The following is a 288,358-nucleotide window of genomic DNA, read 5'->3' as shown; positions in this document are numbered from 1 at the left end:
CCGGTGAAAAACATCCCCACAGCATGATACTGCCACCATGCTTCACTGTGGGGATGGTGGCCCCGGGGTGATGAGGTGTTGGGTTTGCGCCATACATAGTGTTTTCCTGGATGGCCAAAAAGCTCAATTTTGGTATCATCTGACCAGAGTACCTTCTTCCATACATTTGGGGAGTCTTCCACATGCCTTTTGGCGAACACCAAACGTGTTTGCTTATTTCTTTCTTTAAGCAATGTTTTTTTTCTGGCTACTCTTCCATAAAGCCCAGCTCTGTGGAGTGTGCGGCTTAAAGTGGTCCTATGGACAGATACTCCAATCTCTGTGGAGCTCTCCAGCTCCTTCAGGATTATCTTTGGTCTCTTTGTTGCCTCTCTGATTAATGTCCTTCTTGCCTGGTCCGTGAGTTTTGGTGGGGGGCCCTCTCTTGGTAGGTTTGTTGTGGTGCTATATTCTTTCCATTTTTTTATAATGGATTTAATGGTGCTCCGTGGGAAGTTCAAAGTTTGGGATATTTTTTTGATATTTTTTTATAACCCAACACTGATCTGTACTTCTCCACAACTTTGTCCCTGTTTGGAGAGGTCCTTGGTCTTCATCGTTTCCCTTGCTTAGTGGTGTTGCAGTCCCTGGGGCCTTTCAGAACAAGGTTATATATACTGAGATCATGTGACACTTAGATTGCACACAGGTGGACTTTATTTAACTAATTAGGTGACTTCTGCAGGTAATTGATTGCACCAGATCATATTTAGGGGCTTCATAGCAAAGGGGGTGAATACATACGCACGCACCACTTTTCTGTTTTAGATATTTTAAGAAATGTTTAAACAAGGTATTTTTTCCATTTCACTTCACCAATTTGGACTATTTTGTATATGTCCGTTACATGAAATCCCACCCAAATCCATTTAAATTACAGGTTGTAATGCAACAAAATAGGAAAAACTCCAAAGGGGGATGAATACTTTCGCAAGGCACTGTAGCAGAGGGTGTAAAGCCATAGCACATATGTTTTTCCAGCATCAGACTATGATCTATAATGTTAAAAGCTGCACCGAAGTCTAACAAAACAGCCTCCACAATCTTTTTATCATCAGTTTCTCTCAGCCAATCATCAGTCATTTGTTCAAGTGCTGTGCTTGTTGAATGTCCTTCCAATAAGTGTGCTGAAAGTCAGTTGTCAATTTGTTTGCTTTAAAATAGCATGTATCTGGTTAAACACAATTTTTCCCAAAACTTGACTGAGGTTTGGTAACAGGCTGATTGGTTGGCTTTTTGAGCCAGTAAAGGGGGCTTTACCATTCTTAGTTAGCAGAATGACTTTTGCTTCCTTCCAGGCCTGAGGGCACACACTTTCTAGTAGGCTTAAACGTAAGATATGGCCCACCCACTGTGGAGCCAGACCCAGCCAATCAGAATTATTTTTTTCCAGACAAAAGGGCTTTATCACAGACAGAAATACTCCTCAGTTTCATCAGCTGTCCGGGTGGCTGGTCTCAGATGATCCCACAGGTGAAGAAGCCAGATGTGGAGGTCCTGGGCTGGCGTAGTTACATGTGGTCTGTGGTTGTGAGGCCTTTGGACGTACTGCCAAATTCTCTAAAAATACCTTGGAAGCGGCTTATGGTAGAGAAATTAACATTAAATTATCTGGCAACAACTCTGATGGAAATTCCTGCAGGCAACATGTCATTTACACGCTCCCTCAAAACTTGAGATATTTGTGGCATTGTGTTGTGTGACAGAACTGCACATGTTAGAGTGGCCTTTTATTGTTCCCAACACAAGGTGCACTTGTGTAATGATCATGCTGTTTAATTAGCTTCTTGATATACCACACCTGTCAGGTGGATGGATTATCTTGGCATAGGAGAAATGCTCACTAACAGGGATGTAATCAACTTTTTGCACAACATTTGAGATAAATAAGCTTTTTGTGTGTATGAAAAATGTCTGGGTCTTTTATTTCAGCTCATGAAACATGGGACCAACTCTACATCTTGCATTTATATTTTTGTTCAGTATAGAAGCTTTTTGTTAAAGAGTTGTACTTTAGGGAACGTTTGGTGGGAAAGGGTTTTTGTCTTCTACATATGTTTTCGAGTAAGTCTATAGGGATGAAGAAAAGGGCATCTGTTTGGCTCAACATTTAAAAGGAGATGTTTCATAGAATTTAAACTTACAAAGCTTCATTGCACTATTGTGAGTATCTGAAGTATATTCCTACCTGTACTGTGAGGTTTTCCTTTCAAACCATATGGACCACATTAAATTGTCAAATTTTGATAGATAGCTCCGACTGTCACCAGCCTAGAAGAAATTATGCTCTATCGTGAATGATTGATTATAAAATACAATTATGATATAAAAAACATATCAATCAAACTTGTTGTTTTCCCATCCTCAAAGGTGACTTTCTCAAAGACCATAGTGCATGGTTTCCCACACTCGGTTCTTGGGCCCCCTCGGGTGCACGTTTTGGTTTTTGCCATAGCGCTGCACAGCTGATTCAAATAATCAACTAATCATCGAGCTTTGATTATTTGAATCAGCTGTGTAGTGTTAGGGGGGGGCGCTAGATTTCCCTGCACTAGTGTACTGTCATATAATAGGCCATAAAGTATTTGTCATATTCTTCCTTTGTATTGCACTGTGACAAACACTAGTGGGCTATTCAGGACATAAATTGTATGTTGTTCTTCAGAGAGTCATCAGTAACCTAGGTGATATGAACAACATTCAGCTGAGGATATTGTTTGTTTTTCATTCTTCCTTATATTAAATTAAACAAGATATCCAATTCCCGGATTGAAAACAACAGCTCGGTTTAATACTTTCGTAATCTCAACAAAATAACAACTGTTGCTGGCTGTGGCCAAGAGAATATAGAATTTTACCCTCATGGGAGATGAAAACAAATAAACACACATAGGAGAAACACTCAAAAGGTGTTGACACAGTACACTGAAACCAGACATTATACACCCAAAAACACCCAAACACCCATCAGTCTTGTTTTGTCTTTTACTATATATGTTAATGTTAACAGGAGCATTCCACTTCTGGTAAACAGTGGCACAATCACTTATTTGTTTTGTTTGAGAGGACTGGGGGTAGGGTCTTTGCACCCTGAGGGGTATTCCAGAAAGACGGATTACTGATTTAGTGAGTCAAACTCAGAATTTCCAGCTCCAGATAGAGACCTTGAAAGAGAGCCTGATCAGAAACAATAGCAATGAATGCTCTTAAGCAAACCTGATACCTACTAGGGGTGTGTAAATTCAATCTGGAGTGCTAGAGTGCGCTCTGGGCGTTCATAGCGCAAGTTGATCCAAGCATTATGACCTCACACTAGCGGTCAAGTACCCAAGCTAACTGGCTAGCTTGCTAGCTACTTCCAGAAACAAATGAGAGAACACCTCACTCTGACCATTTTACTCACCCTAGCAAAGGTGGTTAGGCTTTTTTCATGTTATCCAGAGCGTTGGTGAGTGTAACTGTGCTGCTGGCAACAATTTAATTTAAAAAATGACACTGGCCATATTCAACGGGTGTTGAGCATTCATAAACTCATCAGTTATTCTGCGCTTTAGCACATTCAGACGAGAGTGCTCTGAAATCAGAGTAGATAGTCAGAGTGAATTTACAAATGCAACCCTTGGTGAACTGGATTTTTGGCTGTCCTGTTGAATAAATCCGGGACTTCTCTGCCAATCAGATTCTTGTTCATCACTATGGCCTGTCTTTCCTTGGAAGCCTGCATTGTTTGCCGTGCTTTACAAAGAGAACTAATTAATGGACCTCGAATACATCTTTTAGATCATTCAGTATAATTTATTTAGGATTTTTTTTATACATTCTTTTTATTATTTTTGAACGTTTTTCTGCACAATCCCTCAAATCTGATCAATTTACTCAACCAATGTGTACAGTAGCAAATACAACTCAATGCCGTTTTTTTCTTGCACTGAAAGTTTCCTGTACAATGTAGGCAATGCTGAACTTTGGAGAGCCATAAGAAGAGTCTCATGTACCTCTAAAACTTTTTTTTTTCAATTAATGTCTTTGTTGCATTCCCTGGCCATCGAGCTGTCCATATACAGTGCCTTCAGAAAGTATTCAGACCCCTTGACTTTTTCTACATTTTGTTACATTACAGCATTATTCTAAAACTGATCAAATCTACAATCTACACACATTACCCTAAAATTACAAAGCAAAAGAGGTTTGTAGAAATGTTTGCTAATTTATAAAAAAAAATGTAAAACTGAAATATCACATTTACATAAGTATTCACACCCTTTACTCAGTACTTTGTTGAAGCACCTTTGGCAGCGATTACAGCCTTGATTCTTCTTGGCACCTGCATTTGGGGAATTTCTCTCATTCTTATCTGCAGATCCTCTCAAGCTCTGTGAGGTAAGATGGGGAGCGTTGCTGCACAGCTATTTTCAGATCTCTCCAGAGATGTTCGATCGGGTTCAAGTCCGGGCTCTGGCTGGGCCACTCAAAGATATTCAGAGACTTGTCCCAAAGCCACTCCTGCGTTGTCTTGGCTGTGTGCTTAGGGTTGTTGTCCTGTTGGAAGGTGAACCTTCGCCCTGAGGTCCTGAGCACTCTGGAGCAGGTTTTCATCAAGGATCTCTCTGAATTTTGCTCTGTTGATCTTTGACACAATCCTGACGAGTCTCCCAGTCCCTGCCGCTGAAAAACATCCCCACAGCATGATGCTGCCACCACCATGCTTCCCTTCCCAATGGAAACTGGATGCACATGAGCTCAATTTCTGAATATTTATGTAAATAAGATATTTCAGTTTTTTTCTTCACCCAAAAAACTGTTTTTGCTTTGTCATTATGGGGTATTGTGTTATTTATCTAAATATTCAGACCCTTTGTGATGAGACTCAAAATTGAGCTCATGTGCATCCTGTTTCCATTGATCATCCTTGAGATGTTTCTACAACTTCATTGGAGTCCACCCGTGGTCAAGTCAATTGATTAGACATGATTTGGAAAGGCACGCACTTTTCTACTTAGAGTAAGGTCCCATAGTTGACAGTGCATATCCAAGCGAAAACCAAACCATGAGGTCAAAGGTGTTGTCCGTAGAGCTGAGGATTTTATTTATTTTTAAATCCATTTTATAATAAGGCTGTAGCATAACAAGATTGAAAATCTTTTCACAACATAAACAAACAGGTAGCCATTGAATACTGAATAATCTTCCTTACTTCTTTTGTCCGATGATCTGTGACTCCCATGGGGTTACAACTAAACAGAGAACACATTGTTGCCCATGTTGTCATGAAAAGCACTATGAATTCAATAAATTATTATTAATCCTGCATTAGGCTATGAAATGGACCTGCAATTGTGACATAGGCTACAACAACTTCCATATTAAGCCAAAGCCTTGACACTTAATATCACCAGCGGTGCAATAAAAGTGCTCTATAAAGTGAGGCTCCCTCATTGGCTTTTGCGGCGGGGGATGTAATTACTTTTTTTGTTAAATATGTTCTTACAATTGTGTCTTGTTCTAGACTTGTGAAATATTGGTATCTTTCTTTTGACTCCATATCTATTTTTTTCTGTCATCTAAATGAGGACCTTTTTGAATGATGCGTGCATGCACCAATTGTCAGATCAACCAATCTGCGCTTCGCTTAGCCTAATAACTTAAACAAGAAGCAGCCGTTCTGGAACCAAGAAATCCTGGGCTCCCTCATCTGGTTAAGACAAGCCGGCTATGTTCAGGAATGGACTACCCCTCTGGTTGGCGTAAATTGAATAGTGTTTGTTTTATTTCAGCAGCAATGATTTACTTAATTTGTTGTGTAACCACCTATTGTCATGATAATGATCAATTCAGTAATATTTATTTGATTAATCAAACCTTATAATATAACTATATGTAAACATAATGGTCCTGTTAGAAACATTTAGCAATTTGTAAATTCATGCCAAGACTACACTAAACCTTGAGGCTTGCATTGCGTCAGACACAATTTAGGGCTAGCATAAGAATGTGAATGTAGACTCAATCTTTTCCACAATAATAAGTCCTTCTGATTAGAAATATCCAATCAGCGTACAGTGCCTTGCAAAAGTATTCATCCCCCATGGCGTTTTTCCTATTTTGTTGCATTAAAACCTGTAATTTAAATGGTTTTTCATTTGGATTTCATGTAATGGACATACACATAACAGTCCAAATTGGTGAAGTGAAATTTAAAAAAAAAAAAAAACTGGAAAGTGGTGCATGCATTCACCCCCTTTGCCATGAAGCCCCTAAATAAGATTTGGTCCAACCAGTTATCTTCAGAAGCCACATAATTAGTTAAATAAGGTCCACCTGTGTGCATTCTAAGTGTCACATGATCTCAAATTTAAAAAAAGTTTATTTGTCACTTGCGCCAAATACAGCAGGTGTAGACCTTACAGTGAAATGCTTATTTACAGGCTCTAACCAACAGTGCAAAAAAGGTATTAGGTGAACAGTAGGTAAGTAAAGAAATAAAAACAACAGTAAAATGACAGTCGAGAGGCTATATACAGTAGCGAGGCTATATACAGGCACCGGTTAGTCGGGCTGATTGAGGTAGTATGTACATGAAGATATGGTTAAAGGTCTTACTCACGTTCGCTACGGAGAGCGTGATCACCCAGTCGCCTGGAACAGCTGATGTTCTCTTGCATGTGTTGCTTGCCTCGAAGCGAGTATAGACATAATTTAGCTCATCTGGTAGGCTTGTGTCACTGGGCAGCTCGCGGCTGTGCTTCCCTTTGTAGTCTGTAATAGTTTGCAAGCCCTGCCACATAAGATGAGCGTTGGAGCCGGTATAGTATGATTCAATCTTAGCCCTGTATTGACGCTTTGCCTGTTTGATGGTTCGTCGCAGAGCTTAGCAGGATTTCTTATAAGCTTCCGGGTTAGAGTCCCGCACCTTGAAAGTGGCAGCTCTACCCTTTAGCTCAATATGGGGTATGTACGTACAGTCATTGTGAGGACAACGTCTTCAATGCACTTATTGATAAAACCAGTGAGTGATGTGGTGTACTCCTCAATGCCATCGGTAGTCTCCTGGAACATGTTCCATTCTGTGATAGCAAAACAGTCCTGTAGTTTATCATCTGCTTCACCTGACCACTTTTTATAGGCCGGTCGCTGGTGCTCCCTGCTTTAATTTTTTCTTGTAAGCAGGAATCAGGAGGATAGAGTTGTGATCGGATTTACGAAATGGAGGGCGAGGGAGAGCTTTGTACGCGGCTCTGTGTGTGGAGTACAGGTGATCTAGAATTATTTCCCTCTGGTTGCACATTTAACATGTTGATAGAAATTAGGTAGAACGGATTTAAGTTTCCCTGCATTAAAGTCTCCGGCCACTAGGAGCGCCGCCTCTGGGTGAGCAGTTTCCTGTTTGCCTATTTCCTTATACAGCTGACTGAGTGCGGCCTTAGTGCCAGCATCTGTCTGTGGTGGTAAATAAACAGCCACGAAAAGTATAGCTGAAAACTATCTAGGCAAATAGTGTGGTCTGCATGTTATCACAAGATACTCTGCTTCAGGCGAGCAAAATCTAGAGACTACCTTAGATTTTGTGCACCAGCTGTTGTTTACAAATATGCACAGACCGCCCCCCCCCCCCCCCAGTATTTTATGTCCCGTTGGTAGGATATTCGTGATTGTACCTCGTCTAATTTATTGTCCAATGATTGCAAGTTGGCGAGTAATACAGATGGTAACGGCAGCTTTCCAGCTCGCCTTCTGCGGATCCTTATGAGGCACCCCACTCTGTGTCCTCCATACTTACGTCTCTTCCTCTTGCAAATAACTGGGAAATTGGCCGTGTTGGCCGTCTTTGTCTAATCCGAGGTGAGTGATCGCTTTCCTGATATCCAGAAAGCTATTTTTTTTGCCGTAAGATACGGTTGCAGAAACATTATGTACAAAACATGTTACAAATAATGAGAAAATAAATAAATAATAGCACAATTGGTTAAGCTCCCGTAAAACTGCTGCCATTTCTTCTATGTTTTGGCAAGTCGGTTAGGATGTCTACTTTGTGCGTGACACAATTAATTTTTCCAACAATTATTTATAGACAGATTATTTCACTGTATCACAATTCCAGTGGGTCAGAAGTTTACATACTCTAAGTTGACTGTGCCTATAAACAGCTTGGGAAATTCCAGAAAATTATTTCATGGATTTAGAAGCTTCTGATAATTGACATAATGGCTAATGGCTAATTGACATAATTTGAGTAAATTGGAGGTGTACCTGTGGATGTATTTCAAGGCCTACCTTCAATCTCAGTGCCTCATTGCTTGACATCATGGGAAAATCAAAAGAAATCAGCCAAGACCTCAGAAAAAAAATTGTAGGCCTCCACAAGTCTGGTTCATCCTTGGGTGCAATTTCCAAATGCCTGGAGGTACCACATTCATCTGTACAAACAATAGTATGCAACTATAAACACCATGGGACCACACAGCCGTCATACCACTCAGGAAGGAGATGCGTTCTGTCTCCTAGAGATGAACGTACTTTGGTGTGAAAAGTGCAAATCAATCCCAGAACAACAGCAAAGGAACTTGTGAAGATTCTGGAGGAAACAGATACAAAAGTACAGTGCCTTGCGAAAGTATTCGGCCCCCTTGAACTTTGCGACCTTTTGCCACATTTCAGGCTTCAAACATAAAGATATAAAACTGTATTTTTTGTGAAGAATCAACAACAAGTGGGACACAATCATGAAGTGGAACGACATTTATTGGATATTTCAAACTTTTTTAACAAATCAAAAACTGAAAAATTGGGCGTGCAAAATTATTCAGCCCCTTTACTTTCAGTGCAGCAAACTCTCTCCAGAAGTTCAGTGAGGATCTCTGAATGATCCAATGTTGACCTAAATGACTAATGATGATAAATACAATCCACCTGTGTGTAATCAAGTCTCCGTATAAATGCACCTGCACTGTGATAGTCTCAGAGGTCAATTAAAAGCGCAGAGAGCATCATGAAGAACAAGGAACACACCAGGCAGGTCCGAGGTACTGTTGTGAAGAAGTTTAAAGCCGGATTTGGATACAAAAAGATTTCCCAAGCTTTAAACATCCCAATGAGCACTGTGCAAGCGATAATATTAAAATGGAAGGAGTATCAGACCACTGCAAATCTACCAAGACCTGGCCGTCCCTCTAAACTTTCAGCTCATACAAGGAGAAGACTGATCAGAGATGCAGCCAAGAGGCCCATGATCACTCTGGATGAACTCTACAGAGATCTACAGCTGAGGTGGGAGACTCTGTCCATAGGACAACAATCAGTCGCATATTGCACATATCTGGCCTTTATGGAAGAGTGGCAAGAAGAAAGCCATTTCTTAAAGATATCCATAAAAAGTGTCGTTTAAAGTTTGCCACAAGCCACCTGGGAGACACACCAAACATGTGGAAGAAGGTGCTCTGGTCAGATGAAATCAAAATTGAACTTTTTGGCAACAATGCAAAACATTATGTTTGGCGTAAAAGCAACACAGCTCATCACCCTGACCACACCATACCCACTGTCAAACATGGTGGTGGCAGCATCATGGTTTGGGCCTGCTTTTCTTCAGCAGGGACAGGGAAGATGGTTAAAATTGATGGGAAGTTGGATGGAGCCAAATACAGGACCATTCTGGAAGAAAACATGATGGAGTCTGCAAAAGACCTGAGACTGGGACGGAGATTTGTCTTCCAACAAGACAATGATCCAAAACATAAAGCAAAATCTACAATGGAATGGTTCAAAAATAAACATATCCAGGTGTTAGAATGGCCAAGTCAAAGTCCAGACCTGAATCCAATCGAGAATCTGTGGAAAGAACTGAAAACTGCTGTTCACAAATGCTCTCCATCCAACCTCACTGAGCTCGAGCTGTTTTGCAAGGAGGAATGGGAAAAAATTTTAGTCTCTCGATGTGCAAAACTGATAGAGACATACCCCAAGCGACTTACAGCTGTAATTGCAGCAAAAGGTGGCGCTACAAAGTATTAACTTAAGGGGGCTGAATAATTTTGCACGCCCAATTTTTCAGTTTTTGATTTGTTAAAAAAGTTTGAAATATCCAATAAATGTCGTTCCACTTCATGACTGTGTCCCACTTGTTGTTGATTCTTCACAAAAAAATACAGTTTTATATCTTTGTTTGAAGCCTGAAATGTGGCAAAAGGTCGCAAAGTTCAAGGGGGCCGAATACTTTCGCAAGGCACTATCTATATCCACAGTAAAACGAGTCCTGTATCGAAATAACCTGGAAGGCTGCTCAGCAAGGAAGAAGCCACTGTTCCAAAACTGCCATAAATAAAGCCATACTACGGTTTGCAACTGCACATTGGGACAAAGATCGTATTTTTTTTGAGAAATGTCCTATGGTATGATGAAACAAATAGAACTGTTTATATTTTATTTGGCATTCTTCTTTTCAATGACAGCCTAGGAACAGTGGGTTAACTGCCTGTTAAGGGGCAGAACAACAGATTTGTTCCTTGTCAGCTTGGGGGTTTGAACTTGCAACCTTCTGGTTACTAGTCCAACACTTTAACCACTAGGCTACCCTACCCCTCTAGGCTACTCTGCCACCCTGCCAGTCCCAGTGGCTAGATGGCCACGCTGTTTGGCCATAATGACCATCATTATGTTTGGAGGAAAAAGGGGGATGCTTGCAAGCTGAAGGACACCATCCCAACCGTATAGCACAGGGGTGGCAGTATCATGTTGTGAGGGTGCTTTGCTGCAGGAGGGACTGGTGCACTTCACAAAATAGTTGGTATTATGAGGTAGTAAAATTATGTGGATATATTGAAGCAACATCTCAAGACATAAGTCAGGAAGTTAAATCTTGGTCGCAAATGGGTCTTCCAAATGGACAATGACCCCAAACATACTTCCAAAGTTGTGGCAAAATGTCTTAAGGACAATAAAGTCAAGGTATTGGAGTGGCCATCACAAAGCCCTGACCTCAATCCTGTAGAAAATGTGTTGGCAGAACTGAGAAAGCGTGTGCGAGCAAGGAGGCCTACAAACCTGACTCAGTTACACCAGCTCTGTCAGGAGGAATGCACCTTGTGGAAGGCTACCCAAAGCGTTTGACCCAAGTTAAACAATTTAAAGGCAATGCTACCAAATACTAATTGAGTGTAGGTAAACTTCTGACCGAATGGGAATGTGATGAAAGAAATAAAAGCTGAAATAAATCACTCTACTATTATTCTGACATTTCACATTCTTAAAATAAAATGGTGATCCTAACTGACCTAAGACAGATATTTATTACTAGGATTAAATGTCAGGAATTGTGAAAACTGAGTTTTAATTTATTTGGCTAAGGTGTATGTAAACTTCTGACTTCAACTGTATATACACCTGTTCGGAAAGGCCCCAGAGTCTGTAACACCACCAAGCAAGTGGCACAATGAAGACCAAGGAGCTCTCCAAACAGGTAGGGACAAAGTTGTGGACAAGTACAGATCAGTTGTGGACAGGTACAGATCAGGGTTGGGTTATTAAAAATATCTGAAACGTTGCACCATGAAATCCATTATTTTAAAAATTATTGAAATAAAAAGGCACCATAACAAATCTGCCAAGAGAGTGCCCCCCCACCAAAACTCACGGACCAGGCAGGGAGGGCATTAATCAGAGAGGCAACAAAGAGACCAAAGATTACCTCGAAGGAGCTGCAAAGCTCCACAGCAGAGATTGGATTAACCGTCCATAGGACCACTTTAAGCCACACACTCCACAGAGCTGGACTTTATGTTGATAGTGGCCAGAAAAAAATCCATTGCTTATTAAAGAAAATAAATGAGCAAACACGTTTGGTGTTAGCCAAAGGGCATGTGGGAGATTTCCCCAAATGTATGGAAGACGGTACTCTGGTCACATGATACAAAACTGTAGCTTTTTGGCCATCAAGGAAAACACTATGTCTGGCGCAAACCCAACACCTCCCATCACCCCGAGAACACCATTCCCATGATGTTGCCACCACCATGCAGTGGGGATGTTTTTCATCGGCAGGGACTAGGAAACTGGTCAGAATTGAAGGCATGGTGGATGGCGCTATATACAGGTAAATTCTTGTGGGAAACCTGTTTCAGTCTTCCAGAGTTTTGATACTGGGATGTATGTTCACCTTCCAGCAGGACAATGACCCTAAGCATACTGCTAAAGCATTTGAGTGTCTTGGAAAGCACAGACCTCAATCCAATTGAGAATCTATGGTATGACTTAAATATTGCTGTTCACCAGCAGAAGCCATCCAACTTGAAGGAGCTGGAGTGGTTTTTCCTTGAAGAATGGGCAAAAATCCCAGTGGCTAGATGTGCCAAGCTTATAGAGACATACCCCAAGATACTTGCATCTGTAATTGCTGTTAAAGGTGGCTCTACAAATTATTGACTTTCGGGGGGTGAATATTTATGCACGCTCAAGTTTTCATTTTTTTTGGTCTTATTTCTTGTTTATTTCACAAGCATCCTCAAAGTGGTAGGCATGTTGGGTAAATCAAATATACAACCCCCCCCAAAAAATCAATTTTAATTCCAGGTTGTAAGGCAACAAAATAGGAAAAATGCCAAGGGGGTGAATACTTTCACAAGCCACTGTAGATAGCTCAGTCACTATCAATTAAATGCTTCTGTCTGTAACCATTTCCACGTTTGTTTTGAAATGTCTGTTGTTTTTGTTGTTGTACTCCCCGAGAGTGAACCAGTGGGACTTTAAGTGATCTGCTGTCTGTATTTTCCCATCCTCAACTTGCTTCCTGTCACACTCAGAATACCACAACATGGCTAATGAAGTTTCTGGATTGGCAGAGAGGATAAAAAGTGCAAAAGACACACTGAGGAGAAAGTTGAAAAGTGTTGCGTCCTCAAGATGTGTCTTTCAAGTCTCATTGAGATGCATTAGCAGAATGGAGCAGTGGGAGAAACGAACGAAAATCGTATCTTAATTTCCTAGCCACAGAGACATACATCTCCGTTTTAAGACCTCTCTCTCAGACAAAACTCCGTATGCTGCCTTGTAGGGAAACGAGAGCCGTGGATAGAGAATGTACCGCAACTCCATTGCATCTTGAGAATGAATATTAATAAACTCAAAACAAATAGGCAATGGGGAAACATCTATCACAATGAATGTAGAGCCTAAGTATCTCATATCATGCACTGCCCCTTCCTCTGCTCATACTAATTAAAGCACATTTCTACTGAATAACCAGAGGCATGGCTTTCCTATTTTTACAAAAATGTTCCCTCTGTTTTACCTTCCTCCTCTTTCACTACTGACGTCCCGCTTTTCCAGTGAGAGGTCTGGAACAGGACCTAAATTAACTCTCGACAGCTAGTTTACCATAAAAAGGCCTCGTTGAATGCAAGAGAAATGTACATACTGTATATGGAAGACTAGTGTGATGATCTCTGTTCAACCAGATGTGGATGTCCAACTGTTCCTGGATTGGCCTGGGAAATGCAACAGCAAATTAAAAGTGACATGGTGATGGAAAAAGTCAACTATAGGAAATGAACACAAATATTTTATGTTGATAGGGTATACTGTTCTAAACAGCACTGTACAGCTCTTTACTCACCCAACATTTGTAAAGAAGTGTAATGCATAGATTAACATAATTGCCTTTCAAGCTGACATTTAACAATGGTGCTGGGGTTGAGCCCAGACAGGTCACTAAAGGTCACCAAAGTGAATGCTGAGTACTATGGCCAACAAAGCAGAGTCCCCTTTGTCAGTCAATTTGGCATGACAAGCCTAGACAGAAATACATCCAGTAAATGTCTCTGTCGGTGTCCATTACATTCATATCTTGGGGTTAATTTTAGTTGGAGGAAAGAACATGTTTCCATTGGTTAAGCAATCTTCTTTGGCCTAGGCTTGCCTGGAACAGGGAGTCCAGAACATATTAATTTGAAGACAAACATCTCTTAGTTGGGAAATGACATTTTATTCCCCTAATTGCACCTTACTCATAATGACTTTGGAATCAATGATAAACCAGGGGTCTTTTTGGAATTTAACGCCTGCAACAAAGGGCAGGTAAATAGTACATTAGTCAAATCACAGTAGATTTCAATTTGCGCTCAGAGCCACTGATTGCTTCACTGCTCCCTACTAATGTTTTGAAGGGTACTTTGTTCCCGCATTAAGCATTGGGATCTAATCAAACCTATTCTATAAATAAACTGATATCCTTTAGGGGCTAGGAGAAGGTCAAAGACTGGTTAAATAGTGCCCAGTTTTGGGCTTTGATTGGAGCACATTTAAAAACCAACTGCAGCTTTTCATTGTAAACTAATGTGATTATTTGGTCACAAAACACCAAGACAACACAGTGATGTAAAACTTGGATTGAAAATTCTCACTATGTTTCACTCTGTTAGAAACTAAGATACCAATTAGGATGCCAAGCTCTTTCTCCATGTGTCTTTGTGTTCTTAAATAGGATTAAAGCACACATTTATAAGCAATTCATAATCATAACCACTTCACATACACCATATGGCAACAAATGCAGGTTGACATCAAGTGTACTAAGCTATTTAAACTTACTGTAATACATGTATTGTTTATTGAGAGCTTGTGAATGTGTTCTGCACTGCTTATGAATATGTTCTTGGGACTACTGTAGGCCTATATAGGGCCCCAACAGTTATTACCAGCTATTGAAACAAAAGCATAACAATTTAATTGAAGGCACACTAATAATTCAGCACTCTTACACACTCAGACAATATTATTATTTGTTTAATTTGTGCAGAAAACACAGAATAATCAGTATGTGTCAAAGATATCCAATCAAATCCAGGACGCTTTTCCCATCTACAGCACACCAGACAGGTCTTTCAATTCAGCTCTCCTTGACTTCTTGCCAATTTCTTTACTATTTCCCCAGTTGACTGATCAGGTAGCTTTTTGGCCATTATGCTACTCAGGGGGAGCAGCACCTGCTATTCCTGAGATCCTATGAGAGTGGGAGTACATGTATCAATGCAACCGTAAGGGGATGAGTGATGTTTCGTCCTGTAACTCAATTAAAGGCGGAAACGGGAGGCAAACCTCAGCCAAGGCATCATTTTCTAATTCACTGTACAGTATTAATCTGCGGTTTTGCTGGAATGTGCCGTGTCAGTACTCAGTACGGGGGAGGCTTCATTACTCACTACACCTGAGAGAAGTGACAGGATCTGTAATGAGATTCTGGGCCCTTGGCAGGTATACAACACCACACTAAATAATACAGGGCTGAGTTTACTAATGCTTGGCTTGGCATGTCAGGCAGCATGTTGGAAATAGTTTTTGTTCTCAATTTACTCTGTCATTTCTGTTATTTAGACACACAGTATAAGGTTTTAAAGAGGTCTACTATGCGGCCTATGAGAAAATACATTTCTGTTTTGCCTGAACAAAGATACAGGCTGAATTATGCTTTAATGTTGTGTAATTACCTATTTGATACAGCAATCTTAAACTTTCCTCAACAATGTCTGTGTCACGACTTGCGCCGAAGTCGGCTCCTCTCCTTGTTCAGGCGGCGTTCGGCGGTCGACGTCCCAGGCTTTCTAGCCATCGCCTCTCCATTTTTCCATTGTTCCATTTGTTTTGTCTTGTTCCCTGCACACCTGGTTTACATTCCCTAATCACACTGCATGTATTTATTCCTCTGTCCCCCTCCATGTCTTTGTGTGAAATTGTATTTGTTGCGCATTTCATGTGTATGCGCCAGGCTGGGGGTTTTCCCGTAATTTCCGTGGTACTTCAAAAATGTTTTTTATTGTAAACATTTTGCTCAATTTTTGTGACTGTTTCGCGCCTTTCACTTTAACCTTTGGCTGGAGGTTTTGACGCAGTAGCGTCTGTCTGTTTTATTTGCCTCTGCCTTAATAAAGTGTGTGCCTGTTCACAACTCTCTGCTCTCCTGCACCTGACTTCTCCACTAGTAGCGCACACCATGACTAAACATGTACTGTATCATCAACAGTTGGATGAAAGAATACCGATAGAGTTTGTAGATCTGTTGGTTTGTTGGGTGTAGTTATATTCATCATGAAATATCTAATTCAACAATGTTGGCTGCTGAATACTTTCAACATTTTAAAATCCAACAGACTTCTTGTCCCAGAGCTTTCACATAGTCCCCCCCCCCTCTCTCGCTTTCTCTCCGTCTCTCTCTCACACACACACACACTTCGATGATGTCTATCTCCATCATGTTTGTAAAGCAATTTTCAAATCTGCCTCAGAGTTCATTGTGGTTGGTACAGTAAATGGGCATGGGGCCTTTAGGTACAACTGTGCAGAAGAAGACCAACACATCCATCGTCATTAGCTACAAGTACTTCTGGAAAGCTGTCTAATAAGCGCTGCCTGTCAACATTACTTTCAATCAACAAATCATGTCCTTTTCTAGTTATTGCCTTCTGATGCATACAAGTCAGTCTGATAAGAAAACCTTTCAGCTTCGGCATGAAGTAACTTAAGTAACTGTAGAAATGTCAACTTTTCCATCTTTCCATTTCCATTCAATCTTTCATTTTGACAGTTTATTATCTGATCTATACAGTTTCCTTATTGCTTTGATGTTATTTTGAATCGTATGTCATGATGTCTATGACCTCTCATCTTATGGCAGACCGTGGCATTTGGAAAGAATGGTATCAATTCCTCGCTTTCTATGTGAAATGTAGAAAGATTATGTAAATTACAAAACAAAAAATATACACATATTCCCAAACCTGTGAAGAGGAAAGAATGAAGGTTATTTTCTGATCAGAGATAAATTGAGTTTGAAATAACTTAATTTGTAATCAAAATGTATAGAAATAAATGAAGTGAAACTGTGAACCAAAAATTGACCACTTTCAGAGGGAGAGATATTTTCAGAATTGCTTCGGGACTCATTCAGTACAATCTGCTTCATATCATTTCCCGGAGGATTCAGTTCCCTTATCAATACTTCTAATAAACCACAGGTGCGATTGCGCCCCAGATTTTGAGAACCTATTTAAAAAAACTTTGATTAAACTAAAATCTGAAACTTCTACACTTAAAGTAACTGTCCAGTGAAAATCTCACTTTTAAAAGTTCATATAGTGTTAACTCATATCCAAATAATGTTGTTGACTCATCCTACAGTATGCTCTTATTTGTGACCAAAGCATAAACTTCAAACAGATCGTTACATTTTTTTTGTTGCTATTTCCTCATAGAGGATGTACTGGCCGATCAGTGGTCTATTCCCGTTCATTTTGAATGATCGATATACGCCCACGCCATTCTGTTGCTGGGGTGTGCGCACGCCATTCCAATACAGAAAAATTGCTTTTTAACATACTAAATGGTGATTTAAAAAAAAAAAATTTTAGAAGGAAAACTATTTCATTCATATTGTAATTAATTATAGGTCATATTTTATAGAAATCTGGAAACACTAAGCAGTTACTTTATAACAAGAATACTGGTAGTCTTTCTTAGGAGCATATGATTGACCGATAGATGTCATTTTGATAACAGCCTTTGACAGTTATAAAAAGTGGACTTCACAAGTAATTGCACTCAAGAATATGGAAATACATTGAAAGATGAATACCATTGTAGTGTAGATAGACGGACTGATGTCATCCTTATCAACAGCATAACCCATCAACTTGCTGCCGGACTGATGTCATCCTTATCAACAGCATAACCCATCAACTTGCTGCCGGCAAGAAAGACCAGCTAAGGGCTTCAGCCCTGGTGCAAAAAACAGGATAGACCAGCATAGGTGCTAGTGACCAGCAAAACCAGAATGACATCACACTGGCTTACAAAATGATATTTAATTCCCATTGGAATCCAGCCAGTCAACCAACAATTTGCACTTTTCTGTACCCAGAATGTGTATTCAGAATGATTGCCAGGTTCAGCAAAACATAATACCTCGACTACTGGAACAACCATTTCAGTGGTGGGTGCACAAGTCAAATGACAGTTTGGATTAGATTAGAAAAATTAATGTTATTTATATTTGTGTAGCATATGATTAATTAATCAATGTACCGTACATACAAAAACAACAAACTAAGAGATTGAAACACATTCTAAAAATCAACTGCAATAGAGCATGCTGGTAAATATGATAATGATGGGTGTGGTTAGACCACCTTGACCAGCTCGACCAGCATGGACCAGCTTGGTCACCAGCATACCAGCGTCACCAGCATAGACAGGTATGTGTCCAAAACACAGCGAAGGCTGGTCACCAGTGTCCAAAACACTGCCTCAAATTACTTTCATCGCCCTCAGTTATACACCCTACAAGAGAGGGCAGAGGAGTCATCTCCTTTTAGCTAAATGTACTCAACTGTTATTTTGCTGATACTGTACATTTGCACAGCCCCTCGAGCTGCTGATGACGTTCATTTCCCCTACATGACCTTTCTACGCCCCAGGTGACCTTTGCACAGTTAATGTGAGAGCAGCCATTCTCTGTTAGCTTAACTCTTCTGTCAGAACAACTTCAAAGGCTAACACTAAATGTGACTTTTACATTACCAGCCTAATGCCGCGGGTAAAGTGCCAGAACATTCTCTGTGAAGTGTGTAATTAATGTCTTTGACAGCATATTAAATCTGGAGCACTTAAAGCAAAGGATAACTCTCAGAGGGTTACATGCAAGTAGAATTCATGGTAGTTTTGACATCACCGGAGTGATCATAACATTGTGGCCCTCAAGCTTCTTCTACTTTAAAACCGCTACTTTCTTCTGCGAAAGAACACACACAGGAGTTTGACACCATCCACTACTCAATCTCTGTCAAATTGTTCAAATAAAATATTATCAATTTCACTGTGGTTAATGCATATAAAATGGTGAAGAAAAGAGAGGAAATGATGGGTCATTCGTTTAGTCCAGAGGAGTCTGGCACAAAGAAAATCTATGTTCACTACAATGGAATTGATTGTAGCAGTTGCCTAAACTGGACACACAAGAAGCAGTTGGAACAGAAATTATTAAATTATCTTCTAATCAGAACACTGGTAAAAAGGGACAAAGTACAGCATGCTGAACATTTGCGAGGCCCTCCCAACTGCTAGAAAGAGCTAAATAACAAACATAGATGTCTCACTGACCAATAAACAGCTTGGCTTAGATTAAGCTTTGGGTTACGGATATCCCATCACCAACATTGTAATTCACAGTGTATCATAGAATTAGTCTACTGCAATAACAAATCTATTTTTGGAAAGGAACCTGAAATGCGACCAACCCGACAATCAGAGGAGGCTGGTGTGAGGTGCTATAGGAAGACATGCTCATTGTAATGGCTGGAATGGAATCAATGGAACGGAGTCAAACACTGTGTTTGTTGTGTTTGGTACCATTTCATTGATTCCATTCCAGCCACTACAATGAACCCATCCTCTCATAGCACCTCCCACCAGCCTCTGCTGACAATATCTTTTAGAAGGACAGGGGATCAAGATCTAGTTCCTATTCATACTGGCAAAAAGAGAAATTATTGGAAGCAACATTGGTTCTTTCAACCATACAGTAGGTGGATTCAACCTCTATTGGGGATGTAGTTCGAATACCAAAGTGAGTAGCATAAATAATTGTATTGAGCCTCACACGGAACCCAAACCGGCTGCGCGCGTGCTCCATCTTGCATAAATGTATTTTGTCCCCCCACGCCAAACACGATCACGACACACAGGTTAAAATATCAAAACAAACTCTGAACCAATTACACTAATTTGGGGACAGGTTGAAAAGCACTAGTGACTCCCCATCCCGCATGAGGGAGCGTAATCATCGACTGACACTAATTAGCATAACGCAACAGACGTAAATACTTCTAGAAAATATTCCTATTCATGAAAATCACAAGTGAAATATATTGAGACACAACTTAGCCTTTTGTTAATCACCCTGTCATCTCAGATTTTCAAAATATGCTTTACAGCCAAAGCTAGGCAAGCATTTGTGTAAGTTTATCGATAGCCTAGCATAGCATTTTGTCCAGCTAGCAGCAGGTAACTTGGTCACGGAAATCAGAAAAGCAATCAAATTCAATCGTTTACCTTTGATGAGCTTCTGATGTTTTCACTCAAGAGACTCCCAGTTAGATAGCCAGTGTTCATTTTTTCCAAAAATATTATTTTGTAGGCGAAATAGCTCCGTTTGTTCTTCATATTTGGCTGAGAAATCTCAGAAAACTCTGAAAGAAAATCCAAATTAGCTCCATAATATTGACAGAAACATGGCAAACGTTGTTTATAATCAATCTTCAAGGTGTTTTTCAAATATCTATTCGATAATATATCCAGTTTTTCAGTAGGACCGATTGGAATAATGGCTACCTCTGTATTTTACACGAGAATTACTCTGAGAGCATCAAGTGACCACTTGCGCAATGTAGCCGCTTACGGGTATTCTTCAACATAAATGGGTAAAACTACGTGACAATGCTGTAGACACCTTGGGGAATACGGAGAAAAAGTAATCTGGTTAATAACCCATTCACTGCTCAATAGGGACGCATTAGAACGCAGCGCTTTCAAAACATGAGGCACTTCCGGATTGGATTTTTCTGAGGGTTTCGCCTGCAAAATCAGTTCTGTTATACTCACAGACAATATTTTTATCAGTTTTGGAGACTTTAGAGTGTTTTCTATCCTAAGCTGTCAATTATATGCATATTCTAGCATCTTGTCCTGACAACATATCCCGTTTACTACGGGAATGTTATTTTTCCAAAAATGAAAATACTGCCCCCTAGTCACAAAAGGTTTTAAACATTTATGGCAATTTAGCTAGCTAGCTTGCACTTGCTAGTTAATTTGTCCTATTTAGCTAGCTTGCTGTTGCTAGCTAATTTGTCCTGGGATATAAACATTGAGTTATTATTTTCCCTGAAATGCACAAGGTCCTCTACTCCGTCAATGAATCCACACATAAAACGGTCAACCAAATCGTTTCTAGTCATCACTCCTCCTTCCAGGCTTTTTCTTCTCTCAACTTTATATTGCGATTGGCAACTTTCATAAATTAGGTGCATTACCGCCACTGACCTCGTTTTGTCTTTCAGTCACCACGTGTGTATAACCAATGAAGAGATGGCACATGGGTACCTGCTTCTAATGAGGAGATAGGAGAGGCGGGACTTGCAGCGCGATCTGCATCACAAATAAAACTGACATCTATTTTAGCCCTTGGCAATGCAGATGCTTGTTGGCGTGCACGAGCGAGCAGTGTGGGTGCAATAATTGAATAATATAGATTTCTAAATTTATTTTGCAATGCTCGCTCACAGGTAGTCAGCCTGTCAGGAGCAGTACTTAGAGGGAGCTACACCAGCAGAGTAGGGTCTTCAGGAAATAGCAGACAGTCCAGATGGGGCACTTTGAATACTTGCATTGCATACTCCCATCTTCTCTACCTTTGCAGTGATAAGGAACCCTTGTTTTCACCTATCCAACCCTGTTAGAATCATATTGCTGTTAGGCCATTGACTACTTCCAGCAGAAACAGGATTCAATAGGTACATTTATTTAGCATTTTACAGAATGAGTTTCTACATATTTTAATGCATCTCTGTTTTGGGGTTATGTTTTTGTTGAACAGAACATTTTTCCTTTTGAGAATTATATATGAAAGACTTTGAAATATGAGGTTGAAAAGGTGAATTGTCTAAGAACACACACACAACACATACTTGTAGTTAAAAGCACAGAAAGTTATGACACCACACATGTCACGTGTGGTCCCTCGCCGGCCTTTAGGTCACCAGGCTGCTCGTTATGGTGCACACCTGTCACCATCGTTACGGGCATTATGACACTCACCTGTACTCCATCACCCCCTTGATTACCTGCCCTATATATGTCACTCCTTTTGATTCCTTCCCCAGGTTTCTGTTTCTTCTGTGTGTTGTTTGAATTTCTTGTTTTGTATTATGCTCCGTGTATTTATTAAAACACTCATTCGCTGAACTTGCCTCCCGACTCTCAGCACACATTGTTACAAAATGACGCCTCACTAAAGGGAAGCATCAGGGAGCGTTTTTGTGTTTTGGAGGCGATGTCGGGTCCTGGTGTCAGAACCGGAGCTACTTGGGAGGCCTCAGCCGGCTTGTCGACGGGTTCCCCTGCCTCAGCGGGATCGACAGGCTCCAATGCCTCTGCTGGGGGAACGGGTTCACGTGCCTCGACCGAGGCAACCGAGGAGGTCTCAGCCGGCTCATCAGGCTCTCACGCCGGTTCATCAGGTTTATGCGCCTCAGCGGAGGTGACCGATCCACTCCTGATCCCCGGGATCATCATCTTGGTTGGCGTCCTGTGGCCGAAGCCGCGCATCGGGGAGGGGGTACTGTCACATGTGCTCCCTCTCTGGCCTCTAGGTCACCTGTTACCATCGTTACGTGCATTATGACACTCACCTGGACTCCATCACCACCTTGATTACCTGCCCTATATATGTCACTCCCTTTGGTTCCTTCCCCAGGCATCATTGTTTCTGTTTCTTGTCTGTGTGTTGTTTGTTTTTCTTGTTTTGTATTATGTTCTGTTTATTTAAAACACTCACTCCCTAAACTTGCTTCCCGACTCTCGGTGCACATCGTTACAACAGATAAACTACAAGGCCCTCGTGGCTTTAGATGTCATTTGAATATGAGTTGGCTGTGGCTTAATCATTTTAACAACAAAATATTTCACAGAAAGAGAGGAGGACCAATGCCCAGCGTGGTAAGTGTTCATAGCTTTTAATGACGTACTAGACCACTGAACAAAACAATAAATAAGGTCAAAGACAAAAAAACTAATCAGGAAATAAGCACCCACAATGCAAAAGTGAAACCAGGCTACCTAAGTATGGTTCGCAATCAGGGACAACGATTGACAGCTGCCTCTGATTGAGAACCATACCAGACAAACACAGAAATCCCAAATCATAGAAAAACTAACATAGACAACCCACCCAACTCACACCCTGACCATACTAAAACAAAGACATAACAAAATAACTAAGGTTCGAACGTGACAGTCCCCCCCCCCTCCCCCCGTGCGGACCCCGGCCGCAAGACTCAAACCTATAGGGGAGGGTCTGGATGGGTGTCTGTTAGTTTTTCTATGATTTGGGATTTCTGTGTTTGGCCTGGTATGGTTCTCAGTCAGAGGCAGCTGTCGTTGGTTGTCTCTGATTGAGAATCATCCTTAGGTAGCCTTTTCCCACTTGTGTTTTGTGGGTGTTTATTTTCTGTGTCTGTGTGTTTCACACGGAACTGTTTCGGTTTGTTATTTCACGTGTCGTTGATTGTTTTGTTTCAGTGTTCGCTTGTTTTAATAAAGAGCATGAACATGTACCACGCTGCGCATTGGTCCTCCGATCCTTACTACTCCTCCTCGTCGGGGGAGGAGGAAGACAGTCGTTACACATCTGTGTCTGATATATAGTATCATGTGAATGACATACTCGATGATGCTTTTCCTTCCCATTTTTGTTATCCCTACACATGATTGGCAATTGTGAATGTGAAAACAAATGTGTTCCACTTGGTTGTGCCAGTCTCTCATTCCACATTTGTACTATCCTTTCAATTAGGGGCCAATCTGAACTTGCATCTGAGGTGACCATTTTCAGCCCATTCAATGGGTTGCATTATGGCTAATGGTGTATTCGTATCTTTCAAAATGCTTAAGCATTTTACCGAAATTAATGTATTTGTTGAAGTACTGTAAACCTATACATTAACATAAATGTAGTTTGAAGCCATAATCTGATACAGAAATAATCTGATTTCAGTGGTGGCCACGTCAGTCTTGGAAATATCAGTATCAGTATCAATAGCCCTAACCCTAACGTCAGGTATTTTTTTTGTACTTTGTGGGCCCACCTAACTGTCATCGCCTCAGATATTGGAATCTAATACAAATATCACCATTAAGCGTTAAAGCATGATGACAAATAAATAACATGATTATTAATGGCACAAGTTAAGGGTCATAAATTCCAGTTTGGTATGCAAATGTATGAAATGTCAGTGCATGTCAGGTTGAGGTAATGTCTTGCTGGTATCAATTTCCTATATCTACACCACTCCCAAGAACCAATTCTTCCCAAAAGAGAGATAAACATGGTCACTAAATACTTGTGAATTATATTCCACATTTAAGGCCAGCACAAAGTTCTATATGGTGAACCTGTACTTTAGAGAGACGGGCACTGACCGGCACTGAAACCCTGTCGCTATCTGGAAAATGAACCCTGTACTGTTTGATCAGCACTCAGCAGTCCTACAGTTTCAGCATAGAGACGGACAGCATTTCTATCAGTTCTCAGTTCTCATGTTAAATACATAATATCATCAAAATTTGACTTGCTCCAAGAACGGCAATACTATACAAAAATGTGGACATCAATATAATTTTCAGAACAATACAAAAATGCAGGGGGGTACAGAGAAGTTTTGTATTTGAGGTAATAGGTAAACACTGCAATAATTGCACATTTAAATGGCAAGCCATGATGGGGGATGTGCATCCAAGGGTGTGTTGGTTTCTGATTGTCCTACTGTCTTGTATTGAATGCACAGTCATTTCCCTGTATCTTATGTTGACATGTTACAACAAGTAATGAATTTACTGTGTAAGTGGATGCAATTTTCTCTGTTGCCACTTATTCTCAATAAGAACACACAGTTGAAGTCGGGAGTTTAGCCAAATTTATCCACACCTTAGCCAAATACATTTAAACTCAGTTTTTCATAATTCCTGACATTTAATCCTAGTAACAATACCCTGTCTTAGGTCAGTTAGGATCACAAAATTAATTTAAGAATGTGAAATGTCAGAATAATAGTAGAGAAGTTGGGTGAAATTTGGCTTTGGAGCAGTGGCTTCTTCCTTGCTGAGTGGCCTTTCAGGTTATGTCAATATAGGACTCGTTTTACTGTGGATATAGATACTTTTCTACCTGTTTCCTCCAGCATCTTCACAAGGTCCTTTGCTGTTGTTCTGGGATTGATTTGCACTTTTCGCACCAAAGTATGTTCATCACTAGGAGACAACGCGTATCCTTCCTGAGCGGTATGACAGCGGCGTGGTCCCATGGTGTTCATACTTGCGTACTATTGTTTGTACAGATGAACGTGGTACCTTCAGGCGTTTGGAAATTGCTCCCAAGGATGAACCAGACTTGTGGAGGTCTTCCATTTTTTTCTGAGGTCTTGGCTGATTTCTTTTGCTTTTCTCACAATGTCAAGCAAAGAGGCACTAACAATTGACTCAAATGATGTCAATTAGCCTATCGTTGAATTATAAGTGACGTAATCTGTCTGTAAACAATTGTTGGAAAAATGACTTGTGTCACGCACACAGTAGATGTCCTAAGTCTAAATTCCTTTACAAAAATACTAGAGTTGACCATTTTTGAGTTTTGTAATCAATTGTTTGTTTGTTTTGAAGCAGGTATAAAGCCGAACACTTTCACCAAACGAGAACAGCGTTTAACATGGTAATGTAGTAGAAAAAAGGGGAGCCAAGTGTCACATCTACAATAGAAAATATGGACATGTTAATACAATATTGTTACTAGCTGGTATTAACATAATTAATTGAGTTACTACACGGGTGAAAGAGCCACTTAATGTATAATGCAACCAGGTAACGTTTGTGGCCTTTCCTGAGTACTCTAGAATATTATTGAAAAGGTTGGATTTTTAATTAGTGCACTTCACTGTCTAGGGAGCTTCGCTCTCATACTCTCTGTGTGATGATTGAAAATCCAAACAAGCGCCCCTCTCTCAATAATCATGTTACAGCCATGGCTCTGGGAGTAGGTCCTTCAAAACAAGCAATAAGAGATTGCAGAGTCGCTGATGAAGGTAAAGGATATGCATTGTATTTCTTGGAATGTTTGAGACCGCTGTCTGCCAAAAACACTTTTGGGTGGGGGGTGGGTGGGTGGGGGGGGGTATTGTAGGGGTTTAACACTTCTAAAAGAGCTATCTGGAAAGTTACTATCTGCAATGAATAGAATACCTTCCTTAAAATATATACTTTTAGTCTCAGATAGGCTTTTATAGACATTGGTCAAAGACAGTATTATTACTCAGAGAGAAACTCATCTTTTTACATTAGTTGGTCTCTATTAACAGTGGGTTGATCAAATAATTATAAAAACAAACAATGTTAAACTGTTTTGTAATTTCCTGCCCATAAAGAGGACAGCTCATTCCCTATGCAGATGAAATGCTGCTAACCTAATGAGCTGTTGCTACTGTAAACTCACTGAGAACGCTTCCACTGTATGTAATTTCCAGCCATGCAAACAGATAACAAGCATTCTATATCGCTTGATGTGAGAGAACTTGGTGAAGGCTGATTGCTGGCCGGCACTGAAAGCCCCATTCAGTCAGCCATGTTCGGGCACAAAGAGCATCCAGTCAACTATGCTAGACAGTTGAGCTTCCACCGCGTCCATATATGTCATTGGGAACAAGGACGGTCAAAACTCCCCCCTTTTGTTGTTTACTGGGTCATTCTGCTGGGGACATGCTCAGTTGGACCTCTGCCAGGAACCATTAAAGAAGCGCTCTACATTCCAGCACATCCATTGGACACAGAGTATTTTGATTTTGTTTTGGTCTCTATCTTTCCCTTCTTGTGTCCTGTTTACTTGCATGCTCTATGACACTCAGGGATGTGGTAAGCTCATGATATAACTCAATCACTGCCACTGCGGTTCACACTTAGCAGCTCACCAAGCCAGAGCAGGTATTGACCAATCCCCAGTAGACAGAAGACTTACCTCAGAAGCTTCACGATAACCAAATAAAAATACATTAGAACTCATGGCGTGCGAGGAGTGGCAGCCATGACCATATGAACCATAGCCTGTCGAATGAATCAACGTCTGATTTTAAGCATATTCTGGTTTCTCACGACGCTTAGCAGCCCCAGTGTGTTCCCTGTTAAGGAAGTGCAAAACATTTACAGTTAGCTACTGAAATTCTATTTTACAGTACTGTAAAGAGCAAGGCGCTATTGGAGCTCAATGGCATTCCACTACACTGCTGTAAAATGTAATAATTGTACAATTCCATTTTACAGTAAAGCACTGTAGCGTGTGCGCAGGGTAGCCTTTTTGTCTTCTACCAAACCAATCAGGAATTTGTTCAACAAAACAAAGCTTTGGACGTCATTGATCACGTGCTTGTGATAAAGTGATACAAGCATCTGCACACTGCAGAGCCATTTTCACGCATACCTCTAAGCTACAATATCAAGCCTAACATCACTACCAAAAAGCTTTTGAACAGCGGGTGCATGGTATTGTTGTTTCTGGCTCATTAACATATTTTGAGGCTTTGCCCTGAAAGAGGTTATATTTGTTACACCCCATTAGAGAGTCAATTTGACTGAAATGTGGTAGTAGCTCCCTAACATTTTATTGTGTGTCGGGATCGAATCCGGGTGGTAGCAAGATTCAAACATTAATGGTTGAGCGTTTAGTCATGTATTTTTGATCTGTTTTGTCATGCAGTCACTACCAGTTTCAAATCAAATCAAATTTTATTTGTCACATACACATGGTTAGCAGATGTTAATGCGAGTGTAGCGAAATGCTTGTGCTTCTAGTTCCAACAATTCAGTAATAACCAACGAGTAATCTAACCTAACAAATACACAACAACTACCTTGTACACACAAATGTAAAGGAATGAAGAATATGTACATAAAGATATATGAATGAGTGATGGTACAGAACGGCATAGGCAAGATGCAGTAGATGGTATCGAGTACAGTATATACATATGAGATGAGTAATGTAGGGTATGTAAACATATAAAAGTGGCATTGTTTAAAGTGGCTAGTGATACATTCTTTACATCAATTTTTCCATTATTAAAGTGGCTGGAGTTGAGTCAGTATGTTGGCAGCAGCCACTCAATGTTAGTGGTGGCTGTTTAACAGTCTGATGTCCTTGAGATAGAAGCTGTTTTTCAGTCTCTCGGTCCCTGCTTTGATGTACCTGTACTGACCTCGCCTTCTGGATGATAGCAGGGTGAACAGGCTGTGACTCGGGTGGTTGTTGTCCTTGATGATCTTTATGGCCTTCCTGTGACATCAGGTGGTGTAGGTGTCCTGGAGGGCAGGCAGTTTGCCCATGGTGATGCATTGTGCAGACCTCACTACCCTCTGGAGAGCCTTACGGTTGTGGGCGGAGCAGTTGCCATACCAGGCGGGGATACAGCCAGACAGGACGCTCTCGATTGTGCATCTGTAGAAGTTTGTGAGTGCTTTTGGTGACAAGCCACATTTCTTCAGCATCCTGGCACTGCTGCGCCTTCTTCACAACGCTGTCTGTGTGGGTGAACCAATTCAGTTTGTCCGTGATGTATATGCCGAGGAACTTAAAAGTTACTACTACCCCAGTGTTGAGGATCAGCGGGGTGGAGATGTTGTTACCTACCCTCACCATCTGGGGTAGGTAACAACATCTCCACCCCGCTGATCCTCAACGGTTGGGATGACGAGTTTGGAGGGTACTATGGTGTTAAATGCTGAGCTGTAGTCGATGAACAGCATTCTCACATAGGTATTCCTCTTGTCCAGATGGGTTAGGGCAGTGTGCAGAGTGGTTGCGATTGCATCATCTGTGGACCTGTTGGGGCGGTAAGCAAATTGGATTGGGTCTAGGGTGTCAGGTAGAGTGGAGGTGATATGGTCCTTGACTCGTCTCTCAAAGCTCTTCATGATGACTGAAGTGAGTGCTACGCGGCAGTAGTCAATAAGCTCAGTTACCTTAGCTTTCTTGAGAACAGGAACAATGTTGGCCCTCTTGAAGCATGTGCGAACAGCAGACTGGGTTAAAGATTGATTGTATATGTCCGTAAACACACCAGCCAGCTGGTCTGCGCATGCTCTGAGGACATGGCTGGGGATGCCGTCTCGGCCTGCAGCCTTACGAGGGTTAACACGTTGAAATATTTTACTCACGTCGGCTGCAGTGAAGGAGAGTCTGCAGGTTTTGGTACCGGGCCGTGTCAGTGGCACTGTATTGTCTTCAAAGCGAGCAAAGAAGTTGTTTAGTCTGTCTGGGAGCAAGACATCCTGGTCTGCGATGGGGCTGGTTTTCGTTTTGTAATCCATGATTGACTGTAGACCCTGCCACATACCTCTTGTGTCTGAGCCATTGAATTGCGACTCTACTTTGTCTCTCTACTGACACGTAGCTTGTTTGATTGCCTTGCGGAGGGAATAGCTACACTGTTTGTATTCGGTCATGTTTCCGGTCACCTTGCCCTGATTAAAAGCAGTGGTTCGTGCTTTCAGTTTTGCACAAATGCTGCCATCAATCCACAGTTTCTGGTTTGGGTAGGTTTTAATAGTTGCTGTGGGTACGCCATCACCAATGCACTTGCTAATAAACTCGCTCACCGAGTCAGGGTATCCGTCAATGTTGTTGTTTGACGCAATGCGGAACATATCCCAGTCCACGTGATCGAAGCAATCTTGAAGCGTGGAATCAGATTGGTCGGACCAGCGTTGAACAGACCTGAGCACGGGAGCTTCCTGTTTTAGTCTCTGTCTATAGGCTGGAAGCAACAAAATGGAGTTGTGGTCAGCTTTTCCGAAAGGAGGGCGGGGGAGGGCCTTATATGCGTCGCGGAAGTTAGAATAACAATGATCCAGGGATCTACCAGCCCTGGTAGCACAATCGATATGCTGATAGAATTTAGTGAGTCTTGTTTTCAGATTAGCCTTGTTAAAACTCCCAGCTACAATGAATGCAGCCTCAGGATATGTGGTTTCCAGTTTACATAGAGTCAAATAAAGTTTGTTCAGGGCCATTGATGTGTCTGCTTGTGGGGGGTGTGGGGGATATATTCAGCTGTGATTATAAACGAAGAGAATTCTCTTGGTAGATAATGTGGTCGACATTTGATTGTGAGGAATTCTAAGTCAGGTGAACAGAAGAACTTGAGTTCCTGTATGTTGTTATGCTCACACCACATCTCGTGGCATAAGGCATACCCCCCCGCCCCTCTTCATACCAGAAAGATGCTTGTTTCTTGGCTGTACCACTCCAATAGCGTGTCTCGAGTAAGCCATGTTTCCGTGAAGCAAAGAAGGTTACAGTCTCTGATGTCTCTCTGGAATGCTACCTTTGCTTGGATTTCATCAACCTTGTTGTCAAGAGACTGGACATTGGCGAGTAGTATGCTCGGGAGCAGTGCGCCATGTGCCTGTCTCCGGAGCCTGACCAGAAGACCGCTTCGTCTGCCCCTTTTACAGCATTGTTGTTTTGGTTCGCCGGCTGGGATCCAATCCATTGTCCTGGGTGGTGGGCCAGAAAACAGAGGTTCCGGGAAAGTCCTATTCCTGGTCGTAATGATGGTGAGATGACGTTGCTCTTATATCCAGTGGTTCCTCTCGACTGTATGTAATAAAACCTAAGATTATCTGGGGTACTAATGTAAGAAATAACACGTAAAAAAAACAAAATACTGCATAGTTTCCTAGGAACGCGAAGCGAGGCGGCCATCTCTATCGGCACCGGAAGTGACACGAAGCCTTTATTGGTATGCTGTAATATTTAATTACATACTAGCTGTTAGCATTTGCTGTAATTGTATTGCATGCTGTTTTGCTGTATATTTACTGCATCATTCTGTAAATTATATGGCGGTGTGATTAAAATGTTATGGTGGGGAAGTGACAAAAAACACCAACTATTCATAAAAATGCCACAATATACAAGTACCTAGCAGCAAACCTGCATGCAACAATTACATAATTACAGTAAAATACCAACATTATAATAGCATTTACTTTCTTGCAGTATAGTAGGCTAATTTTGACAGTACTATTGCTCTGATATTACATTAACTTACAGGAAGCTGGTGGCAAGTTTATGTAAATATTACAGTAATGTACTTTGCACTAACCAGAGACTGGCAAAGATACAGCAAAATATATCTTGTCAAAACTAGGAAATGTAAATCTGCAACATTTTACTAACCACTGTACTTCCAGTAAGGCACTGTAAATTCTAGAAATACAGCATGTTGCTGTTTTCAGGTGTTACAGTAATATGCTGTAAATGTGTGTTTCAGTAAATCTACAGTAATTTACTGGATTCTGTGCAGCCAGTATTTTTACTGTAAATTTACAGTAACCTACTGGCTACTGTGCTGCCACTAATTTATTGGAAAAATGACTGGAAATGTTTTACAGTGTGGTTTTAGTGCAGAATAAATAATACCTTCAGGGAAGTATAATACACAGTGAAAATATAATTTAAGCACACCTGTCATCACACACAATGAATTTCTGCCGGCGAGAGCGACGCTATTGCTGAAGGCCCATTTTCAAACCAAATCAAACCTTGTCACATGTGCCAAATACTGTGTAGACCTTACCGTGGAATGCTTACTTACAAGCCCTTAACCAACAGTGCAGCTCAAGAAAGAGTTAAGAAAATGTTTACCAAATAAACTAAAGTAAAAAAATAATTAAAAGTAACACAATAAAATAACAATGACGATGTAACGGTTTTCTTCTGGGAAAAGAGAGGCGGACCAAAATGCAGCGTGGTTAGTTTTGTACATCTTTAATAAAGATGAAAGTACAACAATCTACAAAACAAGAAAAAACCAAAACAGTCCTATCTGGTGCCACAAACACAAAGACAGGAACAATCACCCACAAGAGACCTAAAGAATATGGCTGCCTAAATATGGTTCCCAATCATAAACACCTGCCTCTGATTGAGAACCACTCTAGGTAAGTCTATGGTTGCCTAGAGTACTACTCTAACCACAATCCCATAACTACAAACAACCCAAGACAAAACAAACCACATAAATCCCCATGTCACACCCTGGCCTCACCAAAATACTAACGAAAACACAGAATACTAAGGCCAGGGCGTGACAGACGAGGCTATATACAGGGGGTACCCGTACTGATTCAATGTGCAGGGGGTACAGGTTAGTCGAGGTAATTTGTACATGGAGGTGTAATATTCATATGTGTAAACATACTGAATTGTAATTGGATGCATTTTACTGCCGTATCATACTGTTCTATGATTGGTTAAGACCACCCAGATGGTTAGGTCATGATCAGTTGTTCATGGTTGGAGATATGTGAACATGCCAGTTGTAGCTAGCTAATAAAGAGCTACATTAAGAAATATTCTGTAGTACTACATTTTATTATTTTGCACAAAGCAAAACAAGACAGTTGGTAGGGGTGAAGTGTCTATGCATAGACAATAAAAAGTGAGTAGCAGCAGTGTATAAAACAAATGGAGGGGGGGGGGACAAATGGAGGGGGGGTCAATGTAATAATCCAGTGGCCATTTGATTAATTGTTCAGCAGTCTTATGGCTTGGGGGTAGAAGCTGTTAAGGAGCCTTTTGGTCCTAGACTTGGCGCTCCGGTATCGCTTGCCGTGCGGTAGCAGAGAAAACAGAGTATTACTTGGGTGACTGGAGCCTCTGACAATTTTTGGGGCTTTCCTCTGACACCGCCAAGTATAAAGTTCTTGGATGGCAGGAGGCTTGGCCCCAGTGATGTACTGGGCCGTACGCACTACCCTCTGTAGCGCCTTACGGTCAGATGCCGAGCAGCTGCCATACCAGGTGGTGATGCAACCTGTCAGGATGCTCTCGATGGTGCTTTTTCTTCATAAACCAACATGGGCTGGTTTTCCAATGCCTTGATAAACTGTTATAATATTGTCACTCTGCAGTAAGAAATCATTGTGACCAATACATTTTCAGCAAAGCTGGTACAGTTGACAGCATTCTCCTGCTTCTATTTGCCAGCTCACAGTAAGTGTCATTGTTGTTATCTAAGCAATAGGGTGTATCATGAAATATAACTATACACAGCTCTGCACAATTCATCTAGATGTGCTACTGAGGAATTTTCTATGGGTAGATGCGAGATGCAGGACAGTAGAGATATCTACCACCTGTGACAGTTCCCATAGTCCTCTTCTAAGTCTCTTATGGTGTCATTAGTATTGTAATGAGGAGCAAACTGCGGACACCCTGCTGGTTAACCAGATGCCATGTTTAATAAAGGCTTATCTATTACAAATGGGCCCGACAATGCCTTTGTCCACTGAAACAATGTAAGCTTATTTAGAGACACTATAAGGGCTAAGTTGAATGGACAAATCTCTGTTGACTATCTATTGAATGTGTTATCTGTGCAGCATCCTGAAGACACTATTAAGAGTTGGATATAAGGTAATTTTTCATTAAATGGAAGCAGAAATGTTCTGATGTCTCAAGGGAACCAAGGTATCGCAGACCTCTGAATAAAGCAGAAGACAAAAATGACACTTATTATAGCTGGTGGTTCGGCTAATCCGAAAAATCAACCCTCCTTATCTCCAGGCGTGATGTTTTATATGACAACGCAATATCCCTCACGCCCTCTAAGGGGCTGGCAATCCATCCCGAAAGCACTCATATTTTCTCTAGTGTATCTTCCTGGGCAAGGAAAATCAATTGCCAAGCTAATTCATGAAATCCATTGGCCATCATGTCTGTGGCAGTGCCAGCTGAGCCGTGGATGTGCCGGTGAATTCAGACTGCATTGGTTCTCTCACTATATAATGTTTACATACCCTACAATACTCATCTCATATGTATATGTATATACTGTACTCTATATCATCTACTGCATCTTTGTGTAATACATGCATCACAAGCCACTTTAAACTATGCCACTTTGTTTACATACCCTACATTACTCATCTCATACGTATATACTGTACTCTATACCATCTACTCCATCTTGCCTATGCCGTTCTGTACCATCACTCATGCATATCTTTATGTACATATTCTTTATCCATTTACACTTGTGTGTATAAGGTAGTAGTTTTGGAATTGTTAGGTTAGATTACTCGTTGGTTATTACTGCATTGTCGGAACTAGAAGCAAAAGCATTTCGCTACACTCGCATTAACATCTGCTAACCATGTGTATGTGACAAATACATTTGATTTGATTTGATATCCCTCAGAAAACAATTTAGCCTCTTATGAGCCAAAGCTCACTCTTAAAAATGCAATTCTGCAATTTTTCAACCTCCTATTCATTATCTACAGCACCAAACCAGTGCATACATATGTGAAAACAGCTTGTTTCTATTATATGTGGTTAAAAAGATAAGAAGGTCCTAAAAAGAAATCTTTCTCTATAACTAGGTTTCCGTCCAATTCGCGACAGATATTTATTGGAAGCGAGCATCAAGCTCTTCACCTTGCACATTCACCACACTGTGAAGTTCATCATCTGTAGACAAATAAACTGCATGGTTTCCCGAGTTGTAGTGGGAGGACCACACAACATATCATCCCATGACTCCAGGTTCACTTCGATATGATAGTTATTAGGCCTACACCAATATTTGCGCATAAAGGCATTTCCACTGCAATTGCTCGCATAATTCATTTGACTGACACAAAAAGATCCAACTGTCGAATGAACAAATTGTGTGTCAGCATTTATAAAATTGTAGTGGCATTTCATGTTTCCATTAGCCCGGTCGGGGTGGTTGGAAACGTAGTTTGTGACATCGCAGAGTAGGATTTAAAATGAACAAAAACAAGGATTTTCAAAATCTGAAACGAGTTTCTACAGTATTTTCTTCCTCCCGACATCAACCGGAATCTAATAGTGTTTGAAAATCACTGTTTTTAAAATGTTTTAACTTTTGAAGATGTCATCAGGTAGGAAACTACTTAACTAAAACATGTTTCTACAAAACATAGAAATTCCCTATTTTCACATATGTTGACTGTTATTGTGCTGGAGATAAGGAAAATGATCATGAAACTTGGTGGAGTTGCCCTTTACACACCCATACATTTTGCAATGAACCACTGTTATCCACTGTTATTCCTATCACTATTTCCTATTTCCTGATTTCATTTTTAGTTAATTCATTTGAGATTATTCTGTAGATACAGTGTCCTTGACTCCTTGATGAGGTGTTCAATTCACCACAGAGGAATCTGCTAAGAAGAGGAGGCTTACATAATGGAGCGAATAAATGTCCCCTTTTTTACATATCTGCACTCCTAGTGTGGCTTTTAGAGAAGCTCCCGCCATCTAGTGCATCCACCCTGCAGAGGCGTTTTATTTAACCAGGTTGTGTGTTTATCTGTGTGAAATTATGGAGAGCAATTTCACAGAGGAGCCCAGTCTAAAGAACATTATGATCATTGTGGTCTGGTTCACGCTGAATACAGCCTCGGCACAGGAAATGGGAAACATGGGAGGTCAGAGAAGATGCAAGAAATGGTCTGTAGAGTCTGGATGCATCACAGCAGCAGAACTGTTAAAGATACACCCTGGAATGTTTTCCAGGGGAACAGGTGGGAAAAAAAGGTTACCCCAAAACGATGGATTTGGGCCCTCCTGTTTTCAAGGCTAGAAACAAACAATAACATTATCTGGTATTCCCCCTAACTAATAAGATATTAATGATAAGGTATTCCTCCCAAATTAATACCTATTACTTAGATCAATAATCAAGAATTGGCTCATGCAATAACAATTAATTCCCTTCACCCAAGCTTGTTTTTTTTTCTTCCCTCTAGGTATGGGAAATTAAGAGGTGTGAAATTGCGAACCAATTTGTGCAAAACATGCCTATTTTATCAAGTGACCTATTTTAAGTGGATTTCCAATTCCACCCCTCTGGAGGTGACTTGATGATTCCCGCTTGGATGTCATCTTCTGCATGTTCACAGCAGTCTCACACTGGGGAACGACTACACATGTTTCACACACATGCTGGACTGCATCTTGTCCATCTGCCTTTAGTTCAGAGGTGAGTCAGGTCAAGGCTTCTACATGATCTTGTACATGATCCTCTGCCAAGTGCCAATACACAAAAAAAACTAACCCAACAGATGTAGGTGTGTTGTTTTGACTGAAAAAAGCATATTTAACAAACATCCCAACACATCAACACATTTCTTTCAGTCTCCAAATAAGATGTTGGCTGTGATAAATTTCAGAAGGTTAAATTGATGACAATTTTGCAGAATGTCGGTAATGACATGCGTTTATTGGCTTTCCTTTCCCTCTGAATGGGAATGTTTGAATAAGGTCAACTGAAAGGGGGGCAGACTCTATACCAATTACATAGTTGGAGAGCTGGGGGCAGTTTCCTTGTGTACTTGCATACTTTCTTCTGCCTCACCTTTTCCATTACTCTATTATATTTAATCTTTGCTTACTGAGATTTTCTTCCGGCAACCAAACATTGAAAAGGGTTCAGTTCGATTCACAACCCTTTATATTCCGATTTGATATTCATTGACCCTTTTTCAATCACTGGGTCTTTCACTATGTACAGTGGCAAGAAAAAGAATGTGAACCCTTGGGAATGATCTGGATTTCTGCATAAGTTGTTCATCACATTCTTCATCTAAGTCACAACAATTGACAAACATCGTGTGCTTAAAGTACTAACACACACATTGTTTTATTCTTCTATATTGAAAACATCGTTTAAACATTCACAGTGTAGGTTGGAAAAAGTGTGTGAACCCCTAGGCTAATGACAGATGACAGTTGAGTTGTTTGGAAGGAACACACAACACTATCTGTGGAGAAAAAAAGGCACAGCACACCAACATCAAACCTCATCCCAACTGTAAAGTATAGTGGAGGGAGCATCACAGTTTGGGGCTGCTTTGCTGCCTCAGGGCCTGGACAGCTTGCTATCATCGACGAAAAAATGAATTCCCAAGTTTATCAAAACATTTTGCAGGAGAATGTAAAGCAATCTGTCCGCCAATTGATGCTCAACAGAAGTTGGGTGATGCAACAGGACAACGACCCAAAACACAGAAGTAAATCAACATCAGAATGGCTTCAATAGAAGACACAGTGTGTTCAATAAAGACATGAATACATATAATTTTTTTGGTGTATTATTTGTTTTAGCAGACGGTTGTGACCTAGATGAAGATCAGATCAAATTGTATGACCAATTTATGAGGAAATCCAGGTATTTCCAAAGGGTTCACATTTTTTCTTGCCACTGTAGGCTTCTGTGCCTACAGTATTTAGCACATGCTGTGTTGTGCTCCCATTGAGAAAAGCTTAGCACTGTGCTAAATGCTGTGGCTTAAATCATTGATTTTCTGCTTCCTACATATTCTATAAACCCCATGTGGTCTTATATTTTATTCAAGGTTTTCTGAGGGAAACATGAAACACATCGCCTACTGCTGTGTGGAGACAAGAATGCATGGGGAAATTAAAGCAATGAGTAGCTACCTATTCTTATACTCAAATGTAAAATTACATATTTGAGTAAATGATCTCGTTAGAGTTTGAATAAAACTCCCTATTCACACCCCTGGACTGTTCTCAAATTGTGTTGTGTTATAGCCTGAATTTAAAATTGATTAAATGGAGATTTTGTCACTGGCCTACACACAATATCACATAATGTCAAAGTGGAACTATGTTTTTAGACATTTTTACAAATTAATAAAAAATGAAAAGCTGAAATGTCTTGAGTCAATAAGTGTTCAATCCCCTTGTTATGGCAAGCCTAAAAAAGTTCACAAATAAAAATGTGCTTAACAAGCCACATGTTGTATGGACTCAATATCTGTAAGGTCCCTCCGTCGAGCAGTGAATTTCAAACACAGATTCAACCACTAAGACCAGGGAGGTTTCACAAAGAAGGGAAACTATTGGTAGATAAGTGCCTTGCGAAAGTATTCGGCCCCCTTGAAATTTGCGACCTTTTGCCACATTTCAGGCTTCAAACATAAAGATATAAAACTGTATTTTTTTGTGAAGAATAACAACAAGTAGGACACAATCATGAAGTGGAACGACATTTATTGGATATTTCAAACTTTTTTAAACAAATCAAAAACTGAAAAATTGGGCATGCAAAATTATTCAGCCCCTTTACTTTCAGTGCAGCAAACTCTCTCCAGAAGTTCAGTGAGGATCTCTGAATGATCCAATGTTGACCTAAATGACTAATAATGATAAATACAATCCACCTGTGTGTAATCAAGTCTCCGTATAAATGCACCTGCACTGTGATAGTCTCAGAGGTCCGTTAAAAGCGCAGAGAGCATCATGAAGAACAAGGAACACACCAGGCAGGTCCGAGATACTGTTGTGAAGAAGTTTAAAGCCGGATTTGGATACAAAAAGATTTCCCAAGCTTTAAACATCCCAAGGAGCACTGTGCAAGCGATAATATTGAAATGGAAGGAGTATCAGACCACTGCAAATCTACCAAGACCTGGCCGTCCCTCTAAACTTTCAGCTCATACAAGGAGAAGACTGATCAGAGATGCAGCCAAGAGGCCCATGATCACTCTGGATGAACTGCAGAGATCTACAGCTGAGGTGGGAGACTCTGTCCATAGGACAACAATCAGTCGTATATTGCACAAATCTGGCCTTTATGGAAGAGTGGCAAATAGAAAGCCATTTCTTAAAGATATCCATAAAAAGTGTTGTTTAAAGTTTGCCACAAGCCACCTGGGAGACACACCAAACATGTGGAAGAAGGTGCTCTGGTCAGATGAAACCAAAATTGAACTTTTTGGCAACAATGCCAAACGTTATGTTTGGTGTAAAAGCAACACAGCTCATCACCCTGAACACACCATCCCCACTGTCAAACATGGTGGTGGCAGCATCATGGTTTGGGCCTGCTTTTCTTCAGCAGGGACAGGGAAGATGGTTAAAATTGATGGGAAGATGGATGGAGCCAAATACAGGACCATTCTGGAAGAAAACCTGATGGAGTCTGCAAAAGACCTGAGACTGGGACAGAGATTTGTCTTCCAACAAGACATTGATCCAAAACATAAAGCAAAATCTACAATGGTTCAAAAATAAACATATCCAGGTGTTAGAATGGCCAAGTCAAAGTCCAGACCTGAATCCAATCGAGAATATGTGGAAAGAACTGAAAACTGCTGTTCACAAATGCTCTCCATCCAACCTCACTGAGCTCGAACTGTTTTGCAAGGAGGAATGGGAAAAATGTTCAGTCTCTCGATGTGCAAAACTGATAGAGACATACCCCAAGCGCCTTACAGCTGTAATCGCAGCAAAAGGTGGCGCTGCAAAGTATTAACTTAAGGGGGCTGAATAATTTTGCACGCCCAATTTTTCCATTTTGATTTGTTAAAAAAGTTTGAAACATCCAATAAATGTCGTTCCACTTCATGATTGTGTCCCACTTGTTGTTGATTCTTCACAAAAAATACAACTTTATATCTTTATGTTTGAAGCCTGAAATGTGGCAAAAGGTCGCAAAGTTCAAGGGGGCCGAATACTTTCGCAAGGCACTGTAGGTATAAAAAAGCAGACATTGAATATCCCTTAGAAAATTGTGAAGTTATCAATTACACTTTGGATGGTGTATCAATACACTCAGGCACTACAAGGATACAGGCGTCCTCCCTTCCAAACTCAGTTGCCGGAGAGGAAGGAAACCGCTCACGGATTTCACCACGAGGCCAATGGTGACTTCAAAACAGTTACAGAGTTTAATGGCTGTGAAAGGAGACCTCAGGATTGCTCAACAACATTGTAGTTACTCCACAATACTAACCCAAATGACAGCATGAAAGAAGGAAGCCTGTACATGATTCATTTTGATCTTAACTCCAACCCTACGGTGTTCACAGAAGACCCCATCTTTCCCAGTATAGTGACATTTTTCTGTTTCCTTTTGCAATACATCCCTCCATTTGACTTTGATGTCTTGCAAGGGTCCAGAACCTCCCTATTTGTAACATTTCTACCGATTTTGCCCTATAAATACATATTTTACCCAAGAGTATAATAAAAAAAGGAAAGCCTGTATAGAACAAAATATTCCAAAACATGCATCCTTTTTGCAATAAGGCACTTAAGTCAAACTGCTAAAAATGTGGCAAAGAAATTAACTTTATGTCCTGAATGCAAAGCGTACCACTCTTCATATTTTCAAGCATGGTGGTGGCTGCATCATGTTATGGGTATGCTTGTCATCAGCAAGGACTAGGGAGTTTTTTGTGATAAAAATACATGGAATAGAGCTAAGCACAGGCAAAATCCTAGAAGCAAAACCTGGATCAGTCTGCTTTCCAACAGACACTGAAAGACAAATTCACCTTTTAGCAGGAAATTAACCTAAAACAAAAGGCCAAATATACAGTGAAGTTGCTTACCAAGGCAACCTTGAATGATCCTGAGTGGCCTGGTTACAGTTTTGGCTTAAATCGGTTTGAAAATCTATGGCAGGACTTGAAAATGGCTGTCGAGCAATGACCAACAATCAACTTGGCAGAGCTGGAAGAATTGAGAAAAGAATAATGTGCAAATATTGTATAATCCAGGTGTGCAAAGCTCCTAGAGATTTACCCATAAAGAATAACAGCTGTAATCTCTGCCAAAGGTGATTCTAACGTGTAGCATTTGGCTGGAGCAAGGCCAGGTAAGTATTGTACACTTGTGAGGGAAGATGTTATGTTTGTGTATGAAATAAATGCCAGTGTATCAAATTAATGTTACTTTTCTAATAACCAATTAGATGGATTCATGCAGGTGACTGAATGATTGTGTATGGAGCAATCCTCACTATCACTGAAGAGCAACTTGGCAGTACACTCAGAATATTGCTATAGGAACAACCAAGGTATCTCAGTTTCAAGATCTCAACTTGGAGAGCGAAAGCCTTGTGAGGTATTGATCAGTCCTGTGCTAGCCACTGGTAATGATGAATGATTTATGTCAAATCATGCAAATATAACTTGTCTGTTTATAGCTGAATATAGGACAACTGCTGGGACAGCCCCAGCAAGCTTCTGATAGACCTCTACGGTGTGCAGAGTTTTTTGAAACATCTCCAGCTTGCTGATAATAAAGAGTGATTCATTTAAGATTGACTTCAGATGTCCCTGGTGTTGAATTTCCACTACAATCGTGGCATCACAAACTGGGTGATTCCAATTGGGGGAGCACCCCAGTGAAGGTCTGTGAGGGAACACCGGTGTTGCATTCCGTGTGAAGGCTTGCAAGGGAAATTCCCATCTGACCAAAGACGTGGACTCGCACAGATGAAACTTTTACTGCAAGTTGCCCGGGGGAAAATACGTGATCCGCTAACCTCCGAGGGACACGTCTACTGAATTTCATTGAGTCAATTAAAATGAGTTTGTATAAAACATAAAATACAAATGATAAAACCAATAAAACTGAACACAAAGATGTCGAACAAGGGTACAGCTAGTCTTAGAAGAAGGCTGGAGCTCGTCTTAGGAGAATGCTAGAGTTAGGGCAGGAGAGGCCCCACTGACAATTGTCTGTAGGTATTTATATGAGAGATCTCTATGTGGCCGGGGAACCACTGGGAATAGCGTAAGGTGCACAAGGTGCTATTCTATTTGTATGGGAAGTGGCAAGACTGCCGAGTCTATAGAGACTATATCATTTATGACTACAAACTACTGAGACTATAGACACAGACTATAGAGATGCGAGACTAAAGATGCTGTAGATAGTATAGATACTATAGACTATGGACTACATACGTAAACTAAAGAGACTATAGACACAGAGAGACTATAGAAGAGCAAGACTATAGATACTGTAAAGAGTATAGATGCTGTAGAGACTATGGCGACTATAGAGGAACCGCAGAAGATACAGTTGAAGTCGGAAGTTTACATACACTTAGGTTGGAGTCATTAAAACTCATTTTTCAACCACTTCACACATTTCTTGTTAACAAACTATAGTTTTAGCAAGTCGGTTAGGACATCTACTGTGTGCATGACACAAGTCATTTTTTCAACAATTCTTTACAGACAGATTATTTCACTTATAATTCACTGTATCACAATTCCAGTGGGTCAGAAGTTTACATACACTAAGTTGACTGTGCCTTTAAACAGCTTTGAAAATTTCAGAAAATTATGTCATGGCTTTAGAAGCTTCTGATAGGCTAATTGACATCATTTGAGTCAATTGGAGGTGTACCTTTGGATGTATTTCAAGGCCTACCTTCAAACTCAGTCCCTCTTTGCTTGACATCATGGGAAAATCAAAAGAAATCAGCCAAGACCTTTGAAGACCTCCAAAAGTCTGGTTCATCCTTGGGAGCAATCCTTGGGAGCAATTTCCAAATGGGAAAAGTGCAAATCAATCCCAGAACAACAGCAAAGGACCTTGTGAAGATGCTGGAGGAAACAGTAACAAAGTATCTATATCCACAATAAAAACGAGTCCTATATCGATCTAACCTGAAAGGCCGCTCAGCAAGGAAGAAGCCACTGCTCCAAAACCGCCATAAAAAAAGCCTGACTACGGTTTGCAACCACATGGTGTCACGACTTCTACTGAAGTCATTGCCTCTCCTTGTTTCGGGCGGTGCTCAGCGTTCGACGTCACCGGTCTTCCAGCCATCATTGATCCCATTTTTCATTTTCCATTGGTTTTGTCTAGTCTTCCCACACACCTGTTTTCAATCCCATTCAAGACAGAGAAAAAGGGGGCGGAGGTCGGGCTGCCTTCTGAGTATTCGTAGGCGAATGAGTAAACCTCCACTCCCATCCATTCTATTTGCCAACATTCAATCATTGGAAAACAAAATAGACTATCCTACCAACGGGACATTAAAGACTGTAATATCTTATGTTTCACTGAGTTGTGGCTGAAAGATGACATAGATAATATAGAGCTGGCTGGATTTTCCATACATCGGCAGGACAGACAAATTACGTCTGATAAGATGAGGGTGCACATTAATATTAAAGAGGTCTTGAGGTATTGCTCTCCTGAGGTAGAGTAACTTATGAAACGCTGTAGACCACACTATCTACCAACAGATCTCATCTATATTATTTGTAGCCATCTATTTACCACCACAAACCAATGCTGGCACTAAGACCACACTCAACGAGCTGTATGAGGCCATAAGCAAAAAGAAAATGCTATTCCGGAAGTGGCGCTTTCACTACAGCTGCCAAACTAACTCTGATTCAGATGACCATCCTACCCATGCTAGATTACTGAGACAATCTTTATAGATTGGCAGGTAAGGGTGCTCTCTTTACCATTCGGCCATCAGATTTGCCACCAATGCTCCTTGTAGGACACATCAATGCACTCTATACTCCTCTGTAATCAGGTTATCTCTGTATGCCCGTGGTCTCCTCTCTCCACCTTCGGATCCCCTTCTCCTCTCTCCCCATCCCCCGGCTCCAGCACTCTCCGTCTTACGCTCCCGAGGGACTTTGATGGAGCGGTGACGGGGTGTCAGGGGTTCTTGCTCCAACTGGAACTGTACCTGGCGACCGTGAGGCACACTCCCTCGGGAGCGGAGAAGGTGAGTGTCCTCGTCTCCAGCCTGACGGGTCGTGCTCTGGAGTGGGCAAACGCGTCTGGAATGGCCCAGACTCGGCGAAGAAGCACTACACAGAATTCACTCGCCGCTGTCGTGCCATGTTTGACTACCCTCCAGAGGGCCATGCGGCGAGCGACTGTTCCACCTTAGGCAGGAGAAGAGGAGTGCCCAGGATTACGCCTTGGAGTTCCGGACCTTGGCCGCTGGGTCTGGGTGGAACGACAGGGCCCTGATAGACCACTACCGGTGTAGTCTCCGGGAGGACATCCGCAGGGAGCTAGCGTGTCGGGACACCGCTCTCTCCCTTGATGAACTTATCGACATGTCTATCCGGCTGGACAATCTGCTGGCTGCCCGTGGGCATTCGGAGAGGGTCCTGTTCATTCCACCACCCAGCGCCCCCGCTCCCATTCCTATGGAGTTGGGGGGTGCCGTGCCGAGTGGTACCAGAGGAGGAGGCTCCCCTTGCACCAGCTGTGGTCGGAGAGGACACACGGCCGATCGGTGCTGGGGGGCCCGTCTGGGAGTAGAGATGGCAGGCAGAACGCTTCTCAGTCACCCCAGGTGAGTCAACACCAAACTCACCCAGAATCCCCTGTTGGTCATATGTTTGTCTTGATTTTGTTTCTTTATTTTTTTCCCCTCTTCCCAGCATAAGGCGCTAGTCGATTCAGGTGCAGCTGGGAACGTTATGGATCGCGGACTCGCCATCAAGCTGGGTGTTCCACTCGTGCCGATAGATTCTCCCTTCCCCGTGCACTCCCTAGATAGCCGGCAATTAGGGTCAGGGTTGGTCAGGGAGGCCATGGTTCCACTGGACATGGTGACGCATGGGAATCATAGGGGGTGAATTAGTCTCTTCATTATCGATTCACCTGCATTTCCAGTGGTACTGGGGATTCCCTGGCTGGCTAGTCACAATCCTAAGATTTCGTGGAGACAGGGGGTTCTCCAGGGGTGGTCAGAGAAGAGTTCTGGAAGGTGTCTGGGAGTTTCCAACTGTGCCACGTCGGTGGAGAGTCCAGACCAAGGTTCCACGGTGCGCATCCCCCCCCCCCCCCAAATATGCCGACTTGGCAATCGCTTTCAGTAAGAAGAGAGTGACTAAATTACCACCTTTTGTGCGATAAATCTCCAGGTAAACGCTGCGCTTCCCAAGAGTCACGTGTACCCATTGTCCCAGGAGGAGATGTTGGCTATGGAGTCATATGTCACGGAATCTCTGGGACAGGGGTACATTCGGCCCTCCATCTCACCCGTCTCCTCGAGTTTATTTTTTGTCAAGAAAAAGGAGGGAGTTCTGAGTCCGTGCATTGATTATAGAGGTCTAAATGCCATCACAGTGGGGTTTAGTTACCCACTACCTCTCATCGCTATGGCGGTGGAATCATTTCACGGAGCACAGTTTTCACAAAACTGGATCTCAGGAGCGCGTATAGTCTGGTGCGTATTCGGGATGGAGACAAGTGGAAAACCGTTTAGTACCACATCGGGCCACTATGAGTACCTCGTCATGCCGTATGGGTTAAAGAATACTCCAGCTGTCTTTCAATCCGGAGGTTTATCCAGGGTTTTGACCAGGTAGCGGTCCCCATTACCTCACTGCTGAAGGGGGAGCCGATGCGTTTAAGGTGGTCGGCAGAGGCGGACAGAGTCTTCAATAGGTTGAAGGCGCTGTTCACGGATGCACCCGTGTTGGCGCACCCGGACCCCAGCATTCATAGTGGAGGTGGATGCATCCGAGGCTGGGATGGGTACCGTGCCATCACAGCGCTCGGGTACGCCACTAAACTCCTCCCCTGCGCTTTCTTTTCGAGGAAGCTCAGTCCGGCAGAGCGTATGATGTGGGGACCGGGAGTTGTTAGCGGTGGTCAAGGCCCTGAGGGTGTGGAGACACTGGCTTGAGGGGGCTAAGCACCCCTATCTCATCTGGACCGACCACCAGAATCTGGAGTATATTCGGGCAGCTAGGAGACTGACTCCACAGGCAAGGTGGGCCATGTTCTTCACCTGATTCAGGTTTACTCTGTCTTATAGACCAGGCTCCCTGAACGTAAAGGCTGACGCGCTGTCCTGTCTTTATGACATGGAGGATCGGTCCACCGAGCCTACTCCCATCCTTCCAGCCTCGAGGCTGATGGCACCAGTGGTATGGGAGGTGGACTCGGACATCGAGTGGGCATTACGGGCGGAGCCTGCGCCTCCTCAGTGTCCGGCTGGGTGTAAGTACGTGTCGCTTGGTGTTCGGGACCAACTGATTCAGTGGGCTCACACCCTACCCTCCTTGGGTCATCCTGGGGTGGCGAGGACAGTGCGGGGCCCCCGAGGGAAGTATTGGTGGCTCACCTTGGCTAGGGACTTTAGGGTTTATGTCTCTTCCTGTCTATGTGCGCCCAGAGTAAGGCTCATAGGCACCTTCCCAGAGGGAAGTTACAACCCGTCCCCGTTCCACAACGGCCATGGTCTCACTTATCAGTGGATTTCCTGACCGATCTCCCCCCGTCTCAGCGGAACACTATGGTTTTGGTGGTTGTGGACCGGTTTTCTAAGTCCTGCCATCTCCTCCCGTTGCCTGCCCTACAGACTGGAGAGGCGTTATTCACCCACGTCTTCCGGCACTACGGAGTGCCGGAGGACATCGTCTCTGATCGGGGTCCCAGTTCATGTCACCGGGTATGGAGGGCGTTCATGGAGTGTCAGGGTGTCTCGGTCAGCCTGACCTCCGGTTATCACCCTGAGAGTAATGGGCAGGTGGAGAGAGTGAACCAGGAGGTGGGTAGGTTTCTGAGGTCGTATTGTCAGGATCAGCCCAGGGAGTGGTCTAGGTACGTCCCATGGGCGGAGTTGGCCCAAAACTCACTCCGTCACTTCTCGACAAACCTATCTCCGTTCCAGTCTGTGTTGCGCTACCAGCCGGTCCTGGCACCTTGGCATCCGAGTCAGACCGAGGCTCCTGCGGTGGTGGAGTGGGTGCAGTGCTCCAAGGAGACCTGGAGGGCCGTCCAGGAATCCCTCAAACAAGCCAGTGGACGGCAGAAGAGGAGTGCTGACCGCCACCGCAGTGTGGCCCCCGTGCTTGTACCGGGGGACAGGGTCTGGCCATTCTGGACTCGAGACGCCGGGTGAGGGGCCTGCAGTACCTCGGGGACTGGGAGGGGTACGGTCCGGAGGAGAGGTGCTGGGTACCGGTTGGGGACATCTTGGATCCGTCAATGTTGAGGGATTTCCATTGCCTCCATCGCCCTGCACTTCGCCTTCCGGGTCGCCCTCGAGGCCGATGTCTAGGGGGGTACTGTCACGACTCCTACCGAAGGTGGCTCCCCTTCCTGTTCGGGTGGCGCTCGGCGGTCGTCGTCACCGGCCTACTAGCTGCCACTGATCCTTTTTTCCCCTTGTCTGTTTATTAGTTGCACCTCTGTTTAGTTAGGTTAATTGTTTGGGCTTTATTTACCAGCCGGCCCGCCTGCTGGTTGTGCGGGATTATTTTCAGTGTATGGTTGTCCATGTGTGTGCGTTTTGCTGAACTGTTTAGTTCCCCGTGGTTGGGGCATTTGTTTGGGTTGGCGTCGTTTTCACCGGTGTGGTGTATTAAAAGTATCGCTACCCTGAACTCTCTGCTGCCTGCGCCTGACTTCTTCCTCCACTACACCCCGTGCATGACAGGTTGTAATGCAACAGAATAGGAACATTTTTGAATAATGAATCATTTTTGTAAGGCATTTTAGGCCTCACTCCCCCCTATCTGAGATATCTACTGCAGCCCTCATCCTTCACTTACAACACCCGTTCTGCCAGTCACATTCTGTTAACGGTCCCCAGAGCACACATGTCTTTTGTCGCTCCTCTTTTCAGTTCGCTGTAGCATGCGACTGGAACGAGCTGCAACAAACACTCAAACGGGACATTTTAATCTCAATCTCTTCATTCAAAGACTCAATCATGGACACTCCTATTGACAGTTGTGGTTGCTTTGCGTGATGTATTGTTGTCTCTACCTTCTTGCTTTTTGTGCTGTTGTCTGTGCCGAATAATGTTTGTACCATGTTTTGTGCTGCTACCATGTTGTGTTGCTGACATGCTGTGTTGTCATGTGTTGCTGCCTTGCTATGTTGTTGTCTTATGTCTCTCTTTATGTATTGTTGTGTTGTCTCTCTTGTTGTGGTGTGTGTTTTATCCTATATTTCTAAATATATATATTTTTATCCCAGCTCCCATCCCCGCAGGAGGCCTTTTGCCTTTTGGTAGGCTGTCATTGTTAGTAATACTTTATTCATAACTGACTTGCCTAGTTAAATTTAGGTTAAATACAATAAAAAAATAAAAATAGTGGTAGTCCTGATTACCGACTACGATGAGACAGCCTATAGGGAGGATGTCAGAAACCATGCAGTGTGGTGCCAGGACAACAACCTCTCCCTCCATTTGAGCAAGACAAAGGAGCTGATCATGGACCACAGGAAAAGGCGGGCCGCATAGGCCCCCATTAACATCGATGGGGCTGCAGTGGAGCGGGTCGAGAGACTCAACTTCCTTGGTGTCCACATCACCAATGAACTATCATGGTCCAATACACACTAAGACATTCGTGAAGAGGGCACAACAAAACATTTTGCCACACAGGAGACTGAAAAGATTTGGCATGGGTCCCCAGATCCTCAAAACGTTCTACAGCTGCACCATTGAGAGCATCCTGACCGGTTGCCTCACCGCCTGGTATGGGAACTGCTCGGCATCTGACCGTAAGGCTCTACAGAGGGTAGTGCTTACGCCCCAGTACATCACTGGTGCCAAGGACTTGTATACTAAGCAGTGTCAGAGGAAAGCCCTAAAAATTTTCAAAGACTCCAGTCACCCAAGTCCTAGACTTTCTGCTACCGCATGGCAAGCCTGGACCAAAAGGCTCATTAACAGCTTATAACCCCAAGTCATAACACTGCTGAACAATTAATCAAATGGCCACCCTGATTACATACATTGATGCCCTCTACCCCCCACCCACCCCCCCACACTCACATTTGGTTTTACAATGCTGCTACTCGCTGTTTATTATCTATGCATAGTCACTTTACCCGTACTTACATACAGTGGTGTAAAGTACTTGTATGACCAGGTTTGTTCTGTACTTTAAAGTACTACTTAAATAGTTTTTACGAGTATCTGTACTTTACTAATTTTTGTACTTACTTATTTTTGACTACTTTAATTTCGCTACATTATTTAAGAAAATATTGTACTTTTTACTCCATACATTTTCCTTGCACTCAAAATTACTCGTTACATTTAGAATGCCTAGCAGGACAGGAACATGGTTCGATTCACATACTTATCAACAGAACAAACCTGGTCATCCCTACTGGTTCTGATCTAGATGACTCACTAAACATACATGTTTCATTTGTAAACTATATCTGAATGTTGGAGTGTGCCCCTGGCAATCCGTAAGTAAGAATAACTGGAAAATGGTGACATTGGGTTTGCTTATTATAAAGATTTGGAAATGCTTAATACTTTTACCTTTGATACTTTAGTATATTTTAAACCAAATACTTTTAGACTTTACTCGTGTAGAATTTTACTGGGTGACTTTTAATTTTACTTTAGTCATTTTCTATTCATGTATCTTTACTTTTACTCCAGTATTACGATTGGTTACTTTTTCCATCACTATCTACATGTACAAATGACCTTGACTAACCTGTACCTCTGCACATTGACTCAGTACCGGTACCCCCTCTATATAGCCTCGATATTGTTATTTTATTGTATTACTTTTTATTATTTCTTACTTTAGTTTATTTGGTAAACATTTTCTTAACTCTTTCTTGAACTGCATTGTTGGTTAACTTCGTGCGTCGCGCAATCCCGGATCCGGGATTCTATTTATAGCCTCAAGCTCATTAGCATAACGCAACGTTAACTATTCATGAAAATCGCAAATAAAATGAAATAAATATATTTGCTCTCAAGCTTAGACTTTTGTTAACAACACTGTCATCTCAGATTTTCAAAATATGCTTTTCAACCATAGCTAAACAAGCATTTGTGTAAGAGTATTGATAGCTAACATAGCTATAAGCCTAGAATTCAGCCAGCAACATTTTCACAAAAACAAGAAAATCATTCAAATAAAATCATTTACCTTTGAAGAACTTCAGATGTTTTCAATGAGGAGACTCTCAGTTAGATAGCAAATGTTCAGTTTTTCAAAAAAATATTATTTGTGTAGGACAAATCGCTCCGTTTTGTTCACGTTTGGCTATGAAAAAAACCTGTATCCAGTTATAGCCTCAAGCTCATTAGCATAACGTAACGTTAACTATTTATGAAAATCGCAAATGAAATTAAATGAATGTGCTAGCTCTCAAGCTTAGCCTTTTCTTAACAACACTGTCATCTCAGATTTTCAAAATATGCTTTTGAACCATAGCAAATCAAGCATTTGTGTAAGAGTATTGCAAGCTAGCTTAGCATTTTGCGCAGCATTTAGCACGCAACATTTTCACAAAAACCAGATAACCAAATAAATAAAATCATTTACCTTTGAAGAACTTCGGATGTTTTCAATGAGGAGACTCTCAGTTACATAGCAAATGTTCAGTTTTTCCTGAAAGAATCTTTGTGTAGGAGAAATCGCTCCGTTTTGTACATCACATTTGGCTACCGAAACGAACCGAAAATTCAGTCACCAAAACGTCAAACTTTTTCCGAATGAACTCCATAATATCGACCGAAACATGGCAAACGTTGTTTAGAATCAATCCTCAAGGTGTTTTTTCACATATCTCTTCATTGATATGCCGTTCGTGGAAGCCTGCTTTCCCCTCAGAATCCCATGGAAAAATACCAGCAGCTGAAAATGATGCACCAATTTCGACGGAGGACACCAGGCGGACACCTGGAAAATGTAGTCTCTTATGGTCAATCTTCCAATGATATGCCTACAAATACGTCACAATGCTGCAGACACCTTGGGGAAACGATAGATAGGGCAGGCTCATTCCTGTCGCATTCACAGCCATATAAGGAGACAATGGAAAACAGAGCCTCAAAAATCCTGCTGATTTCCTGGTTGCCGTTTCATCTTGGTTTTGCCTGTAGCTCCTGTTCTAGGGCACTCACAGACAATATCTTTGCAGTTCTGGAAAATTCAGAGTGTTTCCAAAGCTATCAATTATATGCATAGTCGAGCATCTTTTTGTGACAAAATATCTTGTTTAAAACGGGAACGTTTTTCATCCAAAAATGAAATAGCGCCCCCAGAGTTTCAAGAGGTTAAGTGCTTGTAAGTAAGAATTTCACGTTAAGGTCTAAACCCTTTGTATTCGGCGCATGTGACAAAAAGTTTGATTTGATTTGCCTTGATGACAGCTTTGCACACACTTGGCATACTCTCAACCAGCTTCATGAGATAGTCACCTTGAATAAATTTCAATTAACAGGTGTGCCTTTTTTTAAAGTTAATTTGTGGAATTTCTTTCCTTCTTAATGCGTTTGAGCCAATTAGTTGTGTTGTGAAAAGGTAGGGGTGGTATACAGAAGATAGAAGGCCTATGTGGTAAAAGACAAAGTCCATATTATGGCAAGAACAGCTCAGAGAAACGACAGTCCATCGTTACTTTAAGACATGAAGGTCAGTCAAAATGGAACATTTCAAGAACTTTGAAATTTCCTTCAAGTGCAGTCGCAAAAACCATCAAGTGCTATGATGAAACTATCTCACATGAGGACCGCCACAGGAAATGAAGACCCAGAGTTACATGCTGATCACACCGCTCGGGTTGCAAAATAAATTCACAAATACATGTTATTCAATCATTGCACCCACACTGCCCGAGTGTGCCAACGAGCGTCTGTATTGCCAGGCGCTAAAATAGAAGTTGCTTCTATTTGTAGAGCAGAACGTGCTGCAAGTCCTGCATCTCCCATCTCCTCGTTGGTTTATAGAAGCAGATACCCACGTGCCATCTCCTCATTGGTTATACCCACGTGGGTGATTGAAAGACAAACTGAGGTCGGTTGTCGTCATGGTAAGACTTAGATGCCAATCACCATGTAAAGTTCAAAGAAGAAAAAGCCTGGAAGGAGGAGAGATGACTAGAAATTATTCGGTTGACCATTTTATGTGTAGATTAATTGTTGGAGTAGAGGACCTTGTGCATTTCAGGTAAAATAACTCCCAGGTCAAATTAGCTAGCAACAGAAAGCTAGCTAAATAGGACAAATTAGCTAGCAAAAAATTGCCATCCCCAAATTCATTTAATTGTTTCAGAGTTTATTTTGATATTTCAACCCGTGTGTTGTGATCGAGTTTGGTGTGTGGGGACAAAATCAATTTGTGCACAATGGTGCATGAGCCCGATTGGTTTGGATACGGTGTTACCTTTGCTGCAGAGGATAAGTCCATTAGAGTTATCAGCCTCAGAAATTGCAGCCCAAATGAATCGTTCACAGAGTTCAAGTAACAGACAAATCTTAACATCAATTGTTTGGAGGAGACTGCGTGAATCAGGCCTTCATGGTCGAATTGCTGCAAAGAAACCACTACTAAAGGACACCAATAATGAGAAGAGACTTGCTTGGACCAAGAAACACAACTAATGGACATTAGACCAGTGGATATCCACCAAATCTGAGATTTTTTTCCTCTCGCTGTTTGTTTGTGAGTAGGTGAATGGATGATCTCGGCATCGTATGATTCCCACCGTGAAGCATGGAGGAGGAGGTGTGATGGTGTTGGGGTGCTTTGCTGGTGACACTGTCAGTGATTTATTTAGAATTCAAGGCACACTTAACCAGCATGGCTCCCACAGCATTCTGCAGCGATAAGCCATTCCATCCGATATGCGCTTAGTGGGACTATCATTTGTTTTTTTCAACAGGACAACGACCCAACACACCTCCAGGCTGTGTAATGGCTATTTGACCAAGAAGAAGTGTGATGGAGTGCTGTATCAGATGACCTGGCCTCCACAATCACCCGACCTCAACCCATCATTCTAACATGATTCCATATGTGTTATTTCATAGTTTTGTTGTCTTCACTATTATTCTACAATGTAGAAAATAGTAAAAAATAAAGAAAAACCTTGAATGAGTAGGTGTGTCCAAACTTTTGACTGGTACTGTATGTATGCATAGGAGGTAACGCCGAGTAATAAGGGAGATTACTGAGTCTGTAAATAGTACTAAGTGAATGTGGATGAGAATATTGTGTGCTAGACTAATTCACTGAACAGGGGCTTAGCCCCGGTGTGAGAGTTGTGTGAGGTGTTATCTGGATGTTTTATTCTAAAGAGTTCAACAAAGGGATTAAGCATGGGAAACGGAAATAGTAAGAGTAGGATGGAGGATCCGTGCTGGGAACCATAAGGGCCGTGTAATGTAATGGGAAAAAAATTGGTAGTGGGGTACTGAACCAAACGGAAGACTGGACAAGATGGACAGATGGACATTTCCCTGTTGATGGGACACTGAGCACAGAAAGACTGGAACCAGGAGCTCATTGGGAAGAGGAAACTTACGTGCTTGGGCGTGGTGTAGTGTTTGGCTGGGCAAGGAGTCTGGGTAGCGAGGCAAAGATATTGGTGTTTGACTGTAAGAAAGCTTTATTCAGCAGTAGTTTAATCCCATTTACCATAAAACACACCGAACAGTAACATAGAGCTTCACAGTATACAACTGTTTTTGCTATTCATGACACTGAAATCTTTCTGGGTCTTATTTTGGATTTCGACTCTACAGTATGTGTTGAAAATCATTTAAAGTATTATTGCTCACAATTGTATTACATTGAGTGCATCTCACTGTTATTCACAAAATGTGTCTGTTTCAATTGTAGCTCATCATGTTTTTATCTAAAGTACAAGTAAAATATTATGAAGAACAAATCCAAACCACATAGAGTTATAACTGTCTTCTGTGATGCCATAATCATAAATGTTCATGTTACAGATTGTGAGCTCGCTACATAGAATTCATGCATCTCTGTCTATGTGCAGTGAAGTTAATCTGTTCCATGCAGAACGTAATCTGTATTAGAAATGTATTGATGTTTTAGTCCATCATAGATTTGCCTAGAATGCTGGGCTTTTTGTCGGGCAGATTATCACATTGTGTGATGGGAAATGCACCCAGTTGCAGAGGAGGGGAGGAATTGCTCTGCCTGCAAGGCTCCGATAACAGGAGCGAAAATGGCATCTTCGTTAGAGAAAGTAAATTAAATTGACAGGGCTTGGTGTTTAAAATAGCTGGGACAGAGGGGCAGAGCCTTGACTGATAGGCAACTTCCCAAATCTCTGATGTTTATCAGTTCTTTGAGAGTGCAGTTTTAGCACCATTTTAGTCATCAGTATTTCATCTCACTGTAGCAGTGACGGGATGGTCATTCAAGCACACAAAAACATATTGTTTAGTATATCACTCATGCTGACTCAAGCATCATTCTCATGGTATGTGTCCTTGTTTGTGTTCTTGTACTGTAATTATACCTCCATCCTAAGGTTTAGCATTGAAGCTAGTTTAGGTCATGATAATACCATGGCTACCTTACCATCTCCCGTTCCCAATTGGATCCTTCAACCCCTACATCTCCTCTGAAATTCTTAAACAAGTCATTGCTGTAAATTACAATGTGTTCAAATTCAACTTGGTATACTACTGAGGGTTAATTAAACTACTGATTTAGTTGAAAGAAAGCATACAGTATAATACATGGGTATTATTATATTGCCTTACCATTTCATCATTTTAATGACTGTTTTTTTCCGATTGTTCATAAAACTACTTAATTACTAATCCCTTGTCTCTCCCTCTGGAGCACAAGTTGACACTGACTCAAATATGATATTCCCATAGGAAAGTGTATTATGAAGGCTCTCTTGGTTCATCAACGCTAACTGGAGGGTCTTATTACATTATACAACACTAAGTTGAGCGAAACCAAACCTAATATATGATGCACTTTAAACCAAGATTAAAATCTCCTCAGCTAACAGTGATTTTGAACCAGGCTGATGTCGTCTACATCCAATGAATAACAGACAAACAAAACTGTAAGGATCACAACCAGCCTTACACGTTTGCAGCAGTCAGAGTTTCTTTCTCACCCCCCCTTAAATGATTTAGATGCACTATTGTAAAGTGGCTGTTCCACTGGATGTCAGAAGGTGAATTCACCAATTTGTAAGTCGCTCTGGATAAGAGCGTCTGCTAAATGACTTAAATGTAAATGTAAATGTTTAGGTGTATTTGAGTATTAAGTCAACATTTATGGGATACCCCCTTCCACCTAACCTCGTTCACAACAAGGTTACCATCCACCTTCCTCCCTCAGAATAAACAATGGGGAACAGACCTCTGCTCTCAGCATCTGTGGCAAAAAATATTTGATCCCCTGCTGATTTTGTACGTTTGCCCACTGACAAAGAAATGATCAGTCTATCATTTTAATGGTAGGATTATTTGAACAGTAAGAGACAAAATAACAACAAAAAAATCCAGAAAAACGCATGTCGAAAATGTTATAAATGGATTAGAATTTTAATGTGTAAAATAAGACCCCATCTCAATCAAAAATATTTCTGGCTCCCAGGTGTGTTTTATACAGGTAACGAGCTGAGATTAGGGGCACACTCTTAAAGGGAGTGCTCCTAATCTCAGTTTGTTACCTGTATAAAAGACACCTGTCCACAGAAGCAATCAATCAATCAATCAGATTCCAAACTCTCCACCATGGCCAATACCAAAGAGCTCTCCAAGGATGTCAGGGACAAGATTGTAGACCTACACAAGGCTGGAATGGGCTACAAGACCATCGCCAAGCAGCTTGGTGAGAAGGTGACAACAGTTGGTGCGATTATTTGCAAATGGAAGAAACACAAAAGAACTGTCAATCTCCCTCGGCCTGCGGCTCCATGCAAGATCTCACCTCGTGGTTGCAATGATCATGAGAATGGTGAGGAATCAGCCCAGAACTACATGGGAGGGTCTTGTCAATGATCTCAAGGCAGCTGGGACCATAGTCACCAAGAAAACAATTGGAAACACAGTACGCCGTGAAGGACTGAAATCCTGCAGCGCCCGCTCGGTCCCCCTGCTCAAGAAAGCACATATACAGTGAGACAAAAAAGTATTTAGTCAGCCACCAATTGTGCAAAGTCTCCCACTTAAAAAGATGAGAGAGGCCTGTAATTTCCATCATAGGTACACTTCAACTATGACAGACAAAATGAGTTTTTTTTCTCTCCATAAAATCACATTGTCGGAGTTTGAATGAATGTATTTGCAAATGATGGTGGAAAATAAGTATTTCTGGCTCTCACAGATCTGTAACTTCTTCTCTAAGAGGCTCCTCTGTCCTCCACACGTTACCTGTATTAATGGCACCTGTTTGAACTTGTTATCAGTATAAAAGACACCTGTCCACAACCTCAAACAGTCACACTCCAAACTCCACTATGGCCGAGACCAAAGAGCTGTCAAAAGGACACCAGAAACAAAATTGTAGACCTGCACCAGGCTGGGAAGACTGAATCTGCAATAGGTAAGCAGCTTGGTTTGAAGAAATCAACTGTGGGAGCAATTATTAAGAAATGGAAGACATACAAGACATACACGACCACTCCCTCGAACTGGGGCTCCACGCAAGATCTCACCCTGTGGGGTCAAAATGATCACAAGAACGGTGAGCAAAAATCCCAGATCCACACGGGGGGACCTAGTGAATGACCTGCAGAGAGCTTGAGAATGACAAAACACATGACCAAGGCAACAAAGGAGTGGCTCGAGAAGAAGCACATTAAGTTCCAGGAGTGGCCCAGCCAGTCTCCAGACCTTAATCCCATAGAAAATCTGTGGAGGGAGCTGAAGGTTCGAGTTGCCAAACATCAGCCTCGAAACCTTAATGACTTGGAGAAGATCTGCAAAGAGGAGTGGGACAAAATCCCTCCTGAGATGTGTGCAAACCTGGTGGCCAACTACAAGAAACATCTGACCTCTGTGATTGCCAACAAGGGTTTTGCCACCAAGTACCAATTCATGTTTTGCAGAGGGGTCAAATACTTATTTCCCTCATTAAAATGCAAATCAATTTATATTTTTTTTACATGGGTTTTTCTGGATTTTTTTGTTGGTATTCTGTCTCTCACTGTTCAAATAAACCTACCACTAAAATTATAGACTGATCATTTCTTTGTCAGTGGGAAACAAACAAAATCTAGAGGGAAACAAATGCTTTTTTCCCTCACTGTGTATCTGAAAACTCATCCAAATGTTAGCAATGTCCCTGCTGATGGACTTTCAAAGTCTCACATGAACATTTCTGCCATCAATATTTCAGAGATATTTTGTGAGAGTCTTCTTTTGAATGCTGGTGTGATGAGCTGTGATGGTGATGGATATCTTGAGCGGTTCTTTTCCGCACTCTTCTTAATTTCACCAATGGAAAATGTCCACATGTACATTTCCTGTGAGTACTCTTGTTGAAATGCAATGTTGAACTGTAATGGATGTGTTAAAAACAATAGGAGATAAAAGGGTGCAATTTCCAGAAAACAAATCTAAGCCATAAACCTAAAGGATCAGGAACTCTGAAATAATCCCATCCCGTGGCCCTACTCTCTTAATAATAATAATAAAAACATGTAAACCCCACAGATTCCCCAGATATGTGTTTAATCTGTGATAGTGTAACGGCCGTTGTTGGTGGAAGAAGGTGAGGACCAAGGTGCAGCGTTTTTTGTGTCCATATTTATTAAATGAACACGGAAATAACAAAACTAACAAAGAGCACAACCGAAAACAGTTCTGGCTGGTGCAGACACACAACAAAAAACAGAAAATAATCACCCACGAAACACAATAGAAAACAGGCTCCTAAATATGGTTCTCAATCAGGGACAACGATTGACAGCTGCCTCTGATTGAGAACCATACCAGGCCAAACACGGAAATAGCAAATCATAGAAAAGCTAACATAGACAACCAACCCAACTCACGCCCTGACCATACTAAAACAAAGACATAACAAAATAACTAAGGTCAGAACGTGACAGATAGAGACCTTGGGATAAAGGTGAGATAAAGGTAAATTAGTTTGTTCTAGATCCAGCCATAGGACGATTTTTTTATTGAGAGAATGGTTGGGTATCTGGAACATAATTAGAAATGATTTGTAGGCTGCAAATTGACTGCAAAAAGCTGAAACAGATATAATATTTGAGCAAAACAAAATCATTTAAAATCTTGCTTACATTTCTACACAATCACTTGTCTGGTTCGAAATATATAATGTATTGACTTATACAAACATGGCCTGTACGAATTACAATGACTACTAATAACCTGCAATTTAGTTGCAATTTGTCAGTTGATGATTTAAAAAATTCTGCTGCAAATTACCCTGAAAGGTGGCACTTGATGTCCAGAAGTATGTCAATTTGGTCGCGAACCCATGATCTGTCACTTTAAATGTGCAGCTTGCTGGCAATTCCAGAATAGCTACGTTACCCGAGTCCGTGACGTCACTAACTTTTACCAGCAGCTCTGTGTTGAGGAGATGAGAGGACGGAATGAGAGTGTGTTGATGTGATATCGCCGAGGACCATTTTACCGGACAGCCTGATAAGTATCGTGTTGTTAGGTAAGTGAGTTGATATTTTTCATGCATCTTTGGCTAACACTTTTCAACAGTTTTGTGTTCGGATGCTTAGTCGCATCATGTTTGTTTAACCTTTTTGTTGTTTATTGTTCAAAACACTTTCGCGCAGCCGAGTGAAGAATAATGATTAACTTCTTGCAAGTGCAACATATCTACATTTATTTTAGGCCATTCTATGTTAACCACATCCACGTTTTGCACGGTGAGGTTGTCAAGAAACTTTGCACCGCGTGTGAACAGACAGGTTATTATGCTTCAACACGTATGCGGGGATCGTCAAGTGCAAGTAGAATTGAAAGTTTGACTACTGGGAGACATAACGTCACGAGAAGGCAGCATTGCCAATTTGTTAATTAGAATTATGTGCCACAACTGCATGCATATAAATCAAGACACCAGCTCAGTGTTTCAGTTTTTTTTTTTTTTTGTATTTTCATTGCTGCAGTTTATAGAGACCAGTTATAACTCTGTTATTACATGGTCATTTTCACTCTGATATACTGCTTAAAAGCATTTGTTTATCGATTTTTCAGACTTTCAGATAACACACATGTCATTGCCATCCAAATTAAACATTCCACAGCTGATTAATAAAATATTATTGCTGTTACTACTAGTCTACTACTACCGTTACTGGGATAATGGTGATATTTCTGTTTGCAGATGTCCAGTTAATAATCGTTGTCACTCAGCAAGCTTTATTTTTCACACTGTTCACTATGGTGCCTTCACTTCACAAGCCTATTGCTACTTGCTGGTCAATACCTTGGACAATTTCCTCCATGGGGAAGTATTTTGTCATATAATTGGATCACTCATCCGGTGGTTGGACAGTGTAGAGTATTGCACAAATACTTTGGGCACTGCAGTTTTCACTTTAGAGCAAAAGTTGAGGTCTGAATGGAAATGACATGCAGTCATTTTCCTCCCAGATAGAACAGGTTTTGTCTTTTATTGTCAGATTTAACTCTGTCCACTAGACTAGAGGACATGTGGTTAGCGTAAGCATGTCTTTGTTGGCATATTTCACATGGTACAAGTACTGTTGGATGCTGTCTGTGTCCTATTCACCTGCCATGTCTCATACATAATTTCTATTGATGTAGATTTTGATCACTGAGATAGTATTGTACTGTCTCTGTGGTCGTTTGATGAATCGATTGACTGGTTTATTAGGAAATATCTCCAACTCCCAAACAGTGTGTGTTACACATTGCCCATTACCTGAGAAACAAGGATATCTACAGCATATAGCCTACCGTATCTGGGAAAACAATGTTTCCATTGTGATGAACTTGTTTTGGTAAAGTGCTACCGACTATTTCCCAAGCCTTGTTACTGTTCTAAGATCTCAGAAGATGCTTTTGTTCATCTCATCACGTTCCATTTTGTTAACACACATTTTAGTCAGTCTTAATGCCATGTGTGATGCCTTTAGGCTTTTATTGTACACAGTAAATTCAGAATTAAATTAAGGTCATAATATAAGAAAGGCGACAAGAAACCCAATCTTATTCAGCTAAAACTCCCTGAACTGACATGTAGGCTACAGTGCGTCACTGCAGCATGGTTTTGCTGGGTTTAGGAACGTTCCACTGAATTATACCGTTCTGATTAATGCTGAGCTCTGTGAAGGATGCACTTGAAACAAGTCAAGCGCTGTCAGTCAGTTGTGTGTTGTTGTCTGCAATGGCACTTGTTTGAAGTGCAGGAGAGGGATGATAATCACAGTGATTTAGGTTGACACAGGTTTGGTAGAGTTATTCAACAGTTGAGTGTGCAGATTTGATCATAGGCATATAGGTTAACTCAAACTTGTCCTTTTCTTTCTCTTGCTTCCTAGATCTTAGTCTTGACTAGCCTAAAAGTTTTTTGGTCATTTGATACATCACATTTTTTTCTGATGTTTTAAATGTTAGAGAATGCTGTGTCTGGCAATAATTGTCTTCAAAATGTAATTTTAGACAGTGACTAATTGATACGTTTTTAGGGTTGGGCAGTATCCAGATTTGCATATCGTCATACAGTCCTTCTGTCATATCGGGATATACGGTATTGCCGGCTTAGTATACAAGGGGACACCAAAACAACCCAGAAAAAGCCTAATGAGAGGCTATTACCGGAATGCTAACAAAATTAGCACAAGTAATAGTGTATTTCCACGATAGCTGCTAGGGTTGCAAAATTCCATGAACTTTCAATAAATTCCCTGGTTTTCCTGAAATCCCGGTTGGAGGAAACCTGGAATCAGGAGGACATAAGCAGGAAATCTGGAATCTTCCAAACAGGATTTCTTGAAAGGATTTCTTGAAAGTTCCCAGAATTGTGCAACCCTAGTAGCTGCTACCTAAATATGTAAATGAGAATAAATTAATTGCAAAGACAGGCTATCCAGCTCATAAAGTTAAACATGCGTGCGCCACCGTGTAATGTTTAGAGGGAGGGAGGAGACTTCACCTAAAATGGGGTATATATACTTGTGCTGGTGTTAACATGTCTTTGTCTGTTCAGCTGTCTGACCCATTGGGTGAATAAACTTGGTTTGAGCTTTTCATAGTTGTCCGTCAGTTTTTACCCTGTTGTTTAGAACCTAACTCTACAAATATTCAAATGTATTGAAAAACTTCAAAGAAATAGTTTCAACAGTATTGATGGTATTGACAAACCATCTTGGCTATTTCCAAATACCCTGGTATATAGTATATATGGTATACCGCCCAAGCCTAATAGTTTTGGTACTTACATGCTGACCAGACTGCACAAGTTGATTCTGTCCACCCACACCAGACGCGATCAGAACACGCAGGTTGAAATATCAAAACAAACTCTGAACCAATTCTATTAATTTGGGGACAGGTCAAAAAGCATTAATCATTTATGGAAAATTAGCTAGATAGCTTGCTGTTTCTAGCTAATTTGTCCTGGGATATAAACATTTGGTTTTTATTTTACCTGAAATGCACAAGGTCCTCTTCTCCGACAATTAATCCACAGATAAATGGTAAACCAAGTTTGTTTCTAGTAATCTCTTCTCCTTCAGGCTTCTTATTCTTCTTTGGACTTTATATGGAGGTTGGCAACCAACTTTAAGGTGCATTACCACAACCAACTGGACTGGAGTGTGACCTCAGTTCATCTTTCAATCACCCACGAGGGTATATGCTTTCTAAAAACCAATAAGGAGATGGGAGAGGCAGGACTTGCAGCGCGTCGAGCATCACAAGTAGAACCAAGTTCTATTTTAGCGCCTGGCTACACAGACGCTCGTTGACACTTGCAAGCAGCGTGGGTGCAATGATTGCAAAATAAATTGACACATACCTGTTTTTCAACACTTGCACACATGATACGAGCGGTGTGGTCAGCATGTTAGCCATTGTGTCAAGGTTGAGCATTTCCATTGGCCCGACTTTATATCAACAACAGTATTCTCCTGGGTGAACTCAGCATTCTCGTTCAGTTCAGTTCATTCTCGTTCAGACACTTCATGTGTCTGTCTGAGTCAGAGACCATACTCAGAGTGACTGATAACATCATTACTATCAGCTCATGCTGCCTATTTTTCACTGTCACTGAGATCTCCATCACTCCGTTAATCTTCAAACAGCTTGCCTGGGAGCTGCTTCTCTAGCACTTACTGCTGCATTCTATTGAATTTGGACTTCGATGCCAGATTTAGTATCACGATACTGTATACCGAAACGATACCACAAAAAAAAGGTGTATCAGCCACAGTCACAGAATGGCACTTGATCCAGACAGATAAACTCAGCTACTGCTCTGTTCAATCATTGTTCAATGTCATTACATTTAACATTGTTATGTAAAACATTTTGAGACTGTGTAACTGTAATTCAAGATGTAGCCTAGGTCCATTCACAAAATAGGTGAATGCATATTATTCAATAGAAGTGTGTGCATGCATTGAGTTATTGAGCTTGTTTGACTTGATTTCATGGTGCTACAGATGGCATTTAGGAGTTATTCCCTTCCATTTAGGAATGATTTATTGGCTGCTAGAGGAACATATTATTATTTTATTGTACTGATCAACAACATTTACATAGGAGAAGCAATCTCTTCTTTTCTAAAAGTTTTTGCTCTCTAAGAAAGTAATGACTCATTTGCAAGGCAGAATGTGGCTGTGGGATATGACTTTGTGGCTATGGAATGTAGTGGAAACCAGTCAGGAGACAAAGAAGTGAATGAGTTTTTGTTGGCGAAGGAGACAAAGTGAATTAATAATTTTTGGTGACAATCAGCTTTCAAATTAGCATATTTTGCATATATTACCAAGGAAAGTTAGCCTACATTTAAAGCTGTACACTACCGGTGTTGTCTTCCATTATAAAAGTCTTCTAGCCCGTACGGACATTATTTTGCAAACCGTAACGAACAGTTTCAACATTCCTACATGCCATGTTGCATCCTTCAAGTGTGTTAACTTCTGTGCAGCGTGAATGGGTAGCTAACAATGTAGCCCAGACAGCTCTAGCAATGAGTAAGTAAGTGGAGCAGGCACTTTGCTCTTCACGCTATAAAGTGGCTGCACTGATACAGACTTGATCCTCTCAATCACGGGACACATTTGACAGAAGTACCAAACGTAACCAAATTTCTAGTACCAAACTTTAAAAAAAAGTTTTGGTATAGCGTGTAACACTACTATTCATCAGAATTTACTTTTGGCCTCATCCTTATCACAGGAAAACAACCAATTTGGCAAAGGTAATGGACAATCAATGGAGAACCTGTGCATATCTCTCACACATGCTAATAATTAATATCATGTCTATGTGCAAACTACATGATAATGACATTTCAATGTCTGAATTGTCTGTTCTTTAATGCAGCACATAGTGTGGCAGGAGTGAGTCACTGAAGCCGAGGTAATTTATATTTTTGTCTTGCCTAACTTGGAAATTGACTACCTTAAATGTCAAAGCTTTGAATTTCACAGATGCAATGAGTTAATAAATCTTCTCTGCACTTATTACACATCTCAATTAATTATAGGCCCTTGCAAATGAGGTGGTGGAAAGTGATTAGGTCCTGTTGTAGTCCCCCTTCGGTGCGTGCAAAGTATTTGTCTTAATTTTTTCAGGCAGACGGGTATTGTTGTTATTGAATAAAGGCTTTTCAAGCTGTGATGGGACCCTTTGTTTGTCACACAATGTGTCAAACTGGAAATATATTTGGAACACCCGAGCTACAGAATTGAAAGGACTACAATATAAAAGAAAATGTAAATACTGCTCAACTCCCAGGCACACATTAGAATGTATTTTAACACTCAATTGGCATTTTCTGTGTTTTTTTTTACTTCTGTGCATTTCCATGTAAAAGGACCCATGGGCACTAACATGTAAAGTTCATATGAACATGTCAAACTTTCAAATGAAAGCTATGAGTCTATAATTTTCAGAAATTAAAGCATATACACTAAAAGTTTTAGAACACCTACTTAGAACACAAGGGTTTGTCTTTATTTTGACTATTTTCTACATTGTAGAATAATACTGAAGACATCAACACTATGAAATAACACACATAGAATCATGTAGTAACAAAAAAGTGTTAAACAAATCTAAATATATTTTATATTTGAGATTCTTCAAATAGCCACCCTTTGCCTTAATGACAGCTTTGCACACTCTTGGCATTCTCTCAACCAGGTTCACCTGGAATGCTTTTCCAACAGTCTTGAAGGAGTTCCCACATACAGTTGATGTCGGAAGTTTACATACACTTAGGTTGGAGTATTAAAACTTGTTTTTCAACCACTCCACACATTTCTTGTTAACAAACTATAGTTTTGGCAAGTCGGTTAGGACATCTACTTTGTGCATGACACAAGTAATTTTTCCAACAATTGTTTACAGACAGATTATTTAACTTATAATTCACTGTATCACAATTCCAGTGGGTCAGAAGTTTACATACACTAAGTTGACTGTGCCTTTAAACAGCTTGGAAAATTCCAGAAAATTATGTCATAGCTTTATAAGCTTCTGATAGGCTAATTGAGATCATTTGAGTCAATTGGAGGTGTACCTGTGGATGTATTTCAAGGCCTACCTTCAAACTCAGTGCCTCTTTGCTTGACGTCATGGGAAAATCAAAAGAAATCAGCCAAGACCTCAGAAAAAAATGTAGACCTCCACAAGTCTGGTTCATCCTTGGGAGCAATTTCCAAATGCCTGAAGGTACCACGTTCATTTGTACAAACAATAGTATACAAACACAAGTATATAAACACCATGGGACCATGCAGCCGTCATACCGATCAGGAAGAAGATGCGTTCTGTCTCCTAGAGATGAGCGTACTTTGGTGCGAAAAGTGCAAATCAATCACATAACAACAGCAAAGGACCTAGTGAAGATCCCGGAGGAAATGGGTGCAAAAGTATCTTCATCCACAGTAAAACGAGTCCTATATCGACAAAACCTGGAAGGCTGCTCAGCAAGGAAGAAGCCACCGCTTCAAACCCGCCATAAAGGTGTGTTGAGTCATTGTCCTGTTGAAAAACAAATGATAGTCCCACTAAACCCAAACCAGATGGGATGTCGTATCACTGCAGATTGCCGTGGTAGCCATGCTGGTTAAGTGTGAATTCTAAATAAATCACAGACAGTGTCACCAGCAAAGCACCGCACACCATCACACCTCCAGTTTTACGGTGGGAAATACACATGCGGAGATCTTCCGTTCACCCACACTGAGTCTCACAAAGACATGGCGGTTGTAACCTAAAATCTCCAATTTGGACTCCAGACCAAAGGACACATTTCCACCGGTCTAATGTCCATTGCTCGTGTTTCTTGGCCCAAACAAGTCTCTTCTTCTTATTGGTGTCCTTTAGTAGTGGTTTCTTTGCAGCAATTTGACCATGAAGGCCTGATTCACAGTCTCCTCTAAACAGTTGATGTTGAGATGTGTCTGTTACTTGAACACTGTGAAGCATTTATTTGGGCTGCATTTTCTGAGGCTGGTAACTCTATTGAACTTATCCTCTGCAGCAGAGGTAACTCTGGTATTCCATTCCTGGGTTGGTGTGGTTATACGTGGTCTGCGGTTGTGAGGCCTAAAACAATGTTGGATGTGTCTTATGGTAGAGAAATTAACATGAAATTCTCTGGCAACATCTCCGGTGGACATTCCTGCAGTCAGCATGCCAATTGCCCGCTACCTCAACTTGAGACATCTGTGGAATTGTGTTGTGTGACAAAACTGCACATTTTAGAGTGGCCTTTTATTTTCCTCAGCACAAAGTGCATCTGTGTAATAATCATGTTGTTTAATCAGCTTCTTGATATGCCACACTTGTCAGGTGAATAGATTATCTTGGCAAAGGAGAAATGCTCACTAACATGGATGTAAACAAATTTGTGCACGCAATTTGAGAGACATTTGCTTTTTGTGCCTGTGGAACATTTTGGGGATCTTTTATTTCAGTTCCTGAAACATGGGATCATCACTATACATAGTGTTTTATTTTTGTTTAGTGTATATGGATTCTTCAACCATTTTCCATCCCAAAAATGTTGAATAAGTAAAGCCTTAGTTTTCTTGTCAAACAGATGGAAAATGGGTATTTTGCTAGAAAATGTATTCACACAGTAATGTTGAAGTAAACACCCAGGCCAACTAATATCAACACTTTTATATTTAGTTTTGGATACATTATTTGCCTTCTTTACGTTTAAGAAACATTGAATGTGCCTTGTAATTCCATTACCAAACACCCACATATCTTTAAGATATTTTCTAATATCTCTCCTTCATGAGGAGGGAGGATAATGAAAGTTCACAGAAGTAACAAGAAAAGGTAGACCTACCGACTAGTTATAGGGTTTTTACTGATAAGTTTGTTTATGAATTACTAAGTGATTAAACTTGTAATTCTGTTACCAAATCGTTTAAAAGAACGGTTAACGTAATTACTGAAAAAGCTACAATGGGAAATTGTCATAGTAGTCACAAACCTGAGCTGTATTCCGCCATAACCAAACAGGAAAACGCTCATCCAGAGGCTGCGGTCCTAGTGGCCAGGGACTTTAATGCAGGGAAATCAGTTTTATCTAATTTCTCTCAGCATGTTAAATGTGCAACCAGAGAGGAAAAAATTCTAGACCACCTTTACTCCACACACAGAGACACGTACAAAGCTCTCTCTCGTCCTCCATTTGGCAAATCTGAACATATCTCTATCCTCCTAATTCCTGTTTACAAGCAAAAATTAAAGCAGGAAGCACCAGTGACTCAGTCTATAAAAAAAAGTGGTCAGATGAAGCTGACTGGAATATGCTTCCAATGGCATTAAGGAGTACACCACATCAGTAACTGTGCATCGAAGATGTCGTCCCTACAGTGACTGTACGTACTGTACATACCACAAGCCATGGATTACAGGCAACACCTGCTCTGAGCTAAAGGGTAGAGCTTCCACTTTCAAGGAGCGGGACTCTTACCCGGAAGCTTATAGGAAATCCCGCTATGCCCTCAGACAGACCATAAAACAGGGAAAGCGTCAATACAGGACTAAGTTCAAATCGTACTACACCGGCTCCAATGCTCTTAAGATGTGGCAGGGCCTGCAAACTATTACAGACTACAAAGGGAAGCACAGCCGAGAGCTGCCCAGTGACACGAGCCTACCAGACGAGCTAAATAACTTCAATGCTCGCTTTGTGACACTGAAACATGCAAGAGAGCATCAGCTGTTCTGTATCACGCTCTCCGCAGCCAATGTGAGCAACACCAACATTCACAAGGCCACTGGGCCAGACGGATTAGCAGGACGTGTACTCCGAGCATGCGCTTACCAACTGGCAAGTGTCTTCACTGACATTTTCAACCTCTCTCTGTCTGAGTCTGTAATACCAACATGTTTCAAGCAGACCTCCATATTCCCTGTGCCCAAGAACACTAAGGTAACCTACCTAAATGACTACCGACCCGTAGCACTCACGTCTGCAGCCATGAAATCTTTTGAAAGGCTGGTCATGGCTCACATCAACACCATTATCCCAGAAACCCTAGACGCACTCCAGTTTGCATACCACACTAACAGATCCACAGATAATGCAATCTCCATTGCACTCCACACTGCCTTTTCACACCTGGACAAAAGGACAAAAGGAACACCTATGTGAGAATGCTATTCATTGACTACGGCTCAGTGTTCAAAACCATGGTGCCCTCAAAGCTCATCACTAATCTAAGGACCCTGGGACTAAACACCTCCCTCTACAACTGGATCTACAACTGGATCCTGGGCTTTGATGGGCCGACCCCAGGTGGTAAGGGTAAGTAACAACACATCCGCCACACTGATCCTCAACACGGGGGTCCCTCAGGGGTCCCTCAGGGGTATGTTCTCAGTTCCCTGCTGTATTCCCTGTTCACTCATGTCTGCACGGCCAGACATGACTCCAACACCATTATTAAGTTTGCTCATAACACAACAGTGATAGGCCTTATCACCGACAACGATGAGACCGCCTATAGGGAGGAGGTCAGAGACCTGACAGTGTGGTGCAAGGACAACAACCTCTCCCTCAACGTGATCAAGACAAAGGAGATGATTGTGGACTACAGGAAAAGGAGGACCTAGCACGCCCCTATTCTCATCGACCGGGCTGTAGTGGAGCAGGTTGAGAGCTTCAAGTTACTTGGCGTCTACATCACCAACAAACTAACATGGTCCAAGCACACCAAGACAGTCGTGAAGAGGGCACGACAAAACCTTGTCCCCCTCAGGAGACTGAAAAATTTGGCATGGGTCCTCAGATCCTGAAAAGGTTTTACAGCTGCACCATCGAGAGCATCCTGACGGGTTGCATCACTGCCTGGTATGGCAACTGCTCGTCCTCCGACCACAAGGCACGAAAGAGGGTAGTGCGTACGGCCCAGTACATCACCGGAACCAAGTTTCATGCCATCCAGGACCTCTATACTAGGCGGTTTTAGGGGAAAGCCGTAAAAATTGACTCCAGCCACCCTAGTCATAGACTGTTTTCTCTGCTACCGCACAGCAAGCGGTACTGGAGCGTCAAGTCTCGGTCCAAGAGGCTTCTACCCCCAAGCAAGAAGACTCCTGACCCGCTAATCAAATGGCTACCCAGACTATTTGCATTGCCCCCCCCCCACCTCCACGCTGCTGCTACTCTCTATTATTATCTTATCTATGCATAGCCACTTTAATAACTGTACTTACATGTACATAATTAACTAATTAATTACATAATTAACTAATTAATTATGTCATTAACTAATTAGTCGGTGTCAAGGTAACTAATTATCTTGACACTGGTGCTCCCGCACTTTGACACATTGACTCTGTACCAGTACCCCCTGTATATAGCCCCACTATTGTTATTTACTGCTGCCCTTTCATTATTTGTTATTCTCATCCCCTACTTTTTTTAGGGATTTTCTTAAACCTGCATTGTTAACCTCTCTAGTGTAGGCTGGACGCTAGAGATTGCAGAGCGCCAAATTCAAATACAGAAATACTCATTATAAAAACTCAGAAACGATACAACTACTTTACATAGGTTTAAAGATGAGCTTCTTGTGAATCCAACCACGGCGTCAGATTTTTAAAAATGCTTTAGGCGAAAGCATACCTTACAATTATTTGAGAACATAGCCCAGCAGACAAATCATTACAAACAGTAACCAGCCAAGTAGAAGAGTTACACAAGTCAAAAAGACAGATAAAATGAATCACTTACCTTTGATGATCTTTATATGTTTGCACTCAGAAGACATTAATTTATTCAATAAATGTTCCTTTTGTTTGATAAAGTCTCTCTTTATATCCGGACACCTCCGTTTTGTTCGCGTTTTCTTCTGTAATCCACAGGCTCAAACGCAGTCACAACAGGCAGACAAAAAAATTGTATCCGTAAAGTTCATAGAAACATGTCAAACGATGTTTATATTCAATCCTCAGGTTGTTTTTAGCCCAAATAATCAATAATATTTCAACCGGACAATAACGTTGTCAATATAATAGGTAAAGAAGAAAGGCACTCTCTCGGTCGCGCACATGAAAAAGCTCTGTGACACGGCAGGGTCCACTTATTCAGACTGCTCTTACACACTCATTTTTCAGAATACAAGCCTGAAACAATTTCTAAAGACTGTTGGCATCTAGTGGAAGGCATAGGAACTGCATAGGAACTGCAATTTGAGTCCTAAGCCAATGCCAGCAGCATACCACCCTGCATAGCACTTCCGGCTTGCTTCTGAAACTAAGCAGGGTTGGTCTTGGTCAGTTTGTGGATGGGAGACCAGATGCTGCTGGAAGTGGTGTTGGAGGGCTAGTAGGAGGCACTCTTTCCTCTAAAATGTTTCCCCCATGGCAGTGATTGGGGACACTGCCCTGTGTAGGGTGCTGTTTTTCGGATGGGACGTTAAACGGGTGTCCTGACTCTCTGAGGTCATTAAAGATCCCATGGCACTTATCATAAGAGTAGGGGTGTTAACCCCAGTATCCTGGCTAAATTCCCAATCTGGCCCTCAAACCATCATGGTCACCTAATAATCCCCAGTTTGCAATTGGCTCATTCATCCCCCTCCTCTCCCCTGTAACTATTCCCCAGGTTTTTGCTGCAAAGGAGAACATGTTCTCAGTCAACTTACCTGGTAAAATAACGAATAAATAAAATTGATTCTGTAATGGCATTGAATAGAAAACTACAACAAAAAAAATCCTACTTCCTGAATGGATTTTTCTCAGGTTTTCACCTGCCAAAACAATTCTGTTATACTCACAGACATAATTTAAACAGTTTTGGAAACTTTAGGGTGTTTTCTATCCAAATCTACTATCCTATCTTCTGGGCCTGAGTAGGATGCAGTTTAATTCTTACCCTAGAGAATTTAAAGACTTGTAATTAAGCATTTGACTGTAAGGTCTACATCTGTTGTATTTGGCGCTTGTGACGAATACAATTTGATTTGATACCACAGTTGGGTCACCTGCTACTATACTCCTTTCCACTGGCATGCTGTTATGTTCAGCTCATAACTGTTTTCTTTCTCTTTCTATCATCTGGGGGTCAATGCAAGACTGTGATAACAGTCCGGACAACCTCTCTCTCTCTCTTCTGTTAATTTCACCTCTCACTGTCACCTTCCCATATGCTTTCCATTTATTGTAACAAGCATCCTCAACCACTGAGGACGAACCGACCACGGACGTCCATGGACTTTGAAAAGTAGTTGAAATTGGATCAGTCCGCCCGGCTGGACCAAATCTGAAACAATAATGTAAGTCTACATGTATGTTTCACACGTTTGGACAGTACAGTATATTGAGAAAAGTAGAGAATAGTACAGTACCATACAGTAGAGATAAGTAGAGTATAGTACGGTACAATAGAGCACACTAGAATAGAGAACAGTATAATGTATTGTACTGTACGGTGCTGAACTGTACTGAACCCTACTGTGCTGTACTGTGACGTCCAAACTAGTGAAATATAGACGTCTATGATTGGTTCAGATTTGGTCCAGTCCAACCAAATGTGGTCTTGTTTGGGGGCGGAGTTCATTAGAATACTAGCAGGTGTGTAGAATAATACCCAAATATGCAAAGGAGCATATTGCATATTTCTACCTTTGTGTATCTATTCAGGATAAATTACCATGAAAATAATGATATTCACACCCACAATTATGCATTTTTGTATGGTACAGATCAGGGACCCATGATGTAATTCTTGTTCCGTAATTCTGTTACCAGATGTACATTCTTTTTACTTACTGTATTTCAATTACCAGAAGATACTTTTTTCAAAGTCAAGGTGTCATGTCAGAGCTGACACCCCGATCTTTCTGCAGACATCTTTGAAGCTTAATTCAGAGGAGATATTTAACTGAGTTTATGGAAAATGTCACAAAAAACTGGAAGATTTTACAAAAATTCTGTTATGAAACTGCATCGGCACAATTCAAATCAATTGTTCAAATAAATCGTTCTGCATAGATTTATGTGCAAAGATGTATACACACCCTGGATTGATGATGCTATGTATTGGCCAAGGAAAGGCTTTGAAGCCAATATTGGCACAGAAGAAGCAGTCCTCCATAGGAATGAATGGAATTCAGTATTTCAGTTAAATGTTCCAAGTACAACATTACAGGTATTAACAGTGCATTCGGAAAGTATTCAGACCTCTTACACATTTTGTTACGTTACAGGCTTATTCTTAATAGGATTTAAAAAAAATCCCCTTATCAATCTACGCACAATACCCCATATTGACAAAGCAAAAACTGGGTTTTAGAAATGTTTTCAAATGTATTAAAAATCACAAACTGATATCACATTTACACAAGTTTTCAGACCCTTTACTAAGTACTTTGTTGATGCACCTTTGGCAGCAATTACAAGCTTGAGTCTTCTTGGGTATGATGCTACAAGCTTGGCACACCTGTATTTGGGGAGTTTCTCCCATTCTTCTCTGCAGATCCTCTCAAGCTCTGTCAGGTAAGATGGGGAGCATCGCTGCACAGCTATTTTCAGGTCTCTCTTGAGATGTTTGATCGGGTTCAAGTCCGGGGTCTGGCTGTGCCACTCAAGGAAATTTAGAGACTTGTCCCAAAGCCACTCCTGTGTTGTCTTGGCTGTGTGCTTAGGGTTGTTGTCCTGTTGGAAGGTGAATCTTCACCCCAGTTTGAGGTCCTGAGCTCTCTGGAGCAGTTTTTTCATCAAGGATCTCTCTGTACTTTGCTCCGTTGATCTTTGCCTCATTCCTGACTTGTCTCCCAGTCCCTGTAGCTGAAAATCATCCCCACAACATGATGCTGCTACCACCATACTTCACCGTAGGGATGGTGCCAGGTTTCCTCCAGACGTGACGCTTGGCATTCAGGTAAAAGAGTTCAATCTTGGTTTCATCAGACTAGAGAATCTTGTTTCACATGGTCTGAGAGTCCTTTAGGTGACTTTTGGCAAACTAGAAGCGGGCTGTCATGTGCATTTTACTGAGGAGTTGCTTCCGTCTGGCCACTCTACCATAACGCCTGATTTGTGGAAACAAGTTGGTTGTTTTTCTGGAAGGTTCTCCCATCACCACAGAGGAACTCTGGAGCTCTGAGTGACCACCGGGTTCTTGGCCCTTCTCCCCCAGTGGCTCAGTTTGGCCGGGTGGCCAACTCTAGTTTGAGTCTTGGTAGTTTCAAACTTCTTCCAGTTAAGAATGATTAAGGCCACTGTGTTCTTGGGGACCTTCAATGCTGCAGACATTTTTTAGTATCCTTCCCCAGATCTGTGCCTCGACACAATCCTGTCTCGGAGCTCGACGGACGATTTCTTCCACCTCATAGCTTGGTTTTTGCTCTGACTTCCACTGTCAACTGTGAGTCCTTATATAGACAGGTATGTGCCTTTTCAAATAATGTCCAATCAATTGAATTTACCACAAGTGGACTCCAATGAAGATGTAGAAACATCTCTAGGATGATCAATGGAAACAGAATGCACTTGAGCTCAATTTCTAGTCTCATAGCAAAGAGTCAGAATACTTATGTAAATAAGGTATTTTATTTTTTTATATATTTGCAAATGTTTCTAAAACCCTGTTTTCACTTTGTCATTATGAGGTATTGTGTGTTGATTGATGAGGGGAAGAAAATATTTTATACATTTTAGAATAAGGCTGTAACTTAACAAAATGTGGAGGGGTCTGAAAACTTTCTGAATGCACCGTAAGCATTTCTGATGTTATAGTGGGGACAGTAACATTAAACCTATCTAAGAATGATATTTTAAAGGTAGAATTAGTGAAATTACGTTGCCACAAGCAGCACTGCAGATATTGAGATGACTGATATGCAAGACTTTGTTCTCACACATTCACACACAGTATCTGCGCATGTTTGGGTTCACACTGTTCACAGCATGGTTGCCAGGGCACCAACACAGAGGAGAAGTTGAGTGTCACACTTCAATACACAGCGCCCCCTGTTAGTCATCTAGTGTATATAAATCATTTGTTGTGTGTTTTGTTAAACTTTGAAATCAATGGTTTTTGTTTGTTAAAATGTGAAGTGAAATCTGAGAGTCAGCGTAATTCTGTTACCCTCAAACTGCCCTTTTGTGTAAATCATTTTAATGGAAAAGCATTGTATAGCCTCATGGATTGTACAGCTAAAAACTGAGTTGTAATAGATTAAAATACTTCATATTGTGTTACATTCCTGCAAAGATATCAGAATATATTGAGTGTGAAATTATGATGGAATGAAAACAAGACATTCTAATATCCATGACCTCATAGAAAAACCTCATTATGAATGCAATAAAGAACCTTATGATCTTGTAGGTAGACTATTATTGTAGATGGAACTCCTCAAATGGCCATTGGAAACAAACCAATAAAGTACAAAATGTCCAGACATTATAAGTGCATAGAATTGACAGACTTGTCACCAAGAATTTGGTAAATATCCAAACCTAGATGATAACGACAATAGCTGCTTTGTTGCATTGAATATTACTTAAAGTCTTGTGTCCAAGTTATATTGCAAACCACAAATCACCTGGATCTTAGAGTTATTGGGTTAGAGAGTGCAGCTTTGTAATTACGGCCTAGAATGTTTACAGCAGTTGCTACTGATCCTTGAAAACACCAACTGGTATAGAGTTAATAAATCTGCCAGATGTATATGGAATAAGTAAGGCAGCAGGCCTAATGAAAACATTCATTATGATAAATTATGCATCATATCAGTCCAGTTCCTCTGACACTACACAGTAAGTCTTGGAGGAAGGGTTACCACATCGAATGGCCTTACCAAAATAGTTCATTGTCAATGTAAATTCAATATTGATAATACTTTAATGAATACCAATAGGTAAAGTGCAGTTGTAAGACTTGGCATAAGCATGTTTTAGCTACGCTAAGATTGACGGGAATAATCAAGTCAATAAACTTTGGGTAGTTAGATATGCTATAGTTAATAAATTGTCAGGTTTGATGTATAACTACTAACGTTAGGTAGATAACTAACATACCGGTACATGCTGCTGTAATGATGTGGTTCGTAAGGACAGCGGAGCTAACAAATTGACAGCCGACATAACGTGTTAGGTAACTTATTTGAGAAGTCAATACTTTATTAAATTGAGTAGCAAGCTACCGCGAGGACGCACTCTATTGACTCTGCAGCTTGAGCATGCTTTTGGTGCACAGTCAATAGCGCGCTGGACTTCGGGCAAGAAGGTTAAGGGTTCGAAACCAGCTCCATGCTTGTTTCATTTGACGTCATGCACAATTATCAGTTTATAATTTGGTTTATATTGCCCATTCTTTGTCAGTTAGAGACAAAGTAGTGCATTGGGACCCAACAGCATAATCAGTGCTCTATCTCCCCCTTGGTCGTTAGGGCAAATCTGGTCTGTGATAGGACGGGGTTTTTTCACACCTACAGTTGAAGTCGGAAGTTTACATACACCTTAGCCAAATACATTTAAACTCAGTTTTTCACAATTTACATTTAATCCTAGTAAAAATTCCCTGTCTTAGGTTAGTTAAGATCACCACTTTATTTTAAGAATGTGAAATGTCAGAATAATCGTGGAGAGTGATTTATTTCAGCTTTTATTTCTTTCATCACATTCCCAGTCGGTCAGAAGTTTACATACACTCAATTCATATTTGGTGGCATTGCCTTTAAATGGTTTAACTTGGTTCTAATGTTTCAGGTAGCCTTCCACAAGCTTCCCGACAATAAGTTTAATTTTGGCCAGGTTTGTAGGTCTCCTTGTTCTATGGGATTGAGGTCAGGGCTTTGTGATGGCCACTCCAATTCCTTGACTTTGTTGTCCTTAAGCCATTTTGCCATGACTTTGGAAGTATGCTTGGGGTCATTGTCTATTTGGAAGACCCATTTGCAACCAAGCTTTAACTTCCCGACTGATGTCTTGAGATGTTGCTTCAATATATCCACAGAATTTTCCTACCTCATGATGCCATCTATTTTGTGTGAAGTGCACCAGTCCCTTTTGCAGCAAAGCACCCGCACAACCTGGTGTTGCCACCCCCGTATTTCACGGATGGTGTTCTTCAGCTTGCAAGCCTCCCCCTTTTATCTCATTATGGCCAAACAGTTCTATTTTTGTTTCATCAGACCACAGGACATTTCTCCATAAAGTACGATCTTTGTCCCCATGTGCACCATGTGCAGTTGCAAAGCGCAGTATGGCTTTTTTATGGCGGTTTTTGAGCAGTGGCTTCTTCATTGCTGAGCGGCCTTTCAGGTTATGTCGATATAGAATTAATTTTTACTATGGATTTAGATACTTTTGTACCTTTTTCCCCAACATCTTCACAAGGTCCTTTGCTGATTGATTTGCACTTTTCGCACCAAAGTAAGTTCATCTCTAGGAGACGTCTTCTTTCTGAGCGGTATGAATGCTGTGTGGTCCCATTGTGTTTATACTTGCGTACTATTGTTTGTATAGATGAACGTGGTAACTTCAGGCATTTGGAAATGGCTTCCAAGGATGAACCAGACTTGTGGAGGTCTACAATTGTTTTTCTGAGGTCTTGGCTGATTTCTTTTGATTTTCCCATGATGTCAAGCAAAGACGCAATGAGTTTGAAGGTAGGCCTTGAAATACATTCACAGGTACACCTCCAATTGACTCAAATGATGTCAATTAGCCTATCAGTAGCTTCTAAAGCCATGACATCATTTTCAGTAATTTCCCAAGCTTTTTAGAGGCACAGTCAACTTAGTGTATGCAAACCCACTGGAAGTGTGATACAGTGAATTATAAGTGAAATACTCCATCTGTAAACAATTGATTGAAAAATTATTTGTGTCATGCACAAAGTAGATGTCCTAACCGACTTGCCAAAACTACAGTGGCGACGAGGTGATTAAACTACATAAACGGACATAGCTTGAAGTGAAGAATGTTGCGTGAGTAATGAAACTCAAAATAATTATGTAATTCGTCAGTTATTTTTTATTTTCTTTCGCCAGTAGAGAAGGCTAAGCACTGCTAGCACTGCTAGTACAGTATTCAGGAGCTGCCAAGTAGCAAGACTATTGGAGTCCAGAATAGCGACACTGCCCTCTGGTGGTTAAATAAATAAGAAACTCATTGAACCCATTGGAATTAGGCGATCTCAGTGGAGAAATATTGTCCCCCCAAAAAAGGAAGAAGGAACGTAACACGGTGTGTACATTATTACAAATGAGTGCAGTGAATGAAGTAATTGCAGAAACTTCTGAAGTGAAGAATTAGATGAAAATTAAGGAATACAAGAAATAAGGAAACTGAACAATTAACTGTGAAAATGGCAACCATTGGTCGAGTACCAGAGTTTGAGGCTACAAAAGAGGATTTTGATACCTTTGGAGCGTTTGGACGTTGGCTGGCTGCAAATGAAATCAAAGATGGAAAGAAAGCAGACGTATTTCTCAGTGTTTTGGGTCCAACTGAGTATGGATTGCTGAAAGGTCTCATTGAACCAATGAAAGCAGTGGAGTTAAACTATGCAGAACTGACTGAAACTCTTGCAAGGTATTTCAAGCCTAAGACAATTGTCATTGCAGAACGTTTCAGATTTGACCAACGTCACCAGAGTCAAGGGGAAACCGTGGCTGGCTACATCCTTGCTTTGAAAAGGCTGGCAAGTACATGTGAGTTTGCATGATTTCTTGATGATGCCCTCCGAGACAAGTTTGTATGTGGTCTCACAGGTGAAGCATATCACAGAAGGCTCCTGTCAGAGAAGGACCTGACCCTTAAGAACACCTGTGATATAGCACTTGGACTCAAGCTTGCCCACAGGGATACTATTGAGCGGGACATGCAGAACGTCAGAAAGGTGTTCACAAGGTCAGTGATGCACGTGGCGAAAAAAGCTCACAAAAGTCACACTTTTTTCAGTCCCGTCCTCAAGGTTACACAAGAACAAAGCAGCCCACGTCTCAAAGGTTTAAGCTTTAAGTTTAGGTTTAAGTTGCTACAGATGTGGGGGAGATAATCATCAGCACAGTGAATGTCGATTCCAAAATGAAAAGTGCCACAATTGTGGAAAGGTTGGACATTTACAGAGAGTGTGTAAAGCCTCGAAACGCACAGCAAGAGCGTCAGACGCAGCACAAGAAGAGGAAGGTACAACTGAAACGGTAGTGGAACTGTTCACAGTGTACACAGCTCAACAACTAAAAGATGGAATCTATCTCAACATGGAGTTAGCGGAAAAACCAGTAAAAATGCAGCTGGACACCGGAGTGTCTGTATCTCTGGTTCCAGAGAGACTCTACAAAGAAAAACTGAAATAGTGCCCTCTTCAGCCCGCGTCCATCCGCCTTTCTTCATACACTGGTGACCCTATTCCTGTGTCAGGGCAGATCCAGGTACCAGTCCGGTATGAGGGGAAGGAGTGGACGCTACCGCTTGTCATTGTTAAAGGAGAAAAATCAGCCTTGCTAGGCAGAAACTGGCTACAAAAGATCAAGTTGAACTGGGGAGAAATATTCAGTCTCAGAAATGACAAACCAGTGAGTCAGGCTACACTCACTAATATGTTGGAGACGCACAAAGAACTTTTCAAAGATGGCTACGGTGAAATACAAGACTTCACAGCAAAAGTCAGGCTTGGTTCCTTCTTGCACTCTATCTTTCACGAACCACGTCCAGTTCCCTATGCTCTTAAGGAAGCAGTAGAGAAGGAACTGGACCGCCTACAGAAGAATAACATAATCACGAAAGTAGCGAGGAGCGACTGGGTCGCTCCGATTGTTGTAGTCCCAAAGAAAGACAAGACCGTCAGAATGTGCGGTGACTACAAGGTCACAGTAAATAGCTGCATACTACCAGAGGAATATCCACTACCAAACGCTGAAGATCTGTTTGCCACTCTAGCTGGTGGGAAGGTTTTCAGTAAGCTGGACCTGGCATTCGCTTATCAGCAACTGAAGCTGGATCCGGAGTCAGAACAGTATCTGACCATCAATACACACAAGGGGCTATTCAGATTCAATCGCTTGGCCTATGGAATCTCGACAGCTCCAGTGATATTCCAACAAACAATGGATCAGATTTTGGACGGTATAGACCATGTTGTGTGCTTCATGGACGACATCCTCGTGTCAGCACCAACCATTGGAGAGCACCTTGTAGTGCTGGACAAAGTGATGTCAAGACTGGAGAAATACGGAGTGAGAATGAAACGCAGCAAGTGTGAGTTCCTCCAGGACTCAGTGGAGTATATCGGCTACAAGATTGATGCACAAGGCCTGCACCCAACCAACAGCAAGGTGAAAGCAATCGTAAACGCAACAGCACCCACAAATATCTCAGAGCTGAGGTCATTTTTGGGGCTCCTGAACTATTACGGAAAGTTTGTGGCAAACTTGTCCACATTGTTGCATCCGCTTCACCAACTGCTGCAGGCCGATAGAAAGTGGAATTGGTCCCCACAATGCGAAGAAGCATTCAAGACTTGCAAACAGCGTCTGCTAAAGAACAAGTGGCTTGCCCACTATAACACAGAGATGAAGCTGAGACTCGTGTGTGATGCATCTCCATACGGAGTAGGAGCCGTCATCTCACATGTTCTACCGTCAGGTGAAGAACACCCTATTGCATTTGCATCACGGACTCTGTCACCAAGCTAGAAAAATTATGCTCAAATTGAGAAGGAAGCCCTGAGCATAATATTCGGAGTGAAGAAGTTTCACAAATACCTCTACGGAAGGAAATTCCAACTGCTGACAGATCACAGGCCTCTATTGGCCATCCTTGGACCAAAATCCGCTATACCAACCCTTGCTGCAGTCTTCCACATCTCTCTCATTGATGAACTGCCCATATCTGCTTTTGACATAGCAGAGGAAACAAGGAAAGACCCAGTGCTTTCCAAAGTCTTGGACTTAACATTAGGCGTTTGGCCAACCTTCGTCAATGACGATAACCTTCGTCCATTCATCGACAAGAAAGACCAGTTGTCCACTGATCAAGGGTGTGTTCTGTGGGGATCAAGGGTGGTGGTACCTCACAAATTCCAGAGGAGACTGCTATCTGACCTGCATGAGGGACATCCAGGGATCACTCGAATGAAAGCACTCGCTCGCAGTTATCTGTGGTGGCCTGGACTGGATCAGGACATTCAACAGCATGTAGGCCACTGCTCACCTTGTGAAGCTATTCGCAACATGCCTGCTGCTGCACCTCTTCATCCATGGTCCTGGGCTGCTACACCTTGATGTCGCCAGTGTTGTGAAGACCATCAATCTTCTCAGACACCTGTTTGCATCCTTTGGGCTAGTCAAGGAGCTTGTATCGGACAATGGCACTCCGTTCACGTCAAACGATTTTGAAATGTTTCTCAAGAACAACGGAGTAAGGCACATCCTATCACCACCTTACCATCCGGCATCAAACGGAGCAGCGGAGGGAGCCGTGCAAACCTTTAAGAAGGCCTGGACTAGACTCGAGGTTCAGTCTGTGCCCATCCACCAAAGGCTTCCCCAGTTCCTGTTTACTTACCGTAACACCCCACACACAGTAACGGAATGTACACCAGCTGAACGGTTTCTGAAACGTCAACCACGTACCCGCCTGACATTGTTGAAACCAGACTTGTCAAGCACTGTGGCAAAGCACCAGCTACAGCAGAAGAAAGCTCATGACAGACACTCAAAGTCTGTCAGAGAATTCAAAGAGGAAGAGAGGGTGATGGTACGTGATTTCAGACACCCCAAGCGCCTGTGGAACTCAGGTGTGATCTTGCAACGCAGAGGACCTTTGACTTACCAAGTCCAAATTGCTCATCGTCAGGTCAATGTTCATGTGGATCATCTGCTACGGTCCAACGCCCCAGCAGAGACATGCCGAGAGAACAAGAACAATAACGACCTCGGGTACACAGCAGGAAGAAATGGAAGGGGGAAAGTGGACTACGTTTTCCAAACTTGTTGCTATTGAATACAGATCGCTCCGTGATCAATTTGATCGTTTATTAACGTTTACTAATACCTAAAGTTGGATTACAGAAGTAGTTTGAAGTGTTTTGTCAAAGTTTATAGGAAACTTTTTTAATAAAAAAAAATAACGTTGCGTTTATAAACAGTGTTTTTCCTGGATCACACTGTCTTCATAAATGGACATTTTGGGTATACAAGGACCGATTTAATCGAAAAAAAATACCCAATTGTGATGTTTATGGGACATATAGGAGTGCCAACAAAGAAGCTCGTCAAAGGTAATGAATGTTTTATATTTTATTTCTGCGTTTTGTGTAGCGCCGGCTACGCTAATTCTTTTGTTTACGTCCCCTTCAGGTATTTCGGGGTGTTGCATGCTATCAGATAATAGCTTCTCATGCTTTCGCCAAAAAACATTTTAAAAATCTGACCTGTTGGCTAGATTCACAACGAGTGTAGCTTGAATTGAGTACCCTGCATGTGTGTTTTAATGAACGTTAGAGTTTTAACGAGTGCTATTAGCATTTGGCGTAGCGCATTTGCATTTATTGTTGGCAAGGTGGGACGCTAGCGCGTCGGGTTGCCCAGAGAGGTTAAGGAGGTAACAGACAGTAAAACAAACATGTTAATATGTCCTAGATAAAAGGAAAGAAAAAGGACATTACCTGGGTTAGTTATTAGGACACAAACTCCATCTTCGGGGCAGAATAATCCCCTGGATTTGTGCTGGGCTCTGAAAAGTCTGCTTCAACCCAGTAGTTGAAAAATGTTTAAGAATGCATTGTTCAGATATTGCATTAGTAGTTACCTAACATATTTACCTTGTTCTCTGGGAGTTAAACACTATGGGGGAGGAGTGTAGTATCTGGGATCTACATCTGTTTATATTAGTTACTGTGCTGTTACTAAGCAGTAATGCATTACGGCAGTGTTACGTTACTAAACCTAATAGGAAATGCACATGCGCACTGGGGTGCCGGGAACTGTAGAGCACGAGGGGTTTTCGACTAAACGAAAACTAACTGTACTCCCGTCTCCTGCCTGGTCATTTCTCCACAACACAAATATTACATGGTTGAAAAACAAGTTTTAATGACTCCAACTTAAGTGTATGTTAACTTCCGACTTCATCTGGAGCTCGGATATTAGACAATTTTTTAGTAACGTTTGAATAGTCTATTGTTCAGCCATGAGCCCCCTCCCCAACTTGCAACAAATTGATGTCTTTTTGTCGAGAGCAAAACGTTTTTATTTTCAATCATAATAATTTTTCTGAAAGCAACTTAAAAAAAAAATTCAATCAAAAATAATTGTTCTGAAAGCAAAAACGAGGCTTCAAGGTCAAAAATGTTTTTGCATTCAAATATTTTGTAGTAGATTGCAAAATGTTATGCATTTTATTTAAAAAAATATTTAAAGAAAAATATGTATTTGAAATTTTAATTTCGCTATCAACCACCCTCCATTTTGGCTATTTTTTGAGTGCCAGTTTGGCTACAACTAATACTGTTCAGCCTTTCTTTCCGACATAGAGGAAGTCATAGTGGACACCTACGAAGGACTGTGTGATGATGGCATCTCAGGTAAGCAGCCCTGCGCGTTCTTCCGTCCAACTTCTACATAGCTAGTAGTTTGCTCCTGTGATTCAGTGTTGGTTCATAACATTCTACTATATTACATATATATATATATATATATATATATATATATATATATATATATACATACATACATACCGTAGAATTATAAATCATGCAATTATTATTCTCAAGCTAACCAAAAACATTTAGCTGCGAATGCCTGTTCTCGCTATTTTCAGTTGAATTCATCTATCTTTCATTGCGACTCATAAGCAGGCCATGTCCTATTTGTTTCATAGTCGATATATAGCCATATTTCATGACAGTGTAACGGTTAGCTTTTTTTCACAGAGAGATGAAAGAACACAATACGTCTGTCAGGGAATGCTATTCTGATATGTCAGATGAAGAGTTAGAACAGAAAGTCAGGGCCATTAAGGCAAGGATGTCCCATGTGGGCTTTAGAATGGTCAAAGGAAGTCTCAGAGCAATGGGCCCTCGGGTACAACAGCGAAGAGTTAGGGAGTCTCTGCAGCGTGTAGATGGTGCAGGTATCATTGCCAGAATGATCCATCTTCATTGCATTGTTTGGCAAAAATACTCTGTTCCTGCTCCCCTGTCTCTAGTCCACATTGATACAAATCATAAATTGATAAGGTACTATGTATGTATAATGTCTCCATCAAATCTAAGAAGCTATTTCAACTTTTTTATTCCTACTTATTCGTGGACACATTTTTAATGATGTATGAAATTGGAGTTGTTCATCATCAACTGGTAATAGACAAATAATGAAGCAGGTTAATAGGTTAAACAGTTTACTTTTAATTCCAATGCTTTTTTTCAAGATACAATGTTGTATCTTTGGCGGTATAGATGGATTTTCAAGTAAGGTAAGTATATAATTTTGTATGCATATTTCATACTTCCCTTCAACCAATGAACAACCACAATACCAGTCTGGTGTTCAGATTTCTGGGCTGTATTGACGTAACCTGAAAATGACATCTGCTGCTTTTGATTGAGCGGTCATATTTACAAAAAAAGGCTATTTTCTTTACTTTCAGAGTGCGAGCTGATCAAGGGGTCGAAAATATAGATATTGCCAGATGTATGTTCACTGTCTGAGGAACAGGCCGTGGAAGCTTTATTGCTGGCAAAAGTGTCCATAACCGGAGGTAATTAAACTGTTCTGTTTTCTTTTTCTCTCTTCCTCTCTGCCTGTCTTGTTGTACATGAAACCTGTCTCACATGCATTAATTAAAAAACCCTTAAGATGTCAGCTGCTAATTTTAAGATTTACACCACGTAAACACTCAGCCATTTTCACTGGACGATCAAGCCCCTGTTGATGCCAAATCTATTGTCACTAATACAGATTTGTTTATTTTGAGTATTACAGATTCAGCAGGTGGGGGGAGGGGGGCTGTTTTATCAGGAGAATAATCTGGAATCTGGAAACACTGACAATGGGGTCATTGTTCCTGACATCCCATGCACCCTGTCTACTGAGAATCTCGCTGTGCTTGCAACGTTAAGTGAACCCTACCACTGACTCCTCATCTTTTGGTCAGGACATACCCATGCATGCTCTTCGATTAGTTATGGATAGAGAAGCTACTTTTGTGTAGTATATTTCTTTTGAGGTTTTCTGTCCTCAGATACAGAGAGCTGTGAAAGCCTGTCTGCAGATTAACAGGTCCCAATGAAGAGCAGCGTTTCTCAGTCCTGGTCCTGGGGATTCAAAGGGGTGCACACTTTTGTTTTTGCGTTAGCACTTACACATCTGATTCAAATGATCAAGTCATCAAGCTTCCAAGTGCTATTTATTAATTAAATTGTGACGCTATCCTTGATATGGTCCCGATGTTGTCTCATGCCTCACATACACATGTACAGTTGAAGTCGGAAGTCTACATACACTTAGGTTGAAGTCATTAAAACTCGTATTTCAATCACTCCACAAATTTCTTGTTAACAAACTATAGTTTTGGCAAGTCGGTTAGGACATCTACTTTGTGCATGACATAAGTAATTCTTCCAACAATTGTTTACAGATGGATTATTTCACTTATAATTCACTGTATCACAATTCCAGTGGGTCAGAAGTTTACATACACTAAGTTGAGTGTTCCTCTAAACAGCTTGGGAAATTCCAGAAAATGATGTCATGGCTTTATAAGCTTCTGATAGGCTAATTGACATCATTTGAGTCAATTGGAGGTGTACCTGTGGATGTATTTCAAGTGCCTCAGTGCCTCTTTGCTTGATGTCATGGTAAATCAAAAGAAATCAGCCAAGACCTCAGAAAATAAATTGTAGACCTCCACAAGTCTGATTCATCCTTGGGAGCAATTTCCAAACGCCTGAAGGTACCACGTACATCTGTACAAACAATAGCACGCAAGTATAAACACCATGGGACCACGCAGCCATCAATAGCTATGCTATTCAGCGGTTGCTGATAACAATTATCCCGGTACCGGGATGGGTAGCGTCATTAACAGAAAATCACCTTCAAGTGTAAAAAAAATGTGAAAGTTAAAAACAAAAAACACGACATTTTAAGTGAGAAATAGACATTGGTCTGAAGCCGAAAAAAGAAAGGAAATTCACATGACCACCACAATGCCTACTCCTCCCATGCTCTACCAAGTTTTTCCAGCACACAACTTTGACCTACTACAGTAGCTATGTTGGTCTATTGTACTTCAAACGATGTGCATGCAGGTTGCTTAGGATTCAAAACTTCTCGAACAGCCTAATTCACACCCTTCAGTGGAATAATGGACTTTTCTATTAAATAATATATATATATCCAATCTCATTCGGCTGTATGTATTTTTTTGTTATTTGTAAAAAAAAGTTAAACATCTTTTATTTAACCAGGGAAAAACACATTGTGACCTAGGTCTCATTTGCAAATGTGCCCTGGGAACAATACATCAAATAAAATTACACACAATGTAAAACACAAAATGGCAAATATTATATACACAATAAACAATCAAACAAAACAAACACCTTTATCAATATAAACATCCTTAGCCTTTCTCATAAACTGACCCAGAGACAACAGCACATCCAAATGAAAAGTTACTACCTCAAATGAAAAGTCCTACCCGGTAGGAAAAGGCATAATTGCATGGTCTCCAGCATGAACCTACCCTGTGATCTAGTGTTGTAATCCAAGTTTCTATATTTCAACAACGATGTTACGTTTATTTTTTATTTAACCTTTTTTTAAATTTTCGGCAAGTCAGTTAAGAACAAATTCTTATTTACAATGACGTCCTACCAAAAGGCCTCCTGCTGGGATGGGGCTGGGATAAAAAAATATAGAGAAATATAGGATAAAACACAATTCACGATAAGAGAGACAACACAACACTACATAAACAGAGACTTAAGACAACAAAATAGCAGGGCAGCAACACAACATGGTAGCAGCACAAAACATGGTACAAATATTATTGGGCACAAAACCTCACAAAGGGCAAGAAGGTAGCGACAACAATACATGACGCAAAGCAGCCGCAACTGTCAGCTCGTTTCAGTCGGTAGCTGTAGCAAACTGAAAAGACGAGCGACCCAGGGATGTGTATGCAATCTGGTTTCTGCTCAGGTTATGGATGTGTCACTGCAACCTTAAATGTCTTCAATGATGTCACCATTGCACTTGATTCTAAGCAATGTTGTGCTGCTATTTTTATTGACTTGGCCAAAGCATTTGATACAGTAGACCATTCCATTTTTGTGGGCCGGCTAATGCGTATTGGTGTCTCTGAGGGGTTCTGCCAGGTATTTGGCCTGGTTTGGTAACTACCTCAATGAATGCAGTGTATATAGTCAAACATCAGATGTCTCAGCCACTGCCTGTCACCAAGGGAGTACCCCAAGTCTCAGTCATAGGCCCCAAGCTCTTCTCAATTTACATCACCAACATAGCTCAGGCAGTAGGAAGCTCTCTCATCCACTTATACTCAGCTGGCCTCTCCCCAGATTTTGTGTTAAATGCTCTATAACAAAGCTTTCTTAGTGTCCAACAAGCTTTCTCTACCCTTAACCTTGTTCTGAACACCTCCAAAACAAAGGTAATTTTGTTTGGTAAGAAGAATGCCCCTCTCCCCACAAGTGTCATTACTACCTCTGAGGGTTTAGAGCTTGAGGTAGTCCCTGCATACAAGTTCTTGTGAGAATGGCTAGAAGGTACACTGTCCATCTCTCAACACATATCAAAGCTGCAGGCTAAAGTTAAATGTAGACTTTGTTTCCTCTATCGTAATCACTCCTCTTTCACCACAGCTGCCAAACTAACCCTTATTCAGATGACCATCCTACCCATGCTAGATTACGGAGACATACTTTATAGATCAGCAGATAAGGGTGCTCTTGAGCGGTTAGATGTTTTTTATCGTTCAGCCATCAGATTTGCCACCAATTCTCCTTATGGGACACATCACTGCACTCTATACTCCTATGTAAACTGGCTATCTCTGTATACCCGGCACAAGACCCACTAGTTGATGCTTATTTATAAAACCCTCTTAGACTGCACTCCCCCTAACTGAGATATCTACTGCAACCCTCATCTTCCACACATAACACCGGTTCTGCCAGTCACATTCTGTTAAAGGTCTCCAAAGCACACAAATACTATAGACATCAAGAACGCCAGTCAGTTCATTATTGGCAAGTTTTTCCAACACTTTTGATAAACAGTGCAAAATAGAAATAGGCCTATGAAAGTTAGGATCAGCTTGATCTCTCGCTTTAAATAAAGGACAAACTGTGGCAGCCTTCCAAGCAATGGGAACCTCCCCAGAAAGAAGAGACAGGTTAAAAAAAGGTCTGAGATAGGCTTGGGATGATAGGGGCAGTAACCTTAAAGATGAAGGGTTAAAACCATCTGACCCAGATGTTTTTTGGGGGTCAAGTTTTCAGGAGCTCCTTTAGCACCTCGGACTCAGAAAAAAAGAGGGCGAAGTATCGGGGCTATTCGCATTAGAAGGGGTGGGAGATGAGGAAATGTTCGACGTGCAAGAAGGCATGGTTGAGTCAAATAGGAATCCTGACTTAATGAAGTGGGGATTAAAGAGCTCAGCCATGTGCTTCTTGTCAGTAACAACCACATCATCAACATTAACCTCTTGAAACTCTAGGGGCGCAATTTCATTTTTGGATGAAAAACGTTCCCGTTTTAAACAAGATATTTTGTCACAAAAAGATGCTCGACTATGCATATAATTGATAGCTTTCGAAAGAAAACACTCTGACGTGTCCAGAACTGCAAAGATATTTTCCGTGCGTGCCCTAGAACGTGAGCTTCAGGCAAAACCAAGATGAGACGGCACCCAGGAAATGAGCAGGATTTTTGAGGCTCTGTTTTCCATTGTCTCCTTATATGGCTGTGAATGCGAGAGGAGTAAGTCTGCCCTTTCTGTCGTTTCCCCAAGGTGTCTGCAGCATTGTGACGTATTTGTAGGCATATCATTGGAAGATTGACCATAAGAGACCACATTTACTAGGTGTCCGCCCGGTGTCCTGCGCCGAAATTGGTGCGCAAAAGTCAGCTGCAAGTATTTTTCCATGGAATTTAGAGAAGAATACAGGCTTCCACGAACGATATATCAATGAAGAGATATGTGAAAAAACACCTTGAGGATTGATTCCAAACAACGTTTGCCATGTTTCGGTCGATATTATGGAGTTAATTCGGAAAAAGTTTGACGTTGTAGGTGACTGAATTTTCGGTTCGTTTCGGTAGCCAAATGCGATGTACAAAACGGAGCGATTTCTCCTACACACAGACGCTTTCAGGAAAAACTGCGCTTTTGGTATGTAACTGAGAGTCTCCTCATTGAAAACATCCGAAGCTCTTCAAAGGTAAATGATTTTATTTATTTGGTTATCTGGTTTTTGTGAAAATGTTGCGTGCTAAATGCTACTCAAAATGCTAAGCTAGCTTAGCATACTCTTACACAAATTAGTCCATTGCTATGGTTCAAAAGCATATTTTGAAAATCTGAGATGACAGTGTTGTTAAGAAAAGGCTAAGCTTGAGAGCAGGCGCATTATTTTCATTTTATTTGCGATTTTCAGAAATCGTTAACGTTGCGTCATGCTAATGAGCCTGAGGCTTTAGTCACGATCCCGGATCCGGGATGGGGAGATTCAAGAGGTTTTAAGGGACATGAGCAGCTGTGAGGAAGAGGGTTTATTCTCCAGGTTTGGCCTTCCGGATAGCCTGAGTGCACTTATTTCTCATATGCCTGAACGAGAGCCAATCAGCCTGAGTATGCGTGTGCCGAGCATGTCCCAGTTTAGGTCACCTAGCAGGACAAATTTAGATTTAGTGTAAGGGGCCAGGAGAGAGATTAGGGCAGGTAGGGTACAGGCCGGTGCTGATGGAGTACGATAGCACCCAGCAACAGTCAACAAAGAGCTATTTGAAAGTTTAATGCTTAAAACCAGCAAATCAAATGGTTTGGGGACAGTTTTGGTGCAGACAACAGAGCACTGAAGGTGATCCTTGGTAAAGATTGCCACTCCCCCCAACTTTGGGAGATCTGTCTTGCCAGAAAAGGTTATAACCAGAGAGGTTAACATCATTATTCAAAACACTCTTCCTTAACAACGTCTCAGTAAAGACCAACACATCTGGATTGGAGCTCTGAACCCACACTTTCAATTGATCCATTTTAGATAATGATGTTCTAGTGTTAACGTGCATAAAACCCAGGCTTTTACGGGAGCAGAAATCAGTGAAGCAGATTTCAGAGCACAAGTCAGAATTGGGGCTAGCAACAGTAGATGGGCCAGGGTGCACATTTCCAGATATCATCAGCAGTAATACAATCAAGGCACGGCAGAAGACAGGGAGAGCTCTGCAGTGCTGATTTATGACATTTGAATGTGCATTAGATGTGCAACAAGGTCATATTGTACAGCAATTTCAACAGGTAACATGAATACAAAGCCGGCGAGAAGTGGTTAGAATAGGATGGGAGGCCAAAAGTTTGTGTAACCAATAGAGTGTCAGAGTCCCGAGTGTGTGAACAAACCTAGTCTGTCCCATGGTTGGGTAAACAAGAAAGTTCATAGTCAACAAAGCATGCAGGAGTCATGATGCAAAAATAGCTAAATGCGCAAGAAAAATATTAAATATATAAACACTAGCCTAGCCAGTGTAAGTACATAGTCACTCGCCCCAACAGTGCATGTGTTCTGGAGGCGAGCGAAAGCTTGGGACAGAGAAGGGAGTATGGTGGGGGTACCTGTACCAGACAGGGGTAGACAGGCCAGGGCAGATGCTGAACAGATCGGCAGGTGGAATCCGAGCAGCAGTTCAGCATTTAATGAAAGTAAAGCCCTATTCCTACAGAAGAACCCAAATGAATTCTTAATTTCTTGACTAACTCGACAACATGCTTTTTAAAAGATAGCTTTTCGTCAATCCAGATGCCCAGATATTTATAGGCGGGGACACGATCAATGGGGGCACCATCTAATGTACTTATTCACAAATCACCAGTTACATTATTACATTATTTGGAAAATAACTTGTACTTGGTTTTACCAGCATTTAGTACCAACTTCAGGTCAACCAAGGCTTTCTGCAAGGTAGTAAAAGCAGATTGAAGAATCAACAGAGCCTGAACTGCCGTAGGGGCATTAGTGTATACATCAGTGTCATCTGCGTACAGATGAAAGTTACAGTTTTGTACAGATACAGTGCCTTGCGAAAGTATTCAGCCCCCTTGAACTTTGCGACCTTTTGCCACATTTCAGGCTTCAAACATAAAGATATAAAACTGTATTTTTTTGTGAAGAATCAACAACAAGTGGGACACAATCATGAAGTGGAACGCATGTTTCCGTTGCAGGCCGTGTCAGTGGCACTGTATTGTCCTCAAAGCGGGCAAAAAAGTTATTTAGTCTGCCTGGGAGCAAGACATCCTGGTCCGTGACTGGGCTGGATTTCTTCCTGTAGTCCGTGATTGACTGTAGACCCTGCCACATGCCTCTTGTGTCTGAGCCATTGAATTGAGATTCTACTTTGTCTCTGTACTGACGCTTAGCTTGTTTGATAGCCTTACGGAAGGAATAGCTGCACTGTTTGTATTCAGTCATGTTACCAGACACCTTGCCCTGATTAAAAGCAGTGGTTCGCGCTTTCAGTTTCACGCGAATGCTGCCATCAATCCACGGTTTCTGGTTAGGGAATGTTTTAATCGTTGCTATGGGAACGACATCTTCAACGCACGTTCTAATGAACTCGCACACCGAATCAGCGTATTCGTCAATGTTGTTATCTGACGCAATACGAAACATGTCCCAGTCCACATGATGGAAGCAGTCTTGGAGTGTGGAGTCAGCTTGGTCGGACCAGCGTTGGACAGACCTCAGCGTGGGAGCTTCTTGTTTTAGTTTTTGTCTGTAGGCAGGTATCAGCAAAATGGAGTCGTGGTCAGCTTTTCCGAAAGGGGGGGCAGGGCCTTATATGCGTCGCGGAAGTTAGAGTAACAGTGATCCAAGGTTTTTCCACCCCTGGTTGCGCAATCGATATGCTGATAAAATTTAGGGAGTCTTGTTTTCAGATTAGCCTTGTTAAAATCCCCAGCAACAATGAATGCAGCCTCCGGATAAATGGTTTCCAGTTTGCAAAGAGTTAAATAAAGTTCATGTTCAATTTGGTTTAAATAATGCAAAAACATAGTGTTGGAGAAGAAAGTAAAAGTGCAATATGTGCCATGTAAAAAAGCTAACATTTAAGTTCCTTGCTCAGAACATTAGAAAATATGAAAGCTGGTGGTTCCTTTTTAACATGAGTCTTCAATATTCCTAGGTAAGAAGTTTTAGGTTGTAGTTTTTATAATTATATGACTATTTCTCTCTATACCAATTCTATTTCATATACATTTGACTATTGGATGTTCTTATAGGCACTTTAGTATTTCCAGTGTAACAGTATAGCTTCCGTCCCTCTCCTCGCACCTACCTGGCCTCAAACCAGGAACACATCGACAACAGCCACCCTCGAAGCATCGTTACCCATCGCTCCACAAAAGCCGCAGTCCTTGCAGAGCAAGGGAAACAACTACTTCAAGGTCTCAGAGTGATGTCACCGATTGAAACACTTTTAGTGCGCACCCCGCTAACTAGCTAGCCATTTCACATCAGTTATACCAGCCTAGTCTCGGGAGTTGATAGGCTTGAAGTCATAAACAGCTCAATGCTTGAAGCACAGCGAAGAGCTGCTGGTAAACACATGAAAGTGCTGTTTGAATTAATGCTTACGAGCCTGCTGCTGCCTACCACCGCTCAGTCAGACTGCTCTATCAAATATAAAATCATAGACTAACATAACATAACACACAGAAATATGAGCCTCTGGTCATTAATATGGTCAAATCCGGAAACTATCATTTCAATAACAAAACGTTTATTTATTCAGTGAAATACTGAACCGTTAATTATTTTATCTAGCATGTGGCATCCATAAGTGTAAATATTCCTGTTACATTGCCCAACCTTCAATGTTATGTCATAATTACATAAAATTCTGGCAAATTAGTTCGCATCGAGCCAGGTGGCCCAAACTGTTGCATGTACCCTGACTCTGCGTGCAATGAACGCAAGAGAAGTGACACAATTTCTCTAGTTTAATATTGCCTGCTAACCTGGATTTCTTTTAACTAAATATGCAGGTTTAAAAAATACACTTCTATGTATTGGTTTTAAGAAAGGCATTGATGTTTATCGTGCAACGATTGTGCTTTTCTCGCAAATGCGCTTTTGTTAAATCATCCCCCGTTTGGCGAAGTTGGCTGTCTTTGTTAGGAAGAAATAGCCTTCACACAGTTTGCAATGAGCCAGGCGGCCCAAACTGATACATATACCCTGACTCTGTTTCACAGAACGCAAGAGAAGTGACACAATTTCCCTCGTTAAAAGAAATTCATGTTAGCAGGCAATATGAACTAAATATGCACGTTTAAAAATATATACTTGTGTATTGATTTTAAGAAAGGCGTGACTATAGCCCAAAACTCATGTTCGTGCCATGCGTGATGGGCCCAACCCAGTGTTTGTTATATTTCATAATAATTATAACAAACGGTCTCCCTTTGGTGTTTATTCTCTGCTTACATTCCTGCCTTATGGAATTAGACAGTTCATGAGAAAGGTCATCTCTTCTCATTGCGAGTATAATGATCAGACTGTTCAATGTTTTGGTTGATCTATGTCATTTCTATGACATGTCATCGCTGTCATATCAAAATGTATATGGCGATGCCTATATTTGGCATTGGTAAAACGTTCTTATTCTGGGTGGAGTGTCAGTGCTCGGAAAACCTAAAGACACTGCACACGGATGAAGGCCTGGTATATGGGGAGGGCGATTTTATTTGTTTATTTTTTGTATCTTGTGGGTTTGGGATATGTTTATGGCATAGGACAACTATGTGGGGGCCTCAGGACAAGGTGTTTTGAGAATTCCTTAAAACACATTACCATATTCTTTGAAACAAACAACAACGACACGGGTACATGTCTGGGAAGCTTTTAAAGCATACATACGTGGAGTAATGATACAACAATCAGCTACTATTAAGTAATTAGATAAACAGAAAATGTATAAACTTGAAACAGAGCTCAAAACTCTGGATGGAATATTGGTCCAATCCTAACAACAAACCAAATACGAGCTGAATACTTTGTTCAGTTAAAAAAGCTCACTATTCCCTGTTCAGGCTGAAGCAGAGATGGTACGAATCATTGAAAAGGCAGGAAAACTGTTGGCCAGTCAATTGAAATCTCAAGAAACAGATCGGCAAATAGGTGGAATTCGAAATAAGACAGGCAAGCTGATAACCAATAAAAGAAATAAAAATATATTTAGAGACTTCTATCAGGAACTTTATACTTCTGTCACGCCTTGGTCTTAGTATTTTGTGTTTTAGTTTATTAGTTAGTCAGACCAGGGTGTGACATGGGGTTATTATGTATTGTATTTTCGTATTGGGGTTTGTAGTGTTTGGGATTGTAGTTGATTAGGGGTGTGTGTGTGTGTTAAATAGGTTGGCTGCCTGAGGCGGTTCTCAATCAGAGTCAGGTGATTCTCGTTGTCGCTGATTGGGAACCGTATTTAGGTAGCCTGGTTTTCGCCTTGTATTTCGTGGGTGATTGTTCCTGTCTCTGTGTAGTGTGCACCAGTCAGGCTGTAATAGGTTTCACTTTCTGTTTGTTATTTTTGTATTTATTAGTTATTCGTGTATAGTTCGTTTGTTTGTCTTCACTAAATAAACATGAGTAACTTACACGCTGCATTTCGGTCCGACTCTCTTTCAACTAAAGAAGAACGCCGTTACAGAATCACCCACCACACTCGGACCGAGCAGCGTGTCAACAGGCAGGAGCAGCGCAAAGAGGAGCCACGTTTTAAGGATTCCTGGACATGGGAGGAAATCCTTGACGGAAGAGGACCCTGGGCTAAACCAGAGGAGTGTAGCCGCCCAAAAGTGCAGCAGGTGAAAAGGAAACAGGAGCTAAACAACAGGCAACGACAGCTGGAGAATCAAAGGGAGGTGGAATTATTCAGAGAATGGACATGGGATATAACGACGTGGGAAGAAATAGATAGGTGGGCGGCTGACCCAGAGAGAGTGCCGGAGCCCGCCTGGGATTCACTGGAGCAGTGCGAAGAGGGCTATAGAAGAATGGAGTTGAAAGGAAAGTCACGGCGGCGCAGAGCGAAACCCGAAAAGCAGCCCCAAATTTTTTTTGGGGGGGGGCTATCAGGGAGTATGGCTGCGTCAGGTAGGAGACCTGCGCAATCTCCCTGTGCTTACCGGGGGGCTAGAGAGACCGGGCAGGCACCGTGTTATGCAGTGGTGCGCACGGTGTCCCCAGTGCGGGTGCATAGCCCGGTGCGGTATATTTCAGCTCCGCGTATCGGCCGGGCTAGATTGAGCGTTGAGCCAAATGCTATGAAGCCGGCTCTACGCATCCGGTCTCCAGTGCGTCTCCTTGGGCCGGTTTACATGGCACCAGCCTTGCGCTCGGTGTCTCCGGTTCGCCTACATAGCCCAGTGCGGGCTATTTCTTCTCACAGCACTGGCAGGGCAACCGAGAGTATTCAACCAGGTAAGGTTGGGCAGGCTTGGTGCTCAAGAGCTCCAGTGCGCCTGCACGGTCCGGTCTATCCAGAACCACCTCCACACCCCAGCCTTTCAGTAGCAGCTCCCCGCACTAGGCTTCCTGTTCGTGTCCTCGGCCAAATACCACCAGTGCCAGCACCACGCATCAGGCCTACAGTGCGCCTCGCCTGTTCAGCGCAGCCAGCGCTTTCTCCCTCTCCTACGCTGTCGGAGTCTCCCGTCTGTTCAGCGGTTCTAGAGCCTTCCTCCTCTACAGCGCTGCTGGAGTCTCCTGTCTGTTCAGCGCAGCCAGCGCTTTCTCCCTCTCCTACGCTGTCGGAGTCTCCCGTCTGTTCAGCGGTTCTAGAGCCTTCCTCCTCTACAGCGCTGCTGGAGTCTCCTGTCTGTTCAGCGCAGCCAGCGCTTTCTCCCTCTCCTGCGCTGTCGGAGTCTCCCGTCTGTTCAGCAGTTCTAGAGCCTTCCTCCTCTACAGCGCTGCCGGAGCCTCCTGTCTGTATGGAGCAGCCTAAGCTGCCAGTCTACATTGAGCAGCCAGAGCTGTCAGTTTGCATAGAGCAGCCTGAGCTGCTAGTCTGCATGGAGCAGCTAGTCTGCATGGAGCAGCCAGATCTGCCAGTCAGCCAGACTCTTCCAGTCAGCCAGACTCTTCCAGTCAGCCAGACTCTTCCAGATCTGCCAGTCGACCAGACTCTTCCAGATCTGCCAGTCGACCAGACTCTTCCAGATCTGCCAGTCAGCCAGACTCTTCCAGATCTGCCAGTCAGCCAGACTCTTCCAGTCAGCCAGACTCTTCCAGTCAGCCAGACTCTTCCAGATCTGCCAGTCGACCAGACTCTTCCAGATCTGCCAGTCAGCCAGACTCTTCCAGATCTGCCAGTCAGCCAGACTCTTCCAGTCAGCCAGACTCTTCCAGTCAGCCAGACTCTTCCAGATCTGCCAGTCAGCCAGACTCTTCCAGATCTGCCAGTCAGCCAGACTCTTCCAGATCTGCCCGTCAACCAGACTCTTCCAGATCTGCCAGTCAACCAGACTCTTCCAGATCTGCCAGTCAACCAGACTCTTCCAGATCTGCCAGTCAACCAGACTCTTCCAGATCTGCCAGTCAACCAGACTCTTCCAGATCTGCCAGTCAACCAGACTCTTCCAGATCTGCCAGTCAGCCAGACTCTTCCAGATCTGCCAGTCAACCAGACCCTTCCAGATCTGCCAGTAAACCAGGATCTGCCAGATCCGCCAGTCAGCCAGGATCCGCCAGTAAACCAGGATCTGCCAGATCCGCCAGTCAGCCAGGATCCGCCAGTCAGCCAGGATCCGCCAGTCAGCCAGGATCTGCCAGATCTGCCAGTCAGCCAGGATCCTCCAGTCAGCCAGGATCTGCCAGATCTGCCAGTCAGCCAGGATCCGCCAGTCGGCCAGGATCCGCCAGTCGGCCAGGATACGCCAGTCAGCCAGGATCCGCCAGTCAGCCAGGATCCGCCAGTCAGCCAGGATCCGCCAGTCAGCCTGGATCTGCCGGATTCAACTGCCTGGCTGGGCTTCATCTCAGTACTGGGCTTCATCTCAGTGCTGGGCTGCCTCTCAGTGCCGAGCTGCCCCTCAGTCCCGAGCTGCCCCTCAGTCCCGAGCTGCCCCTCAGTCCCGAGCTGCCCCTCAGTCCCGAGCTGCCTCAGTCCCGAGTTGCCCCTCAGTCACGAGCTGCTCCTCTGTTATGTAGGGTTCTGGGTGAGGACTATTCGGCCATGGTCGGCGGTTAGGGTGGATTATCCATGGTAGCGAAGGGGAGGAACAATGACATGTATGAAGCGGGGTCCACGTCCGGAGCCGGAACCGCCACCATGGACAGACGCCCACCCGGACCCTCCCTATGGTTTTGAGGTGCGTTCGGGAGTCCGCACCTTAGGGGGGGGTTCTGTCACGCCTTGGTCTTAGTATTTTGTGTTTTAGTTTATTAGTTAGTCAGACCAGGGTGTGACATGGGGTTATTATGTATTGTATTTTCGTATTGGGGTTTGTAGTGTTTGGGATTGTAGTTGATTAGGGGTGTGTGTGTGTGTGTTAAATAGGTTGGCTGCCTGAGGCGGTTCTCAATCAGTCAGGTGATTCTCGTTGTCGCTGATTGGGAACCGTATTTAGGTAGCCTGGTTTTCACCTTGTATTTCGTGGGTGATTGTTCCTGTCTCTGTGTAGTGTGCACCAGTCAGGCTGTAATAGGTTTCACGTTCTGTTTGTTATTTTTGTATTTATTAGTTATTCGTGTATAGTTCGTTCGTTTGTCTTCACTAAATAAACATGAGTAACTTACACGCTGCATTTCGGTCCGACTCTCTTTCAACTAAAGAAGAACGCCGTTACAACTTCAGCCAGTCCTTTAGCTATGCAGAAAGCATAGGCATTCTTGCAATATTTGAACATTCCCAAACTAACAGAGGAAGACAGAAACTGGCTTGACAGCCCAATTACTTTGGAGGAATTGACCTAAACTATAAGACAAGCATCCAGTGGTAAAGCTCTGGGGTTAGATGGGATACCCAGTGATTTCTATAAAAGTTGTGCAGAGCAGATTAGCCCAGAAAAAAAGGAAAACATTGAACACATGGATTGAAGCAGATGAGCTCCCGCCTTCTATGAGTGATGCAGTAATCACCCGAATCCTCAAAAAGGGAAAGGATCCCCATGAGTGGGAGCTATTGTCCAATATCTTTGATAAATTGTAATGTTTAATTAAAATTGTTTACAAAACTTCTCGCTATGAGGGTGAATCATATTAAGATAATCCTAAATCCAGACCAGGTGGGATTTGTGAAAGGCAGAACTTCATCTGACGATTTTAGACAGCTACTGCATGTCATCTGGACGCCAAAAGATTTGGATACTTCAGTGGCAGCCTTATCCCTAGATGCAGAGAAAGCCTTTGATAGGGTGGGCTGGGACTACCTGCATTATACTCATCTCCCCCTCCCTGCTCTGTTTTCAGCTACGTTGGCAATGTGGGTTGACACAAGTTCATTTAGCAATCTCAATTCATACATTGCACACATTCTTACCTCCCGTCAGTAACAGTTTGGTATGGTATAAAGAATACACAGACAAGCTTTCATGTTTAATTTAAGTGATGTTTATTGTACTTATCAATGTTATGGATGAGCGCGCTGTTTGTTTGTTTCTGTTCCTCTCTCCACATCTGTAATTTCCAGGTATGCTGGAATAAGGACCCGAGCTGCGCAATCGGGCTGGCTTTGTAGTACCTGTCCTGAATGGCACGTTTATGGGAATGGGCGTATTGGAAGACAGCATGTCAGTAGTGATGGGATTCTGTAAATGTGTTATATTGCGTTATATTGTATTACGATAAACCGATTGAAAAGGTACAATGATGATAATTCATAAGATGTTTAGCTGAGTGGAAAATGTAGGCTCTGATGTTGGTAATTGCTTAATTCATTAAAGAGTTTGGCATGTTCTGATGGGCGGGGCTTCCACTACAAAAGGAGCCTCTCTTTCATTTTAGGGGGGGAGGGGGTGCTGTTTTGATTGAGCTGTTGATTGGGGCAGCACTGTTAAAGCTGTCCTATAATGTATACTTTAGGTGGCAGTACTGTTTTTCTTTCAGAATCACTATGCAAATAAACAGCCTTGCACAGAAGTACTTTTGCTCCTCTGCCATTGTTTTATTTGATAGATGTTTTTCACTTTAGCATTCTGGCCTATGTGACAGGGAGGTGGTGAGAATAAACTACTGCTTTATGCAGATGACATATTACTAATACTGTCAGACCCCCAACTCTCTATATCGCCTTTGCTGGACTTAGTACATGCTTTAAAGGAATATCGGGCTATAAAGTAAACCGGAACAAATCTGAAGTAATGCCGCTATCAAAAACATTGTCTGAGAAATGACTTCCTCAGCTGGAGGTTTCAATGGGTCCCTAAAAACTTGAGGTACCTGGGGATTGATTTAAATCCTGGTTTAGAGAACATGATTTCTGAAAACCATGACTCCCTAATGAACAAAATTCAACTCCAGTTTAAGAGCTGGGATAAAATACACATCTCATTATGGGGTAGGATACAGGTTATAAAGGTGGTCATAGCTCCTAAACTGAATTTTGTCATTAGCATGTTACCACTGTCCATACCTGTCTATACCTTTAAATTCACAGACAAAATTAGTACGGAGTTTGTTTGGGCCAGTAATGGTTACGGTTTTCGTCTGGTGAAGGAGAAGCGGACCAAAATGCAGCGTGGTGGTTATTCATGTTCTTTAATAAAAGGAACTAGACATGAAATAACTAACAAAACACTGAATGACAACCTATACAGCCTATCTGGTGAACACAGAGACAGGAACAATCACCCACGAAATACTCAAAGAATATGGCTGCCTAAATATGGTTCCCAATCAGAGACACCGATAAACACCTGCCTCTGATTGAGAACCACTCCAGACAGCCATAGACTATGCTAGATACCCCCACTAAGCCACACACCCAATACCTAACAAAACCCCAAGACAAAACACACCACAATAAACCCATGTCACACCCTGGCCTGACCAAATAAATTAAGACAAACACAATATACTTCGACCAGGGCGTGACAGTAATAGGGCCAGGATTAAACTAGCGAGATTACAGGAAACGACTGAGAAGGGAGGATAAAAGCTCCCGAACATGCAATTATTTCAAGAAGCCTTTTTTTGCTGCCCAAATAGGCTCTCTCTTTACTGAGAACGCTGTAATAAGAAGGGATCAAGCATATCAGGCCCAGTAGATTGTTTGGCATCAATCATCAGTAGGGGTTCCAGTACATCAGAAGTACAGTTGCTCCAGAGACTATTCACTGGAGGTTGCCTGGTCCTCTATCAAGGTACTGGGCCGTGCGCACTACCCTTTGTAGTGCCTTGTGGTCGGAGGCCGAGCAGTTGCCATACCAGGCAGGGATGCAACCTGTCAGGATGCTCTCTGGAGCAGCTGTAAAAATCTTTTGAGGATCTGAGGGGGAATAGGAACTTGAAGCTCTCAACCTGCTCCACTACAGCCCCGTCAATGAGAATGGGGGTGTGCTCGGTCCTACTTTTCCTGTAGTCCATGATCATCGTCTTTGTCTTGATCACGCTGAGGGAGAGGTTGTTTACCTTGCACCACATGGTCAGGTCTCTGACCTCCTCCTTATAGGCTGTCTCATCGTTGTCAGTTATCAGGCCTACCACTGTTGTGTCATCAGCAAACTTAATCATGGTGTTGCATTTGTGCCTGGCTGTGCAGTCATGAGTGAACAGGGAGTACAGGAGGGTACTGAGCACGCACCCTTGATGGGCCCCCGTGTTGAGGATCAGCGTGGCGGATGTTGTTACCTACCCTTACCACCTGGGGGCAGCCCGTCAGGAAGTCCAGGATCAAGCTGCAGAGGGTGGTGTTTAGTCCAAGGTCCTTAGCTTAGTGAAGAGCTTTGAGGGCACTATGGTGTTGAATGTTGAGCTGTAGTCAATGAATAGCAAGGTGTTCCTTTTGTCCAGGTGTAAAAAGGCAGTGTGGAGTTCAATAGAGATTGCATCATCTGTGGATCTTGGGCACAGGGGCTATGGTGGTCTGCTTGGAACATGTTAGTATTACAGGGAGAGGTTGAAAATGTCAGCGAAGACATTTTTGTCAGTGAAGACAGTTGGTCAGCGCATGCTCGGAATACACGTCCTTGTAATCCGGTCTGGCCCTGTGGCCTTGTGAATGTTTACCTGTTTAAAGGTCTTACTCACATCGGCTGCGGAGAGCGTGATCACACAGTCGTCCGGAACAGCTGATGCTCTCATGCATGTTTCAGTAGTAATTTAGCCCATCTGGTAGGCTCGTATCACTGGGCAGCTCTCGGCTGTGCTTCCCTGTGTGGTCTGTAATAGTTTGTAAGCCCTGCCACATCCAACAAGTGTCTGAGCCGGTGTAGTACTATTCGATCTTAGTCCTGTATTGACGCTTTGCTTTTTTGATGGGTCAGAGTCCTGCTCCTTGAAAGCGGCAGCTATACCCTTTAACTCAGTGCAAATGTTGCCTGTAATCCATGGGTATGTACGTACAGTCACTGTGGGGACGATGTCCTCGATGCGCTTATTGGGGCGGCAGGGTAGCCTAGTGGTTAGAGCACTGGACTTTGGATCCCCGAGCTGACAAGGTACAAATCTGTCGTTCTGCCCCTGAACAAGGCAGTTAACCCACTGTTCTTTGAAAATAAGAATTTGTTCTTTTTTATTTTACTAGGCAAGTCAGTTAAGAACAAAATTTTATTTTCAATGACGGCTGTTCAGGGGTAGAATGACAGATTTGTACGTTGTCAGCTCAGGGCTTTGAACTTGCAACCTTTCGGTTACTAGTCCAATGCTCTAACCACTAGGCTACCCTGCCGCACCCTGACTTGCTTAGTTAAATAAAGGTAAAATTTTAAAAATGTAAAAATTGATAAAGCCAGTGACTGATGTGTACTCCTCAATGCCATTGGAAGAATCCCAGAACATATTCCAGTTTGTGCTAGCAAAACAGCCCAGCAGTTTACCATCTGCTTCTTCTGGCCACTTTTTTATAGACTTTATAGAGTCACTGGTGCTTCCTGCTTAAATTTTTGCTTGTAAGCAGGAATTGGATGGATAGAATTATGATCAGATTTGCCAAATGGAGGGAGAGCTTTGTACGCATCTCTGTGTGTGGAGTAAAGGTGGTCTAGAATTGTTTTCCCTCTGGTTACACATGTAATATGCTGATAGAAATGAGGTAATACAGATTTAAGTTTCCCTGCGTTAAATTCCCTGGCCACTAGGAGTGCCGCCTCTGGATGAGCATTTTCTTGTTTGCTTATGGCGGTATACAACTCATTGAGTGCGATTAGATCCGGCTCGCAGTCGGCATTCCAATTCATCCCAAAGGTGTTAGGTGGGGTTGAGGTCAGGGCTCTGTGCAAGCCAGTCAAGTTCTTCCACACCGATCTCGACAAACCATTTCTTTATGGATCTTGCCTTGTGCACAGGGGCATTGTCATGCTGAAATAGGACAGGGCCTTCCCCAAACTGTTGCCACAAAGTTGGAGGCACAGAATTGTCTAGAATGTCATTTTATGCTTTAACGTTAAGATTTCCCTTCACTGGAAATAAGGGGCCTCACCCGAACCATGAAAAACAGCCCCAGACTATTATTCCTCCTCCACCAAACTCTACAGTTGGCACTATGCATTGCGTCAGGTAGCCCAGATTTGTCCGTCAGATGGTGAAGCGTGATTCATCACTCCAGAGAACGTGTACAGGAAAACCTTGGTAGAGCATGGGTGGAGTAGGCATTGTGGTGCTCATGTGAATTTCAGATCAATGCCTACTTCTCACTTAAAACAGTTTTTTCCCCTTGATCTTCTCATTATGCTCCTGTCTAAGTAAGAGCTATTTTCAATCTGTTGAAAAATTGTAGTATATAAATATACAGTATATACTATAAGCCATATCAGACTTTTAAGAGCTCATACAGTATATGGCAAGATATTACACATTATACCCATTGTTTTTAAATATGTTACCAACATTGATTTCAATCTCCATGTTACAATGTTCTTTTTAATGTGTACTTCTACATGCTTTTGTATGTTACTAGATTTGTAAAATGCTTTGGGCACAGCCTCTACTGTACTATAGGGATATCCTCTAATAGCAAGTTTTCAACAGCTTGATCCCAAGGATATGGTAACCTCTGTACAGGGTGGACAGAGACACAAGAAATCACTTAGCATACAGTAGATTCTGTTGTTCCAACACTCTCAGCAGGGAAATGGCTTTGTAGATAGTGTCATTTGTGAGACCCTACCAGAGCTACCAGTGATGAATTCTAAGACTTTTGTAATACTGCCTTCAGTAAGTCATTCTGACCTCTGAGCAAGCCCAAGTTGAAGGACAAAAGACATGCTTCATAATGGATCAATCTCATTATATTAGTGGCCTTTTGATGAAGCCATTATTTACGGAGTCTGAATTTATAGCCGCAGGATACCTGTAGCTCTTGGCTAGCCATGATTTTAATGCTCCGTTCAAATAGCATGAGTCTTATAGCCTATCACTGATTATTTAGAGTTGATAGCAAATGTGTGAACACAGTTATTTCACTTACTCATAACAGATATGAATTTGTGATATTCAAGTTGAGATGTGGTTATGATAAATTATAGCAACCGTGAATAGAATGACTCTTGACTGCGTGCATTTTTTAGTGAACATTCAATTAAACAGAATTGAACGTTCACTGCAACACATTTTCCTCATGCCCTTGTAAAACTGCAGTGTTAACAAGCCAACTAAATATAAGAGTTGTGATGAAATTATTTTGCCTAATCTTTGACAGACAGTAACAGGAAGAAACTTGTATTAGTTTGGTGTCAAATGTGTACTGTTTAAAAGAAAAAAATTCAACACAAAGTCACAGTTGTGAGTAGGCCTACTGTAAGAACCTACTTTTACTACTCCCCTGTCATGCCCTGGCCATAGAGAGGCTTTTATTCTCTATTTTGGTTAGGCCAGGGTGTGACTAGGGAGGGCATTCTATGTTCATTTTCTATGTTTTGTATTTCTTTGTTGTTTGTTGTGGTTCTCAATCAGAGGCAGCTGTCTATCGTTGTCTCTGATTGAGAACCATACTTAGGTAGCTTTTTCCCACTGGGTTTTTGTGAATAGTTGTTTTCTGTTTTTGTGTCTGCACCAGACAGAACTGTTTCGTTCGGTCTCTTTGTTGTTTTTGTTATTCAGTGTTCAGTTCAAATAATAAAGATGAACATGTAACACGCTGCGTTTTGGTCCACTCCTTCCAACAGCCGTTACAGAACTACCCACCACCAAAGGACCAAGCAGCGTGGCCAGGAGAGGCAGCCCCAATAATTTTTTGGGGGGGTGCACACGGGACGGTCGGCAGATCCGAGGATGGAACCAGAGCCAGTCAGGGTGAAATTGGAGGTGGGCAAATGAAGCAAAGCAGAGACAGTGAAGGAGATAGGAGGAGAGAGTAATGAGAGAGTTTCTGTGTTGGTGCACGACATCCGTCCGATGGAGCGTGTCCTCGATTTGATGTCACCTGAGTCAGCTCTCCATACTCGTCCTGAGGTAAGTGCTATAGCTGTCTGGTGAGGACTGTGCCAGCCCCACGCACCAGGCCTCCTGTGCGACTCCCCAGCCCTGCATGTCTTGTGCCAGCTTGGCGCTACAGATCTCCAGTACACGTTCATAGCCCGGTGCGCTACATTCCAGCTCCCCGCATCTGCCGGGCTAGGGTGAGGATCCAGCCAGGACGGATGGTGCCAGCCCTGCTCTCCAGACCTCCAGTGCATCTCCTCGGGCCAGGATATCCCACGCCGGCTCTAGGCACGGTTTCCCCAGTTCGCCAGGAGATCCCAGTGCGGCCTGTTCCAGCTCCCCGCACATTCCGGGCTAGAGTGGGCATTCAGCCTGAAAAAGTGGTGTCAAGGCTACGCACCAGATCTCCAGTGCTCCCCCACAGCCTGGTCTATCCTGTGCCTACTCCACGGACTAGGCCTCCAGTAGGTCTCCCCAGCTTGGTGAGTCCGGAGCTGCCGGAGTCGCCCTCCTGTCCGGAGCTGCCGGAGTCGCCCTCCTGTCCGGAGCTGCCGGAGTCGCCCTCCTGTCCGGAGCTGCCGGAGTCGCCCTCCTGTCCGGAGCTGCCGGAGTCGCCCTCCTGACCCGGAGCTGCCAGAGTCTCCCTCCTGTCCAGAACTGCCGGAGTCGCCCTCCTGTCCGGGGCCCGTTGCGCGGGTCCCTGCTCCAGAGGAGCCACCTAAGTGGGCTAAGCTGGAGGTGGAGTGTGGGCCACGTTCCGCACCAGAGCCTCCGCCGTACAGAAGGGCCACCCGGACCCTCCCCTTTAGAGTCAGGTTTTGCGACCGGAGTCCGCACCTTTGGGAGGGGAGGTTACTGTCACGCCCTGGCCATAGAGGCTTTTGTTTTCTATTTTTGTTATGCCAGGGTGTGACTGGGTGGGCATTCTATGTTTTGTATTTCTTTGTTTGGCCCGGGTGTGGTTCTCAATCATAGGCAGCTGTCTATCGTTGTCTCTGATTGAGAACCATACTTAGGTAGCTTTTAACCACTGGGTTTTTGTGGGTAGTTTTCTGTTTTTGTGTCTGCACCAGACAGAACTGTTTTGGTTATTACCTCTTACCACCTTCTTCTTCCACCAACAGCCATTGCATCCCCTCATGGTTACTGTGGATGATTCCAGTTTTCAGAATTAGACGTGTGGGTGTAGCTAAGCTTTGTAATGGAGGGTTTACTCTAACCGCTTCCAAATCCACCTGCCCACTACTCTGTCGTCTCTTATGACTACACTTTGCCTCAGATTGCTTTTTGATGAAAGAAGTATCTTCAAAATCTTGTGTTGATGAATGTGTTATTTTGTAGATGAGAGAATAGGATGTGGAACGTGGCATTACACAATTATCTAGTTAGAATTCAAGATGGTTGCCTGTTCAAAATCAGTTTTCCTTTCTTTTTATGCATTTGAAATAATTTGAGGTTCAAAATTCAAAGGTTGAATGTTTCTCCTGTTCAGTTGTGAACATGTTTTTCATCTAAATGTTTTTTTTTTTACTCATTCAGACACTCAAGGCAGTTGTGAATTTTTTACTTCTCAGGTCTCTTGTGGTATAGAGTGAGAACTTTATTACTTAGCCACCCATTAGGGAGTGGATTACGTGTCAAATATCTACATTTCTTTGTAGGAGGATGTTGACAAACAGCATTCAGAGCTGGCGGCTCATCGAACCCAGCTAAGCAGAGCTAAGAGAGTCTGGCACTGACATAACAAGGCATGTATTTTATGGACAAACACCCCTAGAGAAATTACCGGCATGTATTTCTCTCTCTTGTCAAAGAGAGCTTTTAAGAGGGAATGGATGTGTGAAAATATCACAGTATGGGCAAACCGGTAGCATTTAAATGTCCACATGATTCCAAAATGACCTTTTTCGGTTATTTTATTTCTAGACGGGTGCCAGTCATTACACACTCATTAGTCTAGATTTCCCATTCATTTTCAAGCGACATGCTTCCCAGCCTCGAGGTGCTATGATGTCTGACAACATGTTTGTAGTAGCCTACTCTTCATAATGAATCAGGGAATTATCTGTATTTTATTGGTTTTTAGTGCTTCAGGGGGAAAGGGCTGAGACTTCCATTCGTCCTCTATGGGCAACCAGCCTGCATATCTCATTGTGGCAGGCCTGAAACGTCTGTGGGTCATATATTTTGGCAAGGCTGCAGATGGCGTGATCCATAACTTAGCTTCGATAAGTAAGTTATTCAGTCTGTCCCCCACCCCCTCCCAAATCAGCCAAGGCAGGCGAGATATCTCATAAAGTTCATACACAATAAAACAAATGAGATTTATAGGGTTGCCTTTACAGTGCTGCCTCCTCCTGTCAATATAATCAGGTTTTGCATTGTTTAATGCTGTTGCTGTTGACCTGTCAATACTGGAGGCCTGCATATCAGGGTGTTGATTCACATATTTTTGTCTACAAGGGAGTTTTTATTTTTTTATTTCACCTTTATTTAATCAGGTAGGCAAGTTGAGAACAAGTTCTCATTTACAATTGCGACCTGGCCAAGATAAAGCAAAGCAGTTCGACACACAACGAAATAGAGTTACACATGGAGCAAAACAAACATACAGTCCATAATACAGTATAAACAAGTCTATATACGATGTGAGCAAATGAGGTGAGATAAGGGAGGTAAAGGCAAAAAAAGGCCATGGTGGCAAAGTAAATACAATATAGCAAGTACAACACTGGAATGGTAGATTTGCAATGGAAGAAAGTGCAAAGTAGAAATAAAAATAATGGGGTGCAAAGGAGCAAAATAAATAAATACATTAAATAGAGTAGGGAAAGAGGTAGTTGTTTGGGCTAAAATATAGGTGGGCTATGTACAGGTGCAGTAATCTGTGAGCTGCTCTGACAGTTGGTGCTTAAAGCTAGTGAGGGAGATAAGTGTTTCCAGTTTCAGTGCTTTTTGTAGTTCGTTCCAGTCATTGGCAGCAGAGAACTTGAAGGAGAGGCGGCCAAAGAAAGAATTGGTTTTGGGGGTGACGAGAGAGATATACCTGCTGGAGCGTGTGCTACAGGTGGGAGATGCTATGATGACCAGCGAGCTGAGATAAGGGGGGACTTTACCTAGCAGGGTCTTGTAGATGACATGGAGCCAGTGGGTTTGGCGACGAGTATGAAGCGAGGGCCAGCCAACGAGAGCGTATAGGTCGCAATGGTGGGTAGTATATGGGGCTTTGGTGACAAAACGGATTGCACTGTGACAGACTGCATCCAATTTGTTGAGTAGGGTATTGGAGGCTATTTTGTAAATGACATCTCTAAAGTCGAGGATTGGTAGGATGGTCAGTTTTACAAGGGTATGTTTGGCAGCATGAGTGAAGGATGCTTTTTTGCGAAATAGGAAGCCAATTCTAGATTTAACTTTGGATTGGAGATATTTGATATGGGTCTGGAAGGAGAGTTCATAGTCTAACCAGACACCTAAGTATATGTAGTTGTCCACGTATTCTAAAACAGAGCCGTCCAGAGTAGTGATGTTGGACAGGCGGGTAGGTGCGGGTAGCGATCGGTTGAAGAGCATGCATTTAGTTTTACTTGTATTTAAGAGCAATTGGAGGCCACGGAAGGAGAGTTGTATGGCATTGAAGCTTAGTTAGGCGTCATCAAAATGCTGACAAAATCAAAGACTTCCTCTGTCAGTGTTGACCCACTAAGGATTCGGGAGAGACGAGATTGTAATTTTCACTTCGCACTGGATACAATATCTATTTGAGCTGCAGCATTATAGTGGTATTATAACATTATCCTCTGGGGCAGATGACTTGTCACTCACTGATCTGAGAGCTTAAGTGCCAGCACAGTTCCACTCCCTCAAGGGACTCTGTCTGCTTGCAGCCAACCTTGATGAATTTTTTGCAGTGGCCCCTCTCAGTAGAGATTTTGGGTGTTCGATTTGCATGGCACGTCTGTCACTGAGGTTTGGTTTCAAATGGTAATAAGAGTGTCCTGGAACTGTCTCCTTGAGACTCACACATTGTGACACATTGCGTTCAATCCCACACATTTTGAGCCTGGATCTTTATGAACTTGAACTGTGTATTGAGCTCATCTTCATTAACATGGCATCTTTTATCTTCTGTTTTGTCTAACAGTGTCTTATCAATCTAGATTCTCCCTCCTATTGATGTACTGTAAGAAAAATTAGACCCACTGCACTTATTGAGTATCCAAATATTTTTAGGTTGCGTGTGGGATAATGAGCTGGCAAATTTAAATCCAGTTCCCTCTCAAATATTACATTAAACTTGAAGTATAAACAGACTTTTCCCTAAAGATTTAGTTTGTGTGAGTATGAGTGACACTTTTTTTATATATACGTGATCCCAAATCCCACTGCTTCCTAAAACTTTTATTAGGCGTGAAGTCACCGTGTCTATTTCCTCTACATATTTAACGTCAGATTTCAAAATATATTACAATTATGATTTCCACCTGTCTTACAAAGGGTGGGTATAGCAAAGTTAAAGATGTCTCTCTCATTCGCTCCCAAAATGTAGCCTACACTAATCAACCTTATCTGATGTCAGCATGAGATCGCACATTTTTGTCCCGGCCACTACACTTTTAGGAAGACATTCAGTCACAAATGCTTGAAAGAGATTCAAGAGGATTCCATGACTAGGAATCGAGAGGGCAGACCTCCTCAAAACCAATTTCTTCAACTGTCATCTAAAATCTCTTCTGACTATGGAAAGGGAGATTCAGTTTGCTTTGCTCTGCTCGGGTCAGTGGGGGTATTGACTCAATGGTGTCTTGAGTGGTTGGCTGTCTGGCCCTTCTCCAACAGACATTGTTCTCCTGCTCAGACCCTATTCTCACTGCGGTTGATTGCACACCCCTTTCTTTTTTGCCTCCAAGAGAGGTGTGTGGCCTGTGTTATAGAGGAGAGTGGGGTAAGTTGAGCTGCCCTTGTTTCCAGGAAACTGTAGGTTGGTGGAAATCCCCATCGACTAAGGTTGACAGAGAATTAGTGTAGGAGAAATTTGACCAGAAAATAATCTTTATACATCAATCTGACTCCATTTTTATGTGAATAAATGCAACAGGCCCTGTGCATCTCTGGAGGATCTTGTCAAGGTAGAGAGCCTTGCATCACCACTCCGTATAACTATAATGAATGTGTCTATTTTGCACCGTTATGCAATTATTAAAGGAGAATTACATTTTTCAACTTCATATTCATAATCTCCAGCACCACCCTAACATCAACATATGTGAAAATGGCACATTTTTATGTTTTGTAGTAAAAAATATAGAAGATAAGTGTTTCCAATGACATCTACCAATTAGTAGGTAATGCCAACTCATGCTTGGTTGAAGTCACATGATGCACACCAATTTTTAGCACTGGTGCTACTAGCATTTTCAGTTGGTGGCAGCAGCACATGATTTGGTCGCACTAATGTTTCCTATATATATAAAAAAATATATATATATATATATATATAAATAATAATGACCTGATAATGACCCATAGAGGGCTCGACATTCAGGTAAATTTGCCAATGGCACACCGGATCAGTGCCAACTAAAAGCTACTGGCCCTAATAAAATAATTAAAAAATACTGGCCAAGGTCAATATCTGACAGGAAAGTTAATGATGCGTGCATAATTTAAACCGTAGGTGAATTTCTTTCATTTGCAGGCTGAGCAAGTAGACTATACAGGGTTCATAGAAACATTGGGGAAGACTTTATCAAGCACTTCATTGTAATTTTCAAAGACCGACATTTTCTATTTAATTGTTGTAATAGCCTATAAAAAAACGATTCCAAAAATGTATGCAAAAAAATATGCATTACCACTTTAACAATAATTCATATTTTAATATGCCTAGCCAATGGCTTGATGAATTGACATTTACATAATTTTACTTTCTAAAATATGTCAGAATAATGTGGGAATTGCCTGACTAAATAGACAGCATGCTCCCGACACAAACAAACAATGAAGGCTGTCCATGTGGTAGCTACAGTATAGTCAGTCTTGCAATTTTGAGATGTTGAAGAGTTAATGAGGGGTTATTGGATCATGCTTTAAAACAACAACCAAAACAGGTTCACTTTGTAATGGAACACTTTGTATGAAAGTTGAAGCCAACTTTCAATGTTGTCTTGCTCATAATAACTGCACATGGTTTTACCGCAACAAGCGAACCAGACTGGTGAAACACCCTTCAATTGAAACAGCAGGAAATAAAGAAAAGTGACAAGCTGATCAGAAATTAAATCACAGAATAAATATATTGGTGCAGTAGAACTTCTAAATCGTCTACCATAACTTCAATTACTTTTAAAGGACCAAATAGCCTAGAGGACATCTGATTTAAGGTAGGCTATTCCATGATGACTGAATTGTGCATCACAAATTGGCTTGGTTGGTATTCAGTAATACAGGCACTGAACAAAAGGGGTGGTATTTTCTAACTTCTGTAATCCGAAGATTGGCAATACTAACAAGTACATGTAAAATCCTATAGAGAATGCTAACTAAATGCGAACAAGCGCATTACGGACATTTTATACAGTCTCTGACCTAAACTAATTTCATTACGGAAATCAGAGCTCATAAAGTTATACAAGTAACAAAAAAATGCTACTCACAATTTTCTGCAAGCACAAAACAAATATTAGACAGCAAGCAAGGGTCTTGATCCAGGAGGGAATTATACGCTGCTACCAAAAATAAGAACCATTTAGCTACCAAATTAGCAAACCGAATGCACAACTGCAGAGCATTAAGACCATTTGAGACAGTTAAATGAATAGTTATAAGATATCTAGCTGGCAAACATTTAGTTGTGAATTCCATACTGTAACTAGATCACCTGATGCATTTTGCACATTTATTGAAAATGAAACACAAAATTATCTAATTTACATTCAAAGTATTCACACCCCTGAGACAATTCTTGGTAGAAACACCTGGCAGCGATTACAGCTGGGAGCCTTTCTGGGTAATTCTCTAAGAGCTTTTCACACTGGGAGTGTGCACCATTTGTCCATTATTCTTTTCTAAATTATACAGGCTCTGTCAAACTGATTGTTGATCATTGCTAGACAACCATTTTCATATATTTCCAAGTAGATTTTAGTCAAACTGTAACTCGGCCACTCAGGAACATTCACTATCTTCTTGGTAAGCAACTCCAGTGTAGGTTTGGCCTTGTGTTTTAGGTTATTGTCCTGCTGAAAGGTGACTTCCTCTTCCAGTGTCTGGTGGAAAGCAGACTGAACCAGGTTTCCTCTAGGATTTTGACTGCTTTGCTCCATTCCATTTATTGTTTATCCTGAAAAACTCCCCAGTTGCAAACAGGATGCGTGTTGTAAAGCCCTGACCTTGATTAACATTTTATTTCTCTATATTGGTTAGGTCATGGTGTGACTAGGGTGGGTAGTCTAGTTTTTTATTTTCTGTGTTGGCCTGTTATGGTTCCCAATCAGAGGCAGCTGTCTATCATTGTCTCTGATTGGGAATCATATTCAGGCAGCCTTTTCCCACCTGTTTGTGGGACCTTGATTTTTGTGTTGTTGCTTTTTAGCCCTACGTTTCGTTTGTTACTCTTTCTTGTTTTGTGCCGGTTATCATAAATAAAAATGATAAACCTACCCCACTGCATCTTGGTCCGACCATCCTTCCAACAACGATCGTTACACATGTTTTGGAACATTTTTTATTCTGTACAAGCTTCCTTATTTTCACTCTGTCAATTATTATTTTTATTTTTACTTATTTCACCTTTATTTAACCAGGTAGGACAGTTGAGAACAAGTTCGCATTTACAACTGTGACCTGGCCAAGATCCAGCAAAGCAGTGCAACAACACAGCTACACATAAACAAACGTACAGTCAATAACACAAAATCAAAGAAAAATAGAAAAACCTTTTGTACAGTGTGTGCAAATGTAGAAGAGTAGTGAGGTAGGCAATAAAAATAGGCCCTAGGGACTAAAATAATTACAATTTAGCATTAATACTGGTATGATAGATGTGCAGATTATGTGCAAGTAGAGAGATACTGGGCTGCAAAAGGGTAAGTAATAATATGGCGAAGAGGTAGTCGGATGTGCTATTTACCGATTTGGCTGTTTAGAGGTACAGTGATCGGTAAGCTGCTCTGACAGCTGATGCTTAAATTTGGAGAGGGATATATAAGACTCAAGCTTCAGAGATTTTTGCAATTTGATCCAGTCATTGGCAGCAGAGAACTGGAAGGAAAGGCGGCCAAAGGAAGTGTTGGCTTTGGGGATGACCAGTGCAATATACCTGCTGGAGCGCGTGCTACGGGTGGGTGTTGCTATGGTGACCAGTGAGCTGAGATAAGGCGACGCTTTACCTAGCAAAGACTTATAGATGACCTGGAGGCAATGGGTTTGGATATGGATACGGATATGTAGCGAGGGCCAGCCAACGAGAGCATACAGGTCATAGTGGTGGGTAGTATATGGGGCTTTGGTGATAAAACAAATGGCACTGTGATAGCAAACTGGATGTAGTCTGAGTAGAGTGTTGGGAGATATTTTGTAAATGACATCGCCTAAGTCAAGGATCTGTAGCATAGTCAGTTTTAGGGTATGTTTGACGGCATGAGTGAAGGAGGCTTTTTAGATTAGTATTGTGGCGTAACTAGAATGTTGTTGATCAGTTTTCTCCTATTGCATCCATTTAATTCTGTAGCTGTTTTAAAGTCAATATTGGCCTCATGGTGAAATCCATGAGTGGTTTCCCTCCTCTCTGGCAAGTTAGTTCGGAAGGATGCCTGCAATGTTCCCTCTAAGCTCCCTGTGACTGCCACACAGAACTATCAGCCCACAGAGAGAAGGACAAGATTAAACTTCACTCAACTTTCTAGAGCAGTGGTCACCAACCAGTTTATCGAGAACGAGGCATTCCTAGTCGATTGCCCTACATCTCTGTAAAAACTCATGATAAAGCCTTCCTATTTTCTTTTTATTCGTCTCGGACTGTTTCAAACGTAGGCCTAAATTATACACCACACATTGGCTGCTATTGTGGGCTGAATGATAGAACAGCTATTTTTATGTTAAAATGTTCAGTGATGCATTTTCTCCATAGTTTTGTTATGGTAGGCCACTATGGTAGGCCTACATTATGATCAAATCGCCGCAGTAGCCTACATTGCCACTGTTAACTGTAACTTGAAGCAAGTACAGCCTCAGTGTTCACAGTAAATGTGTGCTGGAAGTTGCACCGAATTTTCACAACGTTCAAGTTTTGAGCCCAGCAGACATGACATTTTTTTGAGGGAACATTGGATGCTTGTATCTTTGTATGGCCTGGATGCATTGATAAACCATCCAAAGTCCAATTGATAACTTCACCATGCTCAAAGGGACATTCAAAGTCTGCCTTTGTTTATCAATAGGTGCCCTTCTTTGGGAGGTATTGGAAAACCTCCCTGGTCTTTCTTATTTAATCTGAGTTTGAAATTCACTGCTCAACCGAGGGACCTTACATGTAATGAGTCATGCAACTTATTATATGTGACTTGTTAAGCATATTTTTACTCCAGAACTTATTTAGGCTTGCCCTAACAAAGGGTTTGAATAGTTATTGACTCAAGAAATTTCAGCTTTTCATTTGTAATTAATTTGTAAAAATTTCTAAAAACATAATAGCGTGTAGGCCAGTGACACACAATCTCAATTTTAAATTTACGCTGTAGTACAACAAATATGGACGTCCTGGGGTGTGAGAACATTTCCTAAAGCACTGTACGTGTGTGTGTGTGTGTGTGTGTGTGTGTGTGTCCACAGTTCCCGCTGTTCCATAAGGTGCATTTTTATTTGTTTCTTAAATATGATTCTACTTCTTGCATGAGCTACTTGATGTGGAATAGAGTTCCATGTAGTTATGGCTCTATGTAGTACTGTGTGCCTCCCATGGTCTGTTCTCGACTTGGGGACTGTGAAAAGACCTCTGGTATGTCCTGTGGGGTATGCATGGGTGTCTGAGCCATGTGCTATTAGTTTCAACAGACAGCTCGGTGCATTCAACATGTCAATTCTTCTCACAAATACAAGTAGTGCATATTATTTATGTTAGCTCTCCATGTACAATTAAGGGCCAGCCGTGCTGCTCTGTTCTGGGCCAATTGTAATTTTCCCAAGTCCCTCTTTGTGGCACTTGACCACACGACTGGACAGTAATCCAGGTGCGACAAAACTAGGGCTTGTAGGACCTGCCTTGTTGGTAGCGTTGTTAATGCAGAGCGGCGCTTTATTATGGACAGACCTCTCCCCATCTTAGCTACTGTTGCATCAATATGTTTTGACCATGACAGTTTACAATCCAGCGTTACCCCAAGCAGTTTAGTGTCTTCAACTTGGTCAATTCCACATGATCAATTAACCGATTTAGTTGAGGTTTAATGAATGATTTGTCCTAAATACAATGCTTTTAGTTTTTTAAATATTTAGGACAAACTTATTTCATGCCACCTATTCTGACACTGACTGCAGCTCTTTGTTAAGTGTTGCAGTGAATTCACTTGCAGTGGTAGTTGACATGTATAGTGTTGAGTCATCAGCATACATAGGCACACAGTTTTTACTCAGAGCCAGTGGTAGGTCATTAGCAAAGATTTAAAAAACTAAGTGGCCTAGACAGCTGCCCTGGGGAATGCCTGACTCGCCCTGGATTATGTTGGAGAGGCTTCCATTGAAGGACGTAAAGCCCTAAAACATACATTTTTCCAGCAGCAAATTATGATCAGTTATGTCAAAAGCTGCACTGAGGTCTAACAAATCAAATCTTCTCAGCCAACCATCAGTCATTTGTGCAAGTGCCGTACATGTTGAATTATCTTCCCTATACGTGTGCTGAAAATCTGTTAATTTGTTTTAGGGCTGTTTCTGACCACAACAAAAAATATGGGTCGACCAAGAGTCGTCTGTTTTGGTCAACATTTTTTTACAAATTGACACGTTCTATGTGTTTTAATCAAATCAACACTATTCAACACTCACTGAGCTTGTCTGATGCTTTAAGCATATGGTTTGATTAAATAAAAAAATTAAGTGACCAAAATATTCACTGAAAGTTTAATAGGCTTCATGTAGGCCATTCATATATAGCTAATGTGCAGCATTTATTGAATCACTTATTGTTTTCTTGTGCAAACCGAGAGCAACACCTGTCAAACGCAGACGTTTTTCTCAAAACACAGGGATGTCAATTCGCACGGGACTAGTATTATTAAAGGACATTGAAGTTACCCGAAGAACAGTAGGCTATTCTGATTGGAATTGTTACTCTCCTGCCGTGCAAATGTTACTGACATGGCAGATTCGGATGGGACAAAAATGACAGATGTTTTGTGCTTGTGCACATAATTACATTGCCCGACCTCCCAAGTAAAACTAATCCCATCCAGATAGGGCACAATAGGACCAGACCTATAGTCAGGGCCGGTCTTTGCCGTTCTGCCTCCATAGGCAAGACCAAAAAATGCCGCCCTCCCGCAAACCTAAAATAAGCCCAGTAAGCAAAATGACGTTGAAAAGATGTCTAAAATACTTATTGTCCAGACATTGAAGTTAGGTTGAATTTGGCTTCTGAATGAAAGGTGAAAGGATATTTTCTTTATGTTTAAAACATATTTTTTCCAGGACACATTAAAAATACGTATTTTCCAGACGTTGAAATCTGATTCATTTTCGGTTCTGAATGAAAATTGAAAATTCTTATTTTCCTAATGTTGAAAATACGTATTTTACAGATGTTGAAAATATATGTTTTTTTCGGTGTTGTAAATCAGGCTCATTTTTGGTTCTGAATGAAAGTTGAAAATAAGTTATTTATATATGTCGATGTTTGGACCAAATCAAGGCTGGTCCAGACTGGACTGATTCTGAACCAAACATAAACATCTATGATTGATTCAGATTTGGTCCAGATCGGACGAAAAACCAATGTCCGTGGATGTGGAAATCGAGGCTGGTCCAGAACTGCACAAAAACAAAGACGTCCAAAAGGCATCGGCGTCGGTCCATGCTTACTGATGTGTAGCCTACAGTGTTGCCTGAAATGGAATGTTATGAATACCGATCTGTGGTAAGCCTACCGTGTTTAAAACACAAAAAAACGACGGCTGGACAGGACCTAAAAAAAGATGTCCAAAATACATCTGCTCGTGCTTACTAGGTTGAAGCCTACCATGTCGGCCCACAATGGAATTTTATGAATACCCATCCATGTGGTAGACCCCCCCCCCGCGTTTGTTAAACAGGCCACTGCATTGGCTTTATTAGTACTGATTCCTGTGACTAATAATTTTGCCTATTTTAGAGCTGAATATCTTATAATATATTATTTGCAATGTGTTTACACAGTGGGAAATGCGGAAGTATTTTATTTTTTCGCTGTGATCAGCTTGTCAACATATGTAAGGATACCAACTTGAAACCACTGATCATGACAATGGGGTGAAACTCCTGGACAACAGTTGTGATTGTCCGATCCATAATGTCCATTTTACTTTTGTCTGTCCTGTTTTTAGGATATGTTGCTTTGTTAACCTTACATCTCATTTTTTATTTGATTGAGCGCCATTTAGGTTAGGCTATTTTATCGGAGAGACCTGCATGATGTAAAAAGTGTCTTGTGTCATTACATTATCATACATTTTTATCTCCAGCTTATATGCTACGGAAAAGGCTCTTTCTACCATATCCTATATCTGCTACATGATTTATGTTCGGTAATTGTTTTGACTGAACGTTGGTGGAGGGCTGCAGAGATGCGCCTCTCCAACAGCACCCTGGAGAGGCACGCTGGGAAATCACAAGCAAAATATTTTGCTCCCCTGCCTTTGACAAAGTAGGCACTGCTTATCAAAGGGCGGCATCAGCGCTCACCTGAAACGCCCATATGCCACTGGTTGAGAGAAATTGTTTATGGGCATAATTATGTGGGTTTTTATGTGTTGTTCTTGGAGGTGCATCTTGGTCAGTTTAGCCCTCGTCAATCTGCTGCCATAGGCGGCCGCCCAATCCTGCCTAATGAGCAGGTAGCATATCATCATAAATTGGTTATAACAAACTCTGAACAACACTTAATAAAGTATAAGCGTACCGAAGAGAATATTGTGATGTTTTTTTGTTTATGCCGTTATTACAGCAAAGTTTAGAAACAGTCACATTCATTCTTGAATGTAATGGAACAGTTTATTTATTGTTTAAGCTAATTATTCAAGGCTCGCTTTATTTTAAAACTAAAATGATTGATTGCATTTCAAATCACGTGATGACATGAACAAATGAATGATTGATACAGTAGCCTTTAGAAGTATTAAAATGTAGGCCTAAGTAAGTTACGGTATTAAGACTAAACAGGATGTTCTCTTAGGTCTACAGCTAGGTCGATGGTGGTTAAACAAGGCTGCTATTAGTAAGCCTACTAATGATAATGACATAACTCATTATTATTATTATTGTAGTAATAATTACAATAAGAAGGAGATCAAGAAAAAGGAGCGTTATTATTATAAGTATTATTTTTCGGACTATTTGAAACAGTGTAAACACTAAATAAATTAATATGAGAGACTGTTCTAATGAAAAAAAAACTTGAAAGCCTTTATTAGAGCAAAGCAAAGATAAAAAAAACAGCAGAATTTGTGAAATTCTTTACTTCCTAACGTCACGTTGCGTTAGGCTTGGTGCTCACGGAACCAGTAGGCTATTAAACAAACACTCAAACAGGCCACAGAAGCAGGCTCTGTCTTGTTTCTTTGGATATATTGATGATTTATAAATAAAGCCAAGCACATTTAAAAGTTAGGCTATTGATTTCTTAGACAACAAGGCAATGGCTGTTTTCTCATCTCCACATTTTGCTGCTGCCTCCAGCATTGTCGTCAACACCAATATGCTGGTTAACTTTGCCATTATGAACATAGCAACATGGTCTAGGAATAGGCGCCAATTCAACAGCGCACTGATGTGTTTCAGATCCGTGGACAGCGACCGCTATCCACGAGGGAGAAAGGGCGTTTGTCATAAAATAATATAATTTTTATTTGTGTTGCACCATTGTTCTTATGTAATATAACCATATACAATTTCAGTAGCACGTCTTAGACTGATGGATTGTGCCATCCCTACGGCCTCCACAATGGGTCAGTCCACTCAGCGTCAATCAGACAGGTGTTTTGTACACCATGACCATGATTTTTTTTAAATAAAATGTTTTGCTACTGTTCAACTAAAGTAATCTCAGTCAGCCAACAGTGTATTGGGGGTCAGCCCTAATTTGTTTACTGTGAAATCGCATTGTATCGTGTCAAAGACAATTTTCTCCAAAAGTTTACTAATGGTTGGTAACAGGCTGATTGGTCAGCTGTACGAGACAGTAAAGGGTGCTTTACTATTCTTAGGTATTAGATTGGCTTTTTCTTTCCTCCAGGCCTGAGGACACACACTTTCCTGTAGGCTTAGATTGAAGAGATGGCAAATAGGAATGGCAATATCGTCCGCTATCATCCTCAGTCATTTTCCATCTAAGTTGTCAGACCCAAGTGGGCTGTCATTGTTGATAGACAACAATACTTTTTTCACCTCTTCCACACTCTACGGAGTTCAGAATTACAGTGCTTGTCTTTCTTAACATGGATGTGTAGGTTCATAATTTGTTGTTGGCATACCATCCCTACATTTTAAAATCTTTTGTGATGAATGAGCACTCTGATTCTATGAATGAGAGAGCGGAGTTTGCATTTTTGCACAAAATTTTATTTAAGGTGCTCCAAAGCTTTTTAGTATCATTCTTTACATTATTTATCTGTTTCATAGTACAGTTTCTTCTTCTTTTTGTTCAGTTTAGTCACATGATTTCTACATTTACATTATGTTTGCCAATCGGCTGTGCATCCAGACTTATTTGCCATTCTTTTTTGCCTTTCACAAATATTCAACCAAGACTTTGAACTTCTTAAATACCTGGTTTGCATTAAGGCTGGGCAATATGGCCTAAAAATCCCATCAACATTTTTTTCAAACACGATATATATCAACATTTCAAAAATAGTTATTTAAATAAGCTTGGTTGAACAAGTAAATGTAAAATACCCTGCAATTCAAAGCGTTAGCAATAATCAAATTAATTTGGTGCTTGTGAAATTCTACCTAGGCTAAATAAAAGCCTTCCACAACCATAAGATTCACGAATTAATGAATGATTTTAAAAATTTAAATTATTAATTTTTTTTTCAATAATTGCTGATCTGGCTTTCAAGTCTGTCTATGAAAATGCCTTTTTGTTACAAATTTAACCAGAACCATACATAATGCACATTCACTAATGAGAGCTTATTTAAGCAGGTATCATAGAAATGATTTAAAACCGGTCTGATAAACAATTTCTCAAGCACTAAGCCAGCTAATCTTTTTATTTAATGTTTAGCCAACTTTGATCTATTGTCTAGCTAACAAGGCAGAACAGTTGAATTGTTATGAACACACCCTTCTGTTTGTCTCGAACTGTTTGAACAGCATGCAAGCCTGTCCACATGTTGAAATCATACATTTGTGTCATTTCACAGATGCTCTTATCCAGAGTGACTAACAGTTGTCGCTCAGAGTTCATACAACCCTGGCGTTGCAACCTACATTATTTCTCAGATTTAGAACGAGTTGTCAGTTCCTTATATAAATGTGTTTTATGCTTATTGTACATGTACCAAACAGACTAGACAGCTCGTATAACAGTCTGGCTAAAATGCCGCTCGCATTACAAACTGAGCATAAATTGTCCAGAATCAATGTTCATTGATTTGATTTGAACAGTTGAGACAAAGGGTATTGTTAAACAAGTTAACTTCTCCATTACAGTAAAATACTGTCTCAATGCGTTTGTGTCCATATGACCGATCCTGTTGGACCAGGGGAAGGAGCTTAGTGTGTGCAAATCGAAAGGTGCACAGTCACAGCAGAAAAAGCGTACGCAAGGGTTAAAGGTCTCTATCACTGCGACGGATTTCCGACATATTGATTCTGGAGAGGACATGGAGAGAGGGGAAGGGGGGGGGGGGGGCGGCTGGTTTGGAGATGACAGTCTAGTACAAACAGAAGCATGTTTAAAACTCTACTAAATATATTCCCAAATAATTGTTTTTTCAAATATTTTATTTTTTTCTGTTACGTTGTGTGCACTGAAATATGCATGGTAGTTGATGACACTGATGTTAAGATGAATGGAAATCCAGTATATAATCTATAATGTGCACCACAGCAGTGCTCAAATCAACTCAACTAGCGGTGTGTACCCTATTGTAGCTCCTGGCAAAGTAATTCAAAGCCTATACTTTATCAATCAGGATGTAACTTTACAGTGCTACAATTTTTGCAATGTAATGTTTCATTATAACTAAATCAGACAACTCGAAAGTATAATAGTTTACCTATTTACCTCGTCGGCTTGTTGTGTTCTATGTGAGAGTAATATTCATCTCGAGGTGCATTCAAGTTGGGAGAGCCACAGGAGTGAAACATGTATTTAAGCGGTGAATGCACAACATTTTTGGGGGTGAAGATTTTATTTTTCATATTTTATTTTTCAATTATTCAACAACGGAACATTCCAATACAGCATGAGTAAGTACTACAACAAAAGGTAATTTAACCCTCCCCAAACCCCAAAACAAAAACTATATAAAAACAATGACTAATTAAAAAATAAAATAATTATTTAAATAAATTAGAATTGTAAAAATACTAATAATGACTAAATAAGACACATGACAAGAGAGACCAACATATACACAAAGCAAAACAAACAGTACATTACAGTGAGACAATAGCTACATCAAGCTACCAGCTCACATCCACCAACCCCAATGGAAGTGTTTCCATCTCGTCCCAGAAGGGTTGCCATATTGTCACAATGTAGTCAAATTTACTTCTTAAAGCATAGGTAATCTTCTCGGGATCTTTGCCTTGCAGTGGCAAGGGTGATTTCTGTACATTTTACGTTACCCAGAAGGCATATTTCAGGGTCAAGTGGGAAAGGGACATTCATAATAAAGGCCAGGGTATCACAAACATCATGCCAAAAGGCTTCGAATTTAGTACACTGCCAAGTAGAATGCAAAAAAAGTTATGTTGTTCCACATCTAAAACACGTCTGATATGTCAGGGTTTTATCTATGTAACCTCTGCGGTGTCAGATTTGGTGGAGGAAGTTGTAATGTTTAAGTATGTGTTTAAGTCTCTGACACACTATCTTGGGATAGGTCCAACCATAGCCCCTCATCAATTGTAGTATTGCAATTGGATTCCCATCGCTCTCTTGACTTATGTACATCTGGTTTTGGGCACCGTTGCATTAGCAATGAGTACACTCTGGATATAAATGTATATTAGTAATGGTTATCATGGATTAGTTGTTCATATACTTGATATATTTGGTAAAGTCATATCTCCATGAGTGCTTCTGAGAAAGTTTCTTAACAGTAATTAACCAAATAAATGATTAAAATCAAATGACATTAGTACCCCATCTATATAACAATGTTCTAAATGTGTTATTCCCTTCTCATGCCAACGTTAACATTTTGCTATCCAAGATTATTGGCAGGAGTCAATAAGGGTGTTAAAACAAGGGTGTCAGACCAACAAGACCACAAGTCTTGTTTCAGACCAAATAACTTACAAATTTCATACCAAGATCTTACTAAATTGATGGAACAGGGATTGCTAGTTTTTGTTGATATAGTCTTGGGGTTCCACTTGTAGATAATGTTACTCCCAACCTCTTAATTAAGATCAAACATTTCCATCCGAGTCCAAGAAGGGGCTGGTTCAGTTTCAAATAAGAATGAAATTAATCAAATTTGCGCTGCCCAGTAATACATCTTGAAATTTGGTATGCAGAGACCTCAAAGACTATAATCCCATGTTCATTTGTCCAGGCTCACCCTTGGAGTTTTATGGTTCCATACAAATTGTCTACTAGTCTTGTTAAGGGACTTAAAGAAACTCTTGGGTAGGGATATGGGTAAAGATTGAACTAGATACATCATCTTAGGCAGAACGTTTGTCCTAATTGTTCTAATTCTACCAAATAATGTAAGAGGCAGATCTCTCCATCTATTCAAGTCATCCAGCACCTTATGAACCAAGACAGAGTAGTTTGTAGACATTTCGTAAGTCATTATCAACAGTGATTCCTAGATATTTGAACCCTTGTGGCGACCATCTAAAGGGACCTGTTCGTTTACAGATGCTATGGTCAAAGCGAGTCAGAAGTATTTCACTTTTGTCCACGTTGACTTTGTAACCTGATATAGAGCTGTATGTACCCAAAAGCATCTATTTTTGAGAGGGATCCGGTCGGGTCAGAGAGGATCAAAATAATGTAGTCTGTGAACAATGAGATCTTGTGCATTAGAACCCCTGGCCCCCGCCAGAGGTTCTATGACTAGCACAAAAAGGAGTGGGAAAAGTCAACAGCCCTGTCTACTACCTCTAGTGTGAGGATGTGGCTGATATCATGCCATTAGTGGTGATCTTGGCTTGCGATGTATGGTATAAAGTCTTAACCCAGTTGACAAACGAAGGACCAAAGTTACATTTAGCAAGGACCTTGAATAGGTATGGTCACTCCAGCCTATCAAAAGGCCTTTTCAGCATCTAGAGATATTGCTATACAAAGATCGCTCCACACACTGGCCAAATGGATTACATTGAATAACCTGCGCAAATTATTGATGGAGGCTCTTTTCTGTATAAAGCCCTTTCGATCGGTGTTAATCAGGTTTGGCAAATATTGTCCTAATCTATTAGCCATCGCCTTAGAAATCGATTTATAGTTGGAATTGAGGAGCGAAATCGGCCTATAGGAAGAGCATTGTAGAGGATCTTTATTCTTTTAAATGTAAAAAACTGTTATAATAACCTGTGGAAAAGGAGTCCGGTAGGCTCTGCGTCTCAGCAGCTAAATTTAGAACATCTATCAAGAGAGGAATAAGCAAATCCTTAAACTCCTTGTAAAACTTGTAGAGGGGAAATTGCCTTTTTCGATTTGTGTTTAAGTAAACGGGCGATCTAGTTCAATTTGTCTTCCTGTGTGAATTGCAGTAGTTCAATGGTAGACAGAAATGTGTCTATCATTACTGGTTCCGTTCCATCAGAAGTCTATAACTTAGAATGGAATTGATTAAGTGGATCGTTAATCTCTTCCGGGTTGTGAGACACTTGACGTTCTGTGTTTCAATAGAGTTGATAGTTCTTGAATTCTCCTAAGCTTTTATCTGCCAGTCCAAAACCTTGTGCTTTCTTCCCCAATTCATAATATATTTGCCTAGTTCTAAGAATAGCCTTTTTAGTTTTGTAAGTACTTAGGGTATTATATTTAGTTGTTTTATTCACCAATGAGCGGTATGTTTCTTGAGATACATTTTTGGTGTTATTTCTGTAGTAATAGGATTTCATTCAAAAATTCATTCAATTCAGGCAGGGCATTTCTTTTTGTGACCTTTAATGTATCCCAGAGTACAAAACTATTGGGAGAGGACGGACAGTTCGTTTAACAGAAAAATGTGATCTGGTCTCAGATAAATTGACAAAATTCTGCCTGTTTCCAAAGGGGTGGATCAGCTTAATATTGTGGAAAGAATATTGGTTCCATCGATGTAATTGTCTGCATAATTTCCAATCCCCATATATTTTGGGGTAAATATATATATATCCATACACGCATGCATACATATACATACTTTTTAAAAGAATATACCTCTATTATTATTCCCTGCAAACCCTACCACCGATCCCCCAATTGAAGTAAACTAATAAACACTTCGGCTTTTACCTTCAATTTATACATCTTATACACATTTTACTGACAGTCTATTTTACAATAGTTATTTTTTGTTTGTTTTTAGTCCTTCTTCTATTTCTGATGTCCATCCAGTTTGATTTATATTTGTAACTGTGCTATTTCACAACAGTTCTGAACCTATATATATTTTACAGACCCCGTATGTTTTACATGGTGTATCTTGCTATTAGTCCCACCCTTCAGCTCCATTCAACCTCTCCCATCTATCTCTCAACATCATCCATTTTGGATTTCTATTTGCCATATTTTTCAACTGTGCTGTGATGCTTCACAAACAAATTGAACCTTTTTATTCTCATAGCTTCTACAGATTGTAAAAAAATTATTATATTATTGATTGATTGACTATGGCTTTTCAAATCACCCAGTATTGCTATCTGCAGCGTTAGTTCTATGCAAATGTTGCAATTCTTCAGCCATTCCAGGACCTGTGACCAAAAACGAGCTACATATGGACAATACCAAAATAAATGATCTAATGACTCTGCCTCCTCACAGCAGAATCTGCAGAGCTGGGAATATTGTATCCCCCCGTATACAGTGGGGCAAAAAAATTATTTAGTCAGCCAGCAATTGTGCAAGTTCTCCCACTTAAAAAGATGAGGCCTGTAATTTTCATCAAAAGGTACACTTCAACTATGACAGACAAAATGAGAAAAAAATATCCAGAAAATCACATTGTAGGATTTTTAATTGATTTGCAAATTATGGTGGAAAATAAGTATTTGGTCAATAACAAAAGTTTCTCAATACTTTGTTATATACCCTTTGTTGGCAATGGCAGAGGTGAAGACTTACAGAAAACGATTGACAAGGTTTTCACACACTGTTGCTGGTAATTCCTCCATGCAGATCTCCTCTAGAGCAGTGATGTTTTGGGGCTGTTGCTGGGCAACACAGACTTTCAACTCCCTCCAAAGATTTTCTATGGGGATGAGATTTGGAGACTGGCTAGGCCACTCCAGCTTCCTTCGTTGCCCGGGCGGTGTGTTTGGGATCGTTGTCATGCTGAAAGACCCAGCCACGTTTCATCTTCAATGCCCTTGCTGATGGAAGGAGGTTTTCACTCAAAATCTCACGATACATGGCCCCATTCATTCTTTCCTTTACACGGATAAGTCGTCCTGGTCCCTTTGCAGAAAAACAGCCCAAATGCATGATGTTTCCACTCCCATGCTTCACGGTAGGTATGGTGTTCTTTGGATGCAACTCGGCATTCTTTGTCCTCCAAACACGACGAGTTGAGTTTTTACCAAAAAGGTATATTTTGGTTTCATCTGACCATATGACATTATACCAATCTTCTTCTGGATCATCCAAATGCTCTCTAGCAAACTTCAGACGGGCCTGGACATGTACTGGCTTAAGCAGGGGGACATGTCTGGCACTGCAGGATTTGAGTCCCTGGCGGCGTAGTGTGTGTACTGATAGTAGGCTTTGTTACTTTGGTCCCAGCTCTCTGCAGGTCATTCACTAGGTCCCCCCCGTGTGGTTCTGGGATTTTTGCTCACCGTTCTTGTGATCATTTTGACCCCATGGTGTGAGGTCTTGCGTGGAGCTCCAGATCGAGGGAGATTATCAGTGGTCTTGTATGTCTTCCATTTCCTAATAATTACTCCCACAGTTGATTTCTTCAAACCAAGCTGCTTACCTATTGCAGATTCAGTCTTCCCAGCCTGGTGCAGGTCTAGAATTTTGTTTCTGGTGTCCTTTGACAGGTCTTTGGTCTTGGCCATAGTGGAGTTTGGAGTGTGACTATTTGAGGTTGTGGACAGGTGTCTTTTATACTGATAACAAGTTCAAACAGGTGCCACCATAATTTCCCACCATAATTTGCTAATAAATTCATTACAAATCCTACAATGTGATTTTCTGGATTTCTTTTCTCATTTTGTCTGTCATAGTTGAAGTGTACCTTTGATGAAAATTACAGGCCTCATCTTTTTAAGTGGGAGAACTTGCACAATTGGTGGCTAACTAAATACTTTTTTTGCCCCACTGTATTTAACATTCTATTAGTTGCAAGAATTTTTTATAGTATTTTAAATTGAAAAATGTGAAGTTTGCATCCAGTGTTTTGCGTATCAATTCATAAATCATGTGCCATGGAATGGGTACATTGCAAATCTCTTCCCAACTATTTTGCAATTTATATGGCAGAGCTGTCAGTTTTTTGGTCCTTAAATGAAATTGGTATATGTTTTTATTTATCACACTTTTCTATAACCATTTATGTTCTTTAATACAGGGCCGACATACAAGTTCCTTACTTTCTTCCCCTTCTACTTTCCTCTTCCATTTTTGGCGTAATGCTGCAATTAATTGGTTGTAATTTTGGGTAGATCAGACATTTCCATGTCGGTGTTAGCTGCATGTGTGACATAACTCCACCAGTCCTATTTATGATATCATTCCCAAAAATTATATCTTTTTTAAACATTTCTTCGAAATTTTTTTTTAATCAATTAGTATATTTGAATTTAACTACAATATTTGTTGTATTATTTGTTCTGTCTTTTCAGGTGGATTAAACTGAAATTGCAACCAACTTTCTAAGGCTTGTTTAAAAAATAAAGATATTTTGGAGATTATTTACTTTTCAAACAATCGAAAGTGGGCCGGTGTAATTTGAAAAAGGGAAAAAGGCCCTTCTTGAACATAGGATGAGACATTCGTACCAATTTACTGGAGAACCAGTTTGGATTTAAGCATAACTTTTGTATGACTGATGCCTTTAGTGAGAGGTCTAATGCTTTAATATTTAATAATTTCTGAATTCATATTTGTTACATAAATAGGCCCTTTAAATTTTATCTGGCTTGCCGTTCCAAATAAAATTAAATATTTTATGTTCATATAATTTAAAAAGCAGGTCACTAAGTGTAGGCAAAACCATAAGCAAATAGGTAAATTGTGATATGACTAAAGAGTTAATCAGGGTGATTTTTCCACAAATAGACAGGTATTTATTTTCCTTTCCATGGTAGCAAGATCTTATCTATTTTTGCTAACTTTCTATAAAAATGTATTGGAGTGAGATCATTTCTTTCTTTTGGGATTTGTATACCGAGTATGTCCACATCTCCGTCAGACCATTTTATTGGTAAACTACACGGTAATGTAAAATTAGCATTTTCAAACCTTGTGTCGAGCAATCCCGTATCTGGGAGCGTAATCATAGCCTCAAGCTCATTACCATAACGCAACGTTAACTATTCATGAAAATCGCAAATGAAATGAAAGAAATATATTCACTCACAAGCTTAGCCTTTTGTTAACAACACTGTCATCTCAGATTTTCAAAATATGCTTTTCAACCATAGCTACACAAGCATTTGTGTAAGAGTATTGATAGCTAGCATAGCATTAAGCCTAGCATTCAGCAGGCAACATTTTCACAAAAACAAGAAAAGCATTCAAATAACATCATTTACCTTTGAATAACTTTGGATGTTTTCAATGAGGAGACTCTCAGTTAGATAGCAAATGTTAATTCTTTCCAAAAATATTATTTGTGTAGGAGAAATCGCTCCGTTTTGTTCATCACGTTTGGCTAAGAAAACTCCCCGAAAATTCAGTCATTACAACGCCAAACCTTTTTCCAAATTAACTCCATAATATCGATAGAAACATGGCAAACGTTGTTTAGAATCAATCCTCAAGGTGTTTTTCACATATCTATTCGATTATAAATCATTCGTGGCAGTTGGGTTTCTCCTCGGAAGCAAACGGAAAAATACACGCAGCTGGAGATTACGCAATAATTGCGACGGAGGACACCAAGCGAGCACCTGGTAGATGTAGTCTCTTATGGTCAATCTTCCAATGATATGCCTACAAATATGTCACAATGCTGCAGACTCCTTGGGGAAACGACAGAAAGGGTAAGCTCATTCCTGGCCCATTCACAGCCATATAAGGAGACATTGAAACACAGCGCCTTCAAAATCTGGGACACTTCCTGTTTGAAATTTCATCTTGGTTTCGCCTGTAGCATCAGTTCTGTGGCACTCACAGACAATATCTTTGCAGTTTTTGAAACGTCAGTGTTTTCTTTCCAAAGCTGTCAATTATTTGCATAGTCGAGCATCTTTTCGTGACAAAATATCTTGTTTAAAACGGGAACGTTTTTTTAATCCAAAAATTAAAAGAGCGCCCCCTATATCCAAGTTTTAATACATTTTTTTGGTAGCATTTCTATATTGAAGATTGAAAAAGAATTTGGTGCATTTTTCCCCACATTCCATCCAGTTCGCTTTATTTTTATAATCTGGATCTTTCTAGAATAAGTTCCTCCATTTCTTTTCTTTTTTCCTCTAAATTATTCTGTGCCTCTATGGTACAGTTTTTATTGCTATCTAACTGTACTGTTAGTCCTTCAATTTCCATTGTTAATATGGACTCTTTTGATCTAAACTGCTTTTGTTTTATAGATGAGTACTGAATTGCATGGCCTCTAAAGGCTTTTGGTGCCAGAGAGAATGACATAAGAAAGTAGTCAAGACTACTAGCTTGATGAAGCCTCCGCCATGTATATCTCACTAGGTCAGGGTATTTAAGTCTCCATATATCCACTAATTCCAATATATCCATGACATTCATGAGGGTGATAGTTTATAGTGTGATTTCCTTTCCGGTCCATAGATGTATTTAAGACCATATTAAAATCTCCCACCATAATAATAGTCTAGTGTTGCTTATAGAGTTGATAAATTCTTATATATATTTTCAAGAAGCTTGGATCATCATTATTTGGACCGTATAGGTTAATAAGCCACATCTGTTTACTGTCCAATAACATATTTAAAATAATCCATCTACCTTGATGATCTATTTGGACAATTTGCTCGGATCAATTTGCTTGGATCAAAATGACTTAATTAAAACCATCACCCCTTTTGAATTTCTTTGCCCCTGGGAGAAATATATCTCACCCCCCCAGTTCTTTTTCCACAAAACTTCATCTAAAATTGTTGAATGGGTTTCTTGTAAACAATAGATATCTCTTTTAGCCAGGTAAATACTGATCGTCTTTTCCTATTTATTATCAGCTAAGCCATTACAATTATAACTGGCTGTACTTATTTCACCACTTACTATAATGAGACACAACTTTCAATTCTATTTATCAAAATATATGTTTGTAAACGTACCATTAAAAAGTAACATGATGATTTGAGTGTCTATATAGCTGTACCATGATATTTGCATTGCTACTAAGTAAACCTCCAATTGGTCCCCACCATTCCACCCGCTAAAAGCCCTCCTCATCCCGAGCTGCGCCATCATCCCAATGCCCGGCAGACCACCTCTGACCCCCCGCATCCATAGCCCTGAACAGACTAGGATCCATCCTCCGAAAAGAGCACACAGTGCCATTTACCGAATTGAAGTAGATCAACTGCCAAATGCATTTCCATCACCCTCACTTTGATTTGTAGTATATATAGCTGTGGATCATCCTCTATTGTCCCTAACATATTTTACTCCTTCGCAACAGTTGTGGGATACACCCACACACACTCAACCCTTTCCCATCACACAACCATACACTCACATTCTCAACAGTTGCACCATCCCAGAGCCAACTCAAGAAAGGTCTTGATTTACAAATGCACTTACAGTTGCAGCTGCATGAGAAGGCCTGCAAGACCGCAACAAAAAAATAGGCAGAAATTGAGAGATTTTATTAACCATTGTCATATCCTAGATGATGGAGGTCAAATGTACACCTTTTCCCTGAAACACCCACAATACGGTCACCCGTATTGACCATATTCCCAAGCATCTCCATGCAGTCAGACTTTTGATTTTGTGGCACCAGTGTTACAATAATATACCCCCTCTCTGAATGTCCGAGTGTGACCCCTCCCCATGGGTTACTGCAGCTAGTGTTGCCAGCACTGCCACTGCCTGGGTGGGGGCACCCCACCAGAATCTCCACCGGCTAGGTACAAGGTCATCCAGGTTCTCATTAGCAGCTTTGAGAATTTCCTTGTATAGTATGCTCTCCCTTTAGGGGGCTTTGGCTTTGCAGGACCAACCCTGCCAAGCAGGCTCAGAATCTTGAGTGGGCAGTGCTGCTCTTGGTCTCTGACCGCATTTTGGCTGCATACAGACCGCTTACAGCAGGCCCATAAAACAGTTAGGGACTTCTCCTTAGTATCTGGGTCATTCCGGTGGGTGTATAGGGTTGTGGACTGTACCATTAAATTAGGATCATAAATAATTAGATATAATTTATTTAAAAAATTTAGTTCCCCATGTTAGGACAATAAATAAATCAAATGTATAATTTATTTTAAAACGGTTCCACCATGATAGGGCAATAAATAAATAAGACGTATAATTCATTATAAAAGTATATCCATCATCTGAACAACATTGAAAGCCCTCTCATATCGTGGTCCACAGCAATACATTGGTTCTGGGATATGCAACCCTTTCATTACTCACTCACTCAACTCCCAAACATAACAAATAAAAATAAAAATAAACACACACCACACCATCCACACATACTGTGCCTTCTGTTTACATAGTTTTTATCTTCACCATGTTGAATTAGTGCTTGTGTGTTCCAGTTAGTTATATGTGAAGATATAAAAAAGCTATTTTTTGGGTTTTTGTATTGTTTACAATCCATAACCGGATTAGAATTGTGTTTCATTATTTTCCTCATGTATGAGATCTTTGTAATTTTTAAAATAACCATGTCGTCTTTTGTGTCTCTGAACAACTGGTTATCAATATATAGTTTATCAACGACGAGAGCTACTCATTTCCCTTTTAATCTATTTTCTTTGAAAATTGGATACAGAACTTTACACCGTTCTGCAATTTCCTTCGGAAACTGATCATTCATGCCAATTTTGGTCCCAGCAAGTCTTTTACCCAGGCTTTTAACCGTTATTTTATCTTTAAATTAAGCAAATTTGCCATCCTTTACAATATTACCACTACCTTGACTGACATGGTTTTAAAATCACAAGCTAAAAGTAGTCCCCGAAAATTGCGTACTTCGTCACACATGTGCACCACGTCATTGCTCTCTCTCTACTGTGTCTACTGTACCATTGGGCCCGCCCTGCAACCTCATTGTCACTCAAATACGAGGGAATGAAGATCATTGGCTAGAACTCTAATTGCTAGGGGGCTGGCCCACGTAGGGGACAATGTAGGGAAAATGATTGAGGTAAAACAGTAACTCTGCTCATAGTTTATGCATGTATGAACTACATATTGACACATCCAGGGTTTTTAACTTACCCTGTCCCTCAGCTCAACTGACTGCAGCTCAACTTATCGCATACCCAGGGTATGTATGGGGTAAATTGAGCCAAGAGACCACTTTTTTTGGAACAAGGAATATTTTCAAAACTGTAATGTTTACACTAATTCTGATTGTTTCCAGGGATACACAATATCCTGAAATATATGTAGATATCTTTGTTGGTAGAAGGATACTATGTTTCCCTGTACAGAGTGATGCTGAATGTAAAAAAAAGCTCAGTTTACCCCACTGTCTAACATTTGGAAATACATGTTGTGTCCATAGTCTTAACTATCAACACATGACAAGGGAGCATGGTTTCTGACTAGTAAGCAAGCTTGCCAGATTGCTCTTCTCTGTATCTTTTCACCTAACCTAGCCATATAACATACTTCTCTTAGGCTGCATTCAAGTCAAGCCATGGGAGATGGACATATTCACCTTGAGAAGTTTCCCATGGCGACTAACTGAACAGCGGCCGACTTGCAATCAAAGGGTTTTCACCGACCTTACAGTTTGTTGTGGTAGAAGACATGCTCAACAGACATGCATACATGGACATATATTGTTGACCTTACAATCTTATTTGTGTTGCCCTGTCTCAGTGCTCCAGAAAAGGCAAAAAATGAAATCAGTCCTTTGTATCATTAGTGTAATGAATATCATTAGAAGCAGCAGGAATTGCCAACCTTGCCGCCTGGACTAGACAGTTAGTGACTGATACTTTTTAAATCAATATCCGAATGCATGAGCATGATAGCATTTTTCAACAATAGTGTGACTCACGAAGTAATTTTGTCCTATTTCTTTAGAGCTGCTCCTTACATAGAAAAATGTGGTTAGGTCAAAAAATTGATGCACTAATGGATGATGATGATGCACTTTCCAGGATTTGCATGGCTGTAGTTATTTGGATGTATTTCAGTGTGCTCATTCAGTACACATCAGATTCAAATGTCATTTGGATGTGGATATGTTTTGATAATGGCTCTTATTGAATTATGTTACCTCGCCATCATGGATACAAACATCTCATTGGTCTGTGTTTGTGTAATTTTGTGTGAGAGAATAATGCAATAACCCTTAATGTTCTTTGTAAATCTCAAACAGCATCCGCATATGTCAGTTAAAGACGGATTGGTTTGTATGATATTAGACAGTTTGCTAGATTTGTTTATACGATCCCAGTCCTTCAGGGGTAATTTCCTTCAAATCACATCTCCAAATCAAAATATATCTCCTATCATTTCTATTTGATCTTATCTCCGAAATGTAATAAGGAAACTTCCAAAAAGAAAAGCCTTTCAATAAAGTCACCGATATCAAAGTACCTTGATGGTGACATTGCAAACATGTCATACGTGGGCCCTTGTCAATCACATTTTTGCACAGCAGCTTTGTTATTTTTTTTGCCCAGCCTTCGAAATCCTGTAGCTCCAGTCTGCCTGGGGGTCCGTGTGAAGTGGCTGTCTAATTGCATTGACCAACTCAAGGTCTGTGAGGACATCCAGTGTGTAATTGTGGCGCTAACATTCTGGGAGCTCTTTGTGCAGGGGCTAGATACACACCTGGAGGATTGGTGGCCAGACGACACCCTAGAAGAGAGCTCCTCGGTGGAATTACAATGAATTGTCCTTCTCCACTCTAACTAGTGCAGTGCAGGAATCTCTCTCGCTCTCTCTCTCTTTCTCTGTTTCTTTTTTCACACACACACACAAACACACACATATTTTCTTTCCTTTCTTCATCCATCATAGGTTGATGACTATGACACAATTCATTGGGATGAGTCTGCGGTACAGTGAGTGCGCAGATGGCTGATGAGACCAATCTGAGCCCGGAACACTGTTTGGCACACTGGACATGTTATCTTGTTAGCAGTCTCCTGAGGGATGGCTCTGTTAATACTGGTATTCCGCCGTTGTCTCTACACCATGGCATTCTTGGTCCTGCTGGTTTCAGAGGTAGTAGCGCCACCCCAGATGAGATTCCGCCAGGTGGGACGATCCTGAGTATGGCTTTCCCATGACCTTAGATTGATGTTAGAGCTCGAGGGAAACCTTCAGGGTGTCTTTAAAGCGTTTATTTGGCCCACCTTGGCTCACTTCCCATTCTTCAGCTCTCCGAAGAAGATCTGCTTAGGGAGACTGGTAGCAGGCATCCTGGTCACATGGCCCTCCCATCTGAGCTGTGCTTTCATAAGCAGTGTGGGAATGTCATGTCGGGACACAGCTGAAGATTTCAATGTCTGGGATTCTGTCCTGCCACTTGATCCTCAGCTGGTTCCTCAAACAGTTCAGGTGAAAAGTGATTTAGTTTCCTGGCATGGAGTCGGTAGACTGTCCAGGTTTTGCAGCCATAAGTAATGATCTGTAATGACTTCCTGCTAAACCTTCAGTTTTGTTGCCAGTTTGATGCCAGTCCTTTCCAACACCGAATCTAGCAGGCGACCAAAAGCTGCACTGGCCTTGGGTCCACATAAGGATTACCAGGGTCAGGTTGGTACAGTGGTGTAAAGTACTAACCAGTTATGCATTAGGGGGCGCTATTAACATTTTTGGATGAAAAACTTTCCCGTTTTAAACAAGATATTTTGTCACGAAAAGATGCTCGAGGATGCATATAATTGACGGATTTGGAAAGAAAACACTCCGACGTTTCCAAAACTGCAAAGATATTGTCTGTGAGTGCCACAGAACTGATGTTACAGGCGAAACCCAGATAAAAATCCAACCAGGAAGTGTCGCATTTTCTGAAGCCGCCTCATGCCAATGACTCCTTATATGGCTGTGAATGAGCTACGAATGAGCTTACGTTTTCCACATATTCCCCAAGGTGTCTACAGCATTGTGACGTCTTTTTAGGCATTTCCATTGAAGAATGGCTGTAAGGGACCATATATAGCATGTGGTCACATGGTGTCTCCCGCAGAAAATCTTGCATAAAATACTGAGGTAGCCATTTTTCCAATCGCTTCTTATGAGAAACCAATTGCCTCGACGGATATATTATTGAATATATATGTTAACTTCTTGCGTCGAGCAATCCCGTATCTGGGGGCGTAATCATAGCCTCAAGCTCATTACCATAACGCAACGTTAACTATTCATGAAAATCGCAAATGAAATGAAAGAAATATATTCACTCACAAGCTTCGCCTTTTGTTAACAACACTGTCATCTCAGATTTTCAAAATATGCTTTTCAACCATAGCTACACAAGCATTTGTGTAAGAGTATTGATAGCTAGCATAGCATTAGCCTAGCATTCAGCAGGCAACATTTTCACAAAAACAAGAAAAGCATTCAAATAAAATCATTTACCTTTGAAGAACTTCGGATGTTTTCAATGAGGAGACTCTCAGTTAGATAGCAAATGTTCATTTTTTCCCAAAATATTATTTGTGTAGGAGAAATCGCTCCGTTTTGTTCATCACGTTTGGCTAAGAAAACCCCCCGAAAATTCAGTCATTACAACGCCAAACTTTTTTCCAAATTAACTCCATAATATCGACAGAAACATGGCAAACGTTGTTTAGAATCAATCCTCAAGGTGTTTTTCACATATCTATTCGATGATAAATCATTCGTGGCAGTTGACTTTCTCCTCTGAAGCAAATGGTAAAATGCACGCAGCTGGAGATTACGCAATAATTTTGACGGAGGACACCAAGCGGGCACCTGGTAAATGTAGTCTCTTATGGTCAATCTTCCAATGATATGCCTACAAATACGTCACAATACTGCACACACCTTGGGGAAACGACAGAAATTGTAGGCTCATTCCTGGCGCATTCACAGCCATATAAGGAGACATTGGAACACAGCGCCTTCAAAATCTGGGCCATTTCCTGTTTGAAATTTTATCTTGGTTTCACCTGTAGCATCAGTTCTGTGGCACTCACAGATAATATCTTTGCAGTTTCGGAAGCGTCAGTGTTTTCTTTCCAAAGCTGTCAATTATATGCATAGTCAAGCATCTTTTCGTAACAAAATATCTTGTTTAAAACGGGAACATTTTTTTATCCAAAAATTAAGAGCGCCCCCTATATCGAAGAAGTTAAAAACACCTTGGGGATGGATCCTGTCGATATTATGGAGCAAATGTTGAAAAAAGTTTGGCGTTATAGTTACAGCATTTTCCGATCTATTTCTCAGCCAAGCATGATGAAGAAACGGGAGATATTTTGCCTACAAAAATATAATTTTTGGAAAAAAAGAACATTTGCTATCTACTGGTAGTCTCCTGAGTGAAAGCATCTGAAGTTCTTCAAAGGTAAATTATTTAATTTGGTTGCCTTTCTTATTTTCGTGAAAATGTTGCCTGCTGCCAGCAGAGCCTAGCATAGCATTATGCCATGTTAAACTTACACAAATGCTTGTCTAGCGTTGGCTTTAACGCATATTTCGAAAATCTGAGATGACAGTGTTTGAATATATTTATTTCATTTCATTTGCGATTTTCATGAATAGGAAAAGTTTCTAGGGGTATTTATGTCCGCTGCGTTATGCTAATGCATTTGAGGCTATGATTACGCTCCCGGATATGGGTTTGCTCGTCGCAAACTGTAAATACATTATGCTCCATACATACATTCATATTTACAGACATTCATATTTACAGACATACTGTATGTGTCTACAGTAGAAATGACAACTCAATATACAGAAAATAAGGAACTTACTCTGATAGGAATGCACACATGTCCAAAGTTATTATGTGTAAGGAAAACAACAAGGAAGGCAAAGCGAGCACCAGCAAGAAAACATTCAAATTCTTGCAAAACTGCACAAATATATGCGTACTTGATCTGCGCAAACATGAGTGAGTTGGGTTCTCCTGGAAGAGAGAAGTTTATCCAGCTCAGTAAAGCCTCAAACATAAATTGTCCGCAACACTGAAATGGACTACTTCAATGTGAATTAATGAGGAGGCAGAACACACCTCAATTCAAACTGTTAGAAAATAATTTGAAATTGACAAGTTGAAACAACCATCACTGCCTGCTAATTATCTATAGGCTAACTGTCCTGTTGCGTAATAATCACATTTTGGAACAGTGAGTGCATTCTGACATCACGTGCATAAAACAACTCACACTGGGGTGACCATTAGAGATATTTGGAACTCACATGTGAAAAGGTAAACACTAGGCCTCATTGATCCCCCCCCCCCTTTCTTGCCAATGACACATCCGTCAACATTCTAACAGTCTAATACATAGAATATATCAAATCTATTGGAAAAATACTCATTTTGGTTGTGTTTATGAAGGTCTTAGGTAACTAGAATACAACATTTTGAGGGGGAGAACAATAACATTCATTCATTTATGTTACATTTGAAGTTGGAAGTTTACATACACTTAGGGTTGATTCATTAAAACTAGTTTTTCAACCACTCCACAAATTTTTTGTTAACAAACTATAGTTTTGGGAAGTCGGTTAGGATATCTACTTTGTGCATGACAAGTCATTTTTCCAACAATTGTTTACAGATTGACACCATTTGAGTCAATTGGAGGTGTACCTGTGGATGTATTTCAAGGCCTACCATCAAACTTAGTGCTTCTTTGCTTGACATCATGGGAAAATGTAAAGAAATCAGCCAAGACCTCAGAAAAAAATTTGTAGACCTCCACAAGTCTGGTTCATCCTTGGGAGCAATTTCCAAACGCCTGAAGGTACCACGTTCATCTGTACAAACAATAGCATGCAAGTATAAACACCATGGGACCACCCAGCCATCATACCGCTCAGAAAGGAGATGCATTCTGTCTCCTAGAGATGAATGTATTTTGGTGTGTAAAGTGCAAATCAATCCCAGAACAACAGCAAAAGACCTTGTGAAGATGCTGGTTTGCACAGGTACAAAAGTATCTTTATCCACAGTAAAACAAGTCCGATATCGACAAACTGAAAGGCCGCTCAGCATGGAAGAAGCCACTGCTCCAAAACCGGCATAAAAAAAGCCAGACTACACATGGGGACAAAGATCGTACTTTTTGGAGAAATGTCCTCTGGTCTGATGAAACAAAAATAGAACTGTTTGGCCATAATGACCATCGTTATGTTTGGAGGAAAAAGGGGGAGGCTTGCAAGCCGAAGAACGCGATCCTAACCGTGAAGCACGGGGGTGGCATCATCATGTTGTCAGGGTGCTTTTCTGCAGGAGGGACTGGTGCACTTCACAAAATGGATGGCATCATGAGGACTCAAATCATGTAAATTAGCCACTCAGAAGCTTCTAAATCCATTACATAATTTCTGGAATTTTCCAAGCTGTTTAAAGGCACAGTCAACTTAGTGCATGTAAACTTCTGACCCACAGGAATTGTGATACAGTGAATTATATGTTAAATAATCTGTCTGTAAACAATTGTTGGAAAAAATTACTTATGTCATGCACAAAGTAGATGTCCTAACTGACTTGCCAAAACTATAGTTTGTTAACAAGAAGTTTGTGGAATGGTTGAAAAACGAGTTTTAATGACTCCAACCTAAGTGAATGTAAACTTAACTGGGCCTTTGTTGGGTTGTAGTGTGTAATAGTCTTCGTTTTTCTCTTTGTGTTTCAGTCGATGGCAACTGTCGGACACAAACTTTCTTTCTTGCCTTGCATTGATAAAGTCTGAGTGTGGAGTATAGGTGCTGTGTACTGGCTTTATTTTGTGCAGAGGAAGGGCGCTCCAGTCTCGCTTTGTTCATGGTGCCTACCAGGCTAATTTTCTATGCATTCCATGCTTCCTCTTACTCATCAACTCACCCATCCCCCCCCTTTCGCCCTCGTCATACTTTACTTCATTTATATCGTCTGTTGTTATATGTATGAAATTTAGTTTTGGTGTAGTTTAGGTTCAGTTTCGAGGCAATTATCGGGGTGATTATCTGGGCATGGCGCCCTTAACTATCGGGGGGGGGACGACGACGACCATTCAACAAATGACATGCCTTCCTAAAACTGGTTATAACGCCAGTTCTGTTTATGATATTAAGATTCTAACAATGACAGTGTGTTTATGTAGATGTATTTAGGAAAAGTCAAGGATGACTTTAAAAATGGCAGAGTAATATTTTTTTTTTTACAAAATGCTTCATTATGACGCTCTCTGCCTTTCTAGTGTTAATGCAATACAAAACGGAAAGACAATCGTTTCAACAATCTGCGGGACAAAAAAAACACATTTCAGAGTTGTCAGTCTGACCACCCGCTCCTGCCATAGCATGAAAAATGCAGACTGCACCGCAATGATCTATGCCATTGCTCTCTACATCCAACCACCACTAATTCTATACTCTCTATATAGCTCAGTGGTGGAGAAAAATAAGACCAGTGTAAATATACAGCAAATTGTGTAACAGGGTTGTAGCCTTGAACATGGTTTCCAAATATTTCAACTTCCTGTTTATATATTGCATCCATTCATCAATCACCCTATTTTATCCTTCACCCTCAGAAGCATCCAATGACCTGTTATCCTTTCCCATTTAATTAGCTCTGTTTCAATACAGCACATATGAATGAATCCCCTTAGATGGTTTAAGTCGCACTGCTGCGAAGGACAATGGGGGGTGTTTAGATGAAGGAAGCAGCGCTGAAATTAATGTGGGAAGATCTGTGGCGTTATCCGATGATCCAACTTTGAATTAGCCACCTGGGCCCCCGATGCTCAGGGACACCTCATTTCCTACCCAGTTAAATATCATCACTGATGCCTATGATTGCAGGTTTTGATGGAAATTACCAAATCAGCTGATTCGCAAAGTCTGGAACCAACTGGGCCCTGAACAGCTTCTACCCCCAAGCCATAAGACTAGTTAAATATTTAACCAAATAGCCTCGTGGACTATCTGCAGTGTCCCTTTTTGCACTAACACTTTTATCATCACATATGCTGCAGTTTCTGTTTATTTTCCATCCTGTTGTCTAGTCACTTTACCCCTACCTTCACTGAATAAAAATGTAAATGCAACATGCAGCAATTTCAAAGATTTTACTGAATTACAGTTCATGTAAGGAAATCAGTCAATTGAAATACATTTATTAGGCACTAATCTATAGATTACATATAACTGGGAATACAGATTTGCATCTGTTGATCACAGATACACTATATATAGAAAAGTATGTGGACACTCCTTCATATTAGCATATTCAACTATTTCAGCCACACCCGTTGCTGACAGGTTGTGATATAGCCCAGGATTGAACCCAGGTCTGTAGTGACACCTCTAGCACTAGAAATGCAGTGCCTTAGACCACTGCGTCCCAATAGGATGCCACCTTTCCAACAAGTGAGTTTGGAACATTAATGCCCTGCTAGAGCTGCCCCGGTCAATTGTACGTGCTGTTATTGTGAAGTGGAAACGTCTAGGAGCAACAACGGCTCAGTCACGAAGTGTCAGGCCACAGAAGCTCACAGAATGGGAGTGCTGAAGTGCACAGCGTGAAAAAATAGTATGTCCTCTGTTGCGACACTCACTACTGAGTTTCAAACTGCCTCCGGACGCAACATCAACACAAGAACTGTTCGTTGGCGAGAATCATGAAATGGGTTTCCATTGCTGAGCAGCCGCACACAAGCCTAAGATCACCATGCACAAGAGTCGGCTGGAGTGGTGTAAAGCTCACCGCCGTGGGACTCTTGAACAGTGGAAACACGTTCTCTGGAGTGATAAATTACGCTATACCATTTCGCAGTCCAATGGAATAATCTGGGTTTGACGGAGGCCAGGAGAACGCTACCTGCCCGAACTGTAAAGTTTGGAGGAGGAATAATGGACTGGGGCTGTTTTTCATGGTTCGGCCTTGGCCCCCTAGTTCCAGTGAAGGGAAATATTAACACTATAGCATACAATGACATTCTAGAAAAATTTGTGGCAACAGTTTGGAGAAGGCCGTTTCTTGTTTCAGCATGACAATGCCCCTGTGCACAAAGCGAGGTCCATACAGAAATGATTTGAGATCGGTGTGGAAGAACTTAAATGGCCTGCGCAGAGCCCTGACCTCAACCTCATCGAACATCATTGGTATGAATTGGATTGCCGACTGCGAGCCTGGCCTAATCGCCCAACATCATTGCCCAAACTTACTAATGCTCTTGTGGCTGAACGGAAGCAATTCCCTGCAGCAATGTTCCAATATCTAGTGGAAAGCCTTCCCAGAAGAGTGGAGTTTGTTATAGCAGCAAATGGGGAACCAACACCATATTAATGCCCTTGATGTTGGAATGAGATGTTCGATGAGCAGGTATCCATATACTTTTGGTCATGTAGTGTACCTTAAAAAAAAGGTAGTGGCGTGGATCAGAAAACCGAACAGTATCTGGTGTGGCCATCATTTGCCTCATGCAGTGCAACACATCTCCTTTGCATAGAGTTTATCAGGCTGTTGATTGTGGCCTGTGGAATGTTGTCACAAATGAACATCACATTCCCTGTCAACAGCTCTGGTGGACACTCTTGCATTCAACATGCCAATTGCACACTCAAAACTTGAGACATCTGTGGCATTGTGTTGTGTGACAAACATATTTTAGTGGCCTTCTATTGTCTCCAGCACAAGGTCACCTGTGTAATGATCATACTTTTTAATCAGCTTGTTGATATGCCACATCTGTCAGGTGGATGGATTATCTTAGAAAAGGAGAAACCTTCACTAACACTACAACATTTGAGAAATAAGCTCAAACTCAATACTGGTGTATATAGAGCCAAGTTGTCTATTATTTGTCTCTCTGAATTGTTTTTAAGTAATAATTTCAATGTTAGTCAGGAAGCATGTGACAAATCAAATGTAATATCAGGTATTTTAATCAACAGGAAAATGGTTTTAAAAAGGCAAACACCCAATGTCGCAATATAGAAATAAAGCTGTATAATTTAGCTGTGTGTAATCATCCACTGAGTCAATCAATCGTTTGCCATAGCTATCTTGAGATTTGAGATGTTGTACATAATGCAGGGTTGCTGCAGTATGAAACTGGTTTGTCAATGGGCTATTCAGTGAATATTGCATCTTTGTGGGGTGCCACAAAGAAAGAATGCTCAAGGACATATAATTCAATGCCAATTGAGTTTGTAATTTCACCCGAAGGAGCTCTCTCAGCTCGGGTGACATCTGGCTACTGAGAGTGTCAGCTAAGGCTTGGCTGAGCACAGTCTCTGAGGAAGAACCCTCCAGGTCTGTATCTAGCCCCTGCACAAAGAGCTAACTCCCAGACTGTTAGCGCCACTCTTACACATTGGATTTCCTTACAGTCACAGACCTTGAATTTGGTCAATTGCAATCAGACAACCAATCAAACCACAGCAGTTGTGTAGTCAACTAGTGTGTGTGCAGAGACTGCCCCTATGGAAACGTTCAGTATTCTGGGTTGTCTATAGGCTGACAACAATAACGCAAATAATACAAATTTTTAAAAACGACACAAATCACATTTTCAATGTTTACTGCCAACTATTGCGTTGACAGTGATGCTCAATTACCAGGTATTTAATAATTTGTTGCAGTTAGTTACCATGTGTTACTTTTTTATTTTCTAATAATTGCGCCAAGTTGTTGCCTTCTCACCTAGCTGCTTGCCTATTGTCCTGTAGCCCATCCCAGCCTTGTGCAGGTCTACAATTTTATCCCCGATGTCCTTACACAGCTCGCTGGTCTTGGCCATTGTGGAGAGGTTGGAGTCTGAGTCTGTGGACATGTCACGATCGTCGTAAGAAGCGGACCAAAGCGCTTAATGGATGCAGAAAAACACAAAGTAAACTGAACAAAACAACAAACGACCGTGACTGCTAATGAAACATAGTGCTAACATGCAACTAGACAGACAATAATCCACAAACCACAATACAAAACAGGCTACCTAAATATGGTTCCCAATCAGAGACAACGACAAACACCTGCCTCTGAGAACCATATCAGGCCAAAACACATAGAAACAGAAAAACTAGACATGCAACATATAATGCCCACTCATCACACCCTGACCAAACAAAACATAGAAACAAACAACTCAAATAATGGTCAGTGTGACAGGACAGGTGTCTTTTACACAGGTAACGAGTTCAAACAGGTGCAGTTAATACTTATGTCATGCAATAAAATGCAAATTAATTACCTACAAATGTGATTTTCTGGATTTTTGTTTTAGATTCCGTCTCTCACAGTTGAAGTGTACCTATGATAAAAATGACAGACCTCTACATGCTTTGTAAGTAGGAAAACCTGCAAAATCGGCAGTGTATCAAATACTTGTTCTCCCCACTGTATATACAGGGAGTACCGGTACCGAGTCAATGTGCAGGGGGAACAGGTTAGTCGAGGTAATTGATCATTCATGTTAGTTTACTCTTAAAGACGTTCTTCCTATGTTTTCTTCTCACCTCAAACTACCTGTCTGTGCATGTGTTGGTATATCAACACAATAGATCTGTCTTTGTCACGTTTTTCAAAATGAGCAGACCAAGGTGCAGCATGCATTGAGTTCCACATCTTTTTAATACAAAGTGAAACTAGACACAACTTACAAAGACCGTGACGCCGTAGCTCCCAAACACACTAACAAACAATATCCCACAAATGCAGGTGGGTAAAAAGCTTACCTAAATATGATCCCCAATTAGAGGCAATGATTACCAGCTGCCTCTATTTGGGAACCACACACTCCACCAACCTAGAAATCTAAAAACTAGATAACCCCCCCAGTCACGCCCTGATCTAAACACCATAGAGAACCAAGGGCTCTCTATGGTCAGGGCGTGACAGCCTTGGATGTTGCATCTATCTCATGCATCTTTCTCGCATGAGATACAGTACATCGCTTGATGAATTGTTTGATGTCTGATCTCATCAAGCTTTTTGATCCCATTTGATCATAGAAAATTCTAGCATGGTAGACAGTGTCTAAATTGTGTTATTTGTTTAGGGAGGCAGTCTTGTCTTATTTCTCCATCCCTTTTTCCCATTTCAATTTTGTGCTCCCTGGACTGTCTCCTTCGTCTGTCAGAGCTCAATCTGTCTGTCTGAGGTAATGGACTGCGATGGATGCTAATCACTCTGGCCAGGCTGCCTCACAGACAGAGCTCAGGCAAGGCTCCTTCTTCACGCTATGAATAAATTAGTATTTTCTCATTGCTGGTCGATCATACCCATTAGGTGTAGGTTACCCTGTTATTTAGATTGATGGCTGCCAAGGTTAAATCTGCTGGTCCAAGATCTGAGGCCAGCTGTTGGCTTGCACAAGGCGCGTTAATAAAGTGGGAACTGTCTTCTTTGGGTTGGAGTTCCGGGCTGTACAATGTATACAAATACTCTCCAGTAGATTCAACTTTGCAGGTAATAGCAATATGGTGGTAAGTCCCTCTTTCCCTGCTGGTCCCTCTATGATGTTAAAATAATGTAAATTGAGTTTCTACCATATTGCTTTCACCCATTCGGCCTTTAAAGATCAATGCTTATAAACAAAAAGAAATGGAAGGAATATTTTCAGCAGTACCTGGAAACAAGCCATCTTTTGTGCTTGGTTGCATGTTACACATGTTACAGACACACTTTGAGCAATTGTTCGAGTTTTATTACTTGAAACAGATTTGTAATGTGGTCTGTGAGTGAGAGGCCTGCCAATCGTTAGTGAGTGGTCTGTCAAAATTGGCTCATCTTACTTATTAACGCACCCTCAATTGTAATATTTTAATCTACCTTTGGGCAGCATGTGCTGGCCCTGCCAACCGAGCAGTTGTAGTGGGGGATAGGGGGGAATAAGGGGGGGGGGGCTACATCTACCCTCTTTCTTTCTACATGTCCTTGTTCTGTATGTCGTGTTTTGTGCCTAAAACACTGGGTCCTGTTGTTCCTGTCTGCTCTTTTATGTTTAGATAAGAATTGTATACCTGACTTGTATACCTATACATCATTCTTGTGTGTGTTCAATAAAAAATATTTGGAAAAAATAAATAAAAAATTGGCTCATCTTCACAAATTGACATTATCATGAGTTAAGTCAAATTATTTGAGATGTTCTACTTGTTGGCTTGTTGCCCTCATGATAATTTCCTGTTATTTTGGAGCTAACAATATTAGCAATCTAAAATATTGCTGGCAATATTTTGATGGCACGTATTTATTGTCATCTCACTGATTAACTGATTAAAATCTTGTTTTAGCTTGTGTCTCTGTAAAGGAAAAATGAGATGTGCGCTTGCTTTGTGGTCTGCAACTAATAATGTCTTTTGACAACATCATGAATAGAAAGCAAGTTCATTATCCTTAACCATGATGTGAATTATATTTGATCAATTGCAATGTTTTGTGAAACCCTACACCAGTTCTAGGTTATCAAATCAATTAAAGTAATGAGCTACAGAATTAAGCTGTTGGCTAATGAGAACCTAGGCTAAGAAATATTGCTGGCAATTAAATATTGCTGCAAAATGAGTCCTATGTCAATTGCTGAAGGAGAGAGTTAACCATCTAAAATGAGGACTGCTCATTTGAACCATTAGTCCTCCAGAAAATGTTGCTGCCTAGAGAAGTCTTACACAGTTGGTGCTGCTATACACATTCTGCATGGCCTTGATTCAGAACATGGACACAATGTATAAATGATTACATTCAGCTGGTCTAGCTTTCAGTGAAACCCAATGACCTGAAACTGAGGACTATTATATTCTACACTGGACTTCTGCACTGATTCAGTGGATTCACTCTGGGTGGGTAAAGCAGCACAGTAATTTGTCCCTGTCTGTTTTTCTTAGTGGCCTTGGAGTTTAAAAGTCTGTGATAGATATGACTTCACCTTGACTGTCAAATGAAATAGCAATGTTTATTTGTCACAGTATGCAATGTACCATGCGGTAACCTCGGCAATGGGCCAAACAGATGATCCAGAGTCCCTGTTGGTTTGAACATCTTTTCAACTCCCTCTATCTAATGTACATATTTTTCCTTCCATGAGAATACTGGTCTTATTTTGACCCAAATGTTTTCTTGCTCAGTCATCTCAAGTCTTTTTTTTTACAACCAAATCAACATTTTTGATGTAAATAGCATCCAATTACTTATTTTTTGGGCAATTTCACTTGTTTTTGAGGAACTGACCCTGACCAGCGATTCATGTCCTCGGCCTAGTTGTGTAATGCAGGGACTCTAAAAAACATTACAAAATGCTCTAAAAACACTAAAATGCTCGAAAATGCTCCCAGAATAGTGATGCAGGTCTTTAGAGGTTGTACACATGAAAGTGTCATTCCGAATTTTATCTGCAACGTTACATTCCATTTTGTGTGACTAGAGCTGTTTTCCCTATCCAGCTGTTCCAATCTCTGTGTAGCCTTCTGCTACAGTTAACTGCCAAAATAAAGGAAACACCAACATAAAGTATCTTAATAGGGAGTTGGGCCACCACGAGCTGCCAGAACAGCTTCAATGCGCCTTGGCATAGATTCTAAAAGTGTCTGGAAATTCCTGTGTGGAAGCACCTGCTTTCTATATACTTTGTGTCCCTCATTTACTCAAGTGTTTCCTTTATTTTTGCAGTTACCTGTAGAATGGACAGAGGTATCGCTGAAGTTATATATTATTATTATTAAGTTCCAACAATATGGAATATAACTTTACGGATAAAGTTTGGAATGACACAATTTCATGTGTACAACTGTATCACGATACTAATAACTTTTCAGTTTCTAAAAGGACATATTTGGTGTTTTTGGAACCTTTGTTCATGTTTTCTTCAGAGCCCCCCGTACTGCACAAATAGGATGAGGAAATTAATCCCTGGATGGGGTAGGTTTCTCAAAACAAGTGAAATTGTAAGAAAACGTGTCTGTATCATTCTATTAAATCTCTTTACATAAAGAATTGAGATTTTGTTGTAAAAAAAAAATGCTTCTTTAAGATATGCAGGCTGTTTTCCATATGCGTTTTATTTGAACTTAAATAATGTATTTCCCAACCAGGGTAATTTTTTTATTAACAAATCTAAAAACTTCAAGCAATTGTCCAAAGCAGCACTTTGAGTAGATCCGTGATTGATTTCCTATTTATCAAGTTATCCATGTTTCTGTTTTCCATAGCACGGTATAATGCATAATATGCCCCATAGAGCCATATGTTCTACAGAAATCCAGTTCTAGGAGTGCCTGCATGGTGAACAGCGGTGACAGTAATTTATATACATATTTAAATAGCTGCTCACTTCAAAAGTTTCAAGGTCCCAAATAGATCTCTTCTACGGCATATGACCTTCTCAAATCTGAGGGCACACTTTACGTTGGATTTTCCAGATGTTTTGATGTACTGTTTACTGGCCACGTGAGCTTGTGTCTCAACAAATAAACAAGACGTAGGCAAGGTTATCTTGTATGTTATATCTGTCAGTGACAAATGCACTGTAAGGTTTACTCCTGGTGGCAAAGTGGCCCTTTCAGTGTTTTTGTGCTTCTTTTTGACCTTGTGCTGTCTTGCCATAAGCACAATATATTTCACTAGTTAAACTGATACATGAAAAACACTGTCTGAGATATTGATTAGTAAATTCTGCTAAGGCAAGTAAATCATTTAAGGCCTTGAACTAAGTTGTCCTTTGTCCAGCCTCACATCTACCATCCCCTTTGATGTTTCAAGGATTCTATTTGGGCTCAAGTGCCTATTTTTAAGCTAACGTTCAAATCAAGACAAGTTGAAAATCAGTTGAAGTTGTGCTTGCTCACACTGTTCGCTGTAAGGCCACACTCTGTCAAAGCTAGCCTGCTTACTGACTGAAAAAAGATAACCCCAATGCATATTGAGTTGGGCGTCTGTCTGTCCGTATACTAAACTTTAAAGTTGCTGTAGGACCTGTAGGCCGATACAAATTCCAATACAGAACTGAAGTTCTGGCTTTGGAAGTACATATGATTTTATATATCATTATTTATCATATATTATATATCATTACAATTCAATGGTTATACAGTTTCTCAATACAACAATAATGCTCAATCAATCCTTAATGCTTTAAGCTATGCCAGATAATATTGCAAAACTTTAAATGTGTTAACACTAATAACAATATTGACTAAATAGCAAAAATAGTGACCTTAAATGCTCAGCCCCTTGGTCACTTTCCTGTAATTGGTATTCTCACAGCTATGACGCTAGATTCCGAATTCCAATATCTCTATACACTTCCAACTCTGTGTATGGACTCAATATATTGTAACTGGTACTTGGCTATTTTTTCTTGAATTGCAAATCACATCTGGTTTCTGGTGTCTAAAATGTGAACGCCCGCTTTGCCTGTGTGATCAAGAGGTGGTTAGACCTCTGTTTTTCGGAGACTTAGTCGGGTTCACAAGATTCAACCAGTTTCTTCAAATTGTGACCCAATAAGTACTTAGGCAAAATTATCCAGTTCTCAAATATTGTTATAGTCTAACAAAAAGAGTATAGTGTAATAGTAAATTTACCTGTGATGATCCTCCATATGAAGTCTGTCTCATATGTTAACAGGGATCATATTGTCTTATGATCTCTGTTCTCTTTATATACCTGTCACGCCCTGGTCTATATTTATTATGTTATCTTCATTTATTGGGTCAGGCCAGGGTGTGACATGGGTTTATTTGTAGTGTGTTTCGTCTTGGGGTTGTGTGGGGTGTATAGATTAGTCTATGGCTGCCTGAGGCGGTTCTCAATCAGAGTCAGGTGATTATCGTTGTCTCTGATTGGGAACTATATTTAGGTAGCCTAGGTTTCACTGTGTGTTTGTGGGTGATTGTTCCTGTCTCTGTGTTTGTTGCACCAGTCAGGGCTGTTTCGGTTTTTGACGTTTGTTGTTTTGTATTGTTTGTGGTTTCTTCAACATTAAAGATGTATCTAACGAACCACGCTGCATTTTGGTCCGATCCTTGTTCCACCTCTTCGTCAGAGGAGGAGATGGAAGAAACCCGTTACAGAATCACCCACCACAAACGGACCAAGCAACGTGTCAACAGGCAGGAGCCACAGGAGAAGCAACAAAGGCAGCAACAGCGATCACAGGACTTCTGGACTTGGGAGGAGATATTGGACGGAAAAGGACCCTGGGCACAGCCTGGAGAATATCGCCGTCCCAAGGAAGACCTGGAGGCGAAGAAAGCGGAGAGGCGCTGGTATGAAGAGGCAGCGCGGCGACGCAGTTGGAAGCCCGAGAGTCACCCCCAAAAATTTCTTGGGGGGGGGCTAACAGGGAGTATGGCTACGTCAGGTAGGAGACCTGCGCAAACTCCCTCTGCTTACCGGGGGGCTAGAGAGACCGGGCAGGCACCGTGTTATGCTGTGGTGCGCACGGTGTCTCCAGTGCGGGTGCATAGCCCGGTGCGTTCTATTCAAGCTCCGCATATCGGCCGGGCTAGATTGAGCGTCGAGCCAAATGCCATGAAGCCGGCTCTACGCATCTAGTCCCCAGTGCGTCTCCTTGGGCCAGCTTACATGGCACCAGCCTTACGCTCGGTATCCCCGTTTTGCCTGCATAACCCAGTGCGGGCTATTCCACCATGCCGCACTGGCAGAGCGACCGGGAGTATTCAACCAGGTAAGGTTGGGCAGGCTCGGTGCTTAAGAGCTCCAGTGCGCCTGCACGGTCCGGTCTACCCAGTACCACCTCCACACCCCATCCCACCGGTGGCAGCTCCCCGCACCAGGCTTCCTGTGTGTGTCCCCGGCCCAGTACCACCAGTGCCAGCACCACGCATCAGGCCTACAGTGCGCCTCGCGTCTCCAGCGCTGCCGGAGCCTTCCTCCTCTCCTGTGCTGCTGGAGCCTCCCTTCTGTTTAGCGCTGCCAGAGCCTTCCGCCTCTACAGCGTTGCCGGAGTCTCCTGCCCATTTAGCGCAGCCAGAGCTGCCAGTCTGCATGGAGCAGCCAGAGCTGCCAGTCTGCATGGAGCAGCCAGAGCTGCCAGTCTGCATGGAGCAGCCAGAGCTGTCAGTCTGCTTGGAGCAGCCAGAGCTTCCAGTCTGCAAGGAGCTGTCAGTCTGCAAGGAGCTGTCAGTCTGCAAGGAGCTGTCAGTCTGCAAGGAGCTGCCAGAGCTGTCAGTCTGCAAGAAGCCGCCAGAGCCGTCAATCTGCATGGAGCAGCCAGAGCCGCCAGTCAGCATGGAGCAGCCAGAGCCGCCAGTCAGCATGGAGCAGCCAGAGCCGCCAGTCAGCATGAAGCAGCCAGAGCTGCCAGTCAGCGTGGAGCAGCCAGAGCCGTCAGTCTGCCAGGATCCGCCAGTCAGCCAGACTCTTCCAGATCTGCCAGTCAGCCAGACTCTTCCAGATCCGCCAGTCAGCCAGGATCTGCCAGAACTGCCAGCCAGCCAGGATCCGCCAGAACTGCCAACCAGCCAGGATCTGCCGGATTCAACTCCCTGGCTGGGCTTCCTCTCAGTGCTGGGCTTCCTCTCAGTGCTGGGCTTCCTCTGTCCCGAGCTGCCCCTCTGTCCCGAGCTGCCCCTCTGTCCCGAGCTGCCCCTCTGTCCCGAGCTGCCCCTCTGTCCCGAGCTGCCCCTCAGTCCAGTGGGGTTCTGGGTGAGGACTACTAGGCCATGGTCGGCGGCGAGGGTGTACAATCCTAGGACGCGAGGAGGGGGGACTAAGACATTCATAGAGTGGGTCCCACGTCCCGAGCCGAAGCCGCCACCATGGACAGACGCCCACCCGGACCCTCCCTATTGTTTTGATGTGCATCCGGGAGTCCGCACCTTAGGGGGGTTCTGTAACGCCCTGGTCTATATTTATTATGTTATCTTCATTTATTGGGTCAGGCCAGGGTGTGACATGGGTTTATTTGTAGTGTGTTTCGTCTTGTGGTTGTGTGGGGTTTATAGATTAGTCTATGGCTGCCTGAGGCGGTTCTCAATCAGAGTCAGATGATTATCGTTGTCTCTGATTGGGAACCATATTTAGGTAGCCTGGGTTTCACTGTGTTTGTGGGTGATTGTTCCTGTCTCTGTGTTTGTTGCACCAGTCTGGGCTGTTTCGGTTTTCGACGTTTGTTGTTTTGTATTGTTCGTGTTTTCTTCAACATTAAAGTAGTATCTAACGAACCACGCTGCATTTTGGTCCAATCCTTGTTCCACCTCTTCGTCAGAGGAGGAGATGGAAGAAACCCGTTACAATACCTTTTTACAGGGGAAGTTCCCACTGGTGCTGTAGACCTACGTAACCTTAGGCCTGTGTGTTAAACGGAAGCTTCCTATTATTACCATTTTAAGGTCATGCACTACTGACTCTCACATTGCTGCTTCCGTGTTACTGTTGGCTGATTCTACTCAATCATACCAGCTGGTTGTTTCTACCACTGAAGGTGGCGTAGGTGGTATGTCAAGCGTCAGCTGGGAGAAGTCTATGATAGGTATCTCCTCTGCTTCTCCCTGTTGTCCAGTTTCTGCAGGTGTGGTCCATCGTTCCATGAGGTCCCGTGAATGCCCTGTGTTGTTGTCCCCATTGCTTGATGGAGTGGGCAGATTCTTTTCATCTCTTGTCACAGTAACCTCCCCTATAGTGTCAGGTTTGCGGCCAGAGTCCGCACCTTTGGGGGATGGGTACTGTCACGCCCTGACCATAGAACTTTTTATTCTCTATGTTTGGTTGGTCCGGGTGTGACTCGGGTGGGAAACTCTATGTTCTGTGTTTCTATGTTTTGGCCGGGTATGGTTCTCAATCAGGGACAGCTGTCTATCATTGTCACTGATTGGGAATCATACTTAGGCAGCCTTTTTCCTTTTGTGTTTTGTGGGTAGTTGTCTTTGTTAGTGGCATTATAGCCTAAGTAAGCTTCACGGTCGTTTCCTTGTTCTTTGTTTTGTTGGCGACATTTATCAAATAAAAGAAACGTACGCTCACCATGCTGCACCTTGGTCCGGGTCATTTCCACGACGACAGCGATCGTCTATTTTAATTCCAGGTTGTAAGGCAACAAAATAGGGAAAATGCCAAGGGGGGTGAATACTTTCACAAGCCGCTGTAAGCATTTCATTGTAAAGTCTACACCTGTTGTATTCAGCAAATGACAAGTAACATTTGATTTGATCAAGCAGCATGGTGTTTCAGTGTCTTGCCGTTCACCCAATTTACATAACATCGATAGTTCAGTATGTGTCATTTAGCTAATAATTTAGCTATTTAAGTAAAGTGTTTGATGTACTGTATATGCCAGTAGTTGTTTTATGATTACCTATGGAGCATCCATCTTTTTAGCATTCAGTTTGCAATATCCAGTTCGCCACAAGCTTCGGGCAAACATTTTTACTGTAGTTTTGCACATTAAACACAGTGGGAGATGAGAACACTGTTGTAACTAGCAACATGCACGGGCAGCTCTGTTGATTCTAAATTAAAGAGTGCAGGTAGTGTTTAATCAATAACACAAATCTGTTCGGTTGCTGTCTGCAATTGAAGGATTAAGTCAGATTAATTCTACTTTGCTCCCATGGAATTACTGTCCAACCTCTCTTGACTGCAGTCTACAAATTAAATCAATTATCTTTTAAATAGGTCAGGTAGGTTGCAGTGCGGCCCATACCTCTGTATAAACCCACTCTCTGGGTTGTGTAGCATACCTTGGCTTTTGAAGAGTAGTCTCGAGTGGAGCAGGGGGTTGAGCTAATATCTTTAAAGGTTATGTGTGATACATGCAATATGACTGCTCGATCCTCCTGTTGACTTGGCAGTAGTAAATTAAGTAGATTACGTTTCACCACAGGTTTGCTACTTGTTTTGCATGGTGAAAGTATGCATTTTATAAAGCCTCTGTGGTCCCAGGTTGGGAGGAATAAGTGAAGGCTCAAGAATGGTTTTCCATGCAGGATATTGTTTAGCACATTGCTTTGTCTTCACTCATACTGTCCCTCAGTGCTTTAAAAGCTGTTTTATTCATCGTCAATATAGTTTTATTTGCTACTATAAAAAAGGAAAACAGCATAAGCTATTTATAAAGTTCTGGGGCTTCGAGTCGATACATCTGCATCTGCTCGACATTGCTTTATACAACAGTGTATTTTCAATGGTTTTATGGGTTGACTTTTGTCTTTTTTTAAATAATTGGCAAAAGTAATGCGTATGATGCCAGTTTTAGCCTCAGCTAGCTTCCAGTAAGTTTTGTGGTGTATTTTAGAATGCTTGGCCCCCCTCCACACTAGTAGGACCCTGACAGTGCAGGCCCAGGGTCTTCCCCTCAGGAGCTGAGCTGGCTAAAGGATGGCCTGCCTAGATCTGCCTCAGCCTCTTATCTACCCCCGGCAGCAGCCCTCAGGCAGTGGAGCTGCTGCTGGGGCTCAAACACACAAACCTGTCCAGATGCTTGGAAGAATAACTGATGTTGCCACATCACGTCTAACACCTTTTGGAATGTAAAGAACAGCAGGCGAAACACTTTCACAATGTATGAGAATGAGATGAAAGGGAAATAACTTTATTCCAACGCTTATTTTTAAAGCCAGTGTGCTGTTGGCCCTGCATATTTAAGTCCCTGTGGGGTTTTCATACCTCACTTACACAAATACACAAATATGGATACCTTGCACCGAGTGGAATATTGGCATGTTGCCAATGACTTTTGCTATGTTCAAAGAACTCATCTAAGGACTATGGGGATCTGGTTTTGATACTCTATTTCTACAGTTTCAAGTTGGTGGTTGTAGTTGCAATACTCTCATCCTGTTGCTGTGTCGTTCTTTATTAAGAGTATTCTATGCACATACTGCCTATATTTTCTGAAGAGACTTACGCAACTGCATTTTTTTGGTTCTTTTATTCCATGTTTTTGTTAGGAAATGTAACCCCCTTCTGCTCCCAGGTGGTCTATTCTCATAATGGATTTAAAAGCGTCTCTGAAAGGTGCTCGCCTTAGCTCAGCAGGGCTTGCATTTAGAACTATGTGATTTGTTCTTGTGCAACATTACGCCTTATTATTTCCTGCCGGCAAGAAACCATGCAGTCGGGGTCTGCCAGATTCACATTTAAGTCGCACTGTCCTTTTAGCTGGAGGGTCTGTGAATGTGATGACTGCGGCAGGACCAATGAAGCAGTCAGGGAGAGGGCCCCAGGACAATGCATTAACAATGTCTCCCTGTAGAAGTTTTGGGTATGTCTATGCTGCAGGCTCCTTCTGTTCACACACAAGCAGCCGCTGAATAGCAGATGTGTTGGAGGTCTCCCTCAGTCCCTCGGCAGTATTGAGATACGAAAGTCTCCTTTTGAACAAATTAGGCCCTCAAATAGTTCAACAACAAGAAACTTGAATTTCAAACTATATGGCTTGGTTGTGAAATGTATAGCATGTCAGCACTGAAGCAAAACCTGAACTTTTTCCAACTTAGGGGTATAAACCATGTAACTGTTCAAATGAATATTGAAATGTTAATTTCAGAATATGTGACTGTGAAGTAGAATTGCGCATTACCACTATTCTAGGCCAAGAACATATTCAGTGCTTGACATTCAGGTAAATTTGGCAGTGGCAAAACTATTTTCAGGTCTTGCCAACATTTTTTAAGCAGATTTAAATCAAAACTATAACTCGGGAAAATTCACTGTCTTCTTGGTGTATTTTTGGCCAGTGTATATTTGGCCTTGTGTTTTAGGTTATTGACCTGCTGAAAGGTGAATTAATCTCCCAGTGTCTGGTGGAAAGCAGATTGGAAACTACCCAGTTTTTAACGATTACAAGCATACCCATATGTTGCAGCCACAATATGTTTGAAAATATGGAGAGTAATACTCAGTGATGTATTGGATTTGCCCCAAAAATAACACTTTGTACACAAATGTGAATTACTTTGCCACATTTTTTGCAGTACTACTTTAGTGCCTTGTTGCAAACAAGATACATGTTTTGGAATATTTATGTTCTGTTCTTCCACTGATGTTGAGTGACTAGGCCTGGCTCGCAGTCGCCATTCCAATTCATCCCAAAGGTGTTCAATGGGGTTGAGGTCAGGGCTCTGTGCAGGCTAGCCAAGTTCTTCCACACCAATCTTGACAAACCATTTCTGTGCTGAACTCGCTTTGTGCACATGTACATTGTCATGCTAAAACAGGAAAAGGCCTTCCCCAAACTTTTGCCACAAAGTTGGAAGCATAGGATTGTCTCGAATGTCACTGTATGCTGAAGCGTTACGATTTCCCTTCACTGGAACTAAGGTTCCCAAACCCTGAAAAACAGCCCCAAACCATTATTCATCCTCCACCAAACTGTACAGTTTGCACAACAGAGGACAGACGATTCTTATGCATCACTCGCTTCAGCACTTGACAGTTTCATTCTGTGAGCTTGTGTGGCCCACCACTTCACGGCTGCGTTTCCACTTCACAATAACAGCACTTACAGTTGACCGGGGAAGCTCCAGCAGGGCAGAAATATGACAAACTGACTTGATGCAAAGGTGGCATCCTATGACTGTCCAACGTTGAAAGTAACTGAGCACTTCAGTAAGGCCATTCAACTGCCAATGTTTGTCTATGGAGATTGTATGGCTGTGTGCTAGAGTTTATAAACCTGTTGGCAAAAGGTGTGGCTGAAATGGCCAAATCCACTAATTTGAAGGGGTGTCCACATACTTGTGTATATAGTGTACATCCTAATTTTTCAGCCAACTCTCAAAGGGATAGTAGTTTTTTTTGTTACCCCATCTACCAATAGGTGCCCTTCTTTGCGAGGTATTGGACAATTTTCCCTGTTTTTTTGTGGTTGAATCTGTGTTTGAAATTCAATGTTCAACTGAAGGACCTTACAGATGTGCGGGGTACAGAGATGAGGTAGTCATACAAAAATCATGTTACACACTATTATTTCACACAGAGGGAGTCCATGAAACATACTATGTGACTTTGTTACTCCTGAAATGATTTAGCTTTACCATAATTAAGGGGTTGAATGCTTATGGACTTTTTTTTAATGTTGGTTTTTTATGTTGGTTTTATTTCTAAAAACATAATTCCACTTTGACATTATGGGATATTGTGTGATGGCCAGTGCTACACAATCAGAATTGAATCCATTTTAAATTCAGGCTGTAACACAACAGAATGTGGTAAAAGAAAAGAGGTGTGAATATTTCTGAAGGCACTGTATGTATGTACTGTATTCCTGTCAGTTTTTTTCTGAGGTATTTGACACCGGGGGCTATTTAAACATTACCAGAATCTACAGGTTTCAGCTGGATAACCAACTCAAACTGTTGTTTTCAAAAGGATCTGCACTTCTTTTGTTTATGTAGGCTGTATTCTCTTGTTCTTGTGTGGTATCGACCAATGGCAGATGATGGTACAGAATCAATTCAGTATTCCCAAAGCCTCAATGCTGTAGGACTAACCTTTCTTCTCTTTCTCTTCCTCCCCCCACAGAAGACACAGCACTCATGAAAATTCTGAGGCCATTAGAGGAGTGAGGCCCAACAGTGGATCCTGGTCATTCACAATCAAAATTATCGGTAAGGCACCTTATCCGCTGTGGAGCTGTCGGATTACTTCAAATCTAGCTCACCCGAGGAGCTTCCTAAGCAATCTTTATGTGCTTGGTGTTACAAAACAGCTCAGAGTGGGTAACAAAATTGGAGGCCCCGCTGGAATGTATGTGTAGCCTTTTAATATTATTATTTTTATCCCACATACTGTGATTAGAAATCACAAGGGAATACTACTCTTCTTTTTTGTGTATGTGAGCACAAAGCAAATTGCTAGCCCATGAGGTAAACTATTAAGAAGGATTCTTCTTCAGCACGCCCTCCCCTGCAGCCCGGTCTCAAGCTCCCCTGAAGCACGCTCTCAAGGTCTCCGGCCATCACTAAGGCATCGTAATAATGACACAAGTCAGCCAAAGGTCTCACCCACCAGGCATCTCTATTAGGGTTGAATAGCGGGAACCGGGTCTCCGAGATTGAAAGAGATTTCTTGGCCAAACCCACTTCCTTTTTCCGGGAAAAATAACTGTGAGAAACCAATAAAGTATAATAAATGATTTCAATGAACAGCATGATGTGAAATTGAACTGTTAAATCAGCCAATATATGATGTCTAAATCTGGCTTCTCTACGGCCTTCTCTCTGATATCTGCATGATCAATCATCAATGCTGAGGTGGGGACAGACAGCGCATCCTAATATTCTTTTATCAAAAGTTGTTTTTTTTTGGCAGAAATGCCTTCTCGAACTTGTGAACTTTCATGTGCCTTAATAACAAACCTGTATGCCATCTGTAAATACGAATAAAAGTGTTAAATTATGAGCCTTGTTGGTTAAGCCACAGAAAAAATTAGCAACCTTCCCACTAGCCATGATTGCCTGAGATAATGAGTGGGCTGGACATGCAGAGAGAGGTTTTTGATTTGGTCTGCCATATTGAAGGCTTCTGTCTATTTGAGCTCGTCAGTCTGTGTTGGTAATGCTGTTGGAACGTGGCTTTAAAAATAAATATATTGTGTAGTGGAGCTGCATAAGTGTTGCTGTCCACTTTCTGGAAGATCAAGTTTTGAAATCAGTGGAATTTGACTATGATGACTAAAGAGATGGAGAAAACACCTGTCTCCGGATTACATCTTCAAACTAAGGGAAACATTGGTATGGCATCCCTGACAGGGAGCGAGACGCGTCCATCATGCATGATGATGTATACAGGTAACATAGTCTAGCGTTAGCTAGCTACATTTTGAGATATTACACATTTCTAATTTTGAAAGAAAGTGGTTCCATTGCAAGCTAAAGTGTACTGCTAGCTAGCTAACAGTAGCTGTTTGGCTCCTGAGCTGACGTTATTTGTTTCCCAAAGCCATTTGCTTTTCTAGTCAACCGTGGTTGGTTAGCTCCCAGCACTGTGGCATTGTTTGCACTTTGTTCATTGTTGTTTAACTAGCTGACGTTAGCTGGCTGGCTCGATAGCTAGCGTTACGTGACATGTCTGATCTTAAACGTGGTTTATTGTTTAGCTAGCTAGCTATATGTCTTAAGCTAAAGTGTACTGTTAGTTAGCTAACGTTAGCTGGCTAATGTTAGCTAGCTAACATTGAACCTGGTTGGTTAGCTCCCAGCACTGTGGCATTGTTGTCACTTTGTTCATTGTTGTTTAACTAGCTTACGTTAGCTGGCTGGCTCGTTAGCTAACGTTACGTGACGTGTGTACAACACCTGTTGAATATGGCCGGTGTCAGTAAATGTCTGCTAAAAAGCGTAATGACATTGTTGCCAGTAGAGCGGGTTAGGCTATTTTCATGTAATCCAGGGCTTTGAATGCTCTGAATGCTCCGAGAGCGAAATTAGGTGGGTGGGGCTAAAACTTAAGTGGGTGTGTACAATGCTGAATGGGTGTAGACAACGAAGAGCTCTTCACTAGATGCCAAAACATTCAAAGGCCATTTTCTCAAAAGTGAGTTTACAAGTTGATCAACATTCAAAGCAGAATTACTTTCCCATTGTTCCTCAAATGCAGTGTATGACATAACATTTTGTAGCTCTGAGTCTCTACTTTTATTCAATGTGAAAATCACCATTTCACATTTTGCTACAGAAGACCGAATCCAGGTGGTGAGTCACAAATGGTGTTCGATGGGGTGGAGGTCAGGCCTTCACACTGATCTCGACAAACCATTTCTGTATGGACCTTGCTTTGTCCACAGGGGCATTGTCATGCTGAAACAGGAAAGGGCCTTCCCCAAACTGTTGCCAGAAAGTTGGTAGCACAGAATCGTCATAGAATGTCATTGAATGATGTAGTAACGTTAAGATTTACCTTCACTGGAACCAAGAAGGCTAGCCAGAACCATGAAAAACCGCCCCAGACCATTATACCTCCTCCACTATACTTTACAGTTGGCACTATGCATTGGGGCAGGTAGCTTTGTCCTGGCATCCGCCAAACTCAGATTCATCCTTCGGTCTGCCAGATGGTGAAGCGTGATTCATCGCTCCAGAGAACGTGTTTCCACTACTCCAGAGTCCAATGGCGATGAGCTTTACACCACGACAACCGACGCTTGGAATTGCACATGGTGATCTTAGGCTTGTGTGCGGCTGCTCGGCCAAGGAAACTGATTTCATGAAGCTCCCGGCAAACGGTTGACATTGCTTCCAGAGCCATTTTGGAACTCTGTAGTGAATGTTGCAACAGACAATTTTTACGAACTTCAGCATTCGTCGGTCCTGTATTGTGAGCTTGTGTGGCCTACCACTTCGCGACTGAGCCGTTTTTGCTCCTAGATGTTTCCTATTCACAATAACAGCACTTACAATTGACCGTAGCAGCTCTTGCAGGGCAGAAATTTGACGAACTGACTTGTTGGAAAGGTGGCATCCTATGCTTTTCCAACAGTCTTGAAGGAGTTCCCATATGTGCTGAGCACTTGTTGGCTGCTTTTCCTTCACTCTGTGGTCCAATTCATCCCAAACCATCTCAATTAGGTTGAGATCAGGTGATTGTGGAGGCCAGGTCACCTGATGCAGCACTCCATCACTCTCCGTCTTGGTCAAAAAACCCTGACACAGCCTGGTGGTTTGTTATGTCATTGTCCTGTTGAAAACAAATGATAGTCCCACGAAGCACAAACCAAATGGGATGCCTTATCGCTACAGAATGCTGTGGTAGCCATGCTGGTTAAGTGTGCCTTGAATTCTAAATAAATCACAGACAGTGTCACCAGCAAAGCACCATCTCACCTCATCCTCCATACTTCACAGTGAGAACCACACATGTGGAGATCATCTGTTCACCTATGCATCTCAGAAAGACACATTGGTTGGAATCCAAATTATAAAATTAGGACGCATCAGACCAAGGAACAGATTTCCACCGGTCTAATGTCCATTGCTCATGTTTCTTTGCCCAAGCGAGTCTCTTCTTATTGGTGTCCTTTAGTAGTGGTTTGTTTACAGCAATTTGACCATTAACCTCTTGAAACTCCCCATCCCGGATCCGGGATTGTGACTAAGCCTCAGGCTCATTAGCATAACGCAACGTTAACGATTTCTGAAAATCGCAAATAAAATTAAAATAATGCGTTTGCTCTCAAGCTTAGCCTTTTCTTAACAACACTGTCATCTCAGATTTTCAAAATATGCTTTTGAACCATAGAAATTGACTAATTTGTGTAAGAGTATGCAAAGCTAGCATAGCATTTTGTGTAGCATGTAGCACGCAACATTTTCACAAAAGCCAGATAACCAAATAAATAAAATCATTTACCTTTGAAGAGCTTCTGATGTTTTCAATGAGGAGACTCCCAGCCACATACCAAATGCGCAGTGTTTCCTGAAAGCGTCTGTGTGTAGGAGAAATCGTTCCGTTTTCTACATTGCGCCTGGCTACCGAAACGAACCGAAAATGCAGTCACCTACAACGTGAAACTTTTTCCGGATTAACTACATAATATCGACCGAAACATGACAAACGTTGTTTGGAATCAATCCTCAAGGTGTTTTTTCACATATCTCTTCATTGACATGCAGTTCTTGGAAGCTTGCTTCTCTCTCTCTGCCCCATGGAAAAATACTGGCAGGTGACTTTTGCGCACCAATTTCGGCGCAGGACACCGGGCGGACACGTGGTAAATGTGGTCTCTTATGGTCAATCTTCCAACGATCTGCCTACAAATACGTCACAATGCTGCAGACACCTTGGGGAAACGACAGAAAGGGCAGACTCATTCCTCTTGCGTTCACAGCCATATAAGGAGATCATGAAAGACAGAGCCTCAAAAATCCTTGTCATTTCCTGGATGCCAAGTCATCTTGGTTTTGCCTGAAGCTCACGTTAAAGGGCACGCACAGAGAAGATATTTGTATTTCTGGACACGTCAGAGTGTTTTCTTTCGAACAGTAGCAATTATATGCATAGTCGAGCATCTTTTTGTGACAAAATATCTTGTTTAAAACGGGAACGTTTTTCTTCCAAAAATGAAATAGCGCCACCATAAGTGTAAGAGGTTAAGGCCTGATTCACGCATTCTCCTCTTAACTTCTTGAAACTCCCCATCCCGGATCCGGGTTTGTGACTAAAGCCTCAGGCTCATTAGCATAACGCAACGTTAACGATTTCTGAAAATCGCAAATAAAATGAAAATAATGCATCTGCTCTCAAGCTTAGCCTTTTCTTAACAACACTGTCATCTCAGATTTTCAAAATATGCTTTTGAACCATAGAAATTGACTAATTTGTGTAAGAGTATGCAAGCTAGCATAGCATTTTGAGTAGCATGTAGCACGCAACATTTTCACAAAAACCAGATAACCAAATAAATAAAATCATTTACCTTTGAAGAGCTTCTGATGTTTTCAATGAGGAGACTCTCAGTTACATACCAAATGCGCAGTGTTTCCTGAAAGCGTCTGTGTGTAAGAGAAATCGTTCCGTTTTCTACATTGCGCCTGGCTACCGAAACGAACCGAAAATTCAGTCACCTACAACGTAAAACTTTTTCCGTATTAACTACATAATATCGACCGAAACATGGCAAACGTTGTTTGGAATCAATCCTCAAGGTGTTTTTTCACATATCTCTTCATTGACATGCAGTTCGTGGAAGCTTGCTTTCCTCTCTGTATCGCATGGAAAAATACTGGCAGGTGACTTTTGCGCACCAATTTCGGCGCAGGACACCGGGCGGACACCTGGTAAATGTGGTCTCTTATGGTCAATCTTCCAATGATCTGCCCACAAATACGTCACAATGCTGCAGACACCTTGGGGAAACGACAGAAAGGGTTGACTCACTCCTCTCACATTTACAGCCATATAAGGAGACAATGGAAAACAGAGCCTCAAAAATCCTTGTCATTTCCTGGATGCCATCTCATCTTGGTTTTGCCTGAAGCTCACGTTCTAGGGCACGCACAGAGAATATCTTTGTATTTCTGGACACGTCAGAGTGTTTTCTTTCGAATGGTAGCAATTATATGCATAGTCGAGCATCTTTTTGTGACAAAATATCTTGTTTAAAACGGGAACGTTTTTCATCCAAAAATGAAATAGCGCCCCCATAGATGTAAGAGGTTAACAGTTGATGTTGAGATGTGTCTGTTGCTTGAACTCTGTGAAGCATTTATTTGGGCTGCATTTTTTTAGGCTGGTAACTCTAATGAACTTATCCTCTGCAGCAGAGGTAACTCTGGGTCTCATAGCGCAACATGCAACAATTTTAACGTTTTTACTGTGTTACAGTTCATATACTTGAATCAGTCAATTGAAATAATTTAGTTAGGCCTTGAACTATGGATTTAACATGACTGAGCAGGGGCGCAGCCATGGGTGGGCCTGAGAGCAAGACCCACTAACATGGGAGCCAGACCTAGCCAATGAAAAATAGTTTTTCCCCACAAAAGGGCTTTTTTTACAGACAGAAATACTCAGTTTCATCAGCTTTCCGGTTAGCTGGTCTCAGACTATCCCGCAGGTGAAAAAGCCTGATGTGGAGGTCCTGGGCTGGTGTGGTTGCATGTGGTCTGCAGTTGTGTGGTCGGTTGGACGTACTGCCAAATTCTCTAAAATGACATTGGAGGCAGCTGATGGTAGAGAAATTAACTTTCAATTCTCTGACAACAGCTCTGGTGGACATTCGTGCAGTCATCATGCCAATTGCACGTCCCATTAAACTTGAAACATCTGTGGCGTTGTGTAACAATGCCACACCTGTCAGGTGGATGGATTATTTTGGCAATGGAGAAATGCTCACTAACAGGGATTTAAACTTTTATTTCACCTCATGAAACATGTGACCAACACTTTACATGTTGTTTTTTGTTTTGTCTTGTTCTCCCCACTGTATATCTATACTGAACAAGTATTTGATACACTGCCGATTTTTATCATAGGTACACTTCAACTGTGAGAGACGGAATCCAGAAAATCACATTGTATGATTTTTAAGTAATTAATTAGCATTTTATTGCATGACATAAGTATTTGATCACCTACCAACCAGTAAAAATTCCGTCTCTCACAGACCTGTTAGTTTTTCTTTAAGAAGCCCTCCTGTTCTCCACTCATTACCTGTATTAACTGCCCCTGTTTGAACTCGTTACCTGTATAAAAGACACCTATCCACACACTCAATCAAACAGACTCCAACCTCTCCACAATGGCCAAGACCAGAGAGCAGTGTAAGGACATCAGGGATACATTTGTAGGACAATAGGCAAGCAGTTTGGTGAGAAGGCAACACTATTAGCCTTAGATTTAACTAATGAATGTTGGGTTGCGCATAAACTTCTAACTTGCACAAAATACACTTGCACTGCGCTGGCCACTCTCCTTAAAAAACAGTCCTTAGCTCTTTGAGTCCCAGGAAAAGCTAGACTACAATTGCTTGTGGGACCTTTTTGCAACCTCTTGTTTACTGAATGTTCAAGACCTCATCCAATAGAAGTCATAGGCAATTTGAAAGAGAACGCACGATGGCAGTATGCTATAGCAGTTGTTTATTCAGTCCATAACCTTTCTTTGTGAAGAGAAGTGAAAGCCGTTTGCATCTTATTGCAGTCCTAATTTATTGCAACTTGTCATTACAATGATGAAGATGCGGACGATAGAAGGTATTTCATTTAACTGTTGAAAGTGTTGCTTCATTCCTTCCTCAATCAAAAGAAAGAGAAGGTAGGCTAATACCGACGTCGCAGCACATCAGGGGAATTATTATGAATGTTAGCCCAATTATCAACATTTAAAATGTTTTCAAATCCTAAATCACTTTGCTGGCCTAAAATTGTAACTTTGTAAGCCTCATGTCCTGCACCAGCATATCATGTTCTCTCCCAGCTTCATGGTTTTGAAAGAGGTACGTAATTCCAGTCCATATAATATAGTATTATACAATACAGTACGGTAATACAGTCCACACTCAAAAAGATTAGCCTACTGGAGCTTTCACTTTCATTTGTTTACCTAAGGAAGCATAGCTACATCTATGGGCTTTTATGTTTTTCTGTCACACGTAATATGAAGGCACAATCATTTCATTTGGCCTTTTTTTGGGCTTGGGCTCATAAAATGTATAATTTATAGCTCATCGGGCTCAGGTAGCATCAGGCTTGAATTTTCTTGCCGATCAAAGCTCTCGTCAAATCCAGACATATGTATGTGCTTTAATGACATTTCCTTTTTGGGCTGGAAATACCGGGTTACCCGGGAGAAGTGTTTTTTTTTTTCTAGGGATGGAACATTTGAAAAATACCGGGAAAATATACACCCCTAATCTCTACCCCTGCCGCTCCAATTTATTCAGACAAATCTCGAGTGATCCCAGAGGTCACTCGGGGTAGCCCTCCCGTCCATTCGTATATACTACTAGGATATGGTGAACAACACCTTGCCAGCCTGCCTGCTTGCCTGCATGCAGTGCTCCCACAGCTTTGGAACTCCATGTAATGCATCAGCGGGAGGTAATCGGATTTCCAATGACTACACAGGCAAATCTGCAATGCTAATGTGCTTAATAAAAGGCTCCCAAATAGGTTAAGTTGATTTAAAAAAAAAATCCTATATGGAATTGGCTCACTCATTAGATCCCATTGAGAAGCAATAGGCTACATGCAAAAATCCAAAATAAATCTTATCAATTGCTACACCCCGTCATGCAAATATGTTTGTCTCACTGTGGGGGACGGGTTAATATGAAGATGGGCAATGGATTGAAATCAAAAGTTGCACTACGTGGTGCAGATGAATAGTTTCAACAGTGTGTGTGTATGAGGGAGAGTGTGTGTATGGAAGGGGGTGCTGGGTTTTCTAACGACAGAAAACAAAGGGGGCAAGTGGAGATTAGTGTTTTTCCAGCTATGTGCGTGGTTGTGTGATGGCTCTTGTGAAATGGGTCTGTAGTGATGATACACAGCCCACCCTCCACTTCCCCAAACTCTATAAACATGATGTCACAACATGAGAAAACCAACATTGCCGTGTTTGTGCATGCGTATTTAGTGCCAACCTACACAAATTGTGGTCCAAAACAATGTATGAAGAAGACAAAATTGAGTTTTCAGCTTGCATTATTGACAGCAACAACAACAAAACTATCTGCCAAACCTTTTCTCCTCAAATATAGTCATTGAATTAATATTTTTTTAAATTTGTTCAAGATTACTGGCCAACCTCAGCAGCAAGTTAGGCCCACATTTTTCATACGTAAATATTAGAATAGGATGAAAGGTGTTTTATGATGAAGGCACGTTTGATCATCTAACAAAGCATCTAATTAGATACCATTCTCTATAAAGCAAAGCTCCATTCAACTAATGCAAAGATGTGTTACCTCTAACCTCTTCCTGCTGAACCCTCTTTGTCTTCATCAGATATTGCTTTGACATATTGAAAGTGGGCCATCTCTTTACACTCACTTGAATGCATAGAATTCTATGAATACGCATTATAAACTACAAAGTAGAACATATTGAAATCCTGTCAGGTATAATCATGGCAATCATCCAATCTAGAATGTGTTATTTAAGCCTTGCAGAGAAAGTGGAACTGACATATATAATTTAATAAGTGATTTTCACATCACTGTTGTTATATCAAGCAACTTGCGTACAATTTTGAGATTTTAAGAACCATTAGGAAAGTTGATGGGGGTTAATAACTAAATGTTCCTGTCATGCAACGTCAAGGTAAATGTGCAGAAACAAGTGTCAAATGCAATGTGTCCCACAGTTTGTACCCAGAGGTCCTAAGGCAGTGTAAGTTGGAAACTTGATAGAATGTGAATTAAGCTTGGAGTTACTATGTCAGCAAAAAGTAACAATGTCAATGAATTGTTACCAAAATTACTGCAGAATATCTGAACTTGGTGAATGCATTTTCTAAGATGCTTGACTGTGAGGGTTGAGGGGGAAACTATCTGTGGATTTCAGGATGAAGCTGAAGCAAGATACAAGAGAAGCATTCAATTTATCAGGGCTCCCAGACAATGACCCTTGACAGATTAGATAATTTTGTTCAAACATTTCAGAGAAGTTGACATGCCTTTCCAGAAATGGTGTGCTTTGTCAGCTGTTTCCACTTTCTGTTTCCAATATTCAAATGACCCCATTGAGCAAGACTTTAAAAAAAATAATTCTAAATCTAATTTTGAATTGCATTTTTTGTTGTTGAGCAGTGACTCAATCCCCCCTCACCCCCATTGACTTACTGTATCAGGAGGACGGTGCTTTCTGGAATGTTGGTGGCCTAATAACTGTTTAACTATTTACTCCCAATTAATAATTCTCTCTGCTTGTGTGATTTGTTTGACTTTTTGTATCAACTCCAGACTCGTGTTGAGTTACCCTTTTTCTGTGTCAGGTTGTTGTACATTGATATTGAGTTACGGTATGATATCATGGAACAGTCGAATGTGACAGAGCGGCGGGTAGCCTAGTGATTAGATCGTTGGACTAGTAACCAAATGGTTGCAAGATCAAATCACAGAGCTGACAAGGTAAAAATCTGTCGTTCTGCCCCTGAACAAGGCAGTTAACCCACTGTTCCTAGGTTGTCATTTAAAATAAGAATTTGTTCTTCAATGACTTGCCATGATAAAAATGAGGATGATTTTTTATAGATTTTACTAAGTTAATTGAAGGGATGCTATTCAGATCACACAGTAAATGGGAGTATAATAATGATTGGCAGGAGTCATAGAGTAACTTTGGGATGTGAGAAGCATATTTCCCACATATTTTCCACTTCTCTTTTAAGGTATTAGTTGTATGTTGATTGATTTCTGTTGATAGATTTCAATCACAGCTGTGATTTATTTTTATAATAGAAAAATCAACACATGCCAGCACTTTTCATAACTTTGACACTAACAGTGTAGTACAAGGAATATGAATTGATTTATGGTATAATGAGCAACAATACAACAACATACTGGGGAAAAATCATTGAATCCATGTCTTTTCAATGAATTTTAACCCAAAAATGCAGTTTTACTTTCTTTTGTCATTTAGGTTAGGATTGTGGAGTAAATACAATGTTGTTGAACCATCCTCAATTTTCTCCTATCACAGCCATTAAACTCTGTAACTGTTTTAAAGTCACCATTGGCCTCATGGTGAAATCCCTGAGCGGTTTCCTTCCTCTCCGACGACTGAGTTCGAAAGGACGTCTGTGCCTTAGTAGTAAATGGGTGTGTTCATACACCATTCAAAGTGTTATTTAATAAATTCACCATGCTCAAACGGATATTCAATGTCTGCCTTTTTTATTTTGACCCATCTACCAATAGCTGCCATTCTTTGCGAGGCATTGGAAAACCTCGGTGGTCTTTATGGTTGAGTCTGTGTTTGAAATTCACTGCTCAACTGATGGATCTTACAATTATTTGTATGTGTGGGGTACAGAGATGAGCTTTTCATTTTTAAGTAATTTATTTTTAAAAATCCACTTTAATATTAAAGTGTATTGTGTATAGGCAAGAGACACAAAATATCAATTTAATCAATCTTAAATTCCTGCTGTAACACAACAAATGTGGAAAAAGTCAAGGGTGTGAATACTTTATGAAGGCACTGTATATTGTTGGCATTACCTCAGACAATAACAAAACATCTTTCATTCTCCATTCAAGTCACTTTATTGTGACATCCCGGTTCTCTCATCTCAGAAACTTTTCAAACTTTTATGGTGAGTGGTGGTAGATATGATCTCTGAAAATAAATATGAGATTCCAAGAAGATACAAAACTGTGACCTTATGAAAGCCTTCAAACCCTTGACATACCCTGAAGACATCTGTTATTTTCTGAGGAATATCTGAGAACTTCATAAAAACTCCTGTTGGGCAAAATTGTTAATAGTTATATTTATTTGCAGAGGGCCGGTGTATTTTTAATCAGGTGTGTAACTTCTTAGTTGGAACAAATGCCTGCACCCACACTGGCTCTCTGTGGATAAGATCAAACCCAGATCTAAGCAGTGTGAAAGCAAAAGCTACTTTGAGAGTGACATCAATGGGTCTCTCTGGCTGCTTGTAACAGGCAGTTGTACACATGCAGTTTCTGGTATTTTTTTCCACTAATTGGTCTTTTGACTAATCAGATCAGCTCTGAATTGGGCTGCCTGTGTAAACGCAGCTCAGATAAAAGGTGAAACTCATTTCATAATTTCTGAAAGAGATCACCCTTTGTTTTCGTTAATGCATAATACCACATACATACAAAGTAACCACAGTTACAAATTGAAGACGACAGAAGTTCAAATCAATTCAAATTCAGTTTGATTTGTCACATGCGCCGAATACAACAGTTGTAGAACTTACAGTGAAATACTTACTTACAAGCCCTTAAAACAATGCAGTTTTAAGAAAATACCTCAAAGTAGAGTTAAGAATGACTAATAATTACAGAGCAGTAGCGGGGCTATATACAGGGGGTGTACCGGTACAGAGTCAATGTGCGGGGGCACTGGTGTCGAGGTAATTGAGGTAATATGTACAATATGTACATGTAGGTAGAGTTATTAAAGTGACTATGCATAGATAAGAGAGTAGCAGCAGTAAAGAAAGGGGGGGGGGGCAATGCAAATAGTCTGGGTAGCCATTTGTTTGTTGTTCAGGAGTCTTATGGCTTGGGGGTAAAAGCTGTTTAGAATCCTCTTGGACCTAAACTTGGCGCTCCGGTACCGCTTTCCGTGCGTTATTAGAGAGAACAGTCTATGACTAGGGTGGCTGGAGTCTTTGACAATTTTTAGGGCCTTCCTCTGACACCGCCTGGTATAGAGGTCCTGGATGGCAGGAAGCTTGGGCCCGGTGATGTACTCACTACCCTCTGTAGTGCCTTGCTGTCGGAGGCCAAGCAGTTGCCATACCAGGCAGTGATGCAACCAGTCAGGATGCTCTTAATGGTACAGCTGTAAAACCTTTTGAGGATCTGATGACCCGTGCCAAATCTTTTCAGTCTCCTGAGGGGGAATAGGTTTTGTCGTGCCCTCTTCACTACTGTCTTGGTGTGCTTGGACCATGTTAGTTTGTTGGTGATGTGGACACCAAGGAACTTGAAGCTCTCAACCTGCTTCACTACAGCCCGTTCGATGAGAATAGGGTCGTGCTTGATCCTCCTTTTCCTGTAGTCCACAATCTCTCCTTTGACTTGATCACATTGAGGGAAAGGTTGTTGTCCTTGCACCACAAGGTTAGGTCTCTGACCTCCTCCCTATAGGCTGTCTCATCATTGTCGGTGATCAGGCCTAGCACTTTTGTCATCAGCAAACTTAATGATGTTGTTGGAGTTGTGCCTGGCTGTGCAGTCATGAGTGAACATGGAGTACAGAAGGGGACGGAGCACGCACCCCTGAGGGGCCCCCGTGTTGAGGATCAGCGTGGCAGATGTGTTGTTCCCTAACCTTACCAACTTGGGGGCAGGCCATCAGGAAGTCCAGGATCCAGTTGCAGAGGGAGGGGTTTAGTCCCAGGGTCCTTAGCTTAGTGATGAGCTTTTAGGGCACTATGGTGTTGAACGCTGAGCTGTAGTCAATGAATAGCATTCTCACAAAAGTGTTAATTTTGTCCATGTGGGAAAGAGGCCGTGTGGAGTGCAATAGAGGTAGCATCATCTGTGGATCTGTTGGTGCGGTATGCAAATTGGAGTGGGTCTAGGTTTTCTAGGATAATGGTGTTGATGTGAGCTATGACCAGCCTTTCAGAGCATTTCATTTAATTTCATACAGACGTGAGTTCTACGGGTCAGTAGACATTTAGGCAGGTTACCTTATGTTCTTGGGCACAGGGACTATGGTGGCATGCTTGAAACATGTTGCTATTACAGACTCAAACAAGAAGAGGTTGAAAATGTCAGTGAAGACACTTGCCAGTTGGTCAGCGCATGCTCACAGTACACGTCCTGGTAATTCGTCTGGCTCAGCGGCCTTTTGAATGTTGTTCTGTTTAAATGTCTTACATCGGCTGCGGCGAGCGTGATCACACAGTTGTTCGGAACAGCTTATGCTCTCATGCATGTTTCAGTGTTACTTGCCTCGATGTGAGCATATAATTTATTTAGCGTAGACTCACTGGGCAGCTATCGGCTGTGCTTCCTTTTGTAGTCTGTAATAGTTTGCAAGCCCTGCCACATCCAACGAGCGTCGGAGCCGGTGTAGTATGAGTTGGTCTTAGTCCTGTATTGAAGCTTTGCCTGTTTGATGTTTCGTCGTAGGGCATAGCGGGATTTCTTATAAGCTTCCATGTTAGAATCCCGCTCCTTGAAAGCGGCAGCTCTAGCCTTTAGCTCAGTGCGAATGTTGCCTGTAATCCATGGCTTCTGGTTGGGGTAAATACATGTGCAAACGACGTCCTCGATGCACTTATTGATAAAGCCAGTGACTGATGTGGTGGCTCCTCAATGCCTTCGGACGAATCCAGGAACATATTCCAGTCTGTGCTAGCAAAACTGTCCTGTAGTTTAGCATCTGCTTCATCTGACCACCTTTTATAGATTGAGTCACTGGTGTTTCCTGCTTTAATTTGAGCTTGTAAGCAGGAATCGGGAGGATAAAGGTATGGTCAGATTTGCCAAATAGAGGGCAAGGGACAGCATTGTACACGTCTCTGTGTGTGGAGTAAAGGTGGTCTAGAATTTTTCCCTCTGTTTGCACATGTAACATGCTGATTGAAATGAGGTCAAAAATATTTAAGTTTCCCTGCACTAAAGTCCCCGGCCACTAGGAGCGCCGCCCCTGGATGAGTGTTTTCCTGTTTGCTTATGGCGGAATACAGCACATTGAGTGCGGTTTTAGTGCCAGCCTCGGTCTGTGGTGATATGTGGACAGCTACGAAAAATACAGCTGAAAACTCTCTAGGTAGATAGTGTGGTCTACAGCTTATCATAAAAAACTCTTCCTCAGGCGAACAAAACCTTGAGACTTAGATATCTTGCACCAGCTATTGTTTGCAAATATGTATAGGCCCCAGCCCCGTGTCTTACCAGAGGCTGCTGTTTTGTCCTGCCGATAGAGTGTATAACCCGCCAGTTGTATGTTCTTAATGTCGCCATTCAGCCACGACTCGGTGAAACATAAGATATTACAGTTTTTAATGTCCTGTTGGTATGATATACGTGCTTTCAGTTCATCCCATTTATTTTCCAGCGACTGAACGTTAGCTAGCGCAATGGCAAGGGCAGATTAGCCACTCATTGCCTGATCCTCACAAGGCACCCTAATCTCTTTCTGCAAAATCTCAGTTTCCTTTTCCAGCTAATCACTGGGATCTGGGCCTGGTCTGGTGTCTGTAATAGTGTATCCCTCCCGTCCGACTCATTAAAGAAGAACTCTTCGTCCAATTTGAGGTGAGTATTCCCAGTTCTGATGTCTTGAAGCTCTTTTCAGTCATAAGAGACGGTAGCAGCAACATTATGTACAAAACAAGTTACGAACAACGCAAAAAAAATAAAAAATAGCATGGTTGGTTAAGAGCTGATAAAACAGCAGCCCTCCCCTCCTGCGCTATTTTCACAGTTCTTTTCCCATCTTGGGCAAAGGGTTGATCAAACCCATTATAATGACACTGCGATAGATGAAAATATCCTCTCCCTGCATTTGGTTCACCTCCAGTCCAGGGTTCCCTCCTAAACTACTGCTAATTGCCAATTAGGTTTCCTCCTCACCCTCACGGTGTTTACTTCTCTCACATTCCTCCCTCATTATGTTCCATAGCAGAGCAGCCAGCTAGACAAATTATTTCATCAAGAAATAGCAGCCGATAGATAACCCCTCTGCTACATCAACTCCATGTAATGGACACTAACATTCTCTGAGATTTCTATATGCAGGCCTACATTCAATTTCCCTGTTCTGGAAGTGGTGGATTAACTAAAGCTTTGGACACAACAGCTGTGTATTGATATAATAAGACAGTCCCAGCAGATGGTGCTTTTGCCATTAACGATAAGATGTTTTGGATGTGGGGGGAACCAGTTGTTGTTACGAGCATTTAGGACTGCTTATGCTGCTGGATCAGCATGCATGACCTTGGGACAGCTTGGGAAATGGCCCTGGGATGTGGATGTCTTTATCTGATTGGCTGTCATGTTTTATTGTTGGAGGGAGATGCAGCCAAATCCCTAGTGACTGTTGGATAAAGTAGTGTTTTCTAGTTTCTATCTAGACAATAAAACAGTGGTGAAAAGTACTTAAGTACAAATACTTTAAAGTACTACTTATGTAGTTTTTGGAGCAATTTACTGTAATATACTTTACTATTTATATTTTGACTACTTCTACTTTTTCTCCACTACATTCCTGAAGAAAACAATGTACTTTTTATTCCTTACATTTTCCCTGACACCCAAAAGTACTAGTTACATTTTGAATGCTTAGCAGGAAATGTTCTAATTTGTGCACTAATCCCCTGTCATCCCAACTGCCTCTGATCTGGCAGATTCAATAAACACAAATGCTTTGTTTGTAAATGACGTCTGAGTGTTGAAGTGTGCCCATGGATATTCATAAATAAAGAAAATAAAGAAAATCGTGCCATTGAGGAATACAGCTTATTATAAGGAATTTGAAATGATTTATACTTTTACTTTGACTTTTGATACTTAGATTACATATACTTTTGTATTTAAATACATTTAAAACTTAATACTTTTAGACTTTTACTCAAGTAGTATTTTACTGGGTGACTTTCACTTTTACTTGAGTCATTATCTTTTAAGGTTTCTTTACTTTTACTCAAGTATGACAATTGGGTACTTTTTCCACCACTGCAATAATAGCTGACGCAGCATATTATTTGAGCAACTCTATGACATGTGCAGAGGACTAGTGTTGGTATGCGTTGCAGAGGACTAGTGTTGGTATGCGTTGCGAAGGACTAGTGTTGGTATGCGTTGCGAAGGACTAGTGTTGGTATGCGTAGCGAAGGACTAGTGTTGGTATGCGTTGCGAGGGACTAGTGTTGGTATGCGTTGCGAAGGACTAGTGTTGGTATGCGTTGCGAAGAAGACCACAGATATTTGAGTTTGCAGGACCACGCATACATAATAGGCCACAGCTTGTCTGTATGCACAATATCATTGTCTATGAAGTTTGATTTCAATACATTTTGTACAATTGAACAGAATCAACAGTTGGCTCAGCTGTCAAAAAATGTTCTCCCTCTTAATATTTATACTTTCATTTTGTTTGCTCTATGTAAGGACATGTTTTTCAAGAAGCATAGCCTGCATCCATTTAGAACTATAGTTAGAAAGACCGCGTGAATATAAGCTAGCTTTCCTTTTTCAGCTTTGTGTGCTTTAGTTTATGACTGTGACATGAAGGCCTAACACAACATTTCCTGCCCTGTAGCGCACCATGGTCGAAAACAAATTCTCAGCTGAAACAGCTGAAGTCTTACCTCAAAGATGTGCTTGCAGTTTTCAAGAAACGACTGGCTTTGTTGACTTACGTGGAAGACTTAGACTGGGGGGTGGAAAACAAAATCAAAGCCCAAATGCTCCTGGTCACTTTATGTGGAAAATATGTACACAGGTTCCTGCATAAGAGTATAAAAACATGTTTGTTTGCTTTCTTGGTGTAATAGAGTATTGTACAATGGAAACTGCTCAACCAAAATATATCTGCAGTTCACGAAATGTCTCCCATGTCTGTGGTAAACCAAAGTGTAAACAGATGGTGAGTGTGTTTTATTGTTGTACCTGCGGTTGATGTCATGGCCGTGCAATGTGTGATGACCGAGGGAGTGTACCAATGGGTTTCCTGACAACTGGCCTCTCATAATCAAAACATTGTTTGCACTCTAGAATTAGACTCAGCTGACATTTCCGGTCTTTATAAAAATGTAGGTGCTTCTACACCTGCATTGCTTGCTGTTTGGGGTTTTAGGCTGGGTTTCTGTACAGCACTTTGTGACATCAGCTGATGTACGAAGGGCTATATAAATACATTTGATTTGATATATTGTTTATTCGCCAGTCACACGACTCACACTTCGACTTAGACCCTCTGGCCTTTCGAGCTGTCTAGAAAGCGAGGCCGTGTCTTACAGGGCCGTACTCAGACCTTTCAGGGGGCAGGTTCTCAAACTGAAAAAGGGCACCCCCAAAACGTCTTTCATAATTCATATCGCGAAACGCAAAACATAACAATTGCCTCTGTAGCAAAAATAAATACATTTTGTAGCATAGGCCTATTTGTGTCTATGACAACACACTCACTCATCACAAACTGTAAGGAAGCTATTTACCGTGCCTCTTAAGTTCATGATTGACATCTGGAAAAGAGTGTGGGCTATCATCTGATCGTTGATGTTGATGATTGATGTAAATGTGCTAGTTAGCAGCTCAATGTTTTGTTTTTACTGATTGTGATTTATCTTCAATGCTCTTAAATAATAACTTCATAATGTAATATTTATAATCTTCTAATTTAAGATATATGGCTGGCTGGCTAGTGTTTTTTTGGGGATATTTTAGATTATGATGGTTAGAGACAAGACTACCAGTTTTGCTGCTGTCAACTGAAGAAGATAAGAGGTTGGGTTGGAGCGAGGGTCATTGATGCAGCCGCTCCAACCTGCCTATCTCTGATGTGCATATCAGCCAACCAGACTGATATTGATGATGATGTTAATCAAATGTTATGCTGCTGTGGCAGTAGGGCTGGGAATTGCCAGGGACCTCAGAATACGATATTATCACAATACTTAGGTGGCGATATGATATGCTTTGTGATTCCTATGATTCTATATGTATTGCGTTTTGGTTCTGTGATTTTATTGCGATTCGATGTTCCAAACATATTGCTCACCATATTCTTGCTGCAGCAGGACAATTGACAGCCAAGAGAAAATGAATTTTGATCAGTCATGGAAATAAAAGTGCTGAAAACAAATTGGCTCCCCATTTAAAAAGACGATGGAGAAGAAGCTATGAAGAAAAATACTAGTCCAAAAATAATATTGCAATGTTTTCAAAACTATACGATATATTGCAAAAAAGTTGATCCCGATATGTAACTGTATCCACCATCTATGTGACAGTACTTAAAGCTGCAAAATCACTTTTTGGGCGACCTGATCAAATTCACATAGAAATATGTATATAGGTCTGTCATTCTCATTGAAAGCAAAAAGCGGTAGATATGTTCTATTTGCACTATTCTATGCTTCCAAGTTTTTGTGTCTTTAACTTTCGGGTTTATACACCAGCTTCAAACAGCTGAAAATACAATACTTTTGGTAAGGTAAAATATATTTCAGAGCGGTTTAGATGGTACACTTTCCACATTTAGATGTGCACAGTATTCCAGATAGTAGCTCATATCCCACTTAAGGACTTATTCGGGATAAGATGTTTACATGCAACTTTGATATACCGTTCACGAGTGTCCCTGTATCCATGAATAAACAGAATATTCCTCATTTAAAAACATATTGTTAAATGGAATACTAACTGAAATACGGACACTGACTGTAGGCCTATGACCTCTCACATGTAGCATAATACAATATGAACTCTGAAATTATACAACAAATGTAAAAAAAAAAATTGTCCGGGTGAAAAGTGGTCAATCTTATACTGTAGTGTTTGGAGTAAATGTTATTTGGGTCATTTATATTTTTACTCATAGATACATATCCCTGATACAGTCAAAAATACTGTATGTGGTGAGACACTAAAGGTTCAGTTAATCATGAGCTCTTTTAACTTTACAGAGAAGGTGCTTTGGTGTCAGCGGATCTTGTAATGGCTGTAAATTTATTTCCATACGTGATCTTATACTTGGCAATGTGTTGAAGGGTCTCCACGTTGAGAGCTGGAAAATGTCTGCCAAAACTTTTTAACACTCTACCTCACCCCAGCTGTCCATACAAGATCAAAACATGAAATGATGGAGGGCGAAACAGAGAAAAGCGTTAGGAAAATAAAGTGTGAACAGAACCTCAGAATCGTGAGAACAGGTCCCTTCCTGTTTAAAATGGTACTCAGAAATCAGAGACCTGGGAACTCCCAGCCAAAACAATCATGGCAACACCTTGTGGCATGTATTCAATCAAAACCAATACACAGGATTCGGAGGTAGATCGAATCCAATATTTTGTTCCCAAGAGCGAGAAGGCTTTTAACATGCAATTTTGTTTCTTTTTGTTTCACACTGTAAACTGGGTTTCTTTCGAACCTGACTTGCTGTGCAAGAATTCCAGGAAACCTGGTTACCAACTTTGATTGAATAAGGACCCTAATGTCAGATAGCCTGGACCTCTCACCAATAAGAAACACAATGGTTTTTGGTCAATGGTGTTTGTTCGTCAGTTTCAGCGACGTGTTATCCTGCCTGATGAGCAGTTCATCTCCAAACGTTGAATAAGACATGGAAGTGTCAGATTTCACAAAGGTATAGCACAGTTCAAGCTGCTAGGATCCACTGCTCCTACGCTCAAGTATTTCTACAGCCGCAGTGGAAACACTTTTTCACAGGATATTGTCTTCGCCAATTCTCAAAATGAAGCATTTTCTTTTGCTTTTTTTTATAGATTCAGGGTTTCTTTTCAGGCACATTACATGGTGATTTGAATATCTAAAGATAAAAAGATATTGGCATGTCTCTCCAAAAGTGATATAAGTCAAAGAGATTTACAGTTTGGACTGAAACCACTGGAATGTTATAGGATACCTCTGGTATGTTTTCTCTTTCTTTAGAAAGCAGTTATTTTTGCTGACTTTTTTTAACATCCCCCCAGAAAAGTTAGCAAAAAAAAAAAACGACTTTTGCATAAATTGTGGGTGGAGGTATTTTGACTCTGAAAAATCCAGCTATCGTGTTTCTGCAAAAAAAAGCCCTTGTTGGAGTTTTTCAAACCCATCATCTCCTCTACCGCAGTCCTGAATGTATCTCCATCTGGTCCACAGCTGAAAACTATTAGACGGTGCTTGAACTTCCTTCTTCTCAGTATTCCACACGGTTTCACAGCAAGTAAGTCACTTTTATTTTGGTCCTGCCGCTTGGTCGTCTTTGTATGTTTCTGTATTACCACTCTAGAGCCACTCTTATTTTCCTTCCTCTCGGCAACAGGGTTAAGGATTGCTGTGCTTGGCTTAGGATCCCGTCTGATTCAACTGTGGAATGTCGGGTTAAATTAATAAACAGATTGTTTTGGCAATGTCTAATGTGTTGCGCTTAGCCGGGCTAAATTCCAGAGTGCGTGAAAGCGAGTGTGGAAACAAAGAAGCATTGTTGTTTTCTGAGCGGCATTATGTTAGGGGACTGCAGTGCGTGTTTTCATCCCATGTCAAAAGCTGGATGCCTTGCTATGCATATGGCTCAGATTAGCGACTGCTAGAGAGGCTTTTATAGGGGACATAAACTTTTGGGTTTTTCAACTTTGTTTTTCTTCCATAAAGTGTCATGTTTTCAAACTGCTTTTTGTTTGTGGATTGCTTTTTGGGCATGAGAGATTACTTGTTCCTTGGGGTCAAAGTAGGTATATTTAGTTTCCCAACCAAAATTCAAACTGTTTGAGTTACTGGAGTTGAATTGCGCAACTGACAACATGTTTGTCTGAGCAAATGGCCAATAATAAACCTCAGGAATGAGTTTATGCCATGTTTAGTGAAACATTTGCTTATAAGTGTTTGCCTCATTATGTAGCAGTAATGCAAAATACATACATTCTGGTATGTTATTAGTGTTTGAAAGATTGAATTGATCGTTGTTGTTTTAGTCTTTCAAACATTGAGCTTTATGTGTTTGTACATCTTTGCTCCCAACTAATATAACTTTTACTGTGTGTTGTACGCTGATTGGAAGCTGTTTAACCATGCCCCTAAAGTGTCAAATGGCATTATTTATGTTCCATTTACTTTGATAATCAGACCTGATGGTGTTTATTCACGACTGTAAGTGCTCCGAGGATCAGTGGTTCTTCAGATGCTTTCAGCCATGTGAGCGTACTGTAAACTATGGTCTTTGGCGTTCCTCGGGTGCAATCCATTCCTTCTCACTCTTAACACTCTCGGCTATAGGCTATGTTACAAGCATGCTCTCAGGGAATTTGAAACCTGAGCAACGGCCTGTGAGAATAAGCATTACTCGGACTGCCTGATTCTCCAGGCGGTTGTGTATTACCGCAACCGTGGGCTCAAACATGCCTGACCTCGATGCTCACACAGTTCCACTGCAGATGGTAAATAGCAGTGGAGAAGTTTGAGACTCTGTGCTAAGACTGGGGATACGGTTCTCCCAAGACAGGGTGAATCACCAGCCCAGGAAGCCATTAAAAAGAGCAAACACAGCTTCTGTCAATCATAAGGAGTGACATCACAGCCAGGCATACACAATCTAACACTATAGTAAGAAAACATCCACTGTTAGAGGGTATAGCAGTCTGCTCCCCTATATTCCCTTAGTGGTTGCTGTTAGATATAGGCTAGCACTTAATTGTGCCTCTGGATAATTCTATTTTGCAGTCATTCTTTTGGAAGAAAAGTTATTGCTTTGAATTGGGTTGTGTATGTGTATCTTAGTCCTGACGTATTCAAAATGGAATGGTGTAGTAGTAGTAGTAGTAGGCATTATAGGCAGTAATCCGCAACATATTGGCATGAACAGACAGCCAACAAGGAAAGGGGGAGAAAAGGATATTGGCACTTGAATAGACAGATACAGCCACTAACTCCAGCTATCCATGGCACATTATTTTGATGTAGTTCTTACCTTTAATGACATAATACTGCAGTGTGACTTGGGAGAGTTTTGGGAAAACGGAAATTAGGGCTCACACCATGCTGTAAGTGTGTGTTTGAATACACTGTGAAGTGTAGCCCAGTTCTTAATCAATTCACTTGAAGTTGAATATAGCTTTATGCATGCTCAGTTCAGTGCACATTTTTATTTATTTATCGTGGAGGGATACTTTAGGTTTAATTTGATTAGTTATGGTATTATACTGATGTGCCCCTGGCCATGAGTTGGTTTAAGGTTAATCCCTGAAAGAAATGACTTCCTGCAGAAGTAGGTCGAGGTGGAAGTTGTTATTATAGCTGTGGTCTATGGGTCTAAAGTTCTATTGGTTAAGATCATGATCAGGAGAGAGAAGGTACAGGGACAGCACTTAGGGAAGACTTCTCCTTGAGTATTGGTCTACAGAGTAATCAATCCACACGCTCCAGTGAATGATACATATGGTTGTCCAGGTGTTGATCGTCGTAGGCTATTTAAAGGCCCAGTGCAGTCAAAACATGATTTGCCTGTGTTTTATATATATCGCCACACTGAGGTTGGACTAATACTGTGAAATTGTGGAAATGTTGATAATGCCCTTTAGTGTAAGAGCAGTTTGAAATGACCGCCTGAAATTATAGCCTGTTTTGGTGGGATGGAGTTTTGGCCTTCCAGGTGACATTCCCCTCCCCACTCAGAACACTGCCAATCAGTCTTAGCAAAATTCTGGCTTGAGAAATGTATCTTTGCCTAGAAGCTATTTTTTGTTTAATTTTGACCATTTTTATTTAAAACAATCACAGTAAGGTACTTAATTGTTACTCAGAAATTATTTAATTATTTGAAATGAAAATAAAAATGGCTGCATTGGACCTTTTTAAGTAAATTTGAAAAACTGATGTTTTCTCAAACTCCAGAGATTTGAATGGGCTGTTCTAATCTACCACTCTTAAATTAGACTAAAAATCAGTTTTGGTACCATTTTCATCATGCTCGGGATGATATAAATAAGTGACTTGGTGCCAAGCCTGTTGTTTGTCTAACGTGTTGAGATGTGCAGAAAAGTTTGCCTGTCTCCCCTCAGTTGGGGACATGGCTGCTGTCCATGTTCATTTGACTCTGCATTGCTCTGAGGCAGGTACAATATTTGGCCATAAAAAATAATAAAAAACACAAGCTGTCTTTTTAAGCAGCAAAGCTATTCTGTTTTGGCATACTGGTTTGAAAAAAATCCCAATCGACACTCTATAGCTCATTTTCAGTTGAACTTTGCCCCTTGAAGGACCTTTATACATAGAAAGAAGACATCTCCCAACATCACAATGTGGTTTTAGACCTTTTGTAAAATAAAGTTGTCTCTGTGAAAAATAAATCGTAATAATTGCATGTCTAATCGCATCATCTTTTTGTCTATTTGACATCCATTTGACATTATCCTAGTATCCTTAGCTACATAGTTATTATTGGGAGCTTGTTGCTATGTAATTGCAGAAAGAAAAGAGGTGTTGGTGGTATAGTTCTGTTTTAAATTAAAAACTATATTTCCTTTCATAATGGGGAGGAATCAAGGTTCTCAGTGGCATGCTGAAGGTGTTACACAACAGTCAGTCAGTGCTGGCATTTCCATGTGGCGACTCACGTGATGTCATAACAATAAACTGTCAACCACATATAATAAACTGTATCTTAAAGCTAGACTAATTGATATGGGTAATGTTAATAGCTCATTTCAGTTTGTGAATTATATCTCTCAAATAGGACAGATAAGACATGGGAACACTTGCAATTGTTTTCTGTCATGTTTATGGATTAGTAATACTAAAGAGTTTGTCACAGTTTCCAGCTCACAGTTCACATCCGTTAACTTTGAGACTGCTCTCTGCATGGAGTAAGGAAACATTACTGCTCTCTGATTTCTATCACTATTAGCACATTTTATTATTGTACAACAGCTCAGTCTCTCAGGTCTGGCTGTCAAATAGCATGTTTGTCCTCTCTCTTCGGACTCCTGCGTTGCTTGAGCTCCAGTGTATTTAGCACCACACCACTCTTTAAAAAGTAGCTCTGAAATCATAGACCTATTCACAGAGCTAGACATGTGATTTTCTCCCCCGCATGTAAGAGTCATTATATCCTGAATGTTGCAATGCTCCTCTGCATATGTCAGCGAATAAAAATGTCCTTTCTGAAGTTAGAGTTTGTCAGTTTGTCTCTACTTATGAAAAGAGAAATGCCTGGAACTACTGTCTTTAGCTAGACTATTGTAAGCATTGGTATGTACAGTATATGCTACATATTATATCTGCTAGTGTCACAGAAGGTGGTATTGCACTTGTTCTTGGCCTGCTGCAGTGTCAAATAAAATACATCACCTTCAGGGCCTATACAGTACACTTACTCATCCTATGCAATCTCTGTTGAGCATCTGATTAAGGTTACTAAAGTATATGCCTCCCATGAACTCTTCAGTGTGATGCGTTACACACAATGGTCTGTGTCATCCTCATTTGCTATGCATACAATTCACCATTGAAAGAGTACTGTAGCCCGATGTGACATTTTCCATCTAGAAAGGAAGGTCTCATCCTTCCGTTGTAACGAAAGGATACATAACAAAGACAGGAGCCTTAATTCTTTTCAAGTGGACTTTTCATTCAAGTGGACATTTCAATTATATTGTTTGATTGGCAATGGCTCGTATGTCTTGACAATAAAGTCATTTGTATCCTTGGAACTCATCTGAGGTATTCCATTTGTTTCCCTAGCGGAGAATTAGGAAATTGGCCTTTGGAAGATACACCAGAAATGATCAATAACCTACCTTTATGATCAACTCAATGCTTCCTCATCTCGTGATTCTCATGGTTTATCAGAATATGTTTGAATCACATATAGCCTACCTAATGAATAAGGAGATTAATCAGTACTTCATTCTATTTAAGTTTTATCAGAGTGAGAGGTTTTGAAGGAGAAAACATTTAAGGACAATTAAGAGGAATTAGAAATGAGTTTCAACCTTTTTCTGAAAACACTTTAAAGCAAATGATAAATTGGCTTAGAAGGAACTTAATCACTATATATAAGGAAAGAGATTAAAAAAAAAACAGCAACTGTCAACATATTCTGAGGCAGAACTTACTTATTTGGCTATCTGTATGAGAGTTGGTTTTATAATTTAAACCAAAAACAGTTGATAGCCTATGTGCTGTTAATAATGCCTTATTGCGTGCATAATGTGTTGGTTGCTCACCTGATGTTTCTCACAACATCTTCATTCATACACTATGTTGGAGTTTTTGGGGGGGAGAGATTGCAAGGTTGCAAGGTTGCAAGGTTGCAACCAAACAAAAAGGTTTCCTTCCTTCTTGCCATGCACCTTTGGCATTAAAAGGTGTCACTTGGTTGGGATTATCAGTGAATGGTCAGAAATAACATGTAGATAACCAAAGTGTGCCATGCTTATTCACTGTCCATACATGTATATCCAGCAGAGAATATGACAGCATATAACTCCGCTTTATGTGAAGGTTAAAACAGACTTTTCTGATATCAGAACTGATGTTTTGCCACAGTAATGCATCTACTTTGGTTTTATTCAGGCAGCCATCGACAAGCATATATCGCCATTCTCTCAGGAAGATTAGACTGTAATGCAACATATTGTGGCTGAGAGAAATTTTAAACAGTCCAGAAAATGGTCTCAAGCAATATTCACTGTTACTACGAAATCGACCAGCAGTGGTAGAGTTCTTTACATCTTTGTCATGTTTAGTGTGCTAAATTGACATTGACAAATTCTCCTACTAACAAGTCTAGCCATAAAAAGAAAATGGCCACCTCCCATACTCAGATGGTAAATCACTTTAACCCAAAGGTAAATACAACGTGTTTTGCTGGTCGGTTTAGGTTTTCTTTGGCGTATATTCTGACTGACTAAACATTAGCTTTCTGTCAGAGGGTGGGTTTCCTAAAGCAGAGGCTGACATCTGGCCAGTTGTTTAGTCACATTTTCCAGGTTTTGTTTGTTAAAGGCCTGAGGTTTTAAACGATTCTAAAACTCTGTTTTTTCCCTCCTGAGGTGGAGTATTGGCAAACAGACAGAAGGGATCACAAAGACGCAAGGGTTTCCAGTATGAACAGGGCCTTTAACAGGAAAAAAGGTAAGCACTCAGACAGATTTTTGGTCTGTTCCCCATCTGTAAAGCCCAGTTTCTCCACGCTGTCGCTCATATGATGATTGTGCATGTTCGGTGAGCTACTTGTTCTTATACCTGGAGCCTTCTACGTAATCTACATGTGCACTGTCGTACTGAAAATGTCTGAGGCAACCACTGCGGTATCGCGACAACAGCTTTACGTATTTGCCATCTGTCCTACCACTCCAACTCCCTCCACTCGCATGAATCAACAGACCCGGAAATGTCCAAAGACCCTGCTAGACAATTTTTGGGCCCAAGTGGCCCTGAGTGTTATGATATTTCAGTTTTAAAATTTACCTCAGCCCTGTCAGGCACCCAATGAGGAGATAAAGACTTATCAGGTTAGGCAGATCTCCACTCCTGGTTCAGATTAGATTTCCCATTCATGGACGATATTAAAATACAGCTTGGTGCTAAGGTGCTCTGCTAACGCTGCTACCGTTTTTTCATAGGTTTTACTTTCTCATGAATCTAAGTTGATACTTTGTCATATTTTTAACTCAGACTCTAGAGGGCACGTTTAGGAAGTATATTGAAAGATTGCGCATAACAGAGAAGTTATTGCTTCATAGCTGTCACAGAAAGTAGTCAGTGAATTAGACACTGTGGCCCCGCTTACCATTCCCCATCTCCCGCACTGATCTGCCCACAAATGCTTCCATACATACTTGCACACAGTCCAGTTCTGTGTGATTGTAGAGAACTTCAGAGGCGCATCCAGCCATCTGGCATAAAGAGGGCATTAAAGCCTTTTAAGCGAAGGACAAAGGTCCCTCCCAACCCTCCCCGAACACAACCAATATTTTACACCAGACCGACACAGAACACAGGGCTTTTGGAGACAAACATGAATTACCAGAGCTTTGCTCATAACTGATTTAAGAATAGGGCTTGGTAAGGAAACACAAAAGAGGATGACAGATCTAGTTGCTCTAAAGTTTCTTATCCAGATTGTAATTTTATTTTCCAGGTCTCATTACAGTGCATGACTGTGCAGATTCATCGCTAGCTATTCATCAATATGTTGAGTCGATATTGCACTCTCAGCACGCATGCATTTGTGGTGGTTATTAAAAGCCTCCTGTTGAGATAGAATGTTTGAGCGCAGATTCTTCATTGTACTCTTTAAACACTGGGACTTTCATCCCTTCACAATTGCATTTGGGAATTAGCATTATTGGATCTATATTTCTCGTGTCCTATGAGCAAAGTTGCTGCAGACCTGTGTCAATCACTTTGTTATAATTAGTAGTTAGAAGAAAAAAAAAATATTTTCTATGTTCCTTCATCCTATATTTATTCATTTGAAGTGATGACAAAATGTGGTTATAAAAAGAAAGAAAACTAAGTAAATTACTGTTCCTCATTCACCTTAATATGCAAGTTATTTGTTTGGTCTGTCTGGCTACATACTGAGCATAATTTTTGTCTGACGTTGTCTTGCTGTTCCTATAAGGCATTGATGAATTCCAATTAGATTACTGCCTCTTTTCATACAGTGCCTTAAAGTTTTCAACCCCCTTGATTTCTTCCGTATTTTACAAAGTGGGATCAAAGTGGATTTAATTGTCATTTTTTGTCAAGGATACACATACACAAAATGCTGTAATGTCAAAGTGGAAGAAAAAATATAACATTTTTAAAACAAAATAATACATGGAAAATAAAACACTGATATATCTTGATTAGATCAAATGTACAAATTGTATTTAAAAATAATGTGCCTTCAGAAAGTATCCATACCCCTCAGCTTATTCCACATTTGTTTGTGTTAGCCTGAATTCAAAATAGATTAAACCAGCGTTTCTTAAAGTATGGGTCACGACCCAAAGTGGGTCACGGACTTGTTAATGGTGGGTTGCGACGGAAATGTATAATTATTGAATAGAACTGCGCTCTCGGTTCAGTGCACTTGGGGAATATCCCTTTGAGCGTGGTGAAGTTATTAAAAACACCCAGTCACTACTCTCTGTTTATCAGCGGTCTCTGCTCAGTTTGCCAGCTGCGCAAGTGGGAGAGGTAGATATAGATGTCCATGTGCTTCGCTGTTTACCAGATCTTTTTTTCTGCAGTTTTCTTGAAGATCACTCCGTGACCCACACGCTGCAGCGATATCGTTCAAGCCACTGACTTGTTTTTCCCACTCGCCATCACTCGCCTCTGTCATGAAATGGACTCATGCGAGCCACAAGTTCTGACTGAGCTCAATCATCATGAAATGGACTCATGCTAGCCACAAGTTCTGACTGAGCTCAATGATCATGAAATGAACTCATGCTAGCCACAAGTTCTGACTGAGCTCAATCATCATGAAATGGACTCATGCTAGCCACAAGTTCTGACAGCTCAATCATCATGAAATGGACTCATGCTAGCCACAAGTTCTGACTGAGCTCAATCATCATGAAATGGACTCATGCTAGCCACAAGTTCTAACTGAGCTCAATCATCATGAAATGGACTCATGCGAGCCACAAGTTCTGACTGAGCTCAATCATCATGAAATGGACTCATGCTAGCCACAAGTTCTGACTGAGCTCAATCATCATGAAATGGACTCATGCTAGCCACAAGTTCTAACTGAGCTCAATCATCATGAAATGGACTCATGCTAGCCACAAGTTCTGACTGAGCTCAATCATCATGAAATGGACTCATGCTAGCCACAAGTTCTGACTGAACTCAATCATCATGAAATGGACTCATGCTAGCCACAAGTTCTGACTGAGCTCAATCATCATGAAATGGACTCATGCTAGCCACAAGTTCTGACTGAGCTCAATCATCATGAAATGCAAACACAAGTGATGCCTTTTTGTCTCTTTCATACAAACTTTGAGAAATAACGAGGAGTCCCCGTAATGTGTTTTGTGTGGGGAAGTGCTTAGTAATGATTCTCTCAAAACGAACAAATTAATAAAACGACACGTACTGAACAGGGCAGAATGCTTCAGTGCTTTGAAAGTGGAAAAGTAAGTCAACAAGCAAGGCATTGTTGTCATTTTGTAACAGGTGATGATAAGCCGAAATAAGAGAGTACAGTCGTGGCCAGAAGTTTTGAGACTGATACAAATATTAATTTTCACAAAGTCTGCTGCCTCAGTTTGTATGATGGCAATTTGCATATACTCCAGAATGTTATGAAGAGTGATCAGATTAATTGCAAAGTCCCTCTTTGCCATGCAAATGAACTGAATCCAAAAGAAAACACTACATTTCACTACATTTCAGCCCCGCCACAAAAGGACCAGCTGACATCATGTCAGTTATTCTCTCATTAACACAGGTGTGAGTGTTGACGAGGACAAGGCTGGAGATCACTCTGTCATGCTGATTGAGTTCGAATAACAGACTGGAAGCTTCAAGGAGGGTGGTGCTTGGAATCATTGTTCTTCCTCTGTCAATCATGGTTACCTGCAAGAAAAACACCGTCATCATTGCTTTGCACAAAAAGGGCTTCACAGGCAAGGATATTGCTGCCAGTAAGATTGCACCTAAATCAACCATTTATCGGATCATCAAGAACTTCAAGGCGAGCGGTTCAATTGTTGTGAAGAAGTTTTCAGGGCTCCCAAGAAAGTCCAGCAAGCGCCAGGACCGTCTCCTAAAGTTCATTCAGCTGCGGGATTGGGGCACCACCAGTACAGAGCTTGCTCAGGAATGGCAGCAGGCAGGTGTGAGTGCATCTGCACTCACAGTGAGGCGAAGACTTTTGGAGGATGACCTGGTGTCAAGAAGGGCAGCAATGTAGCCACTTCTCTCCAGGAAAAACATCAGGGACAGACTGATATTCTGCAAAAGGTACAGGGATTGGACTGCTGAGGACTGAGGTAAAGTAATTTCCTCTGAATCCCCTTTCCGATTGTTTGGGGCATCCGGAAAAAAGCTTGTCCGGAGAAGACAAGGTAAGCACTACTATCATTCCTGTGTCATGCCAACAGTAAAGCATCCTGAGACCATGTGTGGGGTTGCTTCTCAGCCAAGGGAGTGGGCTCACTCACAATTTTGCCTAAGAACACAAACGTGAATAATGAATGGTACCAACACATCCTCCGAGAGCAACTTCTCCCAACCATCCAGGAACAGTTTAGTGATGAACAGCGCCTTTTCCAGCATGATGGCGCACCTTGCTATAAGGCAAAAGTGATAACTAAGTGGCTCGGGGAACAAAACATTGATATTTTGGGTCCATGGCCAGGAAAGCCCCCAGACCTTAATCATGTTGAGAACTTGTGGTCAATCCTCAAGAGGTGGGTATACAAAGAAAACCCCACAAATTCTGACAAACTCCAAGTATTGATTATGTAAGAATGTACTGCCATCAGTCAGGATGTGGCCCAGAAGTTAATTGACAGCATGCCAGTGCGGATTGCAGAGGACTTGAAAAAGAAGGTTCAACAATGCAAATATAGATTCTTTGCAACCAACTTCATGTAATTGTCAATAAACGCCTTTGAAACGTATGAAAATCTTGTAATTATACTTCAGTATCCATAGTAACATCTGAAAAAATATCTAAAGACACTGACGCAGCAAACTTTGTGAAAATTTATATTTGTGTCATTCTCAAAACGTTTGGCCACGACTGTACTATCTCTCATAGTAGTAGATGTGAGTTTCTTTCAAACAATTCCCCGGCTTTGCAATGTTACAGAGCTAATAGCTAACGTTAGCCAAAGCAAACAAACTAGCTACTGATAGTGCAACCATAAGAAACAGTACAGATTCCTATGAAAAATGAAGTCTAGGTTGGAACTGTTGCTGTTACAAGTAATATTTTTTATTCTGAACTGGAATAAACTGATTGAAGCGGATGCTTTTTGAGACAAACACTCACACAATTCTGGGTTCCTCATCTGCAGCAGGAAGCAGTCTCCTGCCTGACGGAGAAAGCAGTAGATGTTCTAATCTAGTTTGGCACCACGTACCTATGCATGTCAGGGTTGGCATTGCCATGTGGCGGCTCACGTAATGTAAAGTAATGTCATAACAATAAACTGTCTACCACATATAATACAGCATATCTTAAAGCTAGACTAATTGATATGGGTAATGCTAAATAGCTCATTTCAGTTTGAATTATATCTCTCAAATAGGACAGATAAGACATGGGAACATTTGCAATTGCTTTCTGTCATGTTTATGGATAGTAATACTAAAGATTGTTTCACAGTTTGCAGCTCACAGTTCACATCCATTAACTTTGAGAGTACTCACACCCCTGAGTCAATACCTTGTAGAAACACCTTTGGCAGTGAGTGTTTTGGGGTAAGTCTCTATGGACTCACTCTGTGTGTAGTAATAGTGTTTTTTAAAAAGCAGACATACAATATTTTATTTGCATTTATTGAACCCTTATTCAAGTAGGCAAGTCAGTTAAGAACACATTCCTATTTACAATGACAGCCTACCCTGGCCAAACCCTAACCCGGACAACGCTGGGCCAATTATGTGGCGCCCTATGGGACTCCCAGTCATGGCCGGTTGTGATACAGCCTGGAATCAAACCAGGGTCTGTAGTGATGTCTCTAGCACTGAGATGCAGTGCCTTAGACCGTTGCAACACTCGGGGAATATCCCTTTGAGCGTGGTGAAGTTATTAAATACACCCAGTCACTACAAAGTTTGAAGCGTCCTTCCTAACTCAGTTGCTGGAGAAGAAGGAAACCGCTCAGGGATTTCACCATTAGATCAATGGTGACTTTAAAACAGTTACAGAGGTTAATGGCTGTGATTGGAGAAAACTGAGGATGAATCAACATTGTAGTTACTCCACAATACTAACCTAAATGACAGAAGGAAAAGAAGGAAGCCTGTACAGCATAGTACAGAATAATCCAGGTGTGCATAGTTTTTTGAGATTTACCCAGAAAGACTCACAGCTGTAATCACTGCCAAAGTGATTCTAACATGTATTGACTCAGGGGTGTGAATACTTATGTAAATTCTGATAATTGTGCAACAATGGCCTATAGGTGATGCTGTTATAAGCTGTTTCAAACCCTCATATCCACCGCCCGGTTTGACCTAGATACTTGTAAGTATCTAGGTGTCTTTCCTCAATAACACATTTACCTCAAGGACCAATAAGAACCAATCTTGGACATTTTTGAAAAACATTTTTTCATGAACCATAAGTCCAAATAACACCAATTCGGTATGTAGGCCCATGGTACATCTCATTACTTCGTTTGAGAAAAGCTAAGGGATTGGTTAAGAGAGTGCTGAGTTATTGATAAATCAGGAAATCTGATTTTTCGTGTCCATTTAAATCCTTTGTAAATTGACTCCATAACTTGAAACATTTAGGGTCATCAAGGACATTACCATGATGAACCATGTTAAGTTTGGCATTAATATTTTTAAATGTAAGGAGCTATTAACAGTTTACGTTTTTGACTATGTAAACCTAACGTTTAAAATAATCATATCAAATCTTCTCATGGACCAATAGTCAGATTCACCCCAAATTTGGTCTTTTGCTCTCACAATAGTCCCTAAAGAGTTTGAGAAAACAACGTTGACGCATTTGAAGATGATGCAAAAAGGCTAGAATATGCAAAAATATTTCAATTTTCTTATGAAGAATTGCACCTAATGAAAGATAGTTCCTACACAATAGTGCTTGCTTTGTTATCCAACTGATCTTGTGTCCTTTCTGTCATCCTGTGAACCCCATTCATTGCTGCTCGCAGCTATATTTTCAAATATCTGGGTTAAATGCAGGGGAGTGTATTTGAATCCGTGTATTTGAGTATTTTCAAATGCAATGTGCTCTCCAAGTTTATTTCCAAATACATTAAAATACCTGAATACTTACTTCGAATTTATAGTGCATTTGGAAAGTATTCAGACCCCTTGACGTTTTCCACATTTTGTTACATTACAGCCTTATTCTAAAATGTATTAAGTGTTTTGTTTTTCTTCTCATCAATCTACACACCATAGCTCATAACGACAAAGTAAAACAGGTTTTTAGACATTTTTGCTAATGTATTAAAAATAAACTGAAATATCACATTTACATAAGTATTCGGACCCTTTACTCAGTACTTTGTTGATGCACCTTTTGCAGCGATTACAGCATCCAGTCTTCTTGGGTATGATGCTACAAGCTTGGCACACCTGTATTTGGGGAGTTTCTTCCATTCTTCTCTGCAGATCCTCTAAAGATCTATCAGGTTGGATGGGGAGTGTTATTGCACATCTATTTCCAGGTCTCTCCAGAGATGTTAAATCAAATCAAAGTTTATTTGTCACATGCGCTGAATACAACAGGTGAAAAAAAGGTTTGTGTGTGTGCGTGCATGTGTGTGTGTGTGTGTGGGGGGGTAAGTAAAGAAATAAAACAACAGTTAAAAGACATTTGAAAATAACAGTAGTAAGGCTATATACGGACACCGGTTAGTCAGGCTTATTGAGGTAGTATGTGCATGTAGGTATGGTTAAAGTGACTATGCATTAATGATGAACAGAGAGTAGTAGTAGCGTAAAAAGAGGGGTTGGCGGGTGGTGGGACACAATGCAGATAGCTCGGTTAGCCAATGTGCGGGAGCACTGGTTGGTCGGGCTAATTGACGTAGTATGTACATGAATGTATAGTCAAAGTGACTATGCATATATGATAACAGAGAGTAGCAGCAGCGTAAAAGACGGGTTGTGGGTGGTGGGTGGTACACAATGCAGATAGCTCGGTTAGCCAATGTGCGGGAGCACTGGTTGGTCGGCCCAATTGAGATAGTATGTACATGAATGTATAGTTAAAGTGATTATGCATATATGATAAAATAAGCAGCAGCGTAAAAAGAGGGGTTGGGGGAGGCACACAATACAAATAGATCCGGAACCATTTGGTTACCTGTTCAGGAGTCTTATGGCTTGGGGGTAAAAACTGTTGAGAAGCCTTTTTGTCCTAGACTTGGCACTCTGGTACTGCTTGCCATGCGGTAGTAGAAAGAACAGTCTATGACTGGGGTGGCTGGGGTCTTTGACAATTTTTAGGGCCTTCCTCTGACACCACCTGGTGTAGAGGTCCTGGATGGCAGGCAGCTTTGCCCCAGTGATGTACTGGGCCGTACATCACTACCCTCTGAAGTGCCTTATTGTCGGAGGCCGAGCAATTGCCATACCAGGCAGTGATTCAACCGGTCAGGATGCTCTCGATGTTGCAGCTGTAGAACCTTTTGAGGATCTCAGGACCTATGCCAAATCTTTTTAGTTTCCTGAGGGGGAATAGGCTTTGTCGTGCCCTCTTCACTACTGTCTTGGTGTGTTTGGACCATTCTAGTTTGTTGTTGAAGTGTACACCAAGGAACTTGAAGCTCTCAACCTGCTCAACCTGCTCCACTACAGATGTTCAATCGGGTTCAAGTCTGGGCTCTGGCTGGGACACTCAAGGACATTCAGAGACTTCTCCCGAAGCCACTCATGTGTTGTTTTGGCTGTGTGCCTCGGGTTGTTATCCTGTTGGAAAGTGAACCTTCACCCCAGTCTGAGGTCCTGAGCGCTCTGGAGCAGGTTTTCGTCAAGGATCTCTCTGTACTTTGCTCCATTCATCTTTGCCTCAATCCTGACTAGTCTCCCAGTCCCCACTGCTGAACAACATTCCCACAGCATGATGCTGCCACCACCAAGCTTCACCGTAGGGAGGGTCTTCCAGACGTGATCCCTGGCATTCAGGCCAAAGAGTTCAATCTTGGTTTCATCAGACTAGAAAATCTTGTTTCTCATGGTCTGAGAGTCTTTAGGTGCCTTTTGGCAAACTCCAAAAGGCTGTCATGTGCCTTTTACTGAGGAGTGGCCTCTCTACCATAAACGCCTGATTGGTGCTGCAGAGATTGCTGTGTTGCAGATATGTTTTGCTACCCTTCCCCAGATTTGTGCCTTTTTTTAAAACTGTCTTGCTTCATCATTATGGGGTATTGTGTGTAGATTGCTGATATGTTGTTTAAAAAAAATCTAATTTAGAATATATTGAAGTGTGTGAAATGTCAAGGGGACTGAATACTTTCCGAAGGCACTGTATGTGAACATATTTGAAGTAGTATTTGAACCCAGGCCTGGTGTTAATACAAGCAATTCCCACTCATTGTATAATGCAGTATGTGTATGTATGAAAGACACCTAATTATCAAAGTAGTGCATGTGTTTTCAACACTTGTTACAGTACGGTATGTGCATTTTTCTTTTAATCCTACATCCTTGACGTTACCAGAATCAAATGGTAGCTTTGAAATTGCTATGCCCAAATAATAATGATGAAGTATGCAGATATCCCTTTAAACGGCATAAGCCGCATGTAACTAACCCGGTCATGCTAAGCTTAACCTTTAAGCTAATGAGGTGCAAATTGAAATGATACACACATCTCTTGGTCCACCAGCAACAATTTTCAGGGTAGATGATTCTATCAACCATGCAAAGATTTCCTAAGACTTTGCAACTGTAAACTCAACAGGTAAAAAATATACTTGTCTCCAAGTGAAACGTGCTATCCTGTAGTCACCAGGGGCCCGTGGCACAGAGACACTTTTGTATCGGATGATGACAGAGAAATAATTGGGTACAAATCTCTCTCGTCAATTTCTTTCCGGGCTTGTGCGTCCAATTACCAGTCGCTGAACATTGAACGACAAGACTGCTGTGATTTAGAGATAAATGAAAGCAAGAGGATGTTTGGAATCACAAAGGAACCATATAGTACATGTCTGGCTGCACAGTTGTGTCCCGTTGTGAAGCTCTGTGTTCAACTGACCAAATGATTATGCTTATCAAACGATTTGATGTTTTTGTCATTGTAATACTAGTATCATTCTGGTACAGGTTTGGTTGACAATCTGGATGTGACAACATGGGGGGGGGCTTTATTTCTGTGTTTTGTTGAGTTTATCATATCTAGCAAGTGCTGCCATGAGGGGTTTTGATCATTTGTATCACCTATGTTTATTCCTGACGCCCGGAGACTGGGTGGTCTTGCGATGATGTTGGATGCAGCTTTCTTTTGAGGAAGATGATCAAGGAGAGTTGGAGACTTGCAGAGCAGTAATAAAATAGAATGTACTGTACAGTCTTGGAAAGTATACAACAAAAGATAGGCGTTTTGGTGTATGTTGATGTTGTGTAGATATCAGTCCACCATTAGTTTTATTCAGCGTTGATACTGTGAGTGGGGCAGTTTTGATCCTGATTCCATGTGCTATTCCACTTCTGACTTGGAATTGACTTCAGTCCTTGTAACAATGGGCTTTCCATATAATGAATATAATGTCCAAATTGTTCATGGTGCTCAGAGAATGACCTCCTTTGAAACAAGGGTCACATTATACTTATTAAAATATGTCAGTTTGACTTCCTCAGAGAGGCATCATAAGTGTTTGGATTGGCCAGGAAATATATGTGTATGTAATCATCAATGCGTTTGGGAGTAAGACATCAGGGCAGTCCACCAGACTAGCTTAACTCCTCTGACCAGCAGACAACTGAGGCAGCTGGACAAGTAATATAGGGAGCTGTGTCTTGTAAAAAGTATTGACAACTATTATATGCTCGCATTTTTATGGGGATGGAAGAGTGATTGTACTAAATGTGTTTGGGGCCTGTTAAGTCTCATTTGATTTGGAATGCCATTCATCCCATAAATGACAAGTATAGCTGTAGATAAATGTCAGAGGTCATCTATAAAATTATTATATATACTTTTTCAACAGAGCTATTCCCTACAAACCATTTGGTTCATTCGTTATACAGCGACTGTCTTTTCAAAAGCTGCTTTTTCTTTGACAGGGAAATTATTAATGAGCATCTCTCTGGAAATGGTTCCCTCAAAGGGCACTGCCTTAATGTCATTGTGACACTTATGAATGTTACCTAGCCTATGACATTTCCCTTAGCTTTAGATGTGAACCACTGCTTTTTGTCCAAGCACTACACAGTTGATTCAAATAAATAACTTCATCATGAAGTTTTGATTATTTAAATAGGGCAAAATACAAAATGTGCAACGGGGGTCATGACCAAGTTTGGGAAGGTAACCCTGCAATAGCTGAGCAAAGCAGCCATGCAAGCAGTGGTTCACATCTAAAGCTAAGGGAAATGTCATAGGCTAGGTGACATTCGTAAGTGTTACAATGACATTAAGACAGTGGAAACCATTTCCAGAGAGGAGAGATGCTCATTAATAATTTCCCTGTCAAAGAAAAAAAAGGGGGGGGGGGGGGCAGGACCGACTTTGGGGAAGCCCTGACAAAACGGACTTGACTAAGGGGTTGCAAACTCATTGTCAGTTTTGACTCGATAGAATGCAGTGGTGAATTACTGCTCCATGCATTGAACAACCTTATCGGAGCAATTGTGCTGCAATCACTGTACCTATACAGTGTATGCTAATTAGGTTTAAGCTTACAAGGCGTTTTTAGAGGGCTTTCTCTTGATTGAGAAAATCAAAGTTTTGCTTTTCTCACTCTGACCTTTGAGTCTTCCTCTGGAAGGATGATGATGAGTAACCTGTGGGATAATGGAAGGCTTTACTCTTGTAGCTTCAACAAACAACCATACGTTGAAAATGTCTAAATATGATTCAAAAATGGCCTTGAGATCAGTGCAACATAAATAGAAAACCATTATCGACTGTTGAGGCAAAATTCTCAGTATCTTCATTACCTTCAGGTGATGATGGTTGGAAATCTAAGTGCAAAAGGAACACAAGGACGATCTCCACTCTGAGTCCTATTCACTGGCAAATACGCTCCCCTCATTGTATTGCATTGTTGGAGGAGGTCCATTGTATTTTATTTGACCTTAATGTTTATCCATTTGTATCTGTCCTCTCCATTTAATTGAAACGGATATGTAGAGGCGTTAAATACTGCTGGAGGTATTTTAGACTTCTAGTCCCCCGGAGCATACTGATCGATCCAGCTGAACTCTAAACGGGACAAATGGAAGATGAATTGGACATTGTTTTGCTGCATGAGCCGAGTGCTGGCAATGGCTAGCCTGGCCCATGAGCGATGCGTTGCTGCCATCCCAGATAACATGACCTGTGTAATTCATTAAAGTGAATATACAGTATATAGACGGGAGATAATGAGCTCAGGCTCGGTCCGTCTGGAACTCCAGAAGGCTTTACTACTAACTGTAGTTGTTTTTAGGTTCACACAAAGCGCTAGCTTTAAAGTACTGTTATTGTTTGATTACTTTCAAATACTTTGAAATGTGTTTGATTGGAGCGGGTCTGGAGTGCCAGATGGGCAGGGTTGGTACTATTTGGACAATTACAGTGGTGTCATGGTGCTTTATTGAGCTTGCCTGGCACATCTCAAATGTTTGAAAGAAAACAGACACTATTTTAATCCAGCTCTGTAATCACCTCGTTACTTGTGTGGTGCTGTATAGGCTGTCAAGCTAGCAATATGAATATAATCAGTTCGTTTTTGTAGGAATGAAGCATTGAGATGCATCATCCCCTGTAGTCTCCACCAGCCACCTTTTTTTTTGACAAGACGTGTAAACTTAAAGCTGTCACTGATTCGGACTGTTTAGGACCCACACGTCACATGAAACGGACCTTCAGACTCTCAGACGCATCCTCTCATGCCCACAGCGATTTATTTCCCCCGTCAACTTGTTTCCCCCCGGTGCCAATCTGTTTTTTGAGCGACTGTACAGTCCGCCTTTTGCAGTTTTATATCAAGTGGGCACGAGAGGTGGGGACGCATCTATTAATCAAGACTGGGTGCTGACGCATAGAAAAAGTGTCTGGGCTTCCTGCCTTCTCTGCTGCAGTGACTTCTGGACCTGCCCCAATTTTTTTTTTGGGGGGGGTTGGATTTCGGTTTCTATTTGAAAGATAATTACAACTTTAAATGCATTATGAAATAATCACATTAAAAAGATTTGAGCTTTTAACATAAGAACAAACTAAATGGAATTCAAGTAATTAAACCAACTTTGGTCAATTAGGCATTTGATAACCAAAACTCCCCAGAAACTTTGGTTAATCGCTCAGCACTACCCTGAGGCATTACCAGGAGATTGATCTCACTCATTCACTCTTTGATGATAAGTCGTATGGTGGTTATGGATAGAGCTAGTGCTGTGTCACTGCTTAGCAGATGGGTCAGCTGTGTTGGTCAGAGATGTTGTGGCTATGATATAGGTACTTTCATTCACATCATGGGCTTGTAGGGAAAGGTTCTATCTAAATGACCAGGCCTCCACAAGTTTAACGCTGTCCAAGGCCACTCGCAGGAGTAATTGTTTTGCACTTCATTAAGACATACAACCACTCCAGAAAGTATTCACACACCTTACAGCCTGAATTTGGATTAAATATAGATTTTTTTTCACTGGCCTACACACAATACCCCATAATATCAAAGTGGAATTGTTTTATTTTGAAAAATTCATTACAAAAATGAAAAGCTTAAATGTCTTGAATCAATAAGAATTCAACACCTTTGTTATGGCAAGCTTAAATAAGTTCAGGACTATACATGTTCTTGACAAATCACATAATAAGTTGCGCGGATTCACTCTATGTGCAATAATGGTGTTTAACATGATTTTGAATGACTGCCACATCTCTGTGTCCCACACATACAATTATTTTGTAAGGTCCCTCAGTTGAGCAGTGAATTTCAAACACAGATGTGTTTTTTTTCACCTTTATTTAACCTGGTAGGCTAGTTGAGAACAAGTTCTCATTTGCAACTGCAACCTGGCCAAGATAAATCATAGCAGTGTGAACAGACAACACAGAGCTACACATGGAGTAAGCAATTAACAAGTCAATAACACAGTAGAAAAAAAGAGTCTATATACATTGTGTGCAAAAGGCATGAGGAGGTAGGCGAATAATTACAATTTTGCAGATTAACACTGGAGTGATAAATTATCAGATGGTCATGTACAGGTAGAGATATTGGTGTGCAAAAGAGCAGAAAAGTAAACAAATATAAACCGTATGGGGATGAGGTAGGTAAAATTGGGTGGGCTATTTACCGATAGACTATGTACAGCTGCAGCGATCGGGTTAGCTGCTCAGATAGCAGATGTTTGAAGTTGGTGAGGGAGATAAAAGTCTCCAACTTCAGCGATTTTTGCAATTCGTTCCAGTCACAGGCAGCAGAGAACTATAACGAAAGGCAGGTGTTGGCTTTATGATCAGTGAGATTCACCTGCTGGAGTGCGTGCTACGGGTGGGTGTTGCCATCGTGACCAGTGAACTGAGATAAGGCGATTCAACCACACAGACCAGGGAGGTTGTCCATTGCCTCACAAACACAGGCACCTATTGGTTGGTCAGACATAAAAAAACAGACATTGGGTATCCCTTTGAGCTTGGTGAAGTTATTAATTACACTTTGGATGGTGTATCAATACACCCAGTCACCACAATGATACAGATGTACTTCCTAACTCAGTTCCTGGAGAAATTTAGATTTTGGAGCTTCAGAGGCTGAACCTCAGTTATGAATAATCGTCTTAAATAATTAAAATCTTCGACTGCCTTTTACAATGTAATTCCCATAACTTTAAGTTGGCCGTAGCTGTTTCCAAGGATGGTTAAAGTTACATTTCTTTATTTTGGATTTGCCTTAGATCCTCTTGATTCGTTCTTTATATATATATATATATATATATATATATATAAAGAACGAACGAATGAAGAGGATCTAAGACAAAGAACGAACGAAACAAGAGGATCTAAGACGAATCAGTTTAAAAGATTAATGGCTTTAAACACATTTGTTGTATTTTTAAGTGACATGAGACCCAACTGTGATATCTCTTTTCAGATAAATCCTGGATGCACACTCCAGAAGCTCTGGCAAAGCATTACATACCCTACAATGCCAAGGTACGTATCATGACCTCCCTTTCCAAAGCAATCAAAATCATGTTCCCTCACAGGTTTTTGGAAGTTATATGAAAAATACCTTTCACCTTTCACTGATTCAGATTGATGTTCCGCATACCTATTTACAGGTCTCACACCTAACCAAGGCTTTGAAAAAGTCATGTTTACTTGGGAATAGTTCTCTGATTGTTTTCTGTTATACATAGTTTGTGACTTTGTCAAAAAATAAAACCCTTTCAATATGAAGCGGTTCGAGTTTTTCCCTACCTCTGAACAAGTTGTCTGCTTCACACTACCGTCAAAGAGCAAAAACACACACAGGCAACCTAGAAGAACTTCCTGACTGACTGCAAAGTAAACACAACAGTAGACTTTGACTAAAACCCACAGACCGTTACAAAACAACTGACTTGTTTAGTCTTCTCTGTCTTTGTTATGCTGCACACATCTTAAAGGTAAACTCCCGGGAAGAGAGTCACCCATCTAAAGGTGTTTTCTGCTCTACTTCACCCAAAGACTCCCCTCATTTTGGAGGCAGAGCGCCTGTCGGTGAACACCCTGCAGCTCCCGAAATGTCTTATTGAAGTGAACCGAAAAAAAGGCTAAAGTAGAATGTCCAAACTGACACATCTGCTGCCGCTCAAGACTGGAACAGCAGAGAGGAGAGCAAACCTAACATCAGGCAGTGGATGGGAGTGAGATGCAGCAGGGAACCGTCCCTGTGCCAATAACCTTCCCAAGGTGATGGATCACCACAGGCTGGGCTTAGACAGTGGAACAGCCTCTACAGTCCAGCAGAACAGAGTGCATAGTTCAGGAACGAGACTCTCTACATCCCATGTAGCGTATCTGTCATTTGCTGCACCTATTTGCAGAACCCGGGCTGCGCTCATATGTGTCCTTGAGTGCGGGCAGCATTTGTCACAGCCGGTGCAAATGCTGACACCATTTGAATACAGGCCCATCCGTCTTTCCACTCTATTGATAGGAGGGTGAAGTGTCATTTTTGGCATCGTTTTCCCAGATTTTTGGCATTGTTTGCCCGTTGTGTACCCACTGTGTGTTCTATTGCGGATTTAAATCATGAAGGAAGGAAGTGGATACAGTGTCAGAGACCAGTATACAGTATGGGCTGAACCACTGAATTTTTAAACAATTTTTGCATCTTATTATGTTGCTGAATGAAGAATCTTAGGAAACCTTAAATCGCTGTATTATTATTTGATATTGCTCCCATGTCATGTTGAAACAACCTGGAGCCATTCCATTGGGAAACACTAACGGGGAGAGTACAGAGTCTCATTACTAAACCAGGCAAGCCATATTGAGAATAACTGTTTCTATGGACAGATGGAGTTTAGGTCTGAAGGTCATTGGCTCCATCTGTTGGATAGCAGCAGTAGTGCTGCCCTTTTGGGGGGTGGGGGGGGGGGGGGGGGGATTCCTTCAAACCCCTCCTATAATCTGAAGCCTCTTTTCTCTATTTTATGCAGTATATAGAGACATTGTAAGGCATTCATAGATACTTTAACAGTCTTATAGTGCATTGTGACTTCATCCTGTATAGCTGTATGCCTAAAGAAAAGTGACACTTTATTATTTTCCCTTTTTTATTCTAGTTTCTTGGAAACACAGAAGTTGAACAACCGAAAGGCACAGAGATTGTTAAAGATGCAGTTAGAAAGTTAAAGGTAAGTTAGCGATACACTTTTTCCCCTTGGAAACCCGAATTAAAGCTGTATTACATCACTTTTTCATCTAGGGGGGCTGGTGAGTATATAGACGGTCCCTGAAATTGGACCTCATTGGACAGAAAAGTGCACTCCAGGGCGGGCCTCTCTACGCCCACCAGCAACAGCTTAGAAGTTTAGGTCAGTTTTTATTTCCACATGTTGATACCCTAAAACTCAGGATTTTGTGGTTAACTGTAATCAGATCAATTTAACCACACTGTACATTCTAGCCAGAATCAGATAAATGTAACCATAGTGCACATTCTAGCCAGAATTCAAGGTATACTAATAGCAACTATCTTCCAAGTTATACCTTCATTTTGAGGTCTGAGGATGTGAGAAGGAGCATGTTGTAGCCAGGAATTTACTATAGCATGAATCATAATTACTTACTAGTCTACTAACAAAGACAGCTACTTATAGCTAACCTCATTTTCATAATCTTTAGAAATATAGTTTCCCCCAGCTGGAGTTCAGCCAGCTTAGCTGCCACCGATCACCTTTGCTCTGCCTCGTTCTGCTCTCAGCATGTCAGCTAATCTGCTGTTTTCTTCTGTAATAATCTCAATTGAGAGACTATTCAAGGGGGAAGTTATTTTCATGTACTCAGAAAATGGGTGTGAAAAATTGTGATTGCGCAATTTACATTTTGTCCTAATTCAAATGAGTATTGCACTGTGTTGGAAGAATGACATTTTCTAATTAACTTTGGATATCCTTTTTCGGTAAATGGGGCTGGTTATCATTTATTTTATGATATCATATTGATATCGTAACTTTCACCACTTTCAATAAAAGACTACACTTCAGAATGAGCTAGGGCAAGTTGGAGTACCATGACCATCGGACTGTAGCTTTGATAAGTGAATTCTAATGTTTCTACACTCCCCTCTCCGCAGTTTCAAAGGCATATCAAGAAATCAGAGGGACAGAAGACCCCGAAAGTCGAACTGCAAATATCCATTTATGGAGTGAAGATCTTAGATCCCAAGACAAAAGTATGTCCACATGACATTTAATAAGTGCTCCAAGTTTTTTTTAAATGCATATTATGGAAGCATTCGAGTGAAGGGCTATCAAGGAGGTATTGTTGTCTTAAACCAAAGCATTTGTGTTTCTTTTTATTTTCAGGATGTCCAATATAACTGCCAGTTGCACAGGATATCCTTCTGTGCAGATGACAAGACGGATAAAAGGATATTCACCTTCATCTGTAAAGACTCAGAGTCAAACAAACACCTCTGCTACGTGTTTGACAGTGAGAAATGTGTAAGAAATACTAACTTTGAAGGTTAACAACTTGAGTTTTTGTTCCGCGCTATCTGTAGAGATCCGTCTATATGCGACAATCACTAGTAAATTATAAAGATAATAACCTAAAATTAAGAGTAGTTTCTGGTGAATAATCAATGCAAATGTAGAATTATGTTCAGGGCAATTGTTCCTATGCAGTTAGTAATACCATTCTATAAGAAGTTTTGTACAAAAACTCATGGATGATGCTGTTGTCTTCCAGGCAGAGGAGATAACACTCACTATTGGCCAGGCATTCGACTTGGCCTACAAGAAGTTCCTTGAGTCTGGTGGAAAAGATGTGGAGACACGGAAACAGATAGGAACCTTACAGAAAAGAGTACGATTCAATTGTTGGACAAGTGTGATATGGGAGAGAATGTTCCCTTCTTATGGGATAGGGATTGGATATACACTACACCCCCATTCAATAATATTGATGATAACAGATTATATCTGTATTGAAGGTAGGTAGCTATAGATCAATTCCAAAACAAGCATCCTTCTTTTTCACAGATTCAAGAACTGGAAACTGAAAATTCTGAGCTGAAGAAGCAGCTTTCGGATCTGGAGGAGCAGTTGATGATTGCTCCTGTACCACCAGTAAGAACTGAATGGACATCCCTTCCGGTCTCTAGACTTCCCTAAGTAACCCATAATACCCCAAATAAGTTTGTCATGTTCTGTGTGAACTAACTAGCCACTTTCAGTCTTCCACTAAATCTTCTGCATGCAATCTCTTCACAGCTGCTGCACATAAACTCTACTAACGAGGCCTACATGCTCTCAAGGCCCTCCTCGCTCTTCTGGTGTCACAATCTGACGTCCTTCTCGTGTCTTGAGATCTCCTCGGTCACACTCACCCCTATGAGCTCGCCAGAGTCCAACCTCTCGGCAGGGCTACTAACCCCTCCTCCGGCTAAATCCGCTCTCCTTCCAAAGACTGCCGACGGATGCAGCATCCCCCGACCTCGCGTACTGTACAACTACCTTTCTCCTCCTGCCTTTTATTTCATTCTTAATTCATGTTTTGTTTTCTTGATTTATTTTCTTGTTAACAATAGTTCACTTTTAACTCGTATACACTGAGTGTACAAAACATTCGGAACACCTGCTATTTCCATGACATAGACTGACCAGGTGAATCCAGGTGAAATCTATAATCCCTTTTTGATATAATTTGTTAAATCCACTTCAATTAGTGTAGATGAAGGGGAAGAGACAGGTTAAAGAAGGATTTTTAAGCCTTGAGACAATAATGAGAGATGGATTTTGAATGTGTGCCATTTGGAGGGTGAATGGGCAAGACAAAAGATTTAAAGCGCCTTTGAACGGGGTATGGTTGTAGGTGCCAGGCACACCGGTTTGAGTGTGTCGAGAACTGCAATGGTGCTGGGCTTTACACGCTCAACAGTTCCCCGTGTGTATCAATAATGGTCCACTATCCAAAAGACATTCAGCCAACTTGACACAACTGTGGGAAGCATTGGAGTCAACATGGGCCAGCATCCCTGTGGAACGCTTTCAACACCTTGTAGAGTCCATGCTCCAATGAATTGAGGCTATTCTGAGGGCAAAGGGGGTGCAACTCAATATTAGGAAGATGTTCCTAATGTTTTCTATGCTCAATGTATAATGTAGAGTAGACATTGCAGGTACATAAAGTATGCTCATTAATATTTCATCAACTTCTAAGTCTTATCTCAATAAGTTAGTTTTGAAGTTGGACTGTAGTTCTAATATATCTTCATAACTCTGACTTCAGAATATAAAATGAGCTTCAAAACTATTGGGACAGTCACACAATTTTGTTTTGGCTCTGTACTCCAATACTTTGGATTTGAAATGAGACAATGACTAGAGTTTCAGCTTTAATTTGAAGGTATTTTCATCCATATTGGGTGAACCGTTTAGAAATTACAGGACTTGTTGTACATAGTCCCTCCATTTTAGGAGATACAAAATCCACTTATATGTATTGAAGTAATAAAAAGTTTAGTATTTGGTCCTATATTCATAGCACACAATGATTACATCAAGCTTGGGACTCTACACAGTTGTTGTCTGCATTTGCTGTTTGTTTTGGTTGTGTTTCAGATTATTTTGTGCCCAATAGAAATGAATGATAAATAATGTATTGTGTCATTTTAGAGTCACTTTTATTGTAAATAAGAATAGAATATGTTTGTAAACACTTGTACGTTAATGTGGATGCTACCATGATTACGCATAATCCTGAATAAATCGTGAATAATGATGAGTGAGAAAGTTACTGACGCACAAATATCGTACCCCCCCCCCAAAAAAATATAAATATATAACGTCCCCAAATATTACAATGGTTAGAGTACAGAGCCAGAACAACAAAACATTTGTCATTGTTCCCACTAATTTTGGAGCTCACTGTAGCTCAGAATAATGCTCATTTCATAAGGAACTAATTGGAATGAACCAATTCCTCTACACTCACAGGCTGGCAGCATCTCCTTGAAACCCCAGACATCCACAGATGTTTTTGACATGGTTCCCTTCTCTGCTGTCACACCCCTGGTGCCAATACCCGCAAGCAACGGCACACCCCCTCCGCCCCCTACAACATCTCCTTCAGACATGAGTGAGTACACTGCTCTGGTTACTTTACAGTTCCAGGATGACAGTGAGATTCCAATTAGAATTCAACCACACACACAATAAGGGATAAAACACCGGTCGTGGTCGTTAGGGAGAAAGTGTTTTGGTTATACTATGAGAACATAAACAATGCCTAGTTAATAAATAAGTGTTACCAATGAAAGCCCATTTAAACACTACTACGTTGTGGCATCTCAAACCGCATCTTGTCTCTCCCTTACAGGTAAAGACCTTTTTGGTGCAGCACCTTTCGATCCGTTTACCTGTGGGCAAGCCGACTTCCCCCCGGATATCCAGTCCAAGCTGGACGAGATACAGGTGACTGCATGCCTGTGAATGATCTTAAGCTATTATAAAGGTTTGGAGAGTAGACCTCCACCCTAGTGGTGGGGCCCCTACCCTCTCAAGTTGATAAAGTAGGATAAAAAGCCCTTAAAAGATTTGGATGAGTGCTAGAGAGCTCATATTTGTTTACGCCCATTCAGCATCCCTCTTAAGCCATAGACCCACCATTTCTTTAAGAATTGACAAGTACAGTTGAAGTTGGATGTTTACATACACTTAAGTTGCGGTCATTAAAACTTGTTTTTCAACCACTCCACAAATTTCTTGTTAACAAACTATAGTTTTGGCAAGTCGGTTGGGACATCTACTTTGCGCAGGACACAAGTCATTTGTCCAACAATTGTTTACAGACTGATTATTTCACTTATAATTCACTGCATCACAATTGTAGTGGGTCAGAAGTTCACATACAAGTTGACTGTGCCTTTAAACAGCTTGGACATTTCCAGAAAATTATCTCATGGCTTTAGAAGCTTTTGATAGGCTAATTGACATCATTTGAGTAAATTCAAATCAAATCAAATCAAATTTTATTTGTCACATACACATGGTTAGCAGATGTTAATGCGAGTGTAGCGAAATGCTTGTGCTTCTAGTTCCGACAATGCAGTAATAACCAACAAGTAATCTAACTAACAATTCCTTATCTACTGTCTTATACACAGTGTAAGGGGATAAAGAATATGTACATAAGAATATATGAATGAGTGATGGTACAGAGCAGCATAGGCAATATACAGTAGATGGTATCGAGTACAGTATATACATGTGAGATGAGTATGTAAACAAAGTGGCATAGTTAAAGTGGCTAGTGATACATGTATTACATAAGGATGCAGTCGATGATATAGAGTACAGTATATAGGTATGCATATGAGATGAATAATGTAGGGTAAGTAACATTATATAAGGTAGCATTGTTTAAAGTGGCTAGTGATATATTTACAACATTTCCCATCAATTCCCATTATTAAAGTGGCTGGAGTTGAGTCAGTGTCAGTGTGTAGGCAGCGGCCACTCAATGTTAGTGGTGGCTGTTTAACAGTCTGATGGCCTTGAGATAGAAGCTGTTTTTCAGTCTCTCGGTCCCAGCTTTGATGCACCTGTACTGACCTCGCCTTCTGGATGATAGCGGGGTGAACAGGCAGTGGCTCGGGTGGTTGATGTCCTTGATGATCTTTATGGCCTTCCTGTAACATCGGGTGGTGTAGGTGTCCTGGAGGGCAGGTAGTTTGCCCCCGGTGATGCGTTGTGCAGACCTCACTACCCTCTGGAGAGCCTTACGGTTGAGGGCGGAGCAGTTGCCGTACCAGGCGATGATACAGCCCGCCAGGATGCTCTCGTTTGTGCATCTGTAGAAGTTTGTGAGTGCTTTTGGTGACAAGCCGAATTTCTTCAGCCTCCTGAGGTTGAAGAGGCGCTGCTGCGCCTTCTTCACGATGCTGTCTGTGTGAGTGGACCAATTCAGTTTGTCTGTGATGTGTATGCCGAGGAACTTAAAACTTGCTACTCTCTCCACTACTGTTCCATCGATGTGGATAGGGGGGTGTTCCCTCTGCTGTTTCCTGAAGTTCACAATCATCTCCTTAGTTTTGTTGACGTTGAGTGTGAGGTTATTTTCCTGACACCACACTCCGAGGGCCCTCACCTCCTCCCTGTAGGCCGTCTCGTCGTTGTTGGTAATCAAGCCTACCACTGTTGTGTCGTCCGCAAACTTGATGATTGAGTTGGAGGCGTGCGTGGCCACGCAGTCGTGGGTGAACAGGGAGTACAGGAGAGGGCTCAGAACGCACCCTTGTGGGGCCCCAGTGTTGAGGATCAGCGGGGAGGAGATGTTGTTACCTACCCTCACCACATGGGGGCGGCCCGTCAGGAAGTCCAGTACCCAGTTGCACAGGGCGGGGTCGAGACCCAGGGTCTCGAGCTTGATGACGAGCTTGGAGGGTACTATGGTGTTGAATGCCGAGCTGTAGTCGATGAACAGCATTCTCACATAGGTATTCCTCTTGTCCAGATGGGTTAGGGCAGTGTGCAGTGTGGTTGAGATTGCATCGTCTGTGGACCTATTTGAGCGGTAAGCAAATTGGAGTGGGTCTAGGGAGTCAGGTAGGGTGGAGGTGATATGGTCCTTGACTAGTCTCGCAAAGCACTTCATGATGACGGAAGTGAGTGCTACGGGGCGGTAGTCGTTTAGCTCAGTTACCTTAGCTTTCTTGGGAACAGGAACGATGGTGGCCTTCTTGAAGCATGTGGGAACAGCAGACTGGAATAGGGATTGATTGAATATGTCCGTAAACACACCAGCCAGCTGGTCTGCGCATGCTCTGAGGGCGCGGCTGGGGATGCCGTCTGGGCCTGCAGCCTTGCGAGGGTTAACACGTTTAAATGTTTTACTCACCTCGGCTGCAGTGAAGGAGAGACCGCATTTTTCCGTTGCAGGCAGTGTCAGTGGCACTGTATTGTCCTCAAAGCGGGCAAAAAAGTTATTTAGTCTGCCTGGGAGCAAGACATCCTGGTCCGTGACTGGGCTGGATTTCTTCCTGTAGTCCGTGATTGACTGTAGACATTGCCACATGCCTCTTGTGTCTGAGCCGTTGAATTGGGATTCTACTTTGTCTCTGTACTGACGCTTAGCTTGTTTGATAGCCTTACGGAGGGAATAGCTGCATTGTTTGTATTCAGTCATGTTACCAGACAATTGGAGGTGTACCTGTGGATGTATTTCAAGGCCAACCCAAACTCAGTGCCTCTTTGCTGGTTCATCCTTGGGAGCAATTTCCAAACACCTGAATGTACCACGTTCATTTGTACAAACAATAGTATGCAAGTATAAACACCATGGGACCACGCAGCCGTCATACCGCTCAGGAAGAAGACGCGTTCTGTCTCCTAGAGATGAACGTACTTTGGTGTGAAATGTGCAAATCAATCCCAGAACAACAGCAAAGGACCTTGTGAAGATGTTGAAGGAAACAGGTACAAAGGTATCTATATCCACAGTAAAACGAGTCCAATATCGACATAACCTGAAATGCCGCTCAGCAAGGAAGAGCCATTGCTCCAAAACCGCCATAAAAAAGCCAGACTACGGTTTGCAACTACACATGGGGACAAAGATTGTACCTTTTGGAGGGAGGGAGGGACTGGTGCACTTCACAAAATAGATGTCATCATGAGGGAGGAAAAGTGTGTGGATATATTGAAGCAACATCTCAAGACATCAGTCAGGAAGTTAAAGCTTGGTCGCAAATGGGTTCTCCAAATGGACAATGACTCCAAGCGTGCATCCAAAGTTGTGGCAAAATGGCTTAAGGACAACAAAGTCAAGGTATTGGAGTGGCCATCACAAAGCCCTGACCTCAATCATATAAGAAATTTGTGGGCAGAACTGAAAAAGCGTGTGAGAGCAAGGAGGCCTACAAACCTGACTCAGTTAAACCAGCTCTGGCAGGAGGAATGGGCCAAAATTCACCCAACTTATTGTGGCTACCCGAAACGTTTGACCCAAGTTAAACAATTTAAATGCAACCTACTTGCATTTCACATTCTTAAAATAATGTGGTGATCCTAACTGACCTAAAACAGGGAAGTTTTACTAGGATTAAATGTCAGGAATTGTGAAAAACTGAGTTTAAATGTATTTGGCTAAGGTGTATGTAAACTACTGACTTCAACTGTAAATGCATGGCCAACCGTCATCATGGTCAACTCCTCCATTATCTCAGCCAATCATGGCTAGCCAGGAAGGATCCTGTGTTTCTCCCTATAAAGCTCTTTCTCCTTAGCTAAACTAGGCCCATGATTTAATTTTTTTATTCATATTTACGGATCACATACCAATTTGTAATTAAGGCACATGAAAGTTCACTTCTTCAAGTATGCATTTCTGCAACAACAACAAAACAACCCTACTGTGAAGTAGGTACAAGCGTCATCTGCCCACATCGGGCAGGCGTGTTACATTTATCATTTTAATCTAATCCTCATTCGCTTCTCTATATTCCTTATGGGATATACTCTAAGGATTTTGTAACATCATCCAATGGGATTTTAGGGCTTGAGTGGAATATCATTCTATATTTTAGCTATTTCAAAGCTATTGTTACAAATTATTAGTTGTCACTGATTGATTACAGATGCAAAAAAAAATAAAGATTTGTTGTCACGTCATCGATGCAAAACAACAACTCTCAGTAGTTGTGTTAAGGATGCATGAGTAATAATATTCTATTATGTTCCCTTTTATTGAATAGGCATGTTGGGCTGTTTTTTAACACATTCTGTTGCACCACATGAATAGATACTTTTGTTAATTATTGCCATAGTTGGAGCACATCTTATCTGTAATTACAAATACAATGTCTGTTTGAACTGCAATGCTCCTGTCTAATTTCAAACTCTTTATTTTAACTGCAATTGCACTTTGGGAACCTAGCATCCAAATGCAAATTGCTATCTGCAAACCTTTACAATAACCTTTCTGCATGATTAACTCGTTGGGAAGTTCATGGGATGCTACTGTACTTCCAGTAGGAGGCAATAGTTTGCTAGCATGCTGCTAAGCATCACTTCTTTCTTCTCCTTCCTGCCTTTTTCTATCTTAACTCTCTGTTTCCATATATTTTTTTGCCCCTTCTGCTGCAGCGTCAGAGATGGTTTGTACCTTTACACTATTTTGACCCATAAGAGCCCTTCTTGTGGCTGCTGTGACTGTGACCTTGTCATCGTGAATGAATGTGTTCAGTTTGACTCTGTTGTATACTCTCTGCATACAGTCCGTCCGTAGAGTACACCCAGCCCTTTCATAATGCGTGCACATCTTTTTGTATGGATTTAAAGTTACATTTGCCTGTAAACAATGTGATTAATAGCATTAACCTTGTTTTAACTTGTATCAAGATGATGCATATGTGTTAAAAGCGGTTGGCTATGGAAGTTTTACTTTTCTCAGTCAGTTCTCTTTTATTTGATCATTTGTGTCAACAATAAAATATGAATAAATAACGAATCTGATCTAATACTGCGTTGGGTGTACTTGGCTGCAGCTAGTGTTATCTTTGTCCATCATTTTGCCACTGAAAATGTGTGGCAAATGTGAAATTGCTTGTCAATCCGCATCATCATATTTGTGTTACTTGTTGTCTCTGGAACATTCTAGGGTAACATAGGGTCAGATTTATTCAAAGCCCTGTTGTTATTATTTTATACATCCATATGTCATACAGATTCTTGTGTACTTTGTGGTTTATATATGATGTTTCTACATTTATTTAGAGGGATTTGGACCAAAGCTTCCTCAGAACTTGTCATTTCTCGGACTGCTTCTGAAAAGAACTTGGGGCATTCTAGATTTCATATCCCCTAACCATTATTCTGTAGACTTTGGATGCATGCTATTTTGGATCAAACAAGAATAAAAACTTGGTCTTGGTTATACAGCTCCCCAAGACTCTGCATTGTCTCTTAAGTTTGCTGACTTTGAGAAACGTTGTTATTGATTATATCGACTACCTCCGTTTGTTATCTTTCCTCCTTTAGAGCAGGTTGACATGGGATAGATTGTTTCTAACAGCCATTCTCCCCCTTGTTTTACAGGAGGGGTTCAAAATGGGACTAACCCTAGAGGGCGCTGTCTTTTCTCCTGACCCACTAGACAGTCGCTGCTGATGCCAAGTAGACATGTTTCTTTTACATACTGTTAAATCATTTGTATTAAAAGTGCCAGAATTGGGTCTAAAATTCAAGATGTCAATGTTCTTCTCATCTTGAGGTTTATATGTATTTGCATTTGAATTTGGTTTTAGAATAATCAAAGGTATATTCAAGTCTGATATAGAAAGCACTATTTTTGTAAGATCACACATGGGAAGGATTAGTTTTGAGACCTCTTGCTTGTACAGGCAATGATGGGTGTAAATAGTATGTGCAATGGTACACTCTTTGGCCGAATTTTCTTATGTGTAGAATCAGTTTTATTGAATATACACCACTTAGAACGACGCTGTTAGCACATTCTTATTTGTCTGTCGGACACGACTTGCTGATCGTCAAGACACGTAAATGTGGTCAGTCTTGTATTAACACTCTCAGCTTGCCCTTCATTTGACATATCGTCTATGTTCTTTTTACTCATACGTATCTTTAGTTAACTGTAATTCTCATTTATTCTGATAGTTTTGTCCGGACATCGGATTTAATAGTTTTCTTGTCTTGTTAAACATTTAGGTATGTATTGCCGTTTATTTACTTCCTTATGATATATGTCAGTATCCTCTTTGCACCAGAAAGCACTTTTGGAAAACCTCTTGTCCATATACAGTACTATATACTTGTTATTTTACTTTGTATGCAATATGACTTTGCTGTTACAGTAATTAAAGAAAACATTACGGCATCAATTATCAACACTCAATCATTTTTTTGTGTTACACAATGATTAAACATGTATTTTTTTTGTAACTTTAAAATGTTATGCATTTAAAAATGTATATATTTGATATGTGAAAGTCTGCGGGATTAAGTGTGTTGGGTAACACTTTACATTCAATTTGTTACATAGCATTTTTGTAATGATATTACTAAAGTGATATGTAACAACATATTACAATGTTACTACTGCAATTACAGCATTACTACAGAGGTATAAATAAAGGTTAAATAAAAAGTGCAAATGAATGTAAAGTGTTAACATGTTGGGCATTCTGAATATGTCCTGGGGATATTTGAAGCATGGATCTCTTCTGATGGATAGGCATCAAGAGGAAACAAGCCTATTTGGTTTCTTGCTATGTGGCATCACACTGACAGTAAGTAAGACTGTTTTTGAGTCGCTTGCATACATATAAGACATGATGAGCATATCCATTTAGGACATTCTTTCCTTCACTCTTGGCAGCCTCTCAGTCACGCAGTTGCCTCTGCAGGTAGTCTTATTAATTATGTATAAAGTATTTCATACTGTATTATGCCAGCTTGATTTGAAGCTTCTGTACCCCATCAAGTGCCAAGAGCTTGGGGTGTAGAGAGTTGCTGAAGCATGAAAGACAAAGGATAGTTTCGCGTTTTGAACACTTCCATTGGTCCTAACTTGTAAGCTTTGCCCTTTTTGTGTGCTTACTGAAAAAAAAATATATAGGAATTATATAAACTGTTATAATTGTAAGCGTCAAAGATATTGTTCCAGCTTCCAGCAACATTCAATACTAAAGAATGACTGATAAAACAAGTAAACTTTGAAATGAAAACAAGCAGAACAAAATCATTTCATTATTTATTTCAGTGGATGAAACTGACTTGATCCCAGGATAGAATATCTTATTGATCTGCCTCGGAGATGGACCTATCAGCCACCAGAATATTTACAGTTTTGATATATTTAATAAATACTGTCACTATGGTTAAGTTACCTCAAACAAAGAAATCAGATTGTTGATTAAGGGGAAAAAAATGCAACTAAAAAGAGACATGAAGCAACAAGACAATGGACATAATACATTTATAATTACAAAGCTAAAAATATGTTCAGTCCATGTGTACTCTACCTTCAGCAATATTCAATTTATCTCTGTGCAAACAAATTACTTAGTAAATGCAGTAAGGCACAGCTTTACCTAAAAAAGTAGAACCGTAGCTAATTAATGTGACAAGAAAAGAGCTTTGGGGATGGACAAGCTTTTTGTTTAATTTGTTGCACAGCAAAAATACATGAAGCAAATAGGCTTTTCATCTTATTGAATGTCTCAAAAGCTGCTATAAAATAAAACTAAGAGAAAGTGGCTTAAAGGGCAACATGCAGAAAAATCATTACGCACTTGTAGTGTTAAAATGATCATGAATTTAAAATATAACACACTCAGTTTTAAAATGACCACAAATTAATTTAAAAAAAAGAGGAAATTCTTCTTTCACAATCACCACACTTTTCAGGAGACACCGTTTCCACCTCTCCATCTTTATTTTTAGCCGCAAACCCATATCCTGTACCGTAGCTGGGAGAGGAGCACATGGTCAACACTTCCAGACAGCACCAAACCTGTGGCATCCCAGTTTGTGGCGACGAGGTAGCTAACACTGAAGAATCGATCGTCTGGTTCAATCTTCCATTTGTATTCAATGGAGTCAGTACAGAGTTGATAACTTGGATGCAGACATCAGTTGTATTAAACTCTTTCTGTTCTGGAAAGAAAAAACAACAATGTGTGCCAATGAAAGCATTTAGCTGAATTAATTTCCTCAATAGCACCATAAACTTTCATTTGACATTGAAAAAACTTTATACATTTAAAAAAATAACTAATTATGTAACACAAGAGGTTAGGAAATCTAAGAGGTGGAATAAACCATTTGTAGTTATATTCTTACCAAATGAAGCTCTCATCTTATGAACAGCAGTTAATGACTACATTTTTGGTAAAGCATTCATATTTGTCAAGGACTTTTGGCAGCTTTTTATCTTCGTTCCATAAAACCTGATTGCATCAATGCACTGGATCTTTGTACCTTGGCTTGAACTAAAGGGAATTACAGATGAAACTTGCTCATACTATATTTCTCAAGTGCAAGCAACGTTTCTAAATGTGGCTTGCTTGCTCTTTATTTCTCCCAAACATTCATCTAACGTACACGGGGCGAAAACATATAGACTACGATGGGTAAAGGTTGGAAAGGCACAATAAATATCTTGCTACGGGGCGAGAATAGTCCACCAGTACTTGTATGTACATGGCTGATCGTGTCAGCTGTCAGTTCAAGAGTCTCTGGATTCTCTTCCATGCATCCCTGTTGTTGTTGGCTTTTATAGGAAGCAAACCGGCCCAATATCGATACCAAACTCCTGATTCGAACCACCGATGTCCACAGGGGCCATATCCATGATTGGTAGTCTGGCTGTTTTCTGTGTCCTGTACTCAAACACTGTCTTGCCCCATTTACCATTGGATTGCTTTAAAGAGAAAGAAATTACAAAGGTTCAATTAAAATGTCAGGAAGTCACTGTTTCCAGTGAGGACCCACCCTTACCAAACAAATATGAACAAATCACGTGAAAAAACTTGGTTTTCAGACTACCACAGATGTGTGAAGTTTCACACGTATGTTTATTCATGTGGAAACTCCCCCGTATATGAATCATCTTTTAGACTACGCTATGGATGCAAGGACTGACCATCCATCAAATTGAAATTATAGTTTTAACCATGTTTTTAGGCTATACAGGGATTGTTTACGTTTACTTTGCCAAATCATTCCCCTGGCCCGCATTTAGCCTTTATAGATGTGGTCACCCTAATTCCAACAGTGGAATCATTGCTACTGCAGCATGTTAACACCATCTTTTCACATGTGAGGAGAACAACATTATTTCAACCCCACATGTGAATCTGTAATTCCACATGTTAAAGTGCAATTTTTAGATGTGGAGTTTTCTTACAATCACGTGGAAGATTTTCACATTTGAAAGTGTGATTTGCACATGTTTTTTAAAATGTGAAAATGCAGTTACACATGTGAAAGTGAGATTTTCATGTGAATGTTTTTCACATGTACTACTGCATATCCGATTTCCACATGTGAAAGTTTTTAACATGTGAAGCCGCAAATTTCACATGTAAAACGGCAATTTACGTGTGAGGTGAAAGCATGTTTTTCTCTTCACATATGAACAGGTTGTGTTAACATGTGAACTCTAATTTTAATACATGTGAAAATATGGTTTCACATGCTAAATTTAAGCTCAACGTGTGAAAGCAGCCATTTCAAATGTGGAAATAAAATTTCACATGTGAAACTGCAAATTTGACATGTTTTTTTTTTGTAAGTAAAGATTGAAATGTTTCAGGAACCAAACTTACACTGCCACAAAACACCCATAGAAAATACTCACTCCACAACTGTCCTCCACCACGGTGTATCTGAAGCGGTTGTTTCCCTCTGCCTTGAGCTCCAGGTCATTCGACCCCTTGAGGATGACTGCTTTCTTTAGGTTCCCAGTCGCCTCATCTTTGTAGCCCACTGTGTTCTTGCAGTGGTAGGTGATGGTCTGAGAAGCCTCTTTGGAGAGCAGACGGATGAATGTCATCTGGACGGTCACCGAGTTGGCAGGCTGATCTTTGTTACCATAGGTGAACTGCAAAAACACAAAAAGAGAAAACAAAAAACAGCAGCAAATGATGAACTCACTTTTCAGATACATTTCACTATGATGTAATCAGCAGTTATCGGTCATGTCGTAGTTATGTACATGTGTCACATTTACATAGCAAATATTATCTGTGATTGTCAAATGTGTGTCCATTGCTAGATTTAGTCTTCAGACTTGCTTTACAAAGAAAGTATTTTTCCTCAGCAATACTGCACTACCATATCAAATACTTTTATCCCATAATTTTGGTGGAATGCATGGAAGCAGAATTCCCGCAGACTTCCGAAATTAAACCACTGAAGGGGAACATTTTGAATACCCAGAGATCCAACAGGTCCCAAAGCAGTTTCCTTTCTAATTAGAATGCTAATCACAGTAATACATTATTATTGTGGTGAAAAATGGTCTTACTTGTGTTCCTCTATTGATATCAGCTCCAAACCACACAGGCTTCTTCCTTGAGTTGCTCCACCATACTTTCTTAGGTATGCTGGCGGGGTTGGCTGAGATGCAAGTCTCTCCCGTCTCCATATTACAATGTACTTTGATAGCATCCTCTGAGCTTCCTTGGTTTGGATCGACCCAGTATTCACCTGGAATAGAGAAAGAGAATATTGTCCCACAATTGTCCCATCTGCCCTGGTCTATTGACTTTTTTTTTTTTACCAAAGAGATGTTTCTAATGTGATTTGAGCATCCTTAGGGGTAGAAGTTTTGCCAAAATACACACCACCCCACATCACATTAAGCAATGGCTGCATGATATGACATGGTCTGAATACTGAAAAACTACCAAAAAAAACACCTCATTGATGGACTTCCCTTTGTCTCATGGAAACAACAACTCACCGCTCTTCTTCAGTGGGTAGCACTGCTTCAAGTCCTCACAGGTCCTAGCCGGGTGCTTCCTGCTGCCGTCTGGGCTTTTCATGCTGTCGATCTGGCTGCTAAGGGCCTTCAGAGTGGCCTGAACACCTGGGTCCAGCTGCTGAGTTGCATTGCTGTTGGGCAGAGCCTCATCCTCATTGAACTCTGGAGGAGGGGGTCCAGCATCATAGTCATGCATGCTGCCAAATAGGTCATCCATGGCAGCTGTGGGGGGTCCGGGAGGCCCGGGAGGACCATTGGGACCAGGCTCTCCGGGAGGTCCCTGCAAAGCAAAGAGTTATGGTAAATAGAGAGTAATTACAAGGTGTGAACAAATGAAGTGTTTTGACAAAATGTGCCAAATGTTAGTGATGTTTGCGCTGACTTCCCAGGAAATGTCCATATCAGTTGTCCATGTAGGTGAAATGATTTTGAAGTGGAAATTGACATGCCTCAGGTCCGATTTCGCCACTAATTCCACGGGTTCCAGGAGGTCCCATTGGTCCAGGTTGTCCGATGTACCCTTCTTTTCCTGGGGGTCCAACTGGTCCAGGGGGTCCCTATTATATCATACCATGATAAAGATCCATTATAATGAAACAAATACATTATGGTTAACAACATGGACCATCATTTAACAGCCTGATATTATACCTACTCTTTGACCGCTTGGTCCGATGATTCCTGATGCTCCCTGTTCTCCTGTGGTGCCCTAAAAATAAAGGATGTTTTATAAACTCACTGTATATAAGTTCTACTCAATTAAAGATAAATATTTATTTATAGTATTTATATAAGTAAGATTTGACATACAGGTGGTCCAGGTAGACCCTGCAAACCGGTGAAACCTCTGTGTCCTTTCTGTCCTCTATCTCCATGGTCTCCGAGGTCACCCTTATCACCCCTTGGTCCTTGTGGTCCCTGTTGTTTCGAACGACACCATGCAATCACATTTTATGGGACGTCCAATGAAAAATGAGAAAGCTCATTTCTGTTTGTGGTTACGTGTCACCATACAAATATGCAAATGGGCAGTTCTCACACGGGTCAAGCCTAATGCTTTAGTAGTCAAAACCACAGCGTGCTGTGTTATCATTTCTGTGACGGCTCATTTCTATTGGATATTGAATATGTTTGAACATAAAAAAAACATTTATTGGTGGTTTAGGCATTAAAGTAAAATCAAGTGTTAACCTTTATTCATGTATATGTTTATGATGGTCTTACCGTTAACCCTCTCTTTCCTGCTGAACCGGGTGGACCGTTTGGTCCTCTGGAACCCTGTGTATGAATAGGATACCAACATGAGTTAATTAGATAAATATATTTTTATGTGTATTTAACCTTTATTTAACTAGTCAAGCCAGTTAAGAACACATTCTTATTTACAATGACAGCCTTATGCCTGTATATAATGAACATGTACAACATTGTCAGGACCCTTTTCTTTTCCCATTTTATTTCATCTTGGGATTCTCATGTATTGACAAGGAAATTCCTTACATAAATGAAAAGGGCATATTACGTACAGCGTCTCCTCTCTTTCCAGAACCACCGGTGGCACCGACTGGACCTGGAGTTCCTGGTTGTCCTGGGGTCCCAACTAGACCCTCTGGACCATGGTCCCCTCGATCTCCCTGTTGAAATCATCCAAATCAGAACCATAAAATGTATATGCTACAGAAGGTTGTAAGGCATTTGTCTTGCTGTTTCAATACGGTTGGTCAAGCACAATAAACAATATGAGACATTCTGGACACAGCGTTGCACGTACCCTTTGACCAATGACTCCATCTTTGCCTGGCGGCCCATCAGATCCAGCAGGACCCTGGAGGAAAACAACGTATTGTGAATAACTACTGTAACCTGTACGAAATATGTGAGGGATAATCAAGGAGGGGCTATGCTTTCTATGGAAAATAATGAATGACATGGAAGGTGTATTTCATGGCACGCTGGCGGACTGGAACAACCTTCCACGGAGTTGCATTGTTTTGATTATCCTTTTTATACCATGGCTATAATTTAACATATTTGCCGCTAGAAATATGTTCATTTTCATGTAGAAATGTGAACATCCACTAAAGCAGCTAGCAAATGTACTATATATTTCTACAGTGGTTGCCTTGGTAACCAAACAAACATACTTGCCAGTTTAGCTAACTAAACCATCAGTCCTTGCATGCTATGATGAAAATCGAATTCAACAATGCCAATAATGTTTTCAAATCGACTTTTGTTTTCAAAAGTAGCTCAAATAGAAAAGGTAAGAATTAACTATAGCCATTGAATTCTACCGTGCTGATATACCGTGCGTTATAGGGAATTATGAACTGGGTGGTTCGAGCCCTGAATGCTGATTGGCAGACAGCCATGGTATATCACACCATATACCACGCGTATGACAAAACATTTATTTTGACTGCTCTAACTACGTTGGTAACCAGTTTATAATAGCAATAAGGCAGCTCAGGGGTTTGTGGTATATGGCCTCAGGGGTTTGTGGTATATGGCCTCAGGGGTTTGTGGTATACTCCGCGTTGTGTCGTGCATAAGAACAGCCCTTAGCCGTGGTATATTGGCCATATACCACACCCCCTTGTGCCTTATTGCTTAAATAATTAACTCTCTAGAATTCCCATTTAGCCAATCAGATACTAGTATTCGACAATGCCATGGTATAAACTCTCTTACTGCTAGGAACAAGAGGACAAATAGTGAAGTGAAAAGTTTTGGCGAAAAAAAATGGAAGGGGGAACTTACATTTGGACCAGGATCACCACGAGGTCCGTTGGCACCAGGAGAACCGACCGGGCCAGTGGGGCCTTTGTCTCCCCCAGGTCCTGCAGTCCCCTGTTTTCCTGGAGGACCCTACAAACACCACAGGGACAATGGAATCATGAGGAGCACTGTGTAATATGCAATGTGGAAGCAGCTCAGATTGCGGACACATTAGTGGGATTCAAACAAATGTGTAGAAATCGGAACATACTGCTGGTCCTGGAAGTCCCAGCATTCCACGCTCTCCCCTCTGACCAGGAAGACCCACAATGCCTCTCTGTCCTGTTGTTCCGGCTGGACCTGGAGGTCCATCAGGACCCTGTGGAAACAAATCCAGTTGATATTGTCTACATATTGCCATGTAACAGGGTTGTGGTCAATCCAATTCAAGACTCAAACTCCAAATTCAGTTCTGTTCATGAATTGGATGATTCCTGATATTTTTGTTTGGGTTTTTGGATAAACTATTATACAGCTATGTGTTTCCGCACAAGCAATTCCTGAGGTGTACTTTTATGTTCTAACCTGGCATGAACACATCCGATTCAACTTATCAAGGACTTGGTGATGTGCAGCCCTTGGGATTCTCCCAGGAACGGATTGAGAATCATTGTTATTCAGCAAAACGTAATAGTTTACCGTGGGTCCGTCTTCCCCAGAGTCTCCTTTGTCTCCTGAGCCCCCGGCTGGTCCTGGGGGGCCTCTTTCTCCTTGTCTTCCAGGGGATCCATTCTCTCCACGAAGGCCAGGAGGACCCTCTTTCCCAGGGGAACCAAGGGGTCCAGCCTCTCCAACTGGACCCTGTTACAAAGAGAGTGTTGTTTTGTTACTGTTGTTGTTGTTCTTTATCTCTGAGAACAATGTGAAGTGTGTAAGTAATGGGTGATCAGTGGTTATAATTTTTGTATTCAATAGCGAGTGGCATATTGAAATGATAGCGGGTGGCTACTTCCAAATTGATACATTAACCAATAGAACCAATAGTGGTTTGATGATGACTTACAGTTGAGCCTGGTGGTCCAACCCTGCCTGCAGATCCAGGGAAACCAGTGGGGCCCTAAGAGTGTAAAGATGAGAAGATCTACATGGTTACTATTTATTACATGGTTATATACTATCTGTACCACGTGTCAATACCTGGGCACAATTCCTGTCACAGTCCCAAGAGGCTTTAGTCATAATTCATAACATGAACTTACAGGTGCACCCTGGGTTCCTCTTCCACCCTTCAGTCCAGCCACACCGAAAATACCCTGCGGAGAGATGAAGATTGCTGAATGAGATAGTTCTTCCTGTTTGTCTGTTGTCTGATAATGTAGCACAAGATAATGTAGCGTGTTAACTCACAGGAGGTCCATGGGATCCAGCCAAGCCCTGAGGCCCTGGAGAACCAGCATCACCCTTCTGACCAGGCTCTCCAGGCTCCCCCTTAACTCCTGGTTGACCATCAGGTCCCTGTATAAGGACAAAAACACACCAAGCCTGAGAGCTGGAAACAGCCCAAATGCACTACTTTTCTTACTAGAAAGCACAAAAGGGGGTCTAAGAATATGAGATTATAAAAAGCATTATAGAAATTTTACAAATTATTATTATAACATGATACAGTATATTGAATGCAGTACAGATGTAGGATCTTAATTTGAGCCACTTTTCTACAGCAGGAAAATAATCCTGCAGCAACAGGAAATGTGAATAATTATGTGTATTATAATTAATTTTTGTAGGGGTTGAGAAAGAGCAACGTCAACACAAGCATTTCGCTACACTCGCATTAACATCTGCTAACCATGTGTATGTGACAAATAAATTTGATTTGATTTTGATACATTTTTCATAAGGGAACATTTATCGCAGGAAGGTTCTCCTGCAACAGGGTGCTCAAATTAATATCCTACATCTGCATGACCATGAATTGTTATGATCACTGTGACTCCATTTGTCATCTCATAGGTATGGGTTACAGAAAATAATGACTTACGGGTGGTCCACCAAACCCAACGGGACCAATAGGACCAGGTTCACCACGGGGTCCCTGGTGGAACAGAATATAAATAGAGCATTACAATGCCATAATACCTGATATGATCGTTTCAAGGTAAATGTGTCATTGTATGCTTTAATACTCAATGTCCAGTTGTCCACTCACAGGCATAGCTCTTGATCCATGAGGCCCGGGAGGACCTTTAGGTCCAGCTTCTCCCTGCAATTACAACAAGTTTTAGTTCTACTGTAACAACAAAAGATGAACTAACTAATAATTTTTCGCTTTCGGCAAACTATGTCTTTACTTTTTCACCGCTAGGTCCATTGGGTCCGGGTGGGCCGAGAGGACCAGGAAGACCCTGAGGTGAGAAAACATATTTTTAGGGGAAATACATACCATACCATTTTTGAGTCGTGCAATGAATTGAGCAGACAATTGTTTCTCTGACAGAATATGCAGCAACATGTTTCCAAATGGACTTTCACTGTAACACTCCCCTGTAGAATAACTCATCCAAGAAGTGTCTTTTTTGTTTATTTTTTTACAACCCTTAAAGTACAGGTAACTTATCCTGTTCCGACACAATCACTGCATGCCAGCAGTGATTGAACTGTATGCATAAGCTTGGTGAGAACCTGGGGCAAGCACTTTTCAAACGAGACAAATCTGCTTTCTGTCTTCACATGATCAAGACACAAAACTATTTGTCTTAGGCCAGAATAAGAAATGACAAAATGTGTGTTAGTGTTACATTGAAGTGAAAGAAGTCACGTGTCAATTTGACTCACTCTTGCGCCATCATTTCCCGGTGTACCTTCTGATCCCTTCTCTCCACCAGACCCCTAAATGATGGAGAATGTCACGTGTCAAAATCCGACAGTTAATATTATTTATTGTGTTCTCATATATATATGCAATTGTTTACTTCAACCCCCATTAGCTACTTGTTATTTCAACAATAGCTACTTCTTGGGGTCCACACAAAAGAAACTGTAGAAAACAATCATACAAATACAGCGAGATGGAAACAAAGACACTGAGATAGATATACATCATCTCCCATGGATATGATAGGATGAGAAGCTGATGATGCAGTGTGGGAATACTTACTCTGTCGCCTTTAGGCCCAGGAGAACCAGAGATCCCTCGCTCGCCAGGCATCCCCTGAAGACCAGGAGGGCCTAGGTCACCAAGACTACCAGTGGGACCAGGACTACCCTTTGGGGAGGAAAAAAAGCAATGGGTTCATATTCATATTTTCAGACTAAGAAATCCAATACGCATAACCCTCCATAGTGGCTCCATATTACAATATCTCTATACATGGACAACAAATACCTTTGGTCCATCGGGTCCTGGTGCTCCGGGGATTCCCTTGGCTCCAGCCAACCCGAGAGGTCCGAGTTCTCCTCTCTCCCCTGGGATTCCACGCTCTCCCTGTTAGGGACAAAATGTCTGTCAGTCATGCTGTGTCTACTGCAATAGTACATTGTATATATGTGCAATATATTCCAATATATATTGATATTAGTAAAATGATCAATCTACCCTTGGTCCAATCTGGCCAACGGCACCTCCTTCTCCAGGGATACCCTAAACAAGAAAGAAATTCATACTCCATCGTCATGATGTCACAAATTAGTATTGCATCCCATGAAATAGAGGATCTACAGTATTTATCTCATTAGATATATACTTCAGCTAATTCAAACAATGCAAGTGTTCATGAAACTCACCAGATCACCTGGTTTTCCTGACTCTCCAGGAGGGCCTGGGGGTCCAGGTAATCCCTAATACACAAAAGCATATACACTTTAGATGACGACAACAGTGCCCAGTTGATTCAATCATCCCTTATGAGTTACAATCTTTGTTGCCACTTTCAGTGATCAACTGCTGCTTGTGAACAACATCCATGCATCTATGACAAAATCCAGAATAACCTACCTGGAAACCATTCACTCCAGGTGGTCCCTGTTCTCCTCTTTCACCTGCAACGCCCTTCAGACAAAGAGAGAATCAACATTTGTTGAAGAGTATGTTATGAGAGAGTATACTTTACAAATCAGATGTGCAGTGGCGTTGCATAATATTGACTGATAGGAAAATGCTGTACCAAAATGTTTAGTACGAGATATCAGTCATGACGACAATCAGAGAAACTTGTTGACTTACCGGAGGGCCAGCGGGACCGGCAGGGCCAACTTCCCCCTCTTTCCCAGGAGGACCCTAGAAAGGAAGTCATCATTAGTAAACGTCCTCATGAACATAATTTTCCCCATAAACACGTATGAGGGCAGAGGTCATTTAGTGCTCATTGACATCCGTACTCACTCTTTGTCCTGCCACTCCCAGAGATCCTTGTTCGCCTGTCTTCCCTGGGTCTCCCTATGATTTGAAAAGACAAGAAGTCATTCAAGTCATCATGAGGAGAATTGAAAAGTTTGATAGCAAGATATCTTGAGAATGTTAGAACTTCCAAGGTTCCTTACGTTAAAGCCCTTTGGTCCAGGTGTTCCCATGGTTCCTGCAGGACCTCTGGTTCCAATCGACCCTGCTGGTCCTGGGCGGCCATCTTCTCCTGCTGGACCCTTCAGACAGAGGGCACGAAAACAACTCTTACCTCTGGCTGTTCATTCAGTGTTATGACTACTGATACTAATGGTCAAACCTCGAAAAGAGGTATTCTCCGGTCATTGATCACCTGACAAATAGCCTGTCGGTCTAAGCCTTGATTGTGTATCACTGAAAGCATTAATTTTTAAGAACACTTGCTGGAGAGGTGGCAATCACTGAGTGCATTACCTTTTTCTCTGCAGTTGTTCTGTTTTTTGTTCAGCTCGGACCAAAATTGGATGTGTGTAGTAAACACTCTTTTGTCAACCTTACCAGTGGTCCTGGTTTGCCCTCTGCTCCCTGGACTCCTGGAGTGCCAGTCAGACCCTACAAAACAACAGACACAATTATGAGCCTCAGAAACAAAGACAACAATCTTGGAAAGCTATTCATGATATCTTCACATTACCCGTGCGCCTGGGAGGCCAGGTTCACCAGTGCGCCCGGGATCCCCTCCGGAACCTTTAGGCCCAGATATGCCAGAAGGTCCACGATCTCCTTGAGCACCCTTCAGGAGAAACATATTAGTGAATTAGGTTCGGGCTGGGGCTCCTGTCCTAAGAATCCAGTCTAATGACCACCGATGTAGCTGTAATAGATCTCTGTCTGTACCTTAGGCCCAGGTAATCCATCAGCACCAGGGAAACCTCTGTTACCAGGAGACCCCTGCAATACAAATGCCCATCCATATATGAAATGAAGACACATACGATACACCAAGATTACATCTATGACACAATATATTTTCTGCACATGTTTGAGGATATCAATGTCAGCTAAATCAATTGGAGTATGAAGTGGGATAAATTTGAGATCCATCCTGAGAAGTCTTAAGTTAAAATCACTGACCTAAATCCTAATCATCTAGAAGTGTTCAGTAAGAGGCCAACGGTAGACTCACCCTCTCACCAACAGGACCGGGTGGTCCTAGTGAGCCAGAGTCACCCCGAGTTCCTCTCTTTCCCTCCTCTCCCTGCGGCCCGATTACTCCTTGGGAACCAGGGGGACCCTATGAATCAAAACAAACTATATTTAACATTTGTTTAACCATCTCAATACACTTTGCTCCAATTATGACAGTATCTGAATTTCATTCAATGGGAAATAATGAGCGTGTAGACATCCAAGTATTGTACAATATAACACGTAGTGTACATAATAGTATTAATATTGTACATATTCTCTGTGAATGGTCACATTTTATTTGGGCTTACAGGTTCTCCTTTGGGTCCGGCCTCTCCTTTGTACCCAGGTATACCAACATCTCCCTGAAAAAAAGACGAGAGCCATAAATATACTGTATCACTATAGTAAAAACAAAATGTGCACCTGAGATAATGTATAATGTATCATAAAATGAAAATCAATATTACCATCTTGTTAATCAGTCAAACAACTGTTATGCAGTAATGGTACATTAGTTAGGTGATCTGGGCCATATTATCTGTGCTTTGGTAAAGTCATGCATGCAACATTGACAGTGTATGTATACATCTATATTGTACATGAATGAATGGACCTCCCATGAGTAGAAAATTACTTCTATCCAAAGTAAACGGATGCCACATTACCAGTTGACCTTTGATCCCAGGCTGTCCAGTGCTTCCCTGAGGTCCGGGTGGACCATGGGGGCCGAGGTGACCCCCGGGGCCCTGCACACCCATAGTACCCTACAAAACAACAAAAATATCTCTCAATAGACATCAATTATGATCGTATGAATCTAGGTATGCTATGTGGTAATACAATTATGTTATAATATACGTACCACTGGACCCTTAGTACCTGGCCCCCCGTCTGTTCCTGAAGGACCCTAAATATAGCAAATATATCATGTTAAAAGTACAGCACAATGATGTTTAACAAAGAGAGTAGGTGTTATAAATAATACCCTTACTTGTTGGCCAGTAGATCCTGCCCTGCCTTGGTGTCCTGTCTCGCCCCTCTGTCCCTGTTGCCCCTCGGGCCCCCGCACTCCTGTGGCACCAGGTTGGCCCTGGAGAATAGAAACAGAACTCCTCATGAGTCCATTTTATGTACATACAGTAGTCCTAAATTACCTTATTAGTTAGCTATATACTGTATGTTATTAGGTTACATTTACAACATATTGCATACACTGCTACATATACAGCCTCCGAAGTTACTATTTAAATCACATTGATTTGAACATGTTTTGAATACTTAATGTTCTACTTGATAGTCTACAGTACTTGCCTTCATTCCTGGAATTCCTGGATAACCTGGGGGACCATTGATACCTAATGGACCCTGCAAGTATTATACCAGAAAATTGAATTAACGAATAGCTCAAATGCTGTATTATATTAGTAGCAACTGCAGGCCAACTTACCATCGGACCAGATTTACCAATGTTCCCAGGAGGACCTTTCATTCCCTACAATCAAAAAAATAAAAAATTAAATTGGATTCACACATAATACAATATATCATTACAATTATTGTAAAGGCATCGGAAATGTGTATCATGTACACTTGTCAAATACATAAAATAGATTTGAAAAAATAATTGAGGACTTGCAATGGGGTGAGTGGATGTAACAATATCTTGTTATCTGGAGTCATTACATTTATACTCTTGCATATAAAAATGAGCAATACAATTGAAAATGATATTAACTTAAGATCTAAGTAACATCATTTAAAAAAAAATCCCCATCAAAATCCGACAGAGATATTTTTTGCATGGGCTGCGTCTCAAGGATCAACCTCATCCACCTATGTCGGCCCTCTGCATCTGCTTTGGAAGGTGGTCGAGCTAAAGTGGTGTTTGTCAGACCATGAGACATCCGGAAAATCGGTCTTCTCACTAAAACGTCTGTGGCGTCCCAACAGACCACTCTATAGATGAGACGCTCACAAACACGATGGTGTTCTTCATTTTGCTCTACGACCCCACAAGCCCTACGGGACTTGCCTAAAGTCTGTAACACTGATGTGCCAGCTTCTGTCTGTAGCATCCGAACCGTTTGGGCTATGAACTGAAATAAACCCACTGTCGAGAGAGGAAACTCTCACGAACAAGGTGGCGTTAACCCCCCAACTTTAAGTGTTCTCATTCTTACCGGCACTCCATTTGCTCCTAAGCGACCTCTCTCCCCAGGCATGCCTCTAGGGCCCTAAAAGGAGCAATTAATCATGATTACTTTTAGTGTGGCAGAGCAATAAACATATGAATGTATTGACAAAATTACCATTAAGCAATAAACATATACATGTAAGGAAAAAGTACAAGTTGAAAATAGGTGTTAAATGGCAGAGAGTTGATAAACTTGGACTAGTCCTGCAAATACCAAAAGATGTTGCAAACAGACCCATGTTATTATTCTACTTTTATTTATAAGGGGGATCAACTGAGACCAACGTCTCATTTGCAGTAGAGCCTGTTTTCAATACAAAGGAAAAAAACACACATACAGTGCATTCGGAAAGTATTCAGACCCCTTGACTTTTTCCACTGTTTTTACATTAGTCTTACTCTAAAATTGATTACATTTTTTTTCTCATCGATCTCCACCCAGTACCCCATAATGACAAAGCAAAAACAGGTTTTTGTTTCTACAACTTGACCAGGCCATGAGGTCCAAGGAATTGTTCGTAGAGCTCCAAGACAGGATTTTGTCGAGGCACAGATCTGGGGAAGGTACCAAAAAATGTCTCCAGCATTGAAGGTCCCCAAGAACACAGTGGCCTCCATAATTCATGAATGGAAGAAGTTTGGAACCACCAAGACTCTTCATAGAGCTGGCCGCCCAGCCAAACTGAGCAATCGGGGGAGAAGAGCCTTGGTCAGTGAGGTGATCAAGTACCCGATGTTCGCTCTGAAAGAGCTCCAGAGTTCTTCTGTGGAGATGGGAGAACCTTCCAGGACAACCTTCTCTGCAGCACTCCACCAATCAGGCCTTTATGGTAGAGTGGCCAGACAGAAGCCACTCCTCAAAAATAGGCACATCACAGCCTTTTGGAATTTGCCAAAAGGCACCTAAAGGCTCTCAGACCACGAGAAACATCTGGTCTGATGAAACCAAGATTGAACTCTTTGGCCTGAATGCCAAGCTTCACGTCTGGAGGAAACCTGGCACCATCCCTACGGTGAAGCATGGTGGTGGCAGCATCATGCTGTGGGGATGTTTTTCAGCGGCAGGGACTGGGAGACCATTCAGGGTAGAGGGAAAGATGAATGGAGCAAAGTACAGAGAGATCCTTGGTGAAAACCTGCCCCAGAGCCCTCACGACCTCAGACTGGGGTGAAGGTTCACCTTCCAACAGGACAACAACCCTAAGCACACAGTCAAGACAATGCAGGAGTGGATTCAGGACAAGTCTCTGAATGTCCTTGAGTGGCCCAGCCAGAGCCCGGACTTAAATCCGATCGAACATCTCTGGAGAGACCTGAAAATAGTTGTGCAGCAACGCTCCCCATCCAACCTGACAAAGCATGAGAGGATCTTCAGAGAAGAATGGGAGAAACTCCCCAAATACAGGTGTGCCAAGCTTGCAGCTTCATACCCAAGAAGACTTGAGGCTTTAATCGCTGCCAAACGTCTTTCAACAAAGAACTGAGTAAAGGGTCTGAATACTTAGGTAAATGTAATATTCAATTTGTTCATTTTTAATACATTAAGCACATTGCACTGTTTATTTTAGACAGTCAAAATAAATCTATCCAAAGGTAATGTACAGTACAGGCATGGCTCCTCATCATGGGCTGCATCCATATAGTGCCTTCCAATGCTTGTCTCCTTTCATTCTTCACTACACTATGAAGAATCTAGACTGGTCAAAACTAACACTAGGTCGGCATCCACCATTTTACTTTAACCTATCATATCTTTTGTGAACTGTGTAGACGGAGAGGAGTCTTCCAATGAATGAATAGATCCTTATCAATAAAACATCACAATAAGGGTCAGTGCGTTTTGTCAGTAACTGCATAAGTTGCTAGTACACAATACTGTATATTTAAAATATTTTCCACTTACCATAGGGCCAGGTGTGCCAATCGGACCCGTGGGACCTAATGCACCCTAAGAGATCAATTACAAAAACATTGCATTCATAAATACATGCCTTTCAAAACTTTACAGTATGTATATACTTAATATATACTGAACAAAAATATAAACACAACATGTAAAGTGTTGGTCCCATGTTTCATGAGCTGAAATAAATAAAAGATCCTAGAAATGTTCCATACGCACAAAAAGCTTACTTCTCTCAGTTTCTGTGTATATTATACACTCATCTATATCATATCTATATGAATATCACTGACGTATCATGACAAGAAATGACTATGATGTCAATATGAATCATAAAAACATAGTGAGCGAGTTATGGATATAACATCGTATAGAGGCTGTACCTTGGATCCTACAGTTCCAGTTTCACCTCTTAGACCAATTGGACCTGTGTGACCCTGAAACAACAAAGTGTATCTCTCCATTAGTGGACAATAATGGCGTGACACATGAGTTCACAGTGAGGTTCTTTGAATGTTTGTTGGGGGTCATACTTACTCTATGGCCTTTCAATCCGGGAGGCCCAGGTGTCCCTGGAAATCCTCGAGCTCCCTGAAATACATGGTATTTTAGTACAGTGTCAATAGAGTATTCCAGTCATTTTAGTCATCATTTCAAGTTTAACACTTCCGTTGTTATATATAACTTACCGCTGATCCAGGGAATCCCATCTCTCCAGAATTTCCTGGTTTTCCTCCTTCTCCCTAGGATGACATCATAATAAGTTAGTAACATGGCCATTTGCTATGTACAAAGTATGATGTTTCTTACACATCATGCTTGAGACCACACAAGTCGTGTTCATTCCAAATGGTCCTGGTTAGTACACTTCCTATCTAGCATGCTCACGTCTTTCGAGCTGGTTTCTGTTGGGAAGCATTTCCCACAACACAACAGACTCGTGAGGCAGACGACATTACCACGAGCCCACTAAAACCATGTCTTTGATACGCAGGGTGGCGCCAGTACTTCGGCTGAACAGAGATGAGCGCTTACTCACGTCTTCACCCGGCTTTCCCGGTGGCCCTTCAGGTCCCCTTTGTCCAGATGTACCCTGCAACAGAAGAGAATTATAAGACCTTGACTAAAGGGGCTATACATGCTTATGACAAGCCCTACAATGCACTAGAACTGCATCGTCATTTATTGTACCTGTCTGCTTTGTGAAAAGTGTAACCAGGAGATGAAATGGTCAACGTAAACAGTTGCTCAGAAATTGTGTCCACGACCATGTATTCCTTCTGACATTCTACAATCTGTCAGTTTTGTGTTGTTTGAGAAGATGAATGTGACTACTGTGGTGCCAACATGATTCAAGGTGTTATTCTCATAGACACGTTGTTGAGAATTGTTGCAACAAACAGGGAACACCTGACTAGAAACATGACAAGGAGAATGTCATACCATGTGACCTGGATCACCGACTTCCCCAGGGGATCCTTGTGGTCCAGCATGGCCCTGAGAGAGAGAGTGAGCGAGAGAGGTTGGTGAACAGCTAACTCCAAATAAAGTTGTTTGAAATGATTTCTTCATGGGTTGCTTTTAACTTACAGGGTTTCCATTTGGCCCAGGAGGTCCTCTTGCTCCTGCTTCCCCCTAAAACACAGATAACATCATTGCACACACAATCATTACTTTTAAAAAGTATGGCCCCACAGACTCAATATTTGATACATCACAAAAGTTTTATTATCCAAGCCATAGCAAAGAAATGTGACACGAGACTTCTGTGACCCAAGACAGTGTCACTGCTTCTTACACTAGTTCCTGGCACCATGGCCGTTTGGCCGGCAGATTTCTCATCCCCAAAGCCTCCAGCCATCTGAGCTCCCAGTCCCTGGAGAAACAGAACAGTGAATTAGAGTTGCATTCTGCAACTCAGAGAACACTCAGCATCTCAATGGGACAGCTAACAGCCAGGGGTGCTGTCCTGTCTCCATACTTTGTTTCTCAATAGGCCAGATAATGTCCAGATAATCAATCTGCTAATGTTTTATGGTTAGGGTCGTTCTTTTTCTTAAAACTGCATTGTTGGTTAAGCATTGTAAGTAAGCATTTCACTGTAAGGTCTACTACACCTGTTGTATTCTGCACATGTGACAAATAAACATTTGATTTGATGCAGTCAGTCTCTCCTCAACTCTTAGCCAATAGAGACTGGCATGCATTGGATTTATATTAGCCCTCTGATTACAACGAAGATCAAGACGTCTGGGTGAAACAAGGACATTTCTAAGTGACCCCAAATTTTTGTTTTGAACGGTAGTGTATATTTAAGCAATAAGGCACAAGGGGGTGTGGTACATGGCCAATAAACCACGGCTAAAGGCTGTTCTTATGCATAACACAATGTGGAGTGCCTGGATATACCCCTTAGCAGTGGTATTTTGGCCATATACCACAAACCCCAGTGCCTTATTGCTATTATAAACTGGTTAGAAACGTAATTGAGCAGTAAAAACAAATGTGTTCTCATACCCATGTAATTTTACAGCTGTCATCCAATCAGCATTCAGGGCCACCCAGTTTCTAATTCACATTATACATTGTTTATGAGGGGTGGGTATTGTAATACTTACCCCTGGTGGACCCTGGTTTCCTGCAGGTCCGGGTTCTCCTGGATTTCCAGGCACACCAGGCTCTCCGTCATATCCTGCTGCTCCACGTAGCCCCTTCAATTAGATAATGTCATGTTAATATAAACAGGACGAAGCAATGCATTACAGGTTCATACGGTGTCATTCATTATGTGCCAAATCATAACTTGATGTGCGACCTACATTTCTGCTCAAACCATGTATTGATGTCAGTGACACTTGAGTTACGGGTCTCCATTTAGGTTTAGTAATATATGTGTAGACATTCATATTGCCTTCTGGTTCTAAAGCATGTTTTCTAGTTGATATGCAATGACAGTGGATGATGAAAATGGCCACAAATGAGAGAGAAAAAAATGATTACAGTATATGCTTGACAAAACTGATAAATTGAATCAAGGGTGTTAAACATAATATGAGAGGCAGACCAGCAACATATGTCATAAATCGTAAAGACTAATGTTGTTCTGCTAAATAAGATTCTGATTAATGTATGTCCTCAATATGATCAGCATTCCAATGAGGGCAGCATATAAATGCATAATTTATTATTTTGTCGTGTACTGAATTTAAACAAAATACATACGTTTGCGGAATGGGTCTATCGGAATGTTTTCTAATGCTAATAATGCTAATGTATTGTCCATTTTTGTTTGCGCAATCTCTTGATCATCAAAGAGACAAATCTCCAGAAAGTGCACAGCACATCAATTTGAACTATCTTAGAGTCATGTAGTCTCCATTATCTTTGAAGACATTGTATTATATTTAAGCATGACAATAAAAGCCATTAATAAATTAATCCATCTAATTCTATTATAGTTATCACATAAAGTAGTTGCTTCTTTGAAATATCCTAATTCAATAGAGATTAAGAAGTAAATGTATTATCATGTCTCAGCTTGATGAGCCTCAAGAAAAAAATTAAGGCTGCGCTATACTTAAACAAAAAGGCTTGAGGGGTTGTGGTATATGGCCAACATACCACGGTTAAGGGCTATTCTTATGCACGACGCAAAGCATAGTGCCTGGATAGAGCCCTTAGCCGTGGTATATTGGCCATATACCACAACCCCCTGAGATGCCTTATTGCTATTATAAACTGGTTACCAATGTAATTAGAACAGTCAAAATAAATGTTTTGTCATATCAGTGGTATTGGGGCTGATATATTGTCTTAGCTGTGTGCTTAGCGTCGTTGTCCTGTTGGAAGGTGAACCTTCACCCCAGTCTGAGGTCCTGAGCGCTCTGGGGCAGGTTTTCACCAAGGATTTCTCTGTACTTTGCTCCATTCATCTTTCCCTCTATCCTGAATGGTATCCCAGTCCCTGCCGCTGAAAAACATCCCCACAGCATGATGCTGCCATCACCATGCTTCACCGTAGGGATGGTGCCAGGTTTCCTCCAGACGTGATCTTGGCATTCAGGCCAAAGAGTTCAATCTTGGTTTCATCATTTAGGTGCCTTTTGGCAAACTCCAAGCGGGCTGTCATGTGCCTATTACTGAGAAGTGGCTTCTGTCTGGACACTCTACCATAAAGGCCTGATTGGTGGAGTGCTGCAGTGATGGTTGTCCTTCTGGAAGGTTCTCCCATCTCCACAGAGGAACTCTGGAGCTCTGTAAGAGTGACCATCGGGTTCTTGGTCACTTAACTGACCAAGGCCCTTCTCCCCCGACTGCTCAGTTTGGCTGGGTGTCCAGCTCTAGGAAGAGTTTTGGTCGTTCCAAACTTCTTGCATTTAAGAATGATGGAGGCCACTGTGTTCTTGGGGACCTTCAATGCTGGAGACATTTTTTGGTACCCTTCCCCAGATCTGTGCCTCGACACAATCCTGTCTAGGAGCTCTACGGTCAATTCCTTCGACCTTATTTCAGCTCACTGGTCACCATAACAACACCCAACCATAGCACGCCCTCCAGCAGGTATATTTCACTGGTCATTTCCAAAGCCAACACCTCGTTTGGCCACCTTTCCTTCCAGTTCTCTGCTGCCAATAACTGGAACGAATTGAAAAATCACTGAAGTTGAAGACATATCTCCCTCACTAACTTTATGTATCAGCTGTCAAAGCAGCTTACCGATCGCTACCTACCTCATCCCATATTTGTTTTTCTGCTCTTTTGTACACCAGTATTTCTACTTGCACATCCTCATCTGCACATCTATCACTCCAGTGTTAATTGCTAAATTGTAATTACTTCGCCACTATGGCCTATTTATTGCCTTACCTCCTTACTTCTCTTGCACACACTGTATACAGATGTTCCTATTATGTTATTGTGTTTGTTTACCCCATGTGTAACTCTGTGTTGTTGTTTTTGTAGCACTGCTTTGTTTATCTTGGCCAGGTCACAGTTGTAAATGAGAACTTGTTTTCAACTGGCCTACCTGGTTAAATAAAGGTGAAAAAAGAATAATAATTAAGTAAAAAATGGCTTGGTTTTTGCTCTGACGCACTGTCAACTGTGGGACCTTATATGTGTCTTTCCAAATCACGTCCAATCAATTGAAATTATCACAGGTGGACTCCAATCAAGTAAATGCGTGTCAAGGATGATCAATGGAAACAGGATGCATCTGAGCTCAATTTCGATTCTCATAGCAAAGGGACTGAATACTTATACATTTGCAAAACTTTCTAAAAACCTGTTTTCGCTTTGTCATTATGGAGTATTCTGTGTAGATTGATTTGGAAAAACGTTATTTAAACCATTTTAGAATAAGGCTGTGGAAAAAGTCAAGGGTTCTGCATTCTTTCTGAATGCACTTTACCTCAAACGCCTTTCCCAAATCAATCATGGTTTTTACAAGACAGTCACTGTGTTGACTGCACAGGTGGGTCCACAAGGATCATACTACTTCTGAGGGGCTGTCACATAAAAGGGTGATCACACTATTGCTTTAGTCCCAGGCCAAGGAATGATAAAGGATTTGAGATTTGGCAAAGATCCCTTTTGAATCCCAATTTTTTTTTTTGTCAATGTGCCAATGGAGATAATTATGCAGTACAGAACTCAAGCCTTGCTAAAGCATAATGTATTTGCTCTGTGAGTCATGTTTGGAACCTACAGGTCTTCCTTTCTGTCCTCGGTCCCCTCTGAATCCTGGCGATCCGGGAGGCCCCTGTTTTTAGGACAAAAAGAAGGGATGAAAAAGTCACAATAGCGTAGGCACAATAATATTCCTTCATAAATCCTTCATGATAATATCATTACTATGGAAACAGAGTAGAGTCATTCCGGATGCTCTGTCAAGTACAGTTGTACTACACAGGAATCCTTTCAGGTCAAGTTAAATGTAACTGTTCTCTTCTGCCATCTAGTGTCGACTCAAAGAGTTTTACAAAATCAACACCACAACTGAGAAACAGCTGGTTCTAGCTATATGCACCAACAAAGCTGTATGTTGTTGAATCGCAACAGAGTTCCATATCATAAACTCAGTTTATAATAGACTTTGAAAACAAAGTGAACTATAAGCTTACCATAGGCCCAGGACGACCTCTGATCCCAGTCACCTGTGGCACTTCTCCAGGTTCTCCTTTCTGACCCTACAAACGAAGAGCAAGAAGGCAGAAGTTGCTCCACCGTTTAAATTCAATTAGTAATACGATATTATAAAGATGTATCACAATGATATATTAAGCTTACCCTGTAGACTCTGCCACCATCTGAAAATGACAGAACATAACAGACATAAAGAATCAAGTCACAAAAGCATCTAGTCTACGATGACTTTGTTGTCATGAGGGGAGTTAATTCTTATTTTCTTCAAAGCAAAGCACTGGGTTCACACGTAGTTACATTAATAGTTACACATTCATGAACAGTTCACACTGGGTTTTCTCATAAGAAATGTTTTTCATGACTTGGGGTCACAACAAATTTCAGGTCACGCTTTCCGACAACTCACCGGGTCTGCCGTTGCTACTGGTGTCTGAGCCGCCCTCGCTCTGGCAGATGGGACAGCACTCGCCCTCGGGGATGGTCACCTTCTCACAGTTGGACAGCTCATCGCACTGGATCTCGTCACATAGGACGGAGCCGCTGTCGCACACGCAGATCCTACATGGCTCTGGTTTCCAAATGTCTCGGTTGGTGTACACCTGGCCATCGACCGTGCAGCCCGCGTCATCTCCTGTGGAAGGCGGGACCGACAGGACAGGTCAGACAAAGGTCAGAGTTCAGCCATGGAAAGTCAAACTTAATGCCCCCCTTCCTAAAAATATTTTCTGAATTAGTCTCAAATGCCAGGATATAAAATGAATGTGGAAAAAAACTAAATAATGGCAATAGGAAAAAGAAAAAGAAAAACTCATGCTCTACAGAAATCTTTTAAGTGGACCACAAAAAAACATTAAATACTTGGGATGCTTAAAGTGACAACAAACAACAAATATATAAAGATGACTTTATCCCATTTCTCAAAAATATGAAAGCAGATCTAATTAAATGGAACAAAATTCCAATAAACCTATGTAGACTTAAACTCTTCAGAAAGGCATGGCTCACAAAGTTTTTAATAGCAATGACCCCACCAAACACATTCCTTAAAGAGTATACTCCGTCATAACAGACTTTATGTGCAAATAAAAGTCTAGAATTTTAAGCTTCCAGACATGGAATTGTATCAACTCACCACACAAGGTTTTTACTTGTGAAATATAGTTAAATGCACTAAAGAGTAACAATAGGTACATATTGAAGATACGAATGCTCATCCCTATAATATTTTATGTATATATTTTCAAAGGATAAAGCTGGTAACATAAAAATAAAATTAAAATAAGGCCAATGTTCACGCACCAAGGGAACTGAATTAGCATAATAGAAAAAAATCCCCATAAAAATCCATCAGTTTAAACTAAATATCAGTTGTTGTTTTTTTTACATTGGATGAGTCTCAATCCATTGCATCCCCCTATGTAACACTTCTGCATCTGCGGTGAAAGCTGACAGAGCAGTGCTTGTAAGAACATGAGACATCCCGAAAATAAGTCTTCTCACAATTTTTTGTCTGTTGGCCATCAAACTATTATGACCCCTCTATGGAAAGATGAGACTCTCATGAACACGTTTTTGCTTTACAAATCCCACAAGCGTCTTTGGAATTGTCTGAAGTCGGTGCAGCCCGATCTGCCAACTTCTGTCTGTAGCGTTCGAACGGTTTGAGCTACACAGTAAAATGACCCTTCTAGGTAAAGGTAGGATGCCCACTGACCTCACAAGACTCATCTGATGGTCCCCTGGTACCAGTCAAAACAAAATTAAGGAAGTATACACTACCGGTCAAAAATTTTAGAACACCTACTCATTGCAGGGTTTTTCTTTATTTTTACTATTTTCTACATTGTAGAATAATAGTGAAGACATTAAAACTATGAAATAACACAAAGGGTGGCTATTTTAAGTATCTCAAATCTCAAATATATTCTGATTTGTTTAACACTGTTTTGGTTACTACATGATTCCATATGTGTTATTTCATCGTTTTGATGTCTTCACTATCATTCTTCAATGTAGAAAATAGTAAAAATAAAGAATAACTTTGGAATGAGTACTGTAGATGTTCTAAAACTTTTGAACGGTAGTGAATATGGAGACTGTTTAGTGATAAGAATAAGGGGTTACATACATGTAAAAAAATCAAACAAAGGTTTCCCGATCTTTCTTAAATCTCTTAGATATAGGATAGACACATTAGAACACACTTCCTTCTGTTGTTCCATGTACTTCCTCTGTTAATTGATGCATTTATATGGCCTAATAACAGTAAGGTCAAATAAATGTTTTCATCCAAGAATTTTTGTATATATTTTTTTGATAAGTCAAGAAGTCTTAAAATTCAAAATCAAATAGCAAAATGATCCTTGGAATGACCGTCTTAAAACAATTCCATATACCTTAGTTGTATTTTGGACTGACCAATGTAGATATTTTCAAATGAATGCACAACATTTTTATTTGAAATCTTTTGGACATCAGAGCAATCTTAAGGGGATCCTATTTGATTCAGAAAAGGATATTCATACGATAGTTAAGATATACAAAACTTTGCATATCCAACTGACAATCTCTTTGAAAAAATATAAACCTTTGGCACTAAGACTAAAAATAACTGATATTGGCACAAGATGGAGGGAATGTTGGAATATATCTAACGAAAATGCAAAAAAAATCTAAGCTTAATCCAGTATAAACCAACATATAGAACCAAAGAGACAAAATGCACAAATTCGACAGCACAACGGCAGAGTCATGTCTGAAGTGACAATAATGCATCCATTCTAGGTCTGCGGTCAAACGACCACCCCTCATCACTGTTAAAACACTTCTGCGAGCAGGCCTTTCTAATAAACCTGGCCTGGGTATCCTGGAAGTTGAGGATGCCTGGTTCTTTAAAAATAATTTCCTCACCATCTTAAATAAGCATGCCCCTTTCAAAAAATGTAGAACTAAGAACAGATATAGCCCTTGGTTCACTCCGGACCTGACTGCCCTCGACCAGCACAAAAACATCCTATGGCGTACTGAACTAGCATTGAATAGTCCCCGCGATATGCAACTTTTCAGGGAAGTCAGGAACCAACACACACAGTCAGTTAGGAAAGCAAAGGCTTTTTCAAACAGAAATTTGCATCCTGAAGTGCTAACTCCAAAATGTTCTGTGACACTAAAGTCCATGGAGAATAAGAGCACATCCTCCCAGCTGCCCACTGCACTGAGGCTAGGTAACACTGTCACCACTGATAAATCCCCGATAATCAAGAATTTCAATAAGCATTTCTCTACAGCTGGCCATGCTTTCCTCCTGGCTACCCCAACCCCAGACCAACTTGGAAAGCTGCCGCAGTCATCCTCCTCTTCAAAGGGAGAGACACTCTAGACCCAAACTGTTACAGACCTATATCCATCCTGCCCTGCCTTTCTAAAGTCTTCAAAAGCCAAGTTAACAAACAGATGACTGACCATTTCGAATCCCACCAGACCTTCTCCGCTGTGTAATCCGGTTTCCGAGCTGGTCACGGGTGCACCTCAGCCACGCTCAAGCTACTAGATGACATCATAATCGCCATCGAAAAGGCAGTACTGTGCAGCCGTCTTCATCGCTTTGGCCAAGGCTTTCGACTCTGTCATTCACCATATTCTTATCGGCAGACTCAACAGCCTTGGTTTCTCAAATGATTGCCTCGCCTGGTTCAGCAACTACTTCTCAGATAGAGTTCATTGTGTCAAATCGGAGGGCCTGTTGTCCGGACCTCTGGCAGGCTTTATTGGGGTGCCACAGGATTCAATTATCGGGCCGACTCTTTTCTCTGTATATATCAATGATGTTGCTCTTGCTGCGGGTGATTCTTTGATCCACCTCTACGCAGACAACACCATTCTGTATACATCTGGCCCTTTGTTGGACCCTGTGTTAACAAACCTCCAAACGAGCTTCAATGCCATACAACACTCCTTTCGTGGCCTCTAACTGCTCTTAAATGCTAGTAAAACTTAATGCATGCTCTTCAACCGATCGCTGCCCGCACCCGCCCGCCCGACTAGCATCACTACTCTAGACGGTTCCGACTTAGGTATTTGTAGTTGTCCACATATTCTATGTGTCTGGCTAGACTGTAAACTCTCCTTCCAGACACCTATTAAGCATCTCCAATCCAAAATTAAATCTAGAATCGGCTTCCTATTTCGCAACAAAGCCTCCTTCACTCACGCTACCAAACATACTGACTATTCTACCGATCCTCGACTTCGGCGATGTCATTTACAAAATAGCCACCAACACTCTACTCAGCAAGCTGGATGCAGTCTATCACAGTGCCATCCGTTTTGTCACCAAAGCCCCATATACTACCCACCACTGCAACCTGTATGCTCTCGCCTGTTGGCCCTCACCACATATTTGTCGCCAAACCCACTGGCTCCAGGTCATCTATAAGTATTTTCTAGGAAGCTCTGCCTTATCTCAGCTCACTGGTCACCATAGCACGCGCTCCAGCAGGTATATTTCACTGGTCATACCCAAAGCCAACAGTCACTTTGGCTGCCTTTCTGGAACGAATTGCAAAACTTGCTGAAGTTGGAGACTTATATCTCCCTCACTAACTTTAAGCATCAGCTGTCTGAGCAGCTTACTGATCACTGCAGCTGTACATAGCCCATCTGTAAATATTCCACCCAACTACCTACCTCATCCCCACATTGTTTTTATTTACTTTTTTGCTCGTTTGCACACCACTATTTCTACTTGCACATCATCATCTGCACATCTATCACTTCAGTGTTAATTTGCTACATTGTAATTTCCTCGCTGCTATGTCCTATTTATTGCTTTACCTCCATTTGCACACACTGTATATAGATTTTTCTATTGTGTTATTGACTGTACTTTTGTTTATCCTACGTGTAACTCTGTGTTGTATTTTTGTCGCACTGGTTTGCTTTATCTTGGCTCGGTCGCAGATGTAAATGAGAACTTGTTCTCAACTGGACTACCTGGTTAAAGAAAGGTGAAATGAAAATGAAAATAATCCATGCCTTCTGGAAATGCTATAATATCCAAAAGTTATGGGCAGAGTTAGAATAGTTGGTTGTCAGAAGTATTCCAATGTAAATGTATTTTTTATCCACCTGTCTGCATATTTCAAGACATGGCATATGAGGCATGGGATGGACTATACCTTTCCCATCAATCATCTTGAAAAAATGCATACTTAAAAATTGGAAATCAACAATCCACCATCGTTAACACAATGGAAAGGTCAAATCCTTTATTATCTAAATGTATAATGTGGGTGGGCGACTGAGAGAAACAAAACGGTGCAGTTTGAGACCATGTGGCGGAGAGTAATGCAGGCGATGGAGATGGGAGGGTGGGTATGGGGGTATGGGGAGGTGTGATGTCGTTGATGGTTGTGTGTCTGTGTGTTGTCATTTGCATATGTATGTTTTGCATTTTTTTTAAAGAGAGATAAATAAAAAAATATATATAAAAAAGTCAAAGTGAGTAACTCAAAGGAACTTTGATGGGAAGGAGCATATTAGGGAGATATGCTTTTATGTGTAAAAATGTATGAGAATAGAGACAGGAAGAAATTGCACGCTCAAAATTAGACCACTGCTCTTGAAATTCACTTTAAAGATTATGTGGTGTCATTTTTCATTTTTACAATATGTTATAGCTAAATGCTCCAAACCATAGGGAGATGGTACAGAGGATACCCAGTTCTGGGTTACTATATTAAGATAGGCTAGATGTTAAATGATGAAAAAGAGCAAGTAACATGAAGAAATTAGTCATTCAAAGCAAAGCCCTGGTTAAATGTTATACTTAAGACATGTTCTCATAGCTCACTTCCTACTGGCTTTATAATATGTATATATATATATGTAGCTTTATAATAGATGACAGGTTTCCTCCCTAGACCCTGACATCGCTAAACCTTCTGCTTTCTTTGCTATCATGCAGTCTCACCAACAACAAAATTGCACAAACCCAATTGGACACTTTAAACACAGAATAGTTAATACAGGGCCTCCTGGTACTGCATCGCCATGCTTGAGGCATCACTACAGACCCGGATTCGATCCCAGACTGTGTCACAACAGACCGTGACCAGGAGTCCCATAAGGCGGTGCACAAATTGCCCAGCACATTTCGGTTAGGGGAGAGTTTGGCCGGGGGGCTTTCCTTGGCTCATCGTGCTCTAGCGACTCCTTGTGGCAGGCCGGGCGCTTGTAGGCTGACTCAGTTGTCAGTTGAACGGTGTTTCCTCTGACACAGTGGGGGGGGGGGGGTTAAGAAGTGCAGTTTGGCAGGTCATGTTTCGGAGGACGCATGACTTGACATTTGCCCCTCCCGAGCCCATTGGGGAGTTGAAGCAATGAGACACGACTGTAGTTGGATATCATGAAATTGTGGAAAAAAGGGGGTAAAAAATAAATGATCATAAATCAACAACAGTTAACTGTGTCGGTGCGTTAAGCATTAATGTGGAACATATCTTTTCCATTGGGAACTGGATAAAATCTCAGTTCAACTGCAGGGAAAAGAGGGTTCTGGAAAAGGTGACCGTCGGTTGGAGTGAAATAATCTGTCTGTAAACAATTGTTGGAAAACCGACTTGCCAAAACAATAGTTTGTTAACAAGAAATTTGTGGAGTGGTTGAAAAACGAGTTTTAATGACTCCAACCTAAGTGTATGTAAACTTCCAACTTCAACTGTATATACAGTGGGGCAAAAAAGTATTTAGTCAGCCACCAATTCTGCAAGTTCTCCCACTTAAAAAGATGAGAGAGGCCTGTAATTTTCATCATAGGTACACTTCAACTATGACAGACAAAATGAGAAAAAAAATCCAGAAAATCACATTGTAGGATTTTAATGAATTTATTTGCAAATTATGGTGGAAAATAAGCATTTGGTCAACAACAAAAGTTTATCTCAATACTTTGTATTGGATGATCAATGGAAACAGGATACACCTGAGCTCAAATTAGTCTCATATCAAAGGATCTGAATACTTATGTAAATAAGGTATTTCTGTTCTGTAAAAATGTTTTTTTTAAACTATTTTTGCTTTTTCATTATGGGGTATTGTGTGTAGATTGACGAGGAAAATATATAATTTAATCAATTTTAGAATAAGGCTGTAATGTAACAAAATGTGGAAAAAGTCAAGGGGTCTAAATATTTTCCGAATGTACTGTATAACATTAAAATCTTACATTTTTATTACACTCTTCAATTCTTATGTGAATTTACAGCAAATCTTCATGGGTTTACCTCTTTTAACTACTCCAAAGACAGCAGAGAGTAGGCTATATCAAGATAAGTTCTCATATGTTTTAACACAATGTATCCACAGTCACAACCAAATACTTATTCATTATGATTTATCTTTCTATCTACTTATTTACTTATTGAACTTCTGTTCTACCAGGTAAGTATGTTGACTGAGGAGAACACATTCTCATTTACAGCTACACCTGATGAAGAGATGCAGGGGAAAGGAGAGTGGTTGTACTGTACTGTGAGCTGCATTAGCATTTATAGGTAATCATGATCATTGACAAACAAAACAAGCTAATTTATCAAAGGGCTAAGTACTGTAAGCTCATGGAGTAGAAGTGACATGCAGATCCTTTACCTTTTACCGTTGTCAACACCAGGTGGCACCCCTGAGCTTTATAGGTAACCCCTTGACAAGAACACACCTCACAGAATGGTCAGTGCCAGACTGCCTGGAACATGTCTACCAGCCCAACAGATACTACTTTTATAGCAGTCAAATGTTTCCATGTATATATAAATATGTTTTTCAGTGAAACCTGTGCTGTGAGGTCTGACTGGTAGGAAACAGACTGAGCAGTCGGCTATGTCATCACTTTGGCATTGTGGGGATAATGGATCATTCCAGATCCAAGCTAATCTTCTAAATGAACCATGTGTTAGTTTACTCCACAACATATACAAAATGACCACAGGCAGTGTTTCCCTGAAATCAGACTTCTTAAAATGGATGTCGTAGACCTTGACCAACATTTTTACAAAGGTATGAAAAGATTATGACAAAATCTATACACAAAAATATCATCCTGGAATATTTGGTTCACCAGGATCTTATTTTCTATATTGGAGGAAGATAGTGTGTAAAAGAGTCTTTACAGTGCTGTGCTGACTACTCAGCAAAGACAAGACAGAACAGATAATGAGAAACTAAGACTCTTATTCTGGGAACTGGATCAAACAAAGGCAAATAAGTCCATTAGAACTGCGTAGAAAGCCAGTGAGATGATGTTACTGATACCATCAATCACTTATGCCTTAACAAGACACAATGAGGACCACCTGGCTATCTCAAATTAGAAGGAACTACAGTCTTGTCCAGCTACAATATGGCGTGATCAAATATACTGTAAGTCAATTTAAGTGATTGACTGTGGCAGAATTAAAGGTTTCTCCCCTGCCCCAATGAATGTCTGTGGTTATGAGTCATACCGCCCCCATCAGCCGCCACACACAGACACCCCCCACCGACACCCACCCTTATGTCTCAGAAAGCCATATGGCAATGGTGGTGGTGGATCACTCCCCATCCGTGGCAGCGTTGATTCCGTAAAGCCGGTCCTCTACCATGTCTCCATTCGTTATCTCTGGACCTCTCTGTGGAACCAGCCGTTCACTCTACACTGGTCTAGGCTACTTAAACAGTAGGGCCTCAAGAAAGTTTCTAGGTCGTCCATGTTCTAAACATCTGATGAGTCTAAAAAGTCCCGGGATGGGGTAAGTTGCTTTCTAAAAGCTCTGCTGTCTTTCCTCCAAGTACCATCCATAACTAAAGCCGGGACTTTCGTCAATGATAACCCGTTTCCAGGCTATTGCTCTGTGAGAATGCACATTTGGATCAATTTAATCAATAAAACACTGGAACAAACAAAGAAGAAACTCATCTTCATATGAATTCATACATCAAAGATGTTTTTGAAAACCACAATGACATTTTTGTTGTTGTTGCCGTAACTGACTTTGATTGAAAAGGTCTTTGTTTGGATTCCTGTCCCCATGTCTTTACTGTGTTTCTGTAAACTTGCAGATGTATAATTATTATTTGCGGCAGATTGAAATGGCCTACTGTCATGTAGGACATTTCACATCGGCTATATAAAATATGCACATAGTTTGATTTAGTTCGCTTTTCTGAAACTCTCCCACAGAACGCATTGCGCAACTGGAGATATGGCAGCTTGGCTTACTATAGGTTACACTCATTGTGTAGTGTCACAAATATGACAGATATGTTTTAAATGTACACATAGTTATAATCAATGACATTTAAGCTATGGCGCATGTAAGAGTCTTTGTTAGCCTAGTTGTGCTCATCCTGTCGAGCTGATCGGTGAGTGCTGGTAGGCGCAAAAAAGGATACAGTTGTATGTTGTAGTGGGGCCGATATTTTTCTTGTGTTTTTATGTAAAACAATAGTTGTTGAGATGTACATTTCAGATCCATTTTTGAATATCTGAACAGCAGTTTGACAAATCTACCTTGTTTTATTTGAGCGCTAAAGCAATGCCCTCTCAGGCACCTCATCCTGGAGCCCGGCCTTCTCGTGCCCTCATGAACGCTCTTTGCAAGTGCACCCAGCAGCATTGGGTTGACTCTTGCAGGCAGGAAGAAAACAACTACATCTACCATGATCCTTTGCTAGTTACGGCCAATTTCACCATGATCCTTAGCGATTTTTTGGTACCATTCAGCCCCATTCAGCAATATGGCATGATTCAAATTCAAATACTTCCAGCTTCATGTGCCATTTAGGGTTTTCCATAGGAATACGTGGATGATGTCAGCGCTATCACTATCTAAACTGGCATGTTGACCACACCGCTCACATTACATGCGCGAGCGTTGTAGAATAAACGTACACATACATGCTATTCAATCCAAAACTGCCCGTGCGCGTCAATGAGTATTTGCGTAGCCAGGCTCTAAAATAGAACTTGGTTCTATGTATGATGCGTGATGCACTGCAAGTCCCGCGTCTCCTATCACCTCATTGGTTTTTAGGAGCATATACCCACGTGCGTGATTGAAAGATGAACTTACGTTCACACTCCAGTCCAGTTGGTGATGGTAATACACCTTAAAGTTGGTTTCCAACTGCCATATAAAGTCCACAGAAGAAGAAGAAAAAGATGGAGGAAAGATTACTAGAAACTAACTATGTTTCCCCTTTTATCTATGTATTCATTGTTGAGATCACACAGCGCATTTTGTGTGACTCAACATGGGTCAAAATTCTAAAAGGTCCAGAAAAAAGGACCTTGTGCATTTTAGGTCAAATAACAACCCAATGTTTATATCCCAGGACAAATTAGCTAGCAACAGACAAAATCAACATGCGCGTGAAGGCATATGCGGACATACGTGCGTGCCCGGTCTAGTCAGTGCAGAGCTTGGAAAATGCAACCCCCCCCTCTCTCAGCTTAATTCATTGCTGGTTCCATACTTTCCTCATACAGGTAAAAACCTGCTAACAGTGAAAAAAACATGCTGACCCCCTTTTGTGGAGTTCGTCTGAATACTAATGTATTTCCCACTAGTATTCTCACTCAGACTGACCACTCCTGTTTGAGAACATGGAATTTCTCTAGGTTACTGAGAGAATGAGAGAATGTTTAGTTGTGTTCTTAGTAAGACTCCATAGACTGTTAAACTTCCTCAGGGGGAACAAAAGCCAGATAAAGCGTACTACAAGCTCTATGGAGACCAAGATTCGGAGTGTAGCAATGTCTTTTTGTCACTAAAGGGGCTCCTTGTAATACTATCCAGAATTCAACATACTTTTGTACTACCTGAAAATTGAGACTCATTGTATCATTCCTTCCACAGCCGTGGGGGATAGTGTTGTCTCTTGGTTCCTTGATCTGATCAATAGGCTTTATAGGCTATTCATCAAAGTTGTCTATTTTGCATAGATGCAAAAATAATAAAATGCACAATTTTGCATTGATTGATTGAACCAAATATAATCTCAGCGACTGTTCAAACTGTAAACCAAACAAGAATCCACCCAAAAAAGGTATATTTTGAAGTAAAAACAAATGATTCCAGGCTATTGTGAAATGGTTGAACCTGCTGTAGCCAACTGGCAAGCCATGTATTTTTTTTCTCCATGACCAATACATGATGACGTTCTATTTGTAGCTGATATGGGAAGTAATACACAAGCAGCATATCAAACTGGGATAATGTTTTAGGTTACACCAGCAAGAATAAGAATATTTGCCAGTGCATATTATTTTATTATACATCTGATTATTTCTCATGGAAATGTCGGAAGCTAATAAGGCTAGATAGCTTGCTATATTTTTAGCCAGGCTGAAGCCAGATAGACAGGCTGCTATCCAGATACTACTGGCAAGGGAAGGGAAACACTATATTCATGCCACTTCGATACTGAAGTGAATTTCTTAGCAGTATAGGAAAACTTATGCAGCAGGCTAGGGTAATTCATGTAGCAGGTTAGGAGACTGAGGTTAAGGTTAGGGTCAAGGAAAATTCTCTCCTAACCTGTTAAGAAAATCACTTGGTATCGAAGTGACGTGAAAAATGTGTCCCAGCAACGGAAGGCAACTCTTACGTGCGTTGGTTGCACTGCTTCCAGCCCCAGGTTGAGATTTGGAGGGCTGGTCTTTATGTTAGATATTTTATCCAATCATATTCAGCCATCATGTGTTGCCAGGGGTCTAAAATCTGCCCTCAGGCCTTCAGAATCAACAATGCGGGCGCTTGTAGCTTAAAGTGAATGGAAATTACAATTTAGTGTCAACCAATCAGCTTTAGAGTTGGCTATTGTACGCCTGCTGGCTGGCTCCAGTGTTACACAGGAGCCAGCGAGCAGGTGTAGTGCCTGCACGTCTTTTGATTGGATTACCAATATTGAGAGCAAAAATTCTCCCAACTTATTGTGGGAAGCTTGTGGAAGGCTACCCGAAACGTTTGACCGATGTTCAACATTTTAAAAGCAATGCTACCAACTACTAATTGAAAATAAGAATTTGTTCTTAACTGACTTGCCTGGTTAAATAAAGGTAAAATAAATAAAAATAACAGAGCTGGTGTAGCTGAATCAGGTTTGTAGGCCTCCTTGCTCACACACGTTTTTTTCAGTTCTGCCCACAAATGTTCTATGGGATTGAGGTCAGGGCTTTGTGATGGCCACTCCAATACCTTGACTTTGTTGTCCTTAAGCCATTTTGCCACAACTTTGGAAGTAGGCTTGGGGTCATTGTTCATTTGGAAGACCCATTTACAACCAAGCATTAACTTCCTGACTGATGTCTTGAGATGTTGCTTCAATGTATCCACATCATTTTCCTGCCTCATGATGCAATCTATTTTGTGAAGTGCACCAGTCACTCCTGCAGCAAAGCACCCCCACAACATGATGCTGCCACCCCTGTGCTTCAGGGTTGGGATGGTGCTCTTCGGCTTGCAAGACTCCCCCTTTTTCCTCCAAACATAACGATGGTCATTATGGCCAAACAGTTCTATATTTGTAACATCAGACCAGAGGACATTTATCCAAAAAGTATGATCTTTCTCCCCATGTCCAGTTGCAAACCGTAGTCTGGCTCTTTTATGGCGGTTTTCTTCACAAGGTCCTTTTCTGTTGTTCTGGGATTGATTTGCACTTTTCGCACCAACATACTTTCATCTCTAGAAGACAGAACGTGTCTCCTTCCTGAGCGGTATGACGGCTGTGTGGTCCCATAGGGCTTATACTCGTGTACTATTGTTTGTACAGATGAATGTGGTACCTTCGGGCATTTGGAAATTGCTCCCAAGGATGAACCAGACTTGTGGAGGTCTAAAAAAAAAAATTCTGAGGTCTTGGCTGATTTCTTTAGATTTTCCCATGATGTCAAGCAAAGATGCACTGAGTTTGAAGGTATTCCTTGAAATACATCCACAGGTACACATCCAATTGACTCAAATGAAATCAATTAGCCTATTAGAAGTCATGACATAATTTCCTGGTATTGTCTGTAAACAATTGTTGGAAAAATGACTAGTGTCATGCACAAAGTAGATGTCCTAACCGACTTGCCAAAACTATAGTTAGTCAACAGGAAATGTGTGTCATGGCTGAAAAACGATTTTTAATGACTCCAACCTAAGTGTATGTAAACTTTCGACTTCAGCTGTAGATCAATGGGGTGGAGCTTGTAGTAACCTTAAAAGTGAACCGCAGCATCCAAACTTGAACAACGGGGCGGCAGGGTAGCCTAGTGGTTAGAGCTTTGGACGAGCAACCGAAAGGTTGCAAGTTCAAATCCCCGAGCTGACAAGGTACATATCTGTTGTTCTGCCCCTGAACAGGCAGTTAACCCACTGTTCCTAGGCCGTCATTGAAAATAAGAATTTGGTCTTAACTGACTTGCCTAGTTAAATAAAGGTAAAAAAAAAGTCAAACATCTATGATCAAATTCCAGTGAATGTGTCAGAAGGTTAAAATGGGTACTTCATGGATTTTCCTTCGCTAATGTGGAAATACTTATAACGCACTGTGTTTGGGGAGTAGACTATTACAGCCAGAAGTGTAGAGGTTACAAAATGACCTGATGGAAACAATGAGTTATTTAAACTCAACTCTCTCTTTCCCAAAAGCAAAAAAGACTCAATGCCAGCCAAACTGTTTCAGATAGTAGGCTTACTCTTGTTCAAATAGCAAGATGTCCCGAATGCTCTGTCAGGTGTCAGATGCAGCCTAATCCTTTTGATATGACTTAATAATTTGATTATTGTTTGTTTTCTTTGTAGGCCTGAACAGATCTGCCATTTAGGAAGACCAGAGTGTTCCTGCTGACAGTGTTGATCCTGTAGGAATACTGTCAGAGTACTGCCTGCTTTTTCCAAGTCATGCAGATGAGTTACAGATGCTGGATGGCTTTGCGGCCTCTGTGGTGCCTGCTTTGAACCCTCTGGTGTCAGAGCCTACATAAATCTCCCAGTTCCTCCTCCCCTTTGACACCCTCCTGTCATTGGTTCACTGAAAATGCTATCTAGGACAGTGGTTGGTCACAAACAACTGGGTCACAATTGTATCTATGAAGCTTATTGAAGGCTCATAACCACTTTTAACACCTAGGTAGATGTTTCACAAATAATTTAAAAGCAAATGCCATACTATAAAGGGCGATATGACAGGTCCTTACACCTGGCATTATTGCCATGTGGCAGACGGAGTATTATGTGTGCAGCTTTGGAAGGCTTCATTAAGCCTTTTTATACAACGGGTGGGTCTAATCCTGTATGCTGATTGGTTAAAATCAAATTTCATCCGGTGTCTATTCCACAAGTTACCACCAGCTAAAGCGATAACGTTGCCTATTTACTCTATTCCATCTCACTGTACAATCCACTGTCTCATCAGCCTAGCCAGGCAATTTAATAAACTTGATCACCACTGTAAAAAGCATCTATGTCACGATAACTAGGAGTGGTGGGTGGAATCAGGCGCAGAGAGCAGGGTTCAGTCGTTTTGTCAAATTTATTCCCCAGCACAACAAAAACGGTTACGCCAACACACAGGGCGTATATAATTTGCCAATCCAAACAATAGGACAGAAATAGTCCGGCGAATAAGGATATGAACAAAACACCACCATCCAACACAGAGTAACAAAAAACAAGCCCGCACAAATACCCAGCGGGCCTAGTGCCTTTAAATAACCTACAAACAAACCCTAATACAAAACAGGTGTACCCAATTACCCAATAACCAAAACAAATGGAAAGGAAATCGATGGCAGCTAATAGGCCGGCGACGACGACCGCCGAGCCCCGCCCGAACAGGAAGAGGCAGCATCCTCGGCGAGGTTCGTGACAATCTAGATATTTTCTCCCATTTCTTTTAGACTAGCAATTGGTTTTCAGTAGCAAAGATTTTTATAAACCTTGCTGTCTATCTCCCTAACATTTGCAACATTGTTTAAATATTGAAATTCAATCTCCAACTGTCCCATAGTAATGAATGTGTAGGGGTAGGGACTTCGACTGGCTTTTCTCAGCCAGTCGAAATCATGAATCAGCATCATTTTTATGGATATATACAAAGAAACGGCAATAGAAAACAAGTAAAACTAAATGAGATGCAGCTAGTTTGCAGTCTTTCCAGCTTCAGTTTGAAGTGATTGTGTTAGCTGCGATGTTGGATAGCTCCGAACAACAGTGTCCTGATGAGAGAGCACTTTTCTATGCCAGGTGAAATATCGCATCATTAGCTCATTGTTATGGATGTATTCAAATAAATGTCACAAGAAAACAGCTTAAACAAATGCAAATGCAGTTACATTTCTGTTATTCTTGCAGTAGTGTTTGACGTGTCTGTAAATTAGCCGTAGTTGGCTTGCTAGCAAGCCAAGGGATAAGAACATTGCTAGCCAGTATGGCAATAGAACATTTAGAACGAACGACTGGATACAGAACAATAAATACTGAACAACTGGGTAGCGTCTCTGGCAACCAAACCAATAGAATGAAATACCAGCTGGCTTGGGTAGCAACCCTAGATTTGTGTCAGGTCTATATCTTGTGGAAAGATGAAATAGTATGAATAAAATCATACAAATACATTTTTTGATGAAAATATGTCAATCACTATTTGAAAATGCTGGTAACCCGTTATATAAAAGTGATAATGCCCTCGAAGCCAGTGTTTGGAGGATATATTGGCACGGTTTGTCGGTCCTCGATTTGGTCTCGGGCCTATATATCCTCCAAACATCAGCTTATCTGGGATTATCACTTAAATGACATTTACCGTGTGTAAAGTGTAACCATCAACTGCCTTTGCATTTTCAGTGTTGAAATTGGTGTTAAGGACTCTGAAATGTCTTGTCAGCAACAAGTTACTACATAGTGTCAGTTCAAAGTGCACATAAACCCTATGAAAGCAGGCCCTCTGAGCTTTGTTAGGGGTGTCCAGAGGAGTTGCCTCCCTTCAGAAGGTTAAAAACATTTTATGAAGTAATGTGTGTGTAATAAAAGACACCATTATTTCATATTCCAAAGTTGTGAGGTATGAGAGCTGGGGATTATAGGGAAACCTTGTTGGCACAACAGAACACTGTTGCTTCTGGTTTGAACATGCACTTCACCTTCCCTTCCGTTCCACAAACAAGGTTAGGCTTGGGTAGGGATGGGGATGAGGAGTTAAATGAATAAGTAGCTGATTATATGTCTGTGCTTCTTTTTCTTCTGGAGCTGTCCCCGATGGCCGGGGCTTCCTTTAAAGAAAAATGAAACCCTCGAGTGGTTCCAACCATGTTTGCCTGGGAGGATGCAGTCATTCTAATTACTCCTATCCCCCTTCTACTGACTTCTAGTTTTCAATTGTCTTTGTTCCACAGAGCTCGTCTGTGGTCAAGTACTGTCTACACTGCAGGCCTGGGTTTAAATAGTATTGAAATCTAACAATTACTTGTGTTTTGCTTCATTGAGCTTTCCCTGGGAAAAATGGCATAGTCCTAAAAGCGCAAACACTGCCTCCAGGCACTTCAAGCAGGCTCAAGGAAACGGTCGAAGACTTACAAATCTTACAAATAATTTAAATACTGTTTGAACCCAGGTTTGCGACACTGAGATGTCCCTCTTAATTAGATGCAGAATATTTACAGTAATACTGTGGGGTTCGAAGATGGCTCGAGTAACTATAATATGTGTAAAACTTATTTAGTTGGCTATAACATATACTTACACTGGATTAAAAATACAGCCCTAGCAAGCCAGAACAGAAAGTAATGGCGCCTGAGGAAGGTTGTGGGATGAGATCAGTATGGTAATAAATCCTTCACATAATCATATCAAACATGACTGGAAGCTACAGTAACAAGCTAGGTTTTCTCTTTTGCACTACTAGCTTTCTGCAAAATACAGTGAGTTTAGACCAATGTACAGCAAACCATCCAACTGCAAACCAGCAGTGCTCAAAAGGGAGAATAGTAATAGCTACATATGTACACACTTCTACTAGCAAGGCACAACAATATGCCAGTTGCTGAAAATAATCAAATGTTCAAGTCATCAACTTGACATCAACCTTATCTGGCCATGTGGTTTACCTCACAATGGCATTTGGTTCACTCTGTAACAGTGTGTGGTTTGTGTGTTTGCTTTTTCCCTTTCAGATGAATTACAGCGCTCTGACCACAAAGCCAATGATGTTGAGCATATAACATATCATTTATGGTATTATAACACACCTGGCACATGAAAGCAGGCATGAAGAAGAATTCCAGATCAAAGTATATAATTAATCTCTATGTAAAAGCCCTTATTAAACACTCCATAACCTGAACCAGCTGTGCTATACTTTGCATGTCTATTACTGTAATCAATTTCACATTTCACTCCAAGGTGGTCTTAAATGGCATATCTTACAATTTGTCATATCATTGTCATACCATCATTTGCATACATTTTTGGTGTGAAAACAACTAACCATATACAGGTACAAGATGTTCTTTTGTTTCCACAGGTGTAGACTACCTGTTTGATTTGTTACCACGTGTTATTTCTACAGTGTTCGGGTTAGCAGTAAAACATGTGGTTTCCACATCCTCTCAGGTGGTGTCCACTCGTACACTAGATCAAACCAAGCAGAACATGTTGACACTCTTTAAGTGTAGCTGGGCACGTTTTCTCTCTTTGTGAATACATACAAGTCCTGTAACAGACCTTCTGAATCAAACTCAAGACACAACAATTCATTTGGTGTCAATTGAGCCTCAAAGACTGCAAGCACCATATCAACAGACACAATGTACACCTTAAAAACCAATAACAAGCACCTCAATGACTACGACACAGCTGGAATGAACTTGCACCTTACTTCAATAGTGATTTCAAGCTCAATTTCTTCCTTCCATCTTGCATGCATGAGAACCCAGCCAGTCCATACATCACACCAGGTTCATATATATTAGGGCATTTATTTATTTTTATTTTACCTTTATTTAACTAGGCAAGTCAGTTAAGAACAAATTCTTATTTTCAATGACGGCCTAGGAACAGTGGGTTAACTGCCGGTTCAGGGGCAGAACGACAGATTTGATTTGTCAGCTCGGGGGTTTGAACTTGAAACCTTCCGGTTACTAGTCCAACGCTCTAACCACTAGGCTACCCTGCATGTGATAGACTTTCTTTTCATTCTTAAAAAAAAAAAATGTTTTGGGACAGAACATTTAAATGAATGTTTCTTATTGGAGGTAGCTCCTCCCAGTTTCAGTTAATTTCTTCCGATTTAGTGCCAAATGAGGACAACCCACAATGCAAAGGAAACTTTGCATGGTGACGTATCACATTCCAGTTTACCAGCCGGCACTTTAACAAATACACAAGGTCACGGGATCCTGGTGTTTTATATCAACTAAGTGCATATCCAGATGTGGGAGAATAAACTCTCTGCTCTACAGCGAAGAAGAGGAACGGTAAGGGGATGTCTACCGCGATGTTGCACATATTTTTTACATACAAAATGGAGTGAGAGTAAGTGTTTGATATCAATGGAGATCTTAACAGAAACACTCACTGCAACAACTCACTGCAACAACTCACTGCAACAACTCACTGCAACAACTCACTGCAACACTCACTGAAACAACTCACTGAACTTGAACAACTGAGGGGGATAGAAGCATAAATCTATATGATTTGATCATTGAAAGATAATCCTGTCTTCACTTGATCCTTCCCTAACAACTCCACCTATAACGGTCTCTTTCTACAACATATAGTTTGTCATCTGTCCTATTTTAAATGTTAGTTGGGAAGTCATTATGGCTACCAGGGATTATTATTTAGGAACATCCCAATGTCTTTAGTTGATATACAGTAGAAACACAAACACATATATATAATGAATATGCACTACCAGCACCATGTCATCAGGCTGAGGGTGATACCATTCTAAATGACACAATAACACTGAATGGCTAAGAAAACATGTCAGTCATGGGAACTGATGTCCCGCATCCTAGGATATAATATGTCAACTGACACCAAACAAAATGGCTCACATGCTACCCAGAAACATCATTGACAATAGGAAAAGTAAACAATCACCAGTGTGTTTATAACAGAGCAGCAGCTCTTGCAACTCATCCCTCAAGAAAACGGCTGCCCTGTCTTCTATTAGGCCTACTTCTACAATAGGGTTTTTCAGATCATTGGCCTCCCTGAACTAAGAACATAGTAAGTACTGTGTAATTAGCATCTATTTGATCCTTGGGATAAAACCAATCATAGATTTTTACAGTGGTAATGCTGCTCCAGCTGACCTCAAACCCTCTTTATGCATGCCACAAAGCAGACAACAAATCAGAGTTTTTTAAAAACATTTTCAAAGGACTTGATTTGTTCACAGAGCTGTCTACGTTTCTGTGTGGATTCGTAATTGTCCTTCTCTGGAACAAAGAACTACAACTGCAGAGAATGTACTCAAGCTGGACCTCTATCTGGCTATACTTCTTAATTAAACCTTGAATAAGCTAAACTCCAGTCAAAAGATGAAATCACATATTCGATCATAATCATTATTTTTGGAGGGACAGACTTCGAGCTGTTTTATGTGGCACCGTATATATGTCATGGGAAACATCCCTGGGCTATTGAACATACACTGTACTTCCACCACCTTTCGTTTGACCCCTAGGCGCAATAATTAAATAATGCTATATTCTCTCCCTAGCGAGGGAATCATCCTTGCCTGGTGTTTCCTTCTAATGCTAATTATCTTGGTCTCGCCCTCTCTTTCTCTCCCTCTTTTCCATTCCATCTCTCTTTGTTTGATAGGTCTGAAAGCTAGCAGAGTTGATGCAGCTGGTTTGTAATGCCACTTACTTACATTACAGTGTGTTGCTCAGAACAACCTAGGGCTAGGCAAAGATGTGCTCTAAATATTTACATCTCACAACTGCACCGCAAATTTGCACGCTTTAGTCATTCACGTTCATGCACTTCAGTCATGCACTTTAGTCATGCACAGTCTAGGAATGAATGGGAATGCTTTTTGTTCACAGCAAATTCTCCAGTGTTAAATCATAACGATTCATTCATTAAATTAACACTGAAATTGTTTTAAATTAACACACTGCTTGGTGTAAAGCTTTATTTCCTAGTGTCTTGCCTTTCGAGTGAAATGCAGCGGTACTACTAATAATTGTATTTGTTAGTGACAGAGACATGGCTGTTGCATTCATCCATTTTCAGTCCAATGGACTTCAAGTGAGAACCTGAGTGAATATGTTATCATTAAAATGTTATTATTGAACACAATGCAATGCGTATTTCATAAGGCCTTATCTTAAAGGCCTACACTCTAAACATAACGATTACCTCTCTAAGTGTTTAAATAACACTCACTGGTGTAAAATTACCCCAGTGTTGGTGATGATAACAACAGTTGAACCAAAACCACAACAAATTTCACAGCATGCTCTATTGCAGGTTGATTTTTAAGAATTGTTTGTTTCAATATCTATGTTTTGGGATTTACATTAACTGATTCACTAATCTATGCTTCTCCAATCTAAATGACATACATTTTCTAAACTAATCCAATATGTTACTTGGATTTATTGCATCCGTTACTGAAATGGTGTTCCAGATTAGATGCTTTAGCTAGTCTCATATTTCAGTCTTTTCAATGCTGGCAGTCTTTCTGAATGCAGGTTGCGGGTGATTAAAAATGATCAAGTTTGGATATCCACTCTCTGGCTGGATTTCAATAGGAATTATACATAATTTTGCAAGACATCAATTTGACAGATTGCGTGAATAACCCGACATGTTGAGTTGTTTGGATTACCCAAATGTGGGTTAATTTTTCAGGAGGTGTGGTTATTACGAGAGTGGTTTTAGTTATTTTTGGCCACCCGTGAGAGTAAATGTAATTATTGTTGATCATGTTAGGTTCGTACACACCAATGTAACATTTTCCTTGAATATTATTGCAAATTACATACTCTAATGTGGAAATACTGAATTACCATTATTATTTAAATATTGCACCAAAGTGGTTACTATCCGATGAGGGATTTCAAATTGGAATCTGCATAGGCTTTTAAGGAACTCCTACACTACTGTAAGCTTTATTAAAGCGACAAAATTGTCTGTGTTCGGCCATAACATGTGATAGCAATTCTACTGACAGATGAATCAGAATGACATTTACCGATATCGACACCCCTACTTAGCCAAGCATCCGGTCTTTTGAGCTGACCCACTTGGTCATATCTCTATAACCCAGCATTAAAAAACTACCCAACCCATTGTCTGCAACCCAGCTGTTGAGTCATCCAAACAGTCCAGTACATTACATTTCATAATTATAATAACATTTTCATGATAACATTCACTTAGGACTGAAAATGTATGTCTGAAAAAAACATTTGTCTGTCACTAACAAATTCAGTCACTCTACAATTCATTCGAAAAGGTAAGCACTTTAGGAAATATGCAAATGAAGATTTGCAGTAAGCAGTGTGTTAATTCAACACTGTTCAGTGTCTACAAGGGTCCACACTTTCAGTGTTCATTTAACACTGGGGAATATGTTGTGTAGCAATTCTGACCAAAACTCAGGGAGGAAGAAGGAAGAAGAGATAAAAGGTAGAAGGTAGTTTGCAAGAACAACAACCCACAATCTAGTGATAGCCCCCCTTGCCTGTGGTGACACTCAAATTAAACCCTGGGGTGGGAGAGTGACATAATGTATGCTTTTCACTTTATTAGTAAATGGACCCCTTCAAGTTTACGGCGTCCTACAGTATATCTCTGTTAAACGTGGTGACAGATCTCGAGCAGTCAAAATAATGTTATTGTAGATACAGAGTAGACTCCAAATTGCTCTCTTTAAAATACTAGCACACAATTGGTGCTTACATTTCTTTTGCATTAAAACAATATTTTACACGGATTCTGCAATTGCAGTATCCCACATAGCATAAAGATACAGTAAAAAAAGATACATAAAACACAAAACAAGGACTTAATAGAATTTCATGTTTTGAGAGCAAATCAAGTCAATTTAAATGTTGACATCAAGTCACAAACACACTCACTTTAAGTTCTAGGAGTTCTAGGAGTGAGAGCTGTGGGTGGAACATTTTAAACTATATGTTCTACTGACCTCTTGATAGTGAAAGTAAGGTAAAAAAGTGACATGAAAGTTACATTCCAAACATACTCACTTAAAGAGAACTGACTCAATGGAGGCCAGGAAATGTCTCTTTTCCTCTCCTCTTATGAAAAGTAAAAAAATATTCTTAACTGTAAAGTTTGCATTCAAACAATTAATATATTCCACCACTTACTTAAGTGAACCACTCTCTCAATATAATGTATTACTGCCAAACTTTGAATTCATTCTTGGCAAGTTGTCTCCACTTTGTTTGCTGCAGCTCCTCCCTTCTATCAGCAGCCATTGCATATTTTCTGAATATGTCATCAGCAGCTGTGTGAGCTTCAACAATTCTAAAACGTCTGGTCTGAATTCAGAGTAGGGTGGACCTTTTCCCATTAGGAAACAAGTATGTTCTTCAGTTTTAAAGGGAGAGTTCATCCAGATCTCTTTTTAGAAATAAACCTAATTACATGGATAACCAGTAATAAATCCTATTGATGCTGAGATACAGGTTATACACCAAAATGGTTGACTCACCCACTCACAATAGCATTAACATTGTTGCAATCAAAACAACATGATTGGTATGCCAATAATATCATGCTCCAAATGGTATGCTTAAATCAAACACAATGCTTGAACTCTAGATTATAGAATCTAAGTAATACATCATCTTAACACATATCTGCATAGACCCAAAATAAATGTTTCCTTTATCTCTCCAAGGTTTTACAGGGGGATAAACGACTATGGATATGAATAGCCCCATCCCAGAGAGCAAGCACGGAACTCTTCCAGAGGAAATGCCACTGTGACAGGGCTCCCTGTGATGGAGCTAGCCCAGCCTGTGGGGAGGAGACTGGACTGAGATAGAAGGAATCTGCCATGGACAACATGTGCTACACAGAGCTATCCCACCACATATGCACACATGGATGCACACACAAGCACAGCCCCCCCCCAACCAAACCCAACCCAACACTAAACCTAACCTTAACTCCTACCTCTAACCCTAATTCTAACCAAAGTTGTAACCCTAAACCTAACCCCTAAGCCTAAAATAGCCTTTTTCCTTGTGGGAACCAGCAAAATGTCTGAGTTTTCCTTGTTTTACTATCCTTGTGAGGACTTCTGGTCCACACAAGAATAGTAAAACCACACACACATGAACACACATATCTGTTTTACTATCTTTGTGGGGACTTAACAATTGATTCCCATTTAAAATGCTATTTTCCACAACCCCTTACCCTAAACCTTAACCCTTAACCTAACCCTAAACTTAACCCCAACAATAACCCTAACCTGATCTCCTAACCCTAAACTCAACCATATGTCTTAACCCTTACCCTAATACGCTAACCCTAATTGTAGCCCTAACCCTAATTGTAACCCTACACCTAACCCCTAAACCTAAAATAGCCTTTTACCTTGTGGGAACCAGCGAAATGTCTGAATGTTCCTTGTTTTACTACCCTTGTGAAGACTTCTGGTACCCACAAGGATAGTAAAACCAAACACACACACATACACACACACACACCTTAATAACCTGCCAACACACATAACTGGGGATGGAAAAGACAGCATGACCACGTCATCAGTCAGACCAGATATCAACTACTTTAGTGGCCTCCCTGAGTCTGGGTGGGTGAATAAAGTGTATGACTGGAGCCAGAAACCCTGTACGGTTGTGTAGATGCTGTGTTAACTAGAGATCCTCCACGTCCTATTAAGCAAAGCTTGAACGGAAAATGTATATATTTTGTCTTTTCACGATGGCAATTAAGAGGCAATTTTGCAAGCAATTGTTCCCCACAGAAAACACATGTGGAACCGTTTTGAGCACTGCACACATTTACAGCAAGCATCCAAAAGCTGCACTCAATAATACTTCACTCACTGAATCTTTTCTTTTGCCAGTAAATGGCTGCTTTCAGATGTTTGATCGCTGAAAACAGCCATCAATCTTTCTTAATGGCTGTTGTATAGGTTAATAAGTCTATGTCATGTGGTTAAATGTCACATCTCATGTATAATATGTCATATAAAGTAGTTATAATATGACATCTCTGCATAAGAAAAGGCAACACAGCCTGTGAGGTTTTCAAAGTTATTAAACAAACCAAACGTATCAGTTAACAGCCCGGCTCTTTCAAATCATAGCAACTCTGGTGAAATCATCCAATTTAGTTTCCTAGTACCCATGACTCACAGCGAAACTTGCAGACATTTCCATGGTCAGACATTCACATTGGTCTGGCTTACTGTCTAGTCTGCTTGTTGGGAGATGAATGGACATCGGTTTGTGACTGTCTGACCAAACAGTCGTACATTGTGCAAAAAAGTACCCCCCCCAGATAGCAGTTGAACACATCATCAGCTGTGGCAATATATATATATATATATATATATATATATATATATATATATATATATATATATATATATATATATATATATATATATATATAGAATTACAGGATAGTAGCTGTAAACTGGCTAAATGGTCTCTCATCCTCATGGCTAAATGTGTAGAATTGCAGGAAATTAGCTCTAAAACTGCATAGTTAAGAGTGTTAAGAGCACAACACTGCTTAGTGTTGATTTCAAATATGAACATAGCAAATAAATTTCAAATAAATTTCATAACACCTAGATCAATATAAACACTAAGAAAGTGTTGATTTTAAAAGGAGATGTAGAATTTTAGCATTGTAATTTCAGAAAACGTTCATAATATATCTTCAGTAATAGTGGAATGAAAGTGTTTCACAATAACTTTTTGGGCCAATACAAAATCATAATTTAAAATGCAAATTTCTGTTTCACAACGGCAACTTCCCTCACTTATATTTGCATCACTATAAAGTGTGGTCATCTACCCCTCGGTCACAACTAACAATGGCATACTGGGGCAAGCGAATAGAGAATGATAGAGGCCTCTAGTGGCCAAAAGGCTGCCACCATTTTAATGTAGTTAACTCAGTGGGGCTTCCAACTTCATTGGCTGATCCCTCCCGGTGACCCTGTTGGAGTCATCTCCAACTGGGCCATCAGGAGGGATCAGCCAATCGTGAAGAAGAAAATTTTATTCTATAAAATGGAGATAACCTCAATGGCGCTGCCATTTCTGTGACGGATGCTATAATGGCACCGATACAAAGATGAGGGAAGACGGCGCCGTGCTCCTAACCGATTGTGTTTTTATGTTTGTTTTTTTCTGTTGTTTGTAACTTATTTTGTACATAATGTTGCTGCTATCATCTCTTATGACTAAAAATAACTGGACATCAGAACAGCGAACAGCTTTTTTTTTCATTTAACGAGTTCGACAAGCCTGACATGAACAACATACTGCTTTCCCGGAAACAGGCCCAAATCCCCGTCATTTGCTCAAAGAGACAACAGAGAAAAAGAGGACGGAGGTCGGGCTGCCTTCTAAGAATTTGTAAGCAATGGAATAAACCACCTCTGCCCTCCGTTCTACTAACTAACGTGCAATTATTGGAAAATAAAATCGATGACCTACGAGGAAGATTAAACTACCAACAGGACATTAAAAACTGTAATATCTTATACTTAATGGAGTCGTGGCTGAACGACGACATTATCAACATACAGCTGGCTGGTTATACGCTGTATCAGCAGGATAGAACATATTATTATTATTAGTTTAAACACGCAGATTGGCAATAAGAACAGTTTCCCTAGTCAGCGCCATTCTTAGTGAAATGCCCCTTAAAGTGTTGCTCTGTGCTACGCAGTGTGGCAGGGTGGGTGTCCACCCCCCCTCTCCCTTCCTCCTCCTCCCTTCCCCATGGGGTAGGTCAGTCTTCTGTGCGCGGCTCTGCGGCCCATCCCGTGCCCCCTGCCCTCACGCCTTGAACCTTGCGCACTTTCACTGGATACAGCTGGAGAACTGCAAGGCAATCCCATTGTGCGCCACTCGGGAGCCATGACCAATATATATTGTCCTGCTTACAATAGGGTTAATAATATATTTGTCTGAATATCCAAGGGGCTTTTATATAATTCTAAATTAATAATTGTTTGTTTAAAAAAAAAATATATATATATATATATATATATATATATATATATATATATATATATATATATATATATATGAGTTGATTTTGTTTTCAAATAATGTAAAATGGGCGAGAAAAAGACCATTCTTGAATATGGGGTGAGACATTGTTACTAATAATGTGTAAATACATAAAGCCAGATTACTATTTAGAACGATTTATTTCTGTATTTAGAGGGAGGGAAACCAAAAACCCACAGTCATCTCATGGGTCTCCCAGTCGAGGAAAGCACAGGTATTGAACTAGCATCTGGAGCAACACAGCTTACACTGCTATGCAGTCTCTTAGACCGTTGCACCACTCAGGCAGTGTACAACATGACTGGTAGGGTGTGAGCTACATAATACTGAAGTTGTGCACAATTATCAGTTTCTATTTAGGTTTATGTCACCCATACATTGTCAGTTAGAGACACAGTAGGCCCCAAAAGCATAATCAGTGCTCTAACTCCCCCTTGCGCTATCTTGAAGTGGTGACGCAGGGTACCGTACTAAACCACAAATTACCTCTAAGTACCGCATCATACTCGCAAAACTTTTAGTTGAGCAATCAATGTGGAGAGTTTTCATCTGTATTTTTTGTAGCTGTGTACTTACCATCACAGACCGATGCTGGCACTAAGACCACACTCAATGTGTTATCTTCCGCCATAAGCATACAGGAAAATGCTCATCCAGAGGCAGCGCTCCTAGTGGCCGGGGACTTTAATGCAGGGAAAACTTAAATCTGTTTTACCAAATTTCTATCAGCATGTTAAATGTGCAACCAGAGAGAAAAAAAAACTCTACACCACTTTACTCCACACACAGAGATGTGTACAAAGCTCTGACCATAATTATATCATCCTGATTCCTCCTGACAAGCAAGAATTAAAGCAGGAAGTGAGTCGGTCAATAAAAAAAGTGGTCAGATGAAGCAGGTGCTAAGCTACAGGACTGTTTTGCAAGCACAGACTGGAATATTCTTCCCGAAGCAATGAGGAGCACACCACATCAGTCATTGGCTTCATTAATAAGTGCATCGATGACGTTGTCCCTACAGTGACCGTACGTACATACCCCAACCAGAAGCCATGTATTACAGGCATTCAAACTGAGCTAAAGTGTAACGGGTTTCTTCTACCTCCTTCTCTGACGAAGAGGTGGAACAAGGATCGGACCAAAATGCAACGTGGTTCGTTCGATACATCTTTAATGATGAAAAACACGAACAATACAAAACAACAAACGTCGAAAACCGAAACAGCCCTGACTGGTGCAACAAACACAGAGACAGGAACAATCACCCACAAACACACAGTGAAACCCAGGCTACCTAAATATGGTTCCCAATCAGAGACAATGATAATCACCTGACTCTGATTGAGAACCAACTCAGGCAGCCATAGACCAATCTGTACACCCCACGCAACCCCAAGACGAAACACACTACAAATAAACCCATGTCACACCCTGGCCTGACTCAATAAATGAAGATAACATAATAAATATAGACCAGGGCGTGACATAAAGGCTAGAGCTGCCCCTTTCAAGGAGCGGACTCTAACCCGGAAGCTTTAAAGAAATCCCGCAACGCCCTCCGACAACCATCAAACAGGCAAAGTGTCAATACAGGACTAATATCGAATTGTCAATAACCAGTGGTTTAAAGTACTACTTAAGTCATTTTCTTGTGTGGTATCTATACTTTACTTAACTTTTTATATTTTGTACAACTTTTACTTTTATTCCACTACATCCCCAAAGAAAATGATGTACTTTCTACTCCATACATTTTCCCTGACACCCAACAGTACTCTTTACATTTTGAATGCTTAGCAGGGAAGGAAACTGGTTAAATTCGCACATCGGATCACCCCTACTGCATCTGTTCTGGCAGACTCACTAACACAAATGCTTAACTTGTAAATTATGTCTGAGTGTTGGAGTGTGCCCCTGACTATCTGTCAATTTAAAAACAAGAAAATTGTGCTGCCTGGTTTGCTTAATATAAGGAATTTGAAATTATATATACTTTTACTTTTGATACTTAAGTATACTTTAGAAATTACATTTACATTTGATACTTAAGTATATTTAAAACCAACTACTTTTAGACTTTTACTCAAGTAGTATTTTACTGGGTGACTTTCACTTTTACTTTAGTCATTTTCTATTAAGGTATCTTTACTTTTGTTCAAGTATGAAAATGTGATACTTTTCCCACCACTGTCAACAACAAATATATAATTTGTAAGGCTGTTTGAAGTTGGTGGACGAAACTGAAAGTAAAATAATCTCCACCATGGTCCATGCTAGATGGAATCTTGGGATGTCGGATAGCACGAAACGTTCCTCCGTATTGCTGGGAAATGGGATGGGGGGGACGGAGGAGAGTTGTTTATATTTAGCTTTAGTGTTGTTGCAATTCACCTAGCTTCCACATGTGTGAGACATTCTACATGTAGCGCCTTTAACACTCCTGGTGTTGAATCCTGTTTATTTCATTTAAATTGTAGTTGTGTAGTTTTGCAGAATCTAAATTCCCTTAATATTGAGACTTTAGAGAACTGATACACATGTATATCTGATACACCATCTCCCCAAAGAATGGTCTCTCATGACTTGTATGAGTGTGTGTGTGTGTTTGTGCATGTGCATATGTGCATGCGTGCATCATTACAGATGTAGGATCTTAATTTGACCTATATCTCAGCAACAAGTGATCAAATTAAGATCGTACATTTGTACATTCATGATTATGTGTATGAAGTAGTGTCATTCAGTAACAGTTAAACAACTAACAGATCCATTGTATGGTAATGAGAGCCAGAAATGGATCTAAAATCCCATTGTTCACCACATCTGATATAATCTACATGTCACAGCACTCAGTACTTAACTCTGTGCTGAGTCTGAAATGGATCTGCTTTTCCTACCATATGAGTGTAATTGCGAGGGACATTACAGAAACGGTCATACTTGGAACTGGAAGAGAAGTAAAGTATTCTGCACTTGCTGTTGGACCATTATGGCACCTAACAACAGACAGACAACCTACCAGAACCTTAGCAGTCAGAAGTAGTACAGTAGACACAGAACAGTTGGAATTCTTGGCTTGACTCAATGCCAAGAAATTCTCTGAACATATGTGTTCCAAATCACCCGAAACATCCATTTGGCAAATCTGTTCTGGTATTTGACCAGGAACTCTAGAATCATGCAATCTGCATCGCAATATGTTTTGCCATGGCAAAAATGAAAACACGAAGCAGACCTTACTCTTTGGTCCTTTAAAAACCTGCTATATGTAAAATGTTGTGCACTATAGCTTGGGAAATAAATAAATGTGACCCTGGATGACAAACTAATGATGTTTGTTTCCAACATTAGGGCTGTTTTCCTAAATTTAGTTAAATCCTCTTCATGTTTTGCTTCCTTGCCACGAAATTGAATGCGATACTGGTATCGTCCCGACCCTAATTATGTTGTCTATATAGCTCTTTGGGTCTCAAAGTCATGCAAACAGAGTTTACATTTGATGTCCACATTAGCAAATTAGCCAACATAATAGTGCCTCAGTGAAAATCATTCAGGTAATTGAAGAATCTAAACTACTCATGGAAGGGTCATACATTTGCCATGCTAACTGACAACATTGGAACCCTTTTCATTTGAGCCAGTAAACTTTCACCTATGAACTTTTACCTTTGAAAAAATTAGATTACGCCCTACATAGGCAAGAAAACAGACGAGCAACTGGCACCTGATTTAAATAGTTGAATGGAGTTGTTAAGGCCAATAAAATGAATACCCAAATATTGAGCAAACATGGGGGGACAAGCTGAGTTTAAAGGGAGCTAACACAGATCAGTCTGTCTGACTTCCATTCGACTTCCATTCCTTTATTCATAAGTCATATACTGTGTCATGTACCTGACTGAGCCACTAGATGTTCTTCTGTGTAAGTGCTCTGCAGAGGCTGGTGGGAGGAGCTATAGGAGGATGGGCTCATTGTAATGGCTGGAATGGAATTAATCGAATGGAGTCAAATGAGGTTTCCATATGTGTGATATGTTTAAAACAGAGGAGGTTGGTGGTAACTTAAGTGGGGAAGACGGGCTCGTGGTAATGCCTGGAGTGGAATAGTGGAATGGTAGCAAACATGTTTTCAATGTGTCTGATGCCATTCCATTCGCGCCATTCCAACCATTATTATGAGCCTTCCTCCCCTCAGCAGCCTCCACCGATTTAAAACTGTTCCATGTTGACACACGAGAGGAGGACCGTGCACATGGAAGGAACCTACCTCTAACCCCAGTCAGCTGTCAATTAAGTTTCCTACACAACAAGAGCATGGAACCTAAACATGACCACCATGACCATTGCCACCTACTAGTCTTTGCAGGCAGCAACCATAGACCTTAACCACAGAATCAAGCCTAGAATTTAGGTTTGTGCAGGCCACATGTACTCAAACATCGGGCAGCACATGGCCCACAGAAGGCACAGTACAGACAAGAACCTATAGGAAACCACTTCTGACATCATACAATCAGTATCTAACGAGTATAATGTATAGTAACAAGGTTTAATAATTGCAATGATCAATTCAGGAAAGTATATGTTTAGTTGTGCTGCAGAACTGGGTTCAAGTAGTGTCTAAAATATTTGACTTCTGCCAGAGTGCCAGATGGGCACTTTTGGGACTATTCTATTGGTTTCATTATGCCAGGCAAGCTCAACCAAGCACAGCTAAACAAATACTGTTTTAACCCAGGTATTTAGTGCTGACTCATTACCTGGGTCTCAAGCATTGAACCTGCATGGCAGAACCTCCCATAATGTGACATGACATATCATGAAATTGGACGATTTAAACCAATTACGCAGGCTTTGAAATGGTCACCAGGGGACAAACAGAGAACACGCTTAGTGGAAGAGAACAGTATGTTTAAGACTGCCAACCTCCAGTGGATCAACTCCAGAGGGCAGACACCCCTCCTGATCTCCTATGACAAAATACAACCAGCTGTATAAACATTCAAAACCTGCAAAGGCAACTCAAAACGACAGACGCACACCATTTGCCAGCCAGTTTGTGTTCTTGAACGAAGCAGGTGCTAACAGACCATCTTGTCTGGACAGGTTGTTGAATGGATCACAGAGACGATTGAGAAGGAAGTGCCATTCAGAGCTGACGCAACATGTGCAAAATTGATGTTTTCTCACTTTAAAACAGTGGAGGCTTGGGAGCTGGAAAGAGGAGAGGGGGCTCCCACCCTTAAGCAATGAACCTACATATCCACAATTTCCACATCACCTAGGCCCCAAGCCATACCCTGACACACCACATCTTACATCAGCTCTATAACTTCCTCCCCAGCCTCCCTCCTTTCAGCCAATGCTTGTTTTAATACTTTCCAAATACTGCCAAAGCAACTATTTTAACATCTGGAAATCATCCCCCCTCCACTCCACCGTTTGCTGACTGCCATCATTTGGTTTATAAGTAGTGGCCTCTTGGGCACGAGCTGCATTAAAAATCTATCTGCTCCGTCAGTCTGTGGTGCCGCTGAGTCATCCAGGTTCAATGCCATGGGCTATCATGCCAGGCAGTTGATAAAACAAGGATATCTGGCACTCTGGTTGAGATGTAACCCACAAAGTACAATCTGGATTTATTTTAGTCCAACACGGGGAATAAAAGATGCATGTAATCAAGTCATATGGCAAAAATGCAGCACATGGTTCTAAACAGTGTCGTGTCTGGTGGACCTGGTTGAATTCAAGTTTGGACATTTAGTGTTTGCTGAGAAAACCGTCCATTTGATGCATTGTAACTGATGTGGCAATAACACCTGGAACCGATTTGCGGGTCAAAGTTACCTCATACTGTATAGGTTTCTTGATTCAGAATACCAGCTTTGTTTGCCTGTTGCAAATTACCCGCAGAGAGAGAGAGAGAGAGAGAAAGTTATCATCCTCTTTGGCATTTGTCCTAAATAAATACCAAAAGGTTCACAAAAAAAGAACAAATCTAGTATAAAGACAGTTATAAATAAATGAAAAGAAGGTTTTCTTTAGGGTTAAAATGGTTTAATGTGAAAAGTGAATTCCCTTTGACGTACAGTGTTAAGTGGCCATCTTTGAAAATGTTTTGCGGGCGTATCAGTCTGCCCTTTGGGAGGTGGAGTGTTCACACACTAACATATTCTTGAATGGCTTCTCACAGCTCTACTGCTGGGCACGAACTGCTGCTTTTGGTTACTTGGGACAGTGATCCTTGCACAGTATATACTCAGAAAAAGACTTACAGGACATCTTGTATTGTGCCAGTAAAGATCTACCTGTCAGAGGAACGATGGTGTTTGCATGTGTGTGCCAAGTTTTCACCACTCGTTTGTCACAAGACTATCAAGAGTTTGAGACCCTTCAGCAAGCAAACTTCCAACAAGCGCATACACATACAGTATGACATTAATCTAAAACTGTAAAACTCAACATTTGGATTTCAAACATTTGCTCTAAACCTGTTTTCAGCCTTCAAAGGTTCATCTTGAACTCTCCCAAAGTCTTTCCAAGTCTCTCCCTCCTCTCAGACATCTAGCCAGTTTATTTAAAAAAAACACTTTAATACCCTCCACAATCTTCCTCTTCATGGTTACAGTCTTTTTTTCCAGAACAGATACATATTACTGTTATATTCCAATTACTCACTATCATCAACATTCAACCACACCGAACTTCAAGTTGGCATTTTCTCCATATAAAATCTAAATTAAACCCAGTCACACTGCATATTATAGATCATATATGCTTATATGCTTACTAAACTGAAAACAAATCTTGTAATATTATACAATACATTTACACTTTTGACAAAGAGCCTTTAAAATGTGCAAAAGAGCACAATGAATCATTGGGTGTGTCTAGAGTTTCCTCAGTAACACCTCAACATATTCAGCAGCTCATTGCTGTCACCACATTAGAGACTTTATTTTTCATAAAATCTTTATATAATTGCAATACACAGATCTCAATTTAAAGTCAGTTTCACACAGCAGGAAAATAATCCTGCAGAAACAGGAAATGTGAAGTGTTATGTGGATTATAATTACAGTGGCTTGCGAAAGTATTCATCCCCTTGGCATGTTTCCTATTTTGTTGCATTACAACCTGGAATTAAAATAGATTTTTGGGGGCATTTGTATTATTTGATTTACACAACATGCCTACCACTTTGAAGATGCAAAATATGTTTTATTGTGAAACAAACAAGAAATAAATAAAAAACGGACAACTTGAGCGTGAATAACTATTCACCACCCCAAAGTCAATACTTTATAGAGCCACCTTTTGCAGCAATTGCAGCTGCAAGTCTCTTGGGGTAAGTCTCTATAAGACTGACACATCTAGCCACTGTGATTTTTGCCCATTCGTCAAGGCAAAACTGCTCTAGCTCCTTCAAGTTGGATGGGTTCCGCTGGTGTACCGTAATCTTTAAATCATACCACATATTCTCAGTTGGATTGAGGTCTAGGCTTTGACGAGGCCATTCCAAGACACTTAAATGTTCCCCTTAAACCACTCAAGTGTTGCTTTAACAGTATGCTTAGGGGCATTGTCCTGCTGGAAGGTGAACCTCCGTCCCAGTCTCAAATCTGTGGATGACTGAAACAGGTTTCCCTCAAGAATTTCCCTGTATTTAGCTCCATCCATGCTTCCTTCAATTCTGACCAGTTTCCCAGTCCCTGCCGATGAAAAACATCCACACAGCATGATGCTGCCACCACCATGATTCACTGCGGGGATAGGGTGTTCTCGGTGTGATGAGAGGTGTTGTGTTTGCACCAGACATAGCATTTTCCATGATGGCCAAAAAGCTCAATTTTAGTCTCATCTGACCAGAGTACCTTCTTCCATATGTTTGCGGAGTCTTCCCCTACTTTTTTCTTTAAGCAACATATTTTTTTCTGGCCACTCTGCTGTAAAGCCAAGCTCTGTGGAGTGTATGGCTTAAAGTGGTCCTATGGACAGATACTCCAATCTCCACTGTGGAGCATTGTAGCTCATTCAGGGTTATCTTTGGTCTCTTTGTTGCCTCTCTGATTAATGCCCTCCTTGCCTGGTCTGTGAGTATGACCAAATTAAGATACTGCATCTGTAGTCTGGTTCTGATTCAGAGTGTCAAACAGAGTTTGATGGGTTCTTGAAATGACAAAGTTCTAAATACAGGGATTTGTTGCTGACGTTCTAAGGACTCATAAACACCTTGGAAAATTGGATGGCTATGCCTTCCTGCTCATAATGATGTAAAGTGGCTTAGATTGTAATCCATTCAACACTGACCAACTCTCTATACTTAACATAGTAATTTAATGAAGCGATATACTAAAACATCCCTCAAAAGCAGTTGACTCCTTTTTGACTTAGTTGCAAAAATTTGAGTCAACATTCTGCTGCTTTGACAGGAATACATTTTGATGGTCTTCTCCCTGGGCTGACATAATTTGTCAATGTTCTGTGGGAACATGAGTTCAGGTTCTCAGTGCCTTGTTTCATATGGACAAATATGGAAACCCTTGCATCCACCGAGAGCAGAGGGGAAAACTATAGACCCTCTGGGACTAGTGCTCTGAAATGGAATAAAATGTGAGGAAGATCATTTTCCTCTGAGGAGTCATCACCAGTCATCCATTTTGAAGAGGCATTAGGTCAGGGGCCCTACTTAAATATGGGGTATTTCAAGAGTATTAGATTTATTTTCCCATCTTGTCAGGCTTCACAGTTGGCCATATATTCCTATAATAGCTAAAGTAATAAATACTATGGAAGAGATGGCTCTATAGCAACATAACTGTAATAACGGTAAGTAGCTCAACACAAAATGTGCCGACATGTTGAACATCATTACACTTCATACATGCACAGACGTAAAACAGGCATTTTAAAGTTTCTGTTCATTCCACCACAAGAGGGCTCCCTATCTAGGTTACACCGATGTCATGTTTTGGGTGAATTACTTTTAAAAAAATCTAACAAATACAGTATCTATGGGTACTTGGAAAACAAACTCCAATTGAGCTTAAGCTACAAATCAAACATATTGTTTTGACAGCTCACTGAGCTGAAAACAGGGGCCACTCGAGGCCCACAAAGATCCTTTTCAGTAGTCTGCTTTATGGTTTTCCCCTCATGACATCATACACTGAACAATATTCCATGACATCATGGCATTTAAAAAACATAAAGTCACTACAACAGTGACACTCAGCTCTGGGTTTTTAAGTGCTGGGTCGTTAGTCTGTAGGCTACCTATAGAGAGCTCCAATGACTCTGCATTAGAATGCAAGCTATGGCAGATGTAGAACGCAGAGAAAAGAAATCTGGTTGCTGGTAACACTTAATGAACAAGAGATGAGGAATAAAGTTAGTCCTCTGGCACTTCTTTTGTCTCTTAGGGCTTTCTTCTGGCACCTTAGATTAACATGTAACATCACTGGCAATCACTGACATACTGTATGTCCATACAGGACAGTACAGTATAAGATTGAGAGCTGATTTCCCACTTTAAGATAATCCACACTATAGTTACTCTCATCCAAAACTGGAATTCATTTTTGAGGTCCTGCCAGTTAAGGTCTGTGCCAATCATCCTTTACAGACATGTATATTACATGTTCCATACCTACACTGTGTCTTCATCTGCTATCCATGAGAACGTAAAAAAGACCCCCCCCCCCCCTCAAAAAAAAGATAAAGGTGAACATTCTATTTGTCATGTCCTTGCTATCTACTTTGGCAAAAACAGATCCAATTCAATAAAAAAAAATATTCTATTTGGTAACAACAACAAAAACACTGAATAATGAAAAGTGCATTACAAATGTAATACACTATTATTATTATTTATGCTTTATGTTTAATTGTTTAATTGTTATCTGTATTTAGCAGAACACACTCCAGAACTACCTTAACATCCAACAATTTGAACCAAATGAGGCTCTTCACAGATAAATGTTCAAATTCAACAACAGAAGAAGAAAAATCAAGTCCTAATCCAACAAGATCATGTTTAAAGTTCAACACATCTTGGAACCAACAGCCACACTCAATGCTACACCAATCAGCAATTAATTGTTAAAATAAATTAGCAAGGATGTACTTACCACTGTTTCCATCCTGGCATTTCACAAACAAAACCTGAGCCACAGAGACAGCCAGAAAAAGGCAAATCCTTGAATGCACAAAGCTCATCATGTCTACAACAAAGACATGGGCTCTTCTTGTGCAGAAAGCGGGGAAAAAAGGATGAGAAATGCCAAGGTTATCACTGTACCATGTAGCCAGAGAACACTTCCAATAAGCAGCAAGCAAGGCAGACCCAACCCAGACTGCACGAGTGCTTTTTTTGGGTAGTTACAGCTTTAAGTGAGAAGAATGCTGGCAACCCTAATTTTCCTCCCCCTTTTGTCAGTCCTCTCTCATAACCATCCAATCACAGGCATCTGTGGCTCTGAAAACTACACCCTTGTTCCCATCTTTTGAATGATGAACGATACATTCTTGTTACTTAAACAACAAGATCAGAATTAGAGCAAAGATGAGAAGAAACAGATAAGAAAAGCTTTGTTTGTTTAAAACTGTTTTGCTCTTCCCTCCCCACACCCTCCCTGGAGTGGTTGCTAAGCAGGACTGTTAAAGTGCTGTTTTATTGTCTTCAAGGCACCAAACTTAGCAGGGTCTGAAAGGCAACATTTTATTAGAAGAACAAGAATAGAGTTCATGGAACATTATCATTGTCGAAAGGTGATAGGAAATCTGAACAAAAAACATGTAATAACTTTGTTTAAATGCTCCTAGGCAGGTCCCTTTGACTTTTGATTGATGGGCCCTCAGAAATGAAAGGAATAACAGTTTGATTCTCCTTTTATAATAACAGCAGCTGATGCAGACTCGCCAGAAAAGGCTAACATCCGGTTTTCAGGGATACAGCATTTTCCCCTGAAAAGCTGAAGCAGGAAATCCACTCAAGAGTTTTTCTATGCCTGCAATGTTAGGTTACAATATCAACGTAGAGGAGGTGGCAGAGCAGCTGTATCCAAGATGGAACTCAGAAGGCTCAGCATATTACAGAAGCAATAGGGGAAGGGGAAGCCTTGTCAATTTGTCACACAACCTTATGGAGCAAGAGAATCATTCCATTGCTCTGGAAAGCCTCTGCCATATTGCTTTCACCTATTTGATTCCCTCAGATCTGCAAACCTCAAAGAGGGAAGGACTGGAGGGAGTAGTCTCTTGAGACAGCCTGAGTTTATTTGGTTCTGAGTGCTGAGATTAGGAGGGAGGAAATATTTCTGGACCAGGCCTGGAATCAGAGGAGCATATTACACTTGTATTTGGTAGAGCCTCGTCTGTCAGATTCAAGACAAACCGTGAGTAACCTTTCCAGGAATTAGCATATTATTGAGATGAGCTATGATCTTTCCTAGGCATTTTTTTATTAAACTCATTATTTGTTTAACTCAGAAGAAGTTTTCATGGGACCCAATGACCATCAATTCAGTGTAAAATATTGTCCCCATGGAGTTTGTTAATTGAAAGTTGAAAATGGAAAGGTTTTCTTGATTCATTTTCTGTGACAAACTATATTTACCGTAAAATGTCTACTATGGTTTTCAAGAGCTGAACAGATGTGAATAAGATTTTCAGCACTAGCCCCTTAAGTGTCTTGAGTCGAGAGAGGAGTGAGGTGCTGGAATATGCTGTCAGCAAGACATACTTTGTTCTGAAGTTCAACAGTTATGTCTTACCTATGTATGTGTTCTCAATACAATTTCTTTCATCACATTTCTTTCATCACATTCCAAGTGGGTCAGAAGTTTACATACACTCAATTAGTATTTGGTAGTGTAACGGATGTGAAATGGCTAGCTAGTTAGCGGTGGTGCGCGCTAATAGCATTGCAATCGGTGACGTCACTTGCTCTTAGACCTTGAAGTAGTGGTTCCCCTTGCTCTACAAGGGCCATGGCTTTTGTGTAGCAATGGGTAACAATGCTTTGTGGGTGTCAGTTGTTGATGTGTGCAGAGGGGCCCGGGTAGGGGCAAGGAGAGGGACGGAAGCTATACTGTTACAGTAGCATTGCCTTTAAATTGTTTAACTTGGATCAAACGTTTCGGGTAGCCTTTCACAAGATTCCCACAATAAGTTGTGTGAATTTTGGCCCATTCCTCCTGACACAGCTGCTGTAACTGAGTCAGTTTTGCAAGCCTCCTTCCTCGCTCACGCTTTTTCAGTTCTGCCCACAAATGTTTTAGGATTGAGGTCAGGGCTTTGTGATGGCAACTCCAATACCTTGACTTTGTTGTCCTTAAGCCATTTTGCCACAACTTTGGAAGTCTGCTTGGGGTTTGGAGCATTGGCTTCTTCCTTTTTGAGCAGCCTTTTAGGTCATGTCGATATAGGACTCGTTTTACTGTGGATAGAGATAATTTTGTGCCTGTTTCCTCCAGCATCTTCACAACGTCCTTTGCTGTTGTTCTGGGATTGATTTGCACTTTTCGCACCAAAGTACGTTAATCTCTAGGAGACAGAACGAGTCTCCTTCCTGAGCGGTATAACAGCTGCATGGTCCCATGGCGTTTATACTTGCATACTATTGTTTGTACAGATGAACGTAGTACCTTAAGGCGTTTGGAAATTGCTCCCAAGGATGAACCAGACTTGTGGAGGTCTACCATTTTTTTCTCAGGTCTTGGCTGATTTCTTTTGATTTTCCCATGATGTCAAGCAAAGAGGCACTGAGTGTGAAGGTAGGCCTTGAAATACATCCACAGGTACACCTCCGATTTACTCAAATGATGTCAATTAGCCTACCAGAAGCTTATAAAGCCATGACATCATTTTCTGGAATTTTCCAAGCTGTTTAAAGGCACAGTCAACTTAGTGTATGTAATCTTCTGACCCATTGGAATTGTGGTACAGTGAATTATAAGTGAAATAATCTGTCTGTGAACAATTTTTGGAAAAATTACTTGTGTCATGCACAAAGTAGATGTCCTAACCAACTTGCCAAAACTATAGTTTGTTAACAAGAAATTTGTGGAGTTGTTGAAAAACTAGTTTTAATGACTCCAACCTAAGTGTGTGTAAACTTCCTACTTCAACTGTATGTGTAACAGTTCCTCTGTCACAGTCACACTTCAGTCTCCTGGCTGTGTTTTACGTAGTGGGTAGTTAATGAGAGGAAAGAGCATTAGACTGTGTTCTCAAGGTGCAGAAAGCATCAGGTTTACTTGCCATCAGGACTGGATGTGTGGCGAACCACTGGGACTGTGGCGGAAGTAGAGGAGAAAGGCAGCTGTTATAGGCCTGTCATCAGAGAAGGTAGCTCGAGGGAGGCTATATTGTAGCTGCACAGGGAGCAGACATTAGTCTGAATCATGGCCTGTCTTCCCTCCTTGTCTATGTTCCTGGCTGTCTGGCAATGGAATGCTGAAAGTAAGGCAAACGCCTAAAATATTTTTTTTGCCCCCTTTTGTTGAAAAAGTTCAAAGATGTTAAATTAATGTCTGTGTAAGTGTATGTGCCTGAATGTCTGCCTGCCTACCTGTCTCGCACTGGGGAATAACTGGTGGATTCAACATTGTTTCCACGTCATTTCAACACAACAAATCAATGTGATGATGTTGAATCAAACTGATTGGATTTGCAGAAACGTTAGGGCATTTCGTCATTATTTCACCAAAAACAATGACATGGTGACATTTTTTATTGAATTCACGTTAGTTGAAAACTCAACTAAATGTAAATCAAAACTAGTCATTGAACTGACATCTAGTGTGCTGTGTGCTGTCTCTCTCTCTCTCTTGTCTGTCAATATTAGCATCTCTGCTAGATGTCTTTATATTGATTGTAAAGCTAGTTGGAAGCTTTACATTGGCTTCATATTGTATATTCATACTCCTTGACTATTTCCATGTTGTGCTACCTGAATTCCAAATGGATTACATATAATTGTTTTGTCACCCATCTACACACAATAACCCATAATGATACAATGAAAACAAGTACATAAAAAAGTATTACAAATGAAATACAGTATCTCATTTACATAGGTACTGAAACCCCTGAGTCAATACTTTTGTAGATGCACGTTTGGCAGGGATTACAGCTGTGATTATTTCTGGGTAAGTCTAAGAGCTTTCCACACCTGGAGTGTGCAACATTGCCCATTTTTATTTTCAAAATTCTTCAAGGTCTGTCGAATTGGTTGTTGATTTTCAGGTCTTGCCATAGGCTTAAGTCAAAACTGTAACTCGGCCACTCGGGAACATTCATTGTCTTCTTGGTAAGGAACTTCAGTGTGGAACTTCAGTTTCAGTTCAGTAAGGAACTTCAGTTTTACGTTATTGTCCTGCTGAAAGGTGAATTCATCTCCCAGTGTCTGGTGGAAGGCAGACTGAACCAGGTTTGCCTCTAGGATTTTGCCTGTGCTTAGCTCCACCCCAATTATTTTTTTATTCTGAAAAACTCCCCAGACCTTAACGATTACAAGCATACCCATAACATGATGCAGCCACTGGTATGCTTGAAAATATGGAGAGTGGTACTACGTAATGTGTTGTATTGGATTTGCCCAAAACATAACACTTTGTATTCAGGACAAAATGTAATTGGTTTCCTACATTTTTACTTTGGTGCCTAGTTGGAATATTTTTTATTCTTTACAGGCTTCCTTCTTTTCATTCTGTCAATTAGGCTAGTATTGTGGAGTAACTACAATGTTGTCTATTCATCCTCAATTTTCACCTGTCACAACCATTAAACTCTGTAAATGTTTTAAAGTCACCATTGGCCTCATGGTGAAATCCCTGAGTGGTTTCCTTCCTCCCTGGAGTTAGGAAGGACGCATGCATCTTTTGAAGAACATATCAAGACTGTTTCAAGGACAGCTTTTTTCCATCTACATAACATTGCAAAAATCTGAAACTTTCCGTCCAAAAATGATGCAGAAAAATTAATCGATGCTTTTGTCACTTCTAGGTTAGACTACTGCAATGCTCTACTTTCCGGCTACCCGGATAAAGCACTAAATAAACTTCAGTTAGTGCTAAATACGGCTGCTAGAATCCTGACTAGAACCAAACAATTTGATCATATTACTCCAGTGCTAGCCCACCTTCAATGGCTTCCTGTCAAGGCAAGGGCTGTTTTCAAGGTTTTACTGCTAACCTACAAAGCATTACATGGGCTTGCTCCTACCGATCTCTCTGATTTGGTCCTGCCGTACATACCTACACGTACGCTACGGTCACAAGACGCAGGCCTCCTAATTGTCCCTAGAATTTCTAAGCAAACAGCTTGAGGCAGGGCTATCTCCCATAGAGCTCCATTTTTATGGAACGGTCTGCCTACCCATGTGTGAGACGCAAACTCGGTCTCAACCTTTAAGTCTTTACTGAAGACTCATCTCTTCAGTGGGTCATATGATTGAGTGTAGTCTGGCCCAGGAGTGTGAAGGTGAACGGAAAGGCTCTGGAGCAACGAACCGCCCTTGCTGTCTCTGCCTGGCCTGTTCCCCTCTTTCCACTTGGATTCTCTGCCTCTAACCCTATTACAGGGGCTGAGTCACTGGCTTACTAGGGCTCTTTCATACCGTCCTTAGGAGGGGTGTGTCACTTGAGTGGGTTGAGTCACTGATGTGATCTTCCTGTCTGGGTTTGCGCCCCTCCTTGGGTTTTGCCGTGGCGGAGATCTTTGTGGGCTATACTCAGCCTTGTCGCAGGATGGTAAGTTGGTGGTTGAAGATATCCCTCTAGTGGTGTGGGGGCTGTGCTTTGGCAAAGTGGGTGGGGTTATATCCTTCCTGTTTGGCCCTGTCCGGGGGTGTCATTGGATGGGGCCACAGTGTCTCCTGACCCCTCCTGTCTCAGCCTCCAGTATTTATGCTGCAGTAGTTTATGTGTCGGGGGGCTAGGGTCAGTTTGTTATATTTGGAGTACTTCTCCTGTCCTATCCGGTGTCCTGTGTGAATTTAAGTATGCTCTCTCTAATTCTCTCTTTCTCTCTTTCTTTCTTTTTTTCTCTCTCTCTCTCTGAGGACCTGAGCCCTAGGACCATGCCTCAGGACTACCTGACATGATGACTTCTTGCTGTCCCCAGTCCACCTGGCCATGCTGCTGCTCCAGTTTCAACTGTTCTGCCTGTGATTATTATTATTTGACCATGCTGGTCATTTATGAACATTTGAACATCTTGGCCATGTTCTGTTATAATCTCCACCCGGCACAGCCAGAAGAGGACTGGCCACCCCACATAGCCTGGTTCCTCTCTAGGTTTTTTCCTAGGTTTTGGCCTTTCTAGGGAGTTTTTCCTAGCCACCGTGCTTCTACACCTGCATTGCTTGCTGTTTGGGGTTTTAGGCTGGGTTTCTGTACAGCACTTTGAGATATCAGCTGATGTATGAAGGGCTATATAAATACATTTGATTTGATTTGATTTTGATTTGTAGTGACTGGGTGTATTGAAACACCACCCAAAGTGGAATTAATAACTTCACCATGTTAAAAGGGATATTCAATGTCTGCATTTTTACCCATGTACCAATTGGTGCCCTTCTTTGCGAGGCATTGGAAAACCTCCCTGGTCTTTGTGGTTGAATCTGTGTATGAAATTCACTGCTCGGCTGTAGGGACCTTACAGATAGTTGTATCTGTGGGGTACAGAGATGAGGTAGTCATTAAAAAGTAATGTTAAACACTATTATTGCACACAGAGTGAGTCCATGCAACTTATTATGTGACTTGTTAAGCAAATGCTTACTTCTGAACTTTTTTAAGCTTGCCAAAGGGTTTGAATACTTATTGACTCAATTTTGTATTAATTAATAAAGAAATTTACATTATGGCGTATTGTTTGTAGGCCAGTTACAAAATATCTCAATTAGATACATTTTAAATGCAGGCTGTAACACAACAAAATATGGAAAAGTCAAGGTGTGTGGAGACTTTCTGAAGGCGCTGTATGTAAATAGTCCCTAGAGTCGTCCCACAGGAGCGGACAGTCTACGTCAATATACAGTAGAAGGAAATCCTGTTGGAGCAATGTCCAGAAAAAAAAATGCAAGGCCTGGTATTTCCATTGAGCATGACAGGTTGTGCATAGCACTCTACTGTACTATACATGTGATGACAAGACATGTGAAAGAGACTGTATTATGGGCAAATACCAACCATGCTGCCCGCTACAAAGGAGAGGCTCCATTTTGTATGTAGGAGAGCATGCTTATGTCCTGGGATTGTGAGAGTGGTACCTTTACATTTTAATGGGGCAATCTGCTGTTCAAACAACAACAAAGCTGGCACCCCGCCACGTTTTTTTTTAGATAGACAGCTTTGGGACAGGCTGGAGAAATGTAACCACTCTCAAATTTCAAGATGTCAAATCAAACTTTATTTGTCACATGCGCCGAATACAACAAGTGCAGACCTTACCGTGAAATGCTTACTTAAAAGCCCTTAACCAACAGTGCAGTTCAGGAAAGAGTTAAGAAAATGTTTACCAAATAAACTAAAGTAAAAAATAATAAAAATTAACACAATAAATGAACAATAACCAGGGGGTACAGGTTAGTTGAGCTAATTTGTGCATGGAGGTAGGGGTGAAGTGACGAATGTGGCTCTGAATGCAAGGACTGACTGACTATCCATGAGTAAAAAGTATAGTTTTAACCATGTTTTGAGGCTATACAGTGTTTGTTTACAATTACATCTTGGGATATTTAAACCCATATAGCAGTCCTAGGCAATAACTATAATGCATCTTTGCATTCTCCTTTAATATTTTCTCAAAAATGCCTGTCCTTTCCTTATGAGAGAACAGTGTTAGGCAACATAAAATCACTTTCCATTACCAACTTGAAAAAACGGGTTATGTGGAAATAATAGTGTGTGCTGAAAACACTAACAATACTTTAGGCCAACAAATTGTCTAAGGAAGAGCTTTTGCCAAACTAGCTTTACCCATCCAGCCTTCACAGATAGATTAGGGAAGCATTTTATGAGAACTATGATAGGTTTCGACTTGCATCCATCCTTGATCTGAATCCTCCCATAATAACCGCCCCTAAAAGTAGAATACCAATGGTAATAGCGGGAGAAACAACTTAATTCCATTGGTTGTTCTATAATCTAGCACCTCCCCTTACTGTAAGGAAGCTCCAAGATGGTGGAAGATTGAGCACCTGTTTACCAACCTAAAGATTTCTGGAGAAAGATGTTTCCTCCCAAAACGTGTTTTCTTAAAAGATGTCCTAAAATGTTACGTTTTTGACTTTTGGTTTTCTTTATTGTTGCAAACTATATTAAAACCTTTTATTGCAGTGGGGTAAATCCGGGTCACACAGATTGTTCCTTGGTAGTCTTAAACAAATCCACTTTGAAAAAAAAGTATATTCTTCACAAAAATGGTTATGGTCTTAAAAAAAAGAAACACCTTTACCATGTCAGATATAGAGTTGAAATGTATAACATTTTTAGTTTGAATCCCAATGTTACACTTTATATACATCTCAATAGACTGAAATATATCAAAACCGTTTGACATAAAAACACTGGATTTCCAGTGAGCTTTTTGAAAGAATGTTTATTAATTCTAAAATGATTAATAATATTAATAATATTCCACCCTTGAGGCCATGAATGGAGATTTGGTCATTTGACTGCAGGAAAGGTATGTGAGAATGTATGTTCCTACTGTAGGATGTATCTTCAATCCTAGGAACATAAATTCTATACTTCCTTCCAACAAATGGTTGACTCATGTGGATCAAATGTTTGGGAATTTTATAGTGGGCTTCTTTGCTAGAGGCTAAACAACTTTAGACTCAGCTAGGCGACCTGAATGGAGAATGGAAATAATTAGCTAGGTCTCCAAGGGAACGCCTGCCAAATATTGCTATAAACAATTTCTCCAACCAGAGCTAACACACCATCATGAAGTGAATTGTTACCCCACCTTTGTGGCAGTCTACTACCAAGAAACCAGCATTGTTTCCATATACTTTTTTAGCAAAAAAAGATTTTCAAAGGTTCTTTTGACTCCTGTTTTCTCCTTTACATGCATTATGTTGGGCAGAGGATTTATACAGCAGATGGAAGGCATATGTACAGGAAATAGTGTCTTCGGAAAGTTTTCAGACCCCTTGACTTTTTCCAAAATGTACTATATTTCAGCCTTATTCTAAAATGGATTAAATAAAACAATTTCCTCGGCAATCTCCACACTATACCCTATAATGAGAAAGTGAAAACAGTTTTTTTTATAAATGTTCACACATTTAAAGACAAAAAAAGACAAAACCACAGAAATACCTTATTTACAATAGTATTCAGACACTTTGCTATGAGACACGAAATTGAGCTCAGGGGCATCATGTTTCCATTGATCATAATTGTGACATTTCTACAACGTGACAGGAGTCCACTTATGGTAAATTCAATTGATTGGACCTGATTTGGAAAGGCACACAACTGTCTATATAAGGTCCCACAGTTTACAGTTCATGTCAGAGCAAAAACCAAGCCATGAGGTAGAATGAATTGTCTGTAGAAACCAGAGAAAGGATTGTGTCGAGGCACAGATCTGAAGAAGGGTACCAAAAACGTTCTGCAGCATTGAAGATCCCCAAGAACACAGTTGCCTCCATCATTCTTAAATGGAATACGTTTGGAACCACCATCACTCTTCCTAGAGCTGGCCGCCCGGGCCAAACTGAGCAATCGGGAGAAGGGCCTTGGTCAGGAAGGTGACCTATAATCTGAATGTGATTCTGACCGAGCTCTAGAGTTCCTCTGTGGAGATGGGAGAACCTTCCAGAAGGACAACCATCTCTGCAGCACTCTACCAATCAGGACTTTATCGTAGAATGGCCAGACAGACGCCACTCCTCAGTAATAGACACATGACAGCCAGCTTGGATTTTGCCAAAAGGCTGTCAGACCATGAGAAACAAGATTCTCTGGTCTGATGAAACCAAGATTGAACCCTTCTCCTGAATGCCAAGCGTCATGTCTGGAGGAAACCTGGCACCATCCCTACGGTGAAACATGGTGTTGGCAGCATCATGCTGTGGGAGATATTTATCAGTGACAGGGACTGGAAGACTAGTCGAGATCAAGGCCAAAATGAACATAGCAAAGCACAGAGAGATCCTTGGTAAAAACCTGCTCCAGAGCACTCAGGACCTCAGACTGGGGGGAAGATTCACCGTCCAACAGGACAACAACCCTAAGCACACAGCCAAGACAACGCAAGAGTGGCTTCAGGACAAGTCTCTGAATGTCCTTGAGTGGGCTCTGGCCCACTTGAACCCCATCGAACATCTGAAAGTAGCTGAAAGTAGCTGTGCATCTGAAAGTAGCTGTGCAGCAACTCTCCCCATACGACCTTACATAGTTTGAGAGGATCTGCAGAGAAGAATGTGGGAAACTCCCCAAATACAGGTGTGCCATGCTTGTAGCGTCATACCCAAGAAGACTCGAGGCTGAGGTCGCTTCCAAAGGTGCTTCAACAAAGTACTGAGTAAAGGGTCTGAATACATATCTAAATAGAATATTAAAAAAATGTCTAGAAACCTGTTTTTGCTTTGTCATTATGGGATGTTGTGTGTAGATTGATGAGGGAAAACAACTATTTAATCATTTTTAGAATAAGGCTGTAACGTAACAAAATGTGGAAAAACTTTTTACTACATTATTGTCAAATGGTCTTTGCAGAGTGCATACCCTATCCTTTGTAAAATGTGTAATGGCATCAGGATTAGAGCAGTTGCTCATATTCCATTTCTATCACCCCGTGTCTTAAACTTTTAAATTAAACATTCTCTTTCTGTGACAAATGCTAACATGTAAAAAAACAACAACATTTGTTTCAAGGAAAAACAGTCTCTCCTTGCAGCAAGGATTGTAGGATTGGTCATTTTCCATGGTAATGTAAGCTGTGAGCAGACTTCCGATGGAGGAAACCTCCCTCGTGCTGTCTCCTGCCTGTAACATCCCCCTCCACAACAACACCAGGTTCACGGAAAGAGTTCTACACATGGCCCAGCTGCCCTGCCAACAAGACCATAATCGCTTTCCCTCTTTCAACATGAAGTTTCAAGGGCCTTGTTCATCTGCGAAAGACATCTACCTCCTTAACCCGGAGGACCTGTGTGGCCAGTAAATGAGTGAACAAAAACAGAAGATACCCGGAAGAAGGTGTTTTGTAGGAGGAGAGTAATACATTTTCAAGGTGCTCCTGTTTATACTCCTTGGTTTGTATCTAAGTAAACATACACCACAACATTTTGGGGGGAGTCTCCCATACATTTTGTTTGTACCTGCATGTTCTTACTTTTTCCAATATCCTTAAACTATGGAGGCCCTAAGGCGCAAAGTAAATGAATGTGTCAGGTTTTAATTCATGTCATGTTTCACACAAAGTTCTCACAAAAGTAGCAAACTATACATGCAAGATTCCTACACATGAATGATTCTAAAAAAAGAACATGCACAAGTTCATAATTAACCAATATTACTGTAAACATGAAACCGTGACCTGCATTTCCCATTGTAATTGATGAAGATGAAAATGTTTTTCTGCCTCATTGGCTGCTTTGATCATGTAATTTGAAACTCATCCATTATGTTGCTTTTGTCCCCTGCCAGGCATGTTTCTGTCAGGCATGTGTTCAGGGGAAGCTCCCCAAGCCCCAACGTACATGGGGGCCTTCAGCGCCCACATATGAACACCTCCTGCTTCAGTGAACCCAGCGTTGACTTACAATTCCCCAATGAGAAATGAATACTTCCTCCTAAACTTTCCTCCTTGACCGAGGCGCAACTTCCTGCGCATTTTCAGCAATTCATGAACCATTAAACTGTTCTTAAACTACCCACCACTTGTTCGTGGGCTTAAAAAAGAAAGAAAATTGGGATTCTGTCATATGTTGCTACGGATAATGATTTATTTTCAAAGAGTAAGTTAACTGTCAATATTATGTTAATTTTTTATGCAATTTAAAAATATATTTTATATATATTTTCTTTACCTTTAATAGGTTAGTGGTAAGTGTATTTCTAAACAGCCAAAAGAGTCCCCCTTGAATATTCATCTTAAACTGCAATTAAGTTCATGGAATTGCTGTATACAAAGTAAGTAGCCTAAAGTACGTGAGTCTCTTCTGACCTGAGGTCTGACCTGTCCGTTTCTCGTACTCTCCTCCTATTCGCTCACACTGACCACAATGATTATTTAATGGTGATGAACAACCCACAACAGATTTTCATGGAGCTGTTGGAGCCCTTGAAGCTCATCCAAACAGGACTTCTCAAACAGACCGGACTCTAAGGCTGTCTGCAGTGACAGATGAGGAAATCTTAGTGCATTTTTGTTCATCTTAGTTTATCTTAATTAACTTAATCCTATTCCTATGTTGAACTATACATGCGAGATTCCTACACATACGAATGATTCAACAAAAAAAAGAGAACATGCACAAAGTCTTCAATTATAAGAGAAGACATGGTTCCTCCAAAAGATCATGAAAAGATCAAAGAATACCTTCATCAATCATGAACTGAAAGTTTTATGGAAACTGGACTAAAGGTAGTACAATGCAAAACTAATACATTAAGACTGAAAATGAGAGCTGCGCAAAATGTCTCAGTTTGACGAACATAAAAGAGCAGAAGAGACTTGTTCAAATGCTCACATCGCTAAACCTCAGAACCACATGTACAATTTGTTTTACATGGTTGTAGGGAAATGATTTGCACCTTGTGGAAAACTTGAGGAAAGTTGGAACCACTGAGTATGACTCACTGCCCAGCTATTAGAGGGGGGATGGAGGGCCGTCCAGGTCTTTCGATGCTGGACTGAGACCTTTGTTTAATTTCCAGACAGTGTCGGCTCGAGGAGCGAAACCATAATGCAGTCTAGTCAGGAGGCACAAGGAGGGAAACCATATTGCTGGGCAAAAGAACATGACTCTTCAGGGTTGTTTGACTCAGAGATCGGGGTCAGCACTAAGCTACAGCTTAAGCTAGGCCTGTACATAGGGGTGTACATATTCTGCATTATGTAGGACGTACAGTGTAATAAGCAGGAAAAGTTTTGGCATTGCCTTCCAGCTCAAGCACTAGCCCAGTCTTGTTAAATGTATAACAAATGCTATGCTGGCCTTATCACACAGTCGTATAAGTCAAGGAGCATGACATGCAAGAAAATAGTTATTGGAAATATCTCTGAGAAACAATGGATTGCAAAGAAACCTTTATTATAGTAAAAATAAATATGCATAATCTTTTACTTTTGACAGAATTATGATAGTTGGTCTTTGTCACTCCAGACAATTTTTTATTGAGGAACATGATTGTCTCAGAGGAGTAAGACGTGGAATATCATCATGTTTTGTGAGACAGACGAGACAGTGCATATTTGCAGAGCAACAGACTGGGAAATGTTGACTACCGCTCCAGTCTCAGCGAACTCAACTAAATCTTGAGATGTCTGGCGTGTTCACCACAAGGGACGTGGGATATTACCAGCGGTGTAAAGTATTTCAGTAAAAATACTTGAAAGTACTACTCAAGTAGTTTTTTGGGGTATCTGTACTTTACATTATAATTTATAATTTTTACAACTTTTATGTTTACTTCACTACATTCCTAAAGAAAATGATGTACTTTTTACTCCGTACATTTTCCCTATACTTGATACATTTTGAATGCTTAGCAGGACAGGAAAATGGTCTAATTCACACACTTATCAAGAGAACATCCCTGGTCATCCCTACTGCCTCTGATCTGGCGGACTCACTAAACACATGCTTTGTTTGTAAATAACGTCTGAGTGTCGGAGCATTCCCCAGGCTATGCATAAATAGTTTGCTTAATATAAGGAATTTTAAATTATTTAGACTTTTACTTTTGATACTTAAGTATATTTTAGCAATTATATTTACTTTTGATACTTAAGTATATTTAAAACCAAATACTTTAAGACTTTTACTCAAGTAGAATTTTACTGGGTGACTTTCACTTTTACTTGAGTAATTTTCAATGAAGGTATCTTTACTTTTACTCAAGTATGACAATTTGGTACTTTTTGCTCAGTTGAAACACAAGTATATCCACAAGCTTGATAAAGAAAAATTACATTTGTCATGCCCTGATCTGTTTCACCTGCCCTTGTGATTGTCTCCACCCCCTCCAGGTGTCGTTTATTTTCCCCAGTATAGTTATCCCTGTGTTTCCTGTCTCTCTGTGCCAGTTCGTCTTGTATGTTTCCAAGTCAACCAGCGGTTTTCCCGTTCTCCTGCTTGTTGCATTCTCATTTTTCTAGTCCTCCCGGTTTTGATCATTGCCTGTTTCTGGACTTTGTACCCGCCTGCCTGACCATTCTGACTGCCTTGACCACAAGCATGTCTGCACCTCCTGGACTCTGATCTGGTTTTGACCTTTTTGCCTGTCCACGACCATTCTCTTGCCTACGCCTTTGGAATAATAAACATTGTAAGACTCCAACCATCTGCGTCCTGTGTCTGGATTTGGGTCTCGCCTTGATAACATTTTACCTTCACTTTTCTAAATACTAGGCAATTAATAAGAAAACAGCAACAACCATGACACAGCAGTGAATCGGTACACATACAGTATGTAGGCCTACAATATGAACTATTCTGAAACAGTATCACTTGTTAGTGCTGTAAGCAGGAGAATGTTATTTTCATTTAAAAAAACTTGCTACAAGCTATTCATGGAAAGCAGGAATGAACATGTTTTTGAGTTCTAACGGGGATTTAATAAAGGCTTAACACACTTTGAATGTCCTCAAGGCTTCCAATAGAATTGTCAGAGACTGTTAGGAAATTGGCAAGCAACCTATCTGTTTTCTGTTTACTGATATTTGACAGGGGACTGACTTGACTTGAAAAGTTGAATAAATACTCAAGTTCATATCCTTCAACTTAATCTGACTCACGCCTTGGTCTTAGTATTTTGTGTTTTCGTTAATTAGTTGGTCAGGCCAGGGTGTGACATGGGTTTATGTTGTTGTATTTCGTAGTGGGGTTTTTTAGTTATTGGGATTGCGGCTGAGTAGGGGTGTTGCATAGGTTTGGCTGCCTGAGGCGGTTCTCAATCAGAGTCAGGTGATTCTCGTTGTCTCTGATTGGGAACCGTATTTAGGTAGCCTGGGTTTCACTTTGTATTTCGTGGGTGATTGTTCCTGTCTCTGTGTAGTGTTCACCAGATAGGCTGTAATAGGTTTCACGTTCCGTTTTGTTGTTTTGTATTTATTAGTTATTTCATGTATAGTTCCGTTATTTGTTTCATTAAAAAACATGAGTAACCAACACGCTGCATTTCGGTCCGACTCTCATTCAACAAACGAAGAATGCAGTTACAGAATCACCCACCACACACGGACCGAGCAGCGTGTTAACAGACAGCTGGAGCAGCGAAGGGAGGACATTATGGACAGCAGAGGCTTGGAGTATACGACGTGGGAAGAAATAGACAGGTGGGCGGCCGACCCAGAGAGAGTGCCGGAGCCCGCCTGGGATTCGCTGGAGCAGTGCGAAGAGGGCTATAGGAGAATGGAGTCGAAAAGAAAGACACGGCGAAACCCGAAAAACAGCCACAAAAATTTATTGGGGGGGGGGGGCTCAGACGGAGAGTGGCTGAGTCAAGAGACAGACCTGAGCCAACTCTCCCTGTTTATCGTGAGGAGCCAAGGAGGAGACCAGAACCGGTGTTGGAGGTGAGCGAAGCAGAGACTGTAAAGGAGTTAATGGGGAAATTGGAGGAGAGAGTAATGAGGGAGTTGCTAGTTTGGTGCTTTAAGTACAAGATTTTTCCGACAGAGCGTGTCGGGGATTTAATGGCACCTGGGTCAGCGCTCCATACTAGTCCTGAGGTGCGTGTTAGTCGGCTGGTGAAAAATGTGCCAGCCTCACGTACTAGGCCTCCTGTGTACCTACCTAGTCTTGCACGTCCTGTGCCAGTCCTGCTCTCAGGCTCTCCAGTACACCTTCACGGTCCAGTCCATCCTGTGCCACCTTCACACACCAGTCCTCCGGTGGCAGCTCCCCGCACCAGGCTTCCTGTGCGTGTCCTCGATCCAGTACCACCAGTTCCAGTACCACGCACCAGGCCTTCAGTGCGCCTCGCCTGTTCAGCACAGCCAGCGCTTTCTCCCTCTCCTGCGCTGTCGGAGTCTCCCGCCTGTTCAGCGTTTCTAGAGCCTTCCTCCTCTACAGCACTGCCGGAGCCTCCTGCCTGTTCGGAGCAGCCTGAGCTGCCAGTCTGCATGGAGCAGCTAGAGCTGCCAGTCTGCATGGAGCAGCCAGAGCTGCCAGTCTGCATGGAGCAGCTAGAGCTGCCAGTCTGCATGGAGCAGCTAGAGCTGCCAGTCTGCATGGAGCAGCCAGAGCTGCCAGTCTGCATGGAGCAGCTAGAGCTGCCAGTCTGCATGGAGCAGCTAGAGCTGCCAGTCTGCATGGAGCAGCCAGAGCTGCCAGTCTGCATGGAGCAGCTAGAGCTGCCAGTCTGCATGGAGCAGCCAGAGCTGCCAGTCTGCATGGAGCAGCTAGTCTGCATGGAGCAGCTAGAGCTGCCTGTCTGCAAGGAGCTGCCAGTCTGCAAGGAGCTGCCAGTCTGCATGGAGCAGCTAGAGATGCCAGTCTGCATGGGGCAGCCAGAGCTGTCAGTCTGCTTGGAGCAGCCAGAGTTGCCAGTCTGCAAGGAGCCGCCAGTCAGCATGGAGCAGCCAGAGCCGTCAGTCAGCATGAAGCAGCCAGAGCCGTCAGTCTGCCAGACTCTTCCAGATCTGCCAGTCAGTCAGACTCTTCCAGATCTGCCAGTCAGCCAGACTCTTCCAGATCTGCCCGTCAGCCAGACTCTTCCAGATCTGCCAGTCAGCCAGACTCTTCCAGATCTGCCAGTCAGCCAGACTCTTCTAGATCTGCCAGTCAGCCAGACTCTTCCAGATCTGCCAGTCAACCAGACTCTTCCAGATCTGCCAGTCAACCAGACTCTTCCAGATCCGCCAGTCAGCCAGGATCTGCAGGATTCAACTGCCTGGCTGGGCTTCATCTCAGTACTGGGCTTCCTCTCAGTACTGGGCTTCCTCTCAGTACTGGGCTTCCTCTCAGTGCTGGGTTTTCTCTCAGTACTGGGCTGCCCCTCAGTCCCGAGCTGCCCCTCAGTCCCGAGCGGCCCCTCAGTCCCAAGCTTCCCCTCAGTCCCGAGCTGCCTCAGTCCCGAGCTGCCCCTCAGTCACGAGCTGCTCCTCAGTTCAGTGGGGTTCTGGGTGAGGACTATTAGGCCATGGTCGGTGGCGAGGGTGGATCATCCCAGGACGCGAAGGGGAGGAACTATGACATTTATGGAGTGGGGTCCACGTCCCGAGCTGGAACTGCCACCATGGACAGACGCCCACCCGGACCCTCCCTATGGTTTTGAGGTGCGTCCGGGAGTCCGCACCTTAGGGGGGGGGGTTCTGTCACGCCTTGGTCTTAGTATTTTGTGTTTTCGTTAATTAGTTGGTCAGGCCAGGGTGTGACATGGGTTTATGTTGTTGTATTTCGTAGTGGGTTTTTTTAGTTATTGGGATTGCGGCTGAGTAGGGGTGTTGCATAGGTTTGGCTGCCTGAGGCGGTTCTCAATCAGAGTCAGGTGATTCTCGTTGTCTCTGATTGGGAACCGTATTTAAGTAGCCTGGGTTTCACTTTGTATTTCGTGGGTGATTGTTCCTGTCTCTGTGTAGTGTTCACCAGATAGGCTGTAATAGGTTTCACGTTCCGTTTTGTTGTTTTGTATTTATTAGTTATTTCATGTATAGTTCCGTTATTTGTTTCATTAAAAAACACGAGTAACCAACACGCTGCATTTCGGTCCGACTCTCATTCAACAAACAAAGAACGCCGTTACACTGACACTAAACCCTAGAGGAGAAAAGACTAACCATGCAGAAAGGATTTTGACAATGATAGATGGTCATGATGGGACATAAATTGCTGCTATGGTATTTGACTTCATACAGATGTAAGATCTTAATTTGATCTCCCTGTTGCAGGAGAACTTTCCTGCAATGCAAGAAATGTCAAACTTGTAGTGTCTTTGAGGTTTAACATTTTTGCATTTTTCACTTGGAAATTTCAGACTTGAAAAATGTATCAACTCCTACAAAAATGTCCATTAATTATAATCCATATTTCCTGTGTCTACGGGATTATTTTCCTGCTGTAGCAAGCTGGCTCAAAAGGCACAAAAATTACACAAAAAAATGAATACAATCTCTATTGCCTCAGTAATGGCAGAGGTTTGAGTGGTTTGCTTTGATCCCAGCACATACTCAGACTATCCTGCTCTTCTATTCTGAAGAACTGGGAGCAATTAGGCTTTTTTGGCATAGGGGCAAACATCGTGTTCCTCCAAACCCATGTGGCCACAAGTTGAGGAAGAATTCTGCAAACAGATGCAGAAAATCTTAAGGCTTCACGGAACTGTGGTAATAAAGCCATATCAATGAGGTCAAATCCAAACTCCAGGGTTCCTGGGAACATTCACTGGCAGAGGATTCTCTGCCCTCTAAACCAAAACCTTAGGCTAAATCTAATTGTATAGCCTACATATTTATTGTATAGCCTTTACTGTATAGTTTACACTCCTCCAAAAAGCCAGGATAATCACTAAGTATAAAACTAATGTGCATGCAGCTGATGTCAAACTTTTATAGCAGGGCCATGTGAGTGAGCTCCTTTTTTCCATTGAAGCGAGAGAAAAAAAAGTTGATTCCAGATGCTTCCACAGATACATTAGTCAGCCCCATGTGTCCAGTGAGAGGGGGGTACCCTATCCTACAATCCATAATGGAATGTGCCAGTGTGGTTAATCATGTCTGTGAGTCACGAGGAACCAAGATCTATTATTTCCTTCGGAAAAAGTAATGAACATGGTAAAGGCACCAGTAACCCAGGCTACCTTACATATGTAACATTTACCCAGAAAATAAAGTACGAAATAAATCAGTGAATATGTGGTGAAATACTGGAGCATTGTGAGCTGGGCTACTTTTTCATAAAATCCTGTCTAGGTAAAGTATTCTTTCCTAGGGTGGTTGGAAAAGCCATAACTCCTTGTGACATCACCTTGATTGCTGCTGCAGTGGAGCTGATTGATAGAAGGATAGATGGACGGAGAGGGAAAGCAGAGCCTCGGAAGGTTATGTTACAAATAGCTGATAGGTGAGTAATGGCAGCTCGATACAACACTATTTATATAATGTGGCCGGGGCTGTGATTGCTACAGGTAAAGTATTTGCTGTGTTGCTAACTGCCTGCACGCCTGCTTGCCTGCCTGCCTGCGGAGAGATTTGTGTGCGTCTTGTCATTGGTCTTATTTTTGTTCCGAGGTGCTGTTGATGTGCCACTTCACGGAATCAAATCCAAATCCATAAATCACAGCGCTCACCTACCAAGAGACATCCATTTGATCTTTGGTTTTATTTAGCTCCTTTTGAATCCCTTCCCCTAGAGTCCAATTAATTCAAGATTGAGCAGATCCATGTGATTCTTGTTTCCTTCAATACTAGCTGTGCTTGGCAAGGCTTTCTTTTTGCCATACACCAGAAACGGCTTAATGCTTCTTCTGAAAATCGTGTTTTCTATCAGTAATCAGTACAGATGCCTTATCTTCATTTGACCCAGTTTCTCACAGCAGGAAAATAATCTTGCAGCAACAGGAAATGTGAATTATCATGTGAATTATAATTAATGGATTTTTTTGTAGGGGTTGGTATAGTTACAGTATATTTATTTGTACTATTTTCTACATTGTAGAATAATAGTGAAGACATCAAAACTATGAAATAACACATATGGAATCATTAGTAACCAAAAAAGTGTTAAACGAATCCAAATATATTTTAGAATATTCAAATCCTTTGCCTTGATGACAGCTTTGCACACTCTTGACATTCTCTCAACCAGCTTCACTTGGAATGTTTTTCCAACAATCTTGAAGGAGTTCCAACATATGCTGAGAACTTGTTGGCTGCTTTTCCTTCACTCTGCGGTCCAACTCATACCTAACCATCTCAATTGGGTTGAGGTCGGGGGATTGTGGAGGCCAGGTCATCTGATGCAGCACTCCATCACTCTACTTCTTGGTCAAATAGCCCTTACACAGCCTGTAGGTGTGTTGGGTCATTGCCCTGTTGAAAAACAAATGATAGTCCCACTAAGCGTAAACCAGATGGGATGGCGTATCGCTGCAGAACGCTCTGGTAGCCATGCTGGTTAAGCGCACCTTGAATTCTACATAAATCACAGACAGTGTCACCAGCAAAACACCCCCACACCATCACACCTCCTATCCCGGAAAAGATCCGTTCACCTACTCTGCGTCTCACAAAGAGACAGCGGTTGGACTCATCAGATCTCAGGACAGATTTCAACCGGTCTAATGTCCAATGTTTGTGTTTCTTTGCACAATCAAGTCTTATTTTTGTAGTGTTTTATGTTTTGTAGTCCTTTTGTAGTGTTTTTTTTTTTGCAGCAATTCGACCATGAAGGCATGATTCACGCAGTCTCCATTGAACAGTTAATGTTGAGATGTGTATGTTACTTGAACTCTGAAGTTTTTATTTGGCCTGCAATTTCTTGGGCTGGTAACTCTGGATTTATCCTCTGCAGCAGAGGTACCTCTGGGTCTTCATTT

At 41.2% G+C, this 288,358-nt stretch overlaps 2 protein-coding genes across 5 annotated transcripts; one reads left to right on the top strand and one right to left on the bottom strand.

Moving 5' to 3' along the window:
- Nucleotides 1-58,017: 58,017 nt before the first annotated feature.
- LOC135547291 (PTB domain-containing engulfment adapter protein 1-like) lies at nucleotides 58,018-208,180 on the top strand. 4 transcript variants are annotated; one of them, XM_064976138.1, is made up of 13 exons: nucleotides 58,018-58,107; nucleotides 154,455-154,540; nucleotides 180,804-180,885; nucleotides 195,723-195,784; nucleotides 197,404-197,475; nucleotides 198,417-198,515; nucleotides 198,649-198,786; nucleotides 199,034-199,150; nucleotides 199,327-199,413; nucleotides 199,558-199,785; nucleotides 201,283-201,424; nucleotides 201,665-201,759; nucleotides 207,382-208,180. In XM_064976138.1, exons 3-13 carry the CDS (start codon nucleotides 180,858-180,860, stop codon nucleotides 207,451-207,453), a joined length of 1,140 nt encoding a protein of 379 aa, XP_064832210.1. In that variant the 5' UTR covers nucleotides 58,018-58,107; nucleotides 154,455-154,540; nucleotides 180,804-180,857; the 3' UTR covers nucleotides 207,454-208,180. The 4 variants fall into 4 exon arrangements, with proteins under 4 accessions (XP_064832210.1, XP_064832209.1, XP_064832207.1 ...); XM_064976137.1 differs by lacking the exons at nucleotides 58,018-58,107; nucleotides 154,455-154,540 and adding an exon at nucleotides 174,477-174,979; XM_064976135.1 differs by lacking the exons at nucleotides 58,018-58,107; nucleotides 154,455-154,540 and adding an exon at nucleotides 175,061-175,483.
- Nucleotides 208,181-209,043: 863 nt separating this feature from the next.
- On the bottom strand, nucleotides 209,044-268,030 carry LOC135547290 (collagen alpha-2(V) chain-like). The gene is made up of 53 exons (XM_064976134.1): nucleotides 267,758-268,030; nucleotides 231,729-231,953; nucleotides 231,467-231,486; nucleotides 231,301-231,366; nucleotides 230,886-230,939; nucleotides 227,797-227,889; nucleotides 226,977-227,054; nucleotides 226,769-226,813; nucleotides 226,622-226,675; nucleotides 226,218-226,271; nucleotides 225,868-225,921; nucleotides 225,716-225,769; nucleotides 225,562-225,615; nucleotides 225,179-225,223; nucleotides 223,262-223,315; nucleotides 222,529-222,573; nucleotides 222,393-222,446; nucleotides 222,073-222,171; nucleotides 221,944-221,988; nucleotides 221,747-221,845; nucleotides 221,390-221,443; nucleotides 221,077-221,184; nucleotides 220,788-220,841; nucleotides 220,585-220,683; nucleotides 220,449-220,502; nucleotides 220,052-220,150; nucleotides 219,894-219,947; nucleotides 219,735-219,788; nucleotides 219,507-219,560; nucleotides 219,296-219,349; nucleotides 219,108-219,152; nucleotides 218,898-218,996; nucleotides 218,670-218,777; nucleotides 218,348-218,401; nucleotides 217,864-217,917; nucleotides 217,722-217,775; nucleotides 217,554-217,607; nucleotides 216,920-217,027; nucleotides 216,772-216,825; nucleotides 216,576-216,629; nucleotides 216,212-216,373; nucleotides 215,784-215,891; nucleotides 215,555-215,662; nucleotides 214,566-214,619; nucleotides 214,321-214,428; nucleotides 214,019-214,072; nucleotides 213,605-213,712; nucleotides 213,450-213,503; nucleotides 213,244-213,351; nucleotides 212,774-213,074; nucleotides 212,336-212,517; nucleotides 211,667-211,909; nucleotides 209,044-210,727 (listed from the first exon to the last, which is right to left on the bottom strand). Exons 1-53 carry the CDS (start codon nucleotides 267,846-267,848, stop codon nucleotides 210,581-210,583), a joined length of 4,488 nt encoding a protein of 1,495 aa, XP_064832206.1. The 5' UTR covers nucleotides 267,849-268,030; the 3' UTR covers nucleotides 209,044-210,580.
- Between the last annotated feature and the right edge of the window lie 20,328 nt (nucleotides 268,031-288,358).

The sequence above is a fragment of the Oncorhynchus masou genome, chromosome 10 (assembly GCF_036934945.1).
Source record: "Oncorhynchus masou masou isolate Uvic2021 chromosome 10, UVic_Omas_1.1, whole genome shotgun sequence".
NCBI lineage: Eukaryota > Metazoa > Chordata > Actinopteri > Salmoniformes > Salmonidae > Oncorhynchus > Oncorhynchus masou.
This window is presented reverse-complemented; position numbering and strand designations above follow the sequence as displayed.

Coding starts and splice junctions, on each gene's coding strand:
- LOC135547291 (XM_064976135.1), top strand. CDS start 175,412: ATGTTTTCAAACTGCTTTTTGTTTGTGGATTGCTTTTTGGGCATGAGA. Junction 175,484..180,803: donor ACTTGTTCCTTGGGGTCAAA/GTAGGTATATTT, acceptor TTCCCTCCTGAG/GTGGAGTATTGGCAAACAGA. Junction 201,425..201,664: donor AACATCTCCTTCAGACATGA/GTGAGTACACTG, acceptor TCTCCCTTACAG/GTAAAGACCTTTTTGGTGCA.
- LOC135547290 (XM_064976134.1), bottom strand. CDS start 267,848: ATGATGAGCTTTGTGCATTCAAGGATTTGCCTTTTTCTGGCTGTCTCT. Junction 218,778..218,897: donor CAGGACCCGATGGACCAAAG/GTATTTGTTGTC, acceptor TCCTCCCCAAAG/GGTAGTCCTGGTCCCACTGG. Junction 213,075..213,243: donor GTGGCGAAATCGGACCTGAG/GCATGTCAATTT, acceptor TTTGCTTTGCAG/GGACCTCCCGGAGAGCCTGG.